General features: G+C 46.2%; 1 protein-coding gene across 1 annotated transcript; it reads left to right on the top strand.

Annotated features, from left to right (window-relative positions):
• Positions 1-69507: 69507 nt before the first annotated feature.
• Positions 69508-273855, top strand: LOC146796553 (cytochrome P450 3A29-like). Its single transcript, XM_085629188.1, has 13 exons — positions 69508-69984; positions 108464-108557; positions 112040-112092; positions 144575-144674; positions 145697-145810; positions 151820-151908; positions 152037-152185; positions 171678-171805; positions 175632-175719; positions 184120-184280; positions 258003-258229; positions 271198-271360; positions 273333-273855. The coding sequence occupies exons 1-13, from the start codon at positions 69914-69916 to the stop codon at positions 273426-273428; spliced, it is 1533 nt and encodes a 510-aa protein (XP_085485314.1). The 5' UTR covers positions 69508-69913; the 3' UTR covers positions 273429-273855.
• Positions 273856-288358: the final 14503 nt, after the last annotated feature.

Below are 288358 nucleotides of genomic sequence, written 5' to 3'. Positions count from 1 at the left end.
CACATTTGAAAATGAGAACGGCACGCCGAGACACTAAACAATAAATACTGTGCCCCCTGGAGGATCACGCCCCCTTTGGTGGGATACCGCGCGCAGGTATCTTTGCCCCTCGGGAGCAGGGTCACACAGCCTGCCGCACAAGCCGCATCCACAGTGTTTAGGTGGGACTGGGTCCTGCACTCACCTGCTCTGGACCTTGGAAGCAGATCCGGCACTGGGGTGTCCTCATGCCACTGTCCAGGCTGCTGCTGAGCAACACCGCGTCCAAGGGGGGTGTCACTTTCTCCTCCAGGCTCAGGCTGCAGAGCCGCAGGGGTTGGCCACCCCGGGCCCATAGTACTCTTCGTCATCATCCACCCGGGAGGCGCAAGGTGGCCAGCCGCAGCCACCCACCCCCAAACCCCGCATGGCTCTGCTTCTGCTGCTGGGCTTCGGGTCGGACCCCGAGCGCATCAACAGCAGGACCTTCAGTTCGTTGAAAAACATCCGGATCCGGTACTTGAACATCATTTACCGGCCCTGCCTCCTCCCCAGCCCAAGTAGTCAAAATGGGCCCAAGAAGAAACTCGAAAAAATAGCTTTGGTATTTACTCCTAGCCTTTCGGCTTTTGTTGCTTCCGTGTGAAATGGATCCAAAAATAAAGAAGAAGCCCGCGAGTGGTGCGTGCGCACGCGCCACTCCGAGCCATGTGGTTTCAATTATCGTGCCCGTGTCTGGGCACGATAATTGAAACCACATGGCCTATTGGTGTCTATTACGCGCACCAAGCGCGTAATAGACACCAGTAGGCCGTGGGCGGAGCAATGCACCCGCCTTTGGCCAATTGCATGCAGTCTTTTATAAAAAGACGCACGCAAAGGGCAGTGGGGTAGCACAAAAGGAAAAGCACACACACGAGCGTGTGTGATTCCTAGGTCAGTGCTAAAACCCCGTTTTTCACCTACTAAATGTCTCGAGCTGCGCGAGCGCTGCTACGCAGTGCAACACTAGGCACAAGACCTAAAAAGCAGTCAGCATGCCGCCTGCTCTGTGAAACATGGAGCGGCTTTGAAGGAGCTGTTCCATATTTCACTTGAAAACACTGCTCACAGGGTAGCACAAGTGCGTGGCTGCCCTAGGGGGCAGTGCATTCACTGTAATAAAGTGTTCATTCCCTGTTTGCACACGGTGCAACTATTTAAAGGTGCATCGTAGCATAAACAGGGAAAGTGCGCAGTAGATGTAATACAGCCCCAGGTGTCTTTCTGCCACAGTGTCCAAACAAAAAGGGAGACAGCGTGAGTAATATTACCCTTAGTCTTAAAGCAAGTGGCACAAACCTTTTTGGCACTGGGTGCGATACTCCTATAGAATAGGGGTTTAAATGTCACTTTTTCTTTAACATCAAAAAGCGCTCTCCGATTGTACAGAATACTTGTAACAAGCCCATCAACACTGAGCTTGACTATTATAGCATCTTCGTTTAAAAGGAAGATAATTGGAGTAGACCTGCACAGTAATTATTATACAATTGCATCTCTCAAATGAGCTAATATCAACGAGGTAGTCATCAACAATTTTTGTCCTATTTTTGATTGACATTTAGTAGTTTCGGTGCTCTTTAATAGCCCACTTCCACTAGTGATACTTGCTCATTTCTGATTCACTTTTCATGCAGTAAATTTCCACCCTGGTTTCTGAAACAATTTGATCCATATCTTTCCCATGGGGTGTTCATAGTTATCTAGTAAATCTTAGAGACTGCATCTATGAAATCCAACTTCTAACGTGGACTATACAGAACAGCAGAAAAATAGTGGAGTATCTACCAAGGAAATACCAAACCCAGATCTGGTATAGTGTTTGCTGTGCTCATTGGATCTACAAACATTTCCAGAGGATTCCACCATAACTCCTCAATTCTACACCATGTCATCTCTGCTACGCCCACAAATGAGGATCAATCACATTTCCCCTAATTTTACTATATGATATAAATTGTGTATCACAACATATTCAGCTGCTAAGAAACTGCCTTGCACCTCCAAATCTAGGCACCAATTAGGGAAACACATAGGATGTTGAATTCTCTCTTTGGCTATTGTAAATGGGCACTCAAGGGGCCCGATTCACAGAACTAACTTAAGACAAAATCCTAAACTTACTACCATTTTGGTATTCACAGAAGGCACTTACTCATTTCGGTATTCACAGAAGTTAGGAGTCCTAACTTTAGGACTCCTAAATGCCTTCTGTGACTACCGAAAGTCTTAAAATTAGGATTTTTCTCAGTTTAGTAGTAGTATAGTTAGGACTCCTAACTTTAGGACTCCTAAATGCCTTCTGTGAATACCGAAAGTCTTAAAATTACTTAGGACTACTAAATTGAGAAAAATCCTAATTTTAAGACTTTCGGTATTCACAGAAGGCATTTAGGAGTCCTAAAGTTAGGAGTCCTAACTATACTACTACTAAACTGAGAAAAATCCTAATTATAAGACTTTCGGTAGTCACAGAAGGCATTTAGGAGTCCTAAAGTTAGGACTCCTAACTTCTGTGAATACCGAAATGAGTAAGTGCCTTCTGTGAATACCAAAATGAGTAAGTGCCTTCTGTGAATACCAAAATGGTAGTAAGTTTAGGATTTTGTCTTAAGTTGGTTCTGTGAATCGGGCCCAAGAACTTTTTACTTTGGCCAAGTAGGATTATTTTTATTTTCCATCACTTATTTGATGGATCTTATTCACACTGTCTTTTTCAAACTCCATTAGAGGTTTACAGTGATCCAATTCAAAATAGGTAATTGTGTCATCATCCACATTAAGTAAAATTAAAATAGAGGAAGTGTCTCTGGACTAATCTACAATATTTCTTGCAGTTTACCCAGACTCTGATACTCCAATATGTATTATACTGCTATTAATGTAAAGAAAATTCTTCCAACGCTGTGGTATTTCCATTACTCACATCTATCACTAAAGAAGAATGGTCCTTCTAAGGGGCCGATTCCAAACCCGGGTTGGACAGCTCTCCGAGAGCTGTCCGTAGCCTTACCGTGCGACCGACACGTACCCATAGCCGGTCCATCCTGTAGAGGAAGTACGATGCGCATAACTGCCAAAAACACGACCGACACGTAGGCTGTGATTCAAGCTCCATTCTCCGTCCGAGCCGTAACTCCGAATGCCGAACCGAGTCGGCCGGAAGCAGTATCCATAGCAGTTTCCGGCCTGACAAGTACGATGCATACTTCCTACGCGCCGGACGGGTCGCCACTTACGGCACGTCACAGCATCCGGAAAACAAGCATATCAGCTACGATTCGCGCCACAACTCAATCCACGGCTACGAGATGGACCAGCTTGCAGCGGTTACGAGACGGAGCAACAAGCAGCGTGTACAACACAAACATCATGAATCCCATCGCGCAGGTCATACCAGTACTCTACATCTATGACCGGATCAGGAACCGACGGCGCAGGCGGTAAGTCAGACACCTACCACACAAACAAACAACACGTACCTGCAAAATGGGACACACACACAGGGGATCCACATCCTGGCCACTAACAACAGGCCACCATAGGGGTTGCATGGCCAGCACCACTAACACCCCCACCCAGCAACCCTGCCACGCCCAACCATAGGGCATATGTTGCCCATCACTACTGCCACCCCCACCCATAGGGGACCTGTTGCCTATCACCCCTGCCACCCCCACTCATAGGGGACCTGGTGCCCATCACTATTGCCACCCACAGCCATAGGGCATATGTTGCCCATCACTACTGCCACCCCCAGCCATAGGGACCTGTTGCCCAGACCTACTGCCACCCTCACTCATAGGGCTTATGTTGCCCATCACTACTGCCACCCCCAGCCATAGGGCATATGTTGCCCATCACTACTACCACCCCCACCCATAGGGGACCTGTTGCCCATCACCCCTGCCACCCCCACTCATAGGGGACCTGGTGCCCATCACTACTGCCACCCACAGCCATAGGGGACCTGTTGGCCATCACCCCTGCCACCCCCACTCATAGGGGACCTGGTGCCCATCACTACTGCCACCCCCATCCATAGGTGACCTGTTGCCCATCACCCCTGCCACCCCCACTCATAGGCGACCTGGTGCTCATCACCACTGCCACCCCCAGCCATAGGGGACTGGTTGCCCAGCACTACTGCCACCCCACTCATAGGAAACCTGGTGCCCATCACTCCTGCCACTCCCATTCATAGGGGACCTGTTGCCCATCACCCCTGCCACCCCCACTCATAGGGGACCTGGTGCCCATCACTCCTGCCACCCCCATCCATAGGGGACCTGTTGCCCATCACTACTGCCACCCCCATTCATAGGATGGGTGATGCTCCACACATCCATCATATTCCAATATTAGGTATGTCAGCAAAATACATCCCCCCTAACATCATGACAACAGTGTGTAGTCTGTGACAAATGCCCACAACAGTGATTATGACTTCGAACATATAATGTAACTAACAGCACATGTGTGACCAACAAATGAGTGTGCCCTACACAAGGCAAGCATCACCATAGCACTGTGTCAATGTAAAAAGAAAACCCCCTCACTGTGTAGAATAAAAGTTAAGTGTGGGCTTCCAAAATGCAGCAGATGTTGAGCATTGTGGTGATGGGGACTAAACTCCCCTCATCACAGTGACCAAAAGGTAAGTGTCATCATGGACAAAGCTGCGAATAACAAACAGCATGTATGATCCCTGCTCTCAACACATTGAACACTTCTGGGGCGAAGTAGTGGTTGTATCCCATTCCCACAGATATGTGGTGAGGCTAACTGTGCTGTGAAAACATAACACACTCTCGGCCATGTGCAGACAGGCACCACACATGGGGGCTGACAATACATACAGTGAACAATGACACAAGAGCAGAAGTGACCATCACAAAGCATACACACATCTCGAAAATAGGCACACTAAACAAAACAACCTGTGTAGACTGTGGGTGTCAGCTCACAAACTCCCATTCTATGCCAGCAATGGCACCTAACAACCAAGATGAATGTGCACAATGATGTGATATGACTCACAGGGACAGCAGGGAAAATCACAGAAACAGCATACAATGGCCCACGACAGCAATACCAATGCACTGATGCAGATGCACAATCACAATCAGGCAACCTCACACAGCACATCTGACACAACATGTGTGTGTGTGTGTGTCTCAGTATACCCAGGCAACTACACAACACATGAGGGGGGTTGAACCACAGTGACACAGATGTGGACACAGTGCCATACAAAAGTAAATCATCATTGGGACACCCTTAGTGGGCAATCAGGCAATGTGAGATGAGAGGGAGCACAACAGACACATGTGACACAAGCTTGAATGAACACCAACTAACACAGCAAGAGATTGACACACAACAGCACTACCCCCAGTGACCGGACATTGGGTTGCCACAAGCATGCATGACACCTCCACTGTGATGACAAAGGCAGATGTCGTACAAACTAGGAAACCCAGACATGTGTCCTGTTCCACAAACGTACATCACACATACACAAACACAAATCACTCAGCATGGCCCCTCATCCATGGACAAACGGGAGTTAGGGGACCATCCATGCAAACATTTACATCAGTCCACCCTCAACACCACACACTCTGAACTGCAGCAATGTGCATCTGTGAAGCCCACATGGACAGGTGACATTGCACATGCACCCATGACAAACACAGGAATGTTGGGAGGAACTAAGGTGCCAAGACTCATCACACAAGGACAGTTTACAACCCTGGGGAATAACAGACATACTGCACAGTATGCGGTACATGGCCATGACGTCAAAGCTCACGTAACCTTCAGAATACCTGCCACAGTCCCAGGACAATGCAGAAGCCAAGGAGAACCACAAGGCATACATGCTGACACCTGCCAACATGGCAGCCATGAACCCGACAAGTGGGAGCAGCCACACACACATACACATGTCTCAATCACTGAAAGGTACCACCTAGGGACAACTACATGATATTGCGAATAAACAAGTGCCTTGGGGAACCCTGACTGTGTCCCATCTGTGTCTGACAACATCATCACCACTCAGAACTGACAAATCCCAATGATGATACACCAATTAACAGTAGTGTGTCATGCACCCACACATCTGGTAGCCCATGGCAAAGTAGTGGGATGAACCCAGTACCACTCAGCAAGCATCAACAACAGGAACATATCAAGGGAACACTGCCTGTGTATGAAAAGGGATGTGGACACACACACATGCTCATACAACACACACAATGGGATCAGGCTATGTCACGGGCCAACACACTTACTTGAGGGGACCCAACTCCTGTGGAAGCCCAGCTGTACCAAACATATTCACAGCACGTCTCACTCATGTCAGCAGAACACTTGGTCAGTCAGCCATCAGTTACCACACAATGAAGGCTCTGGTTACAACAGCCTGGGTACGTGAGTCTCCCCTAAGTCATCTGCACATACTCAAAACATATGTCTAGCAAGTTGCACAGAGGACCCAGTTGCTCCTATACCAATGATGCCCACACCTGTAGGTCCAGTGGTGATGCGCACAAAGTCTGTGAAATTGACAAATTGGACAATGGGAAGCACATCATATGTGCATGGGTGCAAGCCAGAGATGTGACCATGCAAATGAAATGTTCACAGAGATGTCCGCAAATAGTTGATCATGACACACCCAGGTAGCTGCAGAGGATGACATGGATACCCACCAGAATAGGATACATATCTCATGGACCACATGGAGTACCTCACAACAACACATCAGTATTCAACATTGGAAACCAAGCATTACAGGTGCAAGGGCATGTTAAACATCATCAACATAATGTACAGCTAAATCAAGTTCACAGGGATAAAGAAAAAAGCTTTATTCAGCATTTTAAAAGTTAAACATCCGTTCAAACAAAAGGCCAATGGCCAGTCCATGTCCAAATGCCAAGGAGTGAACTAGAGTGACAACTGTCACACGTTGCTTGCCTGCACTGCTAATGACCGGGGTCATCCCCTCGGAGGGGCATACATGGGGGCAGGCCAGGCACCGCAGGGACAGGATCAGGGCGCAGCAGAAGGAGGCAGTGAAGAGGTGGTGGATGCAGGCGAGACACTTGCAACTGCAGTGGAGCTGACTGAAGTGGTGGGTGCAGTCACAACTGTGGGGTACAAGTTAGATGAGGTGGGTGCCGGCACAACTGGTCAGGTCAGATGGAGTGGATTGGGTCCCCACTGCAGTGCCCAAGTCAGGCGGGGTGGTCGTGGACTCCACTGCAGTGCCTACATCCATGTGAGAGGAATGGGGTGCAGGTGAGGTCATCAGGACAGGGGGGGGACATAGTCCCCACATCAGTGGCACTAACCGCCTGACCAGGTGTGGAGGAGCAAGTGGTAGGGGGGGAGGGCCTTAGCATTTTGGGGATGGTGTATCTGTGGGTGGGGGAACCCGGGGCAGGGAGTGGTGGGGGAACCTCTGGAGTGGTGGCCTGGGGGATGGAGGACGGAGACTTTGCCTTGGAGCTGTGTGGTGGCGGGGGGTCTTGCTCTTCCGGCTCCGGGGGGACTTGCGGGTGGGGGTCTCAGTCTGACTGCGCCTGGGGGAGGGTGTACAGGTGTGAGGGGCACTCCCCTCTGTGTGTGGTGACTTGCTCTTCCCCTTGTAATCAGGATCTGCTGGGTCGGTGGGGAAGAGGCCAAGGTCACAGAGGAAGTGCTTCTGGGGAGATGGGGTTGCAGGTGAGGCAAGGGAAGGGGGCTGGAAGGGAGAGCTTTCGGAGGACTGCGGAGTGGTTGTGGATGACTGTGTGTGTGTCTGCAAACCAGACCCTGTGAGTGTGGTATCAGTCCCCTGCGTTTGCTTGTGTGCACGTCTAGACCTTGGTTTGGGTGTTTGTGTGCTGTCCGTGTCTGTGGCTCTGTGAGAATATGCAGGTGTTTGTGTGCTTGGGACAGGTAGGCTGCTAGGAATCGTGGGTGGTGCAGGGGTAGGAGGGGTGCGGGACTGTTGAAGGAGGGACACTGCTGTCGTCAGGGAGGAGGCCATGGACTGATTGGTCCTCTGTAGGGTAGACATGCCCAATGAAATGCCCTCAATGAACAACACCAGTTGTGTCAACAGACTTGTGTGTGCATGGAGGGCCTTCAGCATCGACGTCTGCCCTACATGGATCTGTCTAAGTAAGTCCACAGACTCCTCACTCAGGGCAGCAGGGGAAAAAGGGGCAGGGGGTGCGGTGCCTGGCACAAAGGAGACATGCTCACGAACACGGGAGCCTACAGGGACCTCTGGGATGGGAGCCGATGGGAGGGTGGTGATGGTGGTGGTGGGGGCGGTGGCGGGGACAGCCTCACTAGCTGGAGTTTGGTGGCTGCTGACACCCGCCTCCACAAGGGAGTCATCCTCAGAGCTGCTGTGGCTCTCAGCTGGGGGTGATGGTGCTGACGACTCCTCTGTGTGGCTCCACTTGCCCTCCGTGCCACTGGGTCCCCCCGACTCCTCTCCTTCTGTCCCTTTCAGGCTCTGTGGCTCCTCCTGGTCCATGGAGCTGTCCCCTCCTGTGGCTGTGGATGTATCTGGATAGGAATAGGAAGTAAGAGAACAACATCAGTCACCTGCACCGACTGCACACACCACAGTGAATACACATCACAGGGCAAACCATGGCATCATCAGCTGAACACAGCTCAAACACTGTTTAGAATAAGCCAATTGTCATTCTCAACATCAACCATGGCACACATATCCCTCCTTGACTTGCACACATATGTCTGTTGCATGTTGGATGCTAATACCCCAATGTGCCGACATGCACCACTCACACATTATTTGGACATGCAAGTGAACATGTAGGAGTATGTCACTATACACACAGCACATCTCTTGCTACTGACTCAGTACAGGTGTCCGGATGAAGGGATGGGCAGAGACTCATTTCACATGTTTCTGATGCATGCCAGCAACACACACTATGATGTTCTCATGTCCTGATGGGCAATGCCACAATCTGGTGCATGGTGCAAACTAGAACACAATGCAGGATCACTAATAGCAAGTTAAATGCCATGGCACTGGGATGCCTGGAAAGTCAGTCAACACTGTCTCCTGTCACAGGGGCAGGGCATCCAGACAACAACAATATGAACTGAATCACAATCCTAGCTCAGGGGTAAAGCTAACTCTGCAGATGACCGGCGCACTTGCCCATCCCCTGCAAACAACATATACAGGACCCAGAAGACCCCACCTCATGCAAATCAGACATGTGAGTCTCTGCAAACACAACTCCCTGTACATTAACACATCACAGTCTGCCATGCATGTAACCCAGCTGCATGAAGGACCCAGTTGCATACACCATTGTGTGCTGTCAGATGATCACACACCTATATGTCACACAGGTCTTGTCTCTCACAGTCAAATCTCAGATGTCCTGCTGACCCTATGAATCATAGACAGCCCAGTTGTACGTAACAACAAGCCACACCCTAATGACACAGAGGCAGACACCTGAGGGCACATGTCACTAAGCACAACCTGTAATTTAATACACAGGAGTGGGATTACAGAGTGTTTCTAAATGCCCTTGAGGAGGCATGACTGCCCAGGTCTCCATGAAACAGTGTTTGGCCCTGGACAGTAGTCAGGTGGCTAAGCAAGTATGATATACTTGATATACATACTCTTGAGGCCCACAAATTGGAGTCCCCTGCTGCATGGGTTTGTTTGGAATACCCCAGCCACATGTGGCGAGTCAGACCAGCAATTGGAACACATCTCAAGGGCACACACAGATCACATGTCAGACCTCAGGCATTGGGCAAACAATTGACCCACCCATGAAACACAAAACAGAGTCACAGGAACAGATGCTGTCCGATGAAGCATAGCTGACTGCAGCGACACAGTGCCCTAGTGACACAAGCAACAGACTGTAGGGGCCACACCTGTGGAACAGATGAGGAGGGTACATCACACAATTGAGGGACCTGAGTATTGGACTACAAGACCTACGTAATGTGGAAGTGTGACCAGGCCAAAAGACTGCAATTAGCATGTCAGACATAGTACACAGATTAGGCATGGACTTACCCCCTTCCTGCTGCTGTCTGGCCTTCAGCTGCCTATCCAGGTCCGGGAAGACCACCGCCGGTATCCGGACCATGCGGGAGGTCGGGGTCCGGTGTCCGCCCCTCCTGCGCGGAGGTGACAGCTTCAGATGGACTCTAGCTATCCTCCGGGTCCAGCCCCGAAGGTCCTGCCACCTCTTCTGGCAGTTGCGGATCCGGCGCTTGTAGACCCCCACTGAACGAACAGCCCGGGCGATGGTCAGCCATATCTCCTGCTTCTGGTGGACATCAACCTGTGAGGATGACAAAGTTAAAAGTACATTAACACACATGCCCCAGATTTGTGCTGGGTACATGTCATCATCACAAAGGGAAATGAGTTACACAGGTAGTGCAACCATGGGGAAGGATAAATCACCTGCATGTCTGACATGTTAACAATGCCTGGATAGTTTAAGCTTGCACTAATGCACTTTAGCAGCAGTACACCTGTTCATTACATGTACCTACACACTTTGGGGGATGATAGTAGTCAGTGAGAATGTTTGCCACTGGTGTACACACTGCTAGTACTGCTAGTCAGACAACATGCATAATTAGGAAGGCAGTGGACTGCACACTCACCTGCTCCCCTGGTTTCCCATAGAGCTTGCTGTACTGTGGAAGGAGCCTGTCCAGCAGGGCCTGGTTCTCCTCCTCAGTGAAGGCTGGGGCCCTCTCCAGAGTACGTGCCATAGCAGGAGCCAGAGGATGCAGAGACAGCAGCAGTGGTAGCAGGGATGTGGTCCAGTAGCATGTAGTGCAGGCAAGTGAGCTCCCTGGGGTCCAGCCAGCCTTATATCTGTGCTGCAGAGGCAGAATCTGTGCCATATGTCCCAAGTAAATGTAAATGTTTTGTACTTGTATAGCGCACAGCTACCCACATGGGGTCTCCCAGCGCTTGTACGAATACCGCAAGGGAACCCTTCCTGGTTTTCCTTGTGAAGTGTCCACTCCTGGGCACCCCCGTGGTGAAACCAGGCATCCCTCACGCTGTGGGGGCCGTTGTGGAGACTAAGCAAGCTATTGCCCAGAGTTGCAGCGTGGGACCCATGATTAGAATAGGCACTGAGGCGAGAATATCCGGTCAGAGGAATTTATGAGCCCGAGACCTGCCGAGGCAGGAATCGAACCCTGGTCCCTGGCCAGAGCTCTGCATCGAGGTCTGCCTGCTCTAACCACTGAGCCACACTTCTCCACAAGTGATAGGTCCAACACGGTTGCATTCTATGAATCTGGCCAATCCATGGAAATGTACGACTCGTACACGCCTTCCGCATCGTTCAAATCTTCACCTTCATGAAACACTTGAAATTGCAACATTGTTGTAGGCATCCAACTGAATTTCCAGTGCACAACTCGTACAAGTTTTGAATCCGCATCCGTCTCCATGACAGTCCAGAGCCAATGGGTGCGCCCGGCTCGGTCAACTGACTGTACAACGCGTATTTTGAAAATACACATGCACCCGTCTCCATACGATTCAATGGCCAAGGCGTACGCCTGCCTCGGACCATGCCTGCCCGACGCGTGTGCATGATAGTTACCCACGTCGGACCTCATTGCATTCAATGACTAAGCGTACGCACGGCTCGGTCATGAACCTTGCAATGCGTACGCAATGTCACCCGCGTCTGACCTCATTGCATTCAATGGCAAAGCGTACGCACGGCTCGGTCATGAACCGTGCAATGCGTACACATTGTCACCCGCGTCGGACCTCATTGCATTCAATGGCAAAGCATACGCACGGCTCGGTCATGAACCGTGCAATGCGTACGCATTGTCACCCGCGTCGGACCTCATTGCATTCAATGGCAAAGCGTACGCACGGCTCGGTCATGAACCGTGTAATGCGTAGGCATTGTCACCCGCGTCGGACCTCATTGCATTCAATGGCTAAGCGTACGCACGGCTCGGTCATGAACCGTGCAATGCGTACGCATTGTCACCCGCGTCGGACCTCATTGGTGTGACTATTCTACGGATTCAACACACAATTACTTGCCAGGGACACCTGTGCACACCTACCACACTACAGCATTGGCCACACAGTGTCCCATGGCATGTAAGGCTGCATTCCATGGGTGTTTGGGGGAGGGCCACATTTGGTTTGTTGGGTGGCACTTTTGTGCAGCCACTCCCAGGCTGTGCACATGTACATGGGGGCAGAATCCTTTGTGTGTCATGCACATTACCACTGTGAGGTGCAATTGTACAGTAATGGGCATGAGTCACGGACACAGTTTCATGTTGGATATGTTTGGGGCATGTCACATACACCCTGAGTCCAGGGGGTGATGGCATGTACGTCACAGTGAGACCTGTAGCCACAATACTGATGTTCACCCACAGTCTGTATGCATGTTGTGTCTCAGATGTGTCTGATCAAATGTGCCCAATGGGTGACAGTCTCCACATCCATGTTGATATGCATCAACCTTGATGGTGTGTGTGTGTCTAAGAGACGTACATGTAGGGCCTGCAGGAACAACAGTGGCCACTACCTGTGGGACTTACGCTTGCCTTGTGGTGTGTATGTGATACGCTATGTCCATGCCAGTGTCGATGTGGCAATACAGGGACCCTGGGTTTCTGCATGGCAAAGATCTGTGATGCCTGGGAGACATCAGGCCTCACTTGTCACTGTGGTGTGTGTTTGGAACGTCACAGCAGTTCATAGGTTGGGTCACACAGCCAGATGATTGGCCATTGCACTACATAGGACTCATGTGGACATGTGGAATTGAGATGTGAGGTGATGGTCATGTAGGTGACATATGTGTCCATGCCCAACAGCACACACCTCAGTACATTGTGTAATGTCATGATCTATCGTGATATTGAGCCTGGTCATGGCCACATGGGTGGATGAACTGACAATCTTCCTTTGTGCATCTCTGTACTGCAGGGCACCAGCTGTCCATAGAGCATTCCCAGACCTTGCGACCATGCAGAAACGCGACTGCATCAGACGGTACCGCTTCACCAGGCCACTGATTGAGGAGTTGGCGGAGCAGTTGGCACCACATCTGCTACCTGGCCGGACATACCCTACAGCACTGACCCCAGAGGTGAAGGTGATGGCAGCCCTGCACTTCTTTGCTACTGGTACCTTCCAGTACACTGTGGCTACTGCTGGTGGTGTGTCGCAAACGATGTTTAGTCGGGTGCTACGCGATTTCTTGGAGGGGATGTTGCATTTCCTAGACCTGTACATCAAGTTCCCTAGTCCAGCTGAACTCCCTGAAATAAAGGATGCCTTTTATACACTGGGGAGGATGCCGGACGTCATCGGATCTATTGATGGGACACATGTGGCCCTGATACCACCACAGGCACATGAGCAGGCATACCGGAACAGGAAGCACTACCACTCCATCAATGCTCTGGTGGTATGTCTTGCCGAGATGCGCTAGAATGAGGCACATGGTCGGAGCAGGAGGGTGATTGAGCGAACATTCGACCTCCTGAAAAGCCGTTTTCACTGCCTGGACAAGACCGGAGGGGCCCTCCCATATGAGCCTGCAAAGGTGTGCAAAATAATCCTTGTATGCTGCATGCTACACAACATGACAGTGCGGAAGGAGGTGCCTCTCATCCAGGATGACGATGACGATGACCAACCTCCGGTACCTGTGGAGGATTCTGGCCTGGGCCAAGATGCCAGTGATGATGAGGATGACGTCCGCTCACAGCTCATCAGCAACTTCTTCACCTGAATGTGAGTTTCCAGGGTTGTTATGTCAATGTATGGAGGTAGCCTGGAATGTGTTGTGGCTGCTCTGTTGCTGTCTGAGTGTGTCTGTGTGCCACTTGACTGGATGCGTGCAGTGATGTGTCCATTCAGGTGGTGTGTACTCCACAATAGGGTAGTACTGCTAACTTGTTTTTGTGTAGGTTTCTTGCGACATGTTTTGTGCATGTGTATTGCATTTCTCTCCTGTTCTGCTGTGCTTTTGACTGTGTCTTGTGTCTGTCCTTCCCAGGGTACTTTGCCTGTTGTCTGGTCAACACCTACCCCCAACACTCAGAATCCAACACCAGTGTGGAAGTTGTCAATTCCCATTAACTGATGTAACACACATCCCTGGACTTTAATTCTCCAACACTTTGTGAGCATGTGTCCACTGTTACGTAGAATTACCTTGCAACTATTGTGGAATAAACATGTTGCTGATGTGTAATAGACCTGTGCTACGCTTTGTTATGTGCGTTGTCTGTCTTCCCACATCTGACTGACATCTGCTTACCTCACCTGTGGACTTGTTACCACTGACTGGGGTTGGTGTTGTGTCTGTGCATGCCAATGTGTTTCAGGTCAACATCATTGTGTGGGATGAGTAACATGGCCATGGTGAGTATGTGTTGTGGTGCCATAGTGGTGTGTCTCCCTCACATTGTCACATCACCATGACTCACGTTACATTGGTCACATTGCTGCAGTATTTGGCATGCACTGTGTTGTGTAGCAGATCGACATCTCCATGACACATGACAAGTTGTAAGCACAACAGAGGCAAGTATGGTGTACTGGTGAGTTTATTTTCAAACATGTGTGAGGAAAGTGCACAGGATGGTGGGTGCTGTACATTGGTTTTGAAATCCAAAGTTCACATTAGAGTTGGATGTGCTGGTAGATGAAATGTCCAGAGTAAAGTCCACAGTCATCTGCTACATTGGCCCAACATGAACCCTCCATGTCATGTGGGCGAGTTGTGTGCGATTGGACAAGGTGAACGGGTTGCGCACAAAGAACATTGTCCAGAACAGATTTAGAGGCCCTGGGGGATGTGCTGGGACATCTGCCTCTCACATGTCCTTCTTCGGACGACCCCTCTTCTTCCTGGGGGGGGGGGTCCTCAGGTGCAGGCCCCGCGGTGCAGGCCTCTGCAGTGCAGGGGACTCTCCGCCAGAGTCCTCCTCCCTCCCTGTGGCACTGGCAGATGGTGTTGCAATAGATGTTGTGGCCACACAGGGAGGTGTGGACAGGTTTGAGTTGATCTAGCGGAGGCATTGGAGTATGTCCCGATGCACCGCAGTAAGGGCATCCCACTTGGCCTCCATGCGGGCATGGTGGGCAGCCTGCTCCTGTTGCATGTCCTTGAGAATCCCCACTACCTGGCCAAATCCTCCGGTGCTATCCTGGTATGCATCTATGATGCGTGCCAGGTGGGAGTCACCATGCAGTCCAGACCCCTCTGCAAGGCGCGCCCTCTGCCTCCCACCCCTCCCAGCACCCCTATCCACACGGGCAGGACCAGCGGTGGGACGCACAGGTGACACTGGAACCCCTTGGGTGGTGTTGCTGGTGGTGTTTGCTGTAGCTTCCGGGGGTCCTGTGTCCCTGTGCTGTGGGTGTTCAGTGGCCTTGGTCTGTCCGTGTTGGCGGGGGTGCCCTGTCGGTTTCCAGATGCTGGAGGCATGGGTACAGGGGGTGCAGATGTTGATGCTGCTGGGGCTGCATGATGATTCACACCGGAGGGGCCAGGTTGGTTGTCGTCATCCGAAGAGGACAGAGACAGAGTCAAACCAGAGAGCTCAGTGTCCGCCAGAGTCTGGCCTGGGAATCCTCTTCATTTGGTGCTGGGTGTCTCTATTGCTTGTGGGCCCAGTTGTCTGTGCATGTCGGTCGTGCGGCTTGGTCTCGAGGCGAGTCGGTCTGGTTTTACACGCACTGCATCGTGCTGCGCGGATCGAACATCGCGGGTACGGGTCAGTCGGGTTCATTCCGGGTTCGTGTCGGTCGGTGAAATTCGCGTCGGTTTTCCGTCCGGATCACTATTTTCCCTACGGCTCGGTCGTACGGCTTGTATTCCGTACGTGTCGGTTGTAATTCACACGCGTTGCATCGTACTGCACGGGTCGTACGCTGCTGCTCCGTGTCGGTCGGTATCCAGTCCGGGTCTGGGTCGGTCGGTTCGTTTTGCGGCCGGAATCGGAATCGGCCCCTAAATCGGGGAGCAATTTCAATTTTTCAAGGTGACACATAGACACTAATAGATTCAAGCAAAAATACTGCTGGTGTGCCCTCAGGCCTTTAAAAAACACTTCTACATTATTAAGAATTCCACAATCCTTCATTAGTTCACTTTGGGCCTGATCACGATCTTGGCGGGTGGGATACTCCGTCACGAAGTGACGGATAGTCCGTCCGTCGCATTACAAGTTCAATTATATCCTATGGAACTTGTAATACGGTGGACGAGATACCCGTTGTGTTTGTGACTGAGTATTCCATCTGCCAAGATCGTAACCAGGCCCTTAGTCTGTTTAATAAATTCATCCTTAACAAACTTGCTCTTTTATCTTGCAGTGAGATAGGCTGATAGGATGCTGGATTGCATTTCCGCCTTCATATATCTAGGTCCTCTACCACAGGGCATGTTATGTTAATCTGTGCACTGGCAGATGCACAATCTAGGAAGTATAATGCACAACCCCAACCTAGAATGGTCACCTGTGTTTATGTATGAAGACCCATACTCTTGGTTGTGGAACATATCTAAAGTGCGTGCAGGGCCATAGTGGGCACCGGGTATTTCCCTGATGGGCCGGCGGAGTGGGGGCCGGTTTTGTGGCTGCGGGGCTGCTTTTCTTACAGGGGGTCAGTTTTGCAGCAGTGCTGCAATATTGGCCCCCTGTAAGAAAAGCAGGAGCAATGCTTCTTGCTACCCCCACCACCCCTCCCTCCCGCTCCCAGGGCCGGTCGTGCAGCAACCTGCCAGGGGTGGTAGCTATTCCCAGTCTGGCCCTGAGCGTGTCACACATATAGAGCAAGGACGTGGTTTGGCCACTATCTTAAGGAAGTAAAACACAGCTTTGTTGAGTGCTCATGCAGTGTGTACAGAATAGACAGCGTGCAATGTGGAGATATAGCTCCGTGCTTTTTTTCCCCCTTGCACAACACAGCACAGACCAGCCACTTGAGTTGCTGTTCTGCATGAAAAATCAATAACTCTCTTACAGTGTGTCATCCCTGCAATAGCCATGTGTGGCAGAATGCATGACCTGCAAAATGCAGCTGTCCATCGACAGTACCTTTCTAATACATCACACATGGCCTCAGTCATTGTCTGTGCACCCACTGAGACAGAGTTTTAAAAACCCATTACAGGTCCACATTACCACCTTTTATAATAGTCCAGTTTGCTAGAATAAAAATATTCACAAGGTCCTGGTAAATCCACACAGCTAGTTTCCCCAGTGCCCTAGTTTACACAGTGCCCTACAACAAACACACAATCAGTTTTAACATGTACACAGTTTGTATTTATATGCCCCGTACCCAATTTCCAACATGTCTATACATGACTTGCCTGCTATCAGTTTTCAGAATGCCCCATGTATGTATACTTAACATGTTCCATTAATATCCCTAAATATCCATTTTTACCAGTTATTTATAATTAGGGCTCCCGGTTTTATGGTATTTATTTTTTTGCCATTTCCGTCTGTATTTATCCATATTTATTTGTTAGGCATTTTTTCTGTATTTATCCACATTTATTTTTGCCACAAGCAAAAGACGACGCTACAGCTAGTATTTTTCCACATTTATTTAAATTGACAATGCACACATGCGCTCGGTTGTTATTGGTCAACACTATACATTCATCTGAAAACTTTGCCATTTGCAGAGTGTCCCAAATATGCTTAAAAGTGCTATCACAAGCCATTTGTCTCAGAGCCTTGCAGTTTCTGTCATCTACAGAGTGCCACATCCTCTCCCCCACTGAACGCCATACTGTCACACTGAGAGAAACTCACACTACCTTCATGTGCAACCCAATTGTGCCTCACCAGCGCTAAAGCTGTCCCTGGCCATCACTATGAGGATTGATGTTTTGTGTGTGCAGAAGAGAACAAGCATTTGCAATGCAATAGGTCTCGCATTTACGCTAGTTTAAGCTATCGGCATTGTAAATGACAATGCCTTTTATTTATCTGTTTTAAAAACCAAAACATAAATAAAAGGCATTGTCATTTACAATGCCAATAGCTCAAACTCAAGTAAATGCGAGACCTATTGCATTGCAAATGCTTGTTTTTTAAAGTGAGTGCTTCAAGTAGGAGGACAGAAAAACAGACTCAACAAAGAAAAAACTGTGAAAAAAGGTAGTAGAAGCTAATGTGTAGAAAACCAAGGGCATACTCACTCACACGGTAAACGGGGCAAATCAAATGCTGTAAAAGTTTGCAGTGAGCACAGCAGTGGTCTCAGGCTTTCCACGCCGCAACCATCAGGGCAATCATATGTCTTCGGAGCCCAGTCCCAGGTGGTGCAACAAAGAAAAGTTGATTTGAAAAAAGGAATGTAAACGAAGAGCAGAGATCAGAAATATTTGGAAATTTTCGAGTCCTGATTACCAAACGTTAAATATATGAGAAACTTTTTTCATGTTTTCCTGAATATCTTAGAAATGGCATTGGTAAATTAGTCTAAGAATATGCAGATTCTGAAACATCTGAACATGGAGCGTCTTTTCTGTACTTTCTCTCCATTCCCCCCTTCCTTCAAGCAGATACTCTCCTTGAAGTGGTTTGTAGGCTCCAAGTTAAAGGAGCTGGATAGAGTGATATTTCTGTCAGCAGACTTGCCCGTGCCCAAAAAGAGAGAGAGAGAGACACACATTCTCTCTCTCTCTCTATATATATATAAAAAAAAATCCAGCTGAGAGGGTGGATGATTGTCCGTGTGCCAATCCAGATGACTTTCTGTTGGTTGGAGTGTTTTGATCTCCATTATGTGTTTTTGCACATTCACGCCCCTACTTTACACCACTGTTTTATTTTGGAAGCAGGCCGTTCCCAGTTTGGTGATTACTGCTTGATTGAAGCTGTATCACTGGAAGGTGTCAATGGGGATAGGTATTTCGCATTGCCTAGGGATTCAAAGAAGATTGTAAACGTAGGGAGGACTTTAGACATGATCTAGTCCGTGATTGGGAGCCATTGTAGAGATATCGGGCTCTGTAATAGGATGACAGCAAAGAAATGCCACCCACGTGCACTGTTTTTGTACTCCTTCTTGGAGTTTTAGATCTGCCCATACACAGTCACGTTAGTAAAAAGCTGAATAGTGAATAGCTTGTCTAGGTTTTGCTAAATAGAGCAACGAACAGACTGCATGGTTCTTGTCTTTATTATGGCGCTTATGTTTTAGTAATAATGCATGAAGCAACTGTACCCAGTGACCGATACCGCTGTGCTCTGGCGCTCTTATGCTTTGAACTATGCGCTGATGTACCACAACTCTGTATGTATTTGGGAAAGTGAACCTCACTTTTAATCGTACTTTTGGATTTAAATGCCAGCTTTCGTGTTCCGAAATTTGCCAGTCTTGAAAGGATATGTGCTTTTAAATGTTCACGGAGGCTCAGGAACCCAGTCCCAGGTGCCCCAGGGTTTAACGCCCTCCCTCCAAGACACTTCCCGGAGCGAGCTGCGTTTGTCCAGTCTCGAACTGACTCGCCGACCCACTGGGAAAGCAGGTGCGCAACAATGGTGTGAATAGAGGCTCCTAATGGGACTCTGACAGGGGCTCTAAAAGGGGCGAAATAACAACAAAGCCTCATTAACAAGCGGTCTTTCAAAGACCTGTCAAGTACTCGGGTGCGGCTGGCAGCTCTGTGTGAGCCCAGGAAGCTGTCTCAGCCCGGGCTGACACGTTTTGTGTTACTGTAGGCAGGTCTGCTGGAGCACTTCAGCACAGCAAAATGCACTAGTATTTTCCCATTTTTATATATAAATACAGACAAAGGAAAACTTGTTTTCTGTCTGTATTTATATGTAAAAATCCGTAAAAACGGAAAACCGGGAGCCCCTATTTATAATACTGAAATTTGTCAGGCTAGCCAGATCCTTTATATAGCAGAATTCCCAAACTACGTTTCCACAATGCCTCATTATGCCCACATAGTTTCCCTTATTCCTTAATATGCCCACATAATAAGTTTTGTTAATGTTCTAGTTCACCTACATAAGTTATTTTGATAATGCTCTGCATACCTGCATATACATGCAAATTTACCTAAAAGTCACACAATGCAGCGGCTTTACATGAAAAGTAGAGAGCAAGACAGTGCCATATCTATCAAGATATGGAACTGTTGCTCCCTGCGCTGGCACACTTTGGGTTGCCTTGCGCCACTCATACACCATTGCGCTATACGGCAACAGAGTATGCGTAACGTTTAGCATAGGTTTTGTACTGTTAGGATAGTCTTCCAGCAGATAAAAATATTCTTAAACATTGTTTAAAACTTATTCAAGTTTACATGTGTGCTCTACATTGCAGTACACATGCAAAGTTGGAAATGTTTTGAGAAAAGAAAGTTTTCTTCATGCTTGCATTGTCAAAGCTTTGGCACATAGCCCTGTCTACCTTTTTTTTAGTAGATATGGCTTTGTGTCAAAATTCATGGGGGATTCATTTGGAACGCCCATGTACCAGCCGCAGATTCGCCATCTGCGGCGGATTCGTGGTGTGCGTGCGAGGGCAAGGTGTGTGGAGCAGAGGTTTCTCGTGGGTTGGTGGAACATCCGGCATTTATGTAGTGAGGTCTGATGTTGTGGAGTTCTTTGTAGGTGTGAGTCAGGAGTCTGAATTGGCATCTCTTCTGCACGGGAAGCCAGTGGAGTTCCTTTAGGTGAGTGGAGATGTGTGACCTTTTGGGTAAGTCCAGGATGAGTCTGCCCGCTGTGTTCTGGATGGTTTGTAGTCGGTCGAAGTGCCGGCATAGAGTGCGTTGCCGTAGCGCGTGACTGTTTTCCTAGTGCCTGTGGGAAACAATCGGAAGATCTTACGGAGCAGGCGGATAGTGTGGAAGCAGGATGAGGTGACTGTTTATCTGGCATTTTATAGTGAGTTTGCTGTTTAGTATGATGTCTAGGCTGCATGCGTGGTCTTTGGGTATGGGGGTTGGTCCAAGTCCAGAGGGCCACCAGGAGTCATTCCAGAGGGAGTTGTCTCTGCCGAAGACCAGCACTTCAGTCTTGTTGGTGTTTATTTAAAGGTACCTGTCTTTCATTCATATTGCGATGTTCTTCATGCATTTGTGGGGTTCGCTGATAGTGTTAGGATGAGTTGAGTGTCGTCGGCGTTGGATACGATGTTGATGTGATAGGTTCTTACGATGTCTGCGAGTGGTGTCATGTAGATGTTGAAGAGGGTGGGGCTCAGGGATGAGTCTTGTGGTACTCTGCAGATGATGTGCTTGGAGGGCAAGGTAAACGGGGGGAAGCAACCTTTCTGGGTATGACCTATGAGGAAGGATTCTATCCACCTGTGATTCCAGCCTGGTGAAGTTGTTGGATGAGAGTGTGGTAGGAGACATTGTCGAAGGCTGCGGAGAGGTCCAGGAGGATAAGGGCAGTCATCTCGTCTCTGTCGAGTAGAGCTTGTATGTCAGCTGTGGCTGCCATCAGTGCTGTCTCTGTGCTGTGGTTAGCCCTGAAGCCCAACTGGGATGTATGGAGTAGGTTGTGTCTTCCCAGGTGGCTGGTCAGTTCACAGGAGTGTCCTCAAAACCGTCAGTTTAATTTGTCTTTGTAGCAAGAGAGTAGCAGCTGCAGTGGCTCCACGGGCAGGTGGACATCGGTCTCAGAGTGACTGCTAGACCAACGGCCTCGATGAGGAGCCTCCAAGCAGCCTGGTCTGGTCAGTCACAGCAGGGCACCATGATGAGGCACAGGCAGCGGTGCGAGTATTGGCGCCTTCAAAAACAAAACTTTTAACTTCCGCCCGCCCACTCGCACTGCCCAGTTAATTACTTCATTTTCTGTCTGGGGCAGAAAATGAACAATGTTGCAAACGCCACAGTGAGAGCACAGCTGAGCCAACCTGGCCGGTCGGAGCGACCGGAACCACCTCCTGGCAGATGAAGATGTATATTAAACACCAGAGCAGTACAGTAGTTGCACTCACTGCACAGTGTAGTGCAGTCTGTAAAACACAGTGGGCGGCACGCGCGATCGTGCATGTTCAATAAGCGCTAATAGTAGCGCTCCTGTTTCCATTTGTAGGCAACTGCAGGAGGCGCTATAAATGCGTGACTTCACATTTTGGTGCGGTGATGCGGACCAGCACACCAAAATGCGTTAGTCTAACGCCTTATGCGTGATGTTTGGTAGAACTGCAGTTGTTTGCTGATGGCTTTCTCAAGGGCATTGGCTGGAAAGGGGAGGAGGGGATCGGGGTGTTGTTTTGGAGTTCGGTGGGGTCTGCTGATGGCTTCTTGAGGAGGGGCCTGACTGCTGTGTGCTTACATACTTCGAGGAAGGTGCTGGTGATGATTGATGTGTTCAGGATAGCGGTGAGCTGGGGACTTATGAAGCCGTTTCCGAGGTTGAAGATTCGGTCTGGGCAGGGGTTGCTGGGTGCTACTGAGTGGATGGAGTTCATCAGGGCGGTTGTGGTATTTGTGGTGAGTTGGCCCCATGTGGGAAGCTGTTTGCTGACGTCTGTGTCCAGAGTTGGGTGGAAGGAGGTGCCCAGCTGGGGGTTAAACTTTCTGTAGATGGCTGCAATTTTACTGTAGAAGTGGTTGGCGAGGTTGGCGCAGAGCTGTTGAGAGGGAGTGGTGGCATTCTCAGTCGCCGGGAGGCAGGAGAATTCTCGAATGATGGTGAAGACTTCTTTCATTTGGTTGGAGCTGCCTTGGATGCAGCGGGTGTGTGCTTTTTTAGTGGTTCTAATGTGATGGTGATAGTTGTCGAGGGCTGTTTTGTAGGCGTCTCGGTCGGTGTTCTCCTTGCTAGTTCTCCATCTTCTTTCCAGTCATTTGCATTCTTGCTTTGCTGTACATAGTTTCCAGTGTGTACCAGGTGGCTTATTTGGCGGTTCTGTGGGCCTTAGGGGACTTGGTGGGGGCGTGTTTGTTGGCTGCATTGCTGATCCAGCTGTTGTAATTCTGTACTGTTTGGTCCAGGTTGGAGGAGAAGATGAGCTCGGTGGAGCTGAGGGCGTTTGTCCACAATTGCTGGGTTACGCTGGTCTATTTGCGGTAGGGTGCATTTAATCATAGTGGGCTGATGAGGATGAAGTGTACAATGGCATGGTCTGTCCATTTAAGTTCGGAAGTGTGGCTGAACTTGATTCTGTTGGTAGACGTGAAGATGGGGTCTAGAGTGTGCTCAGCTCTGTGTCTGGGGTCGGTGACGATATGCTTGAGTACGATGTGGTGTAGTCTCTCTAGGAGGTCGGTGGAGTTGGTGTTGGTGTACTCATCTAGGTGGAAATTGAGGCCTCCGAGGAAGATGTAGCAGTCTGAATCAATGTTATGCGGGGCGATGAATTTGGCTATAACGTCGCTGGTGCATTTGCGAGGTCCCAGTGACGGTATGCAAGGGTTCCTTTTATGGTGGTATTGGTGTCGGGGTGGATCTGGAAGTTCATATGCTCCATGACAGGTGTGGCGTCGTCAATGGTAACAGTGCAGTTAATGTATTCCTTGTGTATAATTGCTATGCCTCCTCCAGGTTTGTTGGCACGATCTTGGTGTTTCTTCTTGTAACCGGTGGGGGTTGCTGTCGCAATGTCAGGGGCTGAGTTCGGAGTGAGCCAGGTTTCGATGATGAAAGTACCATCGGGGACAGACTGGTGATGGTGTGTCAGATTTCGGAAGCGTGCTTGCAGAGGGAGCTGGCGTTCAGCAGTATGCAGCTGAGCTGGACTGGTGATTGGTTTTTGGTGGACATGGTGATGTCCATCCGGGGAGGGCTGGAATTGAATCAGCAGTGGGTGCAGGTGAACAGTCCTTTGGTAGTGTGCGGTGATTTGAGGCAGCAGTTGTTGCTACAGCAATTGTTCAAGCCATGGAGTTTGGTGGCAAGGTAGGCTCATCGTTGGGGGGCCAGGGATCCTGGCGCTGGGCATGATTGGGACACGGACCGGCGCTATGGCCTCCATTAAGTAGCCCAGGGAGGTGGGAGGGGCTGAAGGGGTTGGCGGGTCGGCGCAGGGAAAAAACAGTTAGAACCAGCTGAGCAAGTGGCAGTGGGAGCAGGGGGCAAAGGCAGAGTAAATAGGCAACTACTTTAAAATTATAACCTAGGCTTACAAAATGTGGCAAAGATGCCAAAAGGTACACAGATCTTGCTAAAAATAAATTACATTTATGGGGTATAAACTGAGCAAGTCAACTAACAAACAGAAAAGTGGGTGGAGCGAGGCTCCAACCTGGTTGGTGGAGGCCGGAGCTGCCGTAGAATGGTACCTCTGGCTGTCGTCGGTGAGAGAGTGGTGACCAATCCACAGGAGTATGGGCTGCTCACTTGAGCCACGCAATGGCCTCCATTAAGTAGCCCAGGGAGGTGGGTGGGGTTGAATGGGTTGGTAGGTAGGTACGGGGATAAAACGGTTAGGACCTGATGAGCAAAGTGGTGGGGGCACAGGGGGCGAAGACAGAGTTAACTGGCAACTACTTTAAAGTTAAACCTAGGCTTACACAATGTGGCACAGATGCCAAACGTTACACAGATCTTGCTAAAAATGAATTAAATTAAATATGGGGCACAAACTAAGCAAGTCACCTAACAAACAGAAAAGTGGGCGGACCGTGAGCTCAAACCGGGTCCGTGGAAGACAGAGGTGCTGTGGAACGGTGCCTCTGGCTGTCGGCAGTGTGAGAGTAGTGACGAATCCACAGGGGTATGGGCTTCGGGAAAGCAACTGTTAAATTTAGTCAATCGAAGCCCTGAGAAATATATTGAACATCTCGCATTTGCCCCACAAAGCCAAGTTTGCATTTTTGTACAAAGTTGATGGAGATCCTCATGGGTAACATCAATCAGAGCCTGATCCCACATTCATACTGCATAGTCTAAGCCATCAACTGCCAAAGACTCCAGAGGTTTGTACAGATTTATAATGCTTTTGTGGCAAGCTAGCTCGCAGAAGCTATTTTGCTTTCCAAATATGCTACCTATTGAGTCTCTACTGATTAAAATCCAATAACACAGTTGAAGATATGCATTTTTGAAGGTGTATGCTCTCTGGTGAGGCCGTGTTCTCATAAATTCAGTGCCCGACTGCTTGGGAATTTGGAAATATGACTTTTATTTTTGCCCTGGAATTATGCTAACCTAGTGTGCATGAGGAGGCCTAGAACTAATCAGTGTCGAAGAACAGTCCAGTGGCCTGGAGGAGAGCATCAAGTAAATGCCATAGTATATGTACATAAGCAATTTTCATAATTGCCCAGTATCATCATATTATCAGTTTTACTAACCCTTCCATATATTCACATACGTTCTTGCAGTTTACAGATTGCCTATTTCCATATTTATTTATTTTATTTTATTTATTTATGGTTTATAACGCGCTAGAATCGACTCTATACAGAGTATCTCTGCGCACAGAAAAGAAAAATAGAGAGAGAGGAAGAGAGAAAAGACAGAAAAAGACACCAGCAGCAACAGACTAGTATATCGTTCAATACAGTTAAAATAAGAATGTTTTGAGTTTTTTTCTAAAATTAAGATGTTCTGGACATTGCCTGAGCTCGAGAGGAAGAGTATTCCACAGGGTAGGTCCGACAACCGAAAAAGCTTTACCACCTTGTCTGACCTTCTTTGTGATAGGTATTTTCAGTAAAAGTTGGCTGCTTGATTGTCTGGGACGAATTTATCGTTCCAATAGGAAGGTCCACATCCATGTAGGCTCTTATGGATCAAACAGCAAATCTTAAAATCAATTCTCTTACGAACTGAAAGCCAGTGTAATTTATCCAGGAGGGGCTTAGAGGGCGTTCTTGGAGGGGCGTTCAGCACAAGCCTCGCTGCAGTGTTTTGTATTACCTGGACTCTTGCTAGGACACTCTCAGTAGCTGACAGCAAAAGTCCATTGCAATAATCCTGGCGGCTCAGTACTAGCGCCTGTACCAGGGTTTTTCTGACGGAGTCCGGTAAAATTGGAAAAACTTTCCGTAGGAGTCCAATAACATGGAAACATTGGCCAACCACCCAGTTGCCATGTTGTTTGAACGTGAGCTCTCGATCGAGACGAACCCCTAGGTTTTTTACTACCTGTTTAGGTTCTGGCACTTGGCCAAGCTCACATGGCCACCAGTCCGGTGTCCACAACGTTCCTACCTCCCCGAAGAGCACGACTTCGGTCTTGTTTACATTGCATTGGAGGTAGTTCGATGTCATCCAATTTGCCACAGCCTTCATGCCTTCTGAGAAGGCCGTCCTCACTTCATGTGTGAGCTTTTTGAAAGGGAATAAGAGCTGGGTATCATCCGCGTAGGAGACGGGGATGAACCCAAAGTCCCTCAGAATTCTGGCCAGGGGTGCCACATAGATGTTAAAAAGAGTCGGGCTCAGACAGGAGCCCTGTGGCACCCCCTTCGTGATGCAAGTCTCAGTCGACCGAAATGCGCCCATGTTGACAGCTTGGGTACGATTAGATAGAAAACTCTGTAACCATGCTAGTGCTGTGCTCTCAATACCGATCATAATCAAGCGTTTGATTAAGATTTTATGGGATATCGTATCGAACGCTGCCGACAAGTCTAATAGTACCAGGATAACAGAATATCCTTTATCCTGGTACATATGAAGATCGTCAGTCACCGATAACAGGGCAGATTCGGTACTATGTTTTGGTCTAAAGCCAAACTGAGTGCAATCTAGCCTACCAGTCTGTTCAATGTAGTTTGATACATGTTTATTGACGTGTTTTCTATAAGTTTCCCCAAAAAAGGAAGTAAGGAGATGGGCCTAAGGTTAGACATATCAGTCCAGGGAATTGAAGGATTTTTCCTGATAGGCCGTACTAATGCTTTCTTCCATTCTCTCGGAACTTGACCCTCCATCAATGAAAGATTGACGAGACATTGAATCTGTGGGCTAAGAATCTTACCTACTATCGGTACAATTCTAGCCGGGATGATGTCTGAGGGGCTCCCACTCTTAATCTGGCCTAGATAGGATTCAGTTTCTAACAGCGAGATGGAGGGAAAGGAATCCAAGGTCACCAATCCTAATTCTGTTCCTTCTTCCCATGATAAGGGCGTATCTCCTATGATAGACAGATTAGATCTGGTAATGGCATCATGTATCCTATTTATATTGTTGGTGAAAAACTGAGCGACTTCGTTGCATAGTTGTTGTGATGTTAATTCAGAAGTTTCGCAAGCAGCTGGTCTCAAAAACGACTGGAGGGTTTGATATAGAATCCTGGGATTATTTCCTGCGGTGGAGAGAAGAGACTCAATATGAGTTATTCGGGCACGTCAAATTTCTTTGTGATAAGTGGTGAGAGCTGCCCAATAATGATTCCTGTCCTGTTCATCATGGGTCGTTCTCCACACCCTTTCTAGCTTCCTAGCTAGTTGTTTAAGCGATTGTAAGTGCTCTGAGAACCATGCTTCTTGTTTACGAGCTAGGCGTGGTTTAAATGTTTTCATGGGGGCAATACATAAAACCTTACGATGCCTATGCTATCTGTTTCCAAAATGCCCACTGTTAGACCTGGCATCCTTGGCGTGATTTTCCCCTAGCGTTTTGCCTTCAGGCCTCCTGTTTTGCTGACTTTGTTTTTGCTGGCCGTAGGACTCTGTACGCTTTACCACTACTAACAAGTGCTAAAGTGCTTGTGCTACTTCCTTAAAATTTGGTAGAATTGTCTTACATCTAATTGATATATTTAATTTATGTGTAAGTTCCTAGTAAAGTGGAACTTCCTGTGCCCAGAGCCTGTAAATTAAATGCTACTTGTGGACCTGCAGCACTGACTGTGCCACTCACTTAAGTAGTACTCCAAACATCTCTCAGTCCTGCCATTACAGCCTGAGTGTGCAGTTTTAAACTGCTATTTTGACTTAGCAAAATAAACCTTTTGCCAGGCCCAAACCCTCCTTTTTATTACATTTAAGTCAGCCATGGGGTAGGGCATGGATAGCCCAGAGGGCAGGGTGGATGTAATTAAAAAGTAGGGCATATACTTCTAAGTTTTACATGTCCTGGTAGTGAAAACCTCTTACATTCATTTTTCACTAATACAAGGCCTATCTCTCCCATAAGAAAAAATTGGAGTTAACTTATTACATTAAATAAGCTGTAACTTTCAAATAGGAATAGGTACTCTCTTATGTATGGTGTCGTTGGAATTGTAATGAAAAGTCCCAACTTCTGGTGAAGTTAGATTTTCAATTATAATTTTGAAAATGACACTTTTAGAAAGTTGGTGTTTTCCTGCCTTAGCAACCTGATGCCTGCAGCCTGTCTCTGGGCGCATGCCTGGGTGTAGTTGACAGTTGGGCTTTGTGTATTCATCCTAGACAGCCTCACACAATAAAGGAAGGTTAGGTGTGTCTGGATGGGCCACAAATGGCAGGATGCGAGGGAGGAGCTGGGCACAGCCCCACTTACACATGAATAGGCTGTGTCCTGCCTCCACACAAAGGACTGCATACACCCTATAATTTGTCTGGAGTCAGGGCAAGGAAGGTAGGGCACCTGTGTACTTCTCCCAGATCAAAGGCAGATACTGGGTATGATAATTGGACCTCAGACACCAACTCTTCAGTATACGTTTTGGCCTGTGGATATTCTGCCAGAAAGAAGGTCTGCTCTGCTGCTGAAAGGACTGTCACTCAACTGGACTGTTGCTCTGAAGGACTGCTGCCCTGGTGTGCTGAACAGCTGCCCTACTGCCTGGGTGCGAAGGACTGGACCTGCATCTGGTGAACCCAGGACCCCGGAGTGAGTCAAAGGGCTAGTTAGCTGACCTCCTGACTTGAGCCTCCGGGACAGAAGCCTCCCACAGCCTTGACCCCTGCACTTAGACTCTGCCATCTGTGAGTCCATCCTACCAAGTGGTGCAACTCTCGTCCTGGACCCTTGGAAGTGTGCCTAAGGTGCTCTGCCAGCTGCTGTGGATCCAGTGGAACAGACGCAGCTCCTCTGCTGTGCCTCGCAACCCTGAGCAGACCCAACGCCGCTGCATAGATCTTCCCTGTCGCAAAGACCTGCGTCAACTCATTGGAACCGCTGCTGTGTGATGCATTCTTGGTGCAGTCCATCACTTCCCTCTTCAATGGCAGTCTCAACAACAATGCCAGACTGCATCGCAGACTTGCAGATCCTCAGAACCGATGCATCGCCTTGACTGCGCAATGCATCCTCAACACAGGACTTCGCATTGCAAACCCTCGTCAATGGGATCCACGAAGATGACTCAGGAACTCGCATTTCAACCTCACTACATCTCAGAACCAGTGCATCATTTCTCAATGCTTCACAAAACCAGGTTTTAAATTACTTTGCTTAGTGTGTCTAAATGGGTCCCTGTAGACGACCCACGATCCATTGCAGTTGGTCTGAACTTGTAACTTTGCCCAGGTGCGGCATGACCAGATATCCACAGTTGGTGTTTTGTGCTTTATGGAGAATATTTTCACTGAAAGCATTAAAAGTGCATATCGTTGGGTCTACTGATTGGATTTTTGTCATGTTGGTCTTGTTTTATTCATAAAAAATACCCTAAGTTTCTAACTTGGTGTACCTTTTTTTTGTGTGGTGGTTTCACTGTTTTAATGTTTGAAGTGTTGCACAAGTACTTTACACATTGCCTCTAAGTTAAGCCTGACTTCTCTGTGCCAAGCTACATGAGGGTTGCACACAGGTTAATTTAGGGTTGGCTTGTGCTTCAGCCTGACAGGTGCTGTGGTTGCTGCTTGACCAGGGCTCCCACTCCAATCAACCAGTGACCCAGTTGCTTACACACTCATAGCAGCTTGGGTAGTGCCCCAAGCTGCCACCTTGTAGTATACAAATCTTATCCTATAACAACAACGGTAATGTTCTACTTCTGGATGCCTGCAAGGAGGTCTCCCGTAAGCTTCAAGTGGTCCAGAACATGGTTGCCCGCTTACTCTGCAATTTGCCTAGAACCTCTTCTGTTTCCTCTTCCCTGCGCAGCCTGCACTGGCTGCGCATAGAATCTAGGTCTAAATTCAAAGCTCTATGCTTTATGCACCGTATTAAAGCTGGTAAAGCCCCTCACTATCTATCCACTTTAGTCCATCAATATTGTCCCTCTCGCACTCTCAGATCCTCCACTCAATGCAGATTCTCTGTTCCCCGTTTTAAGCGCGCTAGAGTTGGTGGTCGCTCTTTCTCCTACTTGGCGCCCTCGCTCTGGAATTCGCTTCCCATTCCCCTGCGGTCTGAAACGTGTTATCTTAAATTCCGCAAAGGAGTAAAGACCTGGCTGTTCTCTTTATAATCGGTTTCTTGCACTCCTGTTTGACCTCATACTCCTCACTTCTGTGTCTCTAGCGCCGGGAAACCCATGGGTAGCTGCGCGCTTAATAAATTCATATATAATAATAATAATAACAACGGTCCATGAACACCTGTGCAGCTGTTTCATCACAACACTTTTTGGTCAGTGCAGAGCCAGCTCTAGCTGTTTCGCCTGTTAAAACACACTGCATACATACAAATAGGGGCTTTGGTTTAGCCCTCTTTATCTAATGGTCTGCTCCGCTGTCAGTCACATGCTGCTTATGCCCGCCACAGCACACAGCATGTTGCAATGTGTCTGTCCACTTAAGCCATCAGCTCTCTTGTACTTGAGTGAAAACATTTTGTCTGACTGCACATCAGCCAGAAAATAATTGCACTTCAGTGCCAGGGCTGGTGGCCAATACTTTACTTTTCCAATAGTTTGTCTTTACATACCTTATCTTATTTAACTTATGTAGTTATGAGTGTGTTTTTAAACTATGTCTTTTGGTTATGGTGGCACAAAGCCAATCGTACCCATTCTTTGTGCCAATCGGAATCCTATTCTTCTGTAATATGCATTATAACTAAAATAGTTTTTTTAACTGGCCCATTACACCTACTTGCCAGGAAGCACCCATAGTGTTTTATTGAAATTATGTGTGATGAGGATTTTATTTACTTAGGGGCCGATTCCGATCCGGGTCGGAAGGGCACCGAACACGATCCGGCCGGAAAAACTACGAGCTGTATGCGTGTTTTCCGCCCGACTTGTACAGTTGTACGAGCGAGCAAGTACGATGCGAGCTACGTGAAATTCACCGACCGAGTCGTTTACGGGTCCGAACCGCACCGTACGTCTCGGTCGTAAGCTAACAGGGCGTGCAATGGATGCGATTCACGACCGAGCCAGTACGATGCACGCGTCGGACAGCCTGTGCGAGCCAGACACTCCGGCTCGCAAAAGATCCCTGAGTCGGACTTCGGGGGTCCGCGTCGGACCCCCCAACACCCACGGCCGTACGACTCGCACACAGGGGGAGACACATGGGTCTCCCCCACACAGGCATGTACGGCGCGGATGTCACCAATGCGTACCCACTGTAGGGGGCGCACTTGTTCGAGACGTACCCATTCAGTCAATGGGAGCGCATGTACGCGTCGTACAACTGGCTCCCATTGACTTCTATGAGAGTCCAACCGAACCGAGTCCGGCAGCATACGGCCGCATCGTACTCGCTTGGTCCAACTGCAGGACTCCGGCTCGGTCGGAAAACACTCCGGATCCAGCTCGGTCGGAGTGCTTTCCGACTCGGATCGGAATCTGCACCTTAATGTTAAAGCCTTTTATGAAACCATTTGTCCACCAGGTATAGGTGACAGAATGTTCTTTTATAAATTATTTATGAGGCACATGCTTGCATCACACAATCTTAAAAATTAAAATTGTACAGGCCTATTAAGACCAGAACTAGTGGCTTTGCCAGTGTGCATTTAGTTCGTTTTAGGATTTCCCCTAATATTTGTACTTTTAATTTAAGCCTGAGATTTCCTTCAGGCAGATCTTGCACCTGCTGGAGGCATCGAACATGACATATGGAAGGTGTACTCCAAGCCAGTTCAGAGGATGAGATTTTGAAAAACAAGAGTGAGGAGGCAAGATGTGATCTGCATGATATGCTTCTCTTTAACTGAACAGCATTAGCAAAATATTATAAACTAAGGAATTGGCTGACAGGTGTAGCGTCCTTGCCAGCCTCGGTACATGTAAATGATCACGCCACACAGAGCTTGGTATTACACATCTTTATTCCTCAGAATGTAACCGTGAACTCAACATTCGAAATCATGACTTCTTTCAACCACACCCGAACACTTACGTCACAGTTCTATGCTGTCAATCAGGAATCAAATGGCCCCATCATCTCTAACTCACAATACACAAAATCTCCCCCTTCTTAAATAAAAAGTACACATATTAGATATATACATTAGAACTCTTCAATAAGTAGTGGAGCTGGACTCAATCGCCCAGTTTGGGGGTGATTCGTCAAGCAGGGTCGAGAAAAAAGGGGGATTCCAAAACGCGTTTTCCCCATGTTATTTCCCATAGGAAATTTTAGACACGGCTACAGCCCGAACTGCTGAACGGAATTACACCAAATTTTGCAAAAAGGTAGCCCTTGGTTCAGAGAGTGCCCTTTTTTTAAATGGTGTAAATCCGTTCAATAGTTTCAGGGAAATTAAAAAAATAGTGGTGAAATAATCATTTTCCCATAGGAAATTTTAGACATTGTTATAGCAAAAACTGCTGAACGGAATTACACCACATTTGGCAAAAAGGTACTGCTTGGCTCACAAAGCGACCTTTTTAAAAATGGTGTAAATCCGTTCAATAGTGTTTGAGAAATTAAGAAATAAAGATAGTGATATCTAGAGGCACGGAGGATCCGCGCACCCTCCGGATCACGAGCTTCATGCTAATTGGCTGTTAACACTTCAATCCAGGAAGTGTTGGCAGCCATCTTGTACCGAGGCGCAAGAAAAGCAAAAAACAAATGCACAAAACATGAAAAGGGGGCTGGGTAGAAAAACCCTGGCCCCCTAGGCCTGCTCAGGGGGTCCCACAAGGAACCCCACGGCCCAAAAAAGCATTTTTTTTAAAAAAACTCGGGGGATGCGCGGAGGATTTGTGGATCCGGGCGCGAAAATGGAAAAAGCGAAGCGTGGGCTGCCGCGCTTCATTTTTAATTAGGGCCCAGGTGGGCCAAGTGCCCGGGGCAATGTTTAGATTATAATGGGGGCCCCGGGGACCGCCACCCCCCGGGGCTTTTCAAAAGTATTTGCAGGGGGGCTCACGGCCCCCCGTAGCCCCGGGGACCACCACCCCCTGGGGCTTCTATCTTAAATGGGTGGGGGGCTCAAAGGCCCCCCCAAGCCCCAGGGACCGCCACCCCCCAGGGCTTTTATAAAATAGTGGCGGCCCCCCTCCTCAAAAATGAGAAAATATATATATATAAATAAATAAAACAAAGGCCGGCACCGGGGGATGGGGTCCCGGGGCTATAAATGGCCTAAGAAGGGGGGCAGTGCAGCCCCCCTCCTATTAATTTGAAGAAAATAAATGGCCATGCCCCGGGGGATGGGTCCCCGGGGCCGGTTATGGCCTAGGGAGGGGGGCCACGCTGCCCCCTTCCATTTTTTTTTAAAAAATAAATTCAATAGTAGTCAGGCCCTGGGGGATGGGGTCCCCAGGGCCAATCAAATAGGAAAAGAAGGGGGGCTACACAGCCCCCGTTCTTAAAAAAATAAATTAAAAGAAAAGCCCGGCATGGCGCCGGAGGCCCCGCCCCCTCCCTGCAACACTCTGCAAACTCGCCCCCTGGCGCGTTTGCAGATAGCGAACTAATTCCCCTTGAATACTGGGGGTCCCTGGGGGTCAACTAGCCCACCAGGTACCTCCAGTATGCGCCAGGGAGCTGCGTTGCAGAGAGGTGGTCCAGGCCGTGCCCCTATTTACGCCTCTTTGCAACACAGCTCTGTGGTGCTTACTGGAGGTACCTAGTGGGCTAGTTGGACCCTAGGGACCCTCAGGATTCAAGGGGAGTTAATCTCCCAACTTAAAACGGCTACAGGGCGTGTTTACACAGTGGTGAAGGGAGGGGACGTGGCCTGAGGTGACGTGTGCAAACACGCCCTGTGGCGCCTTGTAAGTTGGGGAAATAATTCCCCTTCAATCCTGAGGGCCCCTGGGGGCCAACTAAACCACCAGGTGCTTCCAGTAAGCGCCACTGCGCTGCGTTGCAGAGAGGTGGTCCAGGCCGTGCCCCTTTTTACACCTCTCTGCAATGCAGCTCTGTGGCGCTTACTGTAGATACCTGGTGGGCTAGTTGGACCCAAGGGACACACAGGATTCAAGGGGACTTTATCCCCCAAATTAAAATGGCCACAGGGCGTTTGCACACATGTCACGTTAGGCGCCCCCCTCCCTTCACCAGTGTACAAACACGCCCCGTGGCGCATTTTAAGAGGTAGTTTTAATCCCCCTGCTCTATTATGTACTAGGGTCTTACAGAGGAGGTCATGCTAATCACAGGGGTACCCCAACGCATAGTGTTCCCTAGTGCATGCAGGTGTTTTCACTGTATTCTAAGTGTCTTTTAGCATAACACAGGTTCTAGGCCTGGTTAGTCAGAGTCACTTACTACCAGTACCCGTCTGAAAAAGTTGTGGGCACAGGATGATTTTGCAACAAGGCCTCTTTCTGCTCCTCTGTTGGTTCTTTCTGCACATGTCTTGCTTCTTCCTGCAATTTTCTTCATCTTTGTGGGCTTCTGTTGCCTCTTTCTGCATTTCTTTTGCTTCTTTCTGTGTGTTTTTTCTTCTTTCTTCACATGTCCTACCTCTGTAGGCATAGTTAGAAACTAGCATTTGAAAAACCTTTGAAATTCACTGAAAAACCAAAGGTTTCAGAGACGTTATAGTTAGGAATTAGCATTTAAAAAACCTTAGAAATTCACTGAAAAAAACATAGGTTTTAGAGAAAGTTATAGTTAGCTGGACATTTCACTCGTACAAAACCCGTGAAATTTCCCCGTTATAGTTAGTTCAGCTAACTATAACTATAACTCTCGCCCCGGCAATGCACAGCTGATGACGTCACATATTACATCACTCATGACATGGTCAGCAACATCACTGATGATATCACTGATGACATCTCAATGACATCACCGATGCTTTTAGATTTATGCAATATGTTGGTATCAGTGCACATTATCACATATGCATTTATGAATTTTTTTCTGCACCTGTATTGGGAGAATTGAGGTTTCATAATTGTTCGTCCTATGGCAATTATATAGGACAGGATGGTCATTACAACGCCCCACTAACCAGGGTTTCATTGGCATAAACATGAGAGTGGCATATTTGACATTACCCACTAACAAGGGTTGTATGTCAAGTGTCAGAGGCACCTACAGTATATTGCTTTATAAAGATCTGTCACTACCGATCTTGTCTTGTTAAAAATAGACAGAATCAGTAAATGGGTGTTTTGTGCATGTATACGATCGCACTATTAGTAACACTGTTAAAGATATGTGGAAACAGGACTTCTTTTCCCATTGGGCATTTCGTCCCAATCACACGCGCTGGTTTTTTCAGAGACCTTGTCTTCGAGTCGCAACGAGGCTCGTTTGACCATGTGACATTATCACAGTATGCTGATTGGCTTACATTTTATGAACTTGGGAATTATTATAATTGCCTTATCTAGTACCCACAGTTGTTAAGACTTGAATTATATGCCACCAATATACAAAATCACTTGTATACAAGTATTATCTTGGTCATGTGCATTATATAATGTTTAATATGATGACGATGCCATAACATGATGTGATTTATGTATTTAACTCCACGCTAAGATGGCGTGTGAACTAACTTGCATTTTGAAATCCAGTCCTCTTTCTATGATTGATGACTTTATCGTATTGAAAGATACTTAATGGACGAACACTTACAATTTGTTGTGTGAACAAGCCCTTTCTAGGGCGAAACGCGTCATGACAGGTTTATGACTAAAATAAACCTCTCTGGGGTCGATTCCGATTCCGGCCGCAAATCGTACCGACCGACACGGACCAGCGCCGTACGACACGTGCAGTACGATGCAACGCGTGTGAATTACAACCGACACGTAAGGAATACAAGCAGTACGACTGAGCCGTAGGGAAAATAGTGATCCGGAAGGAAAACCGACGCAAGTTTCACCGACCGACACGAACCCAGAATGAACCCGACCGACCCGTACCCACGATGTCCGCTCCGCGCAGTACGATGCAATGCGTGTAAACTCAGACCGACTCGCACGGAGACCAAGCCGCACGACCGACACGCACAGAAAACCGGGCCCACAAGTAATAGAGATCTCCGCGACCGACGCGTATGAAACACAGAAGATAGGCAGCGTGAACGAGGCGGAGAGGCCCGCACGAGCCAACATCAGCGTCCGTTTCCGTCAGAAGAACGTCTCCTTCATGCCTACAAAACCCAAAGGAAAAAAGACAAAAAAGGACCAAACAAGCAATGACAAAGCCAATAAATATCAAATTAAAAAAACCTGGGACAAAGATACACCCAGAACTCCAACTATATAAAGGACTACAATCACTACCATGATCCCTTGCAAACAGGAGACACAGCCCGCAGCAAACACAATCACACAGCAACCACAGACACACTCACAACTCACCCATCACACAACTCACACACCATCAGCACCTCACCAAAAGCACTCACACATACAGCTAGCTAAAACAACACTAAACCACCCTCACTTGCACCCTCACACACATCACTCACCACCACCACCCATCACCATGCCCCCAAAGAAGAATCCAAAGTTCACAGATAGTGAGTTAGAAGTGCTGATAGACGAGATCATCAGAGTAGAGCCACATTTGTTTGGTACATTGATCCAAAGGAACCCCATGTCACAGAAAACCAAGATGTGGGCGAGGATTGTGGACAAGGTGAATGCTCAAGCACCAGCAAGGCGCACCAAGGACGATATCCAGAACAGGTGGTATGACGTGCGCAGGAGGGTCAAGAAACTCATTGAAAAAGATCACGCCCTGAGTCAGTGCACCAGCGGTGGCCCTCATGCCAAACCAGTCTACTTCAGGATCTGGGAGGAGAAGGTGAGGGACATCCTACCACCAGAGAGTGTCCATGGTCTAACAGACATACCAGAGCCTGGTGAGTACACAAACAACATACCCAATATTGTGTGGCAAGGGGACAGTGAAACCATGCACCGCAAGCAAAGCCACAGTAACCAATAGATAATCTTCCCAAGATGTGTATGCCAGTCAGACAAACACAATACCTGCCATCTCATAGTGACTTGGAACTGTGTCATGACATGCACCAACCTACAAACAAATAGAGCAAGGCAGTGGCACAAAGCTAAATAAATACTGCCAGACAGTTTGCCACAACAAACACTCTACCTCACATTACAGCTGACAGACAGGAAGGAATAGTGGGGATGCAGGTGAAGTGAGTGTATCCAGAAGCATGATGGGGTTTGTAGTGACAGATAATGTTCCCTCTCCTGATTGGCCCATCAAGGCCTCTCTGAACCATGCTCACATCACAGGGAGTGGCAAATGACTGACAAGATGGCTGACACTGGGTCCTGCTGTGGGGAGCACAAGGCCCTGGTAGGGCTTGTGCGCAAATCAGAAGCAGGACACCACTGACTGACATCCTGAAAGACAACTTGCATGCCCTCCAATGGAAGCACGTTTCATGGTGGGATGTCTGGCCGGGTGGGAAGGACTGACAGCTTTGACCATACTTACCAGCATGTGGAGACACCCCCCCCCCCCCCCCCCTCAACACAAACTCCCCACAACTCACCGGGTAGAATGCATTGACCCACACCTTTGTGAAATATCAGCAAAAGATACCCCGTACTGGGTGCTGCTGTGTGAAGCACAGGGGCTCTCTTTGGACTTGTAGCCAAACAAACACCAGGATTTCACAGTCAGCCATCTTGCCATTGCTGTCACACCCCCTCACAAGGAAGCAGGGTCAAGAGGGAGAAAGTATGGGCATGCTGGGAAGGGGGTGTAGCCAAGAGTAAGATGGGAGTTGCAGTCACAGACAATCCACACCCACCCACATGGCCCAGCAAGCAAACACTGAACCATGCTCACCTCACAGGGAGTAGGAAGGGACTGACAAGATGTCTGACACTGGGCTCTGTTGTGGGGAGCACAAGGCCCTGCTGGGAAATGGGCAACAACAAACACCAGGACTTCACAGTCAGCCATCTTGCCATTGCTGTCACACCCCCTCACAGGGAAGCAGAGTCAAGAGGGAGGAAGTATGGGCATGCTGGGAAGGGGGGTGTAGCCAAGAGTATGATGGGAGTTGCAGTCACAGACAATGCACACCCACTCACATGGCCCAGCAAGCAAACACTGAACCATGCTCGCCTCACAGGGAGTGGGAAGGGACTGACAAGATGTCTGACACTGGGCTCTGTTGTGGGGAGCACAAGGCCCTGCTGGGAAATGGGCAACGACAATATCAAACTCTGTCTGTGACAAGCTAGAAAAAAGCAGTGTACAGGCAGGCATCTGTTCGTAAAGTAGAAAATGTCATGTTTGTGAACCATTGATGCCTGTAGAAACATAACTTACATTGTGTGTCTCTTCCAAACACAGGTGGTGCTGGGAACCCAGCACCAAATGAAGAGGATTCCCAGTCCCAAACTCTGGTGGACACTGAGCTCTCTGGTTTCACTCTGTCTCTGTCCTCTTCGGATGACGACGACCAACCTGGCCCCTCCGGTGTGAGTCATCATGCAGCACCAGCAGCATCAACATCTGCACCCCCTGTACCCACGCCTCCAGCATCTGGAAACTGACAGGGCACCCCCGCCAACATGGACAGTCCAAGGCCACTGAACACCCACAGCACAGGGACACAGGACCCCCCGGAAGCTACAGCAAACACCACCAGCAACACCACCCAAGGGGTCCCAGTGTCACCTCTGCATCCCGCCGCTGGTCCTGCCCATGTGGATAGGGGTGTTGGGAGGGGTGGGAGGCAGAGGGTGCACCTTGCAGAGGGCTCTGGACTGCATGATGACCCCCAACTGGAACACATCATAGATGCGTACCAGGATAGCACCGGAGGATTTGGCCAGGTAGTGGGGATCCTCAAGGACATACAACAGGAGCAGGCTGCCCACCATGCCCGCATGGAGGCAAAGTGGGATGCCCTTACTGCAGTGCATCGGAACATACTCCAATGCTTCCGCCAGATCAACACAAACCTGTCCACACCTCCCTGTGTGGCCACCACATCTGTTGCAACACCATCTGCCAGCGCCACAGGGAGGGAGGAGGACTCTGGCGGAGAGTCCCCTGCACCGCAGAGGCCTGCACCTGAGGAACCCCCCCCCCCCCAAGAAGAAGAAGGGTCGTCCGAAGAAGGACATGTGAGAGGCAGATGCCCAGCACATCCCTCAGGGCCTCTAAACCTGTTCTGGACAATGTTCTTTGTGCGCAACCCGTTCACCTTGTTCAATCGCACACGACTCGCCCACATGACATGGAGGGTTCATGTTGGTCCAATGAAGCAGATGACTGTGTACTTTACAGCACTTCCAACTCTAATGTGAACTTTGGATTCCAAAACCAATGTACAGCACCCACCATTCTGTGCACTTTCCTCACACAAGTTCGAAAATAAACTCACCAGTACAAGATACTTGCCTCTGTTGTGATTCCAACTTGTCATGTTTCATGGAGATGTCGATCTGCTACACAACACAGTGCATGCCAAATACTGCAACAATGTGACCAACGTTAGGTGAGTCATGGTGATGTGACACATGTGAGGGAGACACACCACTATGGCAACACAACACATACTCACCATGGCCATGTTACTCATCCCACACAATGAAGTTGACCTGAAACACATAGGTATGCCCAAACACAACACCTATCCACAGTCATTGGTAACAAGTCCACAGGTGAGGTAAGCAAATGTCACTCAGATGTGGGAAGACAGACAAGGCACCTAACAAAGCATAGCACAGGTTCATTACACATCAGCTACATGTTTATTCAAAAATAGTTGCAAGGCAATTGTACGTTACGGTGGACACACGGTCACAGAGTGTCTGAGAATTGTAGTCCAGGGGTGTGTGGCACATCACTTGATGTCAATTGGCTACTCCCACACTGGTGTCAGATTCTGGGTGTTGGGGGTCAGTGTTGACCAAACAACAGGAAAATTACCCTGTGAAGGACAGACACAAGACACAGTCAAAAGCACAGCAGAACAGGAGAGAAATGCAATACACATGCACAAAACATGTCACAAGAAACCTACACAGAAACAAGTTAGCAGTACTACCCTATTGTGTAGTACACACCACCTGAATGGACACATCACTGCACGCATCTAGTCAAGTGGCACACAGACACACTCATACAGCAACAGAGCAGCCACAACACATTCCAGGCTATCTCCATACATTGACATAACAACCCTGGAAACTCACATTCAGGTGAAGAAGTTGTTGATGAGCTGTGAGCGAACGTCACCCTCATCCTCATCATCACTGGCATCGTGGCCCAGGCCGGGATGCTCCACAGGTGGCGGAGGTTGGTCATTGTCATCCTGGATGAGAGGCACCTTCTTCCGCACTGCCATGTTGTGTAGCATGCAGCATACAAGGATTATTTTGCACACCTTTGCAGGCTCATATGGGAGGGCCTCTCCGGTCTTGTCCAGGCAGCGAAAGCGGCTTTTCAGGAGGCCGAATGTCCGCTCAATCACCCTCCTGCTCCGACCATGTGCCTCATTGTAGCGCATCTCGGCTGGTGCCACATGGTTTCGGAGGGGTGTCAGCAACCTCGGCATGTTGGGGTATCCGGAGTTAGCTACACACCAAAAAATTAACAAGTAGCTGAGTTTTGTAGGAGTGCGGAATACAACATTGACAAACACACACATTGGAAAACAGTCAGTACACAACAACAAGCCATGCACACTGATCTGGCATCTGTGACATCAGCGTTGCAATGCGACTACTCCTCATTATGTAGGCATTGTGTGCAGAACCAGGGAACCGTGCACACACATGTGTGATACACATGTCTGCAAGACATACCACCAGAGCATTGATCGAGTGAAAATGTTTCCTGTTACAGTATGCCTGCTCATGTGCCTGTGGTGGTATCAGGGCCACAGGTGTCCCATCAATAGATCCGATGACGTTCGGCATCCTCCCCAGTGTATAAAAGTTATCCGATATTTCAGGGAGTTCAGCTGGGCTAGGGAACTTGATGTACAGTTCAAGGAAATGCAACATCTCCTCCAAGACATTGCGTAGCACACGACTAAACATAGTTTGCGACATACCACCTGCTGTAGCCACAGTGTACTGGAAGGTACCAGTAGCAGAGAAGTGCAGGGCTGCCATCACCTTCACCTCTGGGGTCAGTGCTGTAGGGTGTGTCCGGCCAGGTAGCAGATGTGGCGCCAACTGCTCCGCCAACTCCTCAATCAGTGGTCTGGTGAAGCGGTACTGTCAGATGCAGTTGCGTTCCTGCATGGTTTGAAGGTCTGGGAACGGTCGATGGACAGCTGGTGCCCTGCAGAACAGAGATGAACAAAGGAAGATTGTCAGTTCATCCACCCATGTGGCCATGACCAGGCTCAATATCACATGATACATCATGACATTACACAATGTTCTGAGGTGTGTGCTGGTGGGCATGGACACATATGTCACCTACATGACCATCACCTCACATCTCAATTCCACATGTCCACATATGTCCCATGTAGTGCAATGGCCAATCATTTGTCTGTGTCACCCGACCTATGTACTGTTGTGACGTTACAAACACACACCACAGTGACAAGTGAGGCCTCATGTCTCATAGGCATCACAGATCTTTGCCATGCAGATACCCAGGGTCCCTGTATTGCCACATCGACACTGGCATGGACATGCCATATCACGTACACACCACAAGGCAAGTGTGAGTCCCACAGGAAGTGGCCACTGTTGTCCCTGCAGGCCCTACATGTATGTCTCTTAGACACACACACACCATCAAGGTTGCTGCATATACCACATGGATGTGGAGACTGTCTCCCATTGGGCACATTTGATCAGACACATCTGAGACACAACATGCACACAGACTGTGGGTGCACATCTGAATTGTGGCTACAGGTCTCACTGTGACATACATGCCATCACCCCCCGGACTCAGGGTGTATGTGACATGTCCTAAACATATCCAACCTGCAACTGTGTCCGTGACTCATGCCCATTACTGTACAATTGCACATCACAGTGGTAATGTGCGCAACACACAAAGGATTCTGCCCCCATGTACACATGCACAGCCTGGGAGTGTCTGAACAAAAGTGCCACCCAACAAACCAAATGTTGCCCCCCCCAACACACACGGAATGCAGCCTTACATGCCATGGGACACTGTGTGGTCAATGCTGTAGTGTGGTAGGTGTGCACAGGTGTCCCTGGCAAGTAATTGTGTGTTTAATCTGTCAAATAGTCACACCAATGAGGTCCGACGCGGGTGACAATGCGTACGCATTGCACGGTTCATAACCGAGCCGTGCGTACGCTTTGCCATTGACTGCAATGAGGTCTGAAGCGGGTGACTTCATGCATGCGCGTCGGACAGGCATGGTCCGAGACAGGCGTACGCCTTGGCCATTGAATCGTATGGAGACGGGTGCATGAGTATTTTCAAAAATACGCGTTCTACAGTCAGTTGACCGAGCCGGGCGCACCCATTGGCTCTGGACTGTCAAGGAGACGGATGCGGATTCAAAACTCATACAAGTTGTGCACTGGAAATTCAGTTGGAGGCCTACAACAATGTTGCAATTCCTAGTGTTTCATGAAGGTGAAGATTTGAACGATGCGGAAGACGTGTGCGAGTCTTACATTTCCATGGATTGACCAGATTCATAGAATGCAACCATGTTGGACCTATCACTGCGGACACATGGCACAGAGTCTGCCTCTGCAGCACAGATATAAGGCTGGCTGGCCCCCAGGGAGCTCACTTGCCTGCACTACATGATACTGGACCACATCCCTGCTACCACTGCTGCTGTCTCTGCATCCTCTGGCTACTGCTATGGCACGTACTCTGGAGAGGGACCCAGCCTTCACTGAGGAGGAGAACCACGCCCTGCTGGACGGGCTCCTTCCACAGTACAGCAAGCTGTATGGGAAACCAGGGGAGCAGGTGAGTGTGCAGTCCACTGCTTTCCTAATTGTGCACCTTGTCTGACTAGCAGTACTAGCAGTGTGTACACCAGTGGCAAGCATTCTCACTGACTACTTTCATCACCCAAAGTGCGTAGGTACATGTAATGAACAGGTGTTCTGTTGCTAAAGTGCATTAGTGCAAGCTTAAACTTCCCAGGCATTGGTAACATGTCAGACATGCAGGTTATTTGTCCTTTCCCATGGTTGCACTACCTGTGTAACTCATTTTCCTTTGTGATGATGACATGTATATTCAAATGTGTGCATCACAAATATGGGGCATGTGTGTTAATGGAATTTTAACTGTGTCATCCTCACAGGTTGATGCCCACCAGAAGCAGGAGATATGGCTGACCATCGCCCGGGCAGTTAATTCGGTGGGGGTCTACGAGCGCCGGATCCGCAACTGCCAGAACAGGTGGCAGGACCTTCGGGTCTGGACCCGGAGGATCGCTAGAGTCCAGCTGAAGCTGTCACCTCCACGCAGGAGGGGCGGACACCGGACCCTGACCCCCCACATGCTCCGGATCCTGGCGGTGGTCTTCCCGGACCTGAATAGGCAGCTGAAGGCCAGACAGCAGCAAGGAGGGGGTAAGTCCATGCCTAATCTGTGTACTATGTCTGACATGCTAATTACATGGACCAGGAGGAGCCACAGAGCCTAACAGGGAGAGAAGGAGAGGAGTCGGGGGGACCCAGTGGCACGGAGGGCGAGTGGAGGCACACCGAGGAGTCGTCAGCACCATCCACCCCAGCTGAGGGCCACAGCAGCTCTGAGGATGACTCCCATGTGGAGGCGGGTGTCAGCAGCCACCAAACCCCAGCTAGTGAGGCTGTCCCCGCCACCGCCCCCACCACAACCATCACCACCCTCCCATCGGCTCCCATCCCAGAGGTCCGTGGAGGTTCCCGTGTTCGGGAGCATGTCTCCTTTGTGCCAGGCACCGCACCCCCTGCCCCTGTGTCCCCTGCTGCCCTGAGTGAGGCGTCTGCGGACTTACTTAGACAGATCCATGTAGGGCAGACATCGATGCTGAGTGTCCTCCATGCACACACCACTCTGTTGACACAACTGGTGTCGTTCATGGAGGGCATTTCATCGGGCATGTCTGCCCTACAGAGGACCAATCAGTCCGTGGCCTCCTCCCTGACGGCAGCAGTGTCCCTCCTCCAATAGTCCTGCACCCCTCCTACTCCTGCACCACCCACGATTCCTAGCAGCCTACCTGACCCAAGCACACACACACCTGCACATTCTCACAAAGCCACAGACACAGGCAGCACACAAACACCCAAACCAAGGGCTAGACGTGCACATAAGCAAGTGCAGGGGACTGATACCACACTCACAGGGGCTGGTTTGTAGACACACACACAGTCATCCACAACCACGTCGCAGTCCTCCGAAACCTCTCCCTCCCAGCCCCTTTCCCTTGCCTCACCTGCAACCCCATCTCCACAGAAGCTCTTTCTCTGTGACCTTGGCCTCCTCCCCACCGACCCAGCAGATCCAGATTACAAGGGGAGGAGGAAGTCCCCACACACAGAGGGGAGTGCCCCTCACACCCAGACACCCTCCCCCAGGCGCAGTCAGACTGAGGCAACCACCCGCAAGTACCCCCGGAGCCAGAAGAGCAAGACCCCACCGCCGCCACGCAGCTCCAAGGCAAAGTCTTCGTCCTCCAACCCCCAGGCCACCACTCCAGAGGCTTCCCGCCACACCCTGCCCCGGGTTCCCCCACCCACAGATACATCATCCCCAAAATGCTGAGTCCCTGCCCCCCTACCACTTGCTCCTCCACACCCGGTCAGAGGGTTAGTGCCACTGATGTGGGGACCGTGTCCCCCCCTCTGCCCTGCTGACCTCACCTGCACCCCATTCCGCTCATATGGATTTAGGCACTGCAGTGGAGTCCACGACCACCCCGTCTGACTTGGGCACTGCAGTGGGGACCCAATCCACTCCATCTGACCGGCCCATGGAAATTGTGCCGGCACCCACCCCATCTGGCTTGTGCCCCACAGTTGTGACTGCACCCACCACTTCAGTCAGCTCCACTGCAGTTGCAAGTGACTCTCCTGCATCCACCACCCCTTCCTGCCTCCTTTTGCTGCGCCCTAATCCTGTCCCTACGGTGCCTGGCCTGCCCCCATGTATACCCCTCCGAGGGAATGTCGCCTGTCCTTACCAGTGCAGGCAACTAACGTGTGACAGTTGTCACTCAAGTTCACTCCTTGTCATTTGATAATGGACTGGCCATTGGCCTTTTGTTTGAACGGACGTTTAAATTTTCATATGCTGAATAAAGCATTTTTCTTTATCCTTGTGAACTTGATTTAGCTGTACATTAGGTTGATGATGTTTAGCATGCCCTTGCACCTGTAATGCTTGGTTTCCAATGTTGAATACTGAGGTGTTGATGTGAGATACTCCATGTGTTTCATGAGATATGTATCCTATTCTGGTCGGTATCCATGTCATCCTTTGCAGCTAACTGGGTGTGTCATGATCAACAATTTGTGGACATCTCTGTGAACATTTCATTTGCATGGTCACATCTGTGGCTTGCACCCATGCACATATGATGTGCTTCCCATTGTCCAATTTTTCTATTTCCCTGACTTTGGGCGCATCTCCACTGGACCTACAGGTGTGGGCATCATTGGTATAGGAGCAACTGTGTCCTCTGTGCAACTTGCTGTACATATGTGTTAAGTATGTGCAGATGACTTAGGGGAGACTCACGTACCCAGGCTGTTGTGACCAGAGCATTCATTGCGTGGTAACTGATGTCTGACTGACCAAGTGTTCTGCTGACATGAGTGAGACGTGCTGTGACTATGTTTGGCACAGCTGGGCTTCCACAGGAGTTGGGTCCCCTCAGGCTATGTCACAAATGTGTTGTTCTGTGACATAGCCTGGGCCCATGGTGTGTGTTGTGTGAGCATGTGTGTGTGTGTCCACATCCCTTTTCATACACAGGCAGTGTTCCCTTGATATGTTCCTGTTGTTTATGCTTGCTGAGTGGTTATGTGTTCATCCCATAACTTTGCCATGGGCTACCAGATGTGTGGGTGCATGACACACTACTGTTAATTGGTGTTTCATCATTGGGATTTTTCAGTTCTGAGTTGTGGTGATGTTGTCAGACGCAGATGGGACACAGTCAGGGGTCCCCCAGGCACTTGTTAGTTCGCAATATCATGTAGTTGTCCCTAGGTGGTACCTTTCAGTGATTGAGACATGTGTATGTGTGTGTGACTGTTCCCACTTGTCGGGTTCAGGGCTGTAATGTTTGCAGGTGTCAGCATGTGTGCTTTGTGGTTCTCCTTGGCTTCTGCATTGTCCTGGGACTGTGGGAGGTATTCTGAAGGTTACGTGAGCTTTGATATCATGGCCAGTTACCGCATACTGTGCAGTATGTCTGTCATTCACCAGGGTTGTGAACTGTCCTTGTGTGATGAGTCTGTGCACCTTAGTTTCTCCCAACATTCCTGTGTTTGTCATGGGTGCATGTGCAATGTCACCTGTCCATGTGGGCTTCACAGATGCACATTGTTGCAGTTCAGGGTGTGTGGTGTTGAGGGTGGACTGATGTAAATGTTTGCATGGATGGGCCCCTAGCTCCCGTTTGTCCATGGATGACGGGCCATGCTGAGTGATTTGTGTTTGTGTAGATGTGATGTACCTTTGTGGCACAGGACACATGTCTGGTTTTCACGTTTGTAAGACATCTACCTTTGTCATCACAGTGGAGGTGTCATGCATGCTTGTGTCACCCCAATGTCTGGTCCCTGGGGGTAGTGCTGTTGTGTGTCAGTCTCTTGTTGTGTTAGTTTGTGTTCATTCCAGCTTGTGTCACATGTGTCTGTTGTGCTCCCTCTCATCTCACAATGCCTGATTGCCCCCTAAGGGTGTCCCAGTGATGGTTTACTTTTGTATGGCACTGTGTCCACATCTGTCTCACTGTGGTTCAGCCCCCCTTATGTGTTGTGTAGTTGCCTGGGGATACTGAGACACACACACACACATGTTGTGTCAGATGTGCAGTGTGAGGTTGCCTGTCTGTGCATCTGCATCAGTGCATTGGTATTGCTGTTGTGGGCCATTGTCTGGATGCTGTTTCTGTGATTTTCCCTGCTGTCCCTGTGAGTCATATCACATCATTCTGCACATTCATCCTGGTTGTTAGATGCCATTGCTGGCATGGAATGGGAGTGTGTGACCTGACACCTACAGTCTACACAGGTTGTTTTGATTAGTGTGTCTATTTTCGAGATGTGTGTATGCTTTGTGATGGCCACTTCTGCTCTTGTGTCATTGTAAACTGTATGCAATTTCAGCCCCCATGTGTGGTGCTTGTCTGCACATGGCCGAGAGTATGTTTCGTTTTCACAGCACTGTTAGACTCACCACATCTCTGTGGGTATGGGACACAATCACTAGTTTGCCCAAAAGTGTTTCATGTGTTGGGAGCAGGAGTCATACATGCTGTTTGGCATTTGCAGCTTTGACCATGATGACACTTACCTTTTGGTCACTGTGATGAGGGGGGGTTTAGACCCCATCACCACAATGCTCGACATTTGCTGCAGTTTGGAACCCCACACTTAACTTTTGTTCTACACAGTGAAGGGGTGTTATTTTTACATTGACACAGTGCTATAGTGATGCTTGCCTTGTGTAGGCCACACTCATTAGTTGGTCACACATGTGCTGTTAGTTACATTGTATGTTCGAAGTCATAATCACTGTTGTGGGCATTGGTCGCAGACTACACACTGTTGTCATGATGTTAGGGGGGATGTATTTTGCTGACATGCCTAATGTTGGAGTATGATGGATGTGGGGCGCATCACCCATCCTATGGGTGGGGGTGGCAGGGGTGATGGGCTACAGGTCCCCTATAAGTGGGGGTGGCAGGGGTGATGGGCAACATAAGCCCTATGAGTGGGGGTGGCAGAGGTGATGGGCAACAGGTCCCCTATGAGTGGGGGTGGCAGGGGTGATGGGCAACATAAGCCCTATGAGTGGGGATGGCAGGGGTGATGGGCAACATAAGCCCTATGAGTGAGGGTGGCAGGGGTGATGGGCAACAGGTCCCCTATGAGTGGGGGTGGCAGGGGTGATGGGCAAGAGGTCCCCTATGAGTGGGGGTGGCAGGGGTGATGGGCAACAGGTCCCTTTATGAGTGGGGGTGGCAGGAGTGATGGGCAATAGGTCCCCTATGAGTGGGGGTGGCGGGCAACAGGTCCCCTATGAGTGGGGGTGGCAGGGGTGATTGGCAACATAAGCCCTATGAGTGGGGGTGGCAGGGGTGATGGGCTACAGGTCCCATATGAGTGGGGGTGGCAGGGGTGATGGGCAACATAAGCCCTATGAGTGAGGGTGGCAGGGGTGATGGGCAACAGGTCCCCTATGAGTGGGGGTGGCAGTAGTGCTGGGCAACAGGGCCCCTATGGGTGGGGATGGCAGGGGTGATGGGCAGCAGGTCCTCTATGAGTGGGGGCGGCAGGGGTGATGGGCAACAGGTCCCCTATGAGTGGGGGTGGCTGGGGTGATGGGCAACATAAGCCCTATGAGTGGGGTTGGCAGGGGTGATGGGCTACAGGTCCCCTATGAATGGGGGTGGCAGGAGTGATGGGCAACAGGTCCCCTATGGGTGGGTATGGCAGGGGTGATGGGCAACAGGTCCCCTATGAGTGGGGGTGGCAGGGGTGATGGACAACATAAGCCCTATGAGTGGGGTGGCAGGGGTGATTGGCTACAGGTCCCCTATGAGTGGGGGTGGCAGGGGTGATGGGCAACATAAGCCCTATGAGTGGGGGTGGCAGGGGTGATGGGCAACAGGTCCCCTATGAGTGGGGGTGGCAGTAGTGCTGGGCAACAGGTCCCCTATGGGTGGGGGTGGCAGGGGTGATGGGCAACAGGTCCCCTATGAGTGGGGGTGGCAGGGGCGATGGGCAACATAAGCCCTATGAGTGGGGGTGGCAGGGGTGATGGGCAACATGAGCCCAATGGGTGGGGGTGGTACTGGTGCTGGCCATACAACCCCTATGGTGGGCTGATGTTAGTGGCCAGGATGTGGATCCCCTGTGTGTGTGTGCCATTTTGCGGGTACGTGCCGTTTGTTTGTGTGGTAGGTGTCTGACTTACCGTCTGCGCCGTCCGCGTCTGTTCCTGATCCAGTCATAGATGTAGAGTACTGGTATGACCTGCGGACCGGCTACGGGTACGCGTCGGTCACAAGGTAAGGCTACGGATAGCTCTCGGAGAGCTGTCCGACCCGGATCGGAATCGACCCCATAGTAGTAATAGCAGAAAAATTCCCACTTTCTAAAAGTGGCATTTCTAAAATAGGTTAAATCCAACTTTGCCAATGCAGAGTATTTATCATTACCATTCCAAAGATATAAAATATGATGCAGCTACTCCTTTCTGATCGGAAATTACAGCTTAAAAGTGTTTTAAAGAATTCCCAATGTTGACCTATGAGCGAGTAGGTCTCACAGTAGTGAAAAACGAATTAAGCAGTTTTTCACTACCAGGACATGCAAAAATTAAAGGTACATGTCCTATCTTTTACTTACACAGCAACCTGCCCTCTGGGCTACTTAGGGCCTACCTTAGGGGAGACTTATGTGTAATAAAATGGGGGCTTAAGGCGTGGCAATTAGTTTTAAATGCCAAATCAAACTGGCAGTAATCTGCACACACATGCCCTGAAATGGCAGGGCTGAGACAGGTTTGAAAGGCCACTTGTGTGGGTGGCACAATCAGTGCTGCAGTCACACTAGTAGCATTTAGGTTACAGACTCTGGGTATATGGTATACCACTTTACAAGGGACTTGCCATGTAAACTAAACATGCAAATTGTGTATACACCAATGCTACTATGTTTAGGGGAGAAGCGCGTGCACTTTTGCACTAGTTAGCAGTAGTAAAGTGCTCAGAGTCCTAAGACTAACAAAAAGAAGGTCAGAAAAAGAGAAGGAGGAAGGCAAAAGTTTGGGGTGACACTACAGAGAGGGACATTTTCCATCAATGTTTAATGAGTGAAAGTAGCATGAGTGTCTGTGTCAATAAAGGAAGGGTTTTGGTACAATCATTGCCTGTGTCCAGAACTGTGCCTGTGTTTGAATAGCAAGCCATGCTGATTATAATCATGAACTGTAGCACAATATCAAATCAAATCAAACGTTATGCGGCTACGACAGCCATAAAAGTACATGTGAGACACAATGTGTTATGATAAAAAAAGAACAGTTAAAATGGCATGTACAAAAAGAGCAGCTATGTCTTAATAAAAAATAAACTATTTAAATAGTTACACAAGCATCAATAATTCATTAATCTATATCAATATCTCTTTGTAGTAGAGCCAATTTAATAAAATTAATCACAGAATAGCACACCCCGAGGCTCCCTAATTGCTGTAATACGGAAGAATATTCTTTATGAGATCTAATTTTGGATCTATGTAGTATTGACATAAGGAAGCGTTTTCAATGGATGGCATACAGTGTGCAAAATAAGAATCTTCCCCACTCCAATCCTAAACCATCTGCCCCACACCAATCTAAAACAATCTGTCCCACTTTTATCTACCCCACTCCAATCTGCCCCACTGTAATCCAAAACAATTTGCCACACTCCAATCCAAAAGAATTTACCTCACTCCAATGCAAAAGAATCTGCCCCACTCCAATCTACTTCGCTCCAATCCACCCCACTCCAATCCAGAAAAATCTGTCCCACTCCAATCCGCTCCACTCCAATCCAAAACAATATGCCCAACTCCAATCCGAAACAATCTGCCCCATTCCAATCAGCCCTACTGAAATCCAAAACACTCTGCCCCACTTCAATCCAAAACAATCTGCCCCACTCCATTCTGCCCCATTCCAATCTAAAACAATCCACCCAACTCCAATCCACCTCACTCCACTCCACTCCAATCCAATCCAGCCCACTCCAATCCAGCCAAATCCAATATACCTCACTCGAATCCACTCCACTCTAATCCACCCCAATGCAATCCACCACATCCCAATCAAGCTCACTCCACTCTAATCCAATGCAACGTAATCCAATCCACCTCAAGCCAATCAATCCCACTCAATCCAATCCACCTCACTCCAATCCAATCCACCCCACTGAAATCCAATCTACTCCATTCCAATCCACCCCACCCCATGCCAATCCTATCCACCCCACTCCATTACACCCCACTCCATTTCATCTCATTCAATTCCTCTCCACTCCAGTCCAATCCACCCCACTCCAGTCCATCCCACTTCAATCCAATCCACCCCACCCCATTTCAATCCACCCACCCCACTCCAATCTAATCCACTCCATCCACCCTGCCACAATCCACTTCACTACAGTCAAATTGTCGTGTAGTTCCTATATTACTCATGCAGGACCGGCATGTTTGGATAACATAAACTGTATAATTGGTGGCAGACTAACTCTGAGCAACCCCACCGCGTATGTTAGCCTGTTTGGATTAGCTAGCTCACAGTGCTACTAGAATCTCCTCTTACCGGGAAGAGAATAGTTTCTGGCAACCTTAGACCATGACAACCCTGATCCCTCAGAATCGTGGAAACAATGTACTACTTTTCGTTCAATAACTCGTGCTCACTTACTTCGTCTCAGAGAGTTACACAAAAGAAACAGTTGGGCGTGTTTACAATAAGAGTTTACTGCACAGTTGTTCTTCTAGTGTAAAATATAACTGCTGCAACAACCGTTAGGCAGTAGCAGATATATATGATCAGCGGTACAGTGACTATACAAGGATTGTACAGTTCTACCATTTTGCAATAGTCATGAACACATACATGGATATAAAATGCTTGCTAAAAGAAAGCGCGTACTCCTACAATGCCTATCTAGATGTACCTAAGTGTACATGTGAGTAGGTGTATAGCCAAGAATCCCTCTAGGTTTAGTCTAACCCCATTACCTGAAGTGAGAGAGTATGGGACCGCGTCCTGGTCTCCAGTTGGACACCCCACGAAGGATGTGTCATTCCACTGTCTGCTGGAGCGTCTGCATGCAGGAGCCTCAGTGTCTCTGGTCAGTGTGTCGGCCTGGAAGTCTTGGCTCCCTCTAACTAATACTAGCAAGAGGTGCTATATTTATACAGGAAAGTATCTAGGGTTCCTTTGTCCCTTGTTTCTTGTATTAGCCATTGTTGGGTTTGAGGATGACGTATGGGATGAACCTTGTACGTAGATATTATGCAGGTGGGTGTAGCCCCTGCCTGGTTTCCAATAACCCTTATGAATATTCATTCAAACTGTGTCAGTCTAATGATGAAGTCATAGAAAGCTATTGTTCGGGGAAAACCCTCCTTCTGCGCCCAGGACCAGAACTAGGTAAAGGTTCAATCCTAAAAGGCTCGTTGCTGTGCAGTGTAAGGGAGGTAATGTAGGTGAAGGGGAATTATATGACCCGGGCCTACATTAGGGTACCTATATGAAACATAACACAATCCACCCCACTCTACTCCAATCTACCTCACTCTACCCAATCCAATCCACCCCACCCTAGTTCAGTCCACCCCACTTAGTCCAATCCATCCAGCCCAACATACTTCAGTCCACTGCATCCCACTCCAATCCACCCCATTCCAGTCCAATCCACCCACTCCAAACCACCTCTCCACTCTAATTCACCCAAATTCAAACCACCCTACTCTAATCGAATCCACGCACCCCAATCTAATCCACCCCACCCCAAACCAATCTAATCCACCCACTCCAATCCACCCCAATCCACATCACCCTATTTCAATCCACCCCACTCAAGTCCAATCCAATCCACTCCATCAAGTCCACCACTCCAATCTACCCCACCCACTCAATCAATCCACTCTACCCCAATCTAATCCACCCTCATCTTCTCCAATCCATACCACTATCTCAATCCACTCCAAACCACTTCACCCTTTTCCACCTCACTCCACTCTACTCTACGAAACTGCACTCTATGACACTACACTCTTCGAAACTCTCTGCCACAGAACTCTACTCAACTCGACAACACTCTACTCCCCCTACTCCACTCTATTACACACTACTTCAACAAATCCATTCTACGACACTCTACTTCCCCCACTCCACTCTAGGACACTCCACACCACTAACTTTTAGTCATGCTGAACAGCAGCCACACTGGTGAAACACATTACAAAAACCGATTCAAAAGTTGGTCGCACTCTGCTCGTCACACCAGCAAGTTGCCCCAAGGAACTGTGGTAGATGTAGTGGCGACGGCGAGTACGCCTATGCCACGATGTATGTAGAAAAGTATGTGTATGCATTAGCCATCCCTGGACACGTGTTTCGAGGTAGTTGCCTCTCGTCAGCAGGGAGCAGGTCAGTGTAAAGGGGTGCCGCGTGGACTGCCAAAATGTAATTAAAACAGGTGAAGTACCTCTCATGGCGCGCAGGTGCAGGTCCAAGGCTCGTCAGCCCGTTGGCTCAAGGGAGCCGTAATAAATGATTCAAAAGTTGGTCGCACTCTGCTCGTCACACCAGCAAGTTGCCCCAAGGAACTGTGGTAGATGTAGTGGCGACGGCGAGTACGCCTATGCCACGATGTATGTAGAAAAGTATGTGTATGCATTAGCCATCCCTGGACACGTGTTTCGAGGTAGTTGCCTCTCGTCAGCAGGGAGCAGGTCAGTGTAAAGGGGTGCCGCGTGGACTGCCAAAATGTAATTAAAACAGGTGAAGTACCTCTCATGGCGCGCAGGTGCAGGTCCAAGGCTCGTCAGCCCGTTGGCTCAAGGGAGCCGTAATAAATGATTCAAAAGTTGGTCGCACTCTGCTCGTCACACCAGCAAGTTGCCCCAAGGAACTGTGGTAGATGTAGTGGCGACGGCGAGTACGCCTATGCCACGATGTATGTAGAAAAGTATGTGTATGCATTAGCCATCCCTGGACACGTGTTTCGAGGTAGTTGCCTCTCGTCAGCAGGGAGCAGGTCAGTGTAAAGGGGTGCCGCGTGGACTGCCAAAATGTAATTAAAACAGGTGAAGTACCTCTCATGGCGCGCAGGTGCAGGTCCAAGGCTCGTCAGCCCGTTGGCTCAAGGGAGCCGTAATAAATGATTCAAAAGTTGGTCGCACTCTGCTCGTCACACCAGCAAGTTGCCCCAAGGAACTGTGGTAGATGTAGTGGCGACGGCGAGTACGCCTATGCCACGATGTATGTAGAAAAGTATGTGTATGCATTAGCCATCCCTGGACACGTGTTTCGAGGTAGTTGCCTCTCGTCAGCAGGGAGCAGGTCAGTGTAAAGGGGTGCCGCGTGGACTGCCAAAATGTAATTAAAACAGGTGAAGTACCTCTCATGGCGCGCAGGTGCAGGTCCAAGGCTCGTCAGCCCGTTGGCTCAAGGGAGCCGTAATAAATGATTCAAAAGTTGGTCGCACTCTGCTCGTCACACCAGCAAGTTGCCCCAAGGAACTGTGGTAGATGTAGTGGCGACGGCGAGTACGCCTATGCCACGATGTATGTAGAAAAGTATGTGTATGCATTAGCCATCCCTGGACACGTGTTTCGAGGTAGTTGCCTCTCGTCAGCAGGGAGCAGGTCAGTGTAAAGGGGTGCCGCGTGGACTGCCAAAATGTAATTAAAACAGGTGAAGTACCTCTCATGGCGCGCAGGTGCAGGTCCAAGGCTCGTCAGCCCGTTGGCTCAAGGGAGCCGTAATAAATGATTCAAAAGTTGGTCGCACTCTGCTCGTCACACCAGCAAGTTGCCCCAAGGAACTGTGGTAGATGTAGTGGCGACGGCGAGTACGCCTATGCCACGATGTATGTAGAAAAGTATGTGTATGCATTAGCCATCCCTGGACACGTGTTTCGAGGTAGTTGCCTCTCGTCAGCAGGGAGCAGGTCAGTGTAAAGGGGTGCCGCGTGGACTGCCAAAATGTAATTAAAACAGGTGAAGTACCTCTCATGGCGCGCAGGTGCAGGTCCAAGGCTCGTCAGCCCGTTGGCTCAAGGGAGCCGTAATAAATGATTCAAAAGTTGGTCGCACTCTGCTCGTCACACCAGCAAGTTGCCCCAAGGAACTGTGGTAGATGTAGTGGCGACGGCGAGTACGCCTATGCCACGATGTATGTAGAAAAGTATGTGTATGCATTAGCCATCCCTGGACACGTGTTTCGAGGTAGTTGCCTCTCGTCAGCAGGGAGCAGGTCAGTGTAAAGGGGTGCCGCGTGGACTGCCAAAATGTAATTAAAACAGGTGAAGTACCTCTCATGGCGCGCAGGTGCAGGTCCAAGGCTCGTCAGCCCGTTGGCTCAAGGGAGCCGTAATAAATGATTCAAAAGTTGGTCGCACTCTGCTCGTCACACCAGCAAGTTGCCCCAAGGAACTGTGGTAGATGTAGTGGCGACGGCGAGTACGCCTATGCCACGATGTATGTAGAAAAGTATGTGTATGCATTAGCCATCCCTGGACACGTGTTTCGAGGTAGTTGCCTCTCGTCAGCAGGGAGCAGGTCAGTGTAAAGGGGTGCCGCGTGGACTGCCAAAATGTAATTAAAACAGGTGAAGTACCTCTCATGGCGCGCAGGTGCAGGTCCAAGGCTCGTCAGCCCGTTGGCTCAAGGGAGCCATAATAAATGATTCAAAAGTTGGTCGCACTCTGCTCGTCACACCAGCAAGTTGCCCCAAGGAACTGTGGTAGATGTAGTGGCGACGGCGAGTACGCCTATGCCACGATGTATGTAGAAAAGTATGTGTATGCATTAGCCATCCCTGGACACGTGTTTCGAGGTAGTTACCTCTCGTCAGCAGGGAGCAGGTCAGTGTAAAGGGGTGCCGCGTGGACTGCCAAAATGTAATTAAAACAGGTGAAGTACCTCTCATGGCGCGCAGGTGCAGGTCCAAGGCTCGTCAGCCCGTTGGCTCAAGGGAGCCGTGATAAATGATTCAAAAGTTGGTCGCACTCTGCTCGTCACACCAGCAAGTTGCCCCAAGGAACTGTGGTAGATGTAGTGGCGACGGCGAGTACGCCTATGCCACGATGTATTTAGAAAAGTATGTGTATGCATTAGCCATCCCTGGACACGTGTTTCGAGGTAGTTGCCTCTCGTCAGCAGGGAGCAGGTCAGTGTAAAGGGGTGCCGCGTGGACTGCCAAAATGTAATTAAAACAGGTGAAGTACCTCTCATGGCGCGCAGGTGCAGGTCCAAGGCTCGTCAGCCCGTTGGCTCAAGGGAGCCGTAATAAATGATTCAAAAGTTGGTCGCACTCTGCTCGTCACACCAGCAAGTTGCCCCAAGGAACTGTGGTAGATGTAGTGGCGACGGCGAGTACGCCTATGCCACGATGTATGTAGAAAAGTATGTGTATGCATTAGCCATCCCTGGACACGTGTTTCGAGGTAGTTGCCTCTCGTCAGCAGGGAGCAGGTCAGTGTAAAGGGGTGCCGCGTGGACTGCCAAAATGTAATTAAAACAGGTGAAGTACCTCTCATGGCGCGCAGGTGCAGGTCCAAGGCTCGTCAGCCCGTTGGCTCAAGGGAGCCGTAATAAATGATTCAAAAGTTGGTCGCACTCTGCTCGTCACACCAGCAAGTTGCCCCAAGGAACTGTGGTAGATGTAGTGGCGACGGCGAGTACGCCTATGCCACGATGTATGTAGAAAAGTATGTGTATGCATTAGCCATCCCTGGACACGTGTTTCGAGGTAGTTGCCTCTCGTCAGCAGGGAGCAGGTCAGTGTAAAGGGGTGCCGCGTGGACTGCCAAAATGTAATTAAAACAGGTGAAGTACCTCTCATGGCGCGCAGGTGCAGGTCCAAGGCTCGTCAGCCCGTTGGCTCAAGGGAGCCGTAATAAATGATTCAAAAGTTGGTCGCACTCTGCTCGTCACACCAGCAAGTTGCCCCAAGGAACTGTGGTAGATGTAGTGGCGACGGCGAGTACGCCTATGCCACGATGTATGTAGAAAAGTATGTGTATGCATTAGCCATCCCTGGACACGTGTTTCGAGGTAGTTGCCTCTCGTCAGCAGGGAGCAGGTCAGTGTAAAGGGGTGCCGCGTGGACTGCCAAAATGTAATTAAAACAGGTGAAGTACCTCTCATGGCGCGCAGGTGCAGGTCCAAGGCTCGTCAGCCCGTTGGCTCAAGGGAGCCGTAATAAATGATTCAAAAGTTGGTCGCACTCTGCTCGTCACACCAGCAAGTTGCCCCAAGGAACTGTGGTAGATGTAGTGGCGACGGCGAGTACGCCTATGCCACGATGTATGTAGAAAAGTATGTGTATGCATTAGCCATCCCTGGACACGTGTTTCGAGGTAGTTGCCTCTCGTCAGCAGGGAGCAGGTCAGTGTAAAGGGGTGCCGCGTGGACTGCCAAAATGTAATTAAAACAGGTGAAGTACCACTCATGGCGCGCAGGTGCAGGTCCAAGGCTCGTCAGCCCGTTGGCTCAAGGGAGCCGTAATAAATGATTCAAAAGTTGGTCGCACTCTGCTCGTCACACCAGCAAGTTGCCCCAAGGAACTGTGGTAGATGTAGTGGCGACGGCGAGTACGCCTATGCCACGATGTATGTAGAAAAGTATATGTATGCATTAGCCATCCCTGGACACGTGTTTCGAGGTAGTTGCCTCTCGTCAGCAGGGAGCAGGTCAGTGTAAAGGGGTGCCGCGTGGACTGCCAAAATGTAATTAAAACAGGTGAAGTACCTCTCATGGCGCGCAGGTGCAGGTCCAAGGCTCGTCAGCCCGTTGGCTCAAGGGAGCCGTAATAAATGATTCAAAAGTTGGTCGCACTCTGCTCGTCACACCAGCAAGTTGCCCCAAGGAACTGTGGTAGATGTAGTGGCGACGGCGAGTACGCCTATGCCACGATGTATGTAGAAAAGTATGTGTATGCATTAGCCATCCCTGGACACGTGTTTCGAGGTAGTTGCCTCTCGTCAGCAGGGAGCAGGTCAGTGTAAAGGGGTGCCGCGTGGACTGCCAAAATGTAATTAAAACAGGTGAAGTACCTCTCATGGCGCGCAGGTGCAGGTCCAAGGCTCGTCAGCCCGTTGGCTCAAGGGAGCCGTAATAAATGATTCAAAAGTTGGTCGCACTCTGCTCGTCACACCAGCAAGTTGCCCCAAGGAACTGTGGTAGATGTAGTGGCGACGGCGAGTACGCCTATGCCACGATGTATGTAGAAAAGTATGTGTATGCATTAGCCATCCCTGGACACGTGTTTCGAGGTAGTTGCCTCTCGTCAGCAGGGAGCAGGTCAGTGTAAAGGGGTGCCGCGTGGACTGCCAAAATGTAATTAAAACAGGTGAAGTACCTCTCATGGCGCGCAGGTGCAGGTCCAAGGCTCGTCAGCCCGTTGGCTCAAGGGAGCCGTAATAAATGATTCAAAAGTTGGTCGCACTCTGCTCGTCACACCAGCAAGTTGCCCCAAGGAACTGTGGTAGATGTAGTGGCGACGGCGAGTACGCCTATGCCACGATGTATGTAGAAAAGTATGTGTATGCATTAGCCATCCCTGGACACGTGTTTCGAGGTAGTTGCCTCTCGTCAGCAGGGAGCAGGTCAGTGTAAAGGGGTGCCGCGTGGACTGCCAAAATGTAATTAAAACAGGTGAAGTACCTCTCATGGCGCGCAGGTGCAGGTCCAAGGCTCGTCAGCCCGTTGGCTCAAGGGAGCCGTAATAAATGATTCAAAAGTTGGTCGCACTCTGCTCGTCACACCAGCAAGTTGCCCCAAGGAACTGTGGTAGATGTAGTGGCAACGGCGAGTACGCCTATGCCACGATGTATGTAGAAAAGTATGTGTATGCATTAGCCATCCCTGGACACGTGTTTCGAGGTAGTTGCCTCTCGTCAGCAGGGAGCAGGTCAGTGTAAAGGGGTGCCGCGTGGACTGCCAAAATGTAATTAAAACAGGTGAAGTACCTCTCATGGCGCGCAGGTGCAGGTCCAAGGCTCGTCAGCCCGTTGGCTCAAGGGAGCCGTAATAAATGATTCAAAAGTTGGTCGCACTCTGCTCGTCACACCAGCAAGTTGCCCCAAGGAACTGTGGTAGATGTAGTGGCGACGGCGAGTACGCCTATGCCACGATGTATGTAGAAAAGTATGTGTATGCATTAGCCATCCCTGGACACGTGTTTCGAGGTAGTTGCCTCTCGTCAGCAGGGAGCAGGTCAGTGTAAAGGGGTGCCGCGTGGACTGCCAAAATGTAATTAAAACAGGTGAAGTACCTCTCATGGCGCGCAGGTGCAGGTCCAAGGCTCGTCAGCCCGTTGGCTCAAGGGAGCCATAATAAATGATTCAAAAGTTGGTCGCACTCTGCTCGTCACACCAGCAAGTTGCCCCAAGGAACTGTGGTAGATGTAGTGGCGACGGCGAGTACGCCTATGCCACGATGTATGTAGAAAAGTATGTGTATGCATTAGCCATCCCTGGACACGTGTTTCGAGGTAGTTACCTCTCGTCAGCAGGGAGCAGGTCAGTGTAAAGGGGTGCCGCGTGGACTGCCAAAATGTAATTAAAACAGGTGAAGTACCTCTCATGGCGCGCAGGTGCAGGTCCAAGGCTCGTCAGCCCGTTGGCTCAAGGGAGCCGTGATAAATGATTCAAAAGTTGGTCGCACTCTGCTCGTCACACCAGCAAGTTGCCCCAAGGAACTGTGGTAGATGTAGTGGCGACGGCGAGTACGCCTATGCCACGATGTATTTAGAAAAGTATGTGTATGCATTAGCCATCCCTGGACACGTGTTTCGAGGTAGTTGCCTCTCGTCAGCAGGGAGCAGGTCAGTGTAAAGGGGTGCCGCGTGGACTGCCAAAATGTAATTAAAACAGGTGAAGTACCTCTCATGGCGCGCAGGTGCAGGTCCAAGGCTCGTCAGCCCGTTGGCTCAAGGGAGCCGTAATAAATGATTCAAAAGTTGGTCGCACTCTGCTCGTCACACCAGCAAGTTGCCCCAAGGAACTGTGGTAGATGTAGTGGCGACGGCGAGTACGCCTATGCCACGATGTATGTAGAAAAGTATGTGTATGCATTAGCCATCCCTGGACACGTGTTTCGAGGTAGTTGCCTCTCGTCAGCAGGGAGCAGGTCAGTGTAAAGGGGTGCCGCGTGGACTGCCAAAATGTAATTAAAACAGGTGAAGTACCTCTCATGGCGCGCAGGTGCAGGTCCAAGGCTCGTCAGCCCGTTGGCTCAAGGGAGCCGTAATAAATGATTCAAAAGTTGGTCGCACTCTGCTCGTCACACCAGCAAGTTGCCCCAAGGAACTGTGGTAGATGTAGTGGCGACGGCGAGTACGCCTATGCCACGATGTATGTAGAAAAGTATGTGTATGCATTAGCCATCCCTGGACACGTGTTTCGAGGTAGTTGCCTCTCGTCAGCAGGGAGCAGGTCAGTGTAAAGGGGTGCCGCGTGGACTGCCAAAATGTAATTAAAACAGGTGAAGTACCTCTCATGGCGCGCAGGTGCAGGTCCAAGGCTCGTCAGCCCGTTGGCTCAAGGGAGCCGTAATAAATGATTCAAAAGTTGGTCGCACTCTGCTCGTCACACCAGCAAGTTGCCCCAAGGAACTGTGGTAGATGTAGTGGCGACGGCGAGTACGCCTATGCCACGATGTATGTAGAAAAGTATGTGTATGCATTAGCCATCCCTGGACACGTGTTTCGAGGTAGTTGCCTCTCGTCAGCAGGGAGCAGGTCAGTGTAAAGGGGTGCCGCGTGGACTGCCAAAATGTAATTAAAACAGGTGAAGTACCTCTCATGGCGCGCAGGTGCAGGTCCAAGGCTCGTCAGCCCGTTGGCTCAAGGGAGCCGTAATAAATGATTCAAAAGTTGGTCGCACTCTGCTCGTCACACCAGCAAGTTGCCCCAAGGAACTGTGGTAGATGTAGTGGCGACGGCGAGTACGCCTATGCCACGATGTATGTAGAAAAGTATGTGTATGCATTAGCCATCCCTGGACACGTGTTTCGAGGTAGTTGCCTCTCGTCAGCAGGGAGCAGGTCAGTGTAAAGGGGTGCCGCGTGGACTGCCAAAATATAATTAAAACAGGTGAAGTACCTCTCATGGCGCGCAGGTGCAGGTCCAAGGCTCGTCAGCCCGTTGGCTCAAGGGAGCCGTAATAAATGATTCAAAAGTTGGTCGCACTCTGCTCGTCACACCAGCAAGTTGCCCCAAGGAACTGTGGTAGATGTAGTGGCGACGGCGAGTACGCCTATGCCACGATGTATGTAGAAAAGTATGTGTATGCATTAGCCATCCCTGGACACGTGTTTCGAGGTAGTTGCCTCTCGTCAGCAGGGAGCAGGTCAGTGTAAAGGGGTGCCGCGTGGACTGCCAAAATGTAATTAAAACAGGTGAAGTACCTCTCATGGCGCGCAGGTGCAGGTCCAAGGCTCGTCAGCCCGTTGGCTCAAGGGAGCCGTAATAAATGATTCAAAAGTTGGTCGCACTCTGCTCGTCACACCAGCAAGTTGCCCCAAGGAACTGTGGTAGATGTAGTGGCGACGGCGAGTACGCCTATGCCACGATGTATGTAGAAAAGTATGTGTATGCATTAGCCATCCCTGGACACGTGTTTCGAGGTAGTTGCCTCTCGTCAGCAGGGAGCAGGTCAGTGTAAAGGGGTGCCGCGTGGACTGCCAAAATGTAATTAAAACAGGTGAAGTACCTCTCATGGCGCGCAGGTGCAGGTCCAAGGCTCGTCAGCCCGTTGGCTCAAGGGAGCCGTAATAAATGATTCAAAAGTTGGTCGCACTCTGCTCGTCACACCAGCAAGTTGCCCCAAGGAACTGTGGTAGATGTAGTGGCGACGGCGAGTACGCCTATGCCACGATGTATGTAGAAAAGTATATGTATGCATTAGCCATCCCTGGACACGTGTTTCGAGGTAGTTGCCTCTCGTCAGCAGGGAGCAGGTCAGTGTAAAGGGGTGCTGCGTGGACTGCCAAAATGTAATTAAAACAGGTGAAGTACCTCTCATGGCGCGCAGGTGCAGGTCCAAGGCTCGTCAGCCCGTTGGCTCAAGGGAGCCGTAATAAATGATTCAAAAGTTGGTCGCACTCTGCTCGTCACACCAGCAAGTTGCCCCAAGGAACTGTGGTAGATGTAGTGGCGACGGCGAGTACGCCTATGCCACGATGTATGTAGAAAAGTATGTGTATGCATTAGCCATCCCTGGACACGTGTTTCGAGGTAGTTGCCTCTCGTCAGCAGGGAGCAGGTCAGTGTAAAGGGGTGCCGCGTGGACTGCCAAAATGTAATTAAAACAGGTGAAGTACCTCTCATGGCGCGCAGGTGCAGGTCCAAGGCTCGTCAGCCCGTTGGCTCAAGGGAGCCGTAATAAATGATTCAAAAGTTGGTCGCACTCTGCTCGTCACACCAGCAAGTTGCCCCAAGGAACTGTGGTAGATGTAGTGGCGACGGCGAGTACGCCTATGCCACGATGTATGTAGAAAAGTATGTGTATGCATTAGCCATCCCTGGACACGTGTTTCGAGGTAGTTGCCTCTCGTCAGCAGGGAGCAGGTCAGTGTAAAGGGGTGCCGCGTGGACTGCCACAATGTAATTAAAACAGGTGAAGTACCTCTCATGGCGCGCAGGTGCAGGTCCAAGGCTCGTCAGCCCGTTGGCTCAAGGGAGCCGTAATAAATGATTCAAAAGTTGGTCGCACTCTGCTCGTCACACCAGCAAGTTGCCCCAAGGAACTGTGGTAGATGTAGTGGCGACGGCGAGTACGCCTATGCCACGATGTATGTAGAAAAGTATGTGTATGCATTAGCCATCCCTGGACACGTGTTTCGAGGTAGTTGCCTCTCGTCAGCAGGGAGCAGGTCAGTGTAAAGGGGTGCCGCGTGGACTGCCAAAATGTAATTAAAACAGGTGAAGTACCTCTCATGGCGCGCAGGTGCAGGTCCAAGGCTCGTCAGCCCGTTGGCTCAAGGGAGCCGTAATAAATGATTCAAAAGTTGGTCGCACTCTGCTCGTCACACCAGCAAGTTGCCCCAAGGAACTGTGGTAGATGTAGTGGCGACGGCGAGTACGCCTATGCCACGATGTATGTAGAAAAGTATGTGTATGCATTAGCCATCCCTGGACACGTGTTTCGAGGTAGTTGCCTCTCGTCAGCAGGGAGCAGGTCAGTGTAAAGGGGTGCCGCGTGGACTGCCAAAATGTAATTAAAACAGGTGAAGTACCTCTCATGGCGCGCAGGTGCAGGTCCAAGGCTCGTCAGCCCGTTGGCTCAAGGGAGCCGTAATAAATGATTCAAAAGTTGGTCGCACTCTGCTCGTCACACCAGCAAGTTGCCCCAAGGAACTGTGGTAGATGTAGTGGCGACGGCGAGTACGCCTATGCCACGATGTATGTAGAAAAGTATGTGTATGCATTAGCCATCCCTGGACACGTGTTTCGAGGTAGTTGCCTCTCGTCAGCAGGGAGCAGGTCAGTGTAAAGGGGTGCCGCGTGGACTGCCAAAATGTAATTAAAACAGGTGAAGTACCTCTCATGGCGCGCAGGTGCAGGTCCAAGGCTCGTCAGCCCGTTGGCTCAAGGGAGCCGTAATAAATGATTCAAAAGTTGGTCGCACTCTGCTCGTCACACCAGCAAGTTTCCCCAAGGAACTGTGGTAGATGTAGTGGCGACGGCGAGTACGCCTATGCCACGATGTATGTAGAAAAGTATGTGTATGCATTAGCCATCCCTGGACACGTGTTTCGAGGTAGTTGCCTCTCGTCAGCAGGGAGCAGGTCAGTGTAAAGGGGTGCCGCGTGGACTGCCAAAATGTAATTAAAACAGGTGAAGTACCTCTCATGGCGCGCAGGTGCAGGTCCAAGGCTCGTCAGCCCGTTGGCTCAAGGGAGCCGTAATAAATGATTCAAAAGTTGGTCGCACTCTGCTCGTCACACCAGCAAGTTGCCCCAAGGAACTGTGGTAGATGTAGTGGCGACGGCGAGTACGCCTATGCCACGATGTATGTAGAAAAGTATGTGTATGCATTAGCCATCCCTGGACACGTGTTTCGAGGTAGTTGCCTCTCGTCAGCAGGGAGCAGGTCAGTGTAAAGGGGTGCCGCGTGGACTGCCAAAATGTAATTAAAACAGGTGAAGTACCTCTCATGGCGCGCAGGTGCAGGTCCAAGGCTCGTCAGCCCGTTGGCTCAAGGGAGCCGTAATAAATGATTCAAAAGTTGGTCGCACTCTGCTCGTCACACCAGCAAGTTGCCCCAAGGAACTGTGGTAGATGTAGTGGCGACGGCGAGTACGCCTATGCCACGATGTATGTAGAAAAGTATGTGTATGCATTAGCCATCCCTGGACACGTGTTTCGAGGTAGTTGCCTCTCGTCAGCAGGGAGCAGGTCAGTGTAAAGGGGTGCCGCGTGGACTGCCAAAATGTAATTAAAACAGGTGAAGTACCTCTCATGGCGCGCAGGTGCAGGTCCAAGGCTCGTCAGCCCGTTGGCTCAAGGGAGCCGTAATAAATGATTCAAAAGTTGGTCGCACTCTGCTCGTCACACCAGCAAGTTGCCCCAAGGAACTGTGGTAGATGTAGTGGCGACGGTGAGTACGCCTATGCCACGATGTATGTAGAAAAGTATGTGTATGCATTAGCCATCCCTGGACACGTGTTTCGAGGTAGTTGCCTCTCGTCAGCAGGGAGCAGGTCAGTGTAAAGGGGTGCCGCGTGGACTGCCAAAATGTAATTAAAACAGGTGAAGTACCTCTCATGGCGCGCAGGTGCAGGTCCAAGGCTCGTCAGCCCGTTGGCTCAAGGGAGCCGTAATAAATGATTCAAAAGTTGGTCGCACTCTGCTCGTCACACCAGCAAGTTGCCCCAAGGAACTGTGGTAGATGTAGTGGCGACGGCGAGTACGCCTATGCCACGATGTATGTAGAAAAGTATGTGTATGCATTAGCCATCCCTGGACACGTGTTTCGAGGTAGTTGCCTCTCGTCAGCAGGGAGCAGGTCAGTGTAAAGGGGTGCCGCGTGGACTGCCAAAATGTAATTAAAACAGGTGAAGTACCTCTCATGGCGCGCAGGTGCAGGTCCAAGGCTCGTCAGCCCGTTGGCTCAAGGGAGCCGTAATAAATGATTCAAAAGTTGGTCGCACTCTGCTCGTCACACCAGCAAGTTGCCCCAAGGAACTGTGGTAGATGTAGTGGCGACGGCGAGTACGCCTATGCCACGATGTATGTAGAAAAGTATGTGTATGCATTAGCCATCCCTGGACACGTGTTTCGAGGTAGTTGCCTCTCGTCAGCAGGGAGCAGGTCAGTGTGAAGGGGTGCCGCGTGGACTGCCAAAATGTAATTAAAACAGGTGAAGTACCTCTCATGGCGCGCAGGTGCAGGTCCAAGGCTCGTCAGCCCGTTGGCTCAAGGGAGCCGTAATAAATGATTCAAAAGTTGGTCGCACTCTGCTCGTCACACGACCCGGAGGAGGAGCTAGCGGTGTGCGCTCCATTGCGGTTGTTTATAAAAATGGCTCCCTCGAGCTTTGAGCTGACGAGCTCCTGGACGACGCACCTGCGTGCCTGTGTGGGCACTGAGGCCCTTGACGGTTGCTTGGCGGCCCTCTCTTCCACCCCTAACTATTTTCTCTACTGAGGAGGGAAGTTATCCCGAAACCCGAGCCATGTCTCGGGCGATATTTTAAAACCCGGGACATGTATCGGGTCTAGAGATCATCAACAAGTACTTACTTGCACCCACTGGGGTGAACCACTTAAGAACTTCATGCACCAGCTTCCCATGGGGCGACCCGGAGGAGGAGCTAGCGGTGTGCGCTCCATTGCGGTTGTTTATAAAAATGGCTCCCTCGAGCTTTGAGCTGACGAGCTCCTGGACGACGCACCTGCGTGCCTGTGTGGGCACTGAGGCCCTTGACGGTTGCTTGGCGGCCCTCTCTTCCACCCCTAACTATTTTCTCTACTGAGGAGGGAAGTTATCCCGAAACCCGAGCCATGTCTCGGGCGATATTTTAAAACCCGGGACATGTATCGGGTCTAGAGATCATCAACAAGTACTTACTTGCACCCACTGGGGTGAACCACTTAAGAACTTCATGCACCAGCTTCCCATGGGGCGACCCGGAGGAGGAGCTAGCGGTGTGCGCTCCATTGCGGTTGTTTATAAAAATGGCTCCCTCGAGCTTTGAGCTGACGAGCTCCTGGACGACGCACCTGCGTGCCTGTGTGGGCACTGAGGCCCTTGACGGTTGCTTGGCGGCCCTCTCTTCCACCCCTAACTATTTTCTCTACTGAGGAGGGAAGTTATCCCGAAACCTGAGCCATGTCTCGGGCGATATTTTAAAACCCGGGACATGTATCGGGTCTAGAGATCATCAACAAGTACTTACTTGCACCCACTGGGGTGAACCACTTAAGAACTTCATGCACCAGCTTCCCATGGGGCGACCCGGAGGAGGAGCTAGCGGTGTGCGCTCCATTGCGGTTGTTTATAAAAATGGCTCCCTCGAGCTTTGAGCTGACGAGCTCCTGGACGACGCACCTGCGTGCCTGTGTGGGCACTGAGGCCCTTGACGGTTGCTTGGCGGCCCTCTCTTCCACCCCTAACTATTTTCTCTACTGAGGACGGAAGTTATCCCGAAACCCGAGCCATGTCTTGGGCGATATTTTAAAACCCGGGACATGTATCGGGTCTAGAGATCATCAACAAGTACTTACTTGCACCCACTGGGGTGAACCACTTAAGAACTTCATGCACCAGCTTCCCATGGGGCGACCCGGAGGAGGAGCTAGCGGTGTGCGCTCCATTGCGGTTGTTTATAACAATGGCTCCCTCGAGCTTTGAGCTGACGAGCTCCTGGACGACGCACCTGCGTGCCTGTGTGGGCACTGAGGCCCTTGACGGTTGCTTGGCGGCCCTCTCTTCCACCCCTAACTATTTTCTCTACTGAGGAGGGAAGTTATCCCGAAACCCGAGCCATGTCTCGGGCGATATTTTAAAACCCGGGACATGTATCGGGTCTAGAGATCATCAACAAGTACTTACTTGCACCCACTGGGGTGAACCACTTAAGAACTTCATGCACCAGCTTCCCATGGGGCGACCCGGAGGAGGAGCTAGCGGTGTGCGCTCCATTGCGGTTGTTTATAAAAATGGCTCCCTCGAGCTTTGAGCTGACGAGCTCCTGGACGACGCACCTGCGTGCCTGTGTAGGCACTGAGGCCCTTGGCGGTTGCTTGGCGGCCCTCTCTTCCACCCCTAACTATTTTCTCTACTGAGGAGGGAAGTTATCCCGAAACCCGAGCCATGTCTCGGGCGATATTTTAAAACCCGGGACATGTATCGGATCTAGAGATCATCAACAAGTACTTACTTGCACCCACTGGGGTGAACCACTTAAGAACTTCATGCACCAGCTTCCCATGGGGCGACCCGGAGGAGGAGCTAGCGGTGTGCGCTCCATTGCGGTTGTTTATAAAAATGGCTCCCTCGAGCTTTGAGCTGACGAGCTCCTGGACGACGCACCTGCGTGCCTGTGTGGGCACTGAGGCCCTTGACGGTTGCTTGGCGGCCCTCTCTTCCACCCCTAACTATTTTCTCTACTGAGGAGGGAAGTTATCCCGAAACCCGAGCCATGTCTCGGGCGATATTTTAAAACCCGGGACAAGTATCGGGTCTAGAGATCATCAACAAGTACTTACTTGCACCCACTGGGGTGAACCACTTAAGAACTTCATGCACCAGCTTCCCATGGGGCGACCCGGAGGAGGAGCTAGCGGTGTGCGCTCCATTGCGGTTGTTTATAAAAATGGCTCCCTCGAGCTTTGAGCTGACGAGCTCCTGGACGACGCACCTGCGTGCCTGTGTGGGCACTGAGGCCCTTGACGGTTGCTTGGCGGCCCTCTCTTCCACCTCTAACTATTTTCTCTACTGAGGAGGGAAGTTATCCCGAAACCCGAGCCATGTCTCGGGCGATATTTTAAAACCCGGGACATGTATCGGGTCTAGAGATCATCAACAAGTACTTACTTGCACCCACTGGGGTGAACCACTTAAGAACTTCATGCACCAGCTTCCCATGGGGCGACCCGGAGGAGGAGCTAGCGGTGTGCGCTCCATTGCGGTTGTTTATAAAAATGGCTCCCTCGAGCTTTGAGCTGACGAGCTCCTGGACGACGCACCTGCGTGCCTGTGTGGGCACTGAGGCCCTTGACGGTTGCTTGGCGGCCCTCTCTTCCACCCCTAACTATTTTCTCTACTGAGGAGGGAAGTTATCCCGAAACCCGAGCCATGTCTCGGGCGATATTTTAAAACCCGGGACATGTATCGGGTCTAGAGATCATCAACAAGTACTTACTTGCACCCACTGGAGTGAACCACTTAAGAACTTCATGCACCAGCTTCCCATGGGGCGACCCGGAGGAGGAGCTAGCGGTGTGCGCTCCATTGCGGTTGTTTATACATTACAAAAACCCATTGCCAAAAGCAATAGCTCTTGTTTAGGTGAGACCTATTGGCTTTGCCAATGCGTGTTTGTATTTCTTTGCGTTTCAAAAAAAGAATTGACATTCTTGTGTGTTGAAGTGCAGCCCGGGAAGGCGGAGCCATATCCTAGAGGGGACAGCAACTATAATCCCAGGGAGGCTGTCATCGGGAGAAGGGGGGAACAGAAGCCTGTGGGGTTCGAAATAACTAATGGCAGGAGGCAGGTGGGCAGGTGGGCACGAAACAAAAGGGAGCGGAGGGTAGCAGATCATTGTTGCCTATTATCAGGGCCACTGGAATTATGTGATTGTGCAGCTGTGACGTTTATCGTTTTATTATGGATTTGCCACATAATCCATCATCTGCTGCATAATCTGCAAATTTTACCCCAAAAAATTGTTACTAGGTCAACCGGTTCAAAAGTTACTAGAAGCGCAGTGACGTGTTGCCGCGCAGTTGAAGGCGCTTGGCAAAAGTTGACTGGTCACCTTTCTGTTACTTATTGCTGTATTTGGATATTAAATTGAAACTAATGAGAAGCAACCAATACCCAAAAAGTGATTAAAAGGTGTAAAAATGACAAAATAATTCAGTAAATCTATGACAGAGTGCTGCATTACGCCGCATAATTTGCTTTTTCCTGTTTATAATTTACACAACTCTGTCGCGTAACTTGGCCCTCCTCTGCCGCATAATTCCAGTTGCCCTGCCTATTTTATCGGAGAGGATGTGGCGTTATAGCTAGGGTTATCTTGGAACTGGGGGGGGGGGGGGGGGGCAGGTTAATTCTGGGCAGATCGCTTAATCTCCCCGTACCAAAAAACGTGGATGCGACATTATGTAATGTAACTTGCTCGTGTAAAACGCTCCCATACCTCCTGGCCGCGGTCGCACCATATAACTGCAGACAGAAAAACACGCGGGGGTGGTGTGAAGCGTAAACTGCGTAGAAATTAATAACGAGGACTTACAGTCGGTCTCGTCACCATGAAAAAACAGATTAAAAGGCACTGTGTACGGAGAGCGTACTCCGTGCATAGATGAGAAAGGATAGATGTGGGCGGTACAGACCGATGTCTGATCACGTGATCAGAACTCACCAGCCGAGCTCAGTTCCCGGAGCCCTGCAGTTAGTAAACAGTTGAGAGAGTGGGAAAACTTCAGCCGAAGAAGTGCTGAAGATCTCTGGCAACTGCAGAGCAAGACGCGGACGGGAAGACATGGATTTTTTACCGAATTTCTCCAAAGAAACATGGACTCTGCTTGCTGTCTTGTTGACCCTACTGTATCTGTAAGTGTTGCACCGCACATCTCTCGATTGTCGGTACTAGAGCGGCGTTTAAATGTTAGTCTGTCTGAATTACATCCCCTCTGCACTGTTTCAGCCTTAACCTTAGGCTACGGCATGATGTCATAAATTCTATATAACATGTGTTGTATATCATTACGTAATCCCGTGCGGGTCTTCTGCAGCTAAACATCGATAAGTGAGTTTACAGTGAATAAAACATGCATTGGCGTCCATTACACAGTAGATACTTAGAAAGTCTGTACTTTTAATGTTTTAAATGGGCCGGTACTCACCGGTACTGAGTACCGGCACTTCCGATTTTTTTTGCCCTCAGTACCGGCACTTCTCTGTAGCCAGGGAGAGTACCGGTACCCTGATCCACAGCACGGCAGGCGCAGGTTAAGTTTCTCCTCCAGGGCAGATTTTGCTCTGCTTCAGAGGAGCATGTAATTATGTGTAATGGGTTGATCTGTTCTATTGCCATAAACGCATTTCTCGTGAGTTTTGACATGTGCTGCAACTGTTACAGAAGTCATTAGGTACGATCATATATTGCTCTTCGGCCCGCACCTAGACCCGCCCACTTGCCACGCCTCTATTCTAATGAGTACCTGCACTTATTTTTTCCCATTTAAAGCACTGCCTATAAGAATGCCCTTGGCAGAGACGTCGTACGTAGTCTGTGACGTCCTACCCCTACCTAGCCTCCTGATTTTCAGGAAATATAATCGTTACCAAGCCATTTCCGCATTGTGACTATGTCTTGCAACAAGCATGAACAACGCCCAACCCCCTTTGTGGTTTGGAAACAAAAAGTTTTGTGTGCTGAGGCTGCCCGTGGCAATGCAATACAAGGGGTGTTTTTGTTGTCTCAGATGTTAGATTTGTGTAACTCGAGCCCAGGTGTCTCATCTGCTACCAAGAGTTGTGTAACAAAGGAAAAGCTCTGGGTTTTGCCCAGAGTTGCACAACTTGATGTCTCTGAGGTTGGTGATGGGTAAAATCATAAGCATTGCTATAAAACTATGAGCACTACAAGCGGACGAAGTGCATTAAAAAAGTATGGGAACTGTGATGCTGCATGCAGAGGAGGCGGAGTCAGTGAGTATGGGGGCAGGGTCAAAGGCGTGGCTATAAAAAACTAAAATATTCTGGACTTTTTTCACTGTCAGGTAGCTACATATAAAATAACGAGCAGTTTAAATGAAAGATCAATTAAAAAAAAAGGTGTTACTGAGTAATAAGTTTATTGTTTGATTAAAATCTTAACAATATAGAGCCCTGGACAGACATTCAAAAGTAATTTGTTCAAGGAAACAAGTGATTTAAAAACGATTATAGTTATCTTATTATCAGTGGTTATTTAAAATTGCTGTTAGATCAAAGTGAACAGTGATTTGAGATTAATTGGTCGGGGTGTCAGAAGAATAGAATGCAAGTTTTAAAATCAGCAGTCATTGTGTAAAGGATCATGTGATTGGGATCTGTTGGAGTTAAACCGGGTGCACTGTGCATTGTGTTTGTCAGCGGTGGCCGCTGCACTTGAGTTATTTTGAGGTGGTCCCGCACCACCGTGAAGTATTTGTTGATTTGTGCCAGTTCCGAAGGAACCATAGTAGTGAAAATCCAGGTCGTAACGTCGCTGCAAGCCCTTAAGCGATAGGTTGTTACTCAGTGGGAAATGCACGGTAGTACATTATGAAATCTTTATTAGTTAAGGTACTGAAGATGTCTGTGTGTAACCAGAGAGTCACAGAATCAAATCTTGGTTGGTGCACAGGAGAATACTGATGTGTGTATTTCTAGTGCTGGGAGGTCACAGTGTGTGACAGAAAGCACTGTGAATATGTAAGTTATTATTTTAAACTTGCATTGCACACAGTATAAGATAGACTGCTCCAAAATACATAAAAAAGTTTAAGATAAAATAGTGCTTTCAAAATATAGATTTTAGTAATACCCAGACTGTATGTAATGCCATTTTTACATTACTGTCCCATCAACACCTCCAGGGGGTAGAAAACGCGATATAAATGCAATTACAATCAAAAGCACGCACTTCACAGCTGAGTTGTTAAATCTTTGCACTACCATTCAAAAATAATGCATCTTTGTTATCACAAAGCTTTGAGTGATTAAATCAATTTAAGCCAGTACCGGCTCCCAAGCATCCTTTACTTTGCAGATTATTCTTTACAGTTGCAGACTTACCTCGTTGGGGACATTTGCATTTCTTTCAGGCAAGCAGGCAACCTGGCAGGAAGACTTGTTTAGAATTCTGCCTGGCTTCAGTTTCACAGCACAGGTGATTCACTGAATGACACTTCAGCGGAAGCATTTAAAGTATGGGAATTAACTGTATCAGGACGGTTGTCTTTTTACTAAAGGTACAGTAACTTTTTTTCATACATCAAAAAAGTATGGGCAAGCCGTGCCTCTCTGATCCTGCCCACTTTGACCTCTGGGCACTACTGGTAGAAGTAGAAGCTGCTTTCTGAAGTTTAGGGTTGTGATTTTGTTTCATCCACTTACACACATAGTTTATTTGGAGACTTATAAAATGTAATCTGCAAATTACCTACCGGCCTTGCCCGGCTGCCGGACTGCTTGCTCGTCATCAGGTTCTTATGTTGAGCAGAGTGGCTCACTACTTCCCATCCAACATTCGACTGAAAGTGTCACTATTCACTCCAGTCTCTGACAGGGGCAGGGTTGGGCCGCATGTCATAGCTCTTACTCAAGGACGTGGCAGGGGCCTGTTCAGGCTGTATTGTATTAATTGTATTGTATTAATTCTTGTATAGCGCTACTGTGACCCTACGGGTATCCTGGCGCTCTGATATAGCACAGCTATTACCGGTTCGAGATGATAAACACACGGGGGATTAGGCTTTCGGAAATAGCCAGGTTTTAAGGCTCTTTCTGAAGTCGGTTAATGAGTCAAGTTGTCTAATCTTCTGTGGTAGCTCATTCCACAGCAAGGCTCCTGCTACGCTGAAAGCCCGCCCGCCCATCCTAGACCGTTTGAATCTAGGAACTACCAACAGGTTAGCGCTGGAAGAGCGAAGCTGTCTCTGTGGGAGGTACCAGGTGAATTTTTCCTGGAGGGGTATTGGGCCCATCCCATGTGTTGCTCTATATACCAAACAGAGGGATTTAAATTGGACCCGTTCTTTGATTGGCAGCCAGTGAAGCTCTCTCAGAGCCTGAGTAGAGGATGAAGCACGTCTGCGGTTTAACACTAATTTGGCTGCAGCTGATTGGACTCTTTGCAGCCCCTGGATGATATATTGAGGGGCCCCCAGATACAGGGAGTTACAGTAGTCCATCCTACTTAACACTGTGCTGCTCACGACCAGGGAGCGCATCTCATTCGGTAGAATCGGTAAGATCTGGCGCAACAAGCGCAGTAGCCCAAAACACACACTGGCTGTCTTGCCTGCCTGAGATTCCATTTGGAGGTTGTTATCTATAAGGACCCCCAGGTTGCGTATTGTCTTAGTCGGGGTCAACGAATCTTCCTCTGGGGCAAGCCTGAATTCTACCGGGGATAGTAGAGGTACTCTTGCTGGTGAGTAGTACAGTATCTCAGTCTTTCCTCCATTGAACTGTAGAGAGTTACGCTGCAGCCAGTCTGTGGTCAGCCGCATGCACTCATGGAATCGTTCCGTGGGGACAGCATGTTTACCCTCCATGGAGAATACCAATTGCGTGTCATCAGCATAGTTGACCAATTCAACCCCGAATGCTTTGATGATAGAGAAGAGTGGTTGTAAGTAAATGTTAAAAAGAATGGGGCTGATACTGGAGCCCTGCGGTACTCCATGGGCTATAGAAAAAGTCCTAGATGTAAATGGTCCCAAGGTTACCATCTGCTGTCTCCCTGTCAGATAGGAACGGAACCACTGCAGTGCCCGTCCCTTTATCCCGATGCCCTCCAGTCTCCTGAGCAAAATTGGATGACTCACTGTGTCGAATGGGGCCGACATATCCAGGAGCACCAAAACCGCTGTGCTCCCGTTGTCCGCCCGCATCCGTAGATTATCCATCATAGTTGTCAGGGCTGACTCTGTCCCATGTCCGGGTCGGAAACCAAACTGATCCCTATCCAACAAGTTATGCTCTTCCAAGTAATCTGAAAGCGATCTGCTCACAGCCCTTTCCAAAATTTTAATTGGGAAGGGAAGGAGGGAGATTGGCCGAAAGTTGGCCGGGTTATTCGGGTCCAAAGAGGGCTTCTTGATCAGAGGTGACACCACCGCCTTCTTCCAGCCCTTTGGGACTGTACCTTCTTCCAGAGAGTGGTTACATATCTGTTGTAACCAAGGGAAGGTCAGGCGGCCATATGATCTCCACACCTTCTGGGGCAAGGGGTCGAGTGGTGAGCCCGAGGATATGCTTTGCACCGTAGAATTGAAGACAAGGTCTGAAAGGGTAGGAAACCTATCCAAGGTGCATTGCTGACCCGGGACCCCTTCAGTTACCTCTAACCCATCCTGGGTAGCATTTTCGTTGTCCTTGAAGGAGCCCACGATCTTTGCCACTTTTTCCTCAAAGTGGGTGGCGATCTCGTCGCATAACTTCTGTGAAGCCTCCACTTTGTTTTCTAGGCAAGTTGGAGCTGAGAGGTCTCTAACAATCTTAAAGAGTTCTCTGGTTCCATTTGTTGCTTGTGCAATAGTTTTGGCGTAGAAAGTGGCTTTACTTTCTAGAATAAGCGTCTTGTACTTAGTCTGTGCCGTCTTTAGCACTAACTTATCCTCCTCCAAGTACCCCTTCCTCCATTTCCTTTCTGCCTGCTTGCACCGGAGGCGTAGCTGTTTCAATTCCTCATTGTACCAGGGCGCAGAAGTTTTATTTCTGGTTTTTATATTCTTCAGAGGGATTAATTGATCCAGAGCATCCGTAATGAACTCCTGATAAATAGCATAGTTTTCCTCCACCGTGCTAGATGCACGGAAGGGGTTCCCTATAGGAGGTATCAGGAGGGCATCGGTCCTGGCCAACTGAGCCCAATTCCTACCTCTTCGAGAAGTCGCAGAGGTTTTAACTTGGTCCCGCCGGCCAGCTAGCAGCATTTTAAAATGAATTAGGTAATGATCTGTCCAATTTTGAGGAACAATGTTTAGTATTTCAGCTTTCAGCTCATTTGCAAACAGGAGATCGAGAATGTGCCCTCCCTGATGGGTCGGGGAGGTAACTAATTGTTGGAGATTAAAGTTGGTGCAAGTACATTTCAAATCTCTCAAATAGCTACCCATATTTGCATTCTCCCACAAGTTGAAGTCGCCCAGAATGATTAGATTGGAGTGAGTTAGGGATAGGTTGGTAATGGTATCCAAGAAGGACTGATACATAGTGGTACTCCCTGGAGGACGATAGCAGATCAAACCTGAAAAGAGATTACCCTTGGCTTCCTGCAGCGAGAATCCCATCAGTTCAATGCCGTCTACCTCGTCCACCTGTAAAAGGGTGAATTTAAGTTCTTCCCTAAATATCACCCCCACCCCTCCCCCTCTGCCTCCTTTCCTTGGGTTATGTAAGATTTTGAAGCCTTCAGGGCAGGCGAGGCCTATCTCTACTATCGATTCTGCCCTGATCCATGTTTCCGTGAGGAACAGGGCATCAAGCTTCATATTGTCAATCAGCAGAGCAATTTCCGTGTGGTGTTTTACCAATGACCTACAATTAATCAGCCCGCAGATTAGGCTACTGGGCGTTGTAGTGCCCCTTTTACCCACAGTGGGACCAATGTGTGCAGGCTCAGGTTCAACAGTGGTACCTAAACTGTTGCCTATATCCAAAAGCTGTTCTCTTGTAAAAATGCGACGTACCTCGCTGGGTAATCGGGCATCATGTACCTCACCGAGCACATCCGGAGCGCGGACGGGCGCAGACGGGCTTGCCTCTGGCGCGCCTCCGGCGCGCCTACGGCGCGCGCGCTGCGCGCTTGCATTTCCTGCCTAAAATAGGCGTCCGTCGTATTCCTGAGCACTAGAGTGCTCACCAATATGGCGCCTGAAAAGTGTCTCTGCTGCTCCCCAAGATGGCGCTCAAAGAGGCAAGGAAAGGAGAGAGCCCCGCTCAAACGGCAAGGTGATCGACTCGATTTAGGTGCGGGTATGCGGAAATGTGAAGGTAAGATTAGAACAGTTTAAAAAGCGTTTTTAAAATATGTTACAAGCTTTAAAATATAACACCCACAGGCGATAAAAGACCCTTGGTCAGTAACTAGCAGCAACAGAATCCCACTGAAGCCCTCCCGTATCCTCTCAGCTCGGCATAAAAGCGCTGTATCAGATTAGTGCCGGCGCGCTTGCATTTCCTGCCTAAAATAGCCGTCCGTCGTATTCCTGAGCACTAGAGTGCTCACCAATATGGCGCCTGAAAAGTGTCTCTGCTGCCCCCCAAGATGGCGCTCAAAGAGGCAAGGAAAGGAGAGAGCCCCGCTCAAACGGCAAGGTGATCGACTCGATTTAGGTGCGGGTATGCGGAAATGTGAAGGTAAGATTAGAACAGTTTAAAAAGCGTTTTTAAAATATGTTACAAGCTTTAAAATATAACACCCACAGGCGATAAAAGACCCTTGGTCAGTAACTAGCAGCAACAGAATCCCACTGAAGCCCTCCCGTATCCTCTCAGCTCGGCATAAAAGCGCTGTATCAGATTAGTGCCGGCGCGCTTGCATTTCCTGCCTAAAATAGGCGTCCGTCGTATTCCTGAGCACTAGAGTGCTCACCAATATGGCGCCTGAAAAGTGTCTCTGCTGCCCCCCAAGATGGCGCTCAAAGAGGCAAGGAAAGGAGAGAGCCCCGCTCAAACGGCAAGGTGATCGACTCGATTTAGGTGCGGGTATGCGGAAATGTGAAGGTAAGATTAGAACAGTTTAAAAAGCGTTTTTAAAATATGTTACAAGCTTTAAAATATAACACCCACAGGCGATAAAAGACCCTTGGTCAGTAACTAGCAGCAACTGAATCCCACTGAAGCCCTCCCGTATCCTCTCAGCTCGGCATAAAAGCGCTGTATCAGATTAGTGCCGGCGCGCTTGCATTTCCTGCCTAAAATAGGCGTCCGTCGTATTCCTGAGCACTAGAGTGCTCACCAATATGGCGCCTGAAAAGTGTCTCTGCTGCCCCCCAAGATGGCGCTCAAAGAGGCAAGGAAAGGAGAGAGCCCCGCTCAAACGGCAAGGTGATCGACTCGATTTAGGTGCGGGTATGCGGAAATGTGAAGGTAAGATTAGAACAGTTTAAAAAGCGTTTTTAAAATATGTTACAAGCTTTAAAATATAACACCCACAGGCGATAAAAGACCCTTGGTCAGTAACTAGCAGCAACAGAATCCCACTGAAGCCCTCCCGTATCCTCTCAGCTCGGCATAAAAGCGCTGTATCAGATTAGTGCCGGCGCGCTTGCATTTCCTGCCTAAAATAGCCGTCCGTCGTATTCCTGAGCACTAGAGTGCTCACCAATATGGCGCCTGAAAAGTGTCTCTGCTGCCCCCCAAGATGGCGCTCAAAGAGGCAAGGAAAGGAGAGAGCCCCGCTCAAACGGCAAGGTGATCGACTCGATTTAGGTGCGGGTATGCGGAAATGTGAAGGTAAGATTAGAACAGTTTAAAAAGCGTTTTTAAAATATGTTACAAGCTTTAAAATATAACACCCACAGGCGATAAAAGACCCTTGGTCAGTAACTAGCAGCAACAGAATCCCACTGAAGCCCTCCCGTATCCTCTCAGCTCGGCATAAAAGCGCTGTATCAGATTAGTGCCGGCGCGCTTGCATTTCCTGCCTAAAATAGGCGTCCGTCGTATTCTTGAGCACTAGAGTGCTCACCAATATGGCGCCTGAAAAGTGTCTCTGCTGCCCCCCAAGATGGCGCTCAAAGAGGCAAGGAAAGGAGAGAGCCCCGCTCAAACGGCAAGGTGATCGACTCGATTTAGGTGCGGGTATGCGGAAATGTGAAGGTAAGATTAGAACAGTTTAAAAAGCGTTTTTAAAATATGTTACAAGCTTTAAAATATAACACCCACAGGCGATAAAAGACCCTTGGTCAGTAACTAGCAGCAACAGAATCCCACTGAAGCCCTCCCGTATCCTCTCAGCTCGGCATAAAAGCGCTGTATCAGATTAGTGTAGCTTCTTTAACCACCAGTGGACCTAGTGGAGGTTAGCTGGTATTTGCAGACTACGTGGTGTTGGGCATCACTTGGTGGGGGCTTGATTTGTTGTCGTGGACCTTTGCTCTTCTCTGTCTCCACCTTCATAGCCCTCCAAGGTGTCTATTTCACCATCTCTGTCCCACCTGTCCCTGAACCTGGTTTTCACTCTCTAAAACCATGACACATTCCTAGTCGCCATTTCCGTGCCTTGGCTGGACACTACTAGGGTGTTGTCTGCAGTGGTGACTGTCCACAGCCTACACTCGCATGGCGTGCAGAACTTCCATCCTTAATGCCAATCCAGTACAAGGATGCGGTCCCTTGGCTTTAAGTTTGATGTCTTGGCTCTCCATCGCTGGCTGCCTTTGTCATTCTTCTCCTTCTGCTTTGAGTATCTTCAGGGTCGTATGTAGAGGCTTTCCAGCCTGAGCTCATTCGGATAGTGTCCCAGCCTGAGTTCCCTAGCATCATCGCCTACGAAAAGCATTTAGTGGTACAGTGTGATGTACTCCTTTATGCCTGCAGGAACCGTTGTAGGCTTATCTCTGGACTTGATCCTTCATCTATGGCTATGTGCTTCGTCTGTTGAGCGCCCGCATAAAGCATTCCGAGTTGCCGGGTCAGGTGGCTTAGTGGACTAGTGCGTCCACTATAGGGGCCTGTGTTCGACCTCATGGTCACAGGTTCAAATCCCGGTGGGTCCACTCAGCCTTTCATCCTTCTGAGGTCGATAAAATGAGTACCATTGAGTTGGGTAACAATAAACATCTGTTATTCAGTGCCTTGATACCCTTGGGTGATATGTGCTCTTTACAAATACTTATGTTAATTTACATCCCTGTTGACTTGTGGACACTGAGGGGCGACTCTCCGGGGCTTGATTCCCAGGTATTCAAGGAACTATCGGAATTCACCCCCTTGGAATGAGGGCCCATTCATTGTCTGTCTGTACCTTCTCTGGGAGGCCAAGTGTGACAAAGATCCTTTCAAGCACAAGTCACAATTTGCTGAATGCCGTAGACTCAATTATTTCCACCACTGGGTATTTGTAGAACCCATCCATTGTGACTAGGTTATGTGTCCGTCCAAGAAATTCCCAAAGTTCAAACCGACCTTTGTCCACAGTGCTTCACAGGGCTTCCTGGTGGCTAGCGGTGATGGCGCAATGTGTCCATCGACCAGCTGGCATGCTAGCCAGCACTTCACTATGTTGTGGACCATGGTGTCGAGTTCAGGAACCATATTTTCTTTTTCAGGTGTGCTTTGGTCTTAGCAGCTTCTTGGTGGCTTTCGAGTGCCAAGTCCACTACTGTCTGGTGCAGTGCTTCCGGTATTACGATCCAATGGCCCCTCATTAGCAGTCATCCCCCACTATCAACAGCTGCAACAGCCGTTCCCTGTCTGTCGCCATCCACTGGTTCATATGACATAAGAATGTCCCCCACGCTTCTCCCTGGAGAGGGGGTGATGGTCTTTTGGTGGCCCTCGTCATCTTTGGGACACGAGCTATCACTCACCATCAATATGTAGTCTGCCGCTTCTGGATCCTGGTCGTTCAAATCACCTCCCAGTGTAGTGGGTGGCATAACAGGAAGTCTTCTGGGCTCTTCTCTTATGGTAAATCCATATTATTGCAGCTATACTGCCCATTGCTCAATTCGCAGGGGCGGGTGAGAGGTGCTGCCTTCGGGATGTGTACGGTAGGAGGTGAGTAGGTGTGGGTAGAGTACAGGAGAGGTGGGAGAGAGGGGGGGAAGGTAGGAGATTCAAAAGGAAGAGATGTGCGGCATGAATGGAAATAGAATGATTATGGACCCCAATATTTGTGGAGCAGGTGCATTTTAAGGTTATTTTTGAAACTGGCGTATGAAGGGTTAAGTCGTAGGTCTTTAGGGAGGGCATCCCAGATGCTGGGGGCCTTACCAGAGAAGGAGCGAGATTGTGCGGCTTTCTTTTTTAGCAGAGGGGGGACGTGGAGGAGAGAGTTATAGCTTCTCATTGGTCGGGCACTGCCCGCTTTTTTGAGTTTGTTTGTAATGTAGAGCGGGGTCTTTTGATCGAGGGCTTTGTGCGTGATGCAGGATAATTTATAGGCGGATCTGCCTTCAATAGGAAGCCATTTAAGGGATTTAAAAGCAGGAGAGATGTGGTCAGAACATTTGCAGTCAGTTGTAAGCCTCGCCGCTAGATTTAGAACAGATTTGAGGGGGGCCAGGTGAACTTTGGGAGAGCCGGAGAGAAGGGCATTACCATAGTCGATTTTCGAGAGGACTAGGGATTGTACAACTGATTTGAAATCTTCCACTGGAATGAAGGGTTTGATTTTTTTGAGATGTTGGAGCGTAAAAAGTGCTCCTTTTGCAGAGTTTTTTATATGGGAGTTGAGCGTAAATTTACTGTCGAAGCTGATGCAGAGGGATTTTACTGATTCGAAGAGGGAGCGTGGACAGTTTAGGGCATTACGGTCAGAGATCCATGTTTGGATGGGGAGAGGGTTGTTTTTGGGAGAGAAAAAAAATGATTTCGGTTTTATTAGGATTGCGTTTGAGGTGATTGGTATAGAACCAGGTTTGGATATTGTTCAGGGCAGTGTTAAGGTGCAGTACATCAGAGTGGGATTTAATTTCATAGTACAGTTGGGTGTCATCCGCATATAGGTGATAGTTAATACCGGCTTGTTTGAGAATGAGGGTAAGGGGCTCCATGAATAGGTTGAAGAGAGCAGGAGAGAGGATGGATCCTTGGGGGACACCGAGGGAGACCGGAGTGGGGCTAGATAGGCAGTTTGGGATTTTTACTTGTTGGGTTCTGTGTTGGAAATAGGAGTTGAACCAGTTGAGGACGGTGCCATTAAGGTCAAACCGAGATTTAAGTGTAGAGAGTAAGGTTGATTGGTTAACTGTGTCAAATGCCGCAGAGAGGTCAAGGAGAATGAGTAGGCAGGTCTCGCCATTGTCTAGGGCAAGGTGGATGTCATCAACCATATTAAGCAATGCAGTTTCAGTGCTGCAGCCTTTGCGGAAGCCGGATTGAAGAGGGTCGAGTAGGTTGTAAGTGTCAATGTGTTTATCCAGTTGCTGAAGGGCACATTTTTCAAGGGCTTTAGAGAGTATGGGGAGGTTTGAGATGGGGCGGAGGTTGTTGGGGTCGTTCGGGAAGGCCTTAGGGTTTTTTGGAATGGGCGTGATTTGTCCAAGTTGGAGGGAGGCCGGGACGCACCCTGAGGAAAGGGAGGAGTTGATGATATTGGTCCAAAACGGGACAATGACGTGCTTTAGGTCATGGACGAGGGAGGAAGGGAGAGGGTCTTTAGTGTGAGAGGATGGTTTTAATTTGGACAGGATGTTAAAGACTTCAAGTTCAGAGACGGAGTGAAAATTCAGCCAGGAGGCGTTGTTTTTGAGCTGAGTGTTGTCAGGGGGAAATTCAGGAGGGGTTGAGGATAGTGGGTGTGGGGAGGACACAGGGGGTGTGAGCAGAAGGGAGGGTGTTGAAATAGTATCGGGGGACAGAGGGGGTCGGGGGATTTGAGTTAGAGTGAAGGATTGGTCAATTTTGGCAATTTTTTCAGAGAAAAAGTTAGCTATTTCTTCGCATTTGCTTGTGGTGGCAGACATGTTGGGGGAAGGGACGGGGGAGGTTTGATTTCTAATAATGTTGAACAATTCTCTGGGTCTATTTTTGGCCCGGGAGAGCTGTGTTCGGAAGAAGGAAGCCTTTTCAGAGAAGATGTGCTTCTTGTACACGGATCTAGCGGTTCGAAGGAGGACAAGATTGGAGGGGGAAGAGTGTTGTCTCCAGTTTCTTTCGGTCAGTCTAAGAACTCGTTTTTCTTTGTTGAGGTCTGAGTTAAACCACAATTTGGCAGGGATATTTTTAAGAGTTTTTGGTTTGGGTGGCGCAAGTTGATCTAGAACCTCGGAGACAGTTTTATTGTAATGCTCAGTGAGTTCGTTTGCTTTGAGAGAGGGGGTTGCGCGACTGAGTTGTGCATGGAGTTTGGCCTCTAGTACACCTGGGAGGGATACGATTAAGGTTTCTGGATAATATTGTGGTTTTGTTGCTTTTAGTAGGGGCAGGCTGGGCTAATGGTGAGATGAAGAACAATATGAGGTGGTGATAAGACCAGTCGATAGGGATGATGTTGGAAAGGGATGCCAGATTACTGTTAGCAATGATGGCGTCAAGAGAAGCCACTTTAGACTGGGTTGGGGAGAGTAAGTCGAGGATGGGTGTTGAATGATCGTTGAGCCAAGTTTCTGTTAGGAAGGCGACATCTATATCTTCACCAAGGATGATTTCGGAAATTTCAGTTGCATGCCAAACCGCTGAGCAGCAGTTCACAAGCCTGCATGCCAGGGCCTTAGGGTTAGTTATGGGGGGGGGGGGGGGAGGGGGGCACGAGTGAATGGCGGTAATTTGCTGGGGTGGTCTGGGCAAGCAAGGCGAGGAGAGAGTTCTGGTCCCAATGATAACAGGGATGTTAGAATGAGGAAAGGCTGCACCCTTGTATGGGGTCTTAGGAGGGTAGGAATTGCAGATGTCGGGGAAGTTAGAGGTGGAGTAGTCATTTAAGGTGCGAAGAGGTCTCTGAGAGCGATTGTGAAATGGTGTGGTTTTCCAGATTTTAGGATTAATGAGTTTTGGGGGGCCAGTGCGTAGCGAAGTGGGCCGAGAGGGGCGGGTTATCGGTTTAGAGGATTTGAAGTTAGTGAAATCCTCTCTAAGTTGGACAAATTCGGATAGGAAGTAGGAAATGTTGTTATCAATGTTGCAAAGTGTCTGGGTTAAAAGAGAGAGGTGGTGCGAATTAGAGGCAGAGGAGGAGGGTGAGCTATGATCTAAGTTGGTTGGAGGAGGAGGTCTAGCGTTCGTAGAGGATAATAAGTGTGGAGGAGGGCGAGAGAAGTGTTGTAGCTGAGGACGAGAGGGAGGTCTGTGGGGGGGTGGGAGGGGAGTTCCGGCCATTGGAGGGGGAAGAGGAGTGGGGGAGGACTGGGTAGTTCTAGAGGTAGTAGGGGCAGGGTGTGGGAGGGCGAGTTTGGGGTTGATCGGGGGTGGTCTAGCGTTTGGGAAGGGTGATAAGTGTGGCGGGTGGCGAGAGAGGTGTTGTAGCTGTGGGCGAGAGGGAGGTCTGTGGGGGGATGGAAGGGGGTTCCGGCTGTCGGAGGGGGAAGGGGAGTGGGGGAGGACTGGGTAGTTCTAGAGGTAGTAGGGGCGGGGGGTGCGCCAGTTCGGAGTTGATCGGGTGTGAAGAACTGTTGCTCGAGGAGGGTGGGAGGCCTGTGGGATGGCAGGTTCCGGTAGACAGTGGGGATGGACTGGATATTTAAGGAGGTAGTTTGGGTGGGGGGTGGGTGGGAGAGTTCGGAGTTGGTCCGGGGTGGAGGACCGTTGTTCGGATAGGGTGAGAGAGTGGTGGGCGAGTTCGGATTTGATTGGGGGTGGAGGACTGTTGTTCGGAGAGGGTGGGAGGCCTGTGGGATGGCAGGTTCCGGCAGACGGTGGGGGGGAGTGGGGATGGACTGGCTATTTACGGGGGTAGGTGGGGTAGAGGGGGTGGGTGGGAGAGTTCAGAGTTGATCTGGAGTGGAGGTCCGTTGTTCGGAGAGGGTGAGAGGACTAGGGGATGGCAAGTGGAGCACTGCAGCGGTGGTAGTGTGGTAAGCCTGGGGGGTGGAAAGAGGAGAGACCTGGCAGTGTGCAGGAGGGACAGTCATGGAGAGAGATGGGACATTTAACGGATAGGGGACGTGATAAGGAGAGTAGAATGGGTGTACGGGGTTAATGGAGAGGCAGTGTTAGCATTAGGGTCAGGGGATAAATTCAGGGAGCGGGGGGCAGGGTCAGAAGGGGGTGTAATGGGACGGGATGGGAGGGGAGCTTAGGGGGAAGGAGGAGGGTTAGGAGTGGGTTGGGGGAGAGGGGACGGAGTAGTTGAGGACAGTTGGTGGGACAGAGTGCTGAAATGATGTTCAAACATATTGAGGTGGTGTTCGGAGGCTTGAATGAGGATATTTCCAGTTTTGAAGATGGAGATGTCAGTTTCGCTGTGGAAGGTGGGGGAGGGAGTAGTAGAGAGTTTGTAGCCGTAGGGAAAATTGATTGATTTAGTGATTGGGAGAGGGCGTAGGAAATTGCTCTTCCATTTGGAGGGGCGTTTAGAGTAGAAAATGTAGTTGTTTTTATGGGGGACGTGAGGCTGTGGTAGTTGGTTATTTGATGTTGGGTATTAAAGTGAACCCCAAATTTTATCTGTTAGTGGGTTTTGAGGTCATAGGTCATCAGATCTCACACAGAAGTCCAAGCAAATTACAACAAGGAAGTCTAACCTGGGGAAGTGTTGCAATCAAACGAGGATTCAACTTCAGGGTATCTTTAGGTGGTATTTATTAAGCTAGTAAGTTCAGGACAAAAGGTACAGAGAGCAACAGGAAGCTAAATGATTTTCACATGTGCTGGATTGCAAAATCGCAGTTTAAAACTCATTAAGCAACAGTAATTCTTGTTGACAGGATCATATCCTTACAGGATATATCCTAGCTAAATGTGCTAAATAGCAGCTGTAAATATGGACCCTTAATATTAGAAGAATTGTTGCAAATGGAATAAACGCCCACCATCCTGCTGCTGACCCACAGTGTTACGTACAGTTGACCGGCCCACTTTTGCATTTTCTTTCTTCACATTCATCGTTTATCGCACTTTGTTTCGATTGGCACGCGTGAAATGCTCAAAACACTGTGCCGCCTCCCTGAATGATATGGCAACTCTTGTTTTGAAGCCTTGTAACTATTGATATTTAATTTCTTATGATGACTGCAATAGAAATTATTATATATATTGTGAACTAGATATGCTACATATGCTTCAGACCTCTCCATTTCCCTGCAGTTTAAAAAGAGATGCCAATACAGCAGCCCATGTTTAAAGTTCATTCGTTTTTCAATGTATCAAAAGCATGGGGAATGAAAAACTAATTAAGTTTAAACAGCCTGCTGGCTTAAAGTCTGCATGTCTCTTTTCCAGAATGCAAGCACGCAACGCACATTGCACTAAAAGTGCCTTAGATCCCCCACCCCACTTAACTCCCATGCTGTAGCCGGGGCTGCTGCAGCTTTCAGGAGACAGAGGATTCTTATCGAGCATGTGTGCTGGACTTTAGTACTTCACAGGCCATTCAAAGGCCTTTTAAAAGCAAAGGAGACTGTGTTTTTTAGGTCTCGCCAGACCCAGCGCATGCGCTGGTCTGGCGAGACTTATTGAGAGGGCTCCAAAAAGTGCTACCAGGCCAGCCTAGAGCTACAGTGCATGTGCGCGGGCGCGCGCCGCGCTTTACCGCAATTACTTTCACTTTCGCGACCGCACGGTCGCTTTGATGTTTGATCGTGATTGCGATCACTTTCACTTTCGCGGCCGCAGGGCCGCTTTGCATAGCCAATAGGTCTTGCTTTTGGGACCTTATAAGTATTTAGTTATGCAACTGTTGCATGGCTAAACACTTATAAGGTCCCAAAGGCGAGACCTATTGGCTATGCCAATGCTTGTTTCAATTGCTTCTTGTGCCCCCGCCAGTCTCGTGCTCTCTTCAGCCCACCTGTAAGGTGCCACAGGATTAGCGGAGACAGATAAACAGGGATGAATGGCCCCGTTAGCAAATCTCTCCCCGTTGACAAATACACTGCAGTAGTACCTTGTCACACCCGTTACTACAAAGGTGAGGTTATGCAAGTTTCCTTTAAAATATAAATTAGCAAGACAGTTACATTGTATTATTATATCAGCATTTCTATAGCGGTTTCCTATCCCTTGTGAGCCCCAAGGAGCTGTAACATAAACATTTATGACAGAATATAAATGTTAATGACTTTTTAAAATTTCTTTGGGCCTTGAAACCATTCATAACATAAGACACCATTTAAACAGAATCTTTAATGAAAAAAGTTATATTCTGTCATCATGTTCCATAAATGAATTTGTTTAATGGCCTAGCCCTCCATATCCATCTGCTCATATTCCAGGTAATTGTTGCATTTAGCAGAGTGTATTGTGGGTGCTGTAGGCACTGTTGTGTTGCGTTTTCCTTCTACAGAAGCTGTTTTGAGGGTGATTGGGTAAATGTTTAACAGCATGAAACACTGTATTTGCTCCTCTGAAGGTCGATACCCTTCATCTCATAACAAACATAGGCCACAAGGCACTCACACACTTCTATCCATCCGTACATTAGAATTAGCCAAGAGCAACTTATCTCTTCTTTTCACCTCAAATTTATGCATAAGAGCAGCAAAACCACATGGTAGAACGGCAACTCTGATCACCACATACAACATATATGCACACTTTAGGTATTAATGAGCTGAAACCTTTGCTCATACAGTGTTAGGATCTGTAAAATTGTCAATATAATGAAGTAATGCAATCACAAAAAGTGTCACATTATGCAGCATAATTTGCTTTTTACTGCTGCATAATTTAGTCAATGCGGTCACATAATTTGGTTGTCCCTAATCTGTGGAAAATCCATTATTCTGAGAGTAAAGCTCAGTTGGTTAATATAGAGGTCGGCGAGCCAACAAATTAACCGGGCGAGCCAAGTCAGCCAAGCCAAAGGTCTGGCCCAACTCGAAGGGCCACATGTATCATCATTACAAGTAGCGATTACCTAATTGCAATTTTCTCTGAATCGCAATTAGGTAATCACTGATCCTAATGTATGAAACTGTTTTCATTGTCATTAACGATCCTTAATGGGTCGCAAATAGACCTACTTCATGCATAATAATGAGGTAGGTCGCAAATTGCGCGCCATTAGGAATCTACGCCATCACAGGGATGGTGGCCTGCTGAGGTCAGCAGACTACCATGTCTGGGATTGCTTTTAAATAGGCAATCTATTTTTTTGTAAAGCAGCCCGTTTTCCTTAAAGGAAAATTAGATGCTTTACAAAAAGTAAAATGAAAAGTTAACTTTTCATTTTTTATGACCAGGCAGTGATCCGTGGGACCACTGCCTGCTCGTAAAAATGATTTTACAATCATTCACAAAGGGGAAGGGGTCCCATTTGTGAATGGGTCCCCACCTAATTGGAAGTAGGTGGTAATATGCAAATGTTTTGCGACTGCATTCACGGTAAAAAACATTCATGCATACCGTTAGGATTCGATATTTGGAAGGGACGCCCGCCCCTTCCAAATACCGAATGCAAACCCATTTTGCGATTCGGTAACAGGTTACTGAATCGCAAATTAGGGTTTGCTGCATCTCAAAAGTATTTTTTGCATTTCCAAACGGTTTGCGAAGGCAATAATGCCTGATGCATGTGCCCCTTAGAGCTTATGCACGAGCTGAGCCCTGAAAATGTACACCAAACATCACTTAAAATATAACATTAAAAAAAGTTTCTTTCTTTAACATGTAGAGGTTTTGTTTTTAATACGTCACATTATAGTACTGCACTGAGAAGTAGTTATAAAAAGTGATAGTTTTTAAACATGAACTTAGAACTGTTCCTGTCCTGACAGTTGTCAGCCCACATTCTTCTAAATAGAACAACATTATAGTCTATTAAATTAAACACAATAGGTACTCTGAGCTCATGTATTTGAAGGTGTTTTCATATGCAATAGTGATGAAAAAGGAAGATGGGTAAAATAAAATATTTACCTAAGATCACACAATTTGGTTAAGTGGGAAAGCCATGATTAATCCAAGTTTTCTGCTTTCACTTTTTACAAATTAGCCACTAAATGTGTATTCATTTGCCTGACCTTTTTACTTCAAATGTTAATGTTTTGCTTTTACCTTTTTGCGCATGAGGGTAGAGGGAGGGTGGCAGGCAGAAGCCACTTGAAAGCTCGGCTTCCAACGGGACCCCAATTTATGTCAGGGTCGGGCTTCAGGATCCAGCCTGCTGGAGCTTTCAGTGGTCCAGCCACCTCTAGGTTCATATAATTACATTAGATATCAGTATGTATTACCAGTTGATGCACTGGGGGCTAGTGACTTGTGTGTTTATAGACCTATGCAGTCCCAGCCTGGGAGTGAAAGCACTGTGTATGTAGGGCAATCTAAAAATGTATTACAGGCTGCACACAGTATAAAGTAGACTGCCGGAAAATGTGCAGAAAGACTGAAGGCAGCAAGGGCCCGGCCGTACAGGCTGAGGGACCCCCCGCTCCCCACCCCCACATTTGCCCCTGGGAAGAAGAATGTCTGTCATGCTAAGCAATGGTCAGCCTGACAGACCCTCTTCTTGTTCAGGGTCAGGCAGTCAGGAGCTGTACATGTGCTGAATGTGCAGGTTCCTGGCTGCTGAGCTGAACTTTGCCAGGTTGTGGATTTCACAGCCCTGTGGGCTGTACGTCCTCAGCTCGGCAAAAGTGCCTCAAAGCCCTCCCCATCATGATAAGGGGGCATATCATTTATTGCCTCAGACCTGGGCGCTTCAGTTTTAAGCCATGAAGCGCCCAGGGCCCACTGTCAACCAGTGACACTTCGTCACAGAGTGAGGTGGGTTCAGCAGTCTCTCTGACCCCACCCCACTATGTGACGAGTGAGGGACTGAGCTCTGAAAATATTTGCTATGTAAATCATACAACAAACATCTCGTCAAAAATTGTGCATTTCTTTAAGATGTGAAAGCTTTAACATTGACAGGGTGCATTATACCACTCCACTGAGAAATACTTGTTAAAAGTGTTAGTTTCCTACCCTTGGTAGTCTGAATTCACATATTTGAACATTGAAAATGAAGGAAAAAGAGTTTTGGTGAAATAAAATATGTGCCTAAGATCACACTATTCTAGCAGGAAAGCCACGATTTATTCCGGTTTTCTCACTTTGTACAAATCATCCAGTAAATGGGTATCTGTTTCTTTTTCCTTATGTTAAGGCTTTATTTTTACCTCTTAGTGCATTGCAAACAGTTTTCAAAATATAGCTCAAACTTGACCCAAAGGTACTGGAGCACCAGTTACATTACACTAGATCACATGCATTGTTTTTTTTCATGGGGAGATCAAGTGAATGGCCCAGAATCACATGATGTTGAGCGGACACTGAGACTGGAACCTGATTCCCCAGTTCCCCAGTCGGCAGCTCTGACCGTAACACTGCATCCTGGGTCAGGGGCGGGAGGCAGGCAGAAGTGAAAGCTCGGCTTGTTATGGGCCCGAGGTTCCAGAAAGACCTGGAGCTGAGCAAGAGCTAGGCCTCAAGCTCGTGCCTGGCGCAAACTTTCAGTGGCTCGCCCACCTCCAATTCTTATACAGCCATCCATGGTTTTTGATGCAAAGCCTTATTTACTAAATAAAAGGTTGATAGGACATTGTGCTAAAAATTACATCTCCTCGAGGCAAGTATAAAGAATGAGTTAAGCTTTCTTTTTTCTAATCTTTTGAAACTTTACACATGTACAGCACTATACAGCATGCATACAGTGGTAAACATATTAAACAATAGGTTAAAGCATAGTTTCAGTACAGAAGAGTGCCCTTCCACAGCAAAAACCTATGCTTAACATCACACTCACACATGGACACCCATGCACTAAAGTGCATGATTGTCTGCATTGGTGAAGGCAGCCAAATGTGCACCTTAGTAGATATGGTGCTGTTCTAGTCTCTCCTATTGATGCAGGAAAGAAACTTTGGTTAAAGTGCTACACTGTATCAAAAGTTACAAATTTGCCTCTCTTTTTTAATTTTCTTTTTTTTTATTGAAATCAGGGATATCATCTTATCACATTCTTTACATACAGTTAGCATTTTTCCAAATTTCATACTGGCCAGAATAGCATGATACTCTTTGCAATATCCATATGTATACATAATTGTACTAAATATCCAAATCCTATTTCTTCTATAGTTATACATATCTACCCAATCCCCTGCCGCTCCTTTTTTTCCATCCATGTTTTAAGAGGTTCCCATATATTCTCGCCTTACTTCCTGGCCCTTACCCCTTTGCACCTATATAAAGCAATTTCTTGTCGGCCTAGATATAATAGCCTATAGGGCCATTGAGAATATATAGGTGGCTCAGTGTCCTTCCATACCGTGGCAATCAGTAAGCGTGCTATCGCCATTGTTAAAAACACAAAATCCCTCTCCCTCAGAATTAAATTTAATCGAGCACCAAAGCCTAAAAGCATCAATGTTCAGGTAATTTTAATCTCTTTACTTAGTTTCTGGAGACAGAATTTTTCAATACCCTCTTTTATCAAGTTCAGCTTTTCACAGGTATAAAACATATGTATGCTATCTGCCGGGCCCTTCTGACATCTCGGACATTTGTCCGTTTGCCTCTTCCCCCACCCAAATAATTTGGCCAGCGTATAATAAAGATTACATATAGTTTTATATTGCTGGGCTTTAAGATTGGCTGACATAAGTACTTTGGTCCCAATCTCTAATACCATATCTATATCTACCTCCTCATCCTCAAGCTTGGAGGCCACCTAGATTCTATTTGCCCAATATCATCCGGTATCTTTGCCATTAATTCTTAATAAAAATCCTTTATTTTTCATAGTTTTTAGCATAGGAAACGAATCCATACTGATAAGGCCTGTAGGGAGCCCTTTAATTCGATTCTGAATTTGTAGATATTTAGAACATGAGTTTTTATGTATGCCAAATCCTTGAACTAATTCAAAAAAAGACTTTCTTTCCGCATTAGAATATAGGTCTGCCAATACTATAATCCCAGCCTGTTCCCATTTTTTACAAAAGGGGGTGGTGACGGACAGAGCATCAGAACCAATCAAACACTCACACCCAGTCAACAGATCTGGGTTTGATCCATCACCGTTCTTTAGCCCACTCTGCCACCCCAGTTCAGACATGGCCATATGCAAATCTGTCTGACCCTGTGCCTCATGGGAACAGTCCAGCCCGAACTGCCAAGCCATGCCTTCCCTGGACCGGAAACAAGCTTCCTAGGACTGGTTTCTGGCATTTCAGCCGTCTTCAGCCAGGCTTGCTTGATTCCAGTGGCAAAGTGAGCAAGGGACTCACGTCTGAGCATACCCTGCCAACTTATGGCGAACAAAGCGGTACAAAAGGGGGTGGTGACGGACAGAGCATCAGAACCAATCAAACACTCACACCCAGTCAACAGATCTGGGTTTGATCCATCACCGTTCTTTAGCCCACTCTGCCACCCCAGTTCAGACATGGCCATATGCAAATCAGTCTGACCCTGTGCCTCATGGGAACAGTCCAGCCCGAACTGCCAAGCCATGCCTTCCCTGGACCGGAAACAAGCTTCCTAGGACCGGTTTCTGGCATTTCAGCCGTCTTCAGCCAGGCTTGCTTGATTGCAGTGGCAAAGTGAGCAAGGGACTCACGTCTGAGCATACCCTGCCAACTTATGGCGAACAAAGCGGTACAAAAGGGGGTGGTGACGGACAGAGCATCAGAACCAATCAAACACTCACACCCAGTCAACAGATCTGCTGTTATTTGAACCCCTAAATACGTAGCTGTCTTAACTACTCTATGATCTTGAAAACAGCACTTTGAAGAGCAAATAATTTATGTTTTAGTTTTATTTAAAAGATATCCAGATTTCTCCCCAAATTTTGCTGCCATGTTTTCAATTTCTTTAATGGCAGTTCGGGGTTCTGCCGTAATGATCGCAATATCATCTGCATATGTTAAAATTTTTGTCTCATACTATTGTATTATGACTGGTTTAATCAGCTGGTTGTGTAAAATTCGAATAATAAAAGGGTCTAAATAAAATGCAAACAAAATAGGAGAACAGGGGCAGCCTTGACGCGTACCTCTGGATATCTCAACCCTCCTAGAAGTATGACCCATAATTTGAATCTGGGCGTGCGGTTTATAGTACATTGCCTGGAGAGCCCTTATAATTCCTGGAGGAAATCCTCTATCTACCAGGTTCCTCCATAAATATCGCCAAGCCACTCGATCAAAGGCCTTCTCCTCATCCAGGAGGACCACAGCCATTTCAACCTTATCCACTTCTGCAATATCCAAGATTGAAATAACCCCTCTTGTATGGTCCGTGGTCCCCCTCCCGGGAACGAAGCCATGTTGCCATGGTGATATAAGTGCAACAATGGTCTTTTGTAATCGAGTGACCATTATTTTTGAGTAGATTTTTGCACACGCGTTTATCTTTTTTAAGAAAAACGACCACATCCGTATCCTGCCACGAGACGGGTGGGATCCCTCTGTATTGTATGCTTATAAATAAATCTTGCATAATAGGGAGTATTTGAGGCGATAAAGTCTATACACTTCTACGGAGATTTTAACAGGCCCTGTAGCTTTTCCCAGTGAGAGGGATGCTAATGCTTCCTGCACTTCCTCTATAGTTATATCTCTTTGTAATTCCATAGCAGTCTCTGGGTCTAATCTTGGGAGGGAATGATGTTCCTCTGCTCTTCCATCATGTTCAAACGAGCATTTCTCTGAACGATATAGCTTGGTGTAAAATTCCTCAAATACCCCAATAATTTCTTGTGACCCAGATACTAGATGATTATTTCTATCCCTTATTTTTGCTATGTTGTTTCTAGCGATATTTTTCTGCCTTGTTCTTAAGGCTAAAAGTCGCCCCGTAGCCTCCCCATATTTATATAGCTCTCCACGGTAAGCTTGAAACATCTGGGCCACTTTGGTCTGAAAATAAGCATTTATTTCTGATTTAGCTATAGCTAATTTAGTCATTTGTTCGGCTACTAGACTCTCCGAGCCCCCTTTATTTATTATATGGATATGTTCTGCCTCTAATTTGGATAGCTTGCTAATTAATAGATCGGTTTGCATCTTGCGTTGTTTCTGGGTGCGAGCTACATACCCTATTACCTGACCTCTCAAAGCAGCCTTAAAAGTATCCAAACCACCTTGTGAGATGCGCTATATCTGTTGCAATCAAAGAATTCTTGTTTCCATTGTTTAATATACATACAAAATTCTTCATCGGAGAGCAATTTCTTATCAAAAGACCATAGAGGCCTTTGTCTACTTTCCACAGCCCCCCTTAACTCCAATATCAAGGGGTTTTGATCAGAATATAATTGGGGCAATTTTATGATATCTAGGTTGCCTATCAACAAATGAGAGGCAAGGAGGTAGTCCAGCCGTACAAATTTCCTATGTGGATGGGAAAAATATGTGAAACCAGGATCCTTTTGGTGTTTTTCTACCCATACATAACAGAGGCCATGGGTAGCTATAAATGCTCTGATTGCCCTATATACCTTCGGCTTCCTTCCTGCATATTTTGATTTCTGGGTGTTAATCACATCCTGGTGGATATTAAAATCACCACACATTATCAACCGTTGGGACCAGTTAGCTAATTCCATTTCTAATACATTTCAGATACCATCATCATCTAAGTTGGAGCCGTAGATATTCACAACTGTTATCCCGTTAGGTAATTCTACTATTGCCCATCGCCCCCACTTATCTGCGGCTGATCGTACTACCGGCCCATCCCGTTGTCTAGCATATATCGCTACCCCTCTGATCATCGAATCCTGAAAAGAACATGCTACCAAACAATATCCCCTAATCTCTAAGAGACTCTTATTTCGCCATGGAATATGAGTTTCTTGTAGGCATATTAAGTCTGGGTTCAATGTTCGAATTATCATTGGATGAATAAATCCTAAATTTATCCATAGTTTATACTGTCATTTCCCTTATCCGGCCATTGCTGATCTTGCGTCTCAGTTTGGCTATTTCCAATATAGACAGATAGCTCTGATTTCCGTTTTTTATCGTGTTTATCTCCCCCCTATACCCCCCTTCTACTTGACTCCCCACCCTACCTTGTGCCACCCCCTGCTCACTACCCCGTGCCCCCCTACCCCAACACTAAATCCCCTTTCGCCACCCTCAACCAACCCTGTGCCACCCCTTATCCCCAACTAATTCCATGCCCCTCCCCCACCCATAACCCACTACAAAGGCAAAAGGGTCCATGCCCTTACGATGGAGAGAGACTTTCGCCTCTGTGTCTCCCCTTCTTCTATCTTCAGTGGCTGTTTAACCCCTGGATATATAAATCCCTATGCTGTTATGGTATCACATATTATACAGTCTCAAGCCAATATCATCCAACCGATTCCATTCCCTGTTTTTTTTTTTTTTTAGAAAAAAAAAATATATACAAATTTGCCTCTCAATGTTTAAATGCCTACTGTGCTTTCCAAAATATTTTTTTTAGTACGACACATTCAGATTTTTCATAGTGGAAACCATTCCACGACTGATAATAACCTTAGAGTGCCTTTAAAAAAAGAATAACTCTCGGACACAAAGAAGGTTCAAATGATTGTATGAATTATAGCCTGTACTGGCTCAAAAGAAGATCTTATATTTGTTTAATACCCAAACATCACCCACACTCATCTCGTTTTTCATATTTCCCTATACTGAATTTCTGTGAGCATCTGGCAAGCCGGTGACAGGTTTCTTTTTGTTTCAAGCATCTCACGACATAGGGTAACCTGTGTCTCACTCAGCAAATGTATGTGTTTATATTACCTGTCACTTGCACTGTATCTCTTTTTTGTGAAAATCCATCTGCACAAATTCTTCTCGCAGAGTAGACGGCAAAAGTTTAAAGTTTTTTTAATTGTGTTTCATATTTTGTGTAGTGTTGAATACATCCAGTGCCTCGATCTCCACCTTCTAGTCACAGGAGAGCAAGCGATACACTTCAACTGTCTCTGGTAGTATCCTCACACCCTGTCCCCCGCCTGTGCAATGCTAAAACAAATGGCAGCAGAGTTATAAGATGAAAATATGATTGACCATAAGCACACAATAAATTCTCCCGGTTCTACATCACTGGAATTATGGTGGAGCTGTGAAGATTTTAATGCAGTGCTTATTATATCATAGTTTCATTAAAAAAGGAGAAGCTAAGATTAGAAATCTTACAGTTCTTTGACTACAACTTACACACAGGACCACATCTAGTGGAGGGGTGCTGTCTGCTAGTGCTAGTGAATTGTCAACTGGAGGTCTGGCCAAGTTTTTTTAATAGCATTATTTCTAAGCGCTTTCATTCTTTGATAAGCAGATTGTTAAGCCTCTTCTAGATTTATGGTGTAGTAGGTGGCTACTGAATGATGGACACTGTAAGAAATTGGGTTTTTGATTGAGTGGGGTGAAAATCCTTCTCAAGCAACAACCACAATCCTGGTCAGGGTGAACCAAAAAAGTCACTAAGTTAACCTGCGCTTAACCCTCTGGTTGATGGGCCCAAAAGCAGTCAGGCTTAACATAGAGACACTGTGTTAAGAATGTATGCAGTTCAAAACTGTAATAAAGTGAAAACAGAACACCAAAAACCCACACTAATTTAGAAAGTAGAGTAACGTTTATTAAATAAAAGTCCAATTGGTCGCACACTGCTCCACCTACCAGCGTGTTGCCCCAAAGAATTGTGGTCCCTGAAGTCCGCTTCGGCGGGTACGCCTATGCCCGAGTCTTGAGTGCAAGTGTGTGTAGCGTTAGCCATCCCTGGACACGTGTTTCGAGGTAGTTGCCTCTCGTCAGCAGGGAGTAGGTGAGTGTGTAGGGTTGCTGTGTAGGCTGCTAAAATAAGTGTTCTCAGGTAAAGTACCTCTCATAGCGCGCAGGTGCGTAATCATGAGCTCGTCAGCTCCACCGGCTCAAGGAGCCTGAATATTAACAAAAGTCCAATTGGTCGCACACTGCTCCACCTACCAGCGTGTTGCCCCAAAGAATTGTGGTCCCTGAAGTCAGCTTCGGCGGGTACGCCTATGCCCGAGTATTGAGTGCAAGTGTGTGTAGCGTTAGCCATCCGTGGACACGTGTTTCGAGGTAGTTGCCTCTCGTCAGCAGGGAGTAGGTGAGTGTGTAGGGTTGCTGTGTAGGCTGCTAAAATAAGTGTTCTCAGGTAAAGTACCTCTCGTAGCGCGCAGGTGCGTAACCATGAGCTCGTCCGCTCCACCGGCTCAAGGAGCCTGAATATTAACAAAAGTCCAATTGGTCGCACACTGCTCCACCTACCAGCGTGTTGCCCCAAAGAATTGTGGTCCCTGAAGTCAGCTTCGGTGGGTACGCCTATGCCCGAGTCTTGAGTGCAAGTGTGTGTAGCGTTAGCCATCCCTGGACACGTGTTTCGAGGTAGTTGCCTCTCGTCAGCAGGGAGTAGGTGAGTGTGTAGGGTTGCTGTGTAGGCTGCTAAAATAAGTGTTCTCAGGTAAAGTACCCCTCGTAGCGCGCAGGTGCGTAACCATGAGCTCGTCAGCTCCACCGGTTTAAGGAGCCTGAATATTAACAAAAGTCCAATTGGTCGCACACTGCTCCACCTACCAGCGTGTTGCCCCAAAGAATTGTGGTCCCTGAAGTCAGCTTCGGCGGGTACGCCTATGCCCGAGTCTTGAGTGCAAGTGTGTGTAGCGTTAGCCATCCCTGGACACGTGTTTCGAGGTAGTTGCCTCTCGTCGTCAGGGAGTAGGTGAGTGTGTAGGGTTGCTGTGTAGGCTGCTAAAATAAGTGTTCTCAGGTAAAGTACCTCTCGTAGCGCGCAGGTGTGTAACCATGAGCTCGTCAGCTCCACCGGCTCAAGGAGCCTGAATATTAACAAAAGTCCAATTGGTCGCACACTGCTCCACCTTCCAGCGTGTTGCCCCAAAGAATTGTGGTCCCTGAAGTCAGCTTCGGCGGGTACGCCTATGCCCGAGTCTTGAGTGCAAGTGTGTGTAGCGTTAGCCATCCCTGGACACGTGTTTCGAGGTTGTTGCATCTCGTCAGCAGGGAGTAGGTGAGTGTGTAGGGTTGCTGTGTAGGCTGCTAAAATAAGTGTTCTCAGGTAAAGTACCTCTCGTAGCGCGCAGGTGCGTAACCATGAGCTCGTCAGCTCCACCGGCTCAAGGAGCCTGAATATTAACAAAAGTCCAATTGGTCGCACACTGCTCCACCTACCAGCGTGTTGCCCCAAAGAATTGTGGTCCCTGAAGTCAGCTTCGGCGGGTACGCCTATGCCAGAGTCTTGAGTGCAAGTGTGTGTAGCGTTAGCCATCCCTAGACACGTGTTTCGAGGTAGTTGCCTCTCGTCAGCAGGGAGTAGGTGAGTGTGTAGGGTTGCTGTGTAGGCTGCTAAAATAAGTGTTCTCAGGTAAAGTACCTCTCGTAGCGCGCAGGTGCGTAACCATGAGCTCGTCAGCTCCACCGGCTCAAGGAGCCTGAATATTAACAAAAGTCCAATTGGTCGCACACTGCTCCACCTACCAGCCTGTTGCCCAAAAGAATTGTGGTCCCTGAAGTCAGCTTCGGCGGGTACGCCTATGCCCAAGTCTTGAGTGCAAGTGTGTGTAGCGTTAGCCATCCCTGGACAAGTGTTTCGAGGTGGTTGCCTCTCGTCAGCAGGGAGTAGGCGAGTGTGTAGGGTTGCTGTGTAGGCTGCTAAAATAAGTGTTCTCAGGTAAAGTACCTCTCGTAGCGCGCAGGTGCGTAACCATGAGCTCGTCAGCTCCACCGCTTAACCCTCTGGTTGATGGGCCCAAAAGCAGTCAGGCTTAACATAGAGACACTGTGTTAAGAATGTATGCAGTTCAAAACTGTAATAAAGTGAAAACAGAACACCAAAAACCCACACTAATTTAGAAAGTAGAGTAACATTTATTAAATAAACTGACACCAAAATGACAAAAATCCAATCGGTAGAATCGGAGGTATGCAATGTTAAAGGTTTAAGTCAAAATAGCACATAGATGCAGTAAGTTCTAATTGTGGGTATCTGGTCACTAGACCGGGACAACGTCATATGTTCAGGCCGACCACAATGGACTGCAGGCCAGATACAGGGACCAGGTTAGTCCTGCTGAATAAGGTTACTTTCTCAAAGTCATGCACGCAGAATTTAAAACTTCAGGATTTCACAAGGAGAGCTCAACTAATGCCAGCCAAGGGCCGAGGACCAGGGGAAGCACCTCTTGGGGATCCAAAACTCACTTCAGCAGAGGCCAGCAGGGCTCAGGCGTGTCAATTTACAGGTCCAGGCAGGGCCAGTTCCAAGCAGGTCAGCTGGGCAGTTGCAGGGGAGGCCCCTGGAGTTTGTGGTTTCCCTGGATCTTAGAACAGGAGGTCAGCCATCTGACCCTTAGAGTCACTCTGGTAGTCCTGGGTTCAAGGAGATTGTCCTCTCTCTTTCAAGCAACAAGGCAGGCCTCAAGCAACAGGACGGTCCTCTGGAGAACAGGGCAGTCCTCTGGTAGCGCCAGAGCAGTCCTCTGGTAGCAGCAGGGCAGTTCTCTGAGAAACAAGGTAGACCTCAAGCAATGGGGCAGTCCCTGAGAGTACAAGGTAGTCCTTCTGTAGTCTTCCACAGTAACAGGATTGTACTAAAGAGTTGGTCTGAGTGTCCAATTTGTATACCTCGTGTCAGCCTTTGAAATGGGACAAACTTCTAGACTTCCTCCGCATCTGGTTCTGGAGTTTACTTCCTTCCCCAGCCCAAGCACCAAGGGGTCTGGGGTGACAATAGACGTGTCAGATTCTTTGTAAGTGAGCAGAGGCAGCCCCATTGAAATGTGATTGGGCCAGGGAACAGCTCTGCTCCTCCCATCCTGCCAACACCCATTCCCATTTGTCTCGCTTTCTGGGAGGAATTGACGAAGGCCAACTACACTCTGTCATGTGACACAGGCTGCAGGCCCCAAATGGTTAGGACAAGAAAATGCCATCTTTCTAAAAGTGTGTAATGTAACGGCTACATTTGTTCAAGACAAGTAATTTAACTTTCTAAAAGTGACATTTTCGTAATTGGTACTTAAAATTCAACTTTACCATTAAAGAGGGTTTGAAATACAATACTTTAGACAACAAACTCAAACTTCCTACCTGTTCCAAATTGAAAGTTATCACGTATTTAATGTAATACGGTAATCCAATTTTATCCTATGGGAGAGGCAGACATTGCAGTAGTAAAAAATGAATTGAAGAGTTTTTCACTACCAGGACATGTAAAACCTAAAAACGCATGGCCAACATTTTTAATACACTGCACCCTGCCCTATGGGTTGTTTATGGCCTAGCCTATGGGTGACTTATATGAATTAAAAAGGAAGGTTTAGGCCTGGCAAAAGGTTAATTTTGCCAGGTTGAAATATAAGTTTAAAACTGCACTACAAGCTGCAGTGGCAGGCCTAACACATGTTTAAAGAGCTGCTTAAGTGGGTGGCACAATAGGTGCTGCAGGCCCATTAGTAGTATGTAATTTATAGGCCCTGGGGACATGTAGTACCACTTTACGAGGGGCTTATAACAACATAAAATGTGCCAATTGGATGTAAGCCAATGTTACCATGTTTAAAGGAGAGAGAGAGCACAAGCACTTTAGCACTAGTTAGCAGTGGTAAAGTGCACAGAGGCCTAAGAGCCAGCAGAAATGGGTTCGTTAAACAGAACAGGAGACAGAAAAATGTTTGGGGGTGACTCTGCATTGAGGACCTAGTCCAACAGATACTGTTTTTATTATTGGTGTCCCATTGCCTAAAATACTCTTAAATTCCAATTTAATAAGCCTTTATACAATCAACTCTCCAGGATTTGCAACAGTGGGCAGTCAAGGTTCAGTTGAGGTTATAGAGGGATGGTGATTTCCTTACAGCATGATACATTAATCACACCCATTAAAATTCAATGAGTGATTACAGCTTTATCTTTCAAAATGATTGAGGGCTTATTGTAGAGAATGGCTGTTTGGACTGGAACCTCAAAATGGGTACAGAAACACACAAGACACCATTGCTCAATACCGAGACATTGACCCTTTGCTACCATCACCTGAGTTAATTGTATTATCAAGTATGTTTAGGTACTCTTCAGGGCCAGAACTTTCAGACATAGGGGCGGATTATGATTTCGATCGGATCGCAACCGACCGACATATTTATATGCAGTCTGACCGCAGCATTATGACGTGGCGGTCGGAGGCAGGGGGCAGAGGGACCGACCGCTGCCTATCCGACTCGCTCAAGGAGCCCGTCGGGGCAGCGGGCGGAAATATATCTCCTACAATGGGGCGATGCCTGCTCAGGCACCGCTGTAGGGATTATGATGCACATTTCTAAATGGAAACAAACAGACTGGGTCTAGGTTTTCCCTCTACCTCGCTCCTTATTGCTCCCAATGCCAGCCTACTCAGGCTGTCATGGGACTGAAGCAAAACCCATCACATTTAGGTACATATTATTTCTCCAACTAGGGATATTGGTACATTCCAGTCTGTGAGTTCTCCACCCAGCGAAAAGAATCAGATGTCCGTATCTTTCCTTTGTCTAGGAGAACGTTTTGTTGTGTGCTTTGATTTTTGTGCCTTAATTAGTATAAGTGCTCTTTTACTTGTTTATCAGACTCAAAAAGCCAAATATTGTGATAGCGCGGAAAATGAATATTTAATTTACAGTTCAAACTGTGACTTACATTGAGGATCTCCAACTCCGCGCCACCTTCTGCTTAGGTCGATAGAACTTTGCCACCATTTAAGAAAGGCATTTCAAATATCAACGTTTTGGTTCGTTATGTTCAGTCAATGAAAAAGTTTGGTAAAAATTAAAAAACCACTATTATTTGTTAAAAGTTTAGTATTTGTTTTTTGTCTTTTAATTCAATTAATAAAGATAAATTAGTTTACAGAAATATCAAGAAAAGTCATGGTTAGAGACAGCAGACAAATAGCATGTTCCATAAAGAAAATAATCCCTATAATAATCTAAAAGGATCTTATCCTATCAGAGCCCATAAAGGTTTCGTGTTCCATAAAGGTTTCTTTGGAAAAGAGTAAGGGGCACGACGTTAAAATTATCGCCACTTTAGCAGCAGTTTTCTTGGGCTTGATAATATGCCACAGAGAATTCCAATAGAAGCCCATGTTGACACCAGAACATGGGCTTCTATGGGAATTCCCAAGGGCATATTATCAAGCCCATTATCGCCGCTTTAGCTGCAGTTTTCTTCCGCTAAAGCAGCGATCATTTTAACGCCTTTTCTTGATAATATGTCCCTAAGACTTTTGGAGCTTAGAATTGGAAGGTATAAATAGTTGCTCTCCCCATAAAGAGTAGTTCTAGAAACTCAGCCGAGTCTCCCTCAAACAGTTGCAGTAACAACTGTCTGAAACAAACAAAGGAAAGAAGCCAAAGCAGTAGCTGTGACCATCAGCATAAGAGAAATCGTCACTTTAGAAAGTGCCTGGTAACAGCAATCACAGTCAGCAGTAGTTCAAAGCAGTCAGTCAATGAGAGAAAAGCACAGTCAAGTGCTTAGGGATGTGGCAGAGGAAAAGTGCGTGGCATTGCATAGCATTGCCCCAAAAAAGAGTGAGTCTCCCATCTGCAGTTCTTCCCTCCTAGCTAGAAACATGTACTATATAGAACCTAAAAACATATGTATTCGTGCGGCGGTGTGTGAAGTCATCTCAAACCAATGGGGACGAATCTTCCGACGGTCTGCAGCTTCTCCCTTTGGCTCCCCGGGTAAATTGCACAAGTCGACATTGTGCAATGTAAATGTTGCTAAACATTCATATATTTGCGACATCTCAGTATAGATCTCATGAGAATGTTGCAAGCCTACTCTGTTAGCTATTCAGTGTTTCATTGTGTAACAATGGACTACTCTAAGGAATGAAACATTTTCTATCCACAATGTCCTGGTTAGGTCATGAGAATCATGTTTTAAGCAAACATCCTTTATTCGAATATACTGTACTTTGTATTCATTATAAGCAAGTGGCAGATGAAATAATCTAAAATTTGAATATGAAATCATATGGTGTGAGGAAGGAAAGAATCACATTTTTAAACAGCCCATTTCACAGTGATCACTAGTTTTAGCTGTTCAGCTAGCATAGTTCAGCATTTTCTAAAAAGGCATTTATTTTATTAAAAGGAAAAGAGGAAAAAGAGGAAAAAATGAGGCCTAGTCAGGCCTAGCAATGAAAGTAGGATGGAAATGAGAGCTGTCTGTTAAATAATAAAGCTGCACATTAACATTTGCACTTTTAAAGAAAGACACATTTTCCCTACGTTTTACTTTATTATGCATTTTTCACGTTGATGTCTAAGCAAACGTCAGCTTTAATTTGAGGTTATTTTGCTGTAAATTGTCTTCCCTAACAATCGTCATTCAGTGGCAATTGCCTGTCAGTTCATATACAACAATGTGTAAATAACAAACATTGGGCCAGATGCATCAAGCATTTTTCTCCTCGCAAATGGGCCGAATCACAGAATCGGCCCGTTTGCGATCGCAAAAAATGCTTTTCCGATGCTGCAAACCCAAATTTGCAATTTGATAACCTGTTACTGAATCGCAAAATGAGTTTGCAATTTGCTATTTGGAAGGGTATGTTTACGGCGTCCCTTCCAAATAGCGAATCCTAACGGTATGCATGAATGTTTTGTGACCGTGAATGTGGTCATAAAAAATTCACATTTTACCACCTTCTTCAAGTAGGAGGTAACCCATTCGCAAATGGGAAGGGGTTGCCAAGGGACCCCTTCTCCTTTGTGAATGTTTGTAAAATCACTGCCTGCTCTTATAAAATGAAAAGAAAACTTTTCATTTTTGTTTTTAAAACGCATCCCGTTTTCCTTTAAGAAAAACAGAATGCATTTGAAAAACAAAATGCTTTATTTGAACTCCTTCACAGACATGGTGAACTGCTGAGCCCAGCAGACCACCATCCCTGTGATTTTTGCGATTCCTAGGAGGTCTCAAATTGCGGCCTACCTTATTAATATTCATGAGGTAGGTCATTTGCGATACCCTAGGAATCACTAAAAGTGTTCCACATGCTTTCATGCATTCCGTTTTGCGATTTCCTAATTGCGAATCGCACAGATTCGCAATTAGGAAATCACAAAACAGTTTCTTCATGCATCTGGCCCATTATTTCCAAGTAACTTGGAGAGATATACATGGGTCAAGATTCGTCTGTTATCCCCGCTCAAACTGGTATTTTGGTCTACCTGCATTACCGAAGGTCCAGTGGAAATGTTCAGGGTCCTGGTCTGGGATGACCCTGATAACATAACACTTCGATGAGTCAGATTCGAGCATCTTCAGGAGAGGAAAGTAGGTGTGAAAAAACTACAATTACCTGATGAGTCACCGGAGTTTCAACAAAGGGGAATGGATGAAAGCTACCGGGGCAAAATGGTTTTTGGAAGAACAGGGAAATGACAACCTCATAAAAGTCAATTTTGCAGCATTTAAAGAATAAAAATGTCTCTTTCCTATTCATTTTTATTTGCATTAGTTCGTTATATGCTCCAATAATGATTGTCTTATCTATTTTCTAAACCGAATTTGTGCAAAAGATGTTTTTGAGAACCATGCATCTTTGAATGCTTCAGACTTCTGCACCTCACGTGTACCTTAGCACTTATCCTATGTTACCCTTTTTCAGTCTCGCCTAAGACCGGGCTTGCGCTGCATGCTCACTCTCTCTTGCAAGAGATATTGTATACAACAAGTGGCTTGCAGCCCGCCCATTGCTTAGCTTTTGATTGTTTCACTGTCATGCTTAATTGCTCCCTTCTTATTGGCCAGTGGGTGCAGGCCTCACTTCTGTGTTAAATTTAGCACTCTAGATGTGAGAACAGGTTAATTTTCATTGAAACACAAGCGTACCTTGGAGTGTGGTATAGATGTTTCATAGTTCATGGCGCACGGTTTGCTTCAGGTATGAGCAGTGAAAGCTCTCTTGTGAGTTTTGAATATGAAGCAGCTTTACTAATTGTGCACACTTTACAACTGACTTGGAAAAACGTGAAATATGCAAATGAAACAGCATTTTTCGTGTTTTAGAGACATATGCACCTGGGAGCTGTTGAGCAGGCCTAAACTACACACGGATCAAAACCACCACCTATCCAATTTAAATAAGATGGGGACCATGCAAAAAGATGAATTTCCTTCAACACATGACTGACATCAGCCTGAGACATGCTTACACTTGTTCAAAGGAATTGCTGCTTACAAGAGTTTTTGGGATGTAATGTATGTAACAATTATGGTATGTCAGCAGCTTCGAATCAACACATCTGACAGGCATCAATCTGAGATATGTCTAAAGATGTGCCAATGGCTGCTGATTCAGAGTTTGTGGAACACTTGTAAAGAGCATTGTGACCTGTCAGCTGCTGTAACTGCCAACAGGTATCTGACATGACAGTCTCTAACCAGACAGCCTTTTTTAGCACTTCTATCGTTTGTGTAATAATGTGCTATATGTGTGAAATATGTTAACATCGATCAAAAACCTGGCACTAATGGCTCATTGTGTGCTCCATCTCAAAATATCCTATAATTAATTGTGATACATTCTCCATTCCCACAAACCACATATCAGATTTTCTAGATCAGTGGTCTTCAAACTTTTTAATGCCGCACCCCCTCCCCCCCCCCCCCCCAGTGAAAAAAATAAAATTATCGGGCCCCCCTCAGAAAATTCTACAATTATTCCATTACATTTGCAATGCTTAATTATGTCTCGACTTAAACACAAGACATATTTAAACATTGCAGTTATATTTGGTTACACTTTTAAAAATGCAACCCAAAACATGATTGCCAAACATACTATTTTGGTCAGGCAGACCTTACTAACATTTAAAAGTATCCACAGTGTGATTATTAGAAATGGGGGTAGGGATTTTGAAGAATATTTGGAGTCCCTTCCCTTTCGACACCTTCTCCCTGCCAGGATATAAATGACAAAAGATGTTAGTGATGGCCTATTACAGACAGGTTTACTGCTGCTCATGTTTTTTCCTGCTTAAAACAAAGCACTGCTATCAGAATGATGCTTCTTTTGGCCACAGCCAGCCTTTCCCCTAGAATCACTTGAGGCCCCCTAGAGTGGCTCGCCCCCCAGTTTGAAGACCCCTGTTCTAGATGAATAAGTCTTCTCAAAATAATGTAATATGGAGAGTAGAGGCTAAGGACATGCATGTACAAGGTCTGTGACAATATAAATGGCAGCAGTTTAAGCTAAGGTACTGTTTAGACCCTACTGCCATTGATGTTACAGGGGCGCAAAAGTAAGAATAGTGAAAGAATAAAAATGACAAAGTTTTCAGTCTCTCTTCTCTAGAAGGAGGAGAAACACAACTCTGTTCCTAATAGAAAGACAAGACATTTTGACTCAAATCCCATAAAGTGCGTTTTTGGTGGTGATTTCTTTAAATCCGAGCACTAGTCCCTGAGTCTGCAAACATTATTGAGGTGAAACAAGGTTATGTGAAAAGAATAAGCATCTTTCCAGAATGTGCCTCAACATCCTTGGTCCACATGACCTTCTTAGGATCCACCAACAAGACGTGAATGGTCAAAATATCTGGTTTAGATGTATGTTCATGTAAACCGCATTGCAGAACATTACACAAATGCAGCTCAGAGGCCTATCAAGAGTTAATAAACTGGAACCCCACAAGAGGACAGCATCAGGGAGGGTTGCCAACTCCTCCAAATTGATGGGATCAAAGGTGAGATGTGAACATCCCAAAATGATGGCATCAGAAGAGTTGTATAGTATGTTTAGGTAATGGTGGACCAAGTGTGTTAAAGAAGGTGGGAAACTATCAGGGTGAATGAATTAAACTGAAAGCGGCCTGACGTTCACCTGTCATTCTTGTGACAATGGTATTTGATGTCCTTGTGATGTCATGTGATGGGTGATTATCTCTTCTGCAGCCCTGATTATTAGTGTTTTGGTTAATTCAAACCCATGCCTTAACCCCTGTTTACTCACAGGTTCGAATTACGAGTTGGTTGTATTTAACGCATCTGATAATTATCAGACCCGTTAAATAACTCAACCTTTGTTTTAAAATGATGGCACTACCCAGTTTTCTTTATGCCCTGCAGAATACCCCATTTCCAGTCCTCCCCATTGTACTTCAGGGCGATAGAGACAGAAATGCACAGCCTCTTATGGGAAGGAAAGCCGGCCCGAATAGCCATGAACAAATTGGTCAGAGGATGGTATGATGGTGGCATAGCACTCCCCAATATACAGGTGTACTATTGGGCCGCTCAGATTGCCATTCGTAACCAGTGGATTCACTCGCCCCAGACTGAACTCGCATTCCGCATGGATCTATTCGTTTTAGGGGAGTGAGGGGTCATGAGGGCACTCTATAACAAAACTCATAGGAAATGCCTCTCGGGACCAACTGCACACAGTCCACATATGGCACACGGTCCTCAAGAAATTGTTCTAGTATAACACGACAACACAGTTTACCCCACTCTGGGAGATCAGGAAGTAGGGTGGACTGGGCAGCTGCAAAGGGTTCAAAGAATGGGACTTAATAGGAATCTCAAGGGTTGGCGATCTCCGGGTCAAGGGGAAGGTTATTCCGTTTGCACAACTTCAAGAAAAGTATGACATGGCATCAACAGAAAAGTTCTGCTATCTCCAAATTAGACACACACTCATGGCCACCATTCCACCAGATACTACCCTCCCAGAGTCTTCACCATTGGAGGATAGGTTACTCATGGAATATATTGACTGGAGGGCTAGCCCCCTAACCTACCAGAAATTAATTAATAATCAAACAGACCCTACAGTGAGTCTCTGCGAGAAATGGCAGGCAAACATTGGGGAGTTAGACGATACGGATTGGCAGGAAGCGCTAGAGTCCCCACAGGTAGTGGCCATATCCTGTAGATTGTGACTGGTGCAGCTCAAGGTGCTCCACAGGATATATTTCTCTAGGCTGACACTAAACAAAATGGGGAGAGCTGATAACCAGCTCTGCTTGCGACGATGTGGGGCCATAGGTACATTCTTCCATAGGATATGAGATTGCCCGGACATCCAGGCATACTGGGAGGCAATCATGAACGCAATAGCATGAGTTAGCGGGGCTCTGGTACCACCAGAACCCAAACGATGCCTCCTAAATATATGGGAAGCCACACATCTCAATCATGCAGGCCAAGACTGGGCAACACTGGGCATGATGATAGCGAAACGCATTATTGCCAAACACTGGGGAGTGCAAACCGCACCAACACATTCAGACTGGTGTAACAATATGGACTGGGTCATGGTGGCCGAAAAGGCAGTATATGTGAACAAAGGCTGCCCCAAGAAGTGGGAACGGATATTGGGTGGGTGGAACAAATTCTTAATTTTTGTACATTGCCGCCAAGGGGATCCGCGCTGGAAAACAGCTGAATGATGTACTGTAATAAAGAGTGGGGGGAAGTTTATATTTGCTGTTTTCTTCAAAACTAACACATGGGTTGGGAAATTTGGGTGTGATACTGAAAATCAGATAATGGAATACATGTGCAAATGTATGTCGGATAATGCTTCCAAGTCATACATTCAATAAAAAGAGTTAAAAAAAATAAATACCTCAACCTTTGTTAACTTTCGGCAGGTCCAACCTGCCGAAATTTAACAGGGAAAAAACATACATTATTTACCGTACAATGCAGATTTTCGTGCGTTAAACATCAAAATCCACATGGTATTCCCCACAAACTCATAATAAGTGCTATTTATTGCACCGGATAAATAGCCTTCCCTGCTGTATCATTATTTATCGGGTGCAATAAATAGCATCTATACTTGTAATCAGGGCCTACATGTGCAATGTAGCTTTGTAAACTGCACAAAGATGAGCCTTACACAATTGTGACTTTTTTCAATTTGTAAGACACACACACGGAAAACCAATTATGAATATCAATGTTTATCTAATAATATGTGTCTTAGAGCTCCAGTAAAACACTTGTTTAAGATTCTATGTTTGGGTAAAAGCCTATTTAGCGATCTATGGAAAGGCATTATTGGCCACATGTATCAACCTATTTTGCTTTTTTGTTTGATTTGCTCAAGCGCTCCGTCCATCATCCCCTTTGGTATCACTTTGTTCGCCCTTAGTTGGCAGGGTATGCCCAGACGTGGGTCCCTTGCTCACTTTGCCACTGGATTCAAGATAGCCTGGCTGATGAGGGTTATGAACCCGGAACCGGGCCCAGGATGCTTGTTTCTGGTCCAGGTAAGACATGGTTTGGCAGTTCTGGCTGGACTGTTCCCATGAGGCACAGGGTCAGACTGATTTGCATATGGCCATGTCTGAACTGGGGTGGCGGAGTTAGCTAAAGAATGATGATGGATTAAACCCAGATCAGTTGACTGGGGGTGAGTGCTTGCAACGTTCAACACTCCGTCCATCATCCCCTTTGGTTTTGCTATATTCTGGCAGCACTGTAGATTATCCACCTCTCTGTGTTTCCTTCTGATGGGTCTCTCTTTCTTCCATTAGGTACGGCATCTGGCCATATAGATGCTTCAAAAAACTGGGTATTCCAGGGCCGAAGCCACTGCCATTCATTGGCACCTTTCTCGGATACCGAAAGGTGAGTGTGGAAAGTATGATTGTTATGCTAGCAGTGACCTGACAGCACGTAGCACTGGTTTGTATTGCTATGTACTTTGTCGTGGCAAAGGATAGTTGCCCAACAAAAATATGACTACAGCAATAAAGTGATGGAATATCAGTGTGCTTTTGTCAGACATATAGCAGCAGATGCAGCACTAGTTATGCCAGATGGACAGATATATGCTTTTGAGATGTTTTTATAACTTTCAAGTATCAGATTTAAATTCTCTTGGTTCCACTCAGTCTTCTGATCTTTTGTAGTTCAGTGGAAGTCTATTGTGTTGACAATAATGTAACACAAGAAGACAAAAGAGGTACGGTGTTCCTGGGTGGCAAGTTGACCACCTGGTGAGTACTCAGAGTGGTGGGGAGGTGGGAAATACCTCCTTTCGGAACTAGGACCCTCACACACCCAGCAAGCTAGGTGTCCTGCTTCATCATATGGGTCTGCTCCTCGTCGAGCCGGCACTGCAATGCTCGACGGGCACCCATAAAGGGGCTATTTATCAAATATCTTTTGTTCCTTGCCGTATAGGTGCCGTTGGTGTGAGGTGCCTGGTAAGATGTAGATGTGGTGTGTGGGTTAAAACAGGTAAGCGAATCCTCTATAATTATTTTTATTCTGGAGAGGTCACAACCTGATTAAAAAGTAAAAAGAAGAAGGAGGGCGACTATTTTGTTTTAATCTGACAAAAATTACGCTCTACCCCTTAGTGGTCAACATGTTTCTCGCCTATAAAATGTCTCTAGTAGATCAGTTGGCGATTCCTCAGGACCTAGTGACTAAATGAAAACTATCTACAGTGTGTGGTGTGGTTCTACATACCACTTCTTCTCTCTGTAGGATGTTCCCCCGGAGAAAAGCAGCCAACCTCTTAAGGATTCAAGTGCTGCTTCATCAGACTGCAGCGGAGTATATGGACACCCAACGTAGTGTCGCTGCTCCCGCTCAGAGCAGTCCGGCTCACCTACCCGCTCCGCTGCATCAGGAAGGAATAAATTCAATTGGTAATGCCTGCCAAAAGTAAGACAGATGACCATGTCACCCTATAAATTTCATGAAGGTATGCTCTGCCTGCCTCTGCTCATGATGTAGCCACTGCTTCTATGGACCTCCCCTGGATATCAGAAGGGGTAACCTCTCCAGCTGATTTTTATGCCTGAGATATAGTCTGACAAATCCATATGATCTAATAGTTTGGGTGGAAACTTTTCTACCTTTGTTAGCTGTACCATATGAGACAAACAGGAACTTTAACTTCCGAAAATCCTGTGTCCTGGCCAAATAGACATATAATGTATGGCCAAATCTAATGTAGAAGGAACATCCTCCGTCCCAGAAGGAAACACTGGTAACACCACTTCCTGACCAAAATAAAAGGGGGTATGAACCCGTGGAATGGAAGTAGGATCGAGTTTAAGGACTACTCTATCTGGGAATAAACGTAAATAGGAGAATGAAGATATTAGAGCTCCCCAACTCACCTAACCATTTTGCTGAGGTTTTGCAAGCAAAAAAGCCATTTTATCAGACAACCAAGACAATGGAGACACATCTAAAGGTTCAAAAGGGGCAAGCTGTAAACTCTTAAGGACTATCAAGAGATCCCATGAAGGAACCGGAGCAGAAACCAGCGGCTGCTTTCAACTGAAACTCTTCAGGAGGTGTTAAACTAATGTAGAGACTTTTGAGAAATTACCATGAATGTTAAGAGCTTTTATGGGTGCCCACTGAGAAGGAAGCGTAGCAGGTGAGAGTCCCTGCGTGAATCCATCCCTCAAAAAATCCAGGAAGCCATCAGTGGATAGAAGATCCAGCCTGTTAGCAACACAACACTTTTGAAACTTAGCCCAGTGTTCTTTATAACACTTAAGGATTGAAGGTTTGTGGGATGCTTGAATATCAAGGGCTACCAGTCTAGACCATCTCAGTAACTCGAGATCTACCTTCTCACATTCCACTCTGTCAACTGGAGGTGTTGGAGATGCACTACCACGAGAACAGGGAACTAGATAGATGAATGGAGAGATGAACATACCGGCTCTTGGACAGATCCATCAGAAGAGGGAACCAAGGCTGGTGCGGCCAAAAGGCAGCAATGAGAATCACTCTTCTTTCAAATCTTCTGAAGCACCTTCCGGGAGATGGGAATTTGAGGGAAAGCATAAAAAATTCACTCAGGCCAAGGGACTGAGAAAGCATTGATTGTCCATACTTTAGGAGTCCATGTCTCCAAGAAAAGTACAGGAGCATCGCATTGTGTGATGATGCAAAAAGATCTAACCAAGGAGTTCCTAACAAGGCAAATATCCGAGAGAACTCCATGAGAGTAAGATGGTATGTCACTGAGAATGCATGTTCTGACTGAGAACGTGGTCCATGATATTCAGAGTCCCCTGGATATAAAGGGTCGATGGAGCCAGAAGATGAATTTCTGCCCATGCAAAGATGCAAAATATTATCGGATTCAATTTCTCGCTCTTTGTACCACCCTGACAAGTAAAGATCACAAAGTGTGACCTGATTGTCTGTCTTTAACACAACATTTTGACCTAGTAACTGAGGACCAAATGCCTGAAGTGCCTTCCACACCACAGTCAGTTCACTCCAATTTGAGGATTGACTTGCCTCCTAACTGGTCCAGGGTCCCAATCTTTCTTGACCCATCAGTACAGCCCCAGCCCAATAAACTGGCAACAAACACAATGCTGCCTTCAGAAGCCTGCCACACAAACATAGTCGATGACCTTGGGGTCGGACCTCGCTGAAGGGGATTGCTCCATGGCCTGAACAGCAACGTGAACAAAGGTCAGCTGTCCAGCTCAGCTCATGGTTGGGGATCTGCTGAGTGGTGCAGGACATCTTTGGGCCAAGCGCCAAAGAGAAAAGTAAGCAACCACAACATATATATATGAAATATAAAGCATAGCTTACCTCTGTCCCATGAGGACAGAGAAAGCACAGGAAGACGGGCAATAGGGAAGGATCATTAATTCTATCAGTAAAAATAGAGGACAGCCTCAGGCTGCAGGGATCATAGATCCCTAAAGTGGCTAGAACCTCTGTCGAAGGTGGAGTCGCCTCACAAATAAGGACTGGAGTGAGGAGAGCGGCGATGAAGCGGTGATTGCCCTTCTCCACTGAAATTAGTGATACTAAGGTCATCGGTAACTACTGTGGTAGGAGAAGAATGACTTCCTATCACAATATTTTGGAGGGAATAACCAGCACTAATTGATGTTTCCATAATGGTTTCTGCATGTTTTAGCTCATTATTTTTCCAAAGTATCAAGGAGAAAAACAGGGGTACCAGCTGTGTTCATGTTTAACAACCTGATCTGGCTGGTAACTCCCACTAACAGCCCTGACTGTATTTTCTGGGAACTCTTATTAAAGGCTACGCTGTTTATTATTTATTTTAATGATTTTCCTTGTAAACGTTTACCCATTTCTTGCAGGGTGTTTTCGAATTTGATACGGAATGTTTCAAAAAGTATGGAAAAACATGGGGGTAAGTTACACACATGTTAAATCAATAACAAATGAATTTTTGCAATAAAACAATCAAGTATTAAGGCCACTTGAGAAAACTTTAGAAAATGTGTATTTTTATATATGCATATTTATGTGTGTATGTGTATCTATCTCTTTATCTATTTAGAAAGGTAGGTAGACAAATACACACAGATATATGTGTGTGTGTGTATAAATAGTTAATACATAATGAATAGTCATGAACTATGTTTTTTATACTGCATGTTTATCTTGGGGTTAGCTAGCTTTAAAAAGATGTTCTTTCAAAATGCAGCTAACAATATACACTGATAGGATTTAGAGTGCTTTGGGTTTGTTTACCTTTCATGAACAAATTGTAGATAGAGCTATGGACATTACTGAGGGTCTGTGGGCCAGAGATTCTCTCATTGCATCGTTTATGCTTTACTTATGGATTTACTGATTTTGCTGCATAATTTGGTATATAATTTTCAGATTTGACAAAGAAAAAGGCTACCATAGACTCATGCATAATTTAAATTGTTTGCCTCATATTTTTGATAACTTTGCCATATCGATTGGTCCTCCATGCCACATACTCCTCAAAGTCCTGACAATGGTAAAGATCTGAAGAAAGGTTGGAGGCATTTATTATGCTTTGTGGGAACCAATAAATATTTCATGGATTCATCAGAAATATGGGTTTTCCCACCACTGCATATCGCATACACACACAACTTTGCAGACCTGTTATTCCTTCTACATTGGCGGATGATGCAAAGTTTTGCAATGATTGGTCACGGAAGTCCCAAAACGTGTTTTTCCACCAATGCGTTTTCCATAGACTTTTGTGTTTGATGTAGCCCGAAAAAGGCTGAACGAATTCACATGAAATTTAGCAGGATTGGACATTATGGTGCACAGACAATCCTTTTGGATACTACAAGTAAGTAGGGTAAATATTTTTGAAGTTATAAGTCATTATAACTTTCTGATAGCTGTTGTCGCAGTATTTTGATGACATTTTGTGGTATTTTGCAGAAGTACAGCAGTAAATAGCGATGACAAGTCATTATATAATTGGCTAATGACTGCCTTTACAAACGTTACAGGCAGCCATGATATGTTTAGGTACAGTTTGGCTGCCTTCAGAACTAGGCAAGTATTAGGTTTGGTATTTTTTCCCTACCTATTACAACTTTATTAAAGTGATAATAAGTAGGGCAAATATTTATAAGTTTCTATATATTTTTTAAAAAAATTTATAGAGTACCACGGTTCTGCCTCGGGAGTAGTAGGTAGTGACTAACAAGAAAACCTACTACTTACTTATATCTAAGACCCAGCCCAGAATGCAGTGAAACGCAGACCACAGATGCAGCAAAGCTGTCATAAAAACTGCATGGTTGCCTTTTACCTTTGGTAAACATAGACATTAGCGAATCACATGCTGACTTCTCACCCACATGTTTTTCATTATACCGCGACCTTACCCTGGTAAATAGCAGCACAATATATAACTACATTTTTGAAAACTTAATACTTTAACGCTGCTTACACTATTTTCACATTCTACAAAAATTACCATTTGCATCTCGTAATCTATATTCCTGCCACATTACATCTACAACCGTTCACACACTTTCACGCTACGTCTATTTCAATGAACAAATTCCACTCTATGCCACTCCATGCCATTCCACTCTACTCTATGTCACTCCACTCTGTCATTCCACTATTTGCCACTCCACTCCACGCTAATCCACTTTACGCCACTCCACTCTATTCCAGTCTACTCCTCTCTATTCTACTGCACTCCATACTATGACACTTGAGTTTTCGCCACTCCAATGTACGCCCCTCCACTCTACGCTATTCCACTACATGCAATTCAGCTCTTCCACAATCCAGTGTATGCAATTACATTATACACTACATTTTACGCCACTCCACTCTACGTCACTACATTCTACACTACTACACTCTTCGCTATTCCACTGTATGACACTGCACTCAACTTCACTTTGTGCCACTCCACTGTACTCCACTTTACACCACTCCAGTCTACGCTATTCCACTGTACACCACTACACTGTACCTCACTCCACTCTACGCCACTCCACGCTAATTCACTTTACACCACTCTATTCCAGTCTGCACCACTCCACTGTACACCCCTCCACTCTATGCTATTCCACTATATACAACTCCACTCTACGACAGTCCAGTGTACGCTATTACACTGTACACTATATTCTATGCCACTCAACTCTGTACCACTCCAGTGTACGTCACTGCACTCTACACTACTACACTCTATGCTATTCTACTCTATGACACTGCACTCAACGCCACTCTTTTCCTACGCTACTCCACTATTGGCCTCTCAAGTCTGTCACTACACTCTACTCCACTCTACTCCACATTATTCCACTCTGCACCACTCCACTCCACATTATTCCACTCTGCACCACTCCACTGCATGCTACTTCACACTATACCACTCCATTCTATGCCACGCCTATCTATGCCTTTCCATAGTGCGCTACACAGTCTATCCCACTACACTCTATGGTATTCCACTCTACAATACTTCACTTTGTGCCACTCCACTGTACTCCATTTTACAACGCTCCAGTCTACGCTATTCTACTGTATACCACTAAACTGTACCTCACTCCAGTATATGTGACTCCACGGTACTCCACTGTATGCCACTGCACTCTATGCTGTTCTGCTCTAGGCCACTCCACTCTACCCCACTCCAGAGTACACTATTCCACTATACGCCACTCCACTCTATGCCACTCCTCTGTGCTCTATTCAATTGTACGTCACTACACTGCACCTGACTCGATTCTACGCCAGTCCTCTCTGTACCATTCCACTGTACGCCACTTCACTCTATGCCACTCTCCTCAATTTTTTGGGGAATAATCTTTAATTTTCAGCAAATTATACAAAGAAACTATAGCACTGATAATATGCACAGTTATACACAAGTGGTTACAAGAGCAGCTTTGGTGGGGTGCCAAGCTGTAGTGCGGATAATAGTCTAACACCAATAGTAACATTTTATACTGCAGATCCTTATTTTGTACATTACAACAATAACATTAACAACAGTGTCTGTCCAAAAAAAGTCAGTTTGTGTCTGCCGTGTGTCTGATGTTTGTACTAGCCGTGAGCGATCAAGCATATGTGTCCGATTATATACTTAGGGACGTTAGAGGGGGAAACCCTGCCCTTCATGCAAGTATTCGTGTAATTCCGCTGACCCCTATCCTGGTGTTGTGTTTGCAGTTGGTAGGTGATTGCATCATATGCTGTGCAATTGTGACATGGTATTCGAGGGATATGAGGGAACGATATATTTGATGCTGCAGTTGGGTTTATTGCATTCAGTTCTGCTTCTATGGTGGTTAGGTATTCCTGCCATTGCATGGGGTTAGTCGATGGGGGCCTCCGTAATGCGTTAGTCAGTTGGGACTCGTGTTCTGCCACAAGTGCCCTGAGAAGGTCTAGGAGCCATGTGTGTGTAGTGGGGCCCGCTGGCGATTTCCAAGCCATGGCCAGTCTGTGTTTTGCCAATCCCAGCGCCAGATCCACAAACCTATTAAGGTTCTTACGTTGGGCGTTGCACTTCATTATTCCTAGCAAAAAGTGCTGGCCCTGGGCTACTATCGGGGCGCCCACTGTGTCTGTCAACGTCCCTGCCACATCGCTCCAGAATGTCTGGAGCCGAGGGCATGTCCAAACCATGTGAGGGAAAGTGGTGTCTGCGGCTAAACACCTAGGGCAAATGTCATTGGAAGTAGGATGTTATCCAATCTATGCGATGTAAGATACATGTAATGGAGGTAATTCAATTGCGTGTATTTCAGCCTGGCGTTCATGAATATGGTCCTGGGATGGCCCACACATTGTGCCCACTGCTTATCAGTTATACTAGTCGACAGTGCCGAGTCCCAATATTTGCGTAGTGATGCCAACAAAAGTGTTGAATCGGTCCTAAGGGAATTGTAAATTGCTGTGATCGCCTTTTTGCCTCATCCGTGTGTTAACAGAGTTTGCAATGCCTTAGATGTAATGGGTTCCATGCGTGTATTACCCCATGTCTGGTAGAATTGCTGTGTCAATGTTACGTGTAGTAGGAAAGTCCCTGGCAGTACACCGTAGTCGTCTATCAGCTTCGCAAAGTCGCATAAATTTGAGTCTGTAAATAGGTCTCCCCATATATCAAGTCCGACCGCTCACCACGTTTCAAGTTCAGGGCGCTTGAGACAAGTGTAAGGGCCAGGGAGCACTTCAAGAGTAAGATTAGGAGCATATGGCGCGGACTGGCTGCTAGGTAGGACATATTTTAACCAGCTGCGCCAAGCTGCTAACATTAGGATTTTGCCCTGCGTTTTCTGTAGCAATGTTTTGGAGCCTGACAGCCATTCCAACATGGTTGGCTGTTGCAGGGCTACAGCCCAGGGATCTAGTTCAGCTAGATTACTTTGTGTAAGCCACCTCATGGGCCATTGTAATTGTGCAGATGCATAATAGTGCTCATAATCTGGTGACCTCAATCCCCCTTTGGATATAGGGAGGTATAATTTCTGATGGGCCACTCTGGGTCTGGAGCTGCCCCAAATCAGGGACACCAGAAGTGACTCTAAGTCTTTGAATAGCCTATATGGTATCTTATATGGAAAGACAGAGAAAAAATACAGAAGTCAAGAGAGTACGAGCATCTTAGAGATAGCAACACGCCCGATGGGAGATAAAGACTGTCGGGACTTACTTCCCAATGGCAGAAGAACCAATATCCTCGGGAGCGAAGAAGGGGCCCTTACTCTCCCTTAAGGTACAGCCACCTCCAGCCAATAAAGGGCTAACAGAAAAATGACTAATACCCCCAGGGAGAGGAGAGACAACAACAGGACCACCAGGGAAGACCTTCAGCAGGGCCAGCAGATGGGAGAACCAATAACTAGGAGTCCTTGTCCCAATACAGCATCAACAGAAAAATAAAAAAAAGAGAGAACGAGAAATGGCAAGTGTTAAGAAGGTTCTCCTCTAACAACAGTGACAAAGATGTATTGCAAAGGCAAAGGTCCGAGAATACAGGTTGTGTACCATCTCATACTCACAGATATACAGGGGTGTGTCCCGTTTCATATGGGGTCTCTTCTGAGAATTGAAGGAAGAAACAATAAAGCTTGTCACGTTGCAGAGCGTGTGAGGAAGCAAAGCAAAATTCGGAGGCATACGTCTGCCTTCAGGGCAAATACAATCTTGCTGTAGAAGAGTTTAACTGTTGCTGAATATTGCAGGAGCTTCCCGACAGTAATGCGCTTCAATAAGGTTATAAGATTCAAAAGGACAAAGAAAATGGCACAGTCATCACATCAAGCTTCGTGTATCACATTGCGTGATTGTATTGAAAAATGCCCCACATCTTTTATCCAGGAGTGCACAAAACACAAAAGCAATGCTGGCAGAGTTACGAGGCTAACGTGAAACCTCGATACCAAGCCTCGTGTCAGTTAAATAAAAAGGCAATCTTGTGCTGCGCTAAGGCAGCGGTACAATACTGTGTCCGCAGCGTGTCCTCGCTCTGAATTAGAGATGTCCCGACAGGGAAATAAATGAAGGGAAGAGGTCCAAGGAACGCAGCCAAGCTACCAACTCCTCACCGTGTAATATCCAGGGATGCGCCATGAGAGGGCGGCGTGTCAGCAGTTAGGGCAGGCGGGGCCAGAAACACCGTGATGGGAGCGTGAGCTGATAGAAACTCCATGCACGGCGTCGGACGAGAGGATCAAAAACGATTCCAGAAGACAATCCTGTAGTAGTGTTCACCACTCTCAAGGAAGGACCGGCGAGGGATCAGGAATAACAACGGGGAGTCAGAAAGGAACAGTCCGGTTCTAGGGGCGTGTTCCACAAAGAGAAAGTAAGCCAAGCGCCTGAGTTCGTGGGCGAGCTTCTTTTAAGGACTTTAGGTCAGCTGATCACGTTTTCTCAGTGTAGTACGGGATAGTATACAAACCGATCACCAGAACCAATACATTATGGGAGTGGTAGTGCTCTCATAGGTAACAGGGACAAAGTGCAGGAAGCCTAACGGGTAACAAAGGCAAGCTCGTCCAGAATGGAAGAGCAGCTCGGGCTCTAGTAAACGCCTTTCTCAGGTTACATTCTATCATGTCTACCTGATAGTGATACATTTGGACCCCCAGATATTTAAAGGTGTTATGAGCACATGTGAGCGGGGTACAAGGTAGGTTGTGGCTTCGCTCTGTGGACAGGGGCTGCATTGGGAATACCACTGATTCGGACCAATCGACACATAGGCCAGATATTCGGGCGTGTTCATTTATCAGCTCTATTAACTCTTGCAGTACTGTATTGTGACCTCGCAGTTGACCAACGCGTCGTCTGCATATAGAGTGACAATGTGCCACTGCCCATACGCTTGTATGCCCCAGTCTAGAACACAGCCACGTAACCTGCACGCCAGAGGCTCCATGGTCAATGCAATAAGAATGGGTAATAGGGGGCATCCCTGTCTTGTTCCGCGTTCTATGAGAAAAGAGGGAGAAATGATACCGCCCGTCTTGACTCTGGCCTGAGGTTTTGCATATATCTCATCTCAAAAAATTAGGACCCATGCCGAAGCGTGCTAGCACAGCTAGTAAATATTACCAGCTCAAGGTGTCAAATGCTTTTTCACCATCCAGGGCCACTATCCATGATAGATCTGTTTCCGTGCCCACTCCAATAATTTGAAAAGCCGGCATAAGTTCAAGCTGGTGTTTCTCCCTGGAATTAATCCATTCTGGTCGTCGTGTACCAGTAGTTGTACTGCGTCCATTAACCTGGTGGCTAGTATCTTGCCCAAGATTTTATAATCAGAATTCAGTAGGGATAGTGGGCTTTAAGAGCCCATTTGGAGCGGGTCCCTGCCTGGCTTTGGCAGAACCACCAGTATCGCTTCTCTCAGGGAGGGCGGAAGCTCCCCCTGTTCGAATGCCTCCTCATATACTGTGCATAGCCAATTCATATTGGTCTCGCATTATCTGCACAAGACTTACATGGGATAAGAACTGTTGGACAGGCGAGGAATCTCCAAGGTCGGGAGCTTTATAGTATTCATAAAAAGAGCCATTAATCATTTCCTGCGCATTTACAGGATGGCCATCCGGGATGCATATTGCCATGATGGGGTGCTGAGAGGCATTGGTTTCTAACAACCATGTCTCCATCCGTATGTTGCTGGGCTCAGTATTGCCTATAATCTAGGGCACAGAGACTGTCCTCTGTTATTATGGAGGCTGAGAGTAAAAAAGTGTGCCTGTCCTCAAACTCCAACCTGTGTCTGCCAGAGCGTCCCTCCTCCACCTAACCCCTGAGATTTGTCGTGGCTACAGTGTGTGTGTGTTATGCATATTGTGCGATATAGCCGAACAGACAGACTGCAATAAACATTTGGATCCCCAACTCCCCATCCTAGGCTGACTTGCCAACGGGCAATAGGCCAGCTGCACTGAAAAGTTAAACAAAACTGTGACTAATACCAAAAAGGGAGGGTAGGAAAGGAAATATATACATGAGGATATTTTGTAGCAAGACCATATTAAATGAGCAAAGAGAGAAGGGAAAAAGAAAAACTGACAGGTGCTATATCAGCCACTTATCGTGCATGGGGGCGCGGCTGTTCTTCGTTGTCGGCTACATAATAGCCGCCATAACAGTTCTTGTCTGCCATAGCAATGGCAAATTCCTACGAATGCTTCACTCAGGCAAGTATCTTGAACCCTGCGGTGGCGGCAATTTTAATGCCCTGTTATTTGAGGCCTTTGGGCTTTTCGACAGTACATCACCCAAGCTCTTCAGCAGTCTGCGGGGTGGCCCACGCTCCTGATCCACGCACACAAAGCATGCCACAAAACCGGCCCAGCCTATCTCAACAGTCGACTCTCCTACGTACCCAACAGGAACCTCCGCTCCGCCCACCACGCCCTGGCCACGGTCCCACGCATCCGTAGAACCACTTCCGGAGGCAGGTCCTTCTCCCATCGCGCCGCCAAGACCTGGAACACCCTCCCCCTCGACCTGCGACAAATCGAAGACCTGCTGACTTTCAGGGGACAACTCAAGACCTGTCTCTTCGACCAGTAACAGCGCCTCCACCCCCCGCCCCCTCCCAGCGCCTTGAAACCCTCACGGGTATGTAGTGCGCTTTACAAATTATGTGATTGATTGATTGATTGACTATCGGGGCACCCTCCATCAGCGCGGCATGCTGTGTGTCTGTCAATTGGAGTGTTTGGTCTGGAATCGTGTCCGAGTCAGACTCAGATCTTGAGGGGGGGTGAAATTGCCAAGGTGTTCCGCTTCTTTGATGGCTAGTTCCCTTTCCTGTGCTGCCTGGGCTTTGGTTGGTTGTAGTGCTTGCCCTTTGCCACGATTTCTGCGTGTGCCTGCAGTGTTCCATGATTGACAAAGATCCGTCAAGAGCACATTTGGGGCATGTGCAAACCCATCCTGGTCTATCCAAGACCAGGCCTATTCAGGAGTGGAACAGAGGATAGTGCTGTATTTGTGCCGGATGCGGAGCCTAGCGGGATATTGCAGTGAATATTGAATTTCATATTCTTGGAGACATCTATTAACCTCCATATAAGATCTGTGGCATTGCACTGTCAACGTGAAGTCTGGGTAAATGTGTACTGTGGTATTTTCAGTTTGCCACGGGTCCTTGTCCCTTGAAGGATATGGTCTCTATCCTGGTAGTTGAATAGTCCGGCGATCACAGGTCAGGGGGGTTACCCTGGCGGCGGGGGGCCGCACGGAATTCTATGCACCTGTTCAACTGAATTTTATTTTGAGAACTTGCCATCAAGGATATCCGTGGAAAACCAAGACTCTAGATACAGCTCCATACTTTGGCCTTCAATCCGCTCCGGCAGGCCCACTATATGAATGTTATTTCTGCGGGATCTGCCCTCCTGATCCTCTACCAGGCTCGTCAAGTATTCCACCTCTTTTTGGAGGGACCTGATCTGGTCTGTAGCTGTTGACACAGTGGGCTGCAGAGTTGGAAACACCGACTCCGATTCTCCGCCCTGTCCCTTAGCGGCCATATGTATGAAAATAGAGTTTTGCGATTCTCAAATTGCGATTTTCAGCTAATCGCAATTTGAGAATCGCAAAATGCAATGTATGTGGGATTTGCTAATAATTTTGCGAATCCCACATTTTCCTTATTTGCAAATCGCAAATTGAGATTCGCAAATAAGGAATACCTTCCTATTCATTCCTATAGGCTAGTAGGCCCATAAGAATGAATGGGAAGGCATTCTCAGTTTGGGATTAGCAATTAGAGACTCGCAAATTGAGAATGCATTTTCAAGGGTGCCAGGGTGTCAAAATGACACCCTGTTGCACCTCTAAAATGTGCATGTGTGCCCATGTGGCACACATACATGCCCCGTATGTGCGCCACATGGCACTTTAAAAAATGCAAAATAGTGCATTTTTAAGTGAAATCGCAATTTACCACCAACTTGTAGTTGGTGGTAATTTGCGATTCCTTAAGGCCAGATCGCACTTTCTTTTGTGCTTCTTACATTGCATTTAAGGAATCGCAATTTGCGATTCCTTAAATGCAATTGCAAAATAAGGATTCCGATTCCTTATTGCGAGGGGATTTTTGTGTGCTACATTGCACACTGCTAAATTGTGATCGCAAATTGGCTTCATACATATGGCCCTTAGTTTCTTGTGCTCCTACCATAAGAATCCCATTTCGTCTCAGAGCAAATCTATTTTGGGACCTGATGTGGACTTGATTTCTAATATCGCCGCCATTAACTTGTTGAATCGATGCGAGTGGTCAACATGGTCCATGGGTTTCAAGGCTGCTGCTTGCATGGTGACCACTGTGCCAGATGCCTGGGGCACTGCATCGGTCAGCTGTGACTGTGCCTTATCTGTTCTTAGTTTTCGCATTGCGCAGCTGTATACTGTGACGTCGAGTGGTCGGTTGTTATCGCTAGCGACAACACCCCCCTTTTTTCAAAATGCATGCAGGTCAGGCAGTATCCTTGCGTTTTTTTATTTGGGAGAGTGAGGACCTTCTGCAGTTATGGGAGAAAAGAGAGCACTCCAGGGTATACTGATCTTGATGAGACACTTCCGTGAGTTCGATACTGTTGGCAGGATATATGTGGCCTGTCTGGTCGAGACGCAGTGGGGCCCCAATGGGCAATAGCTAAGAGTACGGTGTAAGCAGGAGGATCAGGAAGAGAGTCATTCAAGAGTGACGTTGTGAATCTTTTGCCTGATACTAAAGAGTACATCCGGTTTTATACGTGGGGTCTAGATGACTTTTGGGTTTTGAGTGATTCTTGTGCAGTGTTGCTGTGAAGAAGGGCTCCTGTCGCAGTCCAGTAGTCGGCAATCACACCTACGCTGGCTCTGGTGGCTCAAGGCGCACATCCGCCCTCACGAAACACAGTCCTCAATGCCGTTTTATATGGAGGGCCAGTGGGCCAGCTCCCACATGCTGTCCAGACTGCACCAGGGTCAGCCGGCACCGGTCTAGCCCCCCTGGCGTGTTCTGTGCACGCCAAGTTGCATGATGGCAATTACAGATCCTTGGTGACCTTTGGTATGCTCGTAGGTTGAGGGAGGTGGGGAGGGTCTCGAGTGCTCCGCTACAGGGGCCTGACTCAAGTCTCCTCTCCCCCTGGCACGTCGCCAAAAGAGGCAGCAATTATGTAGTGGGCTAAGATTGTAGAGCTATGCCCAGGCTTCTCCCAAGGTCTCTGTACAGCTTGCTTCCAGGCTTGTATCAGTGAGATGAAAACTAGCGTGGTGCGCTCACAGCACAAGCATGGGAGACAATCACCATGGTGTCCCACACTCCCTTATTAGTGTTGTCATTATGGGCCTCGAGAGCTGAGGATTCTGTTACAAGCTGTCGCTCGCTGCCACAGAAGAGCACGGTTCCGCTCCCTGGCCGCTGGCTACGTGAGGCTGTCCCTCACCCAGTTGATATCCGCTGCTCAAGGCCACCGCTCCGACAGCCTCACCCACCCATCTCCAGTGCCGGCAGTCTCAGCTTATCAGGGTCGCTACACTGACCGGTGGGGTCGTGCAGTGTTTGTCGCCATATGTGGCAGGCTGTAGAGCATATTAGGATTTTTGGAGTGCTTATGTGGAGCTGTTTATAGCGAGTCCGCACTCGTCGCCATCTTGGCCACACCCCCGCCACTCCACTCTACTCCAATCTACACTTGTCTACTCTACCACACTCCACTCTGCACCAGTGCACTGTACACCACTCCATGTACGCTTGCCACTCTACTCTGTGACACTCCAGTCTGAGCCTCTCCACTGTACGCTAATCCCCTTCTCATTAACCCACTATACGTAACTCCTATGGAGGACACTCCACTCTTCGCTATCCCACTCTGTACCACTCCACTCTACACCACTCCACTGTAGCCACTCTACTATATGCTATTCCTTTGAATGCACTCTGCTACACTCCACTCTATGCCACTCCAGCCTATGCCACTCCACTGCACGCTACTCCACTCTGCTCTAATCTGCTGTACGCTATTCCACTGCACACAACTCCACTCACGTCACTCCACTGTGCGGTATTCCACTCTTTGCCACTCTACTCTACACTATTTGTCTCTGTGCCACGCCACTGCACTCTACACCACTCCACTGCATGCTGCTCCAGTCTACGCTACTCTACTGTACACTATTCCAATGTATGCTATTCCACTATAAGCCACTCCACTATACACTATTCCACTATATGCCACTCTACTGTACGACACTCCACTCTACGATATTCTACTGCATGCCACTACACTGTACCTCACTCCACTGTAAACTGCTCCACTCTACGCCACTGCACTCTACGCTACTCGACTCAATTGCACTCTACCACAGTCTATTTTACGCCTCTCCATTGTACGCTATTCTACTGTATGCCACTTCACTCTACACCACTCAACTCGGCTATTCGACTCTATGCCACTCTACCCCACCCTACTATACACAACGCCACTGTACACTATTCCACTGTACTCCTCTCCACTGTACCCCACTTCACTATTCCACTGTAGGCAATTGCACTTTACATCGCTGCATTCTATGTTACTCCCCTCTCCGCCAATTCACTTTACCCTACTGCACTGAACCCAATTCCACTGTATGACCCTCCATTCTACGCCACTGTACTGTACGCTGTTCCACTATATGCCACTCCATTACATAACTACACTGTATGCCAGTAACACTCAACGTTGTTGCAGTCTACGCCACTCCACTGTGTTTCACTCCAGTCTACGCCACTACACTCTACGCTATTCCATCGTATGCCATTCCACTCTACGCTGCTCCACTCTACACCGCTCCACTCTACAATAATCCACTCTACAGCACTACACTCTACGTCACTACACAGTACGTCACTTCAGTCTAGGCCACTCCAGGCTATGCTATTCCACTGTACTCCACCACACTATACCTCAATACACTCTGTGACACTCTACTGTATGCCAGTAGACTTTACCTCACTTCACTCGACGCCAGTCCACTCTTGAACACTCTACTGTATGCCACTCCAATGTACGCTATGCCACTCCACTTTAAAACATTCCAGTGTATGCCACTGAACTGTACACCACTACACTTTACGTGAATCCACTCTACACTATTTCAATGTGTGCAACTCCATTGTATGGCACTCCACTCTATGCAACTTCTCTGTACGCTACTGTAGTATATCGTATTCTTCTGTATGCCTCTCTACTGTATGTCACTGCACCGTACTTCACACATTTTCTCTAATTTTGTGTCACAAGAGCAGTGCTAAATTACTGAAATTACTTCAGCATAATTAAAATTTCACTCAGCTCTTCATAACTGAGTGACCTGAGTAAACTGGTGGCACTAACCTTTAACAACACTAAAACATATCTGTACGTCATTCGATATTCAAGATCTGGTCTGTCTCGTTTTTAGGTTGCAGCCTACCAGACAGCTCTGCAGTATGGTTTGCTAAAGACATCTTGGGGAGTTTCAGAAAGTTGACCTATGAATGCATTCCCCTCGTTCCTTGCTATTGGCTTTGTGGTTTGAAACTCGTGTTTGCTTGCCTTCCATTTGCTGACTTTATTTGCTTTAGGCCATCCAAGTTAATATTGTCCCCCCATTGTCTAAACCGTGTTTGTGGTATTCTCCCACAAACATGTTTTCTGTAAACAGGCCTTTAAATCTTGCTCTTATCTCATCACGTTTGCTGGGCATTCAAAGACCGAGGTCAGCTTGTTTACTTTTCTTTACTTCATAGTGAGAGGATTTATGTGACAATCTTGTTTAACTTGTTTTTTCCAACTCTGTACCTCTTATGTTTCCATTAGTTGGACACTTTTAAGTTCTTGTTAGAATTTAGTTGGATCTAGGAGTGCACTTGAGAGTAAAGATGGTGCTGGAAACCAGATAGAGTCTTCGGTGTTGACAGGCAAGAAAATGGACATGAAATGGAATTCCTCTGCCATCGACATCTACACCTGAATGACTTGTACTACGTTGCAGGGAAGGGTGATGCATGGATAGCCATTAAGGCCAGTGAATCACCTAAGCATGCATGCCTCACGCTGACAGTGACTTTCCTCAGCAGTGTAAAAAGACATGAATGAAAGTTACTTACCAAAGCAAATTACATATCCACCTAATGCAAACTTTTGAAATGGCTCTCCTTTTCATTGATCAGGGTTTAGTGAACTTCTGTGTTTTATGAATGAATTTGCACAAAAATGCAACAAAACCTGTTTGTTAGATCAGACTTGTGTGTATTCTGTAATTTCCTTGAACATGATGCTGTTCTTGGGCCGCTGCGTCATCCGTTCTTGCATTATACTGATTTATGTTTGTGGTGGCGGTAAATTCTTTTACTTTTTTTGTAAAGCTTTTTGTCGCCATAAGGCTGCTTTAAAGTGGTTAGTTCCTGACAGGAAAGAGAGAATAGAGGAAGCAGAAGGGCGAAGACAGAGCACATGACAAGCCTTTTAAGTGGGATGTTTCCCAAAAAGGAAGCACGTATCTCACAAGATGCAACAATAGGGTGTGGCTGGAGTTCTTTATGTTGAAAGTAACTATCTTTCCATGCCTTACCAGGTCTATTGATTATGCACACACATATGCTGTGACATGCCTCTGTTTTCACTCCCCCTGGTTTTAAAGCATGTTGTTGCTACAGGAGCCAATGCTGTTTCCATCCAGAGGCCTAAATACAGGCAGATGTGGGCAAGCCGCTCACAGCTCCATCAAAATGTAAGTGCACGCAGCCCCAGAACCCACAGCAACACTGCATACATGAAAATGCTGGAGAGGACTCTTCCAGGAGTAAGAAAGGCAAATAAGAGCTAAACCCGTGCCTAGTATATGGCCTTCAGACCCCATTAACCTCTAATCATGGTTTGCAGAGTACAGTGCTACTCGCCGCACAGCGCTTCAATGCCTTGTCAAGGGTAGTAAGCACTATATACATACCAATTACATTTACATGCACTCTCGTCCATCTCTACTCTCAAAACCACTCACATTTTGACTCTGTCCTTGCCGCTGGCCTATAGCGCGCTCAGCTATCTTTATGTTCAAGCTATACAAATTCCCAAAATGTACGTGCTCACAGTATCCCCAGTGAGTATAAAATCCCCATTTATATGGTCCAACCATAAATCAAATTGTCTCTTGGAGCTATAATACTAGACAAAACTATGACCTAAACGGTGACATTTTACAACCTGAACAAGATGAGAGGCTCAGCCTGCCCTTCAAGAAGTGAACCAGCACCTGGAAAGTTAATCACACATCCCTACAACAGTCGCATAACTGGCTAAGCTATATTGGCAACTTCCATTGTCAGTAGTGACTGAATACGATTCTCGGCTTCTATGTGATAAGCTGTAATATATGTGTACACCTAGACAATTGCAACCCGTTAGCACCGCTGGCAAGTTGCCTGAAGTCTTTAGTGATTTCTTTAACTTGTCCTCATGTTTAACCAAAACCACTGCACACACAAGGAGATGATGGACGGAGCACTGAAACTTTTCAGACACTCGCCCCCAGTCACAGATCTGGGTTTAATCCATCATCGTTCTTTAGCTCACTTCGCCACCCCAGTTCAGACCCAGCCATATGCAAATCAGTCTTGTCCCTGAGCCTCATGGGAACAGTCCAGCCCGAACTGCCAAGCCAGGTCTTCCCTGGACCGGATACAAGCATTCTGGGACCGGTTTCGGGGTAACACCCCTCATAAGCCATGCTAGCATGAATCCAGTGGCAAAGTGAGCAATGGACCCACATCTGGGCATACCCTGCCAAGTTAGGACAAACAAAGCAAACACAAGGAGAGGATAGACGGAGCACTGAAACTTTTCAGACACTCACCCCCAGTCACAGATCTGGGTTGAATCCATCATCGTTCTTTAGCTCACTTCGCCACCCCAGTTCAGACCCAGCCATATGCAAATCAGTCTTGACCCTGTTCTTCATGGGAAAAGTCCAGCCCAAACTGCCAAGCCAGGTCTTCCCTGGACCAGAAACAAGCATCCTGGGACCGGTCCTGGGTAACACCACTCATCAGCCAAGCTAGCTTGAATCCAGTGGCTCACTTTTCCCCCAAACCGGTCCCAGGATACTATATCGGTGTCGATCTAGCAATTCCCTCTGGATGTCACAGCTTAGGAAAACAAGTCCTGGTAGAGTTAAAAGAAAAATAGCAACTACGACTACCAAGCCAGGCTCATCCTTGTTAAAAAGGTGTAGTCGCTGTACCCTAACACTACCCATCTTACACCTTATCTCCGAGATCATTAACGCAGAGGCAAGAGGATATAATGGGCTCCAGGAACACTCTTCAGTATCTACAGTTTCACTCCTTGCCCATCCTCTAACACTTCGGCCACAAACAAGAAGCTATTGTGAGGAAAATGGGTTACATATGTAATTCCATAAAGTGTTAAAGGGCGTGATGTGAATTCTACTAACCCTGAGTGAACTTACATCCAAGTCCAGTCTCACGTTTCTGTGTGTGCAGCTATGCCCTAGCTTACTAAATTATTTTGGGCCACCGTTTTGCCTCATGTTGTTTAAATAACTGTTATGTTTTGTTTTGAAAACAGCAGTGTTTGTTCCATGCCTTAACTACCCGTTCAGTAACCAAATGTGTTCTAAGGTCAAATGCGAGCTTCCCCCCCGCCACCCTACAGCTATTGTCAACCAGTCTGATCTTGATACCGCAGACTTACATGCCTCCTGCATGGTTTTATTTGGTCAAAGCTTACCAGACAGTGACTTCTTGGGGACATTCTGAAAGATTACCTAAGAATGCATTTCCTTCACTGCTTACCTTTGCCTTTGTGGTTTGTAACTCACATTTGCTTGTGTTCTATTTGCTGACTTTATCAGTTTTAGGCTGTCCAGCATGTCTTTGTCCAGCCTGTGGAGAATAGCCTGTTTACTACATTCTTCCATGAGTGCTGGATTCCTGTAAATATGCCTTTAAATGTTGTTATAATCTTGGGACATTTACTGTGCATTCAAAGACAAAGGTCAAATGCCAGTTTCTGTCTTCCAAGGGAGCTTGATGTTTACTTTTCTTTCCTGTTGCCTTTGCGGACGGAGTTATCCTTGCTCTTTTATTAAAGGAGGTGGGCTGATTAAGGACGCTGCGCTGCCCTGCCAACTTGCTCTTGTATCGGTGCTTAACTCTACAACACCCTGGGTGAGGACTTCAGCCCCCAGGGTGCACCAGGCAACCTACAGCTGCCGCGAGTGAGGGGGAGGCGTGGCCATCGCGCTTAAAGCACTTCCTCTCCCCCCGCGGCGCCGGAGTTCTTTCCTGTTGCCTTTGCGGACGGAGTTATCCTTGCTCTTTTATTAAAGGAGGTGGGCTGATTAAGGACGCTGCGCTGCCCTGCCCTGCCAACTTGCTCCTGTATCGGTGCTTAACGCTACAACACCCTGGGTGAGGACTTCAGCCCCCAGGGTGCATCAGGAAACCTACAGCTGCCGCGAGTGAGGGGGAGGCGTGGCCATCGCGCTTAAAGCGCTGCCTCTCCACCTGCGGCACGGGACGCACGTGTGACGAAGCCCGGACCAAGGGCGGGCCCATCTGAGCCCGTCCGAGACTGGTAGAGACTGGACTGGGCCGCCCCCCTAAAATCTAAGTTGCAAGTATATACCTGTAGTGTTATTTATCATTGTGTTCACCTTATATATTGAATTTGATTTAATATGAATAGGCGGAAGGTGGGTTTAGGGGTTGTGGGTACTTTAGGTGCGTTCCTTTCTAGGGCGGAATCTGCCCTGATCCATGAAATACAGCTTACTGAACGCAGATTATCGTTGGATCTACTGCAACCCCTGGTTAGTTTTGTGTCCTCGACCCCCCCCCGAGAGTATTGTTAGTACCAGTGTTGCTCTATCGAGTAGCTAGATCACATTGCCTTCATTGTTACCAACGAATCCAAAAACCACCGATGCGGGTAATGTATCACAAGTTCCAGCCTCCAGTATTCCCATGGTAAATACAAGAAGTCAAAAAAATGAGACAGCCTCAATGTGGGGTACCACCCTCAAAGATGAGGAAATTGCGGGCCCCCCCCAAGTCCACACAACAGGTAGCTAAACATAGTACACGGAAGGTGGGTGATCATGGGCATGAAGATAGTGTTAACGATAGCACAGCCTCCAAAAATTCATGCACGACTCTTAATACTGCCGCTGCAACAGGTTTAGCTACCGGAATGTTTGAGGATAGGCAATAAATTTGCAGCCTTGATCAATCCACTATTGGATAAATTGACCCAGATAGAGGGTAGGCTGACAAAAATAGAGCAGACTATATATAGTGTTAGGATAACCAACACCAATACTAACGAGGGACATGGAGAAGGATTAGTCACTCTGAATGAAAATTGATCATGCACTAGGGATCGTCCCAATACCCTGCCATGCCCCGCCCCAACCACAGCGCTAACAAGGATTAATCAACCCCCAAATAATACCAATAGCGGCACCAACTCCTTTTGCCCTTCATCTGTTGGGGATAGGTGTTCCAGGGTGCCTCAAAGTAGGAGTACTAGCATCACCCCACATATTCATAACACGTTGCATCTGCCTCCGGATGCAACACCATATACGGTGGTTCTGGCTAATGTACCAGCCATCCAGCCCATGGCACAGGAACACTGGTCTTCATTGAGGAATAGGGCATTACATCTTTTGACAGCAAGGACTGGTATCCAGCATGAGCTTTTTTCCAATTTTAAAATGGAACATAGGATACCATGGATTGGTAGTTCACACAAATCTCTACCAGGAGACTGTGTGGTGTTGAGTTTCAGGTCCCCAGGGCTGGTCCAAAACATTTTGGACAGGGCTGGCAATCTTCAGATTAAGGAGAGGGACATTAACATCCTCCCCTTGGGCTTTTTCTACCAGCCAACCATAAACAGTAGGGGATTTAATGAGAGGTTGGTGCAACAAGCCCATGGAATACCAAGCAATTCAATCCCTACATTCAATCATTATGGGGTGTTGAATTCGCTGGAAGACTTAGATTGACTTGGACCTGCTATTGACCCATCAATTCAAGGTACTAGCAATTCAATGTGTATCCAAACGAATGGTACTGTATTCCATCAACGTTCCATTAAAAATACCAATCTTAAATGGGGATAATAGACACATAGAGGTAGGACATGTGGGCGCTATTTCCGACAGGATGGGAAATGGTGTAGATGGGGTGAACCTGAGAAAAGTAGTAGAAGAGGACCGCTCCGCCTCCTTGCCCTGTATCAAGCCCAATGTAGGGGTTTTTGAGTCCAATGATGGAAGTAGTCAAGAGGCTATGGGCTGTCCTGTCACTTTTATTCTCCCTGATGTATCCAGAACCCCAATACCAGGGCATGGTAAACCCAATCTTTCACTGGTAAGTTGGAATATTGCTGGCCTCTCCACCAAAACCCACTCTTCTGAATGGTCACCATTCATTGATAAATATGATATTTGGGCTTTTCAAGAAACTTGGGCGCTCGACCAAATTTGTCATCCAGGCTTCTTAAATTTCTTCAAGTCTGCTTTGAAGGGACAAAAGGGTAGGCCCAAAGGGGGACTAGTTATTTGGGTTAAACAGAATGCGGGATACACAGTGGAGGAAATTAAAATCGATAGTGGGGACCTCTTGGCGATAAGAGTGCGGATGGGAAAGGTTTTGTACATACTGATCATCACTGTATCTGCAAGAGGGACCCCTGGAGGTAAAGAATCGAGCACAGTCACGATACTGGATGGGGTTTTGGATATGCACAGGGGACGCAGTAGCCTGATCGCTGTCGGGGTTTTCAATTGCACTTTCGAGCCCCTAGTATGTGAAGATGGCAATCTTAGCAGTGAGGAGGATGCACATGGGGATATTCCAACCCTTGATCTTCCACCTATCAAAAAATGGACCGAACTGGCACTTCAGTTGAAAGGGCTGTGCTTAGAACGGGGCATAAGGACAGTGAACGGGAGGTCCAGGTCCGATAGGCGGGGTATACACACTTTCAAAAATGGCATGAGAAGTAGTAGGATTGATTATATCTTCCTCAGCTTGGAATTTTGGCCGTCTTTACAAGATATGGTAGTTTATGATCGGGTTGAAAGTGACCATAACCCGTTAGTATTGACTTTGCAGGTCCCAGGCCTACCTAATTATGAATGCCAGGAAATAGTAAAGGTTGTAGCAGAAGTGGAGTCCTCTAACGATTCCAGGAGAGTCAAATGGGTCAGTGTTGCAGCCAATAAAGGGCACCTAAGACAGATGGAGGCACTGGTTGAGTGTTCCCTGGTAACTATCCAAGATTGTGACACTCAAGAGGACATAAATTCTATTATTTTGCAGGTTCACAATGACTTGTTTTCAAAACTTAAACCTTTTTTTGTTAGGAAGTTAAAATAACTGGAAAGGAAGCTAAGTCCAAAGGCAGCCCCCTGGTACAATAAATCATGTAGAGAGGCTTATAGGAGATTAGCGAGAGGATTAGACTAAGGAATAAAGAAGAGATTAAATCGGAAAGGGCTGGCTATAAGCAAGTTTTATTACGAGCCAAACAGGAATGGGATGAACACCATTGGCAAAATCTGCTCAGTGCAAGCCAGGAAAAACACATGGCCAATTTTTGGCATCTTGTTAAATGGGGTAATAGCATATTAAAACCACTTCCCATTAATCACGTTGCACCTGAAGTGTGGACCTCACATTTCGAGGCCCAGTTTGCTGTCAGTAACGATTATACAGCCCAATTTCCCAAGCCCAATCCCATTACCACCCTGCATTTTTCTAAACAAGAGGTTAAAAAAGCTCTTAAGCGAATCCCAAAAGGTAGGGCACCTGGATTAGATTGCATCCCAGCGGACCTGTTCATGTACAATAGTGACAAGTGGGTGAGTTATATTCAGACTCTTGCCAATGCTATAGCAAGTGGAGCCCCCACCCCGTAGACGTGGTCAGGAGCAGAGATCATCCCGATTTTTAAGAAAGGGGATCGATCGAAACCTGGCAACTATAGGCCCATAAGCCTTATTGATTGTATTCAAAAGCTCTTTGTCAGGATGGTCTTAAGCAGAATCCAGACATGGATGGACGAAACAGGTATTTTATCATCCATGCAGGCTGGGTTTCGGCCACACACAGGGACTACTGACCAGGTTCTCAGGTTTGCAATCATTTATTGGAGGGTGGTAATCTTAGGGGGCGGTCTGCTATTTGCAGCCTTCATTGATTTAAAATCGGCTTTCGATTTGGTGCCCCGAGATAATATGTGGAGCACCTTTCATGATATGGGGATGCCGCCTGAATTGCTGGCCGTTTTAATTACTCTGCATAATTCAAACTTTGCCCAGGTACGCTGGGGTGTGAATGGGGAAGTCACAAACAAGTTTCCTGTCACCAAGGGGGTACGTCAGGGGTGTGTGCTTGCCCCGACCCTGTTTTCCCTTTTTATAAACAGGGTCGTGGAATACTATTCAAACCACCCAACAGAAGCTCCAACCTTAGCTGGCCAGAAAATACCATTGTTAATGTTCGCGGATGATACTTTAATATTATCCAAGACCCAGAGAGGGCTGCAGTCAGCCCTCACTAGGTTTGAGGAGTTTTGCCGCGACCATGACCTTGAGGTTAATGTGGATAAGACAAAGTTTATCGTTCTCCACAACCGAAAGGCCATTAAAGGGAGGGTTTTTATGAATAAAGTACAGTTAGAGCAAACTGATGTTTTCACATACCTAGGAGTAACCCTTGAAAGTAAATTAAAGTGGAAACCCCAGATCAATAAGTTGACTAATAAACACGCTCAATTGGCTGGTGTCCCTGTGAAGGAGCAGAGATTGTCCCACACAAAACCAGTGTCTCCTGTGCTGAAGATATATCATTCTAAAATTAGTTCCTCAGTACTATATGGAGTGGAGCTATGGGGCTTTTCAGATTTAACACCCCTGATTGTAGCCCAGAACAAGTTTGTGAGAACTCTACTTTCCCTCCAACCATCGACCCCCCCTGTTGCCTCTTTACCTTGATTTGGGCTGTTATCAGTTAGACAGTTAGAGGACATTGCTCGTTTTAGACCTGTGGCATTATGGAGAAGATTATGGGCTACTCCTGAGCTGTCTCCGTATGCCCAGGCATTGCTTGAAATCAGGCGGGCTGATACCTCCTGTAAGATATCCTGGTTGAGAAGGATCAAAACCACCTTGAGCGAGATGGGGATGAGTGGGCTATGGGATAATCCCGAAGGCAACCTTCTTCCCTCAAAGAAAGAGTTTAAGATAGCCTATTGGAACATGGTTGGGAGGAAACGTTTTTCATCCACCATGAGTCCCACCTTGAAGAGGGATTTCCTGGAGAGGAAACAAGAGTACCATTACGAATCTTATTGGGACTATATTACGGTATCACTTGCAAGGAAATTGTATCACCAATATAGAGTGGGCTCACTTCCAATTAAGACTTTTACCTGCAAATGGCATCCCTTGAATGATGATAAATGTAACACTTGTCCACTGCAGAGGGAAACTATAGCACATGTTTTGTTCGCTTGTCCAGCCTATAAAGCTCCTCGAAACAGATGGCTCAAACCAATTTGTTTAAATCTTGGCACCAGGGAGGGTACAGAGGCTTTAAGGATCCTAAAGACAGACACAAGCGAGCCCACAATTATTGCTCTAGCTAAATTCTTGGGCTGGATGTGGGCCATCCATAGCAAAATTGTCAAGGCTCAGAATGAAGTTAACATGTAAAAAGTCCATTCTCTCACAACCAGGCCATTGTAGTTATATTTAAATATAGGTCAGTTCTCAGGATGATATTAAAATTGTTCTTACGTAATTGATTTTCTATCTCTTTTTAAATGGAAATAAGATTTATATTAGGATGGATTGACTTATGGTTTTATGTGAATGATTTATATTGGTTTTATTAATCTTAAAATGTTTGTACGATCAAGTTGTTAAACTTTTTTAGTATATGGTGGAAATTAACGGTCCACAATATGAATTTATATAGACTAAATAAACGAAACAAAACTTTTCTTTCTCTGACTTCAAAGTGACAGGATTTATCTGACAACCTGGGATGTGAAGGGAAAGGCACACAACTAGATGTAAATGTCTGTAAATGAACTGTGCAAATATTTCAGAAAGCACAAATGAAGCAAATTGTTTTGTAATTCTGAAGTGAGCTGGAAACAAATATTTTAACACACGATCAAAACAAAATCAATACACTAGGTGATGCTATTTCCAAACATTATCATTTGTGTGCTGTATAGTTTTATCAGTAAAACTGTATGTCTGTGTAAGTGTCATAGTCCTTTCAATTCAAAATGTGCTCACTGTAATGGCAGCGCACTACCACAAAATGCATTTTCCACTGTATGGCACTCTACTGTATTCTACTCTATTCTGCCCTACTCCACTCTACATCACTCCACGACATTCCACTTTACAACACTCCACTCTAGTCTACTCTGTAATACTATATGATATTCCACTGTATGACACTCCACTCTATCCCACTCCACTCTACTCCACTCTGACACTCTACTCCACTCTACGCAACTCCACTCTAAAACACTCTACTTCATGCCATTCTAGTTCGAGGCATGTGGGCTGCTGAATTCATATCTGTGCATAGATCGCCGCCTAGTGTTGGGTCCGGATGTTTGCACGTTGTTGTCCTGGAAGAGTCTTCGAAGTATCCTGAGATAGGTGACTCCTCCCCTGGACCACAGTGCGCATGGGCATCCTCTCCATCCCCAGATTGTTTTTTTCCGCCATTGGGTTCGGATGTGCTTATCTTAGCTCAAGTTAGGAAAAAATTTGTTTAAGGCCAAAAGGCCTTTAGCTTTCGTCGGTACTGTTCCCGCTCGGTGTCGACAGCTTTCTTAATTAGTTTGGAAACTTCTTCCAGTTTTCGGATCCGTTTCATCCGACCATCGACATTACATCGACGATGGAATCGAGGACCCCGTTCAAGCGGTGTCCTTTATGCCACGCCAAATATCCCCACATCGACGTCCACCCGGTGTGCAACAAATGCCTCTCGCCGGATCATGACGAATCGACATGTATGGCCTGTGCCCGATTCCGATCCAAGAAGACTCTCCGGAATCGACGGGCAGCGAGATTAGAAGCGCAGCAATCGGCACCGGCCCCGGCCAACATCTTCAGCACCGAGGACGAAGATGTTGAAAGCGTGGAAGAAATAAACTCCAGCCCCGCTTCCGAACACGATTCCCAATCGGAAGACGCCGATGAAGAGCTTTTTCACAGGGAAGAAGCCGACGACGAGGTAGGGGACTACGGTGAGGCCTTTGGGGCCGAAGGAGACAGCTCTGGTGAAGAGCAGGGCCTACCCGTCGAAACGGAGGCTATCAAAGTGCGTCATTCTACGGCTCCGGTCGAGGGATCGCCTCTGGGCCTTACCCGAGATCAATCCATAAGTTCTTCGGCACCGCCTTCGGGCCCGGCCTCGAACATCCAGCAAGAGCCATTAATACCGAAAAAGACTGGTTTCCCTTCAACGAAACCGAAACCAATCGTCGCACCAGTTCCTCAGAAACTGAAAGTGAAACTGGCAATGGTCGGCCCTCGAAGACCTCCACTCCTTCGACGCCGGCACAGTCCATCGGCTCCGAACGCCCTAAACGGGATTTCGGCGCCGAACTCGCTGCAGCGGATGTCGGTGCCGACCCGAAAAAGAGGGCCGTCGGTCCCACAAACGCGCCTCGGCCCCCGGCACCAAAGCAGTCGGCCCCGACTACCAAAGTTAAAATGGCCGCTCCATCGGAGTCCACTTCGAAGGCAGCGACACGGGTCAGGTCATCGACTCCGTCGACCGCTCCTACCTCTCCTCGACTCCATGAGCCTGTGGCTCCGAAGCAGTCAACGCCTACCTCTACGGAAACACTCGGCGCCAAACAACCTTCGGCGTTCTCGGTGCGACAAGTTGCAGCATCATTGCAACGCATCAAAGAACGGGCAGCCCTCCAGTCCACGTCGGGCCCCGACCCGAAAAAGGCTCCAAAGGCACCTCCGGCACCAGCCAACATCACTTTTGGTTTGCCGCGGTCCACGGCACCGAAGATGTTCGAGATCCGGACATGTGTCCGCCGAACGAGGTCCCCATCTACTGGACACTCTCCTACTGAGCCTTCACCGTCCCAATTAATCGATGCCGACACCGGCAGACTCATGCTCCGAAAACGGAAGGCCACGCCAGAGCGGGCCTTAGACTCTTACAGAATCCCTCTGAAGCAGAAACTGCCAGCAGAGTCGGAACCGGTTCTATACGAACGCCTGCATGCCTCCTATCCGGATCCCCAGTCCTTTTCTCCGACGCCCTCCGACACAGACGCAATGGAGGATTACATAGGTGATGATACCACCTACCCTAGGGCTATAGATCCTGAGGAGCAGCAGGACCCAGATCAAGCCTGGGATGACCCTGCGGACCAGGGTACCGCAACAGATGGCCAGGACACGCAGCTTTATGGCGCAAAAACATCTCCCACAGAGGACACTGCTGCCTTCAATGCCCTCATAGAACGTGCTGCTGCCAATCATGGAGTCCAACTCCACTCTGACACCATTGAGGACGACTTCCTGGTGGACACTTTCGCCTCCTCTGAGAGGACTGTCAAGACTTTGCCCATGTTAAAAGGTGTCCTCAAGCCAGCAAAGGACATTTTCAAGGAAACAACCAGGGCACGGGTGCTGAACCCCAGGATTGAAAAGAAATACAAGCCTGCGCCCGGGGACCCTATGTACATTAGAGGTCAGTTACCTCTGGACTCCATGGTGGTTGCTAACGCTCGCAAACGAGCACACTCCCAAACAACAGGTGATGCTCCTCCCCCAGACAAGGAGTCCAAAGTGCTGGAGACCTCCGGCAAGAGGATTGCAGCTCAAGCAGCAAACACCTGGCGCATTGCCAATACACAGGCCCTCCTGGCTCGCTACGATCGTTCACACTACGACACGCTAGAGTCACTACTCCAACATCTGCCAGACGAATACAAAGAGGCAGCGGAGCTCCTCATCAGAGAGGGACAACTTCTTACAAACGCATCCATTAAGTGCGCACTAGATGCTGCCGACACAGCCGCGAGGGCGATAAACACCAGCGTCATGTTACGCCGACACGCTTGGTTACGAATCTCCGGATTCAAACCAGAGATTCAAAACAACATCCTGAATCAGCCAGTCAACCCAGACTACTTATTCGGACCAGAAGTTGACACCACCTTAGAAAAGATAAAAAAGGACACTGACACTGCAAAGTCAATGGGGGCGCTGCAAACGCAGACATTTCGTAGTGGCTCCTTTCGTCGCCCCGGGAATAGGGGAGCAGCCAGAGGACAGGGGTCACAGCAGCCATACAATAAAGGGGGCACACAGAGCACCTACGATAAAAACAACAGAGGTGGATATCGTGGCTCCAGCACCAAGGGCAGAGGACGCGGTTACGGCAACACCAGGTCCTCACCCAAGACCAAACAGTGACGCCCTCTCCCTTCCCCCCGACCACATAACACCTGTCGGGGGGAGACTCCAGCGGTTCCTGTCCACGTGGAAAGCCATCACCACGGACAGGTGGGTCAGGGATATTATCCAGCACGGTTACTGTCTCGAATTAACCTCCACTCCACCCACAATACCGCCAAATCACCGTCCTATGTCCGCAGAGCACTTAGCATTATTGCAAAAGGAAGTGCTAAGTATGCTGCAAAAAGGTGCGATAGAGGTCGTGCCCGTCAACCAGCAGGGGACAGGGGTGTACTCCCTGTACTTCCTCATCCCAAAAAAGGACGGGTCGCTCAGACCTATACTAGACCTCAGACCCCTCAACCACTACATTCTGTCAGAGCATTTTCATATGCTCACCCTACAGCAGGTTCTCCCGCTGCTCCAACAGGGAGACTTCCTCGCCACACTAGACCTCAAAGATACGTACTTGTTATGTTATGTTATGTTATTTAATTTTGTATAGCGCTCAGATGCCACAGCAAAGAGGCGTCCTGGCGCTTTGGAGATAGGAAAACACAACACCACAGAAATAACTAGAGTGGAAGAGACTAGGCTTTAGAGAATAGGAAGGTTTTTAAAGACTTCCTAAAGAGGAGCAGGTCCGGAATAGCACGAAGAGAGGCAGGCAGTGAGTTCCAAAGGGTGGCTGCCAACACCGAAAAGGAACGACCACCTATTCGCGCTTTCTTAAAACGCGGAACGATAGCTAAATTGGACCCTGCAGATCGGAGGGATCTAGAAGGAACATAATGGAGAATAGTCTGGGTGAGAATGGGAGGGGAGGCTAACTTGAGAATTTTAAAAGTTACGCAGAGTGCTTTAAACTTAATTCTCTGGCCTACTGGTAACCAGTGGAGATCTTGGATGGTATGACGAACAGAAGCAAACTTAGGAAGGCCGACCAGCATTCTGGCCGCAGCATTTTGAACCCGCTGAAGGCGGGCTAGTTCTGCCTGATTAACACCCAGAAGCAGAGAGCTGGCATAATCCAGTCTGGTAAGAACCAGAGCTTGCACAATGATCTGTCTGATGTCTGCGTCGAAAAATTTAAAAATGGGCCGAAGGCACTGCAAGGCACCGAAACAGGTGCCAGCTACACGTTTGGTATGGGGAGTGAAAGAAAGTTTATCGTCAATCCATACACCCAGATTTCTGACTTCAGCTACAGGAATGGGAACAGGACCCAACTCCAATGGCCACCAATTGTCTCCCCATAGCCCAGTTTCCTTACCAAAGATGAGGACCTCGGTCTTGGAGGCGTTGAGTTGGAGTCTATTTTCCGCCAACCAGCCTGCCACTGCCTTAAGAGCTGACTGAAAGGTCGAGGCATCCATAGTGGAGTCACCATTAAGTGCCACCGCCAGCTGCGTGTCATCGGCGTATGACACCATGGTGAGACCAAAACTACGGGCTACCTCCGCCAATGGCTGAACATATAGATTGAATAAGGTAGGGCTGAGAGCCGAACCCTGCGGAACACCCTGAGGAATGGGACGAGGGGCAGAGACATAGGGCGGTAAAGATAACTTGAAGGTTCGATCCATAAGAAAGGAGCGAAACCATTCAAGGGCCATCTCTCCAACTCCTGCCTCCCCAAGACGCTGCAAAAGAATGTGGTGAGAGACCGTGTCAAAGGCGGCACTGAGATCCAATAGGATCAGTGCCGCCGTCTGACCCCGGTCCAGCAATTTCCTAATATGCTCCACCACCACCAGAAGAGCAGTCTCGGTACTGTGGCCCGCGCGAAAACCATTCTGAGATTTATCCAATATATTGGCTTCCTGCAAATGAGAGGAGAGAATGCAATTCACGTGAGCCTCAGCTAATTTAGCCATCCAGGGGAGGAGGGAGATGGGACGGTAGTGTTCTAATTTTGCAGGGTCAAGGGAGGGTTTTTTAAGAATAGGTATGACGGTCGCCTGCTTCCAAGCAGCGGGAACACTGCCAGTGCTAAGAGAGAGATTAATAAGGCTATGCATAGCCGGATAACAACACTCAGCACATTCCCGAAACTGAGTAGGCCTCATAGGGTCATCAGGTGACCCAGATTTAACTTTAATTGTCAAAGCTTTGAACTCCTCTTGTGTAGGGCTGGGGATAACCTGTGTTGGAGGTCAATGGGGCTCTGATATTCTCAATGATGGAAAGATGTGAGAATGACCTGTAGATGGCATCGACCTTTTCAACAAAGAACGAGGCCAAATCCTCACAATGAGCCATAGAAGCTGGCAAAGTGGTGGCAATCTTTCTGCTAGTGAGGTCCTTACAAACCCTAAAGATAACCTTAGTCGGGTTCGTACTGTTCTTAATCTCCTGGGAGTAGAAGGCTGCCCTAGCTGTACATATGGCCCGGTGGTACATTCTGGTGCAGGTCCTATAAGCTGATTTAAGGTCAGCATAATAGGTTCTGCGCCATGCGCGTTCCGCCTTTTTACAAGAAGATTTCATCAGCTTAAGGGATTCATTGTACCAAGGGCTGGAGGGGCTAGATCTAGTCTTACTCCACCTAGCAGGTATAAGAATATCCAATGAGTGGTCCAACCACTTACAGAAGCTGTCATAGCCAAGGGAGACTTCCACATACCCAACCACCCATCACACAGGAAATATCTCAGGTTCACTATTCAAGGACAGCACTATCAATTCAAAGTCCTCCCCTTCGGCGTGACAACAGAACCCAGGGTTTTTACCAAGTGCCTAGCTACAGTGGCTGCACATCTACGGCGACGACACATTCACGTCTACCCTTACCTGGACGACTGGCTTGTTCAGGCAAAGTCAGCCCAGCAATGTGCCAGCCACATGTCCCTCACCATTCACCTCCTTCACAGTCTGGGATTCTCACTAAATTACCCAAAATCACATCTCCAACCCGCACACGTACGACAGTACCTGGGCGCGACCATAGACACTCTGGCAGCCACAGCTCAGCCAAATTTGGTGAGGATCAACAGCATGCAACTGCTGATCTCGAAGTTCAAACCACAACACTCCCTTCCTGCGAGAGTGTTCATGCAGTTGATTGGCATGATGGCCTCCTTTATTTTCATAGTCCCGCACGCGAGACTACATATGCGCCCGCTTCAGGAGTGCTTAGCACGTCAATGGAATCAGGCTCACGGACAATTAAAAGACCTAGTGTTGGTGAGCGGTCGGGCATACAACTCTCTGCATTGGTGGAATCCACAAAACCTTTGCAAGGGCCGACCGTTCCAGGAGCCTGTTCCACAAATAAGACTGACGGCGGACGCGTCTCTCCAGGGATGGGGAGCTCATGTACTCAATTACACAGTGCAGGGACTATGGACAACACAGCAAAGGAAGATGCACATCAACCTCCTGGAACTGATGGCAATCTTCCTGGCAATGAAGGCATTCAAAGTACACTTGTGCAACAAAGTCGTGTTGATCCGGACGGACAACATGACTGCCATGTACTACATACAAAAGCAGGGAGGAACACACTCTCCACAGTTGTCTCATCTGGCTCAGAGCATGTGGAAGTGGGCCATTCAAAGGAACATATTCCTCATGGCGGAACACCTCCCGGGCAAAGACAACCAGATGGCGATCTGCTCAGCAGACACAGCCACCAGATGCACGAGTGGGAGCTACACCCGTCAGTACTCCAACCGTACTTCCAACAGTGGGGTCATCCGGAGATAGACCTATTCGCCACAAACGAAAACGCAAAATGCCAAAGCTTTGCCGCCAGGTTCCCACATCCACAGTCGCAGGGAAATGCGATATGGATGAACTGGTCCGGCAAATTTGCGTACGCTTTTCCCCCAGCGCCATTAATACCGTTGGTAGCACGCAAACTGCGACAGCCCTCACTGACACTCATCCTAGTTGCTCCCACATGGGCGCGCCAGCCATGGTACACCACCTTTCTAGAACTGTCCGTGGTGCCGCATCAAAGGCTGCGGATCAAACCCACACTTTTAACGCAGAACCATGGCGAAATTCAGCACCCAGATCCGCAACAGCTGAACCTGGCAATCTGGCTCCTGAAGTCTTAGAGTTTGGCTACCTAAACCTGCCACCTGACTGTATGGAGATCATCAAGGAGGCCAGGAGACCCACTACCAGGGCTTGCTATGCAGCTAAATGGAAGAGGTTTGTCATTTATTGCAACAACAATGACATTAACCCGCTAGACGCATCCATTCAAAACATAATCTGTTACCTCTTACACCTATACCGATGCAATCTGGCATACACCTCAATACGTATCCATTTGACCGCAATAGCAGCCTATCTCCAAAACAGGCAGCACCTCTCTTTATTCAGAGTGCCTGCCATCAAAGCCTTCTTGGAGGGACTTAAACAAGTAATTCCCCCAAGACACCCACCAGCGCCAGTGTGGAACCTCAACTTGGTCCTCACCAGACTGATGGGTCCACCCTTCGAACCTCTCCACTCATGCGAGATTCAATTCCTCACCTGGAAAGTAGCTTTCCTGATAGCAATCACTTCGTTAAGAAGAGTTAGTGAACTCCAGGCACTAACCATTCAAGAGCCATTCATTCAGGTTCACGCAAACAGGGTCGTACTACGTACCAACCCCAAATTCATGCCTAAAGTAATATCGCAGTTACACATGAATCAAACTATTGAACTGCCTGTTTTCTTTCAAAAATCCACAAAATGTCGCTGAGAGAATGCTCCATACACTAGATGTAAACAGGGCCCTCATGTACTATATAGACAGAACAAAGGATTTTAGGAAAACAAAACAACTGTTCGTTGCCTTTTCTCCACAACACAAGGGCAACGCCATTTCCAAAGCAGGTATAGCCAGATGGATCGTTAAATGTATTCAAATTTGCTATCAAAAGGCTAAACGTACATTAACGATTCCCCCCCGAGCCCACTCAACACAAAAGTTAGGGGCGTCCATGGCTTTCCTGGGAAACATTCCTTTACAAGAAATATGTAGAGCAGCCACATGGTCCACTGTACATACATTTACCAAACACTACTGTGTAGATGTACACTCAAAACAGCAGGCAGCTGTAGGACAGGCTGTTCTCAAAACTCTTTTTCAGACTGCTGCAGCTGGCACTGGTAGCCGCCGCTAATAGGAGGTACTGCTATGTATTCTATGCACAGATATGAATTCAGCAGCCCACATGCCTCGAACTGAATATGCTACTTACCAGTATGCATCTGTTCTTGGCATGTAGGGCTGCTGACATTCATATCGCCCACCCTCCTCCCCGGCGCCTGTCGCAGCTGCAGCTCTCAGAATTACTGTATAGCATGGTCATCACTTCCTGTATCTACTCCATCACTGCCACAATGGCGAAAAACAATCTGGGGATGGAGAGGATGCCCATGCGCACTGTGGTCCAGGGGAGGAGTCACCTATCTCAGGATACTTCGAAGACTCTTCCAGGACAACAACGTGCAAACATCCGGACCCAACACTAGGCGGCGATCTATGCACAGATATGAATGTCAGCTGCCCTACATGCCAAGAACAGATGCATACTGGTAAGTAGCATATTCATTCCTCTCTATGATACTCCACTCTATAACACTACTCTACAACACTCCACACTACGACACTCTATGCCACTCCACTCTGTGATGCTTTACTCCACTCTGCGCCACTCCACTCCACTCTATACCACTTAACTCTAGACCATTCTACGCCCCTCCATGACATTCCACTTGATGACACGCCACTCTATCCCAATCTACGCTACCTTGCTCCACTCTGACACTCCACTTTACTCCACCACACTCTATGACCCCCCACTCCACTCTACAGAACTTCATTCCACTCTATGCCACTCCATGACACTATGCTCCCCTCTGTGCCACTCTACGATACTCTACTCCACTCCCCTCCACTCTACCAAACTCTCTCTATGCCAATTTACTCCACTCTATGCAACACCACTGTACTCCATTCCACTCTATTCTACAACACACTACTTCTCTCTGCATCACTCCATTCTACTCCACTCTTTGCTGACCCATACTACGATACTTTGTGCCACTACACTCTACTCCACTCTATGACCCTCCACTCCAAGCCCCTCCACTCGATACCACTCTACTCCTCAACAATCCACTCCTTTCCACTCTACTCCATAACAGTCCACTCTACTCCAATCTACAACACTCCACATCCCTTCACTCCACACCATTAATCTCTATGCCACTAGCTTTTTTCACTGCTGAACGGCAGCCATGCTGGTGTGCAACATGACTAAACACATTTGCAAACCCAATAGCTCTTGTACAGTCAACACCCATTGATTTTGCCAGTGCTTGTTGACTCTGGTGCAATTCACTGACATTTTATTCTCTTTCCACTACAGGCTTTATGACGGCAGACAACCTGTGCTTTGCGTCATGGACCCTGCAATTGTGAAAACCATTCTGGTGAAAGAGTGCTTTACCTACTTTACCAATCGACGGGTAGGTCACTTTCTGAGTCCAAATCTTGGTTTTGTAATATGTAAGCTTCGCTCGGCCATTCAGAGCCCATCCGCATGCACCATTTTTGCTGCTTTCTCATTAGGGAATGGAGCAAACGGATAATGGTGAATGCTTTAGAAAGTAAAGGACCTTGATCCATGAATAGCCTTTGTTAAAACTAATGGAACCAAAAAAAAGTTTAACTTTTTTCCGTCTGGGAAATAAGAAATGTTACAAACTGATTTTCCTCAAACTTACCAGGTTTTTAGAGGTTTGTAGAGCGGGGAAACCACCAAAATATATCAGATGCCTGTCCTCCAACCTAGAAGTTTCCTGAACCTATTTCGAGGTGGGGAACCACGTTGACTTTAATTCTGAAGCCTTACCTGGCTCCCCCATTGGGGTTGCCAATTTAAAAAATTTCAGAAGGCCTGCCCCAAATGGACGGGCCTTCCAATGCTGATTTTTCTTCGCAACAACTGTGGCAGGCTGAGTGTTTATTGATGTGGTGCAGAGAAAGCACGTGGTGCATGAGGGTCATTTAACCCCCCCCCCCCAATAAAATGCCCATTTTGGTGTTTAAAAAAAAAAAGCTAAAATAATTACACAGCCGGCTGCCCAATGTCACTTGAACACCAGTGGTGCCCCCATTACATTGAAAATGATATGTGAGTTTCTCAGGCATGCTGGCCGATGGTAGTGGAGCGTGGGCCATGTCTGCCTGTACGGTTTGGTGGCCATCTTCCAAAATGCAAATAATGCCATTAGTCCCATCTTTCACATATGAAAAGTGTGGGAAATTGGATTTACTCCTTTGCCTGTTGTATTAACTAACACAGCATCATCACACAAGCAGGAGAAACAACGAAAAACATTCCTAAATGGATTGCATGCTATTTTCGTACAAGTGCAAAGTTTTATGTAGCAGGGGAAGAGGACTGTTTGAAGCAGGGGGATCTAAAATATGTCAAGCTCTATAAATATAACATATTTAGACTTCCGATTTTTGTTTCTCCATGTAGAACTTTGGTGTTAATGGATCTCTGGACTCAGCCCTCACAATTGCACAAGATGAGCAGTGGAAGAGAATACGGACCGTGATCTCACCAACCTTCTCCAGTGGCAAACTAAAAGAGGTAGTCTGGTTCTCATGGAAGAACAACAAGCAAAGCTGGGAGTTTGTGTGGGTGGATGATAGCACTATAGCTCTCTGAAGGGGTTTCAGTGGGCTGAAGTGGGAGTTCCAAATTTAAGGCAATTGGCAAACACAGTTATTGGAATAGATATGCATTGGAAGGATAGAGGACTAGGGACATCTGGTGATGTCTTCATATTCTGAATTTAAACATTTGATCATAAAGCGCAAGCTCATCACACCGATTTCTGTTTCTGTAATAAGAACAAGAACTGGTGAATTGCAAGGAGTTAAAACAGTAGTTAAGAGGCCAGGTGGCAAAAAGTTAGCACGTTTACTTAATTCTCTATTAAAATCGTTGAAGCCCTTTACAATTGTGTTTTTCATTTAGATGCTTATTTTCAAGGTTCTGAGGGAGGGGTGGGGTTTGCTTCACTACTCTCCTCCCCATTCCCTTTGTTTTTATTACTGTGGGAAGCCTTTCATATATCCAGTGCGATGTTGTCCCACTAATCATTTTTAATGTCTAGAGGTCATGAATACCCATTTGCAATGCTTGTTCTCTTTTTCCTTGTTCCTATTGGGTTTTTGTACATTTTATTTCCAGTTGCCCCCTTCTGAAGAAGTTTGGCAGCTGAAACAATATTTAGCATTTTCTTCACAATTGTGGTAAATTTATTTCTACAAATAAGAGTGCACTAAGTAAATCAAAGTTTTTTTCAGATTTTATGTTTTATATTATTGGTGGTAACTAAAAAAGTATTACAATAAAGTGGGGAATATTGGCACTAGGATAGATTTCAAAGTAGGCAGGGCTTAGCGCAAAACTAGCAGCTATTCAAGGAAGTGACACGCATGTCGGTACAATGTTCAAAATGTGTGGAGCTTACCTATAGTTTTGAAGTTCTGGCTGGTTTGCTTTTGAAGGTAGGTTGCTCCTTCTTCCTAACCTCATATGCCTCAACAGAGCAAACTGCAATGGAAATTACTCATCAGTTAAGCAATTTCAGAGGTTTATCTCTGGACCCATTTAACAAGGAGACTACCAAGGTAGTGGGGATGTCAATTTAAATTTTTCTCCCACAATAATCTTATCATTTATTTAAGCAGGAGCAATTTTTTTATTTGGTGGTATTAATATAGGATGAACCTAACCTCAGGGGTAGTAGCTTGCTTTAGCGAGAGCTGAGCATTACATCTCATCACGTGCAGGGTATAGAGGCATGCAAAGGCTTTCAAACGTTGAGGAGAATCCGGTTTTATCACAGTTAAAGTTAGACACGATAATAAAATATACATTATAACATGTACTTAATTGTCATCATTTACATTGTGGGTTCTGTAGGGAGAGCCAGATTAGGGTAAATTCAGTGAATAAAGTGGGGTTCTGAAGTTATTTTCTGAAGGTTAGAAGTGATGGTCCTGTTCTTAGGCCGAGAGACTCCTTTCAAGACTGTTGTATGACAAATTATCAAGAAAATCTATATTGATTGACATTAATACTGTTTCAAAATATTGTTTGCAAAAATATTGTGTTTATATACTCACTAAGTAAATTTCAAAAATATTGTGGAAGACAATATAATAGAATTAAGAAAAAGATAGATAGATAGATAGATAGATAGATAGATAGATAGATAGATAGATAGATAGATATTTATATTTAGGGCCTAGTTTCCATAGGAAAAGCGTTTCTTTGACTTGCCTATATCTTTGGTGCCGGTTAACGAATCTTCACAAAAGTTTAAAAAAAAAAGTATGCCAATGGGTCTTATTGTGCATGGACAGTTTCGAGGTGATCTTTAAAGGGGGGGTCAAAATAAGTGTGTTTCTCATGTTAATTCCCATAGGGATTTTAGACATGACTTCAGCCTGAACAGAATTACACCAAATTTGGCAGAGAGGTAGCCCCTGGTCCAGGGCTCGTAGCCCTTTTGTGATTTGGTGTAAATCTGTTCAGTAGTTTTTGAGTTATTTACAGGGACGTTCTAGTTAGGCTCAGATTTCACACGTACAGAACCAGTGAAATACGGCAGTTATAGTTACCTGAGCTAACCATAACTTATGCCCCCGGAATGCTCTGCTTATGACCTCACATATTACATCACTCCTGACCTGGTCAGTGACATCACGGATGGCATCCTCCACAGAACCACTCACGCATCATCTCACACACCAACACAACCACTCATAACCCCACACACACCCATGCAGCCACTCACTCACCAATACAGCCATCCACACAGCCACTCAATTACCCATGCACCTACTCACACAGTGACTCACTCTTCCATACAGCCACTCACACACCCACTCACTCACATAGCTACTCACACACCCACTTACTCACCCATACAGTCCTCACACACCCAAACAGCCACTCACACACCCAAACAGCCACTCGGCCAGTTACTCACTTCCTTATTCACCCATAAACCCACTCACACACCCACTCACACATACAGCCTCTCAACACAGACACTCACTCACCCATACAACAACTCAGACATCTACTCACACCCACACAACCACTTACATGCCTAGTCACACAACCATACAACCATTCACACACCCGCTCACTGACCCATGCAGCCACTCACACAGACACTCACTCACTCTCCAATACAGCCACTTACACACCACCTCACTTAACCAAACACCCACTCAAACAGCTACTCCCTCATGCATATAGCCACTTACACACCCAGTCACTCACTCATACAGCCACTATGTCACCCATGTAGGGACTCATACATCCACTCGTCTACCCATACACCCACTCACACAGCCCCTCACTCATCCATACAACAACCCACACACCTGCCAGTACAGCAACTCATACAGCAACTCAAACAGCCACTCACTCACCCAGGTACTCACACCCATTTTACACCCAAACACTCACTCACACACCCATACAGCCATTCCGATACCCACTCACACGGATACACAAAGCCACCCACATGATACATGTTATAAATAGAACCACTAATTAGTAGTACACAAAGGATACTAATTTAACTTTAGTAGTAGCTTAGTATACATGTTTAACAGTCATAAAAGTTTGAAAACAATTACAATCACAGAATGATGTTATCAGTGATGTCATTTGAGATGTAATTAGTGATGTCACTGACCATGTCATCAGTGATGTAATATGTGAGGTCATAAGCCGTGCATTGCGGGGGCGTACGTTATAGTTAGCTCACTTAACTATAACTGAAGAATTTCACTGGTTTTGTATGAGTGAAATCTGAGCCTAACTATAGCGTCCCTGTAACCTTTGTTTTTATCAGTAAATATATATATACCCACATACCTACATACATTAATATCAAATAAAACAAGCATTTGAAAAATAATATAAACATTTTCAAAAAAACAAAATATTACAAAAATAAAAATAACTAAAATCAAAAAATAGGAAAAAATATTTAACTTCAATTTAAAAGAAAATAGGAAAAGTGTTACACCTTCAATGCATAATATTTACTAATATCAATCCTACATCCACAAAGCTAAGGAAAGTGTTGGACTTTGGATGGGTTACAATGACTATTCCCTCTCCAATCTGAGCAACAGTAGGGAAACTGTTGGACTTCGTAGGGATAACATATACCATTCCAACTCCTAATCATTTAAAAAAAAAAATGTTTACAAATAAATCAAAACAAAATACAATTATTAAAACAAATGAAAATTAAATATGTTAAGAAAAATACAAAAATAATAATTTGGATTAAAAATAAACAAAATAAATTACATATTAAAATAAACTTAATTTCCTACCTTCAATATTCTGTTCAACAATATTTTTGTACTGACGATATTTTTGACGCGATATTCATGTCACACGATCGTCTTGAATCGATATTTGTCATTGTCTTTTTAAATGTCTTTCATATTGTTAAGGTTTTAATTGACCAAACAATAAAAAATGTACTTACTTGTCATTCACCCTCTCTGACAGAAGGAGATAAAGAGTACTTGGTTAGTGTTGTAATTGGTACGGATAGTTAGAGGAAGCTTTTTTCCTACGTAGTCAGGTGTTTGTGTCCATAGGGTCTTGCATGTGATGCACAAAGATTTGAATTTGATGAGTGCTTGTATTAGGATCCACTGTACATTTGTGGGTGTTGGTGTGATGCAGTGAAACTCCATTCTCTAGTGAGTAGTTGGGAGCTTCATGGAAGGTGACTAAGTGGATCTGGGTTCAGACGCCATGATGATGATGATAATGATAAAGGAGGGATATTAATGGGCTGCCTCATATTGACTGGTAGAGTGAAAAACACTAAGGGGCTTATTTACAAGCCCCTTGTGTCGCTGGTTCGTCCCCTTTCCTCATGCTAAAAGTGACACACCGGTGGTGCAAGGGGCTTGTAAATAAGCCCCTACATGTGCAGAATTCTGAGTAATCTGTTAATTACACAGCAATCCATGCTAGTTCTCATACGCACTCTGATTCACTCCAGATACAATTGGTGTTACCTTGTACAAGAGTTGATGCAGTCCTATGCATAGACAGTCCTTGTGGAGGTCCACATGACACTGCGGTATGAAAAAGTGGGGTTTGATGAAAAGTATTGACAACTTTGAAAATTAACTGTTTATCCCGCCATCGAAGCACAACAATTGATTCGCTTTCATCTGAATGTGGCCACAGTTTTAGCTAATCTTAAAAAAAAAAATACAACGTTAATATAGTGAAAACTACTAACACTTTGTTTGCAAAAACAGTGGTTGATGTATTCTTAGGTAACATGTTTATTTAAATAATTACATTTCACTTGCATTCTGTTGAAGCCTGAAGAAGGTTCCTTCATATCCTGCCATGAATCCTCACCAGAGGGAGGAGGAAGCTGCAGATTCTTTGCATGCATGGATGCTGGCGTTGTCGCCGTGTAGCATGTTCACTGCATCTTTTAACTATCTGCTAATGGTTAGTGACCGAACCACACAAAACTGCACAATCGATGTCCGATATGCACACTGGGGCACATGTATACTATGTACTTGCACAAAGGACTGAGCATCTGGGGCATGATCCACGAAAGGTGGACAGAAAGCCGAGGGAATCAAAGGAAGTTTTTGTAATTTATCTTTTATTATTCTGTTTTGAACATTGTTACTGAATATTGTATTACTATACTCATTGGTATATCCCTTCTATTGCCTCCCCTTCTCCTGCTTCCCTTCCTAAGTGGTGTATTCATTCTCTTAAGAATTGATGTAAGGCGAGTTCTACAATAGTGCGAAGAGTGAAGCGATAGGAGATTGTTCAATAAACCATTCTACTTACTTCTTACATCGGATTTTTGTCTTTTTTAACACTTACAACGAGGATCTGTGAAGGGGACACTGTCCCTCTCCGTTCCTCGCAGAACACTTCACCTCAAGATATATGTACTCGCCTGGCTGTGACCCCATGATCCTTTGATCTATTGCCTGAAAGCCTTCGTGGTGACTTTCATTCCAGATTTTTGGGCTATCTTTCATTTCGTACAGTGATCTTTTCCCACTTACTTCATGATGCGATTTGGGTTCCCATGCAGCTACCCATAGATTTGGGCTTTTTCCCAGCTTTCCTAAAGCCAGTAATCCTGGGAATACGTGCCCAATGAGGCGTGACGAGGAGAAATATCTCTTTCTCCTTGTTATTTCCTCAATCTATGTGCATTCTGCAGCACAAATAGAAAGAGGAAAATGCCTCTATGGATTGTTTTTGTACAGAAAGGTGTCCCTTCTTGCACAAAAACAATTTTGCCTGAAACCCAGGGACCATTGCACTGTGGTGCAAGGATGCCTACATTGACACTAAGCAGCACATACTGCGCCAGCGCAAGGAGAGAGCAGTAATGCTCCCGAGCTTTTTAAATATGGAGCATTTCTGGTCTTCCCTTAATGCAACTGAGCGCACCAACGTTGCTTGCTGCCTGCTTTTGCGTGAAAAGTTAGTAAATATGCCCCTGTGTCTTTTTCATTCTCGTAACTTCTTTTGTCATTGCAGATGTTTCCCATCATCAGCCATTACGGAGATATTCTGATGAAAAATGCACACAAGAAAATGGAATCAAATGAGCCTGTGAATATGAAGGAGTGAGTAGAGAACCTTTACTGTGTGTGATTTAGCATTGCGTGTGTTTAGATGACATTTACTCTCTGTGCGTATGTTCCTATTCGTATGTGTCGGTTTATTTATGTTTTTTACAATATTGCCTTTCCAGTATCTTTGGAGCCTTCAGTGTGGATGTGATCTCAAGCACCTCCTTCAGTGTAAACATTGACTCCCAAAACAATCCTAACGACCCTATAGTGACACACATCAAGAAGCTTCTTAAAGTTGGATTCTTCGGCCCGTTCATCCTCATCATAGGTTTGTTATCCTCAGTGTCGCTGCTCATGCTTGTTTAACTTGCACACTGTTCCAAAATCCAGTTTTCTGTGTTTTTATGAGCGCCTACTTTTTGGGTACCTTTGTCCATTTTCTTTGTTTGTTTCTTTCTTTGTGAGTGACACAAATAGTAAAATCCAGTTCCTCATTGATATAAAGTTGCGGGTCTCTATTATGGGATCATCACTGATTTTAATGCATTTAGAATTCCCTTTCATATTTGCTGCTTCTTAGTACAATTTTCTTAATTGAAATGTTAAAGCAAGTTTAACAAACCATTTCAAAACAAAGTCCTACCTATAATCAGCATTTTCTATTTTTTCTTTAAATTAAACCCAACATAGCTGATGGTAAGGGAGGAAATCGCATTTATGGTCCTCGTTTTCACAGGGGGTGTGGGTGAAGGAAAGGCTTGCCTGAAAAGAGAAACCAACAGTTGTTCATATTCCACTAATTTAATTTCTCAACTTCAGAACTCAAAAACATTTATGGTAATTCATTTTAAAACCACACATCACGAGGGGGAGGAGCCTAGCGCCTGACCAAGATGGCCGCGTGAGCTTTGAGCTCCCGAGACCCTCGTGCCCTCCGTCGACTATCCTGTCTCTAATCCTGTCTGTATGCATGGCATCGTGCAGATGACTTGTCAGGGAGGCGAATGATGCTACCCGAGCTCGGATCGCCCACCGGGAACCGGAGTTATGAATGGCGGAAGATTGAGGCCTATCTCCGAGGGATGCCAGGGGCTGGAGTTGGCAGGATGCCCGACCTCTAATTGAACAACAGCGGCCAGGCGAGGTGTGAACTACCGGACGGAGGTCCCCATCCTTTCACTTTCACTTTCTCGCCCCTTGCTTGCCCTGCCCGGGGAGCGCTCTCGGCTGCTTTATTATCCTTTGGACGCTCTGCAAGCTACCCTGGCGGCCCATCGCAGGACTGAGCACTCCTGATTCCTTTCGCTGAGAGAGGGCCGTCCTGTTTGAACTGACCTGCTTGAGCCAACCATGTCGGGCAAAGCAGAGGTGGATCGGCTGAAGCCTAAGGCCACCAGGCGGGGAGCCTATACTCAAGCCAACAATATGGACCGATATGCCCACCAGAAGGGGTCACCGGGTGGACCGAGCCAGTCGCCGGATACACAGAAGACTGCCTTACCCTTGGCCCCGGAGCTCTCGCGGCAGGATGTCATGGGCGCGCTCGAAGGGCTGCAGACTTCGATTGGGAGACAGTTTGATGCCCTGGCGCACAAAGTGGATACCATCTTGGTGGACGTCAATCTGATCCGAGCGGATTTGGGCAAAACAAACGAACGAGTTAAAACCCTGGACCTCAAGACCACGGGCCTCGCTGATGATGTCTCGGAACTACAGACCGAGGTCCGTAAGTTGCGGACCGAGAGCGATCTCGCCGCCCGACGGCTGGAGGATTTTGAGAGCCGGGCCAGGCGCAACAACGTGCGCGTTATCGGGGTCCCGGAGTCCTCGGACGAGACTTCTGTAGACCTGCTCGTGGAGGACTTGGTGCTTAACCATCTGCAGCCTAAGGGTCTTGGAAAGTTTTTTGCAGTTGAGAGGGCCCATAGAGTGCCGGGTGGGAGGCCCAAGGTGGGAGCCACACCGAGGCCGATTGTCGCCCGGCTCTTTCATTTTCGAGATCGGGACGCTATCCTTCAAGCATCGAGGGTGACGGGCCCGGTCCCCTTTCAGAATGCGTCGGTGAATTTCTATCCTGACTTCACCCAGCAGGTGCAGAGGCAGAGGCAGGGCTTCCTGGGGGTGAAGAGGCGGCTTCGGGAGAGGGAACTGAAGTATGGCATGCTCTTCCCTGCCAGACTACGTGTGGTGTACGAAGACCGAACATTCTTCTTTGAGTCGCCTGTCATGGCCGATGAATGGCTGGACGCTCTGCCCCGACGACGGACGGGAGATGACACTGCCGCAGATGGGGACAGTGACCGGGATGGACAAGGTTGATGTCTTCGGAGCCGGACTGACTCGATTTGTCTCCAGCTAATGACTTGAACAGAGTGCAGTAAATACGGAGGGTTGTGGGAGGATGATGGGAGCTCTTTCCTCCCTTAGGGTACTTTTTGTAGATTTTGGGTTTGGTAGGGCGACAGGCACACTGCAAGTTGGGGGGGCTTTGTAAGCTGCAGCAGGGGTGCAGGGTGGGGGGGATAGTTGGGATTTTGGGTTTGTTGTTGGGGGGTTCGTTTTTGCAAGGCGTGGTGATTGTCTTCAGGACTGTTCCATGGTGGCTCTTCGGGTGTGGGGTGGGCCTCTTCACGTTTGGGGATGGGGGGTAGGGGTTTAAGTGTTATTAGCTGGAATGTTAATGGCTTGGGGGATCGCATTAAGCGCGGGATTGTTTTGCAATTCTTGAAACGGTCATTGCCGGATGTCGCCCTACTGCAGGAGACACACCTTATAGGTAACACGTGCTATGCTCTCAATAGGAAGGGTTATAAATTCATAGCTCATTCGGGATTCTCCTCTGGGTCCAGGGGGGTGGGCATCCTAATCAGAGCCTCGCTACCATTTGAGGTGGACTTCACCATTGTTGACGATAGGGGGAGGTTTGTGGCGGTGGCGGGGAGGTGGGAAGGAAGAACTTTGGTTTTAGTTTCGGTTTATGTCCCTCCGGCCCTGCAGGCCTCCACGTTTACAGATCTGGGTAGGGCCTTGCTGGATCTCCCGGGGGGTATGCTTGTTGTGGGGGGTGATTTCAATGCTGTCGGCTCTGGGCTGCTGGACAGATACCCGCCCAGAGACACAGGGGGGGCTCAGAAGTGGCTTCCAGACTTTCTAGACACACTCGGCCTGATAGACTGCTGGAGACTCCGGCACCCCACACAGAGCCAATACACCTTCCACTCCGGGGCGCATGGTAGCCTCTCTAGGATTGATTACCTGCTCACTCTGGCTGCACACGCCTCATTGGTGTCCGAGGCCAGGCACATGGCGCGTGGTATATCGGACCATTCGCCAGTGTGGGTCAGGCTGGATGTCGGCCGTGAGGGAGGGGGAAGGGTGGCTCCTATTAACCCTTGGTACTTTCGAGACCCCAAGATGCGCAGCGCACTGGTGAAGACAGTGGATAATTTTTTCAAGGACAATCAGGGATCCGTGGACTCGGCAGTGTCGCTGTGGGAAGCATTTAAGACCGTGCTGCGAGGGGAGGCCCTCTCCCTTGTAGTGGCGGCCAAGCGTCGGAGAGATGGCGAGGTTATGCAGGTTGAGGAGGAGATCGTGGCTTTGGAGGGAGCGCTAGAGGAGGAGGTCACAGAGGCCTCACTGCATGAGCTGATCTTGAAGCAAGCCGAGTATAAGGACCTGGTGACGAATGCCGCTAAGACCCTCAGTAGGGAACAGCAGGGCCGCCTGTATGATGTTGGTGACAAGGCCGGGAAACTCCTAGCTTGGCTGGACAAAAAAGAACGGGTTAATAGAGTAGTGCCGGAGGTGACGGGAGAGGGGGGAGAGGTGATTGTGGAACCTGAGAGGATTGTACAGTGTTTCTCGGACTATTTCAGTATGGTTTATGCCTCAGTGTCGGATAGGCCGCCCGAGGACTCGCGTGATCTCTTGCGTGATATCGCTTTGCCCTGCCTCTCTGACGTAGATAGGGATGATCTTGATGGTGACATAACGGTCGATGAGGTGGCGGGAGCTATCCGCGCGCTGAACTCTGGCAAGGCCTCGGGCCCGAACGGCTTGCCGGTTGACCTGTATAAGCTGTTTCCGGATAGGGTCGCCCCTCACCTGCGCGCCATGTTCATGGAGGCGCGGGCGGGTGGGGCCCTCCCGTTGGATCAGCGACTGGCGACAATTGTTGTTATACACAAAGATGGTAAACCCCGAGATAAGTGTGCCTCATATAGGCCTATCTCACTCCTTAACGCCGAGCCGAAGATTCTGGCTAAAATCCTGGCGGCCCGATTGGTCAGGGTACTCGGAGACCTGATCCACCCGGATCAATCCGGTTTTATTCCGCATCGTAACACTGCGTTAAACCTTCGGCGCCTTCATGGTGTAATCGCCAGGGCGGGCACGCTGTGTGAACCAGCTATTGTGGCGTCTCTCGATGCCACGATGGCCTTTGATACGGTGGAATGGGCATATTTGTGGGCGGTGCTGGCCAAGTTCGGCTTTGGCCATGGTTTTGTGAGCTGGGTGAGGTTGCTGTACGAGGGCCCCCTTGCGAGTGTGGTGGTAAATGGCCGGGCATCGACTCCGTTTCAGCTTGGGAGGGGCACTCGGCAAGGCTGCCCCCTGTCGCCACTGTTGTTCGCCCTCGCCCTTGAGCCGCTGGCAGCGTGGATACGCTGGCACCCGGATATACGGGGACTTAGATGGTCGCCCGAGCACGAGGACCAAATTTCGCTATATGCTGATGACATCCTGTTGTATCTTGCCTCGCCCAAGAACTCACTTATAGTGGTCTGTGACGTGCTTACATCTTTCGGTAGGAACTCGGGTCTCGTCATCAACTGGAGTAAATCGTATTTATATGTTCTGAGTGGCGAGGTTCCACCGATCCCGCGAACTTGTTTGATCCAGATCGCTCAGCAGGGCTTCGTGTATCTGGGGATCTTTATCTCCACGGACTCCGCTTTGCGGTATGAGAGGAACCTGCTCCCCCCCCCTAGCGCGCCTGCGGCGGGATGTAGAGGGCTGGCGGAGGCTGCCGCTCTCCCTCGTTGGGCGCGCTGCCTTGTTCAAAATGATGTCTCTTCCCCGGTTCCTCTACGCATTGCAGAATACTCTAGACTGGGTACCGGCCAATTACTTTCGGGAGGTCGAAAGCCTCCAACGAACGTTGTTGTGGGATGGGCGGCCGCGAATAGCGATTGCTAAGTTGACGCTTCCATGGTATGATGGGGGTATTGCGCTTCCAGACATCCGACGCTACTATTGGGCCACCCAGTTGAGCGCGATTAATCATGGTCTCTATGGCCCTGCCCTCAGCCCTGGGTATGCCATGGACAGGTGGTTGCTGCGCGGTGGTAACTATCACAGGGCGTTGTACTCGCGGTCCCTGGACTCGTCCCTCACGGGGCCCACTGGGGTGGCGGTGCGTGTGTGGAAGATGGCAACTGACTCGCTGGGCTGGAAGGATAGGCTCACCCTTGCTACCCCGCTGTTTGAATCCGAAAAATTGGGTAGGCTTTGGCATACAAAAGGTTTCGATAAGTGGGACTTGATCGGCATCTCCAGGGTCGGAGATGTGCTGATTAAGGGGAGGGTGAAGTCCTTTGAAGAGTTGCAGAAGGAGTATGAGTTGGGGACATCCGAGTTTTTCCGCTATGTTCAGGTGCGGCATGCCCTTCGGTCAGTCCTCGTAGAGGGTGAGAAGGTGCCTGAGTCCTCTCCTTTGGAGGACCGGATCCTTGATGGCCATATGCCTGAGAGTACGATCTCGCTTATCTACAAGAAATTGATAAATGTTCGGGCGGATATGCTTCTGGGGCTGCGGGACCAGTGGACTAGGGATGGACTCGAGTTGGATGATGAGGATTGGCAGTCTGCTGTTTCCTCTCCCAAGGAGGTTGCGATCCCGTCGCGTCTGCGGCTGGTGCAGCTCAAAATACTGCATCGAGTGTATGTGACGGGGCCAAGGCTGGTTCATATGGGATTCTCTGAGGAAGGCCTATGTAGGAGGGGATGTGGTATGGTGGGTACTTTCCTGCATATCATTTGGGAATGTGGTGTCATCTCGGAATTCTGGAGGAGAGTCCATGCAGTGATGGGGGAGGTGACGGGTATTGCTATGCAGCCAGAAGCGCGGTGCTGTCTCCTGAATGTCTGGGGGCCCACTGATCACGATGAGGCACAGACCCAGTGGGTGACTCTGGGTAACATGGTCGCTAAGAGAGATATTGCGCGATTGTGGGGCTCCGTGGGGCCCCCCACATTGACCGCGTGGAAAGAAAATATGGACTGGAGTATGCTCAGGGAAAAGACAGTGTATTGCGCTAGAGGCCGCCCTCGGAAGTGGCACGCCATCTGGGGGCGGTGGAATCAATACAGGGGAGGAATATGTCTTGCCCCTGATTTGGATCCCCCCGAGGAACAGCTTTCCTCTTGACATTCTTTCCAGCTCAGTCTATAAGATGTGATGGATAATTGACTTCTTGGGCCTCTGCTGTCCCCCTTCTTCCTCTTAGCACAGTACTGTGACTGTTAGATGATTGGGGTCCGGCCTCCCCTGGGGGGCTATCACCATGGGCATTCAGTGTTTTCGCCTTGCTGGGGTTTGTTGTGTGTTTGTGTTTATTTAAAAATGGAATCTTTTCACTGCTCCTTTAATGCAATGTGGACGTTTCTCTGTCCTTCTCTACCGAAGCTGCCGAACCCCCGGGTTGTCGGCTGAATAGCTGTGTCCAGAATCTTGAAGAAATAAAGGTTTTAAAAAAAAAAAAAAAAAAACACACATCACAAAATCAATTGTTGCTTTGTTTTCTGTTTGTCTAGTCTACATCAAACGTTTGTGTTTTTTTTTTTTTTTATTGAAAGTTTTTCTGGTGTACACAATAATCCAATCAATCGATACAAGTAACCAATAATAGAATATATACACATTCTTCTACAACCAAACAGAATGAGAAAATTACATAATACAAGATCAGAGAATAACCCCTGCATAAATCATCAGTTTGATCTTCTCCAACTATCGAGAGGAGCCCACATATTTCTGCCCATATCCCTTATCCTTTCCCCTTTTTGGTCGTATAGGCAAGACTCAATATTATGTATCGCAAGGAGCCTTGCAATCCACATTTGAAAGGTGGGTGGCGAAGGATCTTTCCATCCTGTTGAAATAAGGATGCGCAACACAGCAGCCGAAACAAATACCAATGCTTCAGCAGAGTTAGACAATTCAGCTTTGCTATCTACACCTACCACCACCTGTGTAGAGGATAAAACAATTCTGCATTTTAACAATCCAGCCAGAAAAACTGAAATTTCTCTAAGTATCAATGATAACTTGTTGCACTCAAAAAACATGTGTAATAAATCTGCAGGGCCAGTCTGACACCTAGGACACTTATCATTCTCCACCAATCCCCACGAAAACAATTTAGCTGGAGTAAAGTACAAATTAAACAATGTTTTAAAATGCTGTGCCCTTAAATTAGATGAACGTAGCAATTTTTTGTTTAATATAAGAGCTAGATCAAGATCCACATCCGGATCGTCTAACTTAATGGATAATGCATGTTCGGTTTTTTCCATATCATCCTGTATACCTACCATAAAATGATTATAGATATGTTTAATTTTATTTCCCCCATTCCCTAAGTAGTCCAATAACGGACAGCGTGTTATTGCCGTGATTCTCGGTCTAATTGCCCTTAACGACTGAAATAGCTGACTATAGAGAAGCCAGTGAGTTGGTGGTACCCCGTATTTGAGCTGAATTACCTCAAACCCAATAACCGCTCCACTTTCCCACACATCCCCGATGGTCCAGATTCCCTGCTCTTTCCAAAATTGACGGTGCATACCTGTATCCAGATATGGAAGCAGATTAGAATTCCATAAAGACAGATATGTATTAATTTTGGGAATCTCTAACAGCTTTTGAATAGCTTTCCACATCCCCCATACCCCGCTCACAATCTTGAGCCTAACCTTTGTATAATATCTGCGGTCGACTTCCCTCAAAAGTAGCCCTGCAGCCTTCTTCCCCAATAGAAGCTCGAATATAGTTGGGGGGTCCTGACTGTCTCCCTGAATCCCTGGTAAATTATCATTTAATTGATATAAGATTGACATTTGGGCTAACTGGGAAGAGTAATGGTATAGTCGAAGGTTTGGGAGGGCCATTCCACCTCTATCGTACGGGAGTGACATGAGCATCATAGATCGTCTTGTTTTCCCATATTGCCATATAAACCTATTGAAGACTGATTCCAGCTTCTTCAATAATATTTCCTCCAACAGGAGGGGGATAGCACAAAACAGATAAAGAATCTTGGGAAACATTGCCATTTTGAGAACGTTCACCCTCCCAACCAAGGATAGGTGTAAAACGTCTAGTCTTTTTAACTCCGCTTCTATTGAGCCTATAAGCGGACAATAATTTTCTGTATTGATCTTGTCTACTGCTGCGTTAATCCTCACCCCTAGATAAACTGCAGAATCAACATATCTATCATCTGTCTTAATGATATTCTTAGTGCCAATGATCTGAGTCTTCCCCTCATTTAGCAGGTACCCGGATCTTCTACCAAATTCTTTTGCCAACTCTACGAGTGCCGTCATCGCCTGCTGTGGATGGGTCGTAAGAATCGCCAGATCATCGGCGTAGGCCAGCAACTTATTACTATACCCATTGACAATCACTGGGCTAATCGATGGGCAATTCAAGATTCTGTGGATCAAGATCTATATATAGCGCAAAGAGTATCGGGGAGCAGGGACAGCCCTGACGAGTGCCTCTCCTAATCATAATTTTCTCGGAACTCTCGCCCATTACTGATACCCTGGCTACCGGGTCTTTATACATGGCTCTAATAGCGTTAACTGCTTTTGAACCAAATCCCCTGTCTTCGAGAATACCCCAAAGATAATCCCAGGTTACACGGTCAAAAGCCTTCTCTGCGTCGAGGAGGATCATGGCCATCTCGCCCCCCCTGGCAGCATGAGTGTCAAACAGAGCGATTGCTCTCCGTATGTGGTCTGTAGTGCCCCGCCCAGGCACAAACCCATGCTGCCAGGGGGATACAAGACCGCCGATAACCCCCCCAACCTTTTGGCCCAAATTTTAGAATACAGTTTAGTGTCTGCATTAATAAGTGATATAGGCCTATACGAACCTGGGTTTTCTTTAGGTTTGCCTTTTTTGTGAAAGATGATTACATTTGTCTCTTTCCACGAATCAGGGATAATGCCTGTACACAGAATACCGTTAAACAAATCCAACAAAATAGGAACAATCTCAGATTCGATGCTCTTATAGACTTCTAAGGGAATTCCATCGGGGACTGCAGCCTTCCCGGCAGCAAGCTCATGCAAGGCATCCTTAATTTCACTTTCAGTGATATCTCTATCCAGTTTTTCTCTGAGTGGTCCATCAAGAACTCGTCCTCCATTATCGAACTCCCATCTTTGATGATCTTGCTGATCGATATGGAAATTCTCACAATCGTACAATTTTTGATAAAAATTTTTAAAGACTCTAAGGATGTCTTGTGACTCTGAATAATTTTTACCGTCCTCTTGAATATTTGTAATAACGTTCCTCGTTCTATCCTGTCTTATACGTAGGGCAAGAATCCTACCTGCTTGCTCACCTGTCTCATAACGCTTGGCCTTAGAAGCCTGATACTCGCCTACCTCCTTCTGTGTAACTAATCTCTGTATATTAGCTTTAATAATAGCCAAACTTTTTAGACTTTCAGAACCATCTATTCCATTGCCGATATCCCTAACATGGAGCTCCTCTGCCTTAACTAAATCCATCATTAAGCTATCCAGCTCCAGCTTATCTGCTTTCTTTAAATTCACTGAGCAGCTAATTGATTCCCCTCTAAAAGCAGCCTTAAAAGTTTCCCACACAACATTCCTTGAGGTACTATATCGATTGGCATCGAAGAACTCCTTGGTCCATTTTAGAATATATTCTATAAATCTATAATCAGATAATAATCTTCTTTCGAAGGTCCAATTGGTGCGGGTTCGCCCTACCATATCTACACTACAAGATAGGATTAGAGGATTGTGATCGGATATTGTTCTGGGGAGCTTCTTAATACAAACCTTACTCAGTTCTGACGATGAAATAAAAAAATAATCAAGTCTAATGTACTTTTGAAACGGGTATGAGAAATAAGTGTAGCCCGGGTTCTGTGATTTCCTGATTCCCCAAACATCCTCCAGCCCATGGGATCTAATAAGAGAGGAAAGAGCCCGAAAGACCCTTGGCTTCCGCCCAGAATATTTCTGTGAATTATGCCCATCAATGGAGATGTTTAGGTCGCCACATACTATCAATGGGGTTGGCCAGTCCGCTAATTCTTCCTCCAGCAAATCAAATATGTCAGGGTCATCACAGTTTGAACCATATATTGAACAGATTGTGTAGCCAAAATTCATTTCTGCGATCACCCACCTACCCATTCTGTCGCATTTAACCCTCTTCGCCCCCCCCAAAGAAGTTCTACCCAGGATTGCGACCCCCCTTACGATGGAGGTTTGTGTGGTACAGGCTATAATATCAAACCCTTTCATACAGAGTAGATTGCGGCTGGCCCAAGGTAAATGAGTCTCTTGTATACAGATTATATCTAACCTGTTAAATGTAGCAAAATGAGACAAATTTTGACGCTTTTTCCAATTGTTCAGCCCGTTAACATTGACAGTACAAATATTAATATTAACCATTCTCATAATTCCAAGCCTTCTTTACCACAAAGCACCCAACTGAATTCAGCAAAAATTTGTGCGGCGACCCAAAGAAAAAGAAACAAGAGCCCCAGCACATATGACCTTCACTACATCTACATCGACATCTTTCAGTTTGACCTACCTCCCTACCACACCAGATAAACTCTCTTTTAGTTTTTTCCCCCCACACCCCCAACCCCGACCCCCACCCACCAACCCTCTCCCACCTCCAGACCCCCCCCCACACCCCCCTGCACCCCCATACCTTCCCCACAATTGAGGCGCTCAGTACTTGTCTGAGCATGTGATGCGAGCATGGTCGCAAGAGAGAGAAAATTAAGCCAAATAAAACTCAGCAACCCGTCAAATCATTAAAGCCTTCAAATTATGAAAGAAGAGAGGGAGAAAGAAACAAACCAAGACCTGTGCTTATCAGCAAAGCCTGACGAATACAATGATCAAGTTATTTTCCTTAATTCAGTACTCCCAATTAGCCCAGTTAGCCCAAGGCATCGAGGAACTCCTTTGCCTTGATCTCAGAGGAGAAATAATTAATCTTCCCTTCATTAATAACTTTCAACTGGGCTGGATTAATCAGATAGGCTTGCAAATGTTTGTCCTGGAAAGGTTTGATGAGCTGCCGCAGTCTCCATCTCCTTTCTACCGTGACATGACAATAGTCTGGGCGAACGAAGAAGGTCACCCCTTCACTAGACCTCCTCATATCCGGCCTCGCCATCTCAGCAATAAGTTGCCTTAGAACAAAGTTGCCGAAAAAGATCAGGATAGCTCTAGGCTTGTCACCCTCTTTCGCATTTCTGCGCATTCTGAACGGGGTTCGATGAACCCTCTGAATTTCAGAGGGCCAATTCCAGCTGGATAGCTCAGGAAAGGCATGACCAAACAATTTAATAACATAAGCTCTAATATCTAGGCCTTCGGACCCCTCGGGGATCCCCAAGACCCTGAGATTGTTCCGCCTCAATCTGTTCTCCATGTCCTCGAGTTTCCACTGTATGTCTGAAAGCTGTGAGTTATGAGCATCAGCTTTGGCCACTGCCTCGGTGGCCTGAGCCTCTGTGGCTACAATCCTTTCCTCCAGATTGGAGACCCTATCGCCAAATGTTGTGCATGCCTTAGATAACTTCCTCACGGCCCCCTGCATTTTTCTCATAGCTGCTTGTGATTTCTTACTATCCTGGCGGGTCTTCTCGCGGTGAGCTATAATTTCTTGATGAATTATTTCCAATAATGACGCCTGAGATGTCTCTGGGGTGAAATTCCCCTGCAGTGGCCTGTCCGACGAGTCTTCCCATCTAAGCTCCTGATTAACCTGGCTCTTGGAACTTTTAGAACCAGCAGTGGGCCTCACTGCGGTAGTAGGCAGCTCAGATTCTTGATCACTTCCTGTGCCCCGAGTACTACCCTCTAGTAAGGAACTTTGATCTTCTTCCTCGTCTGACCATTCAGCATCTTCGGATACCGAAAAGAAGCATTCGCTTGGAACCTTTTCAACTGGCCCCTGCCCCAACCTCTCAACTTCTAGGGTGGCCTCCCTAGAAACAGGCTCGAGGGCTTCAGAGTCTGCATGTTTGTCGTGTTTCTCCCCCTGTTGTTCGTCGCTAAGTTCTGTGGGGCCAATGCTACTGATGGTTTGAAGACCAGCATTAATGACACCATCCGCTTTTGTGGAAGCCAATACTTCTTCCACCTCCGAGATATTAATAATATTGGGGGAGCCCGCAGGTACACAGCTCAAGGCACCGCACACCGGCCCTCCTTCAGCTAGAGGGTTGTCAAAGGCTTGTGACTTGTCCGCTCCTGCTCCTCCTACACTCACTTTAGTGAGAGCTGGCTCCTGTATTTTCCCGGGGGGCACCAACTGTAGACCGCCATTCACCCTCTTCTCCTTACTTAATTTCACAAACATATCAGCTATCATGGTGGAAGAAGCCTGACGAGTCTTACCAATTATCCGCTGTTTTCGGGCAAGGGGAGAGTGAGTTCTGGTAGGGTGAGCTAATCCCTCCTGCCCCGATCCACCTGCCAGCCCTCCTTTCTCTTTCAATGTTGCCGGGCTTGCCTTAGCAGATTTAGGAGGCATAATGACCGGTCTCGTCGTGCGAACCCTTCTCCTAGTCATAGAGGGGTCTCTACCGGGACACAGACGGCGTGGTTCCAAGTCCTGGATCCTGCTCGACTCCTTACCTCCGAAGACCGAACTTGCGCGGAGTTCCGCTCCGCTACACAGCCTCCTCCCCCAAGCTGCAGCTGAACGCCAGCGGCGAGACGTGAGAACCGCAGCAGCGGCTAGCGTCCACAGGAGAGGGGCTCTGGAGCCGGTAGGTACAAGAAGCATTATTCCATTATTCCAGTAAAGATTGTGTCCTGTGCCGTGCTGTGCGATAAGCTGCCAGGTTCCCAAAACCCTTTCGGCTTACGGCTTACGGCTTACAGCTCCCTCTCCAGCTCTATCGGCATCTCTCTCTTGCGATCTGCTGCTCCCAGCCACTTCACGCGGCCGCCATCTTGCCTCCACTATCTGCAAAATCCCTACATCAAACGTTTTTAATGTACATAATTGTTATGGTTTATTACAGCCTCATAGCACTCTGTAGCTTTATGGGCCACACACAAAGGTGAGGGTCTATATAGAGGTAGTGGAACTATTGCGCTAATAGAACATTCCCCTCATGAAGACTGACTGTTCTAATTAAAAATAAAAGCCTCTCTGGAGACACAGGGCCTGATTCACAGAACTAACTTAAGACAAAATCCTAAACTTACTACCAATTTGCATATTATTTGCTACCTAGATAACTGGGGCTAATACGATATCTGATTGTTCTCCCTTTCCAAAATGTAATGTTAGGGTGTCTCATGATATGTGGTTTTATCTTGGGATCCTCTGTTAGTAGGTGCCAGTGTCTATTCAGCAAAGTACATGTTCACAACTTTTTAAATACACTACACCCTGATGTATGGGCTATTTAGCCTACCCTAGGGGGTCACTTATATATATTAAAAAGGGATGTTTTGCCAGTTCAAAATGGCAGTTAAAACTGCACACACAGGCTGCAGTGGCAGGCCTGAGACATGTTTAAACGGCTACTTACGTGCATGGCGCAATCAGTGCTGCAGGCCCACTAGTAGCATTTAATTTACAGGCACTGGGTAGTAGTACCTATTTACCAGGAACTTACAAGTAAATGAAATGCGCCAATTCGGGGTAAGCCAGTTTTCCCATATTTAAAGGCAAGAGCACAAGCTCTTCAGCACTCAGCCGTGGTCCGTGCAGGTAACAGTGGTGGGGCGGTGTAAGGGGGGATTTTGAGGGACGATGCAGAGGGGAAATTGAATAAATAATACATTTTCCCTCGAAATCCCCCCTTATATTGCCCAACTGCTGTTACCCGCACAGAGCGCGGATGGTAGCACTGATTAGCAGTGGTTTAGTGTCCAGAGTTGAGTCCTAAAACACAACAGAAATGCGTTCAGAAAACAGGAGGGCAAAGGCAAAAGGTTTGTGAATGACCCTGCAGAAGGGGCCAAGTACAACAGTGGTCTAATGTGTGCAAAAGGTTCGTGCATACCATGTAAATAATTGCAGATAACACATCTAACCCTCATCAACTCGAATTATCAAACATACATGCAAGGATCATAAAGGAAATGTTCTATAACTCTAAAGATATACATAAAAAGCAATTTAAAACACTAGTGGGAAGTCGAGGTACAAACCAAAAATGGAGGTTTTGGGATAGGCGGGCATAGTGTCTGTAACAACATTTTCAGTTAAAAAAAAAATCCTAACTCCAGGGAGATATGTAGAAGTGAGAACGGGAAAGTAAGTAAAAATATCCCAAAACAATATAAATTGTTTCGATCAAAAATCAATTTCCCTTGAAGTTCAAATATGCCATTTCCCCAAGCCTGATATTTGCTGTCCTGGCTTGAGGGAAGAAATTGCTGCCCATCATGGTCTCTTTCTTCAATTCCCACCATGTAGGACACAAGGGCAATGGCACATAGAAAGTAGGTGCTGACACATCCTGAAGAGGAAGAGACAGCAGAGCAGGTGCGTGGTGGTATGGGATATACATGCACAGACAACAAGGGTGGATTAAGTGTAGACGTGGAGTCAGTCCACAATGACAAGAAGCAGTGTTTTACCACCATTTGAAATAGGTGCCCCTTGACCTTTGTTTGTGTTGGGCTACTGTGAGCAGGCCACTTACCTTCCCAGAAGTGCCAATTGTAAATATCACCATCAGCTGCTGATATTCCTTTAGGTGAGAAGTGCCCGAGGAGGAGTGATGCGAATGGTGGCTGCACAATGGTGGCATTATCCCTAAAAGCCATTGGTTGTTCCTGAAGTAGTGGCTGGAAAATGGGAAATACTTACTATTAAATAGGAGGAGATTGAGGAAGCTTAATTGAGGAGAATGTTAGGGAGATACTTGCAAAAACAAACACCCACCCACAAAATAGTAAGTCGATTCCTATTCACAAACTGCAATTGGAGAATCAACTGCCTCACTGTTCTCTGGGCGTTTAGTGGCATTGAGTTCACTACCCTCTCCAACAATGCCCACTCACAGAGAAGGCATGCTGATGTTCATTTTTGCCTACAGCAGAGCCTGCTCCTCTTCTATCCTTCTCATATGTACTCTTCATCTCATCTTCTGTGGATGTGGTAGTGCCTTTATGCCTTGCAGCCAATGTACTGTGCTGCTGAGATAGTGCCCTGCCTATTTGCTGCCTATTGTAGGAAAATATAGATAAAGACCAAGATGCGAGCGGCTACATTTTGTGAAATAAATAGTTACATATCATGTTAACTATCTATTGAAGACTACAACACTTGAAGATTACATTGCAGAGTTGATCACAGGAGTGGATGCAACTGATGCATTACTGTGGCAGGGGTTAGAGGCTCGAGTAGATGACATGTGCTCCCCTCTAACATGTTCCCTACATCTACTTGTCCATCGGGTCACAATGAAAATTTACATCTCACACACAAGCCCACAAATGTTGAAAGTATGATGACTTATCTTATGCAAGTCATGTGTCACCACCCTATGGAAGACATTGCAGACATGAATGATAGCCTGACAGACGCAACGATATGACAGCAAAAAAGCGTGCCACAAAAATATTGCTTTGTACTAGTCCCGCACCATGAGACATGTCCATCACTCTTTCATTATGTTTAAATCACTTCAACATGATGTGAAATAATGTGTTCTTTCTGTAGCTTCACAAGGTATCATTGCCTGTCAGTGTATATGGAAGAATACACAGTCTGATGCTCACATGTTGTTTTAAAGGCCATTTCATTACATTCACATGAGTACACCCACATACTGGATTGTGTCCAGAGTCGTCTGTGGTAACAGCACATTTTGAAAAATGTGCACTAACATCTTGCAAAACATAATCCAATTGCAACTTACATTCACTTTTTCATCCACAATTCTTACTGGATTAGACACACGAGTGAGCTACCCATGCTTGGCATTTTGTCATGCACATAGCACAATACAGGATAGATACTGACACCATGCTGCTTCTCATTATAATTTAGCAGTTCTTGGACGTCTGGTCTGGTCTATGAAAGGATCCTCTTCTGGTCTTTCTGCGTAGGCAAGTTGTCTTCCAGGGAATGTCCAGGGCATTGTCCCATCTTCCTAGCATGTGCAAACATCCTGGCCCTTCTGAGTGGCAGCATATGCTCCTGTGCGCTTCCTGCCAATGTAATGTCATATCACCAGGCATGCCTTGTGGCTAAGCTTCTTGTCTGGTGCCCCGTGAAGCTGAGAAAGTTTCTGAAGTGCGGCTACAGAAATGTCAGCTTCATAGATATGGAAGGAACAGGCCATGAGTTGGGGACTTGTCTGTTCTCTCCTCAGCCATTTTGGGGAGCACAGGAGACCACAGATCAGCAGAAAGGATGCTGATAACCATTATGTGGGCTTAAGATGCTCAGGAAAGACCGATTTTGCACTTTCATGGTATTCATGCCTGGGATGTGCCAGTTTCGCAAGATTTCACTGTATGTTGCATAGTATTATGTTGCTAAGAATCTGAAAAGAGAAAAACAGGGGACTAAAAGGTGTTGAAAGTACCCAGAAGTCATTCATGGATTAACCGGTTAAGGGAGAGGTGTGGTGCAGCGGACAGAGCGGCTGACTCTGGAGCACAGGGCCCGCAGTTCGATCGCCGGCGGCAGCTCAGCTCAGCATCATGTGACTCTGGACAGTAACTAACTTAATCTCAAAGACGGCCCCCAGCCCCTTGAAACCCTCGAGGGGTGATATGTTCGCACTTTACAAATACAAATTATTTATTATAACTGGTTACTTTAGGTAACATGCCTACGTGTAACTGAACACCATCTGTCACATCCATAAAATACCTTTGGCCCAATTCACACAGGTAAATACACGTGTATATTTATTCTTTTATATATTTACTACTACACCTAGATGCAACTTCTTTGCTATTCACCATTTCTGGGTATAAATTTACTCCTACTTTTAGACTTGTATCTCTCCACCCCCCTGGTAGAGCGTCCTGCAACAGAATTTAGGAGAGTAATGCTACTATTAGTAGCTTTTTATATGTAGGTGAAGATCTCTGCCGCTCTCTATGGGAAAGTGTAGGGAAAAATATTAAAATGCATTAATTCTTAAAAAAAATTACTAATTATTTTAATTTAACATATATAAGTAAAATAATTAAAGAAAATTATTAGTAACTTAGAAATAATGAAAGGTTACAGCACATTAACTCATCAAATGTGTATTCAATAATTCAAATATAATTATTCAATGTAGAAATAATTTTTCTAAAAGAATAATAAAACAAATCCCAACCACAGTAACATTTTTATTTTTATTTAGTTTGTTAGATTGTGTTAAAGCTATGTGAATTTGTTTAAAGTATTGTACATTTTTTAACAAAAGTTTAATTTATTTTAAATATAATTATTATTAAATGTTAAAGTTATGAACATATTTAATACTTTAAAAAAAACTTAACTATAGAAATTTACTGAAAAAAACAAAGGTTACAGGGACGTTATAGTTAGGCTTACATTTCACTAATACAAAACCAGAGAAATTGAATTATTATAGTTTCCTGAGCTAACTATCTTATGCCCCCGCAGTGCACTGCTTATGACCTATTACATCACTCATGACATGGTCAGTGACATCGCTGATGACATGATGACATCACTCATGACATCTTAAATGTCATCACTCATGACATCATCAAATGAGTATAAGTTTTTTCTAAGAGTTTATGAGTGTTAAACATATATACTAACCTACTACAAAAAGTTAGATTAGTATACTAGTTGTACTACTAATGAGTGATACTATTTCTAACATATGTGATCTGAGTAGCTGTGTGCCTGTCTGTATCAGTGTGTGTCTGCGTGGCTGTATGGGTGTGTGAGCGTGTGCATGAGTGACTATGGGTGAGTGGGTGGATTTTGGTCTATCTCTGTGGGTGTGAGTGGTTGTGTGTGTATGTGACTGAGCGTATGAGTGGTTTTGTGGGTGTGTGAGTGACCGTATTGGTGTATAAGTGGGTGTGTGAGTAACTGTGTGAGCGAGTGAGTGGCTGTATGGGTGTGTGATGGGCTGTATGGGTGGGTGAGTGAGTGTGTGAGTGACTGAATGGATGAGGAGTTGGTGTCTGGCTGTATAAGTGAGCGACTGGGATTTTAAGTGGCTGTATGGGTAAGTGAGTAGCTGTGGAGTGGGTATTTGGTTAAGGAAGTTAGTGTGTAGGAGTACCATTGGGTAACAATAAACATCTGTTATTCTGTACCAGGATACCCCTGGGGCAAATTCTGTTTAGAAATGTACATAGTATGTTATGTTGTGTGAGTGGCTGTATTGGAGAGTGAGTGTGTGAATGGCTGTATGGGTGAGTGAGCAGCTGTGGGAGTGTTTGTATGGATGTCTGAATGGGTATGTAAGTGGCTGTGTGGTTGTGTGAGTGATTGTGAGGGGCTGTGTTGAGAGGCTGTATGGTTGAGTGAGTGGGTGTGTGAGTAGTTGTATGGAGGAGTGCGTAGTTGTGTGAGTACTTGTATGGGTCTGTGCAGCCCCCTTCCCCAGGCAGATATCAGCCCCAGGGACCCCATTGCCTGCAGCCCAGCCTTAATTTATATATATTGAAAAAGTGGAGGGGGCTGGCAGCCCCCTCCCCGATCCGATTTCAGCCCCGGGGATCCCATCTCCCGGGGCCCGGTCTTGTAATGCTGTGTGCTCTGGAGCCCACCCACTCACCAGCATTGGGGATGACGAGGGGAGCTTGAATGCCCTGTGGCCCCTGCGGGCTCCCCGCCTCCTGTGGGAGCTGGCATTGCTGCTGCACGGAGGGAGTTGCTGGAAAAGCAGGTCCCTCCATGCAGGAGCTATCGTTTAATCTCTTTCCCTGCCCACATGTCTGCAGGCAGGGACAGAGATGAAACCTCCACTTCCAGCGGGCGGGAGCACTTTGACAGTTCCCTCCGGCTGGAACCAGAGTATTTACTTTTGCCTGATCGGAGCTGTCAAAGCTCCCGCCAAGCAAACTCAAACAGCTATGTCCCAGGGGTGGGCACCCAGTACACAGCAGGAGCCCTGCCATATCATTTTTAATTTGTAGTCCTGGGGAGGTGGTGGTCACCCGGGCATTTTTAAGCCCTTGAAGGGGGCCCTGTGTTCCCCCTCCAAGTTTGCCAGTAGTCTGTTTGCAGATCACAGGTTCCTAGTGGGGAGATAAAAGTTGATTCTGGAGCCCACGAAGCCTGACCCCGTGTGAAGAAGTGCTTTATAAACCAGGACCAGCGCTTTATACAGGATCCCCTTCCTCACTGTGAGCCAGTGAAGTGAGCGAAGATGAGGGGACACGCATTCTCAAAGGCTGGTTGAGCAGAACAAGGGTCCATTACAGCAACGAACCCCCAATGAGTATATGAATTTAACAATTGCTCTAAATGAATATTTGTTCCCTTCTCATTGTTGCACTTGGTGAGTTACAAGACACTTGAGCTTGTTTGTTCTTTCCTTTCTTTTTAGTGGCCTTCCCATTTTTAAAACCAATTCTACGGTTTTTGGACATATCTTTTTTCCCTAAAGACATTATGGAGTTTTTCCTGAATGTAACATCCAGCATCAAGGAAAAGCGTAAAAAGAACAATCACACGGTAAGTGGCAAAACCATGAAGTGTACAATTCAAATAACAGCAAGCATTGTCAAACTCAACATTTGTGACTTTAATGGACTGTTAAAGAATGTTGTTTGCATTTGTTAGCACATTAAGCCAAAATGATTGACTTTGCAGTCTTAGTTGTTATTTGAATTGTATCAGACCAATGATCTTTCTAATTCCAGTTTAGATTTGGGAGAAGGTTGCAAGACGTGGAGCATCGCAAAAGGTATATGGGAAAGTATCCAGAGTTCAGGAGCATTGTGGTGAAAGGACAAAGTGTGTGAGAGATGGCCGTACTCAAAGAGGAACAAGAGTTGAGATAGATATGGAAGGAACAGGCCATGATCACTTTAGTAGATAATTAATGTAATCAAGAAAATAAAATCCTGACTTGATTATAGAGGCTCACATTTTCTCTCATATTTCACAGTAGGATACATTAGAGTTTTCAATCCTACTGTGTAATTTCTTCTAGACTATCGTTGTCTTTTATTGAGATATATTCAGGAACCTATGGCTAGTGTCTTGTATTAAATACTCATATCTTACTTAGATTTATGCATGATGTTGCTGTATTGCCAACACTTGGGAAATGCATTACATATCAAATAGTTCCAGTTTTTAAAACTAGCAACATTATGTACAATCCCTCAGGGGCGGCTCCTCCGTTGGGGCGTTGCCCAACTGCTTATCTCGCAATGCAAGAAGCAGAAACATAAAATGGTAAGACTACAATTTTATTTTTCTGCTTCTCTCACTGCGAGAAAGCAGAAGTGCCTGGTTGTGGGCGGGCGGGTGGGTGGGTCTGCTCGAAAGCAGGGGAGGCGTGGCTAGCCCACTGTTGTGGGCCCTGACTGTTTGGTCAGCTGACCAAAGCAGTCATGCGCACTCTCCCTATTTTCTATGTAAGCTGCATGCAGCCTACATAGAGAAAATGGGCTCCCATTAGGCGCCCGGCTGGGCGCTGTCCACACCAATTACAACACTGACATTGCAGCATTGTGATTGGCGGAGAGGAAGGAGGCTGCCTGTGGGTGGCTGCTTCCTGAGGAGAGCTGCGGCAGCAGTAAAACGCGGGACCCAGGGGAAGGTAAGTTTTATTTTTTTTTAATTAAACCCCTACCACTCCCCCCCCCCCCCCCCCTTACTGGCAACCCCCCACACAATCCACCACACCCGCCCCTCATGCGGACCACGACTGAATACATGCCGCTTGAGTGTATGCCCGATTATGGCACCCCTGTGTGTTTGTGAAGCAGGCAGTTCCGTCCTTCCGATGCCGTAGTACAGAGTAGCTAGAGCGTGTAGGCTTACCTATCGTTTGCCAATATATCCCCTCTAATACTTTGGGTAGGATTTGTATAGTGGGTGTGCTGATGTGTCAGGACTACGTTTCAGCCGATTCGTGCTGAGGGTTACAAACCAGGCTGAGGGCCTTGTTATCACCCAATGACTCTGACCCAGAGCAACAGAAGACCATAGGGAGGTTCGGGGGACGCAGTACTGTGTGAGTGAGGCCGTGCGGGGCAGTGGCTCAGACCATCTTGCCTGAGTATGAGTAACAATGTCTGCCGTACCTAGTTCATGGGGTGAGTTCATTGTTGGAAGTGAGTTGCCAAAAGTGGTCAAGGAGAGTGTCCCAGACTGCTGAATTGGGTCACTTGCACAGGTGCCTGGCTTCTTCATATCATAGTGCCTCCTCCTCAGCCTTCCCCCACTTCTGTAGCGCTGTGTACCACACCATCTCCAATGATGCCATTCTGCCCTCCACTGTAGGGTGAGGACTCTCTTGATGAGCAGGAGAGCTATACCTGCAAATCTAGCCCTCACGTTGTTATGCTTCCTGCGTTTGCATATGCCTAGAGTGCAAGCCTCCTATGTTTGAGGACTGTAAGTTTGGTAACCTCCTGTAGTGTAGTGTGGATGGAGGACAGAGCAGGACAGGACCACAGCATATGGCACAGGTCCGCAGAGATCAGCCGGCAGTGGGTACAGCCTATATGAACTTGTGGTAAGAAGCAGTTGAGCTGTTTTGGCATCTGGTAGACCTTGTGTAGTATAGACAATTGTATACTTCTGAACCAGGCATTTCTGGATACTTGTTGTGGGAATTCCACTGCTGGTTCCCACTCTTTATCATGTAAGGCACATCCCATATCTTCAGGGCTGCCAGAGGGACTGTGTGTGTTCCCGTATGGCCTTCTGAATCATCTGGGTAATGGCATGTATTGGGGGCTCTTCATCTCATGTGGATCCGAGGACTTGGCAGGTATTGTGCAGTTGCCCGTATGCTAGAAACTGTCCACGCAGTATAGGAGGGAATGAGCCGGGCTGTACACTCTGCCAAAGCACACATGCTTAATTTATAGCCCTCTGTCTCACGTCCTTCTAATATTGGAGAGAACCGCTGAGCAGAGGCACACGTGGCCTGGCATTCACTGATTCCTAATGCACCGGTTAGTGGCTTACTTGCTGTACTATTTAACGGCATCCCCGTAGTAAACCAGATGCCGCCATGTGGTACAGTGGAGGTAAGGTGATTGCCGTTTTCCTGACATTTATTTTTAATGTGGGACACTTGTCTATTTCAGAGTGACATTTTGCAGAGAAAGGTTAGTTTACTTTTCATGCAACATCCTTAAAAAAGTTACTTTTGGATCAAAGCAGTACCTCACACATATGAGAAATGGGAGGGAGTCACAGAGCTTATTTGCATTACTATTAGTGAGCTGCTGTTGTGTTGCAATATTGAAAACACATGTCATCACTATCCATGAATATTATAGATGTAAACACATTTAGAATTTTGGAGGAATGGTGGGCACTGCCAGTGACCTGGGCAAAGAGGGCATGAAACAGCTGAAACTGGACCATATATTCAAAGCTGTTCCTAACTGGGGCGCGGGCCCCCTAAATATGTTTGGCCCAGGGCCCCAAAAATCCTTAAGATGTCCCAGTTTGCCCACTCTCTTTGAAAAAAATTCCACCCCCTTATGATGTTCAGGCTCCATCGCCACGCTCGCTCGCCGCGGTGCACTCCCACTCGAATTTTACACCTCACCACTTTCAGATGTCACCGTGATGAATAAGACTCCAGAGCCGTGACAAATGTAGTTTCTAGTTTGTGTCCCTCCCCCTAGGGATGTCTACTCATTTTGTGCCTTTAGTTTGCCATTAAAGGGGTCTTCTTCAGGACATGTAGACAATTGATTGTCAGTTGAATTATTTTATATCTTGTGACAAATAGTAGAAAATCTTGGAAAGGGCCTACTGTTCATGTTCATTTCGATCGGGTACATCACATTATTCTTTCTGACTTTGCACATTAGCTCCTAAGATAAGTCATATTCTTATTCTCTTTGTACAATTAAGCACTTTTTCAGTGAATACATATCTATGGTCTTGGCTTTATTTGTGTTTTACGCAGTAATTCATTCCATGTTACATTCAATGTAAAACACTCTGTGATCTATGTTGCCTATCCAGTAAAGTGTTTACAGCATTATATTAGCCAGTTAGTAGTTTGTCACCTGTTTGCATTATGCATGAAAGGGAAGCAATAATGATACAATATTTATGCTCCTTTTGTTTTGCAATGAATTCTGAAAGAATTAGTTGGGTTCTTTTATGTATTGCAATGAACTCTGCCTGCATTCTTTTATATTCCCTTTGTATTGTAATTAATGCTGTCAGGAATAATTTCCCCTTTCATGCACCGCAGCAGTGCCCACAGTGAGTGTGTAATACAGAACCATAGCTATCTATCAAAGTCAGTGGGGTGAGTTACAACCTCTGAGATTACATTTCTTTGGTTTTTAAGGATCGGGTGGACTTTATGCAGCTAATGGTTGATTCTCAGACTGCAGATGACAGCCCTGAAGCAGATGAATCCAATCATGGCTACAAAGGTAATAATTGATCATATACATGAGAGGCTGCACACAAACGTAAAATAAGGAACGTAAATGGAATCACAATTTTTTACTAGGGGGGGTATGTTAAATAGTAGTTGGTCATTAAAGAGAGAACCTGGGGCCGTCATCAGCTGAGTGAATGAGCGAACTGCACTATGTACTACCTTCTAAAATTTCCTGTAATATCAGCACACATTGAAAGTTTCTATTTTGTAAACATATGACTAAGACATTTCAGTTCACATGAATGAGTTTAGCAAATGCCATAACAAAGGGCAAACACAGGAAGGATCAGAGAATCTTTAACCTTTGGGAGTACAAGTGTTGTTGCTCGGTTTGGTATTAGTGCTTTCTATTACACGTCATCTTCCTATTTTCATCAGAGTCCTGGACAATACGAGTGTGTACTCTCATCCCACTTTTATCACAGTCATGACATATAATCAAAAATGTCCCTTTTCTCGAGGCCTGTCAACATGCTCATTGTTAATCTAAATTGGTTCCAATAACCTCTGCAGGGTGATGCAAAAGGATTAGCCTGGAGAATAACTATACATGCACCAGGCACTGCTGTATTGATTTACACACATCTGCAGACTCCCTTTTGCCTGCATAGTTCTGCATGATTTTGTGTTGCAAGTCATTTCATTTCATTTCAAATAGTCTTTATTTCGATAAAATTTCATCATGAAAGACATTTTACAGGCATAAAATTTAAAATACAATATCATTAAAAACAGGTAAAAAAAAAAACATAAACCATGTGACACTGTAAACCAGGCAACTATTAGGACTTATTACGAATAATCCAGACCCAGGCAAGGAATTTAGCCACAGCAATTACAAAGCACTCACTAGTGTCGATTCTCAAAATGTTGAGTGCTACAAAGCCTTGCCGGGTGCCCATATTCTGGCAGAGTGGTTTTAGCCATTTAGCCCGGGGTGCTGCATAGGCCGGGCAGGCAAAGAATATGTGGCCAACGGATTCGACACAATCCGAGCACCACCTACAGGTATCTCGAGAGCCACCCTTCCATTTTTTAGTAAATGAGTTGGTAGGTAGGGAGCCTACCCTGAATTGGTGGTATAATTTCCTGTCGCTAGGCCTGGTGATGATATCCCAATACTCTTCGAAAGCAGGGGTTTGTTTAAATCCATAAAAGTTGCCGGTCAGGGACTCAGGGGAAACAGATAACACGTGTTTTTGGGAAATCATGGACCAATAGAGGGTCTTAAAACTTTGTTTCGGGGGAAAAGAACTATTAGCTGGGTCATTCCAGAGGGTACCTAAGCCCATAGAGGACAATAGGAGACTGACATGCTTACACCAAGGGAGGTCACCCGTCCCCAAAATACAGCGGACGTCCATAAAGGCTTTGGCAAAGGGAGCCAATTCGGGGACTGTCCATAACCTCCTCCAGTAAGCCAGAGGTTTGAACCTGGCGATGTCATCAAATGAACAACAACCAAGGTCCAGAAGAAGTGGTTTCACTGGCGTTGAGCTGGGGAGTCCCGTTAACTTTCTGAAAAATTTGTTTTGGGCTATAACCAGGGAGGAAAGATCTACATGACCCCATAGTTCGGCGCCATATAAAATTGCCGTATTGATTCTGGCTTCAAAAATTTTGATAGGCGGACCTATCATTTTTGCTTGGGATCGTTTTTGCTCCTTGATCAGACAGCCCGATAATTGAGCAAATTTGAGAGAAAGAGCGTCAATTTGAGGTCCCCAGTTCAACTTATTTTCAAACAAAACACCTAGGTAGGTCATAACATTAGTACGTTCCAGAACACCACTATCCATGGTCACTTGACCCCTCACAGATTTCCCTTTATTAAAAACCATATATTTGGTTTTTGAAACGTTAACTGACAGGTCGCAGTCGGAACAAAAAGAAGAAAATAAATTCAAAGCCGACTGCAACCCTGACAGGGTTTGTGAGAGGAGTAGGGTGTCGTCCGCAAACATAAGCAACGGAACTTTTGACCCTCCTAGTGTGGGGGCATCTGTGGATTTGTCAGAGAAGTATTGAACTACTCTGTTGATGAATAGTAGGAACAAAGTAGGTGCAAGTACACACCCTTGTCTGACGCCTCTGTTGACATTAAACTTATCAGTGACCTGCCCTTGGTTACCCCAGCGGACTTGGGCAAAGTTATTGTCGTGTAACCTAGTTATGATGGTTAAGAGGTCAGGAGATAGCCCGAGCTCCGCTAATTCACCCCAAAGTTTGGTCCTATTGACCAAATCAAAAGCAGACCGAAGGTCTACGAAAGCTGCATAGATTGTACCACTGCAAAGATAAACCGTTTTCCAGACGATTAGTTGGAATTTAAAAGCCTGGTCAATGGTACTAATGCATGAGCGGAAGCCTGCCTGGAGGGGCGAAATAATATCAAACTGCTCAGCCCAGAGCTGAACCCTTACCAAAATCATCCTTGCTATAATCTTTTGAACAGAGTCAATAAGACTAATGGGGCGATAATTGCCCGGGCACGAGCGGTCGTCTTTTTTTAAAGATGGGCAGGATTTCGGCGCCCTTCCATGAGTCAGGGATAGGGGCCCCTTTAACTAGTGCATTGGCCAAGAGGGCGATGTAAGGGGCCCAAATTCCAGGGTCGGATTTAAAGAGGTCCGCGGGGACACAGTCGATACCTGGGGCTTTACCATTAGGAACCCTTGATATTGCCATCTTGACTTCATCAACATCAAACTCAAAGTTAGAAGGTATAAACGGGTCCCGACAAAATGATTCAGGAGATGTAACAGCCATGTCTGCGTCGGAAAACTGGGATTCATAATGGGATATCCAGTTGTCCGGAGAAACATTATTGGTGGGAGCCTGAGAGTTTGGGGTATTACCCCACTTCAAGGTGTGCCAGAACAATGTTAGGTTCCTTGATTTGCTGGCTGCCAGTAGGGCACTCCAGTGATCATTATCCCAGTCACGCTTCGCCTGGACTTTGGCCCTGGTGTAAAGTTTTCTCGTAGATCTTATGGTGGCCTGATCCTTAGAAGCGATAGCAGCTTTCAAAGCATTATATGAATCTCGACAGTTTTTGTTATACCAAGAGCTTTGCTTGGGAATCTTGGGGGGCATAACCTTGCAGGGTTTTGAAAAGATGGATTTTAGGTCCAAAAACAGATTGGTATGTATATTGGTGGCATTGGCAAAGTCGCCATTATCAAGCCTAAGTGACTGTAAGGCTACTGTTGCTGTATAGACTTTGTCACCAATCTCAGATAGTATAGCACTGTCAAGGGCAACCCTATCCCATCGCACTCTGCGATGATTATTGGTTAAAAGGGCATTTGCAGTCAGAATCTCGGATTGGGTGTTTCTAAACTGAGGACTGAGCAGGAGTGTCAGAACCAAGGGATTGTGGTCGCTCTCAATTCGCTCACATATCATCATATCACCCAGGGTATGCCAGTACTCCACTTTTATTAGAGCATAATCAATTCGACTACTACGTCCTCGGCCATCGGAAAAGGTCATTTTGCCAGACGGGTCCGAGAGGGTTCGACCGTTGGCTGCTCTAAAACCACGTTCAAGGCATAAACTCGTCCATTGAACAGCAGATTCACTCCAGCGTTTAATAGGAGTGAGGGCGAGAAAAGGTATGTTCCAAATAACATCGATTTCCGAGGTCAGAGAATCACATTCTGGATATAGTGGCTCGAAACAACAGTTGAAGTCACCTGTAATGAGTACGTTGGAACTGGGGTCAACTGTCTCAAGGAACTCGTCCAGTTGAAGGAATGTATTGGTTCCACGCCCTCCTGGAAGACCCCGGTTGTAAATATTAATTAATAATATTGAGGGTTCATCGTTACTCTGCAAGGAGATAATCAGAAGGTCAGGATTTTCTATAGACACTTCGGTTAGGCTATACTTCAAGGTTTGCCTAACCCAAAAACAGAGACCACCAGAGGAACGACCCCTGGGGTTACTTATTGCCCCCTTGAAGAAGTTGACGTATCCGGGATAACACACAGGGTCGACTGCCCATGTCTCCTGAAAAGCCAGGATGTCATGGGTAGAGACCCAAGCGGACCAATCCTCGTTGGTTAATTTACTACGGAGACCCGCAATATTCCAGGAAGCCAGGGTAAGAACGGGGGGGCCGGGGGAGGCCAAGGGAACTAGGGGGCAAGGTAAAGTTAGGCAACTGGAGGACTCCAAAGGAATCTGGGGACATAGTGGAGTTAAAGACACGGGAGGGAGTTCGTCGGCATCAAAACCCGTAAACTTAATTCCAGGGTTACAGGAAGCAATTAGTACAGGGGAAGGAGGTACTAGGAGCAACCCACCAATATCAGATACCACATCAGAGCATGTGCTGCTGGTGGTAATGGGGGCACATGGCAGGGATAAATCTAAGCTCTCCAGAACTGCAGGTGGTGCAGCGGACTTATGGGGGTGTGTATGTAAGCGGTCACAAGAGAGACCGGGGGGTGGGATCCCCTTGACCGAACTAAGTCTGCCATGCATGCCCCGGCCACTGGTCCTATAAGGCGCGGGGCTATGGTTGCAAAGAGGTCAATCAACCCCGTTCAGGTCGCTCAACGGGGCGTAAGGGTTAAATAGTGGTAGATGGAAATCCAGGCCCTGTACTCTTAGAGGACCCCTAGAGACCATCTCCCAACCAAGTAACCCGGAGTTGAACTGTTGAAGAGGTGCAGGGGGATAAAAGTAAGTTAGATCTGTAACAAAAATTCCCGAGGCACCCGGGATGTTGGGGTGGGAACATAGGTAACACACCACCCGGGGATCACGGAAATTTACAAGCACACAGTCCCCCTCCACTCCCTTAACCCCATTACCCAGCCAACATACCCTACGAACAAGCAATATTTCTGCACAAGAAGAAACGGGCAGAGACCTGTTACGATTTAACCAGTGAGTAACCTTGTTTTTTAACTCACTGTGAGTCTCGGCCTTACCCTGCATAAGACTGGGAACACCCACCAGAATAGCAGTATAGGGACGGGACTCAGGCGGAAGGTTAATACGAGGGAGTTCAGAAGATGGAGAGGAACCCTGAACAGGGGAACGGTTAATAATAGGTTGGTTTCTATTGTTATTTGCTTTACTATCTGGAATGTGGTGGGAAGTGATACAGGGTGGCTGATGGGGAGTGTTTGTAAGAGGGACAGTGGGAACAGGGGGATCAGGGAGAGCTCCAGACATGGGGGTGATGTCATTGGAAACAACCTCAACCGCAGTGGTTACATCAGGAGGAGTAGTGGACCCAGAAGGCACTGAGAGAGCTGAAAGCTTCTCTGTTATTGCCAAGTTGGCGTGCATCGTAACCTCTAGTTTTCCGACCACATGGGAAAGACGATTGACCTTCTCATATAATGGAGTAAAGAAAGCCTTGAACAGCTGCTCTAAAACCTCAATATGGGCGGCAGAAAAAGGGAATGTAGTGGTTGGGGGCACAGGGCGAGAAATAGGCACGGAACTCTCGTCAGTAGCAAAGTTAACCTGTGGCGCTGGGAAGATGGAATCGAGACAGGGAGCAGAAATAGAGGACATTTTGATACTATTAGCTGCATTGCCCTTGGAATGCGCTTCCCTACACGAGTTCGTCTGCTGGGTTGTCGGTGACAAGACACCCAGTGACGAAATAGCGGGACCAGGCAAATCAGGAGGGGGCTGTAAAGGATTATCTGAAGTGGTAGAGGGCAAACCAAGGGGAGGAGAACCAGATGTAGAAAGTGGAGTGTTAACCAGTGGGCCTGTTACTAAATCAATATCCGGGCCAAGCCCAGCGCGCTCTGTAAGATCAGAGGTAGGTTGTGGGGGTCTGGGGATAGGAGAGGAGACTGTCATAAGGCTGCCCAAAGAGGATCTTTTGGAGGACAGCTCAAGAGACAGTCTTTTTTCTGTTAAATCTATTTCTCGTTCAAGAATCCGGGCAGCTCTGGTGATAAAGTTGTCTAATGTCCCCGAAACACAACCCCCGGTACTACTCTGTGCTAGTTTCCTACCTGACCTCAGTGACGACATCGCTGTATACGGCAATTTGGAAGTAGGACTTGGGTCTGGGACAGGTAGGCTAGGGTTATACTCAGCCTAAGTACAGAGTATTGGCCCGGCCCGTCCACTTCCGTCCACGAACGGCCACAAACGGCCCGCTCTTTGCCCGGTCTTCGCCCCGGGCCTCGTCCCGCGCGCGTACCGCTAGCGCGCTAGGGCGAAGGCTGAGATAAGCCCGGGGGAGGAGTCAGGGGCGTGAACGGGAAGAGGAACCAGGTGAGCAGAGTTGGAGGAGCGCAATGCTCCGTGGTCCTCGCAGTCCCGTGAGTGAATCAACCAGCGTCCAGCCCCCAGCAAGCAGCGTAGTGTCCAAAGCGTGTGGTTCAGCAGAGAGTCCCACCGTAGAAGTGCCCCAGCCAAGATTTTATACACCTGGGGTCAACGAGCGGCTCCCGCGCAGCGGGGGCCGCGAGGCGTGGCGGTTGAGGGAGGAACCAGGCGGGAAGAGGAACCAGGTGAGCAGAGTTGGAGGAGCGCAATGCTCCGTGGTCCTCGCAGTCCCGTGAGTGAATCAACCAGCGTCCAGCCCCCAGCAAGCAGCGTAGCGTCCAAAGCGTGTGGTTCAGCAAGTGGTCAACTGGCTTTGGTGGTTGCGCGGTGCCGCAGTGTGTTCCTCGGTGACTTCTGTTCTTTCTTCGTCATTGTGCTGCTTTGGATGCTTTGCAAGTCACTCCCTAGATGCACCTCCTTGTATTCTTCATTGTGACACACTAAGTGCAACAGGTGTGCCCAGATGTGGGTCCCTAGCTTAGTGTGCCACTTGTTTTTGCACTGGACCCAAGCTAACACAAGGAGATGATGGACGGAGCGCGGAAACTTTTCAGACACTGACCCCCACTAACAGATCTGGGTTGAATCCATCGTCATTCTTTAGCTCACTTCGCCACCTCAGTTCAGACCCAGCTGTATGCAAATCAGACTTGACCCTTGTGCCTCATGGGAACAGTCCAGCTCGAACTGCCCTGCCAAGCATATGTCTGGGTCCAAACTGGAATGGAATGGTGAGCAAAAAGACAATGGATTTAGGCCCAGATCTCTGTACTGGGGTGAATGTATGACATTGTTCTGCATTCTGTCAATCAATTGTTGTTTTTGGATTTTCTCATCCCGAGTGGGACGGGTAGGCCCGGACTTGGGTCACGTGCTCTCATGCCACTGGAGTTAAGCTATCCTGGCTGATAAGGGCTGAAAGTCCGAAACCGGTCCTAGGATGCTTGTTTCCAGTCCAGGGAGGATCTGGCCTGGCAGTTAGGGCTGGACTTTTTCCATTGGGTGCAGGGTCAAGGCTGATTTGCATATGGTTGGGTCCAAACTGGAATGGCATGGTGAGCAATAAAACAATGGATTTAAGCCCAGATCTCTGTACTGGGGTGAATGTATGACATTGTTCTGCATTCTGTCCATCAATTGTTGTTTTTGCACTGGACCCAAGCGGCACCCGACTGAAGGGGTCAAAATAGGTGAAATACGGACTTGGGTTGCTTGTGTTTCGGTACAGTGAGTACATGGCTTGGCAGTTTGGTGCAGGATCAAGATTGATGTGTATATGACTGAGTCTAATCTGAGGTGGCATGATGGGCAAAAACATGATTGACTGGGATGTGGCCTTGAGTAATTGCCAGTGGCTGAGATTAAATCAAACATTCCATCCATCACTTTTCTATATTCTCCTGTGTCTCCTCACATCAGCAAACATTTTTTGCTGTGTTCAACTATTTTACTGTGTTTCAAAGATGTGAGCTTTCTTGATGATCTGGCTATGGGTCATGTTACCTTCACATATTGCAGTTTCTTGTTCCAGGATGCCCAATAAGCACATATGTTAACCCCAGTCTAAGTGCAGCTTTGCCAGCAACGGCAGAGCCGGTAGCCCTTGCTGCTAGATTCTGTACTTTCTGCAAGCATTGTCTGGTGCAGTCCTGGAGACCTTTGTATATTGAATTTGCAGTCAAGTATAGTCAGCATTTCTGCTCCTACTAAGGTGTCCTGGTTAATTGTTTATAGAATAGGCTGGATGTTTTAGTTCCATTTTAGCTGAATTCATAGCGATTTGAGTGATTTATTTTTTTTCATGGAATGCATGTGGACCAAGTAGACCCCAACGTTTTTGGCTAGTGGAGAGAGCGAGAGGGAACCTGTCCAGCCACAAGGAAAGCATAGATAATGGCACAAAGACACCTGCAAGCAGTAGAGTGGCATACACTGAATTAAGTGGGAAGGCTGCAGTGTTTAGCTAAGAGTTTGAACAGCTTCTGAAGTTATAGAAAACTATTTCTCTAGTATTGTGTATACCATATTAAGGGTTTAATCTCTGTTTCTTTTTTGTCTGGGCCTCCTTCACTTGCAGCACTTACTGATTCGGAGATTATGGCACAGGCTCTAGTCTTTATTCTTGCTGGATATGAGACCACGAGCACATCTCTCAATCTTTTGTCTTATGAGCTGGCAACTCACCAGGGGATACAGAAGAGGCTACAAGAAGAAATAGATAAAGCGCTACCTGACAAGGTAAGTCAATAACTTTTTTTTAAAGCAAGAGCATGAGATGATGTTGCCCCATAATATAAGCTTTCTAAGATCATCCCATCATTAGAGGTGCTATAAACAGACTACTAAATGCCTTATATCAAATAGTTTTTCACTTTCTGATATATCAAGTCTAACATAGTCTGTTTATGGAAAAATTCCCTGGTACATTTACAATTACAAGTAAATCGATAGCCACACCAAGAAAATAACAAGCATTTGCAATGCAATAGGTCTCGCATTTACGAGAGCTTGTGCTATTGGCATTGTAAATGCCAACAGCTTAAACTCTAGCAAATGCGAGGCCTATGGCTACGAAAATATGTTTTTTGTTGTTAAAGCCCACATGCCGCACTTTCACGTGCGTGAAGGCCGCGCCCCTTTCTTCAAAAAAGCTGTGTCTAACTAAAGGAGCACGGCCGCTATTAAAGTGAAACCGCGGCATGACGGCTTTTATACAAAAAAGCATCTGTTCCTCAAACAAATGCTTTTTTTTGTAAAAGCCCCCATGCCGCGGTTTCACTTAAATAGCAGCTGCGCACCTTTCCTTAAACTTGGCTCTTCTAAAGAAAGGGGCGCGGCCTTCATGCACGTGAAAGTGCGGCATGGGGGGCTTTGACAATAAAAAAAATATTTGCAATGCCATAGGTCTCACATTTGCAAATGTTTTAGCTATTGGCATTGTAAATGCCAATAGCTCAAACTCTAGTAAATGCGAGACCCATGATATTGCAAACATGCGCTCGCCATTGTCTCAGCTGCGTTGAAACTGAAAGCGCGCATGGCACGCTAAATGTAAGGAAAGCACTTCTTGCCTGCAGTAGGTCAAAACCCATATAAGAAATAGTGCTCACAGACTAATTAAAACATACCATGTCGCAACAGAAGTAAAAGGGCCAGTCGCCATGGAAGGTTTCAAATGAAGACAAGGCATTACTAAGGAGGGACTAACAAGGCGATTAAGGAATCAGAAGCCAGCATTTACAAAGGACAACGACACAAGCCAATGAAAAATATGGGCAGAGAGTGGGCGGGGCTTCAAATCCCTAACTCAATGCAGCATGGCTTGCAGAGCAGCTCATGCGCTGCCCAGGCGCGACCTAAAAACCACTTTAAAAAGAAGGTAAGTAAAGTAATTTTGATGTCAGTTTTGACTCTAAACAAGTGTGGATATGGTTGACAGAAGTAACATTTGTTAAACACTATTGATTTAAAATAAAATGCCCTTAGTTGTAACATTGTACTATCAAACAGAAAAGAAATGTATGTCCCCTGTCCAATTTATATTGAGAATGATCACTTCCGCGTTGCTGGTCCACTGCTTCATACCATGCTCATCATTTAAAGGTATTCAAGGGTTGCAACCCCTACGTCCATGGGGCATTTCTAGAAGAGGTGGATAGTTTGATGTAAAAAAAAACTATTTTACAAATAAGCCAATACATTTTGCTGATCTGCAAATTCAAGAAGCTGCATTTCAAGAGGAGTGATAGGGGAGATTAAGCCGCAGTAAATGGGGTAGATGGAAGCAATGACTAGTATTAATACATTTCCTCAGCCATCTTTTCAGCTTCTATAAGTAGTTCTGCAAGCCCCAAATTATTTAGGTTTACCAAACCACAGGGTTTTCGGACTCGGGTTGGCCTGTCAGTCTAGGGCCATATTGCTGGGTTTTAGGATATAGTAGTCTTGCTGCTTAATCTAAATAATGCTACGGTACCTCCTAGATTTGCAGAAGCATTGCTTTTAAATGTGAATGTCTGTGGTTTGCTTTTTAGGAATAATGATATCATATTGTACAATTTTCTGGGCTCCTTAGGAAGACGGAAGGAATTGCTTGAGTTTAACCTCTTTTATTGTGAGCAACCCTCAGACTAACCGAAGGAGGAAGTCCATTGGAGGCGGTTCCTTTATAACAAGGGAAAACATTTCCGCTTTTTATTTCTGTTTGCAGCGCTCCTTATCTGCCGAAGTATTGTCCATCAAGTGTTGCACCTTGGTCATGCTCTATTCTTTTTCATGTCATTGTCTACCTGGGTATGTTGGATTATATGCATTTCACTGTACAAAGCCTTAAAGATCTTTCGGTCCATCAAATTATTATTGACTGGGGCTCCTAAATATTTTGGTACATTACAATTTGTTTCAATAGTAGATGAGTTTGTGACTAATCATGAGGGATTTGGGCTAATGCACCACATTCATGCCATACACTTGTTGCTCCTCACGCCATTGGTCCTGTCTTCATTCCTTATGGCCTTTTCTCTAAGTAAATATTAATATAGTCAGACTACTTTGTAATTGCAATTTTGAATAACCGCTTGGGTTCAGATATACAGATGATCTCAAGATGTGTGTCTGAAGTATAGTGAAGTTGAGCCTTAAGGGTTGTCTGGTTTTTTTTTATTCACTTTAACTGTACTTGTAATGCAAAACATCTTACAAAAGCAAAGCCAACTCAGAGCATTCAGTTTTTCTTACTGCGAATTCTTTCTGGTAAACATGTAATTAATAAATCCAGCAAGATCTTGCAATTTTCTTCCAAATCATTATATCCCATTAGTAATATCTTCTATATCTTTGCCTACTTCAAATAATTGATGCATTTTAGCCAGCAATTGAAACATGGTAGAGATGGGTTATGTCTAGGTTGACAATCTCACTCCAGATCATCATGGAATATGTCTCTTGTCCTGAAATTTCCACCTACATATCTTAATCAGGTTTGTCAGTTTAATGGAATCAAAATACGACAACAAGACTGAGAATGCACTAGGTCACCATACAAACGTCCAGGGCTGGAGACTTTACCCATAATGATCTGGAGGGTGGTGTTAACCCTAGATCCGCCAACTTTCAAATTATTATGTAGTGAGTCACTATTGTTGCATAGTATTCCAAATCCAAGCTTCATTTCCCATGCTATCACATGATATGATGATCTCTTATGATGGAGTCCCCTGGGCAGATCATTTGCGGTGTTTATAAATGAATATTCCAGCCCACCATTGTAATATCTTGGGGCAGGGGAGAGGATGTAGCCTAACGGCTAGAGCGGTCGACCTCAAAGCTGGGGAAATGGGTTCCAACCTCGACAGGGACACTCAACATCCTGTGATTCTGGACAAATCACTTAATCTCCCTATGCCTAACAAAAAAAATGAATGTGTCCGTCTGTTACACAACTGTTGCTCATGTAAAGCACTCTGATACCGTCTGGTTTAGTTCATGCTATGTAAAACTAGTAAAAAATAAAAATTATGTTTGCCTGATGTCTTTCAATTTGACTTCTAAAACATCATTGTTATGTTATATTAGTTGAATCTTGATATAGCGCACAACTCATCCCCAAAAGGACATCTCCGCGCTGATTCGGCAGGTGGGTGTGAAAGAGGCAGCATTTAAGACAGTCAATTTTTTAGGTGTCTTTTTAATTCTGCAAGCCTAGAACATAGGCGCATAAACAGGGAGTTTGTTCCAGTGGAGTGGAGCCAAAAGGTTTGGCCACCATATTTGACGGTCGGATCCATCAGGGGCATAGAAGAAACTGATTGCTAGATCGCAGATTCCTGCTTGGCACATAAGGGATAAGACTGTGCTGTAGGTATTTTGGGCCTAGCCTTGATAGCGATTTATGTGTTAGGCAGAGCAGTTTAAACAGTGCTCTCTTACAAATGGGGAGCCAGTGTAGTGCTCTAAGTATGGGGGCAGACGAGGGTCTTGGAGGCAGGTTATTTACCATTCGTGAGGCTGTGTTTTGGACCACTCATAGTTTTGACAGAAGGGATTCATTGGAGGCCAGAAACAGGGTGTTGCCATAGTCAAGGCAGCTGATGACTTGTGATCGCGGAGTGTTTTGTGTGAGCTCAGTGGTAGTCATCTGAAGATTTTTTTGAGTAGACGCATGATGGTAAAACAGTTGTTACATGTGGTGGCAAGATGGTCTTGCATAGATGGCTGAGCGTCCAAAATTATGCCTAGGTTTTTTGCGATTCTGGTGGGTATCTGGTGGCACAGCTCTGCTGGCCACCAATCCTCTGTCCAGAAACTCTGAGCTTTACCAAACAATATTATCTCTGTCTTGCCACCATTGAGTTGGAGACAGTCGTGGGACATCCAGATGGCAATCTTCTTCATGTAGGTTAAAACACTCTGTTTGACGTTTTCGAGATCCCGCACAAACGAGGTGACCAATTGGGTGCCATCTGAGTATGAACATTTCTTGTATCCAAAGGATTTAATTAGTTGGCCTAGGGGGGCTACATAGACATTAAACAGTGTAGGGTTCAGGGAGGAGTCTGAGTGACTCCTTTATTCAGGGGAATGGTCCTGTAATGGAATGTTCCCATGGAAATTGTTTGTTCCCTGTTGTTGAGGAAGTCTACCAACCGGTCCAGAGCTAAATCCTGGATGCCTATCTTTTGGAGGCGCTGCACCAGAACTGAGTGTGAGATGGTACCGAATGCAGCCGATAGATCAAGCAAAACCAGCATAGCTGGTTGTTGATTGTCCAGGGATAGTCTTATGGTGTCGACTACTACAAGTAGAGCAGTCTCAGTGCTATGAGAAGGTTTGAAGCCTGACTGAGAAATGTCTAACAGGCTATGGCTCTCTAGGTAGGCCATGAGCTGTTTGTTGACGTGGGTCTCTAGGATCTTTCCCAGCACTGGAGGAGAGATATGGGACGGTAATTCGTAGGGTCGTTAGGGTCTCCGGTTGGTTTCTTCAAAATGGGTGTTAACTGAGCTGCTTTCCATTGTTTTGGGACCATAGATAGGGTCAGTGATTTGTTACATAATGCGGTAATGGGTGGAGCAAGAAATAGGGCAAGACGTGTGATCATTTTGGGGGGGCAGGAATCGACAGGGGATCCAGATTTTACTTTGGCTAGTGAGTCCAGCATCTGTGTTGGTGAGATAGGCTTGAAACTATCTAGTACTGGTGAATTGGAGTGATGTGGTATGACTATTTGATTGTGAGTTGAGAGCTATTATAGATAATATCAATTATGGTTTTGAAGTGAGAAGCCAAGGTGTCGCAGAATGTTTGGGAGGCTAGGGTTTCAGAGGAACTTGCCTTTGGTTTGACTAAGGTTTTTATGATTTTGAATAGTTCCTTTGAGGAGTTGCCTGCCTGATCTATTTTATGAACAAAACGTTATCTGCGTGCTGTCTTTATTTTGGTGTGATAAGTGTGAGACATCTTTACTGCTTTTGAACATCCTCTAGATACGCTCGAGGCTTCAACAGTGGGACTTAACTGTTTTTAGTTCAGCCATGTAACAGGGGGCATTGGGTATGAGATATTTCCTTGGTTGAGGTTTGTAGGGAGCCATGTATGGGAGAGAGTCGTTGAACTGTGCCAGGGCTGAATTTATGTCATGGGATTTGTCTGGAATGAAAGTGGGGAAAGCCACTTGAAATGCATCTAAAGTGATCTGTTTCCAAGGTCTTGCGGTAGCTTGGATCTGGGCCTTGGGTCGGTCAGGGACTGTCGTGGTCGGAATCTGGAAACTGATCAGGAAGTGATTTGTCCAAGTTAGTGGCAGTTGGATGTCAATTACAGAAAGTATAGCAGTAGATGAGATCCAGCATATTGCTAGCAGAGTGAGTGGTGCCAATTATTGCGAGATGTAGGTTTAACTTTTCGAGATTAGTTAGCAGAGTAGAGACATCTGGTTCAGTGGTACATCTGCGTGGTGGTCTCCAATCAAGAGGAAGTCTTGTGTGGCTAGTATGTAGGGTGCTAGTCGCTCTGTTGGGTTGGGGCTGAAGTCCTTTTTTGTCAAGGAGGGCGGGAGATAAGGGCACCATTCCAGGAGAGGCCATTAGGGGGACATCATTTAAAATAGTGAATCAAGTATTTGGACTCTCAAGGAGTCTTTGAAAGCTAGAGCTATATCTCCACCTGGTTTGTGTTCCCCGTCTAGCCTAATTAATTTGTAATTCTCTGGGAATGCAATGGGGATACTGGGTAGTGCTGACTGGCGTAGACCTGTTTCTGTGATGAAACATAGGTCTGGTTATGTTGAGATAAGAAGATCCCAAATTTCTATTGAATGTTTGGAAATGACCTACCATCAAAAACAAAAAATTTGAGCGAAGAGGGCACATTTTGTAATTTGTTGGGGGATCCAGATGTGGAGGAAGAGGGCTTTATGGAGGCTTTGTGAACCTGTATATGTCAGGGAGGACTATCGTCCTGATCCACTAGTGCTGTGGGGTTCGTAAAAGAGCATGTGAACTTGCATTTTTGAGAGGCAAAAGGACCTTCAGAGGTGATAGGGAGATGGGGGATACAATGTGAGCAGTTAGTTCTCAGGTTTATTAGTTCTCTATTGTTATAGTGTAGTGTGGATGAAGGAGGAATATCTGGGGGTGTAGATGCAGGGTTCCTGGTGGCTGGCGATCGACTGGCACAGACGAGCGCAGACAGGCTTGCCTTTGGCGGTGCCAGGTTTGTATTTCTACTGGAGAGCTAGACCGCCGCCGTCCAGTGATTGGCGTCGTCGCAGAATAGCCGCGTCACTGCCGACACGTCCTAAACTCCCTCAGTTCAATTGGCTGAGCCGTAATGAACTAGGGAGTCCAGGGGAGAGCATGCAAATACAGAAATAGTTTCCAGGTAACAGTTTCAAATACTGCAGTTAGTAAGGGCTGTGGGTTGAGGAAACTCTAAAAATATTAAAATGTTCAATGCTAATATGCGGCGCAAGCAACTCAAGTGAACATAAGTATAGTGAGTAGTAAAAGAAATTGAAATCGTGTGCCTGGGCACATGCTCATCTGAAGCCTGGCATGTCCACTGCATGTCGACGCCAGGTTTGTAGTTTATACCAGAGAGCTTGACTGCTGCCGTCCAGTGATTGGCAGACGTTGCGGAATAGTCACGTCACTGCTGACATGTCCTGAACTCCCTCCGTTCAATCAGCAGAGCCATGATGGATCATAGAGTCCAGAAGAGAGCGTTCAAATACAGAATGAGTTTCCAGGTAACAGTTTAAAATACGGCAGTTACTAAGGGTTGTGGGTTGAGACAACGCTAAAAATCAATGCTTATATGCAGCGCATGCAAATCATGTGAACACAAAGTTTGTGCCTGGGGAAAAAGCTCTTCGGAAGCTTGGTCTGTGGCACTGTGTATCAAATTTGTTAATTCTATAAAGTATGTTTAATACATTTACTTAATAAGTACTCAGTAGGTCCTCTCTGCATTAGGCCTGGGCAGTGAACTTCGCTCTGTTCGTGGAGTTTCCTGCACTCCACGGAGCTTGTGGGGCACAGAAAACTCTGCTTCGCGATGTGCAGTGGAGTTTTTTTTCCCGCTCGCGATCGCGAACAGTAAGTTTGCTATCGCGAATGGTAAGTTCGTGAACGGGATCTGCCGCTCAGGTAGAATTTCTACCCAAGCGGCAGGAATACCAGCACAAACTGCAGTTTGCACTGCACGCAGCCACTCGCGGAGCTTCGCTGAGTTTTTTTGTAACTTTGCGGAGTTCCCCATAGCAAAACTGCGCAAACTTTGCCCAGGCCTGCTATGCATCTGATTTTAATTATCCTGCTATAGTGACATAGCCTTGGATTAGCCTAGATCAATTGGCCAGTTAATCTGAAACTTGCATTGCATCAAGGAATGGATTACGAAAAATGCTAATGTGTCTGGGAAATTCTATGCCAGGACCAGAGGCGAGGATTATGCTTTACTTTCTTCGTTTTTATTAACAGCAGCCATATTATAATATTTATAGAAAAACTACAAATCCCATGAACACTTGGGAATATTTCGGAATGGTTCATCCATTCAAGGCATGGATCTCCCTTCATACTCCTCTGTCCATGATCCTTCCTGCTTTTTTCTTTGCTGCTCCACGCAGCCGACAGTTAAGTGAAAAGGTATACCCAAGCACTCCTTTTGAAGACTGCATTGTTGCTCTGCCACAATAACTTAGGGAGGCTGGTGGTTCTGTCCAACCCTTTAGCACCGTTAATAACGTAATCTCCACTAGATAACAGGGTAATCAACCACGAGCGCCTATTACCTATTAACAATACCACTACCCACAACTGGTAAAAAGTGAAAAGGCCTGAGGGCCATATTTGTTAATTCTTTGTTTAATTCTTTGTATGCCTATTTACAATATTTGGCCAACCTTTGACCTTTAGGCTTTCTCTGCGTCACCGCGGGAACGCTTGCCTCCCCTATGCTTTCGCAGGCCGCTCGGGGGCAGACATCTCGTAGGAGGTGCGTCGGGGCTGTGTGGTGTGGTCTTCCGACCACTAGGGGCACCAGCATGCCTCATTAGAGGCTCCTTTTAGGGGCGAGCACGCCAGTCGCATTGTTCTGCTCGAATTAGTGTGTTGATTGGACTCAGCGCGACCGGCCAAGCGCCTGTCATCCTCACATCTTGCCTGGAGCGTGATGCTTCCGGGGGGGGGTCTGTAAAATACACACGCTGCCAGTAAAGCGCACAGGAAACGCCCTGTGCAGAAGCATGTATTAAAGGCGATCGTGCCTCAACCTGTGCATATGCTTGGGAGAGCGTGTGCAGTGTAATTAGGCGCTAATAGCCAGTAAATGGAAAAAAGGGCACACACCCAGGGGCAGATATTAAATAAATAATTCAAATTAAGGAAAATAATTTGCCCAGTGTACAGTACGGGCAGTGGTGTCCATAGGACCTTTTGTTCAGTGCCTTCCCAGGCAGTTATACATACTAATGAGCTTTCGAATAAACTGATACAAAGAGCTTACCCCAAAAAAGTTATCAGAAAAGCATGTAAAAGAGCGCGCAACATACCACGGGAGGCGCTCCTAGAAAGGAATAAAAGGGAGACTAGTGACTGCCTCACGGTGGTTATGACCTTTGACCCGTTGGCCTCTAAGATCAGGCAATCATGAGAAAACACTGGCCATTGCTGTCCACTGCAGATTTTAGAATGCCACAACCCAGATTTGCATTTAGGCGTGCCACGAATCTAAAGGATAAGCTAGTGCACACGCGACCACAACCTATTCAAAGAGCTTCCTCATTGCCGGCGGGACACTACCCGTGTGGTGGATGTTCAGTCTGTAAGTTGACAGAAAAGACAAGTTATGTCAATCTCAACAGTGGCAAAAAATGGCATCTGAATACATTTTCAAATTGCAATACGCCAAATGTGATCTACAGACTTACTTGTGAGTGTGGGCTACAATACATAGGTCTCACCACTAGAAAAATAAAGATACGGATTCAGGAGCATTTGAGTACCATCAAAGCCGGCAAGCTCACCACGCGCCTGGTACAACACTTTAGTGAGTCCAAACATGACTTACGAGCCTTGAGATGGGTTGTCCTGGAGAGGGTGTTGGCCAGGAATGATACCATAGATAAAGTGCTGGCAACCAGAGAAGCCCGTTGGATTTATACTGAGAAGGCGGATCTCATAGGCCTGAACGATCGCATCGAGTGGAATAAAGTGAGCAGTCAATAACACCACTCCACTCGGTCTGATTTAGCCCCACATAGCAATCCACATGGTCTGAGGAATATGTGAGTTAATTTAGGGGATTTCCTTGGATGTGGGTAATTGCGGCTTTGTGGTTGAGTATTAAACAACTGTACACATCAAAACATAGTATGAGTAACAGGATCTTTATGTTGAGGTCAGGAGGTGCAGGAGTCTATGCCCCTTTAATTGTGAAACAAATTTATTGAGGTCTAAAAATGGCTATTTGCATGGTTTAAAGAATGTATATATAAAATCTGTAGATTATGTTTAAATTGTGCCGCCATGTGGGAGATTCGATCAATAGAAAAGTTGTGGTAGACCTGCTTGTGATCGTGAGTGCCTGCTCCAAGATGGCCGCCATGTTCGTTGCAGTTGTGAGCCGTCGCCACTATTACACGTGAGGCGGACGGAGGGGCGCGGCATAGAGAGACTACATCAGAGGCTGGGAAATGTTCCTGACTCGAGGCGGTGACGACAGAAGGATCGCTCCCATAAAGGTTACGGTGAGAGTATGTAGGACCCCGGAACATAGGTGGTGAAACGCTGCGGATGCGGCACGGTGTACCGGGGGTTTGGTGAATGTGATGACAGTGTATTTCGGTGTTGCTATAACGAGTCCCAGGCTTGACCATGCTTAGCAGGGATGTGTTCTCAGGACCCCGGGACGAAGGTGGTGAAACGCTGCAGACGCGGCACAGTGTACCGGTGGTTTGTTGAATGTGATGACAGTGTATTTCTGTATTTCTGTGTTGCTATAACGAGTCCAAGGCTTGACCCTGTTCAGCAGAGATGTGCTGAGGCAAACGGACTTATGGTCTAAACACTAACGGTGGCTGATTTGAACCGGTCTTTAGAGACATACAAAATGAGAGTGCAGGTGATGCAGTGGGCAAATACTTGTGGAAATCAACATTTTTAATCTATACTGGTACTTGATGATAAGTCGCAAATCTCTTTTCCACAGGTGGAACACGCGCTAGTTTCAGCGCATTTCCAAGAATCGGGAATAGGAATACTAAGTAGAACCCCGATTGACATTGTGAAGGCTGGTATGAATGTCCTCGGCCTTTACATGGTAAATACACCTATGGGAACGAAGACTCGGTGTAATTGATGAACGGTTGGTCCATATTTTATTGAAGAACAAGGGGAAAACTGCAATTCTATTGTTTCTTCTTTCCTGCTTTCTATACAGCCCTTCTGTAACACAAAAGTGGATGTCCAGTGAGGCGAGTATTTAAAAAAACCCTATGCCCTGACGAAATTGCCACAACAGAGATTAATGGCAATGGAACATGTTGGCCTTCCTTATAAAGGTTAGCGACATATAGTGCTTTTATTTTTGAGTGAACTCACTGGTTGTGAATAAAGAGGTTTATTTATAGTGAGTTTTCAACTCAATTTTAATATTGCTTGGAACATTTGTTCTTGGCAATACACTGGGTTTTTCATATTCGTTCTTTGCCTATGGGGACAGCAAAGTTTCCACTTAAAAACTATTTCTTTTTCTTTGTCTTCCCACCTTTCTTTTACTGGACACTACTTTCTATGAGTTGGCAACCAGTGATGACAAAACGTGGGCATACCAGCGAGAACCAGCTGGCAGCCTTCCTGGTGTTGCGTACGTGAGGTGCCTCCTCATTCTTCACTTTTCATGTCTCAACTCTTCTGACTTCTTGTTGTGAGCTACTTTTTGTGAGGCTATGAAGGGCTGTATTGCAGGATTGTTTTAATTGAGATTCAAGAGTGTCAGGACCTGGCTTAAATTTGGACGTATTGACGGTGTATGGGAAATAGCTATTCCCAACAACAGTGGCGGTCCATGAACTGAAACGTGATTCCTCTTGATGCCAAGCCATTAATTGTGTTGACAGTTATACATACTAGCCTGGTTCACCAAGTCCATTTTGCCCCTAATATGCAGGACTTGCAGGATTCCTATACGTAGGAGGAATCTGTGACTTACCTCCCGATTGATGATGACTTCTGCGAAGTCATGGATGCCTTTATACAGAGGGCGGTCTCTGAGGCTATGGCACCCTTGGAGCTAAAGCTCCTTAATATTGCAGCGTGGTTCCTACAACCCCTCGCCCAGAGGGAAGAACCCAGAGGATCATCCACCCTTGTGCCTATGAGCCAGCCGGAGGCGCCCTAGAAGTCGAAAAAAAGCACAACCATGACCCGTTTGTCAATCTTGATGCCTTTGACAGGCTGAAATGCACTTTCTTGGGTCATAACATTCCCTCTGACCTTGTTGGACCCCCCCTGCCATTACTCGCCGATAAGCCTATCACAAGTCTGACAGCATCCTCTGCCTCCCCCGTAACAAACGGCGATGACGCCCCCACCAGCTCTTCAGTTTCAAAGCCGTCCGATGACAGCAAGAGCACACTGGACTTAGACGCCGACATGCTGAGCCCAGAGAACCTAATTCTCCCACTGTCGTCAGACTGGGTGCCCACAGACAAAGTATTCCACACAAATCCCTTGACAAGGTGATCCGTAACCGCCTTAGGTGGAGTGCCCCCATCCATCACTAGAGGGCAAAGTAACCCTAACTCCCGAAACATCCCCGAATGGTGACATTCCACGCCAGGTACATACGGGACCACAAGAAGAGCATTGACCGCTCTTGGGGGTCCTGTTAAGATAAGCTCCTTGACCCACACAAAAATGTTGGACATGGTGGAGGACGCCAAAACCTCCTGGTCCCTCAATTCCGCAGATATATTTTTGGGCTGGTTGCAAAGGGCGATGATATTCCTAGGCAACTCCTATGGTGCCCTTTCCACAGTGCAGCAGAGATCTCTGCCCATAAAAATCGACCCATCAAGAAAATATTTATTCCACAGATTTTCATCGGAGCCGGTCATGGAAGGGAACGCTCAGCCGGAGGCTTTCAACATCAGGCCTCTTTCCAAGGACACGCAGACAATGGCAAGATCAGACCAGGTTCAGGGACTTCTACCCCACCCGAGGGTATCCCCGGCACAGGGGCTCCAGAGGAGGACCCAGAGGTGGCTACTCCCAGGCTCCTCTCACTGTGAGTGTAATCCCTCTTTCCATATAAGATTGGGGTGCAGGTTAGCCAATTTTGACCACCACTGGAGATCTCTGAGATCCGATGCGTGGGTCCTGCAGACCGTCGAGAGGTTCAGGATAGAATTTTACAGCTCCCCTGTCCAACCCCATCCCACTCTCCCATTATGGTTTTACGGGCTCCTCTGCTCAATTCAGAGGTACAGAACCTGCTCTCCAAAGGTGCCATAGCCCCTGCACACTCTCACCATTATGGGTTTATCAGCAACTTGTTGATGGTGGACAAGTGCGATGGGGGTCAAAGAACTCTCATAAACTTCACGGAATTCAACGAGTGGTTTCTCTACCGCCACTTCAAATTGGAGGGTATTCATCTCCTCCGACTTCTCCTCTTCCCCAACAATTGGCTGGCATGCCTGAACCTCAAGTACCGCTGGCGTCAACAAACATTCAAATTCACAGCTCTTCCATTCGGACTATCCTCGGCTCCTTGATGCTTTACTGAGGTTCTCAAACTTGTCATGGAACGTGCCAGAGCTTGGGGCAGCCGCTTCATTGTCTACCTGTATGATATCCTTCTTATGGACCAATGCCTGCAGACCCTGACGGCTCACCTCCAGTTGATGGTTTCCCTACTCCAATCCTTGGGGCTTCCCATCAACGAGAAGAAATCAGTCTTATCCCCAATGCAACCCCTTGTTTTTCTGGGCATTTTACTGGATTTCATCCAAGCCACTCTGAGTTCTCCATCACAGTAGATAGCCAAGATCAGACACAAGCTAAGACGCACTTTGTACAGCCCTTTCACTTCCCTGAAGCAGATCACTAGGGTGGTAAGCCTGCTCTCCTCATCCCGTCAGGCTACTTTTCCCAGCCTCCTTCATTATCGAGCCCTACAACAGCTAAAGATATCCCACCTCCGAAAGGGCCTCACATACTCTCGGAGCATACGCTGTCAGATGACGTGAAAGTGGAACTCCAATGGTGGCTAGTCCACATGGAGGCATGGAACATGTGGACTATCTTCAGATCCCATCCTGTGAAAGAATCTGATTCCAGCGGCGTTGGTTGGGGGTGCACGTTGTGGAGAATTCTCCACAAGAGAAAAATGGTTCGAACAAGAGCGTGCTCTGCATATCACCTGTCTAGAGCTGATGGCAGCCTCATTTGCAGTGAAGTAAAGGACCAGAGAGAAAGTTTAATGCTGTATCTTCCTCAAGATGGACAATGTAACAACAGTCCAATACATCAGCCATCTGGGAAGGACACGGTCAAAACCACTTTCAGACCTATTCAGAGCTGGTGGGAATGCTGCCTCGGAACTAAATCTCAGTCTTGGCGGAACATCTTCTGTGCTCAGTCAACCAAATGGCAGATTGGCAATCAAGTTACCTTCAGGACCTCAGCTTATGTAAAATGGACCCTTCGGTGTTCAGGGCAATATAATCCAAATGGGGCCCATTCTCAGTTGACCTGTTTGCATCCCGGTTAGGCCACCAAGTGACCAGGTATTTAAGTTGGAGACCAGATGCAATGGCAGCCGTGACAGATGCCTTCCAGCAAAACTGGGCAATGGAGATGGGATATGCATCTCTCCCATTCTCCATGATAATGCTGCTCTCAACCCAAGTCAGGAGACATTGGGCGAATGTAGTGGTAATAACCCCCTTTTTTAGGTCTCAAGTCGTTTCCAGTTCTGATAGAACTTTCTTGAAAATTTCCAATCAGTCTACCCCCGTTTCCAACTCTCCTCAAAAATGCATCAGGTAATCCCCACCATCTAGTTCGAGAGGGTTCTCTGCGGCTTGCGGCGTGGAGGATTACTGGGGATGATGGCAGGTCCCAGGACTTTCACACCAGGCTGCAGACTTGCTCGCTAAGGCATGGGCAGACAGCACAGTCAAGAGATATAGATCAGCTTGGTCCCAATGGATGGGTTGGTGTCACCAGAGGCACTTGGATCTTGTGGACAGAACTTGTCAATATCCTGAATTCCTTGGCAGCCGAAGGTTTGGCTTATAGGTCAGTGAATACCTTCCGTTCGGCAATCTTAGCGGGACATAACCCCTGTTGAAAGCCATTGTGTGGGAAAGCATCCACTGGTCTGGAAATTACTTGGAGGCATTCGCTTATCGCTCCCTCCTGAACCGAGATAGTTGGTCTTATGGGATGTAAACGTGGAGCTCAATTTGGCTGTCTCATGGCACAGAAACAAATATCTTTCTCAAAATCAATTGTCAGCCAAATTGGCATCTCTCTTATGCCTGATCTCCTGCAGCAGGGTCTCTGATGTCAGGGCACTGGGCATCACTTGAAGAGTGTGTAATCCGGAATGAGTTACATTCCACAATTGTGACAGACGATAGCCATCTCTCGTATAGTCTTATATCTGGCTTTTCCATATTCTCTGAAGCTGTGTATAATGAGATGCATTAAGGCATACGGGGCTATGTCAGAAGATCTTTGTCCCCCAGGAGAGCGTCAGCTCCTTGTTGCTCTCAGAAAGCCACATAAAGGTGTGTCATCTCCCACCATCGCTAAATGGATACAGTGGGTAATGCAGGAAGCTGGTATCAACAAAAACGGGTATGGTGCACATTCTACCAGAGGAGAGATGGCTTCTAAAGCATTCTCCTTGGGGGCACGGTTAGAAGATATTATGAACACTGCGGATTGGTCTATGTACTCGATGTTTAAGCGTTTCTACTTTAAGCCACTTCCTAGTATGGCAACTCTGGTTGCACATAAGCCTCGAACTAGCATAATCCTCACCCTGGTCCTAACATAGAATATAAAATATCCTAGCTTTCGTAACGGAAAGTTTCAATTCTATTAAGGACACGGAGGCGAGGATTATCCCTCCCGGGGTATAGGCTCGACGGTCCTTCCGGGTGTAGATGATGCAATTCGTAATTTATTTTACGTAAGTAATATATTTTATATTGAAAAGTTCTTGTATACCACTGCAAGTTTCGTAAATGATGTATCAGTATGGTTTTTTGAGGTTGTGATTGCATAAATGCTTCCCTAAGTGTTAAGGATTTTGACTCAATGTTTTTTATTGTTCGCAGGGACCGACTTGAACAAACAAGAATAGAGTATGAATGCCCAGCATGATCTCACACGAAGAAAGAGGAGGAAGGATCATAGACAGAGGACATACCCTGATTGGATGAACCGTTATGAACTATTCACATGTGTTCATGGAGTTTGACGCGCCAGAAAGCTAGCAATACTTTCATTACATACCTCTGAACCGCCGTGAGGGGAACGGCATCGCCAGTGGGGGAATCCTGGTTACTTCTCCATTTCTCAACGCCGTGAGGGGAACGGCCCTGAAGAACCACCCTACCCAGCATCCCACACAACCGGCGCTGCGGGTGACGTCACCTGGGCGCGCCGGAACAGCACAAAAGCCGCCGGGTGCCACCGCAGCGCGGGACGCGCCAGAAAGCTAGCAATACTTTCATTACATACCTCTGAACCGCCGTGAGGGGAACGGCATCGCCAGTGGGGGAATCCTGGTTACTTCTCCATTTCTCAACGCCGTGAGGGGAACGGCCCTGAAGAACCACCCTACCCAGCATCCCACACAACCGGCGCTGCGGATGACGTCACCTGGGCGTGCCGGAACAGCACAAAAGCCGCCGGGTGCCACCGCAGCGCGGGACGCGCCAGAAAGCTAGCAATACTTTCATTACATACCTCTGAACCGCCGTGAGGGGAACAGCATCGCCAGTGGGGGAATCCTGGTTACTTCTCCATTTCTCAACGCCGTGAGGGGAACGGCCCTGAAGAACCACCCTACCCAGCATCCCACACAACCGGCGCTGCGGGTGACGTCACCTGGGCGCGCCGGAACAGCACAAAAGCCGCCGGGTGCCACCGCAGCGCGGGACGCGCGCGGGCAGCGCCCGGGCGAAGCCCGGGCCAAGGGCGGGCCCGTCCTTGCCCGTCACTGACCGGAGCCGACTGGACAATCCCCCGATCGTCGTATTTTCATCATACGCGCTAAGGTACTGTTGACCTTTTACTCCATGAGATTTATTGCGAGGAATGCTGTTTTCTGAGGCTGTATACTTGGACGGTTATTTTTTATTATTTCTGTTGTGTTTGGTTCCTCTTTAACCAACCCTCTGGCCTCTATCATGCCACCAAAAGATATTAAAGGCAGAGTGGCTAATGTACATCTCACTGGAACGATGGACCAATTTGTCACAAAGTTTAACTGTGTTATTGACCAAGAAATCATGCTCCTGGAATGCCGTGTTTCGCAGGACCTTGCGGCAGCCAGGAGGTCCTCTATGGGTCATCTCGCCAACGTGCGTTCCCCTGTACAGCAAACTTTTGATCATGTCGCCACTACTGGTTCTGATGTGGATCTTATGGGCCAGGACTTGCTACCCAGTGGAACAGTTGCTGCTGCTTCCTTGGAAGACCAGTCCATGGCCTTTGATTCTTTGTTAATTTCTCCTTGCTTGTTGCCGACTGCCTCTAGCATTGCCCCAGAGTCTGGCACTAGGCAGCTGCGAGAGAGAAACCCCGGGGTAATCCCTAAAAACAAACAAGGGTGTTCCTCCATTAATGGTGGGAAGGGCAAGACCAGCAAAAGAAAGCAAAAACCAGTAAGCCACACTGGAAAATCGAAAATACCTCCTGCTGCCCCCGAGCAGCCTTTACTGGTGGTACTGGCAGATAAAGTTGCTCCCCCACCCCACTCATCACCAACTAGAATGGTGTGTCAGGATGTTACTGGGGGGACAAGTGAAGTGGTTGAGGGAAGGGCTTCAGACCTATTGAATATACATGATATATATGATGCAATTAGGCTTCTCTTTCGTCCTGTGGAGGACAGAATACACAAGATTGAACAACATCTACTTAGGATTGAACGTGGTCTTGGGGTATTGACTGACACTTCGAATAATATTTATCAATTAGGGGCTCTGAAAACACCGGTTAATATAAGAGTAGAAAAAGACCCGGTGGTCCCTCATGTTCAATCAGCAGTCCCCTCTGAATACCAGGCATTAACTGTAACTAATGAGCCTATACTAGTTCCCGATCACAGGAAATCCACACATCTTAGCACAATCCAGCCAAAAGAGGATGTTAGGATATCTACACCTAGGACCCCAAGTGGGGCAAATATCCCTAACTTGCCACCTGAAACTTCCCCATTTGTAGTAATTTTAACAGGGGTCCCCGAATTGGGCAAAAACGAAGCTGAGTCCCCCACAACCTTGAGGAACAGGGTGGTGCACTGGCTCAATAAAAATAGACCACTGCCAATACACAAAAGTAGTAAAATACTCATGGTAAGAAGGGTCCCATGGGTAGGCCATTTGGCAAAGAATATAAGGGGGGACTGTATCCTAATTAATTTTAATGACCCCAAAACTGTTGAGTGCATCTGCAACTGGAGATATCCTAGTCCAGGAGTATCCATCAGAGCCCTTCCCCTGACCTATTTCTATCCCCCTGGTCACTTCACGGATGCGTGGACGCTCGTTCACCGGAATAGGAGGGGTTTCTCGCAAGGGGGCTGGCCCATACCTCCACTGCCACTAGATTTTATCCCTATGGAAAATCGATACAGCAGCCTAGAGGCTGTTGACTGACTGCAGGGTAATGGAGGTATATTAAACAGCTCCCCGCCCCCCTCAGGTTGCTGCACACTAGAATCTATTATACCACCAGAACACCCGGGTTTGGAATCACCCACTTTGACAAATTCACCTCAGAGGCCCATTATTAGCACTGATTATCATCAAGACCACCTCCCAAGTGCTTCAACTCCCCGGGTAAATCTCTCTAGTCATTTTAAGCTTGTTTCTTGGAACGTGGCAGGTCTACGCAGCAAGCTCACTCTCCCAGACTGGAGTGATTTTATCGAGGAACATGATATATGCATGTTCCAGGAAACCTGGAGCCTTGAGCCATTGTACAAGCCGGGGTTTTGTTGTTTCTTTTGTACCAGCTACCTCAATTGGCCGTGGTCGCCCCTCTGGCGGACTCATGGTATGGGTTAGGGCAGAACTCAACCTTAGGATTACCCTTAACAGCTGCTCTACGCCAGACATAATGAGACTTACCATCAAAGGTACCAAGAGCGACTATACATGGGAACTTTTTAATGTTTATGCCCGAGGAACCCAAGGGGGAGCTAAATCCTCTACTATCACAGCCCTTTCAGGCATGCTTTCTATTTGTCCCCCTGATTCCCTCTTATTCGTCGCTGGCGATCTTAATTGTTCATTTGAACCGCTTGCTATAGACGATATCTTGGGAACACACGATGAGGACACTAGATGGGGTATTCCCTCACTATCTCTTAACCCCGTAAAAAGATGGTCCCCGGTTGTAATCCAAATAAATGCTCTAGCATTAGAATTTGGGCTAAGAGCTGCTAATGGGCGTACAATTTCTGACCCAGCGGGTGCAAACACTTTTAATAGGGTCTCTTGCCAAAGCAGAATTGATTACATATTGGTCGACAGGAGGGGATGGAAACTTGTTGTCGACATGATTGTAATACCATCAATCAATAGTGACCATAACCCTTTGTCCCTCAGCATGCGGGAGATGTGGCATAGGCAAGAACAAACCCCCTCATCCGGAATGCAAATGACAACCAAGGCACTCCTGCCCTCTAATTTTAATAGGTTCCTCAAATGGCCTAAATTTATTCTGTGCAATACAAAACTAGCTACTCTGGAGAAAATCCTCGTTGACCAGACCGCCAGGCTCTCCATAGCATCTAGGGACACAGCTGGCCACACCAAAGTCTTTGAGGAAACTATGGACTCGATTGGTATTCTGTTTCTTGATCATAGGAAAACATTTAAACCAAATGTCAAGTCAGAAAACAAGTGGTTCAATAAGGGCTGCAGATTTAAAAAAAACAGCCTGATCCTCGCTATCAAATCTAACAATCCAGGAGAGGTCAGGCAAGCGAGGCTGCATTATAGACAGGCCCTCGCTTCTGCTAAGAGGGACTGGGAAGAGCAGCGTTGGGATTGTTTAAAATCTGCGAGCCACTCAAAAAATGGCGAGCTTTTTTGGTCCATAGTGAGAAGATCCACTAACCACGACCAGGACCAAATTCCCAACCATATTACGGATAGGGAATGGTTTGACCATTTTAGGAATCTATATGTAGGGGTGGAGCAAATGGAGGACCCTTGCACCCGAACGGGGCCCATAGCCACACATCCAGATCACTTTTTATTCTCTAGGATTGAGAAGAAAGAGGTTGAGACCGCTATTAATAAAATTGTACCTGCAAAGGCCCCGGGACCAGATGGTATCCCGGGTGACCTATACAAAGCCAACATTGACGGATGGGCTGCGTACTTTGTGATTTTTATTAATGCTCTGTTGGAAGGCTCACCGGTGCCCGAATCATGGAAGGGAGCTGAAGTAATTCCCATTTTCAAGAAGGGCTCTAGGGGGGACCCAGCGAACTACCGCCCAATCAGTCTCATAGATTCTGGACAGAAATTGGTCGGTAGGGTCCTCCTGGAGAGGATCCACTCTTGGGTGGATGAAAACGGCATTATGAAAAAGTTCCAGGCAGGCTTCAGGGCCTGCACTAGTACAATTGACCAGGCTTTTAGGCTAGTGCTTCTATACTAGAAGGTGGTCACTATTGGTAAGGGCGCCCTCTACCTGGCGTTTATCGATCTTAAGACCGCCTTTGATCTGGTTCCCCGTGATCGCCTGTGGCTGATCTTGGAGGAGATGGGGATCCCACCATATATCCTAAACCTCCTTATTCGGATGCATGAAGACAATTTTGCTCGCATCAGATGGGGGTCTCAGGAACAAAAAACTGATAAAATCACGGTGAATAGAGGGGTTCGCCAAGGTTGCGTGCTGGCATCCACGCTCTTCACACTGTTTGTGAACGGCGTAGTCTCTTACCTGCTCGAAGTTGAAGCTGATGTCCCCACATTGGCAGGTGACAAAGGCCCCGCCCTTCTTTTCGCGGATGACACGCTTCTAATATCAAAAACACCAGCAGGATTGCAGAAGCTTTTAGATCGCTTCTCTCTGTTCTGTGAGTTGAGAGGCCTTGTCATCAATACCTCCAAAACCAAACTCCTCTATTTTAACCCAACCAGATCTTTCAGATCCACCCTGACTTTAGATGGGAAACCACTTGAGCGTGTCAAGGAGTTCGATTATTTGGGGATTAGAATCTCTGACAGACTCAAGTGGCAGCCCCATATTGATAAAATGGTGTTAAACCATAGACGGGTAGTTGGAGCCCTGGGAAAGGAATTCCGTGCCTCCACTACTAAACCCATTGCTCCAGTTTTGGACATATACGCTGCAAAGGCGGTAGGTAGTGCTCTTTATGGCGCGGAATTATGGGGCTTCTGCTGTGTAGATGCCCTTGTGACCAACGAAAATAGGTTCTTTAGAGACCTTGTATCGCTCCCAAGGGGTACCCCGACGAAACCATTACTGAGCGACCTTGGTAGGCGCTCTATTAGAGATTTAGTCACTCTCCGTCCTCTGTTATATTGGGCGCGGCTGTGGCGTACCCCTGAGCTCTCCAACTATGCCGACGGCCTAAGGGAGGTTATGAATCTGCGAGGAGCCCACAAAATCGAGTGGCTTACAAATATCAAGAAGCTTCTGGTCGCAACAGGCCTTGCATTCGACCGGGATTTGGGGGCACCGTTATCCAAGGAGGAAACTAAAAGAGCTTTTTGGGCATGGGTTGATGCTCTGGAGTCAAGAGACCCCAATCTTGGCAGATTGACAGAGGCATTTCGCCAGCACAAGCTTACGCCCTTTCTAGAACCCTATCTGGACTTCATCACGAAGCCCAAGGACAGATCACTCTTCATTCAGTTCAGGTTTGGGACTCTTCCCCTTCGCAACCGTACCAGCAAGTGGAATCCCCTGCACAAGACTCCCCTGGATTTGTCCAACTTGCTTGGGTGCTGTTGAAAATATCTCCCACTTTTTCTTCGCTTGCCCAGCATATGCGCAACCAAGAATGAAATGGCTCAGGCCCGTCTGTCTGCAGTTAGGAACAAGGGATCACCTTGCCGCTCTGAGAATCCTCAAAACGGACACAAATACTACTACCGTTTGCGGGGTGGCTAAATTCTTAGGCTGGGCATGGCTGATTAGGCAGAGGCTAACTAGCTCCAGTTGATTATTCTTTTTATCCCCAAAGCTGCTAAAGTTTAATACATTTTTAAATATTTATTGTATATAAAGTAAATAGATTCTTTTATGACATGTTTTTAAAATGCATTTTTATGAAATTGTGTATTATGTACTTTTGTGCTTTTATGATATTTCATGTCGAAATAAAGCTTTGATTGATTGATTGATAAATGGTATAATATGGCTGCTGTAAAGAAAAGCGGAGAAAAGAACGAAAAACATCATCCTTGCCTCCGTGTCCTTAATAGAATTGTAGCTTTCCGTTACGAAAGCTAGGACATTTTATATTCTACATTGATTATAATTTAAAAAAGCGATTTCGGGGCGTGGTCTCGCCGGGCATGGAGTTAGACGCGCGCTGCTTCTGCTCCGGGCTGCCGCAGCGATCAAATGCCTGTAACTGCGGTGTAGCTGCAGCAACTGGGTCCGGATCGGTGCCCACTGGCAGCGAACGGCGGAGGGCTCCCGCCGAGGAGCTTCGAGGCGACCTGTGACCGCTGCCATCTGCATCGATGGGTGCGGAGGGCCTGAGGGTTGCCGCTCTGCCCGCCATTTTGCCCGCTGCCCGGCTGCGATCAGAGTGCCTGTCACCTCTGTGAAGGGGAGAGCCTGCGGCCACGAGGGTTGGGCTGGAGTCGCCTGGTGTGCCGGGAGGGCCCAGACCCACAGCGGACCTTGAGCTGCCAGGGCCGTGGACCCCGGGGACATCGGGGTCGGAGCAGCGGCCGCCATTTTCCCCCTGGAAGGGCCCTGGCGAGCGGCGAACGGAGGAGAACGAGAGGCGCAGAGGCGGCTGCCGGAGGCGCCATAGACTGGTAGGAGGCGGCGGCGGAGGTGGATGAGTGGCGGCGGTGGATGCACCGGAGGGAGATCCGGGCTGCGGACCACACGCGGCGCTTCCCGGCTTGAGCCTGAGTGACTGTGAACGGGTCGGAGAGGCTGGCCGCCATCTTGGGTGCTGGACGCGGCTGGGGCCTGGTGGCGTGGATGGCACTGGGGGACGCTCCGGGCGAGTGACGGCTGCTGAGGAGAGGGGCCCCGGGACTGGCTGTTGGTGGCCTGCTGGCCGTGCGCTTGAGCCCTGGATTCGTGGGGTGACTGGCTCGGAGGGCCCCTGCTGGAGTCCTCTGTGGTGGAGAGTGGGCCTGCCCATATGACAACTGGGGGCTATTGGTGCAATCACTGGTGACCGTTTGGGGCTCGGGGCCCCGGGACGCGCTCGCACGCTCCTGCTTCGCCCGCCTCGCCCCTGGGGACCGGTCAGCGCAGGGCGGGAGCCCTTGGAGAGCCGGGGGCAGCGCTAGACGACGACGCCGTCTTCAGCGGGGGGAGCCCCCCTGGGTTTGCTTACAGCCTCCTCGAATACTGGCAGGGCCTGACCTGGGCCGGGGGCTGCCCTGTGGTGTGGTGGACCCCTGAAAGCATACGCGGACACTGGGGCACTTTTGGCTTGGTGGGCCCGTGAATTGAGGCACCTACGTGGGCATTGGGGAGCTGGGTCTCCACTTGGGCCTGCGCGTCCTACTGCGACTACCCGGAGGTGAGCCTGCCCTCGGGGGGAGCCTGGACCTACCAGAGGGAAACAGCATTGCAGCGTTCACAGCATGACCCGCACGAAGGCAGGGAAGGGGCCCCCGGCGGACTCTAAGGAGGCCTCCATTATCGACCTGTGGGGCAAGTCGGGCGCTACGCCGTCGGGAGTGGGCGCCTCCGCTGAGCCGGTCACCCAGTCCTTCATGGCGCTGTTTATGCAGGAGCTCAAGATGGAAATAGGGTCGCTTCGTACGGAGGTGCAGGCCTGTGTCAAAGACCTCCGGAGAGACGTGGGGGAGCTGGGCGGCAGAGTGGACAACATGGAGAAGACCCTGGATGCTCGCACGGAGGATCAGGAACACCTGTGGCAGCGGCTGGCGACCCTGGAGGAACAGCACGTTGAGCTCCAGATCAAACAGGAGGACTTGGAAAATAGGGGGCGTCGGAACAACATCCGCATCAGGGGTGTTCCAATTGGGGCGGAAGGTACGGATATAATGACATTTGTGGCGGAGTTGCTCCATGATATCCGCGGAGACGACGATGCCTCGCCGCCGGCTCTGGATCGAGCGCACAGGGTCTCAGGACCACCGGGGCGACCTGGACTTCTCCCTGACATCCTGACACGGGTCCACTTCTTTGTTGAGAAAGAGGCGATCCTCAAAGCCGCCAGGGATAAACCCGAAATTCAATATAAAGGCATGTCCATTCAGCTGTTTCAGGACCTGGCCCCCACGACTCTCAGACGCCGCAGAGACTTCAGGCCTATCACCGACAAGCTGCGAGACCTTAACATCCGCTACTAGTGGGGTCATCCCTTCGCCCTCATGTTTCAATGGGAATCCAAGTGCCGGGTGCTGCGCTCCTATCGGGAGGCGGCCCAGTTGCTCCAAATCCCGGACTCTCCGCCGGCCAGTCCAGCGCGGCGACCTGCCGCTCATAGAACTCCACTGAAGCCACAATGGTCCACTGTACGAAGATCCCGCCGCCCTTCTTCCCCGGAGGGCAGCAGGGCGTCCCGGGACAAACAGGATATCATCCAACACATCAAATCCCTGGAAGGGGGCCCATCGCTGTCGAGTTCACAGGCATCACCCCTCAAATGAGGCCTCATGGGGGGGACACCCCTTGTTGGCGTCAATCTTCGTGTTGGGCGGACCTCCCGCCGGATCGGACCATGGCCAATTCGGAGGATCCTGCTTGCATGCCCTTGGCGCCTCAGCTGACTGCGAGCCTTTGCCTGTTGGTGGTGTATCACCTTTACTGAAGAGGCGGTAGCCCGGAGCGGGCCCTTGGTGATTTGGTCTCCTGGTCGGGCGATGACGAACCCCCACGCCTATCCATGGGAGAGTGACATCTCTGGGACAGCTTGTGCCGTAGTGCCTGGCTACTCCCTAGACTGGAATAGGACATGTTGGCCATGTTGGCCGTCTACGAGTTTGTATTGTTTCACTTGGTCCTTCCCTCCACCCCTCCTTCCCTTCCCTTTGGTACCCTTTCGGCGGGGGGGCCAGGCTAGCGCATGGATGATACGAGAGGGCATTGCTTCCCTTGTGGACTGGGGACTATGACTTCTGACCCTTGCTGGAAAATTCTCTCCCTTAACGTGAAGGGGCTCAACTCACCCAACAAGCGCCGCCAAATATGGCGGTATCTGCTGCTCCAGAACCCTGACATAATTCTTCTCCAGGAGACCCACCTCCTTAGGGCTGATGTCACCCGCATGGCTCACCCCCGCTTCCCTCGGCAGTTCTGGGCCTCGGCAGCCACTAAGACGGCGGGGGTGGCTATCCTCTGCAGGGCGGGGATCACTCCGGGGGCTGCTAAAGTGATTAGAGATAGCGAGGGACGGTTCTTGAAGGTTGAGGTCAGGAGGGGACATCGCACGCTCACCCTATGCAACATCTATGCTCCCAATCAGGGTCAAGATGCCTTTTTGCGGAGGCTGATCAGGGAACACCTTGAGCCGGTGAACACGGACCTCATAGTAGGCGGTGATTTTAACTTGGTGTGGGACGCGGAGCTCGATCGCTGCGGGGGGACTTTTCACGGGGTGGGGGCCATGTCCGCGGCAGTAAAGAGCGCCCTCGGTGCTTTGAACCTGGTAGATGTCTGGCGCTATCACTCACTGGGCCAGCGCGATTACACATACTATTCGCATGCAAACCGCTCTTACTCTCGTATAGACTTGCTGCTGGTCTCGCATGCCCTGCTCGGGGATGCGGTTGAGACGCACACTCTACCATCTCCATATCCGATCATGCCCACGTGGAACTGTGTTTACGCGAGCGCCGCAATGGTCCTCCACGCTCCTGTAGATGGCGGTTTCCGGACCACGTCCTTCGGGACCCGGTGGACAAGGAGGAAATACAGGCGGCCATCCTGGCATATTTTGAGGCGAATGGTCTCCCGGGGACCCCCCTTCCCCTCTTGTGGGACGCGTTCAAGGCTACCATAAGGGGTACCCTCACTGCCATCACTGCTGCGAGAGCGCGGGAGGCGCTGCTGTACGAGACCAAGCTCACACGGGAGGTCCAGACGCTTGAGAAGATGGACCAAGAGCGTCCGTTGGCAGCGCATAAAAGACGCCTGGCAGTCCTCCGTGGCCAGCTCAGGGCACATCGGACGAACAAGGCGGAACGTGCCTTACTGACGCTTAAGCAGCGATATTACGCCGGGGGCGATAGGGTGGGCACGGTTCTGGCACAACGCCTGCGTACGCGGGTGGCCACGGCCCATATCGCGAAGCTGCGGAGGGCGGACGGGTCGTGGGTTACCACGGAATCGGCTAAGCTACAAGAGTTTCAGGATTTTTATGCTACCTTATATACAGCCGACCCGCCGAGGGCGGATTTGATATCGTCCACCATGGGCGCCTGTGATTGGGAATCGTTGAGCGAGAGTCAGTCTGAGCTTCTGGAGGCCCCCATCACTTCGGCGGAAATGGCTGGCGCCTTGAGCGATCTTCCGCTGGGTAAGGCACCAGGCCCAGATGGGCTGCCGGTATCCTTCTATCGCGCCTTTTGGCCGCAACTACAACCGTATCTGCTCCGGCTTTTTAACTCGTTCGACGAGCTGGTGGGGCTCTCGCCGGATATGGCGATGGCTGAAATAGCCCTCATACCGAAGCCCGGGAAAGACCATACCCTTTGCTCCTCCTATCGGCCCATTGGCTTGTTAAATACGGATCTTAAGCTGTACACTAAGCTCTTGGCCATGAGGCTTAGTGTTCACATGCCCAACCTCATTGAGCCGGATCAGGTGGGGTTTATCCAGCACCGTCAAGGGGCAGACAATGTGCGTCGGGTAGCGCACATAGTCGGGAAAGCTAAACATTGGGGGATACCAGCATGCTTGCTTTCGCTCGACGCTGAAAAAGCGTTTGATCGAGTGGACTGGTCGTTCCTGCGGGCGGTTTTACGGAAGGTGGGTCTGGGCCCGAGGATGGTGGCGCGCATTATGGCTCCCTATATCTCGCCGGTGGCTAGAGTGCGTGTGAATGGTCAGCTCACACAGGCCTTCCCCATCTGTAGGGGCACTCGGCAGGGCTGCCCCTTGTCGCCCCTGCTGTTCGCGATGGTAGTGGAACCCCTTGCCATCATGATACGTCGGTCTCCCGACGTCCGGGGTATTTCGCTTCGAGGGGTGGAGCATAAGATCGCTCTTTTCGCGGATGACCTCCTCCTTACTTTATCTGACCCGTTGCGCTCGCTACCGGCACTACACCGGCTGCTCCAAGATTTTGAGCGCACTTCCGGGCTTAAAATCAATCACACGGAATCTTGGGCCCTCAATATTTCGATCCCGGCTGAGGAACTCCGGTCGCTCCAAGCTTGCGTCCCCTATCAATGGGCGACTAGGTCGGTGCGCTACCTGGGCCTCAACCTGACTCCGGATCTGGCCACCTGGTCGCAGGCTAATTGGCAGGAGTGCAAGCTCTCAGTCCAGAAGGACCTGCGAGGGTGGAAGGCCCTACCGCTTTCCTGGCTCGGGCGACTTAATACGGTGAAAATGTCGATTTTGCCGAAGATCCTCTACCTCTTCCAAACGTTGCCGACACCTATTCCGGAACATCAGATCCAGGGGCTGCAACGCGAACTGGTCGCCTTTATATGGGGCGGAAAGAAGCCGCGCTTCTCTAATAAAATCTTGATGCTCCCTCGCGATAGGGGTGGCCTTGCCTGCCCGAACCTTCTCGATTATTACTGGGCGTCACACCTCCGCTATGTCCTGGAGTGGGGGGCGTGGGAGAGTGAAAAGGTGTGGTTCCACATGAACAGGGCAGTTACCTGCCGTCCATTGTGGGATCATGCCTGGTTGCCCCGGGAGGCGCGTCATCGTAGCGCCTATATGGCCGTACCCACCAAGACGGTTCTTGAGATCTGGGATAGGGTGGCGGTTCGCAGGGGACTTACCACCTTCCCGTCCCCCCATTCCCCGATCGCACGCAACCCGCAGTTTCTCCCGGCGTGCCGTCCGCCCTATTTTGCGAACTGGACGAAAACCGGGTGTCGGACGATTGGGAACCTCTTCGCGGGCGGTAGTCTTAAATCCTTTGCCCAATGCCAGCAAGAATTTGGGCTGAAGGTCAGTGACAAATTCCAGTATATTCAACTTCGGCACTGGATCCAGGGCTTCTCCTTGACCCAGGCAGCCGTGCGACCCTTCACCCCGTTCGAACAGCTAGCTCGTACATTTGGCGCGTATAAGGGGCTGATCTCCCGCATCTACGGGGTACTGCAGCGATCACAGCGCCCGGACCCTCACCTATACCAACTGCGATGGCAGGATGTTCCCGGCTCAGGTGTTACCCCTCCTCAGTGGGCCAGGCTCCGGAGAGACATTCCAAAAATTTTACGTAGCATTCCCCAGCAGGAGTCAGCCTATAAGGTGATGACTCAATGGTACTACACTCCCGCCAGGCTTCAGAAAATGTTTCCTAAGACATCTCCCTTATGCTGGCGCTGTGCGCAGGCGCTGGGTGACTTTATGCATATTTGGTGGACGTGTCCCCTCCTGGCTATCTTTTGGAAAGAGGTCCTTAGCCATATCAAACGGGTTCTGGGGTACCCCTTGCCTGCGGATCCGCTGATGGTTGTACTGGGCCTCAGACCAGCGACTACGCGAGCCAGGACGGGTCGCGACCGACGCCTTACACATGCTGTGTGCTGCCAAACAGACGGTGGCACTATATTGGAAGAAGGCGGAGATGCCCTCCATAAACGTATGGTTCACTCGCTTGTGGCATGTGGTGGCGATGGAGCTGCTCACGCCACGTCTTCAGTTCCGCGACACTCAATTTGAGAAACTCTGGAAACCTTTGGTAGATCACCTAGGGCGCCTGGAACATGCTCGATTGCAGCCACCACGACTTCGGGCCCTGAGGCTCTTCGATGAAACCTGCCTCTGAAACACTGGGCTCTCCCGGCCTCCATCGGCTAGTGATTGTGTGGCTGATACTCCTTCCCCCTCGCCGAACCCGCCCATCCTACCCCAGTCCCCCTTTCCCCGTTCCCTCTCCCACCTTGTTTCTTTTCAGTTGGTTAACTATTCAGAGATTGTTCTGGAGGGTTCGAACACAGCTGTATTGGGGTACGACTGGGGCGCCTTGCTGCGTGTTCTCCCCTGCCATGGTTAGCCTAGCGACGGTGGAGTCAGTTTATGCCTTAAGTGTCCCTGACGGATGATTGAGGGGGCATGAGCTGCGGGGTGGAGTTGGGGCGTGGTGGGGCGCTTCCCCTGGGGCTGTTCACGGGGGTGGGAGCCTCCTGGGGGGGCGTGCTGCTTGGCTCGGTCGTGCGCTGCTGCACTTAGGAAGACATAGAGCCAGGCGCAATTAAAGTTGCTGTACAATAAAAAAAAATAAAAAAAAGTTTGGACATCACAATGACATTCCAGAACTATGCACCCTACAGGGAAGGGGGCCCTAGTTGGGCGCGGTTGGAGCCTTTTTCGTATGCTACTGCTCACTGGCACTACTGCAATTGCTTGTACCTGTTCTTCTGATATGAGGGTATTGCTAGACATTGGGCTTCTTGGGCGAGGGACTGTGTCCGTTGTTGGGATTGCATATGAATCTGTACTTGAGATATGACATGCACCTCTGATTCCCTGGGCTTTTGCCCTTTGATATTTGAGTCCATTGGCTGCCGGCCTATATGGTTGTAGGCAAATGAGCTGTGTACTGTGCCGGGTGCGACCCTTCTAAAATTAATAAAACGTTGTTTATAAAAAAAGCGATTTCTCCTAGGGCTGAAAATCAATTGCCAAAGCTTTACGAAATTGTTCAAGACAATAATGTGTATTGTAGCTTAGGCCATTCAATACCATAGCCCTGGGTCAAAAATATAATACAGGGAGCATATAAAATGAGCTTATACTATTTATAACTGTTTAAGAGTGCAGCCAGCTATTCATGCTTCATTTCAAATTTTCTGAAAATGCAATTGTGGACACCCTTTCTGAGTTCCCTGAGGAATAGCTATAACAGAACTAAGCTTCAACTTTATTGTTAACTGCACACCTAGAATTGTGTATAAGGCAGGCACCTGCTCTCTCCCCCAGCAGCTCCGCCGTTGTGCCGCTGCCGCTGAGAGGTGACTAGTAGGGGTTCGAGCATTGCCTCCGCTGTTCCTGTTGCCCTCTGCCGCGTTGTGATCATTGTGCCCGTTTTTTGTGTATGACTTCCTTGTAAGTAGTCACTGTATCACTGTGCCCCTGTGCCCTTGTTTTTACTGTGAATGACTGTGCCCTTGTTTTCCACAGCCTGTTCTCGCGTCGCTTTTTTCCCGCCTCCCAGCTGAGCTTCCCTCCCCCTTCACTATATAATCGCAGCTGCTGTGAGGGTGAGTAAGCACAACATCTGACCTCTTGTCAGGGACCTCCCCCAGCAGCTCTGCCGTTGTGCCGCTAAGAGGTGGCTAGTAGGGGTTCGAGCCTTGCCTCTGCTGTTCCTGTTGCCCTCTGCCGCGTTGTGATCGTTGTGCCCATTTTTTGTGTATGACTTCCTTGTAAGTAGTGATTGTGTCATTGTATCCCTGTGCCCTTGATTTACTGTGTATTACTGTGCCCTTGTTTTCCACTGCCCGTTCACCCGTCGCCCTTTTCCCACCACTGCTCCCCCACAGCCCGTTCCATCCTGCCGTCCCCACTCTCACCCTTCAGCTGAGCTTCCCTCCCGCTTCACTATATAATGGCAGACGCTGCGAGGGTGAGCCAGCACGACCTTTGACCTCAGGTCAGGGACCTGTTCTCTCTCCCAGCAGCTCCACCATTGCGCCTCTGCCGCTGAGAGGTTGCAAGTAGGGGTTCGAGCCTTATCTCTGTCGTATCTGTTGCCCTAATATAGGCCGCTGTGCAGCCGCGCGCAGATGGCGCGCTAAAGGCAAGCCTGTCTGCGACCAGCGCCAGGGACCGTGGATCTCCGATCATCCACCGCTACGACTCACCTGCCCATCTCACACTCAACCCTGGAAGAAACAACAACTGCCAGCTGTCCACAACGAGCACCACCCACGGACAGTTCTCCTGCTGTCACTGCCTCCAGACCTTCACCACCGTCCACACCCCCACGGCCACTGCCCCCATGCCGAATGCCAACACCCCTGAGGCCCTGAGATAAATCCTCCTCAACGTGCGCTCCCTGCACAGACAAGCCGTAGAGAACTGAGTCCTCCTCGACACCCTCTCACCAGACGTCGCCTTCCACACAGAAACCTGGACAAACTCAACCTCTTCCCCTTACACAGCTACCGCCATCCCTGACGGATACAAGATCCAGAGAAAGGACTGCCCCAACCGCCCAGGATGAGGCCTTGCCATTGCGCACAAGAACTCCTTCCGACTTATGACCTCCAGCTCGAGCGACAACCCGCCCTCCACCAAAACCTCCATTTCCAGATCCAGCCCGGCCCCAGAACAACCCTAAAAGGCACCCTCGTCTACAGACTTCCTAAATCTCGAACTGCGTTCACCACCTCCATCGCCGACCTCATCACGCTCTACATCATCGCCTCCATCAACTACATACTCATCGGAGACCTCAACTTCCACCTCGACAACCTCAGCGACCCCAACTCCACCACCCTCCTGGACAACCTCAACAACCTCGGACTGAAACAGCTCGTCACCATCCCCACCCACAAGGCAGGACACACCCTCGACCCCATCTTCGCAGGAGGTAACAACATCCACTTCAGCCACACCACGCAACCCCCATGGATGGACCATCACTGCGTACACTTCCACATCAACAAACCCCGACGCCCAAACCTGCACCCCACCCTCCACAAAGAAACTGGAGCAAGATCACTGAGGAGCAGCTTAACTCCACCCTCAACCGCGATGCCCCCGCCACCTCGACCACCACCAAGTTCGCAGCCAAAGAACTTCACAGATGGATCTCCAACTGCGCAGACAAGCTTGCACCCCTACATAACCTCGACAGACAGTGCCTGAGGAAGGCCACCTGGTTTACCGCCGACCTCCGAGAATCCAGGCGCACCTGCAGAAGTCTCAAGCAGAACTGGAGAAACAGCAAATCCTCAGAAGACCAGGCCACCTACAAGAACACCATGACAGAATACCAACAACGCATCAGATCCACCAAAAGGACCTTCATCCAGAACAAGATCCTCGCAAATTCCAGCAACTCCAAGGAACTCTTCAGCATCATCCAGGAATTCACAAAATCTCCCCCCACGAAACCACAGACATCACCCCCTCCCAGGACCTCTGCAACAAGCTCGGCTCCTACTTCCATCTGAAGATCAAGGGCCTCTACGACAATTTCAACTACCAGACACCTGACTCCAATACCACACCATCCCCCAACAACGCCAGCCAGCCCACCATCTCCTCCTGGACCCCAGTCACCACCGAAGACACTGTGTCGACCATGAAGGGCATCCACTCAGGAGCCCCCACAGACCCTGCCCCCACACATCTTCCACAGAGGTGCCGCCGCCTCCATCGCTCCGGAACTACGCCACACCATCAACGCCACCTTTGAAACCGGTATCTTCCCAGACGACTGGAAACGCACCGAATTCAGACCCCTACTCAAGAAGCCATCAGCAAACCCCACTCCATCCTCGACCCTGCCCAATCCAGATTCGCAGCAACAACAGCACGTAGACTACCCTACTCGCCACCACAGATGACATCCGCACCCTCCGCGACCAAGGACACACCACAGCCCTGTTCCTACTCGACCTCTCTGAAGCCTTTGATACCGTCTCCCACCTCACACTCACCGCCAGACTCCACGAAGCCGGCATTCAGGTCACCGACTGGCTCCGCTCCTTCCTCGCCGGCAGAACCCATAGAATCAGACTTCCACCCTTCCTCTCCGAACCCACGGAAATCCACTGCGGAGTACCCCAAGGATCGTCGCTGAGCCCCACGCTTTTCAACATCTACATGGCCCCTCTCGCCGCCATCGTCAGATAGCACGGACTCAGCATAGTATCCTACGCCAACGATACCCAGCTCATCCTCTTCCTCACCAAGGACCCCATCACCACCAGACTCAACTTCCAGGAATGAATTAAAGACGTTGTATCCTGGATGAGCAGTAGCTGTCTGAAACTCCACTCGGAGAAGACAGATGTCCTCGTCCTCGAAACCCTCCCTCTCTGCATGGGACAACTCCTGGTGGCCAACCGCCCTCGGCAGCCCCCCACCCCCATGGACCACGCCTGAACCTTGGCATCGTACTCGACACCTCCCTCTCCATGACCTGACAGGTCAACGCCATCGCCTCCACCTGCTTCAACACCCTATGCTTCTTCTAAGAAAACTTCAAAACGTTCCCCCCCCAATCAAGGAAGACCATCAGCCACGCACTAATAACCAGCAGACTGGACTAGGGAAACGCCCTCTACGCCGGGATTAACAAGTCTCTACTCCGAAAACTCCAGACCAAACAGAACACCGCAGCCAGGCTCGTCCTCGGCATCTCTCAACACGAACACATCACCCAGCACCTGCGCAACCTCCACTGGCTCCCCATCGAGAAAAGAGTAACCTTCAAGATACTCACCCACGCCTACAAATGCCTCCACCGGACCCCAATACCTCAACAACAGAATCTCCTTCCACGTTCCCGAGGAACCTCTGATCCGCCGCCCTCGCCGATCCCCCGCGCATTAGCTGAGCAAGAACGGGTGGAAGAACCTTCTTCTACATCGCGGCCAAGACCTGGAACCAGCTGCCAAACAACATCAGGCGCGCCGCAACCCTGTACATCTTCAGGAAGACCCTAAAGACCTGCCTCTTCGACTGACCGGAGCTGTCTCCCGACCCCTTCACCCAGCGCCTTGAGACACTTACAGGTGAGTAGCGTGCTTATAATTTCCCAGATTGATTGATTGATTGAAAGGCATACTAATTTGTCTATCTCTGTCCAGAAAAATGCTCACTCTCCTAAGTCAAATTCTTTTTCAGTCTCCAACCTATTAACTGCTGTTAAACAAATTGGTTTGTAAGTACCGTCCTTTAAGAATCGTATTCACATTTTAGAAATAGTACTGTATTAGCTATTTTCCAACCTAGGTTCCAGTGAACACTTCTTCAGTGAATCTGAAGAGCAAGAATTAGAAATGGGCAAGCTCAAAGTTAAAAATATTGTAAAATTCAGATAGCAATTCACTGTTATTAGAGGACTGCCAGATAATTGCATGAATTTCTCCTAAGAGTGTTTCTGTTTCAAATGAGTCAAACTGGTTAGCACTTAGGTAAGGCAGAGCTATTCTGTCTAAAACGCTATTTTTATTCTGATTTTGCAATAGTTCTCTGAAATATACACTTTGGTATGAAACTATCCCTGTACTTTTTTTTTGCCCTGCAAGTTGTTACACATGGTGCCTCAATAATACTTAATGTATCACTCAATCTCATTTTCGAATTTTACTTGGTTAGTTGCTTATTACATGTCTTTTCACCGTAAACTGATAAAAGCTCTCACCTCAGTATTTCTATGACAGGTGATATTTGAGTCTTTCAAACAGAGAACAAGTCTATTATACCTGAGGGGTCACAAATATAGGTGCGCAAACCAACATAACATGCACATTTTGTGGTTGAGGAAAGTGAATCTCTTTGATGGCTTTCATTTCCTGCATCTGCGTAAAGACAGTTTGCCTGTATTTGTCCAAGTATTTGTCTTCAAGTCATCCAGTATATTACTGTTTGAAAAGTGACTCTGCAATATTCTGTGATGACCGATTAATTACTTGTGTAATTAAAGTCAGAAAACAAGGCTCTGTACATTGTCCATATGACGTGTTGCTTGGTTTTATCTATCTCAACTACCACGACTAAGTATTATTTAAGATATTAGTTTAGTGCACCAGGCAATACAGCTTTCAATTTCTTGACCTAAAAAAGTGCTAGAATAATCATTGTAAATTCCGACTATAAATTGCTTACTTTTGCAGACAGATCAGGTTCTTTACAGATGGCAGGCAATTAAAAGTTGTCCATCAGTTCATTTATAGATTAGCAGATATGAAGTGTTTGTAGAGTGTTTGTATTTTTTTGAGGCAGTGATACAGTTCATCAAGTTTGCCATTCATTGCAACATTGAAGGCCCCAACTACACAGTATGGCACTCTAGATGAGACTAGTTGCAAACTCAGAAGAGATGTTGCATCTTCTCAGGTAGGACTTTAAAAGCTACTTACTGTGATCTGCTTCTCTTCTGTTTGTATAACCACACTGTGAGAAATTGGGTTGTTCGTTTAATGGGGAGCGACCCCTGTTCAATCAACAGCCACAATCCCTCTCAGGGTGTACCACAAAAATCACTAAATTAACCTGTACTTAACTCTCTGGTAGCCTGGCACAAAAGCAGCCAGAACTAACTTAGAGGCAATGTATAAAGTATTTATGCAGCAGATAAACAGCAATACAGTGAAAACATAACACAAGAAAAAACCCTCTCTAATTTTGAAAAATAGAATAAATTCTAAAACTTATTTGACACCAAAATGGCAAAATTCTAATCCTTAAAACCAGAGTCATGAATTTTTGTTAAGTTTAAGGAAAAATGTAGCCCCTAAAAAAACAAAGCTCTTACTACTTGACATCCAGTGTGACCGGGTCAAAGTCGAAATATATGGCCAACCGAAGCGCAAGTTGGATACAAAAAAGTGGATTGGACCTGGTCGGTGCTTACCTTCAGACTTGTAAGAAATTTCGAAGAAAATTGGTCTGAGAAGGTAAAGTTCAGCAAGGCAAGGCTGCAGGCGGTGTCCAGAGAGGGAGCTTCGTATCGGGGAGCCACTGGGCGAAGTTGAGGTGAAGATATCTATGTTTGGCCATAGGGCCTGATTTAGATGTTGGCGAACCTGGTCCCACTGTTGCTGTTTTGGCAACCTGTCTAACTGGCGGTCCACCTGCTCGATTTAGATGTTGGCGGGTCCATGAATGAATGGCCGAATCAGTCCGGCTGACTCTGCCAGCATTACCTGCCAGCCTCTACGGCATCAGAGGCAGAAGCAGCGATGTCAGAGGGAGTCCAACCAGGATTACCGCCGACCTAATCACAATGTGCCTTTCTGTTGGGTAAAATCTGGAAAGAATACCTCCTACTTTGAGTTGGTGGAATCAAAGGAAATGAGGTAAAAACTTACAATTTCTGCTGTTTCTGACTTCTGTTTCCGTCTTGGACCTAATTGTCCAGGTCCTTCTTTCGCTGCTGAAACTTGTCCACAACGCCAATCCACTCCATTGTCGCCTGGATCAAAGTTAAGTATTATTACACTTGTATCACTATTAATTGTGTGTTTTTACATTGCTCTTACATGCAATTTCTTTATATCATGCATAAGTGTACATCTTACCACTTATTGTGGTAAAATGTACACACCTGTAGTGACACTTAAAAAAATATTTATTTGGTGGTGGTGGATGTGCTTGTGGTGCCTGTGGGTGTACACTCAGCAATGTGTGTGTGTTGTTGGTGTGCAATGCTATTTGTCAAAAAAGGGCATTAACATTACCCACATAGTCTTTGTTGTACAAGGCTATGAGGGTTGATTCAGGATCATTGGACCATAGGCTGTGGGATGCGTGGAATGTGGATTTGCAGGAGCTGTTGCAGGAGAAAGAGTGGGTGAGAGCGTGCACGCTAACGCGTAAGGTGTCCTGCAATGCCCGGTTGAAGTTGCTGCACTATAATTTTTTGCAACGGGTGTACATGACACCATCAAGGCTCCATCGTATTGATGCCACCCACACACATGAATGTCCTAGATGTCATGGAACCTATACGGGGTTCATGCATCTGGCGTGGACGTGCCCAGAAGTTCATCAGTACTGGCTTTAGGTGGTGGTGCGCTGGAGGCTACGCCTGAGCAGTGTCTTCTGGGGTTGATACCGCAGCGCAAGAAGAGAAAAATGGCCAATAAGTTAATACAGCTTGCGCTGGTATTGGCTAAATGTAGGGTTGTCATTTGCTGGATGGGTGTCTGAGCCCCCTCTTTTGTGAATTGGCTGAAAGATGTAGGAGAGTGGTCATTGGCTGAGGAATTGCATATTAAGGCCTACCGTAGAGACGAAAAGCTGGAGGAGGACATAGCAAGTTGGAGAGAGCAGTGTAGGGCACTGTTGAATTAAACGGGGTTAGGCTGTGAACAGTCTAGTGAGTCCGATGGGGATAATGGTATGTAGCTGGTGCTTGTGTCGACCCTAACCCTATATTTTGTATATGTTGCTGTCTCTGCTGCTAGGTCATGCAAAGTGTGAACTATATTTAACTGTGCTAAGTGCTTGGGACTCTTATGCGTGAACTGAACACAAGTCGTGGGATATTGTCTCGAAGGATTCTGTATATGACTGCTCAAGTTATGTGGAAAATGTATTAATAAAGTTTTTTTTTTTTTTTTAAAACACTACCTACATATACATATTTACAGTTTCACAACACATGTGTAGTGAGATAATGGCAAGTAGTACTCACCTGTCTCCACACCACCATGCCCTCACTCCATCAGGACTCCTCTGCCAGGGCACCGCCAGCACAATGGGAACATCTAAATATGCTCACCGTAAACCCACCATCATGACGTAGATGGAGTACTAGTAGCCAGCGGAAAAGACCATCGACGTAGTGGTTACCCAGTCTGTTGATGCCACATCTAAATACAGAGGGCAGAACACCATCAGCTTGACCGAGTACTTGGGACCGCCGCCAGGTAGGGACAACAGTAACACCGCCAAGATCTAAATCAGGCCCTTAGTCTTTATTTTGAAAGTTGAAAATCTCCAGCTGAAATAAGCTGTAGTCAATGAGAGTTCTAGGAGGCTCTCCCATTTGCAGAAGGACCGCTGAACAGGATTTGCTTCTGTGGAGAAGAACATAGCGGGAGCTGCTCTAAATCGGGCCAACCGGTGATGCTTAGGCAGATAGACGAGCAGGTTGGTCTCAGTCTTCTCTCGGTTCTCAAAGCAGTTTTTAACCAGAATGTTTCTAAGTCCCAAGTTTTGGATTTTGGCTCTTTGAGCACCTTTAATACCACAATCAAGGGCCCAGGACTGGAGGAGCGCCACTTGAGAATGTAGGACTCACTCAGGCTGGCTTCCGATGCAGGTTAAATATGGCTGTAGGCTATGATCATAAGGCCAGCAAACTAGCCCTTGGAGTCATTCTGTTAGACCTGGGTTCACGTGGTAAAGCAGGGCTCAAGCAGCAAGGCAGGCCTCTGAGGGTTTAAGGCAGCCTCCAGGCAGCAAAGTAGTCCTTCCAGGTGCAGTAGATCAGTCTTGTGAAGTACACAGCAGGTCAAAGCAGCAGGCATTCCTCTGAGACTCCTTCTGCAGTTCCAGAAAGTGAACATGGTGGTTTATCTGAAGTAGGAGAAGTGAAGTTTCTAGAGAATTCCCTTTGAAGTGCTTGAAGTTTCCCGACTCACCTGCCCTGGCTACAAGCTGGCTGCATGAACAATGCAGGGATGAGGAGTCCTTTGTGTGAAGGCAGAGCACAGCCTATTCAGTTGCAAGTTTGGCTGTGCCCAGCTCCCCCCCCCCCCATCCTGCCAGTTGATGGTCCATCCAAGCTGATGGAGCAAGGACTCGTATAAAAGAGACTTGCTCGGAAACAATCCTCTCAAATAACTCGTAACACTGTATTAATCATGTTTGTAAAGACTAATATGCACCACATTTCATATAATTAGCTTAGCGGAAGCTTGTGTATGTGTCTTACTAACAAGTAACCCGAGTGAAACTTAAAATGGCTGCTAACACGGGAATTTGCTTTGCGCATGCGTCAAGTGCATCTACACAGGATGACGGACTAAAGCTTGGAGGGAATGTTCTGCTTCTGCGCACGTGCTTCTAAAATGGCCGCTTGAAAGCTCACATTCTAAGCATCTGCCTCGTTGAAACTAAAACATGCTATATACTAAATGCTAATGCAGGGAGACCTTTTATAAGTAAATGGGACTAGAGTGGAGATAGGTGGTATACAGTGAAATCATTTTATTTTGATTTTAACATGTTTCTTTTTGACTTTTCTATTAGTTCGTATTTGGGCCTCTGAGCGATGCTGAAGTCTATACTTCACGTGACTCCTCACGCAGGCGCAGTGACAACCAGCCAGAAGCCATGAGGGTGTGCTTGGATCCCGTCCAAGGCTGCGTTCGCAACATGTCCTGGGAAAGTGATGGACCTCCTGCAGGATGAACAAGACAACTGTTATATGTATTCTTTTTTATTGATAAAGATGTGAAATACGGGTGGGAAGTAAAGCTTGGGAAAATAAATTAAGGGCCGTGACCACTGAACAATGAACTATAAAGTTGATAAAACTTAGCATGGTGTGATGATCATTCCCCCCTTGCCTGTCCAATCAGAATTAGGAGTTTCATAAAGTCGAAACATTAAGGGGTGGTACATGCCATTAGGAAAGTATAATTGAGGTAGTTTAGTTAGTTAGATAGCTGCTCATGTTGCTGAGATGCTGAGAGACCGGGATGCTGTCCGAGAGCTGATCAAATACTGAAGAAGAATCAAATTGCAGAACTTAGAACCAAAATCTAATTAATTAGAAGAAGATCGCGGATTAATCGAGGAGGGAAATAAGGCAAAGAATTAAAAGATGAGCGCGGAAGAATCGAGGAGTAAGATAGTGTCAGAGAGGGGTGCGACGCAGGCGTCCGATCTAGAAGAGATGTCCTGAAACCTTTGCCACCTGAGCTGCCCCAGGGGATCATTGCAGCTCCTTGACCAAGGGGTTGGTTTCCACACCATTCTAGGTAATTACAATTCTGTGTAGTATGTCATTGTACTGCTCTCTCTATTTTTTTCTCTCAGAAAACAGTGTACAAATTGTATTTTGCTTTGGCTCACATGAATTTAACTAGATAAATATTTAAACTCTTTCCGAGTCTGTGGTTATTTAAAATATTCAATTTACGTCATTTCACCTTATACTAGCTTAACTAAAAGGTCCATTGACCAAAGGAAAGTACTTTTTGATTCAGAAAAGATATTATTAGAAAATGATAAGGTAAATTAAACTTGGAGGCATAGCACAACAAATTGACCCCAGTGGTACTTTACCAGCTTATGTGAACGTGTGTTTATGGGCCCAGATGAGCATGTGGTTTGTGAGTATTGATCCAGCGGTAATTATCTGGTAATTTCCCTATTCACAACCTCATTACCTATTTACCGCTGTAAAGGGTGAAATGATGGACCTTTTGATGACCGTGTTTCACCAAACAGGAGACTTTACATAAATATGAAAATTAATGCAAACAATATTTAAGGCAATAATGAGAGTGGTGAGTTATTTTAAAGGGTTTTATTTTTAAGTCAAAAGTTAAGGTTCTCTGACTCTTTATTCATTAGTCACATATCAATCAGGTTACAGAATTGAAAAATAGGGAAAATAACATTAATACAGAACATATTAGTCTGCATATAAGCATCACATATAGGAAGGGAAATGTGGCGCAAATTGTCTTAAAGAGTTTCTAAGAAAAAGAGTGTGCAAGGGTAATCAATAATTAATAATGGCAAAAATCTCCCATAAAGAGAAATAAATGCATAGGACAAATACATCTTTTCAAAAGCAGTTAGTTAAAAGCATGAAATTTAAAGTTTAGCACCTAAAATCTACCCTGTTCTGAACCTCTCAACTCTTTCTCTCTCTCTGCCTCGTCTGTGTCTCTGTCTCAGGCTGCAAAATAGCCCCCACAGACGCAGCCCCTCCTTCTCTCTCCTCCCCGTCTCTGTGTCCAGCACAGAAACTGGGCCTGGCCCTCAGAAAAAATGAGCAAAAAGAGGCACTCCTCCCACTTATAAGCCATATTTCAAGCAAAAGTTCACGTGATCGGTCCTCATAGCTGATCCAATCAGAACTTCAAGACACATCATCTCCCCATGGGCTGACTGGATACGTCATTAATCAGGTGTGTTCCTGTTCAAATTTTAGTATTGTGATTATGAAAAAAATGTGTGCTCTTCTCTCCACGTTTAAACAGGCTACAAAGATATGCAACATAGTGAAGGTCGAAGAGATGGAAACAGGAGGGCGTGATTTATTAACAAAGCGCTTTCATTGAAAGTTGGTAGGGAAGAGGAGCACATTCCATTGTAATCTTCAAGGGCAAAAACTGCAGTAAGCTGAGTCCACTAAAGCAAACTGAAATCACGTTGTTTTCTGTAAAACACATTTCAGCACATTTCTACTCTTGCAAAAATACATGATGCCATTTTGAAAGTACAAATTCATTTTCTAAATTAATGTGCATTCTATAGTGAGATTATATATTGATTAATCACATATAAACATGGCTGTTCAATTAATTGAGCATGTTTTCACATGAAAGTACCTCCAAACTGAAGCATTCTGATCAGGCCTTATGATTTCATCTTGCTTGCGCCACAATCTACGGGCCATTTTAGAACTCATGTCTGCAGCTTTTTGTCATATAATAATGCATACATTATATAGGTGAAATCTAAGCTCCATCAATTCACCCTTTTGATAAATATCAAATCATTGTAGCTCAAATGATTTCTAAATTTATCACACTTATTTAATTTCACATGTTACATTTGTTTAAATAAAACACATCATTAGCTGAGTCAAATATATGTTTTTCTCTACCTAAAATATTACTACTCATCTTTAGTGTTCATTAGCACACTTAATTCACACAGGTGTCTAAAAGAAAACCATACTAAATTAGTATGTTTTTATCACTGGTTATCACAAAAGCTGAGCATATAACAATGTTACCTCTATTTCTAAGGCCACACAAATTTGGTCTGTAAGCAGATCATATATGGCCAAGCTCACAATTTGTAGTGCAGATTTCTGTAAGTAGCTTATTGGAACAGTTTGACAGTTCTCATTTATTGTTTCAGCATATTTTTGGCTCCTTGTCACCTGCTTGCCTTCAGGGTGGCTCAAACAGTGTGGCATCCTGTACTTTTTCCATGCATTTTGACCACTCAGGTGCTGAAAAACTCTGACAGAGCACCATCAATTCCTTGCACTTTTCCAACCCAAGCCTTTCACTTTTATTTTCACTTTGGTCAGATTCAGTTGTTTCAGCTATGGGTGCAAATGATTTTTCAAGGGACCACTGCAAACTTTTTGGATTCCCTTTCAGCCAGCTTTTTCCTACCTCCACTCGTAGACCCACAGCACTAATTTCTTCTTCAGAGGCTGCATCTGACTCTTTCACCCTTTGGACACCGCTTTCATCTGAGTCAGTTTCCACTTTTTGCTTTTTCAGTGCCACCTCAGTTTTCTCTAGTGCTGCTTCAAACTCTGTGTGTTCCCTTACATCTTGACTAACCCTCTTCAGTGGACTTTTGACCACTGCTGGCATATTTTCTTGAAGAGGAGCTGTTTTATCAGGGGGACACAGGACCATACGTGTGTGAGAGGCATGCACCCAATTTGGAAGGCTACCACATTTCACAACAGTCTTTGCCAGGAGCATTTGGAAAAGGCCTTTCCATTTCACAACATCTCTCAGATCAAAGTTTTGGCACCATTCATTATGTAGATCTTGTGTAGCAGCTGCAATCTGGTGAGAAACTGCACGCTCCACATCAGTCAGACCTTCACAGCAATGGCTAGTCTTTTCATTAGTTGTTTTCACAAGTGCATTTGCATGTAAATACTCAAACCACTTTGGTAATGCTGAAACACAGTCTTTTGCAAAGTGTAACTCTGTGCTGCATTTGTGTTGCTTTATTATGCTTGAAACTTCAGGCAGATCGCTACAATCCACTCCTTGTCCAGTCTGTGGTTCTGCACTCCTCATCTTTGAGACCTCATTATGATCTGATTTCAGAGAAACTGGCAATCTATACCTGGGCATCAGCTTTTGCAATAACACATTTGGGACTAACAGGATACAATATTGTGCAACTGAATTAGCATTTCTCTTTCCCAGGACAACAGTGACTCCCAATTGAGAAATTATATTGCATGTTATGGTAAGGGCAATCAATCTCGAATTTTGGGCTGAGGTAACTGCTGACAGCCATGAAACTTTGACAACATAATATATAAGAAGCACAGTATGTGCTGCTCTTAATGTGTCATTGTTACCTTTCAAATATGGGCCATCTTCAAAATGGTTGGGCGGAATCAGACGTTCATTATTAAAGTCTAACTTTGGTTTCAGGCAGAAATTCATGACATTTAAACATTTAGGTTCAGTTTGATCACAAACAATTTCATTTGCTGGCAGTAAGCTAAATACATTTGAATTTAGACATCTTTTGGACACAGTATTTTCCCAAAACAACTCCGCAAAGGAAGCAACCATTTCAATAATTGGGAATTCCATTATTATAAACGCACTCTTTTTATGACGGATATCTACCACAGCTACTGAATTAAGGCAGCTGGGCATTTCTGTGACGTTGGGGTCATCAGTCATTGGGAAATACGTCACAGACCATTGAACAAATTCATGTTTTTGAACAGGCACTGAGGGAGCGCAGCCCTCCCTCTCACTGCACATCGGTGTATTTTCTTTTAAATAAACTTGCATTCCTAGTGCCGGGGCGCGACACCTTTTCACTTTCAACTCTAGAAATGTTTTTGTGCAATTGTTGTCCAATGGAAGCGGATCAGACACATCCTTGTGTGTCAGCCTCAGTAAAGGCTTAGCCACTAGGGAAAGGTTTAGCAACCACTCTCTACAGCAGCTAACCATTCCCAAAAACTTCCTGACTTCTTTCTGAATTTGAGGTGGATTCATCTGGTAAATTATTTCCACTCTCTGTGATGACACCATTCTACCACCGTTTACAATTATGTGTCCCAGACATTCATTTCTCTTTCTGACAGTACTCCTCACTAGCTTCATGCAATGGCACTGTGACATGAACTTGGCAAAAATCAATAACAGGAAGCATTTCTTCAGCACATGGAATGTGAAAAAATATATTGGCTGGATTCGGTACCACAGGACAACATGGAAAAATTATGCTATTAATCTCCTGCTCTAATCTGTTCTTGTCATTTAGTTTCTGCGAACCTGTGATCAGAAAGTTACATACACTTCCAATCAATTCCATCAAAAATCCTTTTATTGGTAAAATTCCTGCAACTGATGCTGTTCTTGAATACATGTCATCTAATTCTAATTTGAACAAGACATGCTCTGCACATTTTATTAATCTGACATCCTTCTCTGTGAACTCTCTTATTTCTGTTTTTATTATTGCTTTCAAATCAGAAGATAATTTTTGCAACTTGTTTTTCTGAAAATAATGCTACAGCTGTCTCTTGTTGGGCCATTTTAAAATGTACATCCTCATTAGGAATCTGAAAATTAACACTATCTGGTGTACAGTAATCTGTGCTGTTTAATTTGCAAAACAATTGTTTTTCTGTCAGGCCTGAGTCACAAACAATAAATTGGTAACTTTCCTCAAATGGGCCTATTTGTGGTGCAAATTCTTCTACAATTGGGTTTGTAATTTCTTTGTTTAAAACTCCAACTAAGTCTCGATCTTCCACTGCTTTCACAATGGACTTGGTAAATTCAGAATTGTTAGGGTTAAAACTCTCATTTTCAAATATAGTAACCTGTTGAACTGGGTTCTTATTTTGTTTCTGGAAATAATTCACATTTGCTCTGGACAACTTCTTTAAATTTTAGCATTTTGCATATTTTGTGGGACCGTCTGGGCTTGAAAAATTCCTGCCATTGGTACCTGTTTCTGAACTGACATTTGCATTTCCTTAGCTGGCACCACTTGCACCTGCATTTCTCTCTGTTTTTGCACATTTCCTACTGCTGCATCATGTTTAAATTTAAATTTCTTCTTTCAATACTCAAATCTGTCACAAAGATGGCAAAAGGACACATTTTCCAGCAGTACAACATCCATACCTGAATTTGCACAAACCAAAACACCTTTATTTCTATCCTGTGGAACACCAAATCTTCCTTGAGCACTTTTTACCTCTGCTTGTGAAACATCACCATGTACCACAGTTTTATTCTCTGCAAACAGCTTATTCTGAAAACCTTCTCTGTATCATCATAGGTTTTTCTTCAAACTCTTTTGGCTTCATTCCCTGTCCAGCACAATAGCAACCTTCATCCTTCAGATGCCATTCTATCAGCTTTTGCTGTATGTGCACACTGATCTGATCAGAAAATATTAAACCAATAACCAACTGAGTCGCAAAGAATCTTATGCTAATGGCATCAGGACATTCTCTACCACTGTGTTGCTGAAACATTAAACACACACTTTCACAAAACTCATGAACCAATTTTAGCTCCTGTTTTGTTCTTTTAATCTGTACCCAATTAACATATTTTGCTGGCACTCTGCCCTTCAAAAAAGTAATCACTGCTTCATTTTTCTCAACAACAAGAGAAAATGATAGTGCATTCATGCAAACATTTTTCACTGTCTCCTCACCTGGCCTTTGCACCACAACTTTAGATTCAAACCATAATTCAGTTTGCATGGCAATGTCAAAAATCATTTCCAAATTAATAAACAACTCCTTTAAAATTTCGATAAATCCATCAACTTGTGGGTACCACAGCATAAGTTTGTCTCTCAATTTCGAGAATGTGTTCAGAAATTCTGCAAGTTCACTTTTGTTCCGTGGCACATGAACATGCACTTCTCCCACCATTTCTCTCAATGAGTAAGCAAAAGCATCTCTCTCATTCTGCTTATTATTTTCCTGAACTAAATCTGGTGGTTTCTTTTTCTTATCCAGTTTCCTTGCTAGGTCTGGTGGTTTCTTTTTCTTCTCATGTTTTCTTGTGCACTTGTCTCCTAATTTCTCAAACCCATTGCATTTAAAAATATATTTTGTTTCTGCAATGGGCAATTGCATTCCTGAAGAACACATTGTCTCATTTGCCTCTTCATTCATATGTACACTGAAGCTTTTCTGAAATGGAAAACTTCCTGAAGCATTAATTTCATATTTGTTTCCTTACTCAGGGAAATTAATTCTTTTTCCTGACACTGGTGCACATTTTCATGATTTAAATAGCAGGGACTGTTAATTTGTTCATGTTCAAATGTCAAATTTAAAACACTAAGCTGTTTCTCTTTTTCAGGCTCTGGGTTAATTTGTTCCCCCATGCTTTTTATCTTTTTAATTACTGCTGCTTCCTCAAAGCAGGTTTGAAAAATCCCATCTTCAAATATATTCATTTTATCCTGGGCTGCAGATGTTGTAAATACCATTTCCCCCCCATCTTTCAATGCTTGGACTGTCGGGGTAATTTCTGTTCAATAATCTGTGAATTCTGAGATTCTAAAATAAACCCTGCCATAATCACTCCTTCTGCAGCTGTTTGAACCTTTTGAGTAGGGACCATATTATTTGGGACAGTCATAATTTTTCTAGGCATTTTCTGTGCATCTGCAGCTTGTAGTTTTTTCACTGAATCAATCACATTTAAAGCAGTAACACCTGGAGGTATCACTGTCAGTGCTGAATCAACAGGTAGTGGGTCAATCTGAAATGTCTGCACATTTCTCTCATTCTGTATTTCTCTCAGTTCAGCAGAAGCAGTACCCACTGTAGTTCTTACTGGTACGCTATTATCAGTATTTTCAGTGAGCACCATGTAAGGTGGCGGACACTCAGTTAACAATGCATCCATTATTTCATCCCCATAATCATTATTTATTTGAAGCTTTTTATCATTATTAATTCCCTTCTCCTGCATCTGGTGCTTTACCTTTTTATCCTCACTTGCTTTGTCTCTTGCCGTCTTTTCCCACATGTTTAAGGCCTTAAATTGTTCAGCTCTAGATGGTGTCTTTATTTCACATAACACTTCCCTTAATTTGTCAATAACTTGCAATTCAAAAGTACCATCTTTCGGAAACCTCAAAGGACCCTCTTTTTCAATAATCTTGCACCATTGGTGAACCCACATACATGATTTTTGTCCTAAATTGGTAGACATAAATGCACTGGTGTTCCTTCAGGTGCATCACCAATAAAAAACTAATTTTTCACTTTACCTTCTAACATCTTCTTTAAACCTTTAAACAATTCCATTTCTGCAATATTTTAATGCAATTTATTTTCTCCAATCCTGCCACAATTGACAGTTTTAGCCCGTTTAACTCCTACTACTGACCCCTCCTTTACAAACAGGGCTCACTACACACCAACTGTCTCGTCCAGTGCCAGCGCGGCCCTTTGGGACGTCAGTTTTCCTCCTGCTACTAGCCCTCCCTTTACAAAATGTTACGGCAATATTTTTCTGAGTTTTCTTAAATAAAATTTTGTTAATAACAACATAAAACACATTTCCATTGGCTGTTTCGCTAAACCAAAGAGATAGCTTTGTCCATGTACACAAGAATTCTGTCTTTCCAGTAGGCAGAGCTTACCTCTACCCTACCACAGAATTATTTCGTTTCGCCGATAAAGTAGCACTTCCCTCTACCTTACCCTTCTAACAAGCAAAAGGCTAACCCGTTTCTCTGGGGATAAAACACATGTGGAGACTACAATGCTCCTGAGAATTAAGGCCAGAGTTTCACAAGAAAACCTATTGCTATTTCACTTACACACATTCATACGGACAATGTTGTCCATTTGCACAAGAATTCTGTATTTCCAATAGGCAGCGCTTCCCTCTACCCTACCACAGAATTATTCAGTTTTGCTGATAAAGTAGCACTTCCCTCTACCTTACCCTTCTTACAAGCTTAGGGGAGACCTGTTACTTTCCCAGGGATAAGCGTAATCAGAGCTCACAATTGACTCCTGTTCTTAAGGCTGAAATTTCACAGGTGGCCTTCGCTATCCATACACCACTTTCACACGGAAAATATCCCTAAAGATAACACACAACAATGTTATCACTTTGAAATCAGACAATGCACTGTGCGACTTCACTTGCCACACATTTCATAACACACGACAATGTTATCACTTTGAAATCAGACAATGCACTGTGCGACTTCACTTGCCACACATTTTCCCCTGCCTGCATCCAGGGCAACCAACTTCCTACTTCCTGGAAGTCTTTAAACCAATTGACAACATAAAACACAACACAAACTCAACATAAAGTGTTAAACATAAAATCAATAATCAATAAATCTGTCCTGTGAAATTACCAATTTAATCAATAAAAAAAATGTCATCCACAGTCAAAACCCTTACTATTTTTCAACACCACAAAATCATACCTGCAAGCACATTAACAGCATTTCACAACCCTATTAATACTCACACCCCTTCAGCAATCTCCTTCTTGCATCACCTTTCCAGTACTGCTTTGCCAATCCTCATGTTCTGAGCACAGGAATCAGGACTTTCATCTCACTTGGGCAATTATTTTCTAGCGCTAGGCATTAAACTAACTATGCTCCTTTTGGTGATGGCACTAACCTTAACTCTGCTACCAAAAACTGATCCAGCAGTAATTACCTGGTAATTTCCCTATTCAAAACCTCATTACCTATTGTTTACCGCTGTAAAGGGTGAAATGATGGACCTTTTGGTCACCGTGTTTCACCAAACAGGAGACTTTACATAAATATGAAAATTAAATGCAAACAATATTTAAGGCAATAATGAGAGTGGTGAGTTATTTTAAAGGGTTTTATTTCTAAGTCAAAAGTTAAGGTTCTCTGACTCTTTATTCATTAGTCAAATATCAATCAGCTTACAGAATTGAAAAATAGGGAAAATAACATTAATACAGAACATATTACAGTCTGCATATAAGCATCACATATAGGAAGGGAAATGTGGCGCAAATTGTCTTAAAGAGTTTCTAAGAAAAAGAGTGTGTCTTGCAAGGGTAATCAATAATTAATAATGGCAAAAATCTCCCATAAAGAGAAATAAATGCATAGGACAAATACATCTTTTCAAAAGCAGTTAGTTAAAGCATGTAAAAAATAGCATTAATACAGAACATATTACAGTCTGCATATAAGCATCACATATAGGATGGGAAATGTGGCGCAAATTGTCAGTCAAAACTCTTAAAGAGTTTCTAAGAAAAAGAGTGTGTCTTGCAAGGGTAATCAATAATTATTAATGGCAAAAATCTCCCATAAAGAGAAATAAATGCATAGGACAAATACATCTTTTCAAAAGCAGTTAGTTAAAGCATGAAATTTAAAGTTTAGCACCTAAAATCTACCCTGTTCTGATCCTCTCAACTCTTTCTCTCTCTCTGCCTCGCTGTGCTAGTCTGTCTCTCTGTCTCAGGCTGCAAAATAGCCCCCACAGACACAGCCCCTCCTTCTCTCTCCTCCCCGTTTCTGTGTCCAGCAGAGAAACTGGGCCTGGCCCTCAGAAAAAATGAGCAAAAAGAGGCACTCCTCCCACTTATAAGCCATATTTCAAGCAAAAGTTCACGTGCTCGGTCCTCATAGCTGATCCAATCAGAACTTCAAGACACATCATCTCCCCATGGGCTGACTGGATAAGTCATTAATCAGGCATGTTCCTGTTCAAATTTTAGTCTTGTGATTATGAAAAAAATGTGTGCTCTTCTCTCCACGTTTAAACAGGCTACAAAGATATGCAACATAGTGAAGGTCAAAGAGATGGAAACAGGAGGGCGTGATTTATTAACAAAGCACTTTCATTGAAAGTTGGTAGGGAAGAGGAGCACATTCCATTGTAATCTTCAAGGGCAAAAACTGCAGTAAGCTGAGTCCACTAAAGCAAACTGAAATCACGTTGTTTTCTGTAAAACACATTTCAGCACATTTCTACTCTTGCAAAAATACATGATGCCATTTTGAAAGTACAAATACATTTTCTAAATTAATGTGCATTCTATAGTGAGATTACATATTGATTAATCACATATAAACATGGCTGTTCAATTAATTGAGCATGTTTTCACATGAAAGCACCTCCAAACTGAAGCATTCTGATCAGGCCTTATGTTTTCATCTTGCTTGCGCCACAATCTACGTGCCATTTTAGAACTCATGTCTGCAGCTTTTTGTCATTTAATAATGCATACATTTTATAGGTGAAATCTAAGCTCCATCAGTATCTCTAGCTGGTAACCCGCTGGATCAAAGCACACTAATCCCTCTATTGTCTGGAAGGAATAAACAAAGTCCCACTGCCAAGTACACCCAATCATGTGACCCAGGATAGGCTGCAGGCACCAAATTGTTTGTGGCAGGAAAATGTAAACTTTCTAAAAGTGGCTTTTTTGAAATTGTAACTTAAAATCCAACTTTTCCATTTAAGAGGATTTTTAATTGCAATTTCTCAGACACCAAACATGAAATGTTTAACTGTTCCCAATCAAATGTTAGCACTTATTAAATGTTGTAAGGCACCCAATGTTATCCAATGGGAGAGGTAGGTCTCATAGTAGTGGAAAAACGTATTTATGTTATGTTGGTATTTTATCTTATAACGCGCACAGATACTCAGGAGTGTCCCGGCGCAGAGCCATACGAGGGGTGGAAAGAGTAACTAGATAAAGAGATGTGTTTTCAAAAGCTTTTTAAAAGCCAGTGGATCCATAGTGTTCCGTAGGGCAACGGTAAGGGTGTTCCATGCCAGGGCAGCTTTCCGGGCGAGAGGGCTGCCCCCCAGCCTCTGGCACTTGAAGCGGGGAACCCAAGCCAAAAGTTGAGATGAAGAGCGCAGTTGTCTCAGAGGGGCATAAAAAGAGAAACGTTTTTGCAGGTAGGAAGGGCCTTGGCCATAGAGAGCACGATGGGCAATGACTAGTGATTTAAACTTAACCCTTACAGCCATGAGCAGCCAGTGCAATGAGCGCAAGTAGTGGCTCACACTACTTCTGGAAGATATATCAAGGAGAAGCCTTGCTTTTCCTTGTTCTGGACCACCTGAAGCTTCCTCATTAAGTAGCCAAGGATACCCACATAAAGAGCATTGGCGTAATCCAGCCGAGATAGAAAAAGGGCGCGGATAACTGTCTCCTTCGCAGCCCTAGGCAAAATGGGAAGGAACTAAGAGTTTTTTACTACCAAGACATGTAAAACTTAAATGTACATGTCCAACCTTACAATACACCCTGCCCTATTGGCTACCTAGGGCCTACCTTGAGGGTGAAGTATATACAATAAAAGGAGAGTTTTGGGCTTGGCAAGGGGGGTTATAGTGCCAAGTCAAATTGACTTAAAACTGCATTCAGGCTGTAATGGCAGGTCTGGGACATATTTTAAGGGGCTACTTCAGTGGGTTGCACAATAAATGCTGCAGGCCTACTAGTAGCATTTAAATGTACAGTCCCTGGGTATATGGTATACCTCTCTAGGAGGGACTTATAACTAAAATAAATATGCCACAATCAGGTGTAAGCCAATTTGACCATGTTTATAGAAGGGAGCACAAGCACTTAGCATTGTTTAACAGTGATAAAGAGCACAATATGCTAAGGCCAACACAAACAAATTCAGCAAAAATAGGAGGGCTGAAGACAAAACATTTGGGGTAAGACCACCCTACTAAGGATGGCAGGTCTAACACACACTCAACTACCCCTCTTTCTTATTTTAGAGTGTAGATATTTGCATGCAAGTGACATATGATTACCATAGATAACAATGCGCTCTCCACTGCTGTTCATACTGAGGGCATAGATATTTATATATTAACTCATGGTGCAAGAAAGGTGACCGCAGTGGAGTGGCACAGTTGATTGAGCTTTTTGCCTTGCTCTAATCTATGGAAAGCCCACTTGCCTTGTCCTGTTGTGGTTTCATGTGACATTACATATGCCATGTTCGTATTTAATCATACTGCCTGATTTAAAATTGTTAGCTGACAACAAGAGCAGCCTGTGAAGAAAGAGAGAGACCATTGGATTTGTCATTGATTTGTGTGCTGCCACAATGGAGATTTGTGGCAGTGCTTCACTTGTACTTCACTTGTGTGGTTACCATTGTGTAATTTGGCCACCCTAGACAAATTGACAAGGTTGGTAAGCTTGTAGAGAGTGCTGGCACCATTGGATTAGGTGCTGTTGACACGGCCAGGTAATGCAGTGTAGCAGGAGCAACAGTTACTACCAGTACAGAAATATGCTGAGACACTGTGGAGGCTGGTGGGGCTGCTGCCTACTCTGGTCCTTTGGGATTAAAGTTTTGAGGAAAGACCCGATTGGTGCAGTCCCTGCTGCAAACCAAGTGACACTGACACCCCATCTCGCTTCATTATTCCCATTGTATAACTACGTCGTGGTTTGCTTTTGACTTCGTACATGGGGATTATTTTTGTGGCAAGACTTCAGTTGTATTTTAATGTTACATACAGTACAGGCCTTGGCCCTAATAAGTATAATTATTGCTGATTTTTTTTTTTTTATTTGTAGACATATCCTTTACAAAAAATAATGATACAGTGTAAAATACTAACCATTGTATATGCATACTGATTTCAGGCTTATGTGTTGGGGCTTACGTGTTGGGGCTCTGTGTACACGATTTGCACATGAGAAATTTTCTGATGGGTTTGTCTGACTCCAAAAACTCCCACTTACTTGAGCATAGCTCAGTAGGAGAAGAGAGTAAGAGAGACCACCTGGTTCCTTGTGCTCTAAAAAGGTCACAGTTTCCTCTTGGAGTTTTGCAAATATGCCAGGTGTGACCCACAATAATTTGCAGTAACACAACAATGGTTTTTGCATCTTCTGGCAACCTGCTCAACTATAGAGCTGAAGGGGATTGAATTTTCTAACTAGTAGTACACCAATAAAAAAAGATAAGAGAAAAGATAGAAAGAAAAGTAGAATATAACAGGATTATCAGCTTCTGCCTTAACAAAAGAGATTTTCCAGACAGAACTGCTCGGGGCATCAATTTACATTCTTTTCATGTCTGGCTAGGAGAAGGATCTGTAAGTAAGGAAAACTATCAGAACTTAGTTGTGAAAACACAATTGAATTAAATACGTGAACAGGCCAGAACAGTATGAACTACAGGCATACCTGATCAAGGCATCTGCTAAGCACCCACATTTAGTAAAATTAGTTAAAGGTTAATCCAGAGGTCTTCTGAAAGGCATACAGCTCTACCAAAAATCTGAGGATGAAGCCTCATCTAGAGAATCGGAACAATGAAATGGATAGTCTTCTCTAATCACCTCATAACTGGTGTAGTAAAGTTGTAATCTTTCTAATCCAGAGACAAAACCAATGGCCGAAAATCCTCCTCCATATTATCCCTAGGAAGGTGGAAATTCCAAATGTGAATTCCCCTTAAAACCTAGCTTACCTCCAAAATGGAATCATTTTTACCTCTCAACTTTCAATCAGGCTCTTAGTGTAAAAGCACAACACTAAAACTCATTTATGCTAGAAGGGTGTGGTCTTGTGAGAGGCAGACATTTCTCAACCTCCAGGGAGGAAAACGTATGTCTTGGCCTCTGGGAGTATCTTAAGAGTGCAACACACTAAGAACAGACCTGAATGTGAAATGGACATTCCGGAGGAGGTGGCTTGAAATATTTACAACAACACAAATAGCCACAGCAAAGACGATGTGAATGTTCTCATGGTTCTCTTTGGTACAGTTTAATTACAACTTTTATTAGTCATCAACTAGGGTCTCGTTTTGATTAGTCTCAATTTATTATCACTCAATTATTGCCTGAAAAATTGTGGTTCTCAGATATTCACCTGTGGGTGAGGGATCCCGAAAGACAGTTGGAGGATTCACCCAGGCAGAAAAGAAGATGAGATCATTGGATATACTATGATGACTAGGTGACCATAAAAAGGGACATCTCTTGTTGAAGGTAGTGCAGCCTTTGGGGTATATGAAGATTAGAACATCAGGTAGAATGTTTGATAGTGTACTGCTTTTTTAGGTCTCGCCTGATCCAGCTCTTGCGCTGATCTGGCCGAGACATTTTGTATACAGGCTTTTCAAAGTGCTGCCGTGGCCTAAAGCTACAGTGCACGTGAACGTGCACGCGCGCAGCGCCATGTGTCTTTCCTCCGTAGCGATCGTAATCAAGATCACTTTCACTTTCGCGGCCGCGTCACTTGCCCTTTGCTCCCCGTATACCTCTTTCTTTTGTTTCTCCCGAGGATCGCCTGAAAACACAGCCACTTGTTTTGATTTGTCGTAAGTATTCACGCACCATTGCATCCACTTGCTGTCCCCTTTTAAATCATACAAACGCACCAATAAATAGCAGGGTTTCGCTATTGTTTTAGAAAACTTTTAATACTCGACATGTCTGCATTTTATTTTTGGAAGACGCAGAGTGCCTGGAGACTCGAGCCACAATTCCAAAGTCCCCAGCTTTGCATGCTATGCCACATCGTCTCTCCATATTTATCAAATATGTTTATAGGGGTTTATCTCCGTTTCCCTGAGCAGTGCGCCAGCACAGGACAAGCGTATTCATTTAAATTATGCAGAGCTTCCCTCCGGAGTCTTTCTTCTGGGCCCCTCCCTGCCAGACCTCACAATATCCCCAGACCGCATAGTTTATCTCCCTCATCAGCCCATAAGTCTTATCAGGCTACTCATTTGATTTGCTCTCACGTCCTCTCTGTGTTGTCCGTGTGTTACAAATTATTTTTATTTAAAATGCAAAGTGAGTATTTGTTTTTAAATTTACCGGGGAGGATTACTACAGCCATTTTTTTAAATAAACCCTCTTCATTTACCTTTTAAATTTAACCCTTTCCTTACTTTATTAGTTACCTCCAGCATTGTCATTGTTCCTTTAAACAATTTACTCCTCACGATTTTGCTCGCCAGTTTTTAGTTTTTTCATTCATGAGATATTTGTATCCCGAGTGTTTCTTTTAGTCAGAAACGAAAACATGGCGCTAACCTACATTATTGACTACGACATTCAGGTGGTGGGAAGCTTTACCTGTTACAGAACTATAGCATGGTAACGCCACTCGCTGGCAGTTGCACTACAAAAGAAGGGGATTTTAAGCCATTGCTCCTAAATAAGTTGTTGATGTTCAGTTTCTGCACAGCGGGTGCATTAACCATCCTTGAGTCGTGTGCTAGAAATGTATCACTCCCTGTGATTACAAAACTTTTAATACTCGACATGTCTGCATTTTATTTTTGGAAGACGCAGAGTGCCTGGAGACTCGAGCCACAATTCCAAAGTCCCCAGCTTTGCATGCTATGCCACATCGTCTCTCCATATTTATCAAATATGTTTATAGGGGTTTATCTCCGTTTCCCTGAGCAGTGCGCCAGCACAGGACAAGCGTATTCATTTAAATTATGCAGAGCTTCCCTCCGGAGTCTTTCTTCTGGGCCCCTCCCTGCCAGACCTCACAATATCCCCAGACCGCATAGTTTATCTCCCTCATCAGCCCATAAGTCTTATCAGGCTACTCATTTGATTTGCTCTCACGTCCTCTCTGTGTTGTCCGTGTGTTACAAATTATTTTTATTTAAAATGCAAAGTGAGTATTTGTTTTTAAATTTACCGGGGAGGATTCCTACAGCCTTTTCATTTAAACAAACCCTCTTCATTTACCTTTTAAATTTAACCCTTTCCTTACTTTATTAGTTACCTCCAGCATTGTCATTGTTCCTTTAAACAATTTACTCCTCACGATTTTGCTCGCCAGTTTTTAGTTTTTTCATTCATGAGATATTTGTATCCCGAGTGTTTCTTTTAGTCAGAAACGAAAACATGGCGCTAACCTACATTATTGACTACGACATTCAGGCGGTGGGAAGCTTTACCTGTTACAGAACTATAGCATGGTAACGCCACTCGCTGGAATTTGCACTACAAATGAAGGGGATTTTAAGCCATTGCTCCTAAGTAAGTTGTTGATGTTCAGTTTCTGCACAGCGGGTGCATTAACCATCCTTGAGTCATGTGCTAGAAATGTTTCACTCCCTGTGATGTCTTGCGTAGAGTAGTTTACTTTGGCCCTTGTGACGAGTTGCCAAGAGAGAAATACACCCAAGGTTTAGGGTTTCTCTGGTCCCAGAATTATCGAATCTGCAAATTCTGGATCTGATAAACCAACCCGGGAGTCTAATGCAGTTGACTGCCAAGGAGCACGAAAAAGCTTCCCTCAACTCAAGTAAAAAGCTTTTCCCCTCCTCTGCCCCCATCATTCCGCGACTTCCCCAGCCAATGAAAGCTCAAGCATTTGCAATGCAATAGGTCTCGCATTAGCCAGAATTTGAGCAATTGGCATTGTAAATGACAATTACTTTTATTTTTAAAACATAAATAAAAGGCATTGTCATTTACAATGCCAATAGCTTAAACTCTCGCAAATGCGAGACCTATTGCATTGCAAATGCTTGTTGTTTCTAGCTGTAGAAACAGAAATTGAAATGGATACAAGTGGCAGTAGAGAATTATATTTGCCACACACATTCTCTGAGATGACCTAGATGCCTGGTGAGATTGAAACACACTAAGGATTCAATCAGTCAATATCATCACTCCAAGGCCAAATCAAGGGCATAAGCTTTTATTTAAAGATTTTCTTCACAAATATTTGACCTCCGAGCAGGGGCTCTTTGGTTTAGAGGTGATTATGCTGCAGCGCGGAATGCAAAATCCCTCCCTCTGTCACAGATCATAGATCGCACAGACACACTCAATCACTACATTCGCTGGTGGGGCCCATAACACCAACATTCATTCTCTATTAATCTGTTTTTCCTAGGGAGGCTGATTTATTCCGTTCGCTGTGATGAAAAGAAATACCCTTCTCTATTCAATAAGGCCTAAACTTCACCTTTGGTACTTCCTCTCATGGATAGGCCATGGATCAACTAGCTGCAGGTTGAAGTGATTATCTAAGAAACAACAATCTATTTACATTAATACATTTTCTCATAATAAACAACCCAACACAGTTCTTGTAATAATAATAATATTTTTATCTAAGTAATTGCAAAAGATCATTTGTTAAATCAAGCAGCTGGCCATCATATTTACCTATTCTGGCTAAAAGTCGTTTTTCTAAGTCAGAATCTTGGTCATCAGCTCAATCTGTCAGAGTCTCTGGATAACAGCTGTCCTGCAGTGTCACCGTCCTCTCCGTCAGCATAACGTCAGGAAATCGATAATGCCAGGAAGGGAAGAAGATGCAACCTCTCTATTCTATGGCCTTTTATAGGAAAATTAGATTCCAAATGTAACGGGGTGGTTCTTTAGAAAGTCTCTCATTGGTCGATGAAATCCGTACCACCACTTTCCCATAGGGAAAATGTTTCTTTACATATAGTTCAGATCCACGAATAAAATTGTATCCGCTTTTGTTTCTTTTCGGACAACTGGCTGTCATCCCGGAGCGACCTTGGAGGGCACAGTCGGATTAGGGTCGTACAGAGGCCACTGTTGCTAGCGGCAACGCATGCGCACTTCACCCAAGCCTTGTTCAGCGTTGGCAGACGGGATCAGCGCCAAATATCAGCCATCTTTAGGCAGGCCATAATGGACAACTTAAGCAAAGAAACACAAAAACGTAATTAATACATAGAAATGACTATTAAAATGTTATCCCCTCGCTAATACCCATATGTGTGTGTATTTATGTAGCAGAAGCAACACTCATTGCTGGTTATACTCACATTTATAGAGCACGAATTACAAATACATCACGAAAGCAACATATAACATGTAATATTCTACTTATCTATAATTAATATGCGTACACTGTTTAGTTCACGTATTAATTAGGCCATGCAAATGCAATTCCCACGTGTATTCTTTATGTTAGTAAGATTGATTAATCTCCACGGCAAACCAAATAATTCGATTACTATTAGTTAATTAATCTTATTAAACTTAACATGCAAAAGAGAGAGGGTATACACGATTTTAATAAAAACCCTGCTCCAGCAATGCTGTATCGCCTCAATCAATTTTCCAACCACTTCAGCATTCTTAATAGGGGTTCCACTTGAGGTCAGGAAACCTCTTTGTAGCCATAGTTGGCCAAAATCATGGACAACCCCGAAGCCATACTGGGTGTCAGTTATCACAGTCACTCTCACATTTTTCCCAATTTCACATGCTTTTGTCAAAGCAACAAGTTCAGCTACTTAAGCTGATCTCACTCCTTTCAGGTAAGATGCTTCCATCACTGCTGCAACCGTGCATACTGCATATGCTGCACTTAGCACTCCTTCATCTGTTCTCAAACATGCCCATCAACAAACAACACAAAATCACTTTCTGGCAAAGGTACATCTTTTATATCTGGTCGTGGCTTTGTGCAATACTCAAGCACGTCCAAACAATCATGATCTGCTTCATCTCTCACTTCCACATTCACAGCATCTGGTAAGAAAGTTGCCGGATTCACATTCAAACACCTCACAAGGCTCACATTTGTTGCACCTAATATGGCCTTCTCATACTTAGTCAGCCGACTATGTGTCATATACTGAGTACGACTCCTTGTTAAAAGAATCGCCACATCATGAGGTACAAACACTCTCAATGGATATCCCATCACAATTCTTTCACTCTGCTCCAAACTTCGACATGTTGCAGCCACTGCCTTCAAACACCCAGGTAAAGCGGCAGCTACTGGGTCAAGCATTGATGAAAAGTACGCAATTGGTCTTCTCAATCTTCCATGCTTCTGAATCAACACAGAAAGTGCACATCCATTTTTCTCACTGCAATACAACTCAAACTCTTTCTCGTAATCAGGCATGCCTAGTGCTGGTGCTTCACACAAGCCTTCTTTCAATCGTTTGAATGCTGCCAATTCTTCCTTGTTCAATTCCAGGGGATCTTTTACATCACTCCTGGTCAAACGTACCAAGGGCTTTGCAATCAGGGAAAAGTTACTAATTCACTGACGGCGGTACCCTACCATTCCCAGAAACATTTTCACCTCTCTGTTAGTCATGGGAGCTCTCATTCCTTTTATGATTCTGATTCTGTCTATCGTTATTTTCCTCAGCCCTTTCTCAATTTTATGTCCCAAATACTGTACTTCCTGCTTACAATACTGCAATTTTGCTGGGGACACTTTCAGTCCTCCATCTGCCAAATGATTTAGTAGTGCTATTGTGTCTACCTCGCAAGCTTCACGTGTTTTCGATGCCACCAAAAGGTCGTCGATATACTGGACTAGTACTGAACGTTCGGGCATTTGCAGACTTTCCAATGATTTCTTCAACAATTGATTAAATATTGAGGGGCTTTCTGTATACCCCTGTGGGATTCGGCACCATGCCAAAATCCGCTCTCCAAACCGAAATGCAAAAATTTGCTGACTGTCATGATGTAATGGGATGGAAAAGAAAGCATGGCATAGATCAATTACTGTATATCATTCCGCATCATGGGGAATCTGGTACAAAATCACTGATGGATTTGGCACAATGGGACAACATGACACAACGATTTTGTTTACCTTTCTCAAATCCTGTACTATCCTGAATTTTCCATTAGGCTTTTTCAGTCCCATTATTGGTGAATTACATGGACTACTCAATATTTCTCTTAGAATTCCTTGCTTAATCATTTTCTCAATTATTGGGGTAACCCCTTCAATTATCTCAGGTGTCAATTTATGTTGGGGAACATTTGGATAGCTTATTCCTTCGTTTACAGTTATTTTCACTGGATCTACATTTCTCATTAGCCCTACATCTTCTCCAGTAAAATTCCACACTTCTGCTTTTACAGACTGCTTCAATTCTTTAGGTAGTTCATCAGGACTGAATACTGCATAAGTTCCTGTAACTTCACTCTCCTGATTAGCTATTGTCATTTTGTACAGTACATCCTCATCTGGTGTTTCAAATGCTATTTCATCTGGAGTACAGAATATAGTGCAATTCATCTTGCACAACAGGTCCCTACCTAATAAATTTACAGGACTGGTGTCACACACAACAAAGCGGTGCATTTCTGAAAATTTCCCTATGCTAACTTTCACTGGTTCTGTAAGGTAAGTTTTAATCTGTCTGTTGGATACACCAACCACTTGGATCGTTTCATCCGAGAGAGGAAGATTCTTGACATCAGCTGATCTAACAGTTGATCGAGTAGCACCAGTATCGACTAAGAAAGTAATATTTTCATTATTAACCTTCCCATCTACAAAAGGTCCTGTCTGGTCTACTTCTAGAGTTGCGCCAAGTACGCACTCCTCTTCCTCCCTTCGGCACCGTCAATAGCCTCCTTCTGAATCACTTTCATCGCGTTGCAGCCAATACTGTGAAACTGCGCGGGCGCGTGATGGTTTATTTACCTGTTCTTCATTGTAGAATCCTGATTCATTACTATACTTCTGAGTATTTCTGCTCTGCGGGAAAGGTGCTTTTGGCACCTGATTCTGTGAAGTAACCACCTGCTGCTGTTGCTGCAGTTGACCACTCACCTCATTCTGCACCTGTGGATTCAATGATGGATTTTCATTATTAGTACTCAGAGGATTTTTACACTCGGAATTCCAATGCCCTAACCTACCGCAATTATGGCATGGGAACTTCTTTTTAGCTTCTTCTATATTACCTTTCCCTTTTCCTGGGCCAAATCTTGGTTTAATTCCTGGGTTGTTTGCTTGTTCAACTAACTGAGCTTCCTGCCTTTCAGCTACCTTCACCTGTGCCCACATTGCCTTCTCTTTTAATTTTCGCTGTTTGGCCTCTATTTCATCACTGAAATATTTAGCATGTCTCAAAACTTCATCTATTTTCTTATTCTGCCAATCTACCATATGTTGTTTTATCATATCACCAATGTCTGGACGTAAACCATATACAAATCTGTATACGAAATGACTCAAATCCTTATCACTCAGGTTCTCATCTCCACTGAACTGCTTAAAGGCCAAAATTAACTTCTCATAGTAGGCATGTACTGATTCCTTACTTTCTTGATGTGTTCGGTCAATTTTTACCCAATCTGTCTCTTTGGGGGGCACTTCGTTTTTCAAAAATACCATAACCTGTTCATATTTCTTCATTACCTCTGGGTCAGGGGCTCCTGTCTTTGGATCCCTAGGGTATTCCTGATTTGGCCAATTAATCATAAGCTTGCACTCTGTCCACAAATCTGCTGGTACTATTCTATCAAATAGACTATTCAAGTCAATCCATAGTACTTTTGACAATTTCACAAATCTGTCTACCTGCCGGTACCACTCGACGGGCTTTTCGCGTAGTCGAGGAAAATCATTCGTAAATGACAAAATGTCCTGTCTTGTCCAGGGGACATGTACATATCCTCCTCCTGGAATCTCCCTCATGGGGTATTCGGTTGCTATTTTTCCTTTTACTCTAACAGGAAATGCTGTAACTGTCCTGTCTGGGGCATCATCTCGTTTTCGATACCACTTACTTCTCCATTTATCCACGTTTCCCCATTTTCTCAGTAAAATGATTATGTCCTTAATCTGACCTGTTTGTCCTGTGGTGTTCAGATTTTCAATGTCCTTTTCAGTGAAATCTACTCGATAGGGTTTCTGTAAGGCTTTTACCTTATCAATATCTATACCCATTTCGTTCGCAACTTCTCCTAGTCTTTCATGTAGGTTTTTTGCTCTCCATGTTACGCTTTTGCACAGGAATAATATTTCTTCATCCTGATAGTTTTTCAATTTTTCTATGGGAATAGTCCCTACTATTAATTCTTCCAATACCATCCGTAATTTGGCTACATCAATTGACTGGGATTCCCTATCTTGCTTCTGTAACCCTCTTAACCATTCACTCAGTTCCTCCACTGAGGGTCCTACTAAGCTCTCTGTATTACCCTGTTCTGCATTTCTCTGGGGTTCTAGCAATGTTTCTACTGTCGTTCTACTCTTTTCTGCATAATTCTGATTTATAAACGGATTATTTGAAACATGGGGTTCAAACATATTTATTGTCGGTCCCCACGGATTCTCAATTTGACTCCGTTCTGGACTCTCAACCAAATTATTGTTCCGGTATGGTACCGTCAAGCAATGTTCGCTATCTTTTTGCTTTTCAAAAATGGGCATTACTGGACCTATAGTCACTGGAACTGTTACAGCTTCTAGATTTTTAGTGATTTCTCTTATTTTCTCGGTTAATTCTAGAGTAGTTTTGGCCAATTCTGCTGAATTTTCACTACTTACTCTATTCTCTGCCTTCTTTTCTGTTTCTCTATTGGAACTACTCTTTTCTAACTCTGGTGACATACCCTCAGTCTTGATAATTCGTAATGTTTCTCTCATTGGGGCGTTTGGTGTCAACATTTCTGGGTCTGGTCGGTACGGTGGTGGATTTTTATAAAACACATCATCCAGCACATTATCATCCGATTCATTTGCTCCGTAACCTCTTGATTCCACATTATTCCTCTTTTCCACACATTTTCTTCCTTCATTCTCTCCTATCGTTCTTACAGGAAACACACCCTCAGTCATACTCTCATTTCGCCACCTTTTCATACGATCATCATGCGTTTCATGTCCATACGGTCTACTAAATAAATGTCTGTAGCCTTTAACATTCCTTTGTCTCTCTCGTTCATGCATTTCGTCTTCCCACTCCGTCAATGCCTCAAATTGCGTTGGTCTAGGTCTTGGTTCTAGACACATCATTGTGTCCCGTAAATTCCTTAAAACAGCCAAATTAAAGGAACCATGCTCTGGAAATGCCAGGACTCCATCGCCCTTGGTATATTTTACCCAATTGTCTAACCAAATACAAGTATGATACCCGTATTTCGCAATCATCATAGATGCGGGGTTTTCGGTGGAGGAAGTAACTGTCCTTCCCTAGTCTTGACCTGTTTGTCTTTCTTAAACCACTTCTTAATTTTACCAAACCATGTCTTTTTCTCCTTTTCTGGCGGTTGGTAATACATTTTCTCGGTTTCTGTGTATCACTAGTCTCTCTACAACTGTACCGCTATTCTGTCCACTCACAGCGCGACTCACACTAATGCACCAATCCGGAGCGTCTACGTCACAGTCTTAGTCCTCAAATCCCAGCGCGACTCACACTAACGCACCAATCCGGAGCGTCTACGTCACCCTATATTTCTCCAATCCTAGCGCAGCTTTACACTAACGCACCAATCCGGAGCGTTTTACAGTTCTGACCGACTGTCCAATCCCAGCGCGGTCGTTCTGACGTCAGCAGCCGCTGCGGCAGCTCTGCTTCTGTCTACCCCTCCTTTACAAGTCCGCTCAGTGAACTTTTACGGTAACAATTCTATTAGTAACAACACAAAAACATCTCCATTGTCCGCTTCACTAACCAAAGAACAGCAATAGACCTTTCTCACGAGAATTCCGTCTTTCCCGAGAGCAGCGCTTACCTCTGCCCTACTACGGAATCGTTACTTCCGTTGATAAAGTAGCACATCCCTCTACTTCACCCTTCTAGCAAGCATCAACTAACTGTTTCTCCAGAGTTAAGAAATAAACCCAGAGTTTCGCAATTAATCGGAATGCCTTTTCATACACGCACTTCCATACAGAAAATGTAGTACATTCACACAGAATCCTGTCTTTCCCGAGAACAGCGAACAGTCTGTCCTACTACAGAATTATAACATACGTTAACAAAGCAGCGCTTACCTCTACTTTGTCCTTCTAACAAGCTCAGAGAACACCTGCTACCTTTTCAGTGATAAGCGTTATCGGTATGCCATTTGGTTTCCTGGTACTTAAAGACCAAAATTTCACAGGTAACCTTCGCTATCATACACACTTCTCTCAATACAGAAAATGTCTCTAATGGTAACACACGACGATGTCACCGAATCGAACCAAAACAATGCGCCGTGCAACTTCACTTGTCACACGTTTTCTCCTGTGTACCTACAGGATAACCACAATTCCGTCTTTCCCGAGAGCAGCGCTTACCTCTGCTCTACTACGGAACTGTTACAAACTTCCGACTCCCTACATCCCAGAAGTCGTGCAGACAACATATTACTCAACGCAACTCAACATAGAGTGTTAGTACATAAATCAATACCAATCAATAATCAAAATCAATAAGCTATTTACAAGCAATGATCACCAAACCAAGACAGTAGCTAACCATATCTCTGCTACCAGGAAAAACTGCTGCAGCGCGGAATGCAAAATCCCTCCCTCCGTCACAGATCATAGATCGCACAGACACACTCAATCACTACATTCGCTGGTGGGGCCCATAACACCAACATTCATTCTCTATTAATCTGTTTTTCCTAGGGAGGTTGATTTATTCCGTTCGCTGTGATGAAAGGAAATACCCTTCTCTATTCAATAAGGCCTAAACTTCACCTTTGGTACTTCCTATCATGGATAGGCCATGGATCAACTAGCTGCAGGTTGAAGTGATTATCTAAGAAACAACAATCTATTTACATTAATACATTTTCTCATAATAAACAACCCGACATAGTTCTTGTAATAATAATAATATTTTTATCTAAGTAATTGCAAAAGATCATTTGTTAAATCAAGCAGCTGGACATCATATTTACCTATTCTGGCTAAAAGTCGTTTTTCTAAGTCAGAATCTTGGTCATCAGCTCAATCTGTCAGAGTCTCTGGATAACAGCTGTCCTGCAGTGTCACCGTCCTCTCCGTCAGCATAACGTCAGGAAATCGATAATGCCAGGAAGGGAAGAAGATGCAACCTCTCTATTCTATGGCCTTTTATAGGAAACTTACATTCCAAATGTAACGGGGTGGTTCTTTAGAAAGTCTCTCATTGGTCGATGAAATCCGTACCACCACTTTCCCATACGGAAAATGTTTCTTTACATATAGTTCAGATCCACGAATAAAATTGTATCCGCTTTTGTTTCTTTTCGGACAACTGGCTGTCATCCCGGAGCGACCTTGGAGGGCACAGTCGGGTTAGGGTCGTACAGAGGCCACTGTTGCTAGCGGCAACGCATGCGCACTTCACCCAAGCCTTGTTCAGCGTTGGCAGACGGGATCAGCGCCAAATATCAGCCATCTTTAGGCAGGCCATAATGGACAACTTAGGCAAAGAAACACAAAAACGTAATTAATACATAGAAATGACTATTAAAATGTTATCCCCTCGCTAATACCCATATGTGTGTGTATTTATCTAGCAGAAGCAACACTCATTGCTGGTTATACTCACATTTATAGATCACGAATTACAAATACATCACGAAAGCAACATATAACATGTAATATTCTACTTATCTATAATTAATATGCGTACACTGTTTAGTTCACGTATTAATTAGGCCATGCAAATGCAAGTCCCACGTGTATTCTTTATGTTAGTAGGATTGGTTAATCTCCACGGCAAACCAAACAATTCGATTACTATTAGTTAATTAATCTTATTAAACTTAACATGCAAAATGGAGAGGGTATACACGATTTTAATAAAAACCCTGCTCCAGCAATTACACTGGTTCTCACATTGGCTCTAGACATTGATTTCATGAACAGTTTTGCTGTACTTTAAACTCTTTTTTTTTTGTTGAAATTCTTTTTATTGATTTTCAAAGGAGACAATTATCATTACCGCCACGCAGGGCAGAGCCTTTAAACAACGAACACAAAACAAAACAAAAACATCGCTGTACTTTAACCTCTGAACAGTAATTTGGAGCAACGCTCCTAGTCACCCCTAGGCTTAATGTTCAACCACTTAATAGGAAGGGACAGAATAGCCAACACCAAGTTCTACTTAGATTAGGTTAGGTCTTCAGGGAGAAGACCGCAACACAAGACAGCCTCGAAAACCAGACGTGAAAAGCCACTGGATATGAATGGTGATAAAAGCATCCTAATGCCAGTCTTACAAGACAGATCAGTGCCCTAAGTATGTGTCTACAAACAATCAAAGATAAAATCAGTCGCTCTTGGATTCCTAAGACATGTCCTTTATTGGCTTGCAGAGATTTACAGTATAAAATTCAACAGATCCCACTATCTTATAATGTCAAATTTCCCAGCTAGAGCAATCTCAATTGATTGGATCAATCTGTTCAAACACAAAGATCCTGGGATTGACCAAACAAACTCATAAACTATGAAGTCATCTCTTTGTTTTGTGGGTCCACCCTTAAGTCAGCCAGTATGAATAAGAGATGCATCCTGAAAAATGTCAGCCTTAGCATCCAGGAAAAGGATCTCAATGTTTATGTCAAGGAGTCCTGTAACATACCTGCAATGTCAATCTTGAAAGATAGTATTACTAGTGCAGAAGATCCTGTCTTGAATGGCTAGCCAAGATTTAGGGACCCGCAAATTGATTAGTAGGCGAATGATAACACATGTGATTAAACACAGTGTAAGCAACACTGCGGAGCAGGAGGCGGCGAAGGGGAAGTCATGGTTTTTTGACTACCTGAGTAAACCTGGGACGGGCTGGACGGTTGGCAAAAACCTGAAAGTAGACGATCGAACGCCCACCGGCAGAAAAGAAGCAAGGAGAGGCGACACCAGGGACTGCAACAGAATAGGCAGTCGGCGGCTGACTACGAGAGATCTACTGACGCTCTACCGCCGTAGGGCTCCCAGCCACATCAGTTGAGACTAGGCACAACCTAGGAACAGTGTACTCTGCAGGGAGCTAATCAATGCCTCAGATGGAAGGATGACATTTTGGACTCACAGGGACTCATTACCCACTATGCAATAACACTGGCTGAGGTGAAGGGTCCTGACTGATACATCTTGCAGCCTAAGTTGTTGACTCTGTGAGGGAACGTTGAGATGAACTGAGATCAAGCTGGATCTAAACAGAACTGCTGCAGTGTGGTAAACTCATTACATGCTTGGGAGGAGAGGTTGGAACGGGAGAAGGCCGGCTGGTACACGCTTCCCAACATCAGGAAATGAGGGACAGGGTACACAGGCACTCTGCAGAGTTGGGAGTGTGGGCAGTTTTAAGTCCACGATGCAGGGAGGGAGGAGTTTGGGAAGTGTTTTATTAGTTTGTTTAGTAGGTTTTATTGGCAAACAAAGTGATTGGTAATGACACTGTTGCACACCACACGTCTCAAACAATTGAATGTTGCAGGACAGGACATCTCTCAGACTACTCCGAGGACATCTGTAGAGATCTCCCCCTCCCAGCTGCTCTTGAGCATCAGGGGCGGCTCCTCCGCTATGACGGAGGAGCGTCACCCCACTACTTTAGAGCAGTGAAGTAAAGGAAATATAAAAAGACAACTTTAAGTTATTATCATTTTGTGTTTCCTTTGCAGTCGGGTGAGTGGACGGGGCTGCTCTGCTCTCGGAGCAGGGCAGGGAAGGAGTGGTTTGCCCACTCCTATGTGCGCAATGAGTGTTTGGTCGGCCTTCTCGGGCTGCCCAAACCAGTCATGCACACTTTCCTTGTTCTCCATGCAGGCTGCATGGAGAACAAGCCCAGGGCCCAGTTCCTTGGTTGAGCGTTGAACCAGGATGATCAAAACCAATCACAACACTGCTTTGCAGCGTTGTGATTAGTCAGGGGAGCTTGGGTGCTTACCAATCACAACGCTGCATTGCAGCGTTGTGATTGGTCAGGGGAGCCTCTTCTATGCTTCCTGTGCCTCGGTCTGATGAGGACATCAGGAGCAGAGACGCAGGACCGGCGCGGCAAGGTAAGTTTTGCTTTTATTTTTTTTACCATTCACCATCCCCCCTCCTCCTGCGTGCCTGCACCCGCCTCGCCACCTGCGAATATTGCTGGCCACCACTGTCGAGCACTACTTGATAGAAATGGGGGCTTCCCTGGGACCACCACTCCCCCAGTTGAATTTCCAAATGCTATAGATACATGGTAACATGAATACAGTTCAAGCCTCCTGTAACTTTAAAATCCTTTCCTGGAATGAAAATGAGCTAGGGGATAAAATGAAAAGAGGGGTAGTACTGCAATATTTAAAATGCCATTCGCCCGATATAGCCCTGTTACAGGAAACTCACCTACAGGGTACTACTTATTCTGCACTTAATAGATGGGGCTACAAACTAGTGGCGCATACAGGCTATACTAGAGGTTCGAGAGGGGTGGGTATTCTACTGCGCAAATCCTTTTAATTTGCTATAATAAAAGTCGCACATGACCCATATGGGCATTTTGTAATGCTATCAGGACACTGGGAGGGCCGGCTCTTGAATTTCATGTGCCTTTACATCCCCCGAGACTCCATACCCCCACACTCACTGATTTCGGCTTACTTATTGTCAGTCTGCCACAGGGAGAGTTGCTCGCTAGAGGAGACTGCAATGCGGGCCTCAGTGGAGAAATGGACCGCTGGCGGGAAAGACAGAGAGGTCCCCCAGGGAAGATCCTAGCTGATTTTTTGTTGGCTATTGGCCTTGTAGATGTATGGTGGATGTGTAATCAATTAGCCTGCCAGTACACTTTTCACTCTGGGGTTCATGGGAGTCTATCCCACATAGATTATATGTTCAGGCTGGCAGGAAACTTCTAATGTTCAGGGAGACGACCCACCACCCGAGAGGTATCTTGACTACTCTCTGCTCAGTGCATTTTACGGAAGTGCACCTACATCCAGGAACAGACCGATGTCACTTAATCTGTGGTACCTTAAAGTACCATCTAGTCAGGATGGCCTACAGAAAGTGACAACCTGTTATTTTGAAGAGAATGAGGGGTCGGTGGAATCGGTCTAAGTTTTATGGGAGGCCTACAAGGTGGTAATTAGAGGTCAAGGGGCTTTCCTTAATAGTCGGGCATAAAAAAGAGAGACAGAAACAGCTGGAAGTAATAGAAGGAGAGATTCAGAAACTAGAATCTGAGCTGCTACTATCAGATAAGTCAGGTGCGCAACACAGGGCAAGTTTCTGCCGTGGTTAGACAAAAGAGGAGAGGCTTCCAAATGGGTGTTTGAAATCACTCGAGATAAGGGGGAATCTATCGACAGGGAATAGCAGATGCCTTCGCAGCATACAATAGGCAACTATATTCGTCATCTGCACGAACCACCCAAACAGAAGCACAAGATCTATTGACCACTCTTAATATGCCCTCCCTCGAGGCGACAGACAGGAATAGTTTAGAATCAGATCTTACAGACAGTGAAGTGGTGCAGGCTATCCGAGCATTGAAAGCCGGGAAAGCAATGGGCCCGAATGGCCTATCGATTGAACTATACAAATTAACAGCGTCCAAAACTGCCCCATATCTAGTGTGGATGTACCAGGAAAGTGTAAAAATTGGTAAATTACCGGAAAATCAAAGACTTGCTAATATTGTAGTGATACATAAAACCGGTAAACCACCGGAGAGTTGTGCTTCTTACAGACCAAGGTTAAGATTTTAGCAAAAGTCTTGGCAACCTGATTAGCTCTACTGTTACATAAGTTGATCCACCGCGACCAGTCACGATTTATCCCGGACAGAAATACCGCACTCAATCTAAGGCGCTTTCATGGAGTGTTGGGAATAGCTGAAAGTATTCGGGAGGAGGCCGTTATAGTGTCATTGGATGCTAGGGTGGCGTTTGACATGATAGAATGGCACTTTCTGTTTGCTGTCCTTGAGAGATTTGGATTTGCAGAAAACTTTTTAGCATGGGTCTGACTTTTATACATGGAAACCCTAGCACAAGTGACGGTAAATGAGGGACGATTGGCGGTTTTAAAATTACAAAGGGTAACAAGGCAGGGATGCCCCCTTTCCCTGTTGAACTTTGCTATAGCATTGTAGCCACTAGCATTGTGGATACAGGTCTGCCTTTACGCAGATGACATCCTTCTTTATTTGGCGAATCCCTATTTCTCCCTGCATTGGGTGGTTCATATTTTTACCTCATATCAAAAATACTCGGGGTACACCATAAACTGGGATAAATCGCTGATATACGTCCTTTGTGGCTCTACTGGAACATGCACAGCAAGAGTTGTGACAGGGGGATTTCAATACCTGGGAATTTATGTTAGTTAAGAGCCAGTGGTCTTCTACGAGCGCAATTTTGACCCCTGCCACATTAACTCCAGGGAAGATGTACAGCATTGGAGGACTCTGCTCCTGTCGTTATTGGGCAAGGCTTCCTTCTAAAATTATGGCGCTTCCCTGCTTCTTATACATTTTACAAAACACTCCCTATTTGGTGTCTCTGGCGTATTTTTGTGCAGTTGAAGCCGTGATATGGACACTTCTTTTGGGTGGTGGAACTCCTCAGATAGCATTAAATAAACTGACTAAGAGCTGGTATGACGAGGGATTGCTCTTCCGGTGCTTCAATACTATGACTGGGCAGCACATCTTATAGTTATAAATCAGTGGGTCCATCTAGCACAAGACAAACCAGCCTATAGGATGGACAGATATAATATGAGACTGGGGGTTACCTCAGGGCCATTTATGGTGGAAAACAAGAGGGGCCAGTGACCACCTCAACATCAATTACTGTCAAACTATGGCATATAGCGTCAGCGACACTAGGGTAGCGAGATAAGATCACCCTAGCCACTCCATTATGGGACTCGATATGGCAGTGACTTCTGGCAAACAAACCAGGTTTTGACAAATGGGACCTCATTGGTCTCTCGAGGAGACCTATGGGTGGGGATAGACAATTATACCCTTTGTAGACCTCCAGAGGGACTACGAGTTGGTGCGGTCAGAAACCTTCGGTTATCTCCAGATAAGACATGCACTACAGCCTGCCATTCCAAGGGGTGACAGATCTCCCAGCCTCTCTTTCCCCCCTGGAGAATAGGTTGTTAGACAACTATTTGAAGGAAAAAGCAATATCGTTAACCTTTTGGAAAATACTGAACAACTCCCCCGACGCCTTGGAGAGAGTGCGTGCCAAAAGGGTCGAAGACCTAGAGTGGCAAGAAGCGCTTGCATCCCTCCGAGAGGTGACCATATGGTCACGATTTAGGTTGGTTCAATTAAAGATCTTACACAGGACCATATTATACATGCACTACATTAGTTGAAATGGGCTAACTTGAATCAACACAATGTCCCAGGAGCTGTGGCCATGAGAGCACATTTTTACATTTATGGTGGGACTGCACAATGATTCGAGAATACTGGAACAAGATTGTAACATGCATGTTGACACTGTGTGGGAAAATGTAGAGGCTTCACCTCAATGGTGTTTACTAAACATTTGTTAGAAAACAGACCTAACGGTTGGGTAACGAATATGGGTCACACTGGACCTTATGGTAGCCAAACGCAATATAGTAAAGAAAATGGAGGGCGGTTTTTGGGCCGATAATCCGTGATTGGGAAACTGACATTGATTGACACATGCAGGCGGAGAGGGTGGTCTATGAGGGAAGAGGTTGCCCACAAAAATGGACGTAGATTTGGGGGAGATGGAACGAAAGTAGGGGGATGCTCTGCCTACCTGTTAGTAGGTAACCCCCCCCAACCGGGGGCAACTGAGGGCGAAACAACATAGCTACATAGTTGAGCTCTGGGAGATGGACGAATAACATAGCAAAAAAAGATGGCTGTCCTGATGTATGCAAGACATGATTTGTGAGCGGATGCTGATACAGATGATTATTACGGTCATATGTTTCTTTTTCTTGACTGCAATAAAAAGAGGTTTATAAAAAATAGGCAGGAGTGAGCAGAGGTCACTAGATGAAAAGTAATCTGTGGGGAGAGTGGGTGCCCTAAGCAATAATGGTCAGACTGGAATGTAGGGAACATGTTTATTGGACATCAGAAGTCAACACATGCTTTCACGATATGACATAAAAGAAAAGTTATGGCTTTTTTAGTCAAGTATACATAAAAAGCAGGTCCAGTAGCATACCTATTGGTTCTAATGGCATCTTCTAAGAGACAGGATATGCTTTAAGACATTAATGGGTGAACCAGTCAAAAGAAAATATACCCAAATACTATATGGCTAGATAGCTGACTCTTGCAGGACACTCACCTTCTGTGTAAAAGGTTACGCTTAGAGAGAAAACACGGTTCTCTTCGCTCACTACAGCATCACTCTCATGACAATTGGCATTCTAGAATGTTGCTTTCTTTAATGATGTCAGCTTGAGTTTTGAGATCTACTATGGCATCATTCTCGGGATGGCCTTTTTTTTTTATCTTCCTCCTTGGCTTGATTGTTCCTGTTTTGCCAATGGCACTCTGTTCATGTAAGTCTTGGTTAACTAGATAACAGTGATTTTGTAAATTATTCTATTTCAAGTGTTGTAAGAGAAGAAGATGGTGATGTGAATGACGATGATGACTGTGGGGTGAGCAGCAATGTTGTAGAAAGCGGTGATAAAGTTGAAGGAGGTAGTAGTAGTGATGGAGTAAGTGTTAAGTCAAGATCATATTTTGGCATGGATGAGAAGGACACAGAAGTGAGTGAGCGAGACATGGGGGGGTTAATGAAGGGTCTAGAGTAAGGATCCCCCCCAGAAGGTTGAAGGATTTTGTGTGTAATGAACAGACATTTTTTATTAAGAATAGTATACAGATGCAATGTAGAGAGGTATTTATAGATGTTGGAATATTTGTATTTTCATATTGTAATTTAGCTTTGTTTGGAACTTATTGTATTACATTACTATGTTTTTATTATGTTGGTTTAAAACGGGGGTGTTATGTTCTACTGTTTCTATGTGTTTGGTTAAACGTAGTAAGATGTTGTATTTGGAACATAGAACATCGGGAGGTGACAACGGTGGGGAAGACCTTGGGTGAAGACATGACAGCCTGCCAACTTCAGATAATAAAGTTGTGTACTCCAGGATATGTGTATGGCATATTTTGTGCTTCACTGTACACAACACTGGCACATTGGATTCATCTGCACATATAACAGGTGAATACAGTTTGGCCAGACAGAAATCTGCCCCTAGACGTAATTCTCAATGTGCCACCCGAGGAGTACGGTCAAGGCAACATAACATAATTGTAGACATTATTGTATGAAATATCCCTTCACCTGCACTATTGAGCCTATGAAATTGCTTTCCAAGCTTTCAATTTCAATTTCAAATAGCTTTATTTTGATAACAAGTATCATAAAAGCATTCTTACAGTCCATCAATAAAAGTACGAGTTATCTTTAAAGCGATAAAAATATGCAGATCCTTCAGAGCATAATAAGTTGTCACATTGCCAAATCAGTAACAAAAACAAGCTATATCAAACAAATCCTCAATTTATAGATAAAATTGATTTGGTTCCGACCTTAAATACAAAAATAGAACATTTACATTTAAAACGGTTATTTAAAGTGACAGTGCATTACAATTTGGGCAAGCAAATTGAGCTCGAATAAAAGATAGAATAAAACCATAGTATTTCATTAGACCGCCCAACATAGGAATTTGTACCTTACTATCCAGACGCAACTTAAATACTTAGCCACGCCACAAGCAAAGAGAGTTCTTGGATCGGACTTCAGAATACGCAAAGCAGCACGGTGGTCAGAAGTGTCCAGTTGTCTGCAGTTGGGTTTTAGCCATCTTGATTTTGCCATTTTGTATGCTGGGCAAGCAAACATGAGATGGGCCTCGCTCTCAGTAGGTGCCTCACAGCAGGGACAGCCCGCAATTGTCTGGTAGGGAGGCTCCACTTTGCAGTTAATTTGTGGACCAAAAGTGAGCCTACCCTAAACTGTATGTAAAGCGCCCGATCTCGCGGTGTCTGAATAAAATCTAGCTATGGTTCTAAGCATATGTGCTGCTTGTGTAGATAAAAATCTTCTGTAAGCCTTCCTACTTTGGAATTGCTGAGCTCCTGCATATTAACCCAGGACCAATCGAGTGTTTTAAGCTCAACCTTACTGGGGGGACTTTGGTTTTCCCACGGTACGTTGAGGCCAAGCTTTAAATAGTTCTGAAGCCAAAAGCATCAGAACAAGTAGGACATTTAAAAGTTGTAAACGTGCAGCATTAGCACCAGATTGATATTATTAATATAGAGTTTTAACAACAGACAACTAAAGGAGACATGATAGAAAATACACACAGTTTATACTTGGGGCATTTTGAGTGAATAAGCGCATCTCAATTTTTATACAGTAAACTGCATGTTTCCTTGTTCTGCACATATTGCAAAGATATATTTTAATGTTGAGTTTTCCCTGTCTTCCCATATCCCATATCAGGCTCCTCCGACATATGAAGCAATCATGCAGATGGAATACCTGGACATGGTCATCAGTGAAAGCCTGCGGCTCTACCCCCCTGGAGGACGGCTGGAGAGAATGTGCAAGAAAACCATTGAGATCCATGGAATAACCATTCCAGGGGGTACGGTGGTGATGATACCAGCCTACGTGATGCATCGTGACCCAGAGTATTGGTCAGAACCAGAGATATTCGACCCTGAAAGGTATCTCAAGTATTAGAGATAGAAAATGGGAGGAGCATGGTTCATAAGAACCTTGGACTTCATATACTAAGACCTTTTGGGATTACAACCCCTGCGATTCGCAAAATCACAGTATTTGTAACTGCAAAAGTCCTTTTATTTATGTATTAAAGGCCTTTTCTGAGTCACACAATTATTTCTGATGCATAAAAGTACTTTTACGATCCTTCCACAACTGTAAATAGGAGGGAGCATGAAACAGGCGCCCCACTGCTTTTTCCAATTGGGAAAGGAGCGTATCCATGGTTTACAACCGCAATTGCGGACAAAAACCATTGATTTGTTACAGACCCCTGAGTAAGGGTGGTAACTGATTGGCAAATGGGAAGGTTGCCCTATTAGGACCCCTTTCTTCCTCTAAGGAACATGGGGTGCTTTGTAAAAAAAAAAAAAGTTTTCCGTTTTGGAATGCAATCATAGAGATGGTGGTGTGCTGTCTCTTGCAGGCCATTATCTTTGTGATTGCAGCCAATCACAGAGGGTCGCAAATTGTGCCCTCCTAATGAATATTAATTAGGTAGATAGTTCTGCCACTTCCTGCGCTTCGGTGATTTGTGAACCTACCTATTAGTATGTAGGACGGTTTGCAAAATAATCTTCATTTACAAAATGGCAGTGCCCAATTGCAACCACTTATAGCAAATGGAATCATAGTACATCACTCCTCTACCTTCTTATACCAAGACTCAAAGTAACCAAAACATTATTGTAGGCTCAAAGTAACAAGGACAAGATCATACTGCCCTCATACCACCTCTTGACAGCTATTCACCCCTCTCCCAGTGCCTCTCCAGTCAACCCTTTTTTCTTGGACTTTTTTATTTGGGAGAATACCCTGTCCCTCTCATATCACAATCCCCACATAATCCACAACTTACCATCCACACCTGTCTCTACCCAGAGGCACTATCCTCTCTACGGGCCAGATGTACAAAGTTTTTTTCAGCTCATAAACGGCCCGATTCGCAGAATCGGGACGGTTGCGACCTAAAAAGCATTTTTTAATCTACAACGCCCTATTTACGATTCGGTAAGCTATTACCCAGTCGCAAATTGGGTTTGTGAGTCGCTATTAGGAAGGAGCGTGCAAGGGCGTCCCTTCCTAATAACGAGTCGCAGGGTCATGTATGATTGTTTTGTGAAAACAATCAAACTTTGCAGACTCTGTGAAGGAGGTGGTAACCCATTTGCAAAGGGGTCCCCACGGGACCCATTCCCCTTTGTGAATGTGGGCACCAACATTTTTTAAGAGCAGACAGTGATCACAAGGACCACTGCCTACTCTTAAAAAATTAAAAGGAAACTTTTCATTTTTCTTTTTCAAATCTATCACACACGGTGGTCTTCTGACGCCAGCAGGCCACCATCCCTGTGAGGGCCAGCTATTCACATGGGTCGCAAATTACAATCTGCCTCATGAATATTAATGAGGCAGGTCCCTTGCAACCCAGTGGGAATCGCAAACAGTGTGAAACACACTGTTGTACATAGCTGTGTGTGATTTCCTATTAGCGAATCGCAAAAATCCGCTATTAGGAAATCGCAAACGAAAGTCTATGTACATCTGGCCCTTAGTTTCATCCCTCCGAATGCATGAACAGTTCACTGGGACTTTTGCGACTTTTTGCCATATGAAACCTATGCCCTCTTTCCACATCTAAGTGTGCTTTCATTCTGCATCTAAAGCCCAAATGCTACAATCTTATCTGTGCAACATAACAATAACTGAAAAATGAAACATTCAGGCATATAAAAGCAGAATTTGAAAAGTTTTTGGTCATTTCAAAATTTTTACCTGTAGAGTTTTTTTTTTTTTTAAATGAATTAACGCTAGATCTTGACGCATAGATACCAAGTCTGCAATTTGGATCCATACGTGGGGTCTAAAGTCAGTTAATCATGAAAAGCAGATTCCAGTGTGAAACAGTAAAAAAATACGTTAGGTTACAATTTGGTCATTTAGGGCTAAGTGCTAGAGCGGTTGACCTTAAAGCTAGGGAACTGGGTTCGAGTCTCAGCAGGGACGCTCAACATCCTCTGATTCTGGGCAAATCACGTAATCTCCCCGTGCCTAAAAAATGAATGTGTTCATCTGTAACGCAACTGGTACTCATGTAGTGTGCTCGGATACCTTTGGGGCGAATTTGCGCTATATACAATTCCCCCTCAAAAAACAAACCCATTCACGTTTTAGACCGAAATAAATGACATTTTACCTATCTTGTAATGGCAAAGTCACCAATCATAGAATTAATAATTTTCACGTAACGGGTTGTACACAGAGCTAGCTCTGCTAACTATATGCCACTCCAGTGTATCCACAGACAGTAAATAGTGAATTGCTACGATATGCAGTTACAGAGGTTCTTGTGTTCATGAATCGAATTGTAGTTATGTTATTTTGTTAATGGAAACTCAAAAGGTATTCATATTGTCAATCGCCATTTTTCTAACAAGTGGAAACGTGCTCAGAAGAATATAATGTTGAGGGTCAATAATCTAAAGAGTAATTGATCAACCTGTTGTTTCCCTGGTCCTGCATGGAAGTTACTTCCACATACTGGGTTGAAGCACAGTGACATCATCATGGCATCATCACTGGGCAAGAGTAGGTGATGTGAGTGTGTAGTAGTGCTGTCATTTTGAGAGGGAAAAGGTTGCAAGAGTTGGGTGACATCTTGTAAGGAAACCAGTCGGTCCCAGAGATCTGTGCAAGGTGGTATTAATGGCAAGCGTGTACGGTCCCATTTATTATGAGACGTAGAGGAGGACTTGCTTACCCTAGATGATTGCTTTGTCTTCCCCTGGTCACCATCCTACTAGTCTATACATTTTCTGGATTTCTGTCCAGAACACTGTCTGGAACTGGGTTTTCAGACCCTCCAGCACAAAGGACTTAATCTAGATGCCAACCCGAGATTGAACAACTGGTGGGCAGCAACCTCTTCACAACCCTCTGACCAATATTTGAATGAGATGCGTTCTGGGTAACGATAAGCCCTGTGATATTATAATGGGATAGTTAGTGGAATTCAAACCCACTTTCATCACCGATAAACACACTCGCAAGCACTAGGAATCTGGAAAAAAATACTCTAAGGCTTTATTAAAATCTAAATCCTATCCCAGCACACATAATATGAATAGTTACAGTTATAAAAATGTACAAGGTAGTGACAATTATATTAATCAAGAGGCAAAATAATAAAGATTACTGTAACATTATAAGGGTATCATAAAGCTTCCTTATATCAATACCCGAACCCTCCGTTCTCTCGGCTAATTAAGCTAAACGTAGCACCAAAAGAGGTCTACTTTGAGTTTCATGAATGCATCACACTTGCATACCTTTTCTCAACAGTAGAACCAATGTTCAGCAAAGAACAGCAGCAGCTGCATCTGTGTCTCAAAGTTGGCAGCAGCGGCGGCCGCGTCACTAGGATTGGTGTCACCCAGTGCGGTAACTCATGGTGTCACCCATGCGTTCCGTACCAGCCGGGCCGCACCCCCCTAGTGACGCCACTGTACACCCTCCAGCAAACTCTACACTTGTACTGTTAGTATTTTTGTTGCATATTTATATAGCGCGAATTCGACCCGAAGGTATAGGAGCGCTTTACATGAGCACCGTATTTACATTACACATTCAGGCACAGGGAGATTAAGTGATTTGCCCAGAATCACAGGATGTGGAGGCAACCTCGAGGCTCGAACTCTGGTTTCCAGCACCAAAGTCGGCAGTTTAAGCTGACGGACCACATCCTCTAGTAACCTGCACACTCCGTACTGCACAGCCGTGGTGTAATAAAGCCATACTTTAACTAACTACTTTGAATTGACCTGCCACTACCTGCCCAGCGCTCTTGACTAACGTTTCTGCTTATGTATTGCACAACTCCCGATGGCTTATACTGCCTTCTAGGCACACAACACCCCAGAGCACGGTCATTCTTGTAACTGTGGACCAGCAGCCCCCACTGCACTCACCCAAACACCGCAAACTCTTCTCTCACAATGTCTCCTTCCTACAGCACTGCCAGCCTGCTCTAATGTGTTATCACCCTGCGTCCCAGCCACGTATCAGTTTACTTACCCACCCTACATGATGGACATTATGTTCTTCTCTCGGTACCAGTTCACCCTCAGAGGTGGCCACCGTCGTTCTAGGAGTGCGTGTAGCCCCGTTCAGGAGGGTGGTGTTGTCCATTCCCTCTGCGGCCTGCTGTCTGGTAGCTAGGCCCAGAGCCTGGAGTTTTCCTTTCCAGGTCACAGGGAGGAGGGGCGAGGGAGGCAGGCAGGCAGGAAGGATGATGTCCCGGCTTCAAGGGAAGTGGGCCTGTGCCGGCTGGATGAAGCCCTCTGCCAACCGCCCTGCAGCCCCTGCCAACAGGTTCATGCAGCAGCCTCCTGGCCACAAATGTGAGGGGAGGACGCGGCTCTGATGACGAAAGTAAACATGGCTGAGACGAGCAGAGCAGACGACGGCCGGGGGATTGTGCGACGACGCTGGGCATTTTATATCTCTGGGGGGGAGTGATGGGGGTGCGTGCGTGTGAGGGGTCCACTGCACCCCATGTGATGGTGTCACCCGGTGCGGTCTGCACCCCCCTAGTGACGCCACTGGTTGGCAGACTATTTCCATCATTCATCCACATCGGAAGTGACATCACTGGATTTCCCGTAATCCATTTGTACTGGAAGTGACATCACTCCTCTGCCCTCCGAGGACCTTCTTAATGGCTGCCACAGTGTGGGCATGCAGCAAGTGCACTAAAGGCAAGCCCTTGTGTGCGCATCCGCCCAGTGCCAGGAACTTGGTCCTCTACCCTCCTGCTCCTACCATGCCGCAACCCTTTGCGCCCTCAACTCCAGGCCACTACTCCACACGAAGGTGCCTCACCACACAACACAAAGAGAGCATTCTCCTGCACTTCTTGCAAGTTTTTAGGCTCTTACCTACACCCAACACCTCACTCTCTCACACTCACACAGTCCTGCAGCCACCCACGCAACACTCCACACGTGCATGCTCCTCAACACCCGATCACTCACCAAAGATGCCACAAAGATCTGGGACCTGCTGCACGACAATGCCTCTGACCTGCTTTTCCTCATGGAAACCTGGCTCATCCCTACATCAGCACCTGACATTGCCACATTCATCCCCCTGGCTACAAGATTGGCAGGCAAGATAGACTTTCCACCTCCATAGGTGGAATCGCCGTAATCTACAAGAGCATCATCAGCTGCACCATGAACACGTCATCCTCCAACATGGAACACCTGTCTTTCAAGCTTCACATCACAACCAACTTTACCTTAAGCTGCACTCTCATCTACAGACCACCAGGACTGTGCACCAACTTCATAGACACTATCATGGACTTTTTCGCACCACTCGCCCTTGATACTAGCGGTTACATCCTACTCGGAGACCTTTTCTTCCACCTGAAAGACGACACTGACTCCTACTCATTGAAGACCTTCTAAGCCTGAGCCTCAACCGAGTAAAGGGACCTACCTCCTGGGCTCTATTTTTACCAACTTCAGCAACATCCAAGTCGATGAGCCCACACCAGTCCCCTGGACAGACCATACCCTTGTCAAGTTCAGCATCCCAGCCCCGGTCCAACGTGCATGCACCACAGCCAGACCACCGTGCCAAAAGTGGGATAGCATCACTGACAAGGACTGGATAACCACTCTCAACACCCACCGACCCGAACACAGCAACAGACTCCCCTACGCCATCAAGAAGTTCAACAATTGGATCACCTCCTATGCTAACTCCCTGGCCTGCTCAAATACAGCAATACCACCAGATCAGGCCCCTGAGTACACGGAGGAAGTCAGTGTAATGAAACTCCACTACAAGCAACCGGAGGACACATGGAGACTGGGCAAGGAGAATGCAGACAGAAGCAAGTTCAAATGTGTCCCAGAACACTATTACCAAATGATCCAGACCACTAAACGCGCCGCTCTAGCAGAGTGCATTGATGCCTGCACCAACAGAATCAAAGAAATCTTTGCCATTGTGAAAGATTTCACCTCACCATCATCCACCTCGATCACCCCCTCGTAGGACCTCTGCAACAAGCCCTCTCAATTCGTCAGCAACAAAATCACTGCCACAAATTCAGCCCGCAACCGAACCCATCAGACCTCACCAAACACCTTGCAATCTTATCCAAACAACCAGTGCTAACCACTTGGCCCATCATCACCCCAGATGAAACTGCTGCTACCATGAAGTTGATCCACTCAGGGGCCCCACCGGACTCTTGTCCCCACCATGCCCAATCCAAAGGACTGCTACCCATTAGCGCCCAGGTCACACCCATTCTGAATGCCTCCACCATTTCTGCAACCTTCCCAGATGCTTGGAAATATGCAACTGTCCTCCCATTGCTAAAGAAAACTTCTGCGGAACCTTCAAAACTCCCCAACTACGGACCGATCTTCCTTCCACCATTCCCTGCCAAGGTCTTAGAGAAAATTATTAATGGCACCTCACTGAATACCTCAGCAACCACCAAGTACTTGTCACCACTCTTTCTGCTTTCAGACCCAACCACAGCATGGAAACTGCCCTCCTTGCTGCCAAGGATGACATCCGCATGACTCCAGACAGAGGAGACAAGGCGGCCTTCATCCTCCTAGACCTCTCCGCAACATTTGATACTGACTCCCACCCCTTTCTCTTCCAACTACATTGGAATCCAATGACAAGCACTGCATTGAATCTGCTCCTTCCTCAGTGGAAGGACCCAGTCACTCAGCCTGGCACCGTCAACCTTGTGCCGCTGGTGCGTCTAAAAAGGTGACGCTCCCGCGGCGCAACAGGCTTGAAAATGAGGCCCCAAGTGTCTAAAGCTGAACACCGACAAGACTGAAATTGTAATCTTCAGTAAGAGCACATCACCGTGAGACTCAACCTGGTGGCCAACAGAGCTAGGTCTGAGATCCACCTCCACCACCTACGCTTGGAACCTGGGACCATCATCAACAGCAAACTCAACATGGCCACCTAAGTCAATGCTGTCACTGCCTCATGCTTCCCTACACTAAGGATGCTGAGGAATTGAAGGAATGTAGGATCTGCTTTTATGGTTACCCCCACTTTTTGCCTGGTGCTAAGCTGTTACTGACTAGTCTGGCTGGGATCCTGTTAATCAGGACCCCAGTCTGCTTTCTCCCTAAATTGGTTTGTTCAGTACTTAGGTACAACCTAGATTGGATACTGGGGTACCCTTATAAGTCCCCAGTATATGGTACTAAGCATTGCACAAAGGCCCTCGTACACTCTAACCCGTGGGTAGCGGTATATCTTGGTTCTCCGCTGTGAAGGTTAGGTGGTTGGTTTTATCATTGGGTCCTTTTCTGCCTGAGTTTCCCGTTCTCCAGGCAATCAACCTTCCTCCACCTGGAGGGAGACCATCTGGATCTATGACGGTCGTGATTTTGTTAGTGTTTAGCAGAAAAAAATTAAAAATTAAAAATACCTCCTTTCCTGTACACTTTGCTTTATTCGTCAGGAAGGGGTAAGATTAAAAACAGCTGTGGTGCTCTGGTGGATGTGTGGGTGGTCCACTGCACCTATATAATGGTTGTTTCAGTGGTCGACATGTTTCAGTCCATGGGTGTCTCTAAAGATCGGTGGACTTTTATCAGGACCTCAGTCGTAGCAATAATGATGTGGATCACTTTATCAAATTGGATAAGTTAATGTCACTTACCCATCTTCTTCATTATTTCATTTAATTAACGCGTTTATAGGTTCTAAAGGGAAAGAAAAAATAAGAAAAGGTAAAAAGGAAAAACATGCATATTGTTGCTTCACATGGATTTGATATAGTGTTGCCCAATTAGGTGCTGTGATTTGTGATGCTATTTGCATAGTGTACTGTACTAATGTATTTTCTCATTACATATGACAATAATACGTTAGTTGTCAAACAGGCATCGATCTCAAGAAGGCATGAGATTATGTTTGTTGGCATAGAGAGATTATATATGGACGTTGTAATGCAATAATGTATGCTCTGGCGGTAAACAAAAAAGTCTATGGCTGTTAAGTCGCCGTTAAGTAGATGAGAAGCATATCGATAATCATAATCCTTCTCAGCAAGAGCTCGTGTTGAGATTGATGCCTTCTAGAGATTAATCCCTGTTTGACCACTAACGTATTACAGTGCAGATCTCAGTTTATAAAAAACGACAAGAAGAGATTAACACAGAGATGACCGAGATGCAAGACTACATTACTAAAAACAAGATACAAAAACTAGGTAAAGCTCTCAAGCAGTTCTCTCAAGAAAAGATGTATCTCTACACCACAAATTACTATACCCTACCAGAATCCACAAATGATAATGATTCGTCTGCGGGCAACTCTTCAGACAGCTCAGATTGGAATAGCAGTGAAGAAAATAAACAACAATGACGAGGCAGGACAAGAGGCAGATACCCAATGCAAAGAGGCAATATGCCTTGGAGAACACCTCATTTTGGAGACCACCTTATGATGGCATTTCAACCATATAATCCCTAATTTCAAGGGTGGATCAATCCTTACATACGTAACCAGCCACCACAACCATTCCCTATTGTACAACCACCTTTTTTAGGGAGAGGCCAGAATCAACGAAGAGGCAGAAAGATAGGAATACACTGGCAGGAAACAGAATGAGTACAAACATGGAGTATGACCAAGGATCGAGACAGACCATGACCAAGCACAACCAATCACTTGTTGTCAACTTACCGAATATGTCCTCACGGAGGACCAGGTAAAAGTCCTGAGCAAAGGATTATGTTTTGTGCCTACCCCAAGACTTGACCAATTTAAACTACATCGCGAGATCGCTGATTTTTGTCGGAAAATAACATTGAAAGTCTACTTTAAGGACAAACAAGAACCCCAAAAAGAGGGAGACACCAACCTAAGAATAAAGTCCACCTTTTGCCCACCAATGCATGCAGTACCAGTTGAAGTATTAGCTTTTGAACAAGCGGTGTTCAAAGAAGTTGAATCATTAAACCCAAAGACAAATATACCATTCATGAACATTACAAAGCACAAGCATTGAGTAAATTAAGGAAACATCTGATAATCAAACCGGCAGATAAAGGAGGAGGCATCATAATCCTTTCAGCATCAGCTTATCATAAAAAATGTACAGATCTTCTAGGAGAAGAAAGACACTACGGAATTATCTCTCACTACCCGACAGAAAGACTTAAAAGATACATCAACATCATGATAGAAGAGGCAGAAACCAACATGTGGATCACAAAAAATTAGGCAGATTTTCTAAGATCAACCAACCCACGGATACACTATTTCTATTCCCTACCGAAGACCTACAAGAACAGGAACCCACCTCCAGGGAGACCGATAGTATCAGGGATAGGCTCTGTGTTAGAACCCCTGTTACAGTTTGCAGACTACTACCTGAGATCTCTGGTTCAACAACAACCCATCTACCTAAAAGATACACGAGATCTACTGAACCTCCTGAAAGATGTGTCATACCAACAAGGCATTTCCTGTCTAGTTGGCCTAGACATAGAGAGCTTATATACGAGCCTCCCCCAAGAAGCCACGTTACAAACTATTGATGAGATATTATTTCGAGAAAACTGGCCACACAGGGGGGCCGTCCCGTCAAACATATTTCTGCCTCTACCCCGCCAAGCCTATTGCTGCCACTACCCCGCCGTGCACACTGGGAGCGGCGGCTTTCCCAGGGCGGTGCGACCGCCCAACTCATAATGGGCCGGTTGGACCGCCGGTGCAGCGGTGGCTTGACTGCCACAGCCGCGCCTCCTCGGACCGCCGGACTCGTAACCAGGCTCCTATTGCTTTTAAATAATGAGCAATGTTTCAGAGAATAAAAGTATGTGAAAGGTTACAAAGACTTATTCCTAATTGTGTATCCTGAAAAACTTCAACAATGTTCCAACAGAATATATAAACAAGAAATGAGTGTTATGAGATAGAGTGGAACTACATATCGGGGATCCGAGACTGAGGGTCATACAGAGCAGTAATCACCTTCCCTTGCTGAAGGATATAGAGAAGGCATATCCATCCAGCCTTGTTATGTTATACAGATTTGTAGAGCGCACTATCACCCGGGACGGTATCCTGCCGCTGAACAGATGTGAGTCTAGGCACAAGTACGGCCTAGTGGGACTGCTCGAAAAGCCAAGTCTTCAGCTACATGAGGGATACAAGATGTGAGGAGGAGGCTGGTATTTGTAGAGGCAGGTCGTTCCATGCTTTCGGAGCGATGTAGAAGAAGGCTCGACCGCCAAGTCTGGTTTTCCGTATGGGTGGGATTTGTACTAGTAGGAATCCGCAGAGTGGAGATGTCTGGAAGGTTTGTGAAAGATGATGCAATTATTGAGGTATGCTGGGCCAGTGGTGTAATGCCTTGAAAGGGTAGGGGAGGTATTTGAATTGTGCTTGTTTGTGAATGGGGAGCCAGTGAGGCTCACTCAGGTGTGGTGTAATGTGAGTGTACTGTGGGAGGTTGAGAGTAATTCTGGCCGCTGAATTCTAAATGGTCTGCAGCCTTCTGGTAAGTTTTTTGTTGGGGTAGGCGACAAACTCTGTTCCTTGGACAGAGTTCACAGAGTTTTGCCCACTCTGCTTTTGGAAAAACTCCGACAACCACCACGTGGTGAATTGTTTTCTTAAACGCGACTTACCAACGGTAAGTTGCCCAGAGCGAGAGAGCAAAATCAAGCGCTAAACCACATCCGGACTAGATTCCTCAACACAGGCGGTCGCAGCAGGTCGTGACCACTTGTGTTGAGAAACCACAGCTCAAGTAGATAATCTACTCAAGTGGCTGAAAGATGCAGTACCATCTGGCGTGCGGCAAATGGTGCAGTTCGTGCTGATTTTACAGTGTGGGACAAACTCCCAACACTAAAATCTGCACTACCAGCTCGACATACCAGAACTCTGCCGCCCGCAGAACTCCGTGGAGTCCTGTACAGTTTTCGGGTAAGTCCGCTGAACTCTGTGCAGTGAAACTCTGTGAGTTCCGCCCACCTCTCATTTTTTGTTGATCCCAGCATGAAGGATGTTCCCAGCATAGACGGTGTTCCCATTGTCCAGCTTGCTTGTGTCCAGGGCATTCGTGAGGTTTTCTGGATGCTTGAATGCCTTTTAAAAAATATTCCTGTGAGAAGCTGGCCTGGTATATGATATCCACTAATGTAAGTGGGCCCCTTGCACCAGTCCAGACAACTCTTATGGTGATTTAATAGGTCTTAGACAACCTTAGAAATCTCTCTAAGTGGTAGCTGTGGAGAGCAGCCTTCAGGCTTAGTCCAGAAGGAGTGCAAAGCAGCTTGTTTACCAGAATGCAATCTTATAGTATCGATATAGTATCGATTAAGTGAAAAGAACCCCACCAAGTACTTATAAAAATATGTACTTATTATATATTACTCTCTAGTACGTTCCAATATCTCCTACACAGAGATAAACACAATGCACAGAATACTTTAGCAAATAAACACAGTAAATAGCAAGAAAAACACAGTGGCCCCCAGGCAGGACCAAACCATATATTAAGAAAGTGGTATAAGAACCACGACTCGAGTCAGGACGATGTCGAGAGGACACACCAGTTCCTGCATGGCATGGCCTTTTGAGTCCAGGCCCTGCAGGAACCTTGTGTGGCGTTACCACTGGGGTGCCTTTTTCAAAGGCACCTCTGCAGGACCGTCACACCGCCCACCCACCAGCCCACTTTTTTGTCGTGATCTGGCGGGTGGCGGTGAGTCTCGGCGATGTGGGAGCGTGGTGGTGGTGGCCCGTCCGTTCCCAGCCCCCAAAACTCGTAATTGGGCCCTAAGTGTAAACTCAAGATATCATTTTCATGAAATGCATTTTTGTTTAAAAACTATCGCAGGAAAAACACTTCAAAACCATACAGAAAAAACATGAATATATATATATATATATCCAGGCAGATTGAATTAGGACGTTTCTAAAAATTAGTGAATGTGTATTTATATTTGAAGCATGCACCTGAATAAAGGAACATATATAATTCAATGGGGAATACTTAGAAAGGAAGATGTAGATAATAACAAAAAAGTGGAACAATATATGAGGTCACAGAAAATATGTACCAGGGACCCACTAGCATACTGATGCTCATTCCAAAGTACAGGTTGCAGTGAAAAACGAGGCCTGTCATTTTCTGTCATACAATTTTGGCCCTTTACTATACACTTCAGCCGCTTAATTAAGTCTTAGGTGCATTAGCACAAAGTTTCATGACATATGACATAGAATGCAATATTAGTGAATAATATAAAATTACAGGATGGCGACATCACTGTACAAGCTTTTCAGTTCATGCCTAATATCTGAAAGAGAGTACATTGTCCATACTATTGTGGCACATGTTAGGGACTCAAGCTAATATTGATGGCCCTCTATAATGTGGAAAACCACCCCTGCTATGCTACATGTGTCTTTATCTTTGTTTCAGTTAACTTTACTCCTTCTACTCACCCTAATGCTGCATAAAAATATCCTTTCTGATTTTAGCGTCAAAGTTTTTTCTTTTTTTAAATTGATATTTGAAACTTACTATTTGTATCACTGGTGTAAACCTGTGACACCACCCAAGTTGATAACCCTGCCTACAGCCCACACTTTCTTTAATGCATACATTCTCTCTATGCAATTGATTTTTACTGTCCATTTGAAGCAATATCTTTCAGATGCCTAAAAATGCAATAAATAGGTGCAACCATTATTGGCCTATTTATAGAAACCAAGACAACTAAGTCCTTTATAGTGGGTAAAGTGATTTGAAACGATGGAAGCAAATGTGATGAGTTAAAATCTTCTCATGCTCCTCTACTTGTCTATGATCTCTCATCATATTCAGGTTCAACAAAGAGAACAAAGAAACTCAGGAACCTTACACTTTCCTACCCTTTGGAGCCGGGCCCAGGAACTGTATAGGAATGAGGTTTGCCCTTCTCATCATGAAAGTGGCTGTGACTGTCCTGCTGCAGAGCTTTTCATTCCAGACTTGCGAAGAGACACCGGTGAGCTACAAAACGATATCCTGACTTTACAATATGTTTTTGAGTTGCAATTCATTTTTATCATTATTTTTGTGTCTTTTATTTTAATGTCTCACGTTGCGCCAATAGTCTCTTCAAGTTTCCGACAGATTAGTTTAAATATTTGTTTGTTGACATCTGCCCATCTAACTGCATATCTCAAACCCCTGAATCTTTAGAGTTCTGCTGAACTCCTGTCATACCTCTTGGTTGGTTTTAATTTATCCTTAGCCCAACATGGATAATTGATAGTTGAGCTGTCTAAAACATCTCTTGCAGAGTCTTTGTAACTCCAAGGCAATCCAAGATTTAGGAAAGAAATTAGCCATTTAATCAGTTAAACATATAGGAAAGTCTCAAAAGTTAATAAACTCCTTGCTTAATGGTCATATGTCGTTACGTACAGGAAAGGAACCTGATCCCTTTCAAGGCTTAACATAAATTTAATCTGGTATAGTTCACCACTATCTGTAATGTAGAAATATTAAGAAAACACGATCTCAATGTGATCCTCTGCCGCAACTGCAAATGTCCATACCCTCAGCAATTTATACCAGCCATGTAATTTAAGGACACACAATTTAACACATTCCACTGAATGATTCACAAATCTGCAGACACATCCGCCTCAGATCTGTGCTGCATAGAACTGCACAATGATTGCATTTAATAATTAGTAAGAAGATAATTATAATTCAGTAGGGTGGATGTGCCTTCCTGGTGAATTCTTGAGTACTGTGAAGCATTTTCTGATTTAATAAACCGTGGTGTTTGAACAAAACTAATTATTGCTCCAAAATGGATAATATCTTGCCATCATAGCATGATGCTTAAACAAACTTTTTGTAGAGAAGGTATTAGACCAGAAGGTATTAGCCCAGAATGATGTTGCTCATATCATACAATATTTACACGAAATGTGTTTTTAAAAATATTCCGTAAGATTTACGAATGGAGCCAAATGACTCCTACAATAACAATAATGTCTCAAATATGGTTTGTTTTAGGTGGATACATCCCGTTATTGATACATATTCTAATTTCACCGATACAGCCAACCATTTGAATATTTGTCTACCTTGTATTTGTGTTGATGTAGGAAAGGCTTTTTGCACTTGCCTCCTAAGGTGGATGTGTTTGGTACTGAAGAACTTAGGTGTTTCATGTTGGAGGAGAAAATCTTGAAAATATTTCTGTTACCAAAATACATTTGGGAATTGTTTCTGACTCAGAACCAAATAACACTGATACAGAATTGGTGTACAATTTGCGGATAGTTGTGAATCAAAATATCAGAAAAACTGGAATCCATCTACAATAAAACTTTCCTTGTTGCAGCTACTTTGAAACTTTTTCAGGGATGGGCCAAACAATGTTTCTCTGAGAAAACCTTTGTGAGCTAATTTACTGCAAATCACTTAATTTGGCAATTTCAATGTGTGTCTAGTTGTAACTGAATTAACAAACAGACAGCTCACATAAAAAAAGAATGGCTGAAAATGTGTATTTAAGGAATTTGCTAGACATTGCCAATAAATTAACAATGAAAGGTTAGAGCCATATACTGCCTCCATTGTATATATCTGCACTCCAACAAACCTTTTCTATAGCCACTATTACAAATATATCTCTAGTAAGAATTCAGAATTTTGATCCTTTGGTCTAGTGTAAAAGAAAGGGTGGAATGGTCACAATTCACCGCAGGTGTATTGCAGATTAGAAAAAGTGTTGTTTTATATTAGGTTTAAGATAAATATTTCCAAAGGTAATTGTTTCAGGGTGAGGATCCACTTGCATAAGTCAGGGTACAATGATTGATCTGGAGATAAATTAATGAAAAGATCACAATTTTTGGTTTGACGAATGTATTTTATTAAGGTTTTAATTTCCACTTTGTCTACTTCCACTCATGCTTCTGCTCTGATATTGAGTTCTCATTTTGGTTTCCCCCAAGATTCCTCTGGAATTTGACCCAAAAGGTATTTTGAGACCCATCAAGCCCATAGTCCTCAAGTTTGTCCCCAGGGATGGTGGACAGCATCATGAATAATATATGATGAAGATGCGACATTTTAACATGGGAGCAACAGGCATACATCAGGCTGAGAAATTGACCTCCGATATGGACAGTCGTCATCAGGAACGAAACATTAAAAGAAAAGGCTCTTATAGATATAAGATATTCATAGCTTGCTTCTAAGATGATTTCAAAATGTACAAATTGTCTTAAAACCTCACCTTTTGTGAATGATGTTTCTTTTTCACCTAAACTTATGCCCAATGTTTTAGATATTGTGTTACGTTTTGCTTTTATGAGGACTCTAATTACAGCTGAAAGCTTTTATTTCTGTATTTCTATAAAAGATTACCAACTCTTACACCATTAATAGGCATCACCTTTTGTAAAATTATTGCTAACCATGTGTTCCTATAACAAAAGTATTCTAATGTAGTGTAGGATTTAACATGCGCCAGAATACTTTCTGGGTTCAAATAAGTGAAAAGAAAACCTCATTTAATAACCTTATTTTGTCTCCCATCTTTTCGATTAATGTTTTTATCTGTGAATGGCTGGATACATATTCAGTTATTAATGAATCTGTAAATGACAAATCTGAGAACCTAACCAAAGGGAAGGGCTTCCGCTAAATGTGCGAAACTTTTTGTGAAAAATGTGTAGTGCAGTGTTGGGGGGAAGTGGTGATGGTGATGCTAAAAATACCTAGCTAGTGAGCGATTAATTTATTCCTGCTCCTAGTTGGTATGGATAAAAAGGGGGTTAATAGTAGGGAGGAAGTGTAACTGTTATGTGTATACTATCCCTAGTATTTAGTCGACATGTTTCAAGGTGTCCCCCAAACCTCTTCTTCAGGACCACATGGGGACCAGCCCCATGCTTACCACTCCGTGAGAAAAACAATCCTATACTCAGGAAATAATATAATAAAGAACAGGTACACACCTAATGTGTGAGCACCAAAATTAAATACATACGGTTGATATCAGACTCGTAGTATCTGATCAAGGAGATAAAGTGATTAGGAGATTAGTACACATTGCCTGCCCACCTTTCGCGTGGGCAGGTCCATACCATGTGCAGTGCTTAAATCAATGCATTCCTCTATCGTAGGTGTTGGTGCCCTTAGTAGTAAAATATTTAATTAGTGGTTGTATCCAATGTGCCACCTTGGAACACATCGTACTCTATTGTGAGAAATCATGGTTAATCGTTAAAAACATTGGTAAAAAGAGAAAGAAAACTTGTGAGCAAACATCACAAGACAAACAAACATACAAACGTACTGTTCACAATTTGTAAGAACATACTTCTGTTTTGGCAACGCTGTGCCTCATGGACTGCCAGGGTGGAGGGGCTTGTAGTAACCCTAGAAGAATGTATATAAAGTATTTGAGTCAAGGAAAGGGCCATGGGTAAATGTGAAATACTGGTTAGTTATTCGCCATAGCCTGGCCTGGAGGAAAAATGAGGGTTTCTCAGGGATCCTGGGTTCCTGTTAGGGAGGAAAGATCTTTCTTGGCTCAGCACTCCTCCGTCAATGACACCTACTCTTACCCAGGCAGACCGCATATTAGTGTGTCTTCAGCCAGATTTTGTTTAAGTACTGGCAGGAAAAGCCCAGTCATGCTCATATGCGAGTAAAGACTAGACCGCGGTTGTAATAAAATGGCCGCCTTGTTTCGGAACATTGTCCGCCCCATTTTGGGAGGATCATTTTCAATGTTGAAAAAATTTGATTGGTGGCATTGTAAAAACTAGGAGATGAGTAAATAATAATTTGTCAACATTTATTGAGGTGATTACCGCAACTGAAAAAAGACTATGAATAAAAGAACATGAAAAAAAGACTATGAACCAAGGTTATGGAAAATGGCCATTTCATTATTGGCAAGGTTTGAGCGCCATATTGGAAGTAGAGACCTGAATAGTTCCACCTCCAAAATTTAGTTAAAGATTATCAATTGAGGTGTAGTTAATGTGGTGTCTCCTGAAAGGAGAAACTACTCTAAAGCCTATGTTTGATAACGAGACAGAAGGATATAGACAGTTGCTTTTGTGTGGGTGCGGTCATTCAGTATTGCATCATGCCAGTGGAGTGACAAAAGCAATGTGGGGTCTCACGTGGGAATCTGTTTGTGGGACCTTTTCATGGAGGTGATTTGAGTACCGGCCGGTCCTCTCATCTGTGATGTAAGCAAAACAGTCCCGGAGTGGTATTGGGATTATTATATCTGTATCTCCAATGTACCCAAGGTGTAGTTCATCTTGTGAACTGTCCACATGGAATATTATCATTCAGACCTGTTGTATCTGTGTGCAATTTGAACACCCATATTTGTTCCTTTTCCAGCAGCCTCTGTTCTAAATTGTCACAGTATGTTATATGTTCTAACACTACCCATCACATGTCATTTGGGGTGTGTTTCTTTTCATTAAAGTGCGCCGTCAACCTTGTACTTGCCCTGTGGCACCTGATGTTGCTACGGTGCTCACATATTCTCGTACTGACCTTTCTAGTAGTCATGCCTACATAGTGTAGGTTACAGCTACATGTGATCATGTATATCATCTCTGAGCTGTTGCATGTGGTGAACTTTCTTAATTCCCAAGTTTCTGTGTTGAAAGTCACCTTCGTGGTAACTGTTAGGTGGTACACACTGCAGTTGCCACATGTATGATGGCCTGTGGGTAACAAACTGATTACCTGTTGGTTGTTCTTGAGTTGGGATTTTGGGCGAGTGTGTACTAGGAGGTCCCTGAGGTTCTTTCCTCTTCTATGTGAGAACATGGGTAGTGGGATATTTAGTTTCCCGCTGTTGAGGATGCACCAGTGCTTTCTTACTATCTTAGAGACTTTGTCCGATGCTATGTTAAATGTTGTTATACAGATGGGTCTTTTGTCTTTTTCTCTGTCCTCTTTTTCATATGTTTCCAGAAGAGCATCCCTGGGATTATTAGCTGCTCTTTTCTTTGCTTTATTGATGGTCTTAGCAGGGTATTTTCTCTTCCGGAGTTTTTCGGATAGGTCTTTTGCCTGTGTTTCATAATCCTTTATTTCTGAGCAATTGCTCCTGAGCCAGAGAAATTGGCCAAAAGGGAGGTTTTCTTTCAGGTGGTGAGGGTGAAAACTGTCATAAAGTAGTAGGCAGTTCCTGGCAGTGGGTTTAAAGTGAGTGGTAGTCTTAAGAGTCCCTTCTGCCGCATAGATGTTGAGATCCAGGAACACCAATTCTGATCTACTCATGGTGTGTGAGAATTTTAGGAATGGGTCCTGTAGATTGAGCCATTGGAGGAACTCATTTGCTTCAGATTCATCGCCTTTACATACCATAAGGACATCGTCAATGTACCTCTTCCATTCCAGTATTTTTTCTCGGTGTAATTGACGGAGGAGTGCTGAGCCATGTAAGATCTTTCTTCCCTAACAGAAACCCAGGATCCCTGAGAAACGCTCATTTTTCCTCCAGGCCACGCTATGGGGAATAACTAACCAGTATTTCACATCTACCCATGGCCCTTTCCTTGACTCAAATACTTTATATACATTCTTCTAGGGTTACTACAAGCCCCTCCACCCTGGCAGTCCATGACGCACAGCGTTGACAAAACGGAAGTATGTTCTTACAAATTGTGAACTGTATGTTTATATGTTTGTTTGTCTTGTGATGTTTGCTCACAAGTTTTCTTTCTCTTTTTACCAATGTTTTAACGATTAACCATGCTTTCTCACGATAGAGTAGTCCAATGTGTTCCAATGTGTCACATTGGATACAAGCACTAATTCAATATTTTACTACTAAGGGCACCGACACCTACTATAGAGGAACGCATTGATTTAAGCACTGCATATGGTATGGATCTGCCCACGTGAGAGGTGGGCAGGCAATATGTACTAATCTCCTTGAACAGATACTACGAGTCTGATATCAACCGTATGTATTTAATTTTGGTGCTCACACATTAGGTGTGCACCTGTTCTATATTATATTATTTCTTTAGAATAGGATTGTTTTTCTCATGGAGTGGTACGCATGGGGCTGGTCCCCTTGTGGTCCTGAAGCAGAGGTTTAGGGGACACCTCGAAACATGTCGACCAAATACTAGGGATAGTATACACATAACAGTTACACTTCCTCCCTACTATTAACCCCCTTTTTATCCATACCAACTAGGAGCAGGAATAAATTAATCGCTCACTAGCTAGGTATTTTTAGCATCACCATCACCACTGCCCCCAACACTGCACTACACATTTTTCACAAAAAGTGCTCTTGCGTAGTTCCGCAAGCTGCAGCACGCCCCAGAGAGTAGCTGTCTGGGATGGCCCCAATGATGAAGCATGTCACCTAGGGGCAACCCTTGGTGAGTGAGGGGACTCAAGAAAATATTTTTCTATTCTTAGATTCGGGCGTTGTTTCGCACATTTTGCGGAAGCCCTTCCCTTTGGTTAGTTTCTCAGATCTGTTCTTTACAGATTCGTTAATAACTATACGCAGTCTTGAGGATGAACCTAACGTCTACCTCCATCTCTCCCCATTTTTGTTTATTTGGATACATATTTAGACAAGCCATTAAATCAAACTCTTATTATTAATGCTTCTATTATTATGCAAGTGAAAAATAAACTTATTTTCTTTAACAGAAATTGATAACGTTTTTAGGATGTTTCATGTGAAATACAGGCTGCTATTCAGAGCTGCAAAGTATACAACAGTGTTTTGAAGGCATATGTTACATTTTAAGGCACAACAAGAAACTCTATCGCCACAATGTACATTATACATGAAATATTGGGAGCCAAACAAAGTCCAACAGAACAACTTCTAAATGCTGCCTCGCTATGTACAATAAACCATTGCTGTGAATAACTCAAATGCATGCAGTACGACTAATAAAACTGTAAAGGTACCTACCTCAAGCCAATAATATTGACTGAGGGTGTATTTGTGGTTAGCAGACACAAATACATGACTTTATGAAATAAAAAGTGCTTAATTTTGTTGGTGGTTGCAGGTGGACAGCATCAGCTCTCATTATTTGAGGGCCAAGACTTCTTTATCAACATCAGGGTCTGACAAAGTGTTAAAGAAAAACAGCTACTCTGAGCCTACTTGAAATCTAAAAAATGTTGCTGAGCAAAAAATTGAGATATTGCAGCCTAGAGAGAAACTACGCCTCACAAAGTCGTTCAGGATTAGGGGTGGGTGGAAATCGCAGAGTTTTGTTCTGCAGTTACCCAAAACCTCAGCGAGACTTTATGGAGTTCCGCGAGATGTGGAGTTTTGGCACATTGCTCTGCTCGTGCTGATTTTCAGCACCGGGAGCTTGTCCCACACTGTAAAATCAGCTTGAACAGAACCACGCAGCGCACCTGAAGGGAACTGCTTCTTGTTGCCGCTCCAGTAGATTTACTACTCAAATGGCAGCTTTCTCACTGCGAGCGGCAGCTTTTTCAATGCAAGCAATAGTGACCTGCCGCAACCACCCGCATTGAGAAATCTCACCGGGAGGCAGTCTAGCACTTGATTTTCTCGTACACGCTCGCCAACTTACCGTTGGCGAGCCACGAACAAGAAAAAACTCCGCCACACAGTGGTTGGAGGAGTTTTTCTGAAACTCCGTCTGAGCAAAGCTCCACGAGTTCCACCGGAGGAGCGGAGTTTACCGCCCACCCTATTCAGCATCTAATGCTAACCCTTCCCCATACTTTCACAACTTTTTAACTTTTTATTCAAATGATACTTGGATCAGGAAAATGGAGGCCATCATGATGCAACGGTATGTCTTTAGGGAAAAGGTTTGCATTCTTCTATGCATTACCCATGTAAGTATAAATCAAGACAAGAACTTCCTTTACTGAGTTATGGTGGAATCATTGGCAAGCCTTTTCAAGGGTCAGTGGGCCAGTGAGTGCAGATGCATCTATCGGTAGCGTTCCATAAGATACAGATAGATGTTTTCTTAGTAGACAGAGTAGTGGTCTCACAGGTGGGCAGCAGGCAGAGTGCAATTGCTTCGGACATGTGCTGCCCTTCGCATCAATGAGGTACCAGGCAGAGATGCAGAGGACAGGGCTTGCTGCAACAATGGGTAGCTAAAAATCACACCTGAATCCAATAACTGTGAGATGAAATGGCTGCATTCTACGACAGCAAAACTGTGAAGATGGAGAGACTATAGCCGCTTCCTGTAACCTTGGCGCAGAAGGGTTCAAAGGAGCAAGTCTTGCAGCAGACGGCAGAGCAGAGGTGCCTGGAACAGGGTGTGAAGGTGCAGGTGCTTATTTGTGCTGACAAGAAGACACCCAGGCAGGGGGAGTCCTCAGTATTGGTGAGAAGTACCTAGTTGGGTTCTTTCCAACTTGGCTGCAGCACAGACTTTTATGTGTGCAGTTTAAAAAAAAAACAACAGCAAAGCTTTAGATCACGTAAGACTTCGGTAGGGCAGCCAGGCAGAACCTGAGAATGGAAATCACAGAGGCAGCGAATCAATGTCCTGCAAAACCACAAGACTATATTATGATTTAAAAGCAGATCTAGAGGGAAGGTGAAACTGGAGGACTTGAAGGAGCATCATACTGGCCTATGACAATTTTGTAGGGGCTCAGTATACTCGTTTGTGAGGAAATGTATCAGCTTGACTAGAGTGCCAAGGGAAGAGCATCGCGCCATTTAAGTTGTTTCTGGCTAGCTTGTTCCTTAGGGTGGGATCATACTTTTATACTTTTCAAGCAGGTTATGGGTGGTTTGCACCTTGGAAATACAGTTTAATCTCTAAAACTTTGCATACTCCCGGAACTACAGAGGAGACAACGTGGGTGTCCTGGTCACTGGAAAGACTGAGGGCACCCAAACCTGGGAATGAAGCCTCTCAATAGCTTGTAGGCCTCACTAATGATGTTAGTGTGCGCTCAGAGATAAGTTTCAAACAACCATGAAAATGTGCACACAAATGTCAAGACCATACAAATGGCAGAAACACTGCCCTTCCAACATGGGCATACCATGATACAAGTGGGCCAGGTTGGAGGACAAGATTTTCTAGGCCACCACTCTCCCGATGTTGTCCCTTTACACACCCTCAATGTCCTTTTTACGGTTCTTTTTGATCCATGTCTGTTTTTCTAAATCAGATGTGTACTCTTGTAACACATTAAGATATTTAACAGTAAGCAAAGGAAAAGCTTTAGTTTTTGAAACATATATCGTAGGTTCACCATTGGATGATACTGCAGCCTTTAAGGCATCTATATCTATGCATTTCCTAGAGGCACTTCCTCTTGCATACATTGATTGTCAAGACAGTTAACAACTGCAACATGAGTGCACTAAATACACATATTCCCTTTTTGATTGGGGTCCCTGCAGAAGTTAGACACCCACATTGCGACAACAACCCAAAATCATGAGCCACTCCAAATCCATACTTGTATTCAATAAATACATTAACAAACTTTTTTGTGGTAAGAATATAAAGGCAGGTCAAGGCAATAAGTTCAGCCACTTAGGCCGAGTGGACCTAAAGCAAGTGTCAGCATTCAATGATTTCATGTAGACATACATTATATCCAGCCACAGGGTCTCCAACATCATTTCCAACTGAAGAGGCATCAGTGAAATAGACAAGTTTGTTATCCGGTTTGGTGCATCTAATAAATCAATACAGAGTTCAGTCAAATGTTTGGTGACTAAAGGACAGTCGTGTGGTTTGCCTGCTAGGTAGGTGGGTATCAACGAAACCGTATTCAAAGCAGGACAACCGATTAGACTGGTATGTGAAGCAGACAGCAATGAAATCTCATACCAGGACAATCTAGCAGTGTTACTTTTTGTAGTGAGCAGAAAGGTGGTCACAGTTTCAGGAATTAAAACAATTAAAGTGGAACCTAACAATGTCTTATGATGGCTCTATAAGGTGGGCAGCAGTGGGATCAGACAACAGGCAAAGTGTGAACCCCACAGCCACAGCCATTTTTAGCCGATTTGATGCATGAATAAATAGAGTCTACCTTGCATTGTTCGAAGGTGGCAGATGCAAGTAACAAACCATCCACATATTGTACTGATGTAGAATTTTGGGAGATTACCAAGGCTTGCAGATCTGACTTATAAAGCTTGGGAAAAGATGCAAGGGGATTCTATAAACATGAGGAAGCCTCTGCCATGTTGTGTTAATCAAGTCAGCAGGGGTCCAAGAGAAATAGTGTTAATCTGCCAACCAGACCAGGGTAGTCTCATTAGAAGAATGGTATCAGGGGAGTCAAGGTGAGGACATAGAAAACATGTTGCAGTCATTGCAGGACTTGGGGTAATTGTCTCCATTGGAATGCATTGTATTGAATGTCAGGTTTTAAAGGTCACAAAAGGGAGTGCATATAAAGTATGATAACAGATTTTAGGCAAAATATAAATACTTTTTTTATGATAATATACTAAGTTTAGGAATTGTGGTGTGTACTGAGGTGATTGTACCCAGGGTTGATCTGCTGCTGCGATTTGATGAACCATGTTTGAGACAAAACTGTTTTCTCTCATGATGTTGTCAAAGCGGTTATAGGAGCTGCTCCATAAGCTAAAATGAGAGCCCATGTTCTATAAATTCACAGTATCCTTCTCAGCCATATGAGAATAAAGTGTGTCATTTTGTGTAAAACATGTACTTCCAATAGAAGCAACAACCTAGCAGTTGACTTCCCTGTAATCTACTGCAGCCTCCCACTGTTCTAATGAACAACTAGAGCACTAACATCATGTATTTATGACAGAAGTATGGCACACCCGAAGCCATCTTGATGGATTTAAACCTGTGAAATTGAAAGCATTTTTTATTAATGAACAAAATAAGGGAGGTATGTTTTGTTATAGGAATTATGATTAGTGCTCTAGAAAGCTAAAATGAGGACACATTTTCTCAAATGCATTTTTCATCTATATTAGTAATACACTCTGACATGCAGACTGAAACATGTACTTGCAATACTAGCAGGAGTTATCATCTTACTTGCTAGGGCTTCCACCCCTTCCCTTCACCAGTGCCAAACATCCTGGGGATTCTAAAGACACCTGAAGCTTGTAGATTACCCTTAAGGGAGCTGAGAGGATATCCACAGTATGACAATATGTTGTTTTTTGTGGGAAAATGGGAAAAAAGTGTTGTCTAAGAAAGCATATTTATTTTTCTAAAAATCGTATCAACCAAAGGTTTACTGTGAGTTGACCCTCTTCCCAGCTTTCAGGAACACGCAGAGTTGTTTGAAAAAAAAATATTTTTACCACAGATTTTTCATTTTCTAAGAGGTAGTCTATTTGTCCTCATTGTTGTGGTTTCAGTCTGCTTGCTGTTTGTGGTGGAAACAGGTGTGAAACCCAAGGGCGATTTCAGAAAACTAAACAATTCAGAAAATCAGATACAATTCTGAATTCAGGAAGAGCTCATTTATGTAGATCCCTATAGGTTTTCCCAAAGAAACTAACTGTTACAATTAAAAAACAATAATGAAAATGAGTAGGAAAAAACACCCATTCGTAACAAAGTTTTCAGTTGTAACTTCTTGTCATAGTGGCTGATTTACAAAACCAATATACTGTTACGTTTGGAAGACCCTTAAGGTTGTAGTGCTATATAAGGTGTGTGGGTGCTCCAAAAATATGCGATACCAAGAACCAACAACTGAGTTGCACCTTAAAATGATTTTTCATTGTGTACCAACTATACAGCAATTCATATGGGGAAATATAAAGAATGAAAAATAGGTATGGAGAAACATACACAGGATACTAAGGGGCATGTTTATCAATGTTTTGTGTCACCATTGCGCCCTGCAAAGAGGCGTCCAGGCGACACAAAACCTAGATGAGATTTACCACGCAAGGCCACCTTGTGTGGTTATGTGTGGCTCGGTAAATCTGGAGTAACGCCAGGCAGCGCAAGCCACTGCTTTGCATTACTCTGCACCAGGGAGGTATAACATGGGTGGAGCGTGAGTGTTCCCACGCATCCACCAATGGATTCTGCAGCATACCCAGATTTATCAATACTGGTAGAGCTGGAAAGTCGTCAGAATCCTTAACAAAGAGAAATATCTTTATTTCTCCTTGTTCCTTACTCTTTCTATGAGTACTGCATTCTGCAGCCTCAGAGGATTGTTTTTATGCAGGAAGGTGTCTCTTCCTGCTCAAAAATAATCCGGCCTGTAACGCAGGCATCCTTGCTCCATTGTTCACGTGTGCCTTTGTTGTCGCTAAGCAGCAGTTTGTGAGAGAGCAGATAGCAGGAATGCGCCATATGATGTTAAATACGGCACACTCTCCATTTCACGTAGAGCAGCAATGTGGCTTTCTGCGTTGAGTTGCGCGAAATGTTTATAAATTTGGCCCACAGTTTTAGGAATAGTGATTACTTATACACCTCTGAATGTGTGGTTACCCTTACTATCATACCATTCATAGGTCATTTTGTAAGATGTTTTCTTTTTTTGCTCACTTGCTTACATTTGGAAGCAACAAATGCAGAGAAATTGAGGTGGTAATAACAAATGTTTTACTATTCTGTGTTCTGACATGTCTTCTGACATAAATGGTACCTCACTTGTGTGGCTGGACCTAACGCCTGCAACACAGAATGCCCCAAAACACAACCTGGAGCCATCACATTTCATCCGGCAAAATCAGTGCTGTTTGACAATGAGGTTAACTGCGGATTTTGGGCCCTAGTTCAGTCACCACCCAAGGACACCTACCATATCCAGATATTTCTGAAAACTAGACATCCGGGAGAGTCCAAAGTGGTGTAACTTGTGTGGTTTCAAGAAGCCTTTAAAAACCTCAAACTGTGGCTAAAAACACACATTTTCCACACATGTCTGTGAAGGAAAGTTCTAGAATATGTGGGGATCCACAAATTCCCAACTCCCCAGCGCTCTCACATGTTGCCGTATAGAAATGGTACCCACCTTGAGTGGGTGGGTCTAGCTCCCGCCACAGGAGAAGGACCAAGACATAACATGGACAGATCGCATTTTTCCACTCAAAACCAACCTTTTTTTTGCAATGTGGGTGGCTGTGGAATGTGGGTCCCAGCTCAGCCAGTACTCAAGGAAACCTACTAAACCCAGACATTTCTGGAAACTAGACACCCAGGGAAGTCCAGAGTAGTGTGACTTGCGTGGATCTCACAAGGTTTTCTTACAGAGGAGACCTTGCAAACCTCAAGCATAGCACCCAAGATTTGAAATGGCACAAAACTCAACATGGACACACAAAATTTTCCACTCAAAATCGAGCCTTTTTTTAAAATTTGGAAGGTTGTAGATTTTAGGCCCCAGTTCAGCCAGCACCCAGGGAAACAAACCCAACCCAGACAGTTCATTTTTCCAAATGCTCAACCGGTATGCAACGCTAGTTGCTCATCTTTATTTAGTCCATGCAGATGTTTTGTGTCTAAGTTCACTGTAAGGTGAGATTCCATAATTCAAAGTTGCTTTTCCTTCTTAGCGCCTTAGGTAATTTTCTCAACTCTTTTAATGCCAAAAACACAAGTAAATCCTATTTATGTTCATGTTTCTCGGAGAATTATGTCTTGCCACTGGATAGGTGGCATCTCAGTTCTTTATGGTAAGTAGGTCTTCAAATATTTGCTTGTGCACCTGGAATGTAGTGATGCCAACATACTGTTGTCCGCATGCACATTCCAAAATATATCCACAGTACTAGAAAAGCAGGTTATCCACTTCAGAATCAATTTAAATTGGCCTGTGGGTAGAACATATGTTGTTTGATTCATACTGTCTACATGCTTTACAATTCCCACATTTGAAAAAACCTCAAAATGTCTCTAACCAGCAGTCTCAAAATTACTACATACCAACATGTTAATTAGGGCTCTAGTTTTCCTATAGGTTACACTACATGTGTGTCTACCATTTGTCTCATTGTGGTGCCTGTTATGAGATACTCCCAATGTTTATTTAGAATCTTTTCAATCTGTGGTACTGATTATTGTAATCAATTATGAATCAAAGCTGGCCATGATCCTTTGTAATGTTTTTTTTGTTACTGAATAGTATGTCCTCCCTGTTTTCTTGTGCACTCCCAAATGAACATTTTTGGGGGGATTCTCTATTTTAAATTGCTCATGTGGTGGCTTTCAGCATGTAAAATGCTGTTGCCAGCTTTCTCTTTTCTGTAGTCTTGCTGTGAGTTGTTTAGCCTTTGCTTCCACAAATATAAAAAGATACAACATAACTACCCTACACATTTTATTTGTGTAGCTGGGGTTAAGATAATTTTTGGAAGATTTTAATAAAACGTTTTTCATGATAAGAATGAAACTAAAACCGAAGCTATCCATGTGGACCTGCAAAGCGGTCCTTTCATAAAGTCACACCAATGCAATTTCAAAATGAAACCCAAGTGGGCTGCTCTAACATTATATTATGGATAAATTATTATAAAGAGACAGTACTCACATCAGATATATCTAATAGCCTAAAAATATATACAACGGTCATTCTTAGCATATTGTAAACAACTTAAATGGAATCCTAATCATGCCCATGTGGGCTATCTGGTTTGCCTACTGGAAAAAACAATCAAAGCCATAGACATATTTTCAGTCCGGCTTGTTGCATGACAACAAAAAGTGAAATTATGAGTGCTTTACTCAAAAACCCAGTGAGGTGGCTTCTTAAATGCAGGTTTAGGGGGAACCAACCACCTCTTAGCAGAGAGTCCCTTACTCCTCTCCTGTAATATAGCCAAATAAAGAACACAGTTAAAAGGAAACTCTACCATATCCAGCAGAACAGAACTGTGAGTAAAGCAATCAAGAAGAAACTTTTTAGATATCAGATTAACACCTGGAACCCAAAATAAGTATTCCTCCTGGTGTACCAACAGATCTTCTTCAATAATTAGACCCTCGGGGGCTTTGGTCTCAAGATCCATATTGTATTTAGACTATTTCCTTCTCAACAATTGGACTCTGTTGCCCCTGCCCCCACATCAGGAACAATTCTGTCTATCATGTGATATCTCGGAAAATCTCGATCAGAGAAGTGAAACTCTACAAAGTGTCATGCCACAGGATAATGATTGTCAAGTATTCTCCTCCTGACTGGGTGACTCGTGCTGCCAATATACAGTTTCTTCTGGGGCCATACTAGCATATAAATGACATAACTTGTACAACAAGTGATAATTTTCTCTATTTTTCTCCGTCCTGCCGTATAAGGAGTGTTTTCATGTTGCTGCTATTTTTATATGCCTTACATTTCCCACAGACAAAGAATCTCTTCAGGCCCAAATAGTCAGTCTTTTCTTCCCTTACTATGTCACTATGCACCAGCAAATTATGGATAGATCTCTTACGATATGTAATCTTAGGTTTCTAAGTAATATAACTGCCACTGGTGTTATCGACTTTCAAAATCTTCCAATTCTTATGATAAAAGTTGTGATTATATGGTTCTCATTCTCTATTGGGTGATTGGTATTTCTTGACCCCCCTCTCAACTAAAAGTTTTCTTTTATCTTTCCCTGTCACTCTGCTGGTAGTTCTCTTTAATACCCATAGGGAATAGCTTTTTCATGAAATCTTTTAACCATAATGTCCAGTTCCCTTTGGAAATCCATAATAGAGCTGCAAATACTCCTAGCACTTAACATTTCCCCATAGAGGATGCTCCATTTCAGGGGATCAGGGTGATTACTCTGCACATGTAATAAGCTGTTCCTTGCAGTGGATTTACAGTATAGACTGGTCTCTAGTTGGTTCCTGTAGGACCGGGGGTCACCAGGCCCTAAGGGGGTAGCGTGGCGCGGGCAGTTAGGCATCCAAGGGCTTACATGTAAAGTGACCATACAGCACACACATCCACTGAGACAGGAAACGCACACAATAATTGACACCACACAGTAGTTTGAATAAAACCAATCAGTTTTATCTAGATCAACCTTAGATTAGCAGTTCGTTATGAATAGATTAGCAGTTCATTATGAATAGATTAGCAGTTCATTTCAACATCAAAACCTAGCCTTGAATTATAGGTGCGACACCTGGTGATCCTGGGGAGCGTCAAACACAGCCTTTAAACATAGCGCCGCACATAGCAAAGTAATCGCGCTTCAAATAGAGCATTTCAACATAGTGCTGCACATAGCAAATTAATAGCGCTTCAAGTGGAGCATTTCAACATAGCGCTGCACATAGCAAATTAATAGCTCTTCAAGTAGAGCATTTCAACATAGCGCTGCACATAGCAAATTAATAGCGCTTCAACTAGAGCATTTCACGTAGCGCTGCACATAGCAATCGTAGCGCTGCACATAGCAAATTAATAGCGCTTTAAGTATGGCAATACACTGAAGCCTGACACATGGCATTTCATGACCCTGTTAAACATGGTAATTCTCTGAAGCGCTAAACAGCCTATCACCCTGGAGCGCTAAACATCTGACCGCACAGAAGCACTACACGTGATGTTTGCTTTTGAGCCCGAGGCCAAAGCGCTGCATCCGCGCATTGAGTGAGGCGTGTTATCAGAGCCTTGAATTAGGGCCTTGAATTTTACCATTGAGTCCTGGCAGTCTGAGGCGGGGGGGAAGTGATCCGTCCCCCCCCTATCTTCCCCACTGGCCTCGATAGTTATGGCTGCGGTGTCGGGCCCTGTCCGGTGGGCTGGGGCCAAATACTTGTCAGAGGATTACCCCCTGGGGGAGGGGCGTGCTCCGGGCTCCACGGGGGCCTCCCGCCCTCTTCCCCTGGGGGTTACCTTGGTCGACGATCCCTCGCGGGTCCCGGTGAAGGGCTCCTTCTGCTCGGGGCAGGGGAAGCGGCACTCCTGGAATCCTCCCGGTGAAGTCTGGGTCGAGGTGGATGGCGCGGGGCTCCCGGACGGGCCAGACGTGGCCGGGGAGCTCCGCGGGGACTTCCTGCAGGCTTCAGGGGCCCGCGCCCGCAGC

The sequence above is a fragment of the Triturus cristatus genome, chromosome 10 (genome assembly GCF_964204655.1).
Source record: "Triturus cristatus chromosome 10, aTriCri1.1, whole genome shotgun sequence".
NCBI classification, from domain to species: Eukaryota; Metazoa; Chordata; class Amphibia; order Caudata; family Salamandridae; genus Triturus; species Triturus cristatus.
The sequence above is the reverse complement of the archived record's forward strand: the minus strand, read 5'-3'. Positions and strand labels throughout refer to the sequence as shown.

Bases quoted from the DNA above. Each gene is read 5' to 3' on its own strand.
- LOC146796553 (XM_085629188.1), top strand. From the start codon at position 69,914: ATGGATTTTTTACCGAATTTCTCCAAAGAAACATGGACTCTGCTTGCT. The intron at 151,909-152,036 runs GTGAGTAGAGAA...TTGCCTTTCCAG, and splicing joins GAGCCTGTGAATATGAAGGA to TATCTTTGGAGCCTTCAGTG. The intron at 171,806-175,631 runs GTAAGTGGCAAA...TTGGTTTTTAAG, and splicing joins GTAAAAAGAACAATCACACG to GATCGGGTGGACTTTATGCA.